The 267,632-nt window shown below is 45.6% G+C and overlaps 1 protein-coding gene and 1 long non-coding RNA gene across 2 annotated transcripts; one reads left to right on the top strand and one right to left on the bottom strand.

Moving 5' to 3' along the window:
* Window positions 1–27,573: 27,573 nt before the first annotated feature.
* EYA2 (EYA transcriptional coactivator and phosphatase 2) lies at window positions 27,574–223,662 on the bottom strand. Its single transcript, XM_075347860.1, has 16 exons — window positions 223,370–223,662; window positions 131,923–132,041; window positions 119,329–119,377; window positions 118,255–118,397; window positions 113,605–113,721; window positions 80,493–80,560; window positions 79,814–79,991; window positions 78,518–78,660; window positions 63,630–63,713; window positions 41,628–41,717; window positions 34,415–34,473; window positions 34,056–34,216; window positions 32,953–33,067; window positions 31,238–31,359; window positions 30,993–31,093; window positions 27,574–28,724 (listed from the first exon to the last, which is right to left on the bottom strand). The coding sequence occupies exons 2-16, from the start codon at window positions 132,029–132,031 to the stop codon at window positions 28,644–28,646; spliced, it is 1,620 nt and encodes a 539-aa protein (XP_075203975.1). The 5' UTR covers window positions 132,032–132,041; window positions 223,370–223,662; the 3' UTR covers window positions 27,574–28,643.
* On the top strand, window positions 175,507–184,998 carry LOC142310342 (uncharacterized). The gene is made up of 3 exons (XR_012754136.1): window positions 175,507–175,579; window positions 179,409–179,812; window positions 184,879–184,998. It is a non-coding gene; the product is annotated as an uncharacterized LOC142310342 (long non-coding RNA).
* Window positions 223,663–267,632: the final 43,970 nt, after the last annotated feature.

Genomic DNA, 267,632 nt, shown 5'->3' with positions numbered 1-267,632 from the left:
ACAGCACTCATACTTGGTCAACATGGGAAAGACAAAGGAGCATTCCAAGGCCATCAGAGACAAGATCGTGGAGGGTCACAAGGCTGGCAAGGGGTACAAAACCCTTTGCAAGGAGTTGGGCCTACCTGACTCCACTGTTGGGAGCATCATCCGGAAGTGGAAGGCTTATGGAACTACTGTTAGCCTTCCATGGCCTGGACAGCCTTTGAAAGTTTCCACCCGTGCCGAGGCCAGGCTTGTCCGAAGAGTCAAGGCTAACCCAAGGACAACAAGGAAGGAGCTCCGGGAAGATCTCATGGCAGTGGGGACATTGGTTTCAGTCAATACCATAAGTAACGTACTCCACCGCAATGGTCTCCGTTCCAGATGAGCCCGTAAGGTACCTTTACTTTCAAAGCGTCATGTCAAGGCTCATCTACAGTACAAGACAACGACCCAAAGCACACAGCCAAGAAAACCAAGGCCTGGTTCAAGAGGGAAAAAAATCAAGGTGTTGCAGTGGCCTAGTCAGTCTCCTGACCTTAACCCAATTGAAAACTTGTGGAAGGAGCTCAAGATTAAAGTCCACATGAGACAACCAAAGAACCTAGATAACTTGGAGAAGATCTGCATGGAGGAGTGGGCCAAGATAACTCCAGAGACCTGTGCCGGCCTGATCAGGTCTTATAAAAGACAATTATTAGCTGTAATTGCAAACAAGGGTTATTCCACAAAATATTAAACCTAGGGGTTGAATAATAATTGACCCACACTTTTATGTTGAAAATTTATTAAAATTTAACTGAGCAACATAACTTGTTGGTTTGGAAGATTTATGCATCTGTTAATAAATCCTGCTCTTGTTTGCAGGATTGCAGGCTCCAACTTATTTGCATCTTATCATACCTGCTAAATCTGCAGGGGGTTGAAGACTACTTGTAGGCACTGTGTATGTGTGTATATATATATATATATATATATATATATAATATGTATATATATAATGTATATATACTAGAAGGTGGCCCGATTCTACGCATCGGGTATTCTAGAATTTTGGCGGTTGGTGACTGTTCACATTAAGTCATCAGGCTTTGTCCACAGGCTATTTACTTCATGCAGAGAGATTTGCCGTGACGTGGCGAAGCAGCTCAAGAAATTGCAATTTTTTGCCAAAAATCTCAAAAATTTTTTTTTAAATAAGTACAGTTTGGAATGTTTAGTGCCGCAGTGCACATTTGGTGCTGGCTTTTTGTTTTTTCTTCATTGAATTGGTCGGTGGTTGACCTCCACCTTGCTATGCACCCCAATTTGGGATGTATTCCATCTGTCTGGATTTTGGCGGTTGGTGACTGTTCACATTAAGTCATCAGGCTTTGTCCACAGGCTATTTACTTCATGCAGCATTTGCTTGGACCTGTCCCGCCCACAGCCATGACTCAGTCATGGGTACGGGATTGAAATAGACCAGGTGAGTGCTGCTAAGAGCAGTTCTACTATTCATATGTGAGGCCGTATGGCACATTTTATAAAAATATTTTAGTGTAGGACTGCTTCAAATGAGATTTGCCGTGACGTGGCGAAGCAGCTCAAGAAATTGCAATTTTTTGCCAAAAATCTCAAAAAATTTTTTTTAAATAAGTACAGTTTGGAATGTTTAGTGCCGCAGTGCACATTTGGTGCTGGCTTTTTGTTTTTTCTTCATTGAATTGGTCGGTGGTTGACCTCCACCTTGCTATGCACCCCAATTTGGGATGTATTCCATCTGTCTGGATTTTGGCGGTTGGTGACTGTTCACATTAAGTCATCAGGCTTTGTCCACAGGCTATTTACTTCATGCAGCATTTGCTTGGACCTGTCCCGCCCACAGCCATGACTCAGTCATGGGTACGGGATTGAAATAGACCAGGTGAGTGCTGCTAAGAGCAGTTCTACTATTCATATGTGAGGCCGTATGGCACATTTTATAAAAATATTTTAGTGTAGGACTGCTTCAAATGAGATTTGCCGTGACGTGGCGAAGCAGCTCAAGAAATTGCAATTTTTTGCCAAAAATCTCAAAATTTTTTTTTTAAATAAGTACAGTTTGGAATGTTTAGTGCCGCAGTGCACATTTGGTGCTGGCTTTTTGTTTTTTCTTTTTTTTTTTATTTTTTTTTTATTCTAGAATTTACGTATTATGTAGTTAATGTATGATTTTTGTTTTATATATATATATATATATATATATATATATATATATATATATATATATATATATATATATATATATATATGTTGTTGTGTTTAGTTACCAAGTGTTTGTGTAGGGCGCTGTACATGTTCTGGGTGTTGTCTGGGTGTGACGGGGGGTGAGAGCGGTGTTGTATGTGTGTTGCGTTGTTTGTGGAGCGCTGTGTGTCTGTAGCGTTGTGTGTGTGTGTTGCGCGGTTTGTGTGGGTGTGGTGTGTTTTGGGGGGAGGTATGTTTTGTGCAATGTGTGTGTTGTGCGGTATGTGTGTATATTTATGTATGCCACGGTGTTTGTGTGTTGGGTGTTGTGTGTGCGCAGCGTTGTCTGTGTGTGTGGGTGTCTGTGTAGGGCGGTGTTTGTGGTTCCCAGTGTGTGTGTGTGTTGGGGGGAGGTGTGCACCCCCCATCGTGCTCCATCCGCCATGCTGCGCACCCCCCATCGTGCTCCATCCGCCATGCTGCGCACTCCCAAACGTGTTCCATCCGCCATGCTGCGCACTCCCAAACGTGCTCCATCCGCCATGCTGCGCAGTCACAAACGTGCTCCATCCGCCATGCTGCGCACTCCCAAACGTGCTCCATCCCCCATGCTGCGCACCCCCCATCGTGCTCCATCCCCCATGCTGCACCAGCATCAGCCTCTCTACCCGCAGCATCAGCCTCTCTCCTCCCAGCATCAGCCTCTCTCCTCCCAGTATCAGCCTCTCTCCTCCCAGTATCAGCCTCTCTCCTCCCAGTATCAGCCTCTCTCCTCCCAGCATCAGCCTCTCTGTCCCCAGCATCAGCCTCTCTCCTCCCAGCCTCAGCCTCCCCCAGCATCAGCCTCTCTTCTCTCAGCCTCCCCCCTCCCAGCCTCCGTCCTCCCAGCCTCCCCCAGCATCAGCCTCTCTCCTCCCCCAGCATCAGCCTCCCCTAGCATCAGCCTCTCTCCTTCCAGCCTCTCCCAGCATCAGCCTCCCCCAGCATCAGCCTCTCTCCTCCCAGCCTCCCTCCTCCCAGCCTTCCCCAGGATCAGCCTCTCTCCTCCCAGCCTCCCTCTTCCCAGCCTTCCCCGCCATCAGCCTCCACCTCCCAGCCTCCCTCAGCATCAGCCTCCCCCAGCATCAGCCTCTCTCCTTCCAGCCTCCCCCAGCATCAGCCTCCCCCAGCATCAGCCTCTCTCCTTCCAGCATCAGCCTCTCTCCTCCCAGCCTTCCTCCTCCCAGCCTCCCCCAGCATCAGCCTCCCCCAGCATCAGCCTCCCCCAGCATCAGCCTCTCTCCTTCCAGCCTCCCCCAGCATCAGCCTCCCCCAGCATCAGCCTCCGCCTCCCAGCCCCCCCCAGCATCAGCCTCCGCCTCCCAGCCTCCCCAAGCATCGGCCTCTCTCCTCCCAGCCTCCCCCAGCATCAGCCTCTCTCCTCCCAGCCTCCTCCAGCATCAGCCTCTCTCCTCCCAGCCTTCCCTAGCATCAGCCTCCCCCTCCCAGCCTCCCCCAGCATCAGCCTCCCTGAGCATCAGCCTCTCTCCTCCCAGCCTCCCCCAGCATCAGCCTCCCCCAGCATCAGCCTCTCTCCTTCCAGCCTCCCCCAGCATCAGCCTCCCCCAGCATCAGCCTCTCTCATCCCAGCCACCCCCAGCATCAGCCTCCCCCAGCATCAGCCTCTCTCCTCCCAGCCTCCCCCAGCATCAGCCTACACCCTCCCAGCCTCCCCCAACATCAGCCTCCCCCAGCATCAGCCTCTCTCCTTCCAGCCTCCACCAGCATCAGCCTCCCCCAGCATCAGCCTCCCCCAGCATCAGCCTCTCTCATCCCAGCCACCCCCAGCATCAGCCTCCCCCAGCATCAGCCTCTCTCCTCCCAGCCTCCCCCAGCATCAGCCTACACCCTCCCAGCCTCCCCCAACATCAGCCTCTCTCCTTCCAGCCTCCCCCAGCATCAGCCTCCCCCAGCATCAGCCTCTCTCATCCCAGCCACCCCCAGCATCAGCCTTCCCCAGCATCAGCCTCTCTCCTCCCAGCCTCCCCCAGCATCAGCCTCCCCCAGCATCAGCCTACACCCTCCCAGCCTCCCCCAACATCAGCCTCCCCCAGCATCAGCCTCCCCCTCCCAGCCTTCCCCAGGATCAGCCTCTCTCCTCCCAGCCTCCTCCAGCACGCCGTGCTCCTCTGCCGACACTCACAGATTGGATCGCATACACTCACACACACCCGATCGCATACACTCACACACACACCCGATCGCATACACTCACACACATCCGATCGCATACACTCACACACATCCGATCGCATACACTCACACACACACACACACACACACACACACTGACGATATTGCACATACGCGCTCACACTCACAACATCCGGAGATACCACATGCTTCTGGCCATGTGATCCTCCGGCAGGTCCTGGAAGCTCACAGCACAGTATCGCCGCCGAGAAGCAAGCGATATCTCCGGATGCTGTGAGTGTGTGGATGCGATCTGATGTGTGTGTGTGTGTGTCTGTTGTTATGTGTGTGCGTGTGGATTTTCCACCGCTGCAGGACCTTGATGCGCTGGTAACTATGCTACCATGGTTACCAGCGCATCCCGTCCCCCACTTGCACGGGAGCCCACACCAGCATACGGCGGCAAACCCCAGCAATGCGAGGGTTTGTGTCGGCTGGGTTGGCAGCGTATGCTGGTGTGGGCTCCCGGGGGTACAGTACTCACCTGGGAGTCGTGTCTCCGTGTCAGTTCGGGGGATGCGTGCGGGGGGCGGGGCCAGAGCAAGCGTGCATTGCGTGAGGGGGGCGGGGCGTGGCCGAGTTGCCAATACGTGCAGGGTGCCGGGGCGAGAGGCCAATCCGTGTGGGAGGCGGAGCCTGTGCGAGCGGCCGGCCAATCCGTGTGGGGGGGGAGCCAGGGCGAGCGACCAATCCGTGCGGGGGGGCGGGGCCATGGCGAGGCCAGCGGCCAATCCGCTTTGTGTCACCGTAAGGACACAATTTTGGAGCAAGACAGACAGACAGAATAAGGCAATTATATATATAGATAGATATGCAAAAAGGAAGGGAGCCAGCACTGCCTATGACTGGCATGCAACAATGAGAAAGTAAAAAGTGTAAAATTCACAAATTCAATCCTACTGTGACAGTTCAATGAGATATTTGGCAAATAATTGATCAATGATTTGAGCCCCCCTGCCCCGTCACGGCAAATCTTTATAAGGGGGGTCCCTACACTATATTTATAATTTATATACGTACCCTAAGGTCTTGTGTAATGCACAGGACCGTGTATGAACATCACCTACCTGAGAAGTGTCAGAACAGCTCCCATGCTGCAAGGGCTGACAACTGAGAGTAAAAGGGCAGTCCAGGTGCCAGTGTGAAATCATGCGTTACAAAATGTAAGGACATATAGATAGTAATAACAAGGTTAAGAAAATTCACATATTTTGACCCCCCAGTTTTCCAGCTATTTCCAGGTCACGCATTCACTTCTGGAGTTGACAATTAACCCTCATTGAATATTCACTGCTTTCCCAGCTCACTGGCTTGTGTAATTGGTTGCAGTTAAACGCACCCCCTCCCTGAGTGGCAGTGTGTTAGTTGACTGCCACCAATCACAGGCGGCAGGATGGCCGGTGTGCGGAGAAAGCAGTGCAAATGTCTGTGGGTCAGTATCGTGGTATAAAAATATCAACACTAACAAACTGGGGGGTCAAAATATGTGAATTTTCTTAACCTTGTTATTACTATCTATATGTCCTTACATTTTGTAACGCATGATTTCAAGATTTGTTAACTACAAAACCTTATAAAAATCATTTGAACAATAAAAATACATGAATAAATAAAACAATCGGCACAGGGTCCCCGTATTCTGATACCAACACAGATGAAGCCCACGGCTGCAGCCCCCAGCTGTTAGGCTTTATTATGGCTGTGTATCAAAATAAGGCCGGAGTCACACTCTTGCACGAGTCTCGCATCGCATCACCTGTCAGCTGCACACTCTCCTGACATGAGCGTGCATCTGCATGTATTTCTATGCAGCTGTACGCTCGTGTTGGGAGAGTGTGTGGCCATGCCGGGTGATGCGAACCGTTACTCGTGCGAGTCATATGGCTCCTGTGAGCGAACTGTAAGGCCAGAGTCACACTTGCACGAGTTTCGTATTGCATCACCCGGCAGCCGCATACTCTCCTGACAGGAGTGTCAGGGACAAAAAGAAAGATTGGTATCCGCTCACCTGTAGCCAAAGGAGGGGTCACCGTATCCAGGACTCGTGCAAGGGAAAGGGTATACTGGCAATCCAGATTGTAGACAGAGGGTAATCCAGCAACAAAGTCCGAGGGATATTAAAATCCAAAAATCTATTAAATAAAATTCAAATTCATATAAAAAAGGTCCAAACAGGGTATAAACAACTGTCAGAGAGGATGCATTTCGAACCCAATGGCTCTTAGTCAGTCTCCTGACAGGAGTGGTCTGGTGCATGTACGGTATTTCTATGCAGCTACACGCTCATGTCCAGAAAGTGTGCGGCTGCCAGGTGATGCGATGCGAGACTTGTGTGAGTCATACGGTTCTTGTGAATGCACCGTAGGTCCGGAGTCACACTTGCACGAGTCTTGCATCGCATCACCCGGCAGTCGCACATTCTCTGGACACGAGTGTGCAGCTGCATAGAACTACATGCAACCGACCTGCTCCTGTCAGGAGAGTGTGTGCGGCCGTGCTGGGTGATGCGACGCGAGACTCGTGCAAGTGTGGCTCTGGTCTAAGAGTTTCTGCATGCAGGTTTTTTTTTTCTCCATTATTATTTAAATAAAGAATTGGAATAAAACGACATCCCGTCCCCCCAATACCGAGCCAAGATAAACAACTTAATTTCCATAAGGATGATACACAAAATAGACTGGGATGGGATGAGCCCACCCAGTCAACGGCAGCTCATGATACAGTTTGAATGCAAAAGAGGACAATGAGCAATTGTCATTGTCCTCTTTTGCATTCTAGCCAAGATAAAGCCCAACAGCTGGGGCTGTATTCTCAAGCTCGGGAGGTCCAGCCTAAAAATATAAGCCTCCAGCTGGCCAGAATTGTCGCATCCATTAGATGTGACAATCCTGGAACTTTACCTCGCTCCTCCCAATTGCCCTGGTGCGGTGGCATTTGGGGTAATAAGGAGTTAATGGGAGCCCACAGCAGCCACTAAGCCCTAGATTAGTGATGGCAGGTGTCTATGACACCCCATCACTAATCTGTAAGTGACAGTAAATAAACACAGACACCGAAAAAAATCCCTTGTTTGGCAAAAATACAAAAACCACCCTCTTTCACCCCTTTATTAACCCCAACACACACCTGCAGGTCTGACATCCACACAAGGTACCACGATGACTCCAGCTCTGCTTTATCTCTGTCACAGCGAGTGGCCATAGAGCATGACCGTTGGCTGTGAGCTTCAGAGAATGAATGGGCTGTGATGACTGATTACAGTCAGACGCTCACACAGGCAGGGGGTACGTCTGACTGCATCCAATCACAGAGGCCACGCTGGCTGGTTGGCGGGGAAAGCAGTGCTGAGTGCATATGAACGAGCAATGATAAGCAGAGGCCGCAGGAGAAGTACGACAGCCGCATGAGAGCAGTTTTGAGCTGCAACGGAGTAAATATGAAGCGCTCACTTCATTCTTATTTTCTTTATTTTATTTTTTTAACTTCTCGAGTGCCAAATCCGGATCAAACAGCCGGAATCCCGGGCCCGGCACCCGGGAAACTTTGAAACTTCACGGATCCGGACTTTTACAGTCTGTGTCCGCCCAGCTCTACGCAGGACACGTCATCCAAATCTATTACAGTGAGAGGACGGCAATTAGCAGTGGAAAGAAGGGACAGGAGCCGCTGAATGACACCCATCTGACTGAACCATCTGGATTTGCATACAGTGCAAGAGCAATTCAAAAGGTTTTTGGGAATATCCAGGGGGGACAGGACATAAGACACAACTTTTAGAATGAGCGCCGCTGTGGAGTAAGGTGGTGGTATTAGTGACCGGTTCCCTTTAATGCATGACATACCAAGAGGGAAAAAAAACACATAAAAATGTAATAATAATGCATGTAGAAAACTATATTTAAAAATGCAATAAACAAAACTGCAAGTTGCCTAATTTACATAATAGGTGCAGAAAATCTGTAACCTCAAAAACTCACCAAGTACTGATGGTGGGGAATATAGGCTAAGGCCCTGTGCGCACTTACCGGATTTTGCCGCAGATTTTTTGCGGTTTTGCTGCATGTTTCGCTACAGAAAATGTTCATAACATCTCTGCAGTGAATCACCAGCAAAACCTATGGGAAAAAAAAATCCTGTGCGCACTAGGCGGAATTTGACAGCTGCATGTTTTGCTGCGGGATTCCCGCAGCAAAAACAATTGCATGTCAATTCTTTTCCGCACGTCGCTGCGGGATTTCATTCCATTGACTCCAATGTAATCGTGAAATCCCACAGGGAATAACGCAGGCAGCAAATTCTGTGCGGTTCACTGAGTTTTCCTGCGTTATTCCCTGCTGTATTTCGCGGTTTACCTCCGGTAATGTACATCGCTTGCCTGCAGTTTTTCAGGGAAGTGATGTCATTACAGGAAGAGGAAGCCGTGCAGAGAGTAAACACACACAGATCACACTCACACAGACATCACAGACATAGAACACAGACACAGACACATAGAACACACATAGAAATCAAACGGAAATATAGAAAAAAAAACACGTGGGCTCCGCTGTATTTTTACCTTCCAGCCGAGGTAAGCACACAGCGGCGGCCCGGTATTCTCAGGCTGGGGAGGGAGAGGGGCAGGGTTAATGTCCCCCGCCTCACTCCCACCTCCCGTAGCCGAGAATATCAGCCGCAGCTGCCCCGGCACTCTCGCATGCCTTATGCGGCAGTACCGGCGTGTCCCCGGCTCTTCCTGCCGCCGTGTAGCAGTGGCAGTCAGGGTAATGACTCGCCCACCCCAGGGCTATGGGACACCCGGTGCCGGGCCGGACTAGTCCGGGGGACGTCAGTGGTGGCGGGGCCCGACTCCGTGGCCCTGGTGGGTATCAGTTTAATATGGCTGGTGACTTGGGAGCAATTAAAGTATTTGTTTCGTGACGCCACCTGTGGTCTGCGGCTATTAAGCCGCCGCTGCTGTGTGAGGCCTCCGGGGTGATGATACGGCAGCAATGGTGGTACTGCTCCCCACAGGTGGAGCGGAGTCCCGGGGACACTGTTGGTGCTCGTGAAAGTCTATGGTGTTGTGTGGCTAACACGGTGCAGGGCCGACAGGCAATGAAAGAACCAGGCACAAACAACAGTCTCTTTACCTTCTCCTCTTTTACTTTAGGAACAGTCCAATCCTGGGAGACCGTCACAGGTGGTGAAGGGGATCCGGTCGGCCTGGAAGTACTTGGGGTGATCTTTCTGGCCAGCTGAGTATGAGGCCTACTCCTGTTCCTTTCTTTACTACGATAGGACCCTGCTTCTCTGGATCCAGCAATGGCCCTCTTTGCTGCTGGGACCGGTGATACGTCCCTTTCCCTCTGTGGTAGGCTGCGCAGGCCCTCTCTGGTGCTTCTCTGCTGGAGTCCACACCGGGCCCTGATGCTGCAGCTGTACCTTCGGGCTGTTTATGGGCCAGGTGCTTGCAGCTCTCCTGCCCTTCGGATTCGGCTACCAGGGAGTATTTTAAGCCCTGGTGGCCACAGACTCCGATGTCCGAGTCTCTTCTCTGCCTCTCTGCTACTCCTGCTTCCCTGGGCCAAGCTGTTCCAGCTCCAGGCCCCAGATCCACTGGACAGCACACTCTGCGTCTGCTTCCTTTCACTTTTCTCTACAGACTGAACACTACTTCCTCCCTCAGGTCAGACTTAAGGAATGCTCCCTGGAATTCCAGGTTCAGAGCTCCCCCTGCTGGCCGGAGGGAGAACTGCGTTGGATGTTAAACTTGCTGGCCAATGGACCTCCCAATTACCTCCAGGCTCAGCATTAACCCTTTGGGAGGGCAATGCTGTTGTGGCGACCAGGTCCTGGGGCGCGACACTCCCCCTTAGTTAAATTCAGTACTCCCGGACTGTAGAAAACAAAACAAGACATACATGTTACAACCTTAAACAACTATAAGAGTCCAGTGTGGCTCCCTGCCGGGTGTCCATTACACTGCTCCATGGGGGACAAGCCGCGATAAAACCCCCAACGTAGGCTCTGGGCGTGCGTCAGAGCATTGATGACCCCACTCTATGCACGCCGGACGAGTTTTTCTTCAGGGGTTGCTGAGCACACTGGTGCTAACTATGTACAGCTAGGTGTTGGCCACCCATAGTCCAGTGGCCCAATTGTCCATTTTCTCAACCAAAAAAAAAAAACATTTTATACACAACATTGCAGATATTTCACATAACTATTTACATTCTAATAAGTACTCTTTCTTTTTACTCTCTATACCTTGGAGGGGGCTGTCCCCGAGTGCTGCGTTGGGACCTGCGTAGCTCTGGTGTCTGCCCCTGACTACTTGGTGTGTCTTCTACCTCAGCACTACAGGTAGGCCTAACCCTGATAGGTATGCGTGATGATTGCCTACGTGGTCTGAGAGTCGCCAAGGGTATGACAGGTTCACCACTGACAGGGGGTTTATTCTCCTGTTCCACTGCTGGCGTGTCATCTCGTGTTGGAGCGGACGGTTCTTTAGGTGGATCTGGAACCTCTTCTGTTTCTGGCTCGACCAACTGCGGGAACGTCAATACTGGTACCACTATGGCATTGTTTATTCGGGTCCAAGTTTTGGGGAATTTTCCAAGGATTGTTTGGATCATCTCTTCCTCTTTTTCTGGACTTTGGGGACTTTCTTGTACTTCTACTTCTTTTTGAGTTCTGCACCGTTCGGGGCACGCTTTCATGCGGTCTCGAGAAACTGCTTGATAGGTCTTGCCTTCATCTTTGCTTATGAGGCATACCTTACTATTGTCAAAGTTGGAGGGGATAAATGGTGTAGGGTTCATTCTCCCACTGATCATCTAATTTATGCGCCCTCCGCTTTTTCTTGAGGACCTGTTCTCCAGGTGCTAAGGGAGTTGCTGGAGCTGTTTGATTGTAATGCTGCTCTTGTCTCGTTCTTGCTTGGGACAGGCTCCTTTCTACGCATTCCTGGACCTTGCGGTACTGCTGTTGTCGCTCTGTATCCCAATCTTCTATCTCCTGAACCGCTTCAGGTGACACAGTCCCCATCTCAAAGTCTACAGGTAACTTGCCAGGTCTGGTAACTTCTCTGGCCATTGGTTTCTTTCTTCCAGAGGTAGAGTCTTGAGCATATCAATAACCACATGGTTCATCTTCTCGCACAATCCATTGGTTTGGGGGTGGTACGGTGTGGTTCTGATTTTCTTACAACCGTACATGTTACAGAACTCTTGGAACACTTCTGCCTCGAATGCAGGACCTTGATCAGTCAGTACCCTTTCTGGGTAACCGTGAGGTCGACAAAAGTATGCCTGAAATGCTCTAGCTGCTGCTCTGGCTGTCTGGTCCTTCACGGGCACTACTACCAGGAAACGAGAGTAATGGTCCACAATGGTGAGGGCGTACACATAGCCTGACCGGCTTGGTGTTAACTTCACGTGGTCCAGGGCCACCAACTCCAGGGGCTGCTTCGTGACAATTGGCTGTAGGGGAGACCTCTGGCTGGCATCATCTTTCCGCCTCAGGTTACACGGACCACAGTCTCGGCACCACTTCTCGACTGTCTTTCTCATGTGCACCCAGTAGAACCGATCACGGAGTAGGGTCTCCAACTTCTTCCACCCGAAGTGTCCTGCGTTATCATGATAAGCTGCTAGGACCATTGGAGCATCCCTGTGGGACCACTATCTGCCAGACGAGTTAATTCGTTCGCCAGTTGACATATCTCTTGCAGAGCTTGCCTTGGTATGTGAACAGTCGTCCCCTCTCCTTCCACAGCTGCTGGGCTTCTTCTGGAGCATCTGGGCCAACATGGGTCTCAGCTTGTGCTAGCTTTTCTTTGACCAATCGCACGGCCGGGTAACCGTTCTGTGTCTCTTCCCAATTATGGTGGAGTAATGGGTTGACCGAGACCTCGTGCTGGCTCAAGCGCTTCACTCCTACAGCATGCTCACACTGGGAAACACCTTGGTGATGGAAAGCCGGTAACTCTATCTCTTAGAGTTCATCCATGTCTTCTCCAGACTCGGGTAAGTGAGGCATTCTGGACAGCGCATCAGCATTGTTATCCTTCTTGCCAGCTCGGTACTTGATGGTAAAGTCAAAGTTAGACAGCCGGGCCATCCATCGCTGTTCCAACGCACCTAACTTGGCTGTTGCCAGATGTGTCAACGGATTGTTGTCCGTGAAGATGGTGAACTTGGCCGATGCCAGATAGTGCTTGAAGCGTTCTGTCACGGCCCAAACAATAGCGAGGAACTCTAGCTTGAAGGAACTGTAGTTTTCTGGGTTCCTTTCTGTGGGCCGAAGCTTCCTACTGGCGTAAGCTATCACCTTCTCTCTGCCTCCCTGCACCTGGGACAGAACTGCTCCCAGGCCCACGTTGCTGGCGTCTGTGTACAGTACAAACGGCTGGCTGTAGTCAGGGTAGGCCAGAATTTCTTCTCCCGTGAGAGCCCCTTTCAGCCGGACAAAGGATGTTTCTATTTGGCTGCTCCATTCAAATGGAGGGCTCTGCTTCTTAGCCTGCTTTGGCTGGCCCACCAGGAGATCTTGAAGGGGCGCTGCTATCTTTGTGAAACCATCAATGAACCTTCGGTAGTAGCCCACCAGCCCAAGGAACTGCCGCACCTCCTTTACCGTGGTGGGTCTTGGCCAGTCCTTGATTACGGTGACTTTCTCCGGATCAGGTGCCACACCTTCTGCGCTGACCACATGACCCAGGTACTGTACCTTTGGCTTCAAGAGGTGACATTTGGACGGCTTTATCTTCAGGCCATACTCCGACAAGGACTCAAACACTTCTGCTAAGTGCCTCAGGTGGTCTTCATAAGTCTTGGAGTAGACTATGACGTCATCCAGGTACAACAGCACGGTTTCAAAGTTGTGATGGCCCAAGCAGCACTCCATCAACCTTTGGAATGTCCCTGGGGCGCTGCAGAGCCCGAATGGCATACAGTTGAACTCGCAGAGGCCCATTGGCGTCGTGAATGCAGTCTTCTCCTTGTCCGCCTCTGCCACGGGAACCTGCCAATACCCACTGGTGAGATCCAAGGTGGAGAAATAGTTAGCTGACTTTAAGGCTGTTAGTGACTCCTCTATTCTGGGTAGTGGATAAGCATCTTTATGTGTAATGCGGTTAATTTGTCTGTAATCTACGCACATTCTCATTGTACCATCTTTTTTCTTTACGGGCACTAGTGGAGCTGCCCAAGGGCTACAGCTATCTCTAATAACCCCAGCCTCCTTCATTTCCCGTAACATTTCTTTGGCACGCTGATACTGTGCTGGGGGTACAGGGCGGTATCTCTCTTTAATGGGATGATGATCACCCGTGGGGATTTGATGTTTAACCCCTTTTACCTGCCCAAAATCTAGGGGGTGTTTGCTGAAGACCCGCTCGTACTCCTGTACCACCCGGTAAACCCCATGCTTTTGGTGTGAGGGGGTGGAGTCGGTGCCCACATATAATTTTTGGCACCAGTCTTCCAGCTGCCCCTTGGAGCCATTGTCTTCCGCCTGGTCGGACGGGATCAAGGGTTCCACTGCTTTGATGGTATTGTTGCTGACAGTGTACAGTTTTGCTACAGTAGCGTACCGGGGCAGTTTGGCCTCCTCCTCCCCACAATTCAGGACACGGACGGGCACTCTCCTCTTGCGGACGTCTGCTACCCCTCTGGCTACCAGGACTCCAGGCCTACTGTCTGAATACACCGGTTCTACCAAGGCCTGGTAATCCTGACCCTTGAGGCCTATTGCTGCCCGACACCATATCAACATTTCACTTCTTGGGGGTATTGCAATGGGGAGGGGGTCACTTACCCTCACACTGTCAATTTCTCCTCCGGCCAGCTCTACCTGCTGCCTCCTCATCAGGGCTCTGCTCTCCCTCTGTAGGGCACGCTGCTGCCCGGAGCTGGCAGTTTCAGACGCCTGTTGCAACAAAATTATCACTTCGGCAATACAATTTTCTATCACATTTGTACCAATGGTTAGCAGTGGGTCAGATTCTTTGCGATCAATATCTACAATTATCATCCCCTGACATGGCAATTCTACCCGCCCCACTTTAATGGTTACTTCTTTATACCCAATTTGAGGTAAGGGCTGACTATTACTGGCCACAATTGTTAAATCATCATCTGGGCCATGGTCAATGTCTGAATCAGCCCAATATCTTTTGTACAGTTTATAAGGGATGGTTGTTACCTGGGACCCCGTATCCAGGAGGGCATTCAAAGGGATCCCATCCAGCACAATAGGAAGGACCGGGCGTCCTCCCACATACTTGCTGCGACTGGGGGTTGAGCCGGGCTTCCTTACACCTGGGGGTTTGCTCCTGGCCCCAGGCTCGGCCCATTTAAAGGACAGTGTCTTGCAATATGGCCCGCCTGACTGCAGCGGCGTCAGATCGGTTGTCCCGTTGAATCATACCGGTCTGTATCTTTTCCTCGGATCGGCGGAATCCTCCTCTGTCGCATCCATGGGACGTTATCTGGGCTGGAGGCCAACTCGATTCTTGCAGGCGATGGGGTCACTTGTAGAGACTGCACGGTCTTGGCAAGGGCAGCTACAGTCTTGGTCAGCTCCTGGACCTGCTGTCTGAGCTCTGCAGTGGGATCCTTATCCAGGGACTGCGCCTCAGCCCCTGCAGCGGCTCGTGTTGCAGGCACCACCCCGGGGTACGTGATAGCAAGAGGCCGGAGGGGTACTGGGTCATTCGGTGTAGATTCTCTCAGTACCCGGATGGCCTGGTCCTTAAACTTTGCAAAGTCCAGAGCAGGGTTCTGCAGGACCATGATATGCAGCTGGGTCCTGTGGGCATCTGACAGGAGCCCCTCTATGAACTGCTCAGTTAGGAGTTTGTCTTCTTCACGTACACTCTCTGGGTCCACCTGTTTAACTGCTTTCAGGGCCTCCTGCAAGTTTAAGGCATAGTCCCTTATGCTGTCTGTGGCCCGTTGTTTGCACCCAAAGAATCTCATCTTTATTTTTGCTGCGGTGCGGGTGTCAAAAGTACTCTTTAGCTTGGCCAGTATCTGGGTTGCTGTCCCTTTATCTGTATCAGGCTAGGACTTCACTTCACGCTGGGCCGCGCCGGCTAGCTGCCCCGTTAATATGCCCACCTTCTGCTCGTGAAAGTCTATGGTGTTGTGTGGCTAACACGGTGCAGGGCCGACAGGCAATGAAAGAACCAGGCACAAACAACAGTCTCTTTACCTTCTCCTCTTTTTTACTTTAGGAACAGTCCAATCCTGGGAGACCGTCACAGGTGATGAAGGGGATCCGGTCGGCCTGGAAGTACTTGGGGTGATCTTTCTGGCCAGCTGAGTATGAGGCCTACTCCTGTTCCTTTCTTTGCTACGATAGGACCCTGCTTCTCTGGATCCAGCAATGGCCCTCTTTGCTGCTGGGACCGGTGATACGTCCCTTTCCCTCTGTGGTAGGCTGCGCAGGCCCTCTCTGGTGCTTCTCTGCTGGAGTCCACACCGGGCCCTGATGCTGCAGCTGTACCTTCGGGCTGTTTATGGGCCAGGTGCTTGCAGCTCTCCTGCCCTTCGGATTCGGCTAACAGGGAGTATTTTAAGCCCTGGTGGCCACAGACTCCGATGTCCGAGTCTCTTCTCTGCCTCTCTGCTACTCCTGCTTCCCTGGGCCAAGCTGTTCCAGCTCCAGGCCCCAGATCCACAGGTCAGCACACTCTGCGTCTGCTTCCTTTCACTTTTCTCTACAGACTGAACACTACTTCCTCCCTCAGGTCAGACTTAAGGAATGCTCCCTGGAATTCCAGGTTCAGAGCTCCCCCTGCTGGCCGGAGGGAGAACTGCGTTGGATGTTAAACTTGCTGGCCAATGGACCTCCCAATTACCTCCAGGCTCAGCATTAACCCTTTGGGAAGGCAATGCTGTTGTGGCGACCAGGTCCTGGGGCGCCACAGTAATACAAGGGGTTATCCGACATCTTTGACATTTTTTTTTTATTTACCTATTGGGCTACATTGGGGCAGGTAAGTAGATAGAGACCACTTACCTGCCCTGCTGTCAGCCCCTCTCCCCCGGCTCAGAGCGGTCATGTGACCGCTCCTGCCGCGATTTTGCTGCTTCCGGTCATTTCATGTCAACATGGGCAGGGCCATGTTGACATGCAAATGTGGAAACAGCATGTCGCCTCCCTGCTGGGTGTCTACAGTGTGATGAGCCCCGCCCCCTTCCCTGCACCCTCCCACACATTCCCCCGCACCTCTTTTACTCTCCAGTAACCTCCCCCTGCACTGCTGTGGGGTCCGTGACCTGTGGGCGGGGCCTGGCAGCAGCTGCCATGGTGTCAGCTCCAGCACCGGGCCCCCTGCTCAGGATCACACATTCAAATGTACCGGCATCACAGATCACCGATGCCGGTACATTTGAAAGTGCTGATGAGAAGCAGCGCAGCGCTGCTTCTCATCACTGTCCCTCCCTCTGTCTGTGCTCTCTTCAGCACAGCGGTGACTTCACTACTGTGCTGATATGTCCAGAGCACAGACAGCGCGCGAACGTGCAGGAGCAGCGGGGACCGAGGACGGGTGAATATGTATTCCACATGTGTTCCCGATGGGGATGGGGGGGTTGCAGAGCCATATGTGTGCGTGTGCAGAGCTATATGTGTGCGTGTGCGATGCAGAGCCATATGTGTGCGTGTGCAGAGCCATGTGTGTGCGTGTGTGGTGCAGAGCCATGTGTGTGCGTGTGTGGTGCAGAGCCATATGTGTGCGTGTGCAGAGACATGCGTGTGCGGTACAGAGCCATATGTGTGCGGTGCAGAGCCATATGTGTGCGTGTGCGGTGCAGAGCCATATGTGTGCGGTGCAGAGCCATATGTGTGCGTGTGCGGTATAGAGCCATATGTGTGCGTGTGCGGTGCAGAGCCATATGTGTGCGTGTGCGGTGCAGAGCCATATGTGTGCGTGTGCGGTGCAGAGCCATATGTGTGCGTGTGCAGAGCCATATGTGTGCGGTGCAGAGCCATATGTGTGCGTGTGCGGTGCAGAGCCCGATGTGGGGCTGTTATTTGCAATGCTGTAGTGATACCAGGTCAGGTGCTGGGGAAGAATACTGATAGGGAATGTGTGCAGGGGGCGGGCAGAGGGAGAGGCTGGACACTGGGGTGGGTGGTGACAGCTCTGACTGAGGTTCAGCACAGGGAAGTGGTCATGTTTGCTGGATCTGAATGTAAACAAGGTGCTGCAGAGAATATAGGGATAATTCAAGAGGAACAAAAGTTAGAAAACAAAAAATAACAATGTCGGTGTGATTTATATGACAATACAGCACAGATAAACTCAATAATTTTTGTTAAGCTAATGTCGGACAACTCCTTTAATGGTGGCGGATCACCGCCATTAACTCCAGGCTTGATCATGGCAGCGTCTATGTGACAGCTGACATGATCAACCCGTAAGTAAAGTGAATAAAACACACCGAAAAATCCTTTATTTTAAATAAAACACAAACAAGCCTCGTTCACCATTTTATTAACCCCTCCCGAAACAAAGATCCAGCGTAATCCACAGGTCCTGCGCTGCTTACATCCAGCCGCGACTGACAGACATTTCCCACGGCCGGTAACGTGAACTCACTACCGACCGTGGGAAATGCAGCGATCTGTCCTCTATCTATCTATCTATCTATCTATCTATCTATCTATCTATCCCTCTATCTATTCTTCTGTCTCTTTATCTATCTATAAGAAGGAAATGATTTTTTTTTTTCTTTTTTTTCTTTCAATGTGCTTTTATTGCATTCAATGCAATAAAGCACATACCAACCCGCACGCGACAAAACCGCGGCAATACCGCGGTAAAACTGCAGCAAACCGCATGCGGTTTTCGGGTGCGGTTTGCCACGTTTTTTTACCGCGGGTGCGGTAATCTTTGAATACCTGCGGAATTTTCTTGAGCGATGTGACACACCAAATCGTAGATACGATTTGTCGAGATCACACATAGGTCGTTTTTATAGCGCCGCTCACAAAACGAACTATGTGCGATCTCGGCAAAACGTATCTACGATCTGGCGTGTCACATCGCTAACGAGATCGCTAGCGATATCGTTGTGTGTAAAGCAGCCTTAAGGCTGCATTTAGACTGGTTACAACTAACAAGGCTGTTGGTTTTGGTCAGGAGACTCATGGTTGATCTGGGCATTGCGGTTCATTCCCAGACTGTCAAATATGGCCGTCAGAACCCAATCTTAGTGTGAAATTCTAACATGAAAGTGTGAGGATTATACAGATACTATTGACGGACCTGATATCGGGAAATATCTCTTTACTGTAATTATATCATTGTGTACAGATAGACACGACCATTAGCAGTAGTATGGCGGGTAGGAATCACTACATCACCTCTAATAAGCAGTACTTTCTTCTGACTGATGGTAACCCTTACTGACTGACCTGCTTGCTGCAGGGCCTTGCTGACCTTTTGCTGTGGTCATTCCGGTAAATCCTGCCCTGATGCTTGAGATACAGATCCTGTCAGCTGGTTGGGGTCATAATCCTGGAGGCAACTGCAAATTTTGCAGCTTCCCAGGCTGTCACTCACTACTTGACCTCAATGATGGACACATCTCCATAGCCTCTGACATTCGAGTCATTTGTGACCCTCAGGGTGAAGGCCCAGCCAAGAGTGATGGTGCAAGAGCGTCTCGCAGAAAGCAATGTGCATCTTCCCCCTTATACCCTGGTATTGACTGAAATCCTACACTCCACGAGATCCTCCCATCATAGAAAGCTTGGCACCAGTTCATTATTGCATGTGCACCGTTTTTTGGTCTAGTTATTGGTATTTTTCACCTTTTTTTAATTTGTGCCTTTTTAAGTCTCTACTATGTGTGCACCGGTTTTGTTTACCATTGTGGATGAGGTTTCCAAACATTTTTGGATGTCTTACTTTAAATGTCACGTTTTGTGCCAAAATACTTCAGTAACCCCCCCTCCTCCTGCGCCCCCCAAAATGATTTTTATGTATGTCTGGGATGTTTAGCCCAAAATTTGTGACATTTTAATGGACCATGCAATATTTTTTTTGCTTTAAAATGGAGCAAAATAGGAAAAGTCAAAAATGATCATGTTTTATTTTTCATTAATGTAATGACCAACGTGTGCCATTTTCAAACGTTTGGTGCAAAATACATTAGTGAATATAACACAAAAAAAAAGTGACCTAAAAACTGTAAGTGCTGAATGTGGTCCCTTCTGTTTGCATTAGTCTCCACCACTCAGTAGTGCGCTGTGTGTAGATCCTGGCACCATGTAAATAATAATAGTACCGCCACATTGACAGCCGCAAATAAGGAGATGGAGAAATTAAAATCTCATAAGATAAAAGACACTTTCCTGTTCTATAGTGAAAATCAAGCAGCTATAGGCATAGAAGTGGTGTCTAGGTATAGTAAAGTAGCCATGCGCTACACAATAAAAACACCTATAGCGCCACCTGGTGGAAAACAACGGAGTTAGCATTTTTATTTTGAAAATGGAACGAGATAAAGAAAAAAAAGTGAATTACAAAGTTGTAGGGCATCATCAATTCAATACGAATCGACACCTTGCATACAGAAATGCCATGATTAGAACATGTAAAACTCACAAGGCTGCGGACGTGAAGCGATACCTCATGGAGACCTTCCTACAAGTCATTGGGTATGGTGGCTGTGTGGAGTGGCCTCCACACTCACCTGACTTGATCGCATTGGACTTCTTTCTGTGAGGTCACATCAAACAGCAGGTGTATGCGACCCCTCCACCAACATTGCAGGACCTACGACGACGTATTACAGATGCTTGTGCAAACGTGTCACCACACACACACAACTAATATATTAAGCTGTGTGTGTGTGTGTGTGTGTGTGTGTGTGTGTGTGTGCGCGTGCGCGCGCGTGTGCGTGTGTATGTCCGGGATTGGCATCTGCACCGTCGCAGCTACAGCCACAAAATTTTGCACACTCACACGTCTGGACCCCGAGAGCGTCATAGGCTATGTTTTGAGGGGAAATTTTAACCCCGCGCTTTACAGTTATTCGCCAAAAAACCTGCCTCCATTAAAGCGAATGGAGCTGGGAGCCACAGTACAGCCAGAACTTCAGAAGAATGCGCAGCCACGCCCTTATATGGAATGTTGGCGTGTCACAATGCAGCCAGGGAAAGAGACAGACACAGACAAAGAGACAGACTGACAGGGGAAGAGAGAGACAGGTTAAGAGATAGACAAAGAGACAGACACAGGGAAACAGACAGGGAAAGAGAGGGAAAGAGACAGACAAAGACAGGTAAAGAGACAGACAAAGAGACAGAGGGAAAGAGACAGACAGGGAAAGAGAGGGAAAGAGACAGACAGGGAAAGTGACAGAGATAGATAGACAGACAGGGAAAGAGATAGATAGGCACACAGGGAAAGATATTGAGACAGACGGAGAAAGAGACAGACAGACGGAGACAGAGCGCTATACAGAGAGGGAGACAGACATTATAATTACATTTATATCTATTTTTGTGGTTTATGTGTGCAGAATACATTTTTGTTAATACATTCTATTTTGTTAACAGCAGTAATTAACCTGGGCGAAGCCGGGTAGTACAGCTAAATAAATATATATATATATATATAATATATATACACACATATACACACACACACACACACACTTTGTTTTAAGTTCCAAGAATGGTCCCTGGTTTTCACCTATTTTTAAAGGATGCCCATAGAGTTTAATGGCCAACTCTAATCTACTAAACGTATTTGAATAGCACTTGCTCGGAGTCTCATGGATCGGAGACAAGGACCAGTTTTTAAAATGGATGTGTTTCTGAAGGCATGAAAACCTATGGATCTAGGTGCTGTCCATTTAAAAAACTAACACAAACAAACTAGCATCCGGACATATACATTGGATGTGAGATGTAGACTCATCACAGGTGAGGGATTGTTACAATTATATATAGCAGTGATGGTGAACTTATGGCACACGTGCCATTGAGGGCATGCAAAGCCCTCTCTGTTGGCATGCACACGGTTGCCAGAGTTGTACTGCCGCTTCAAACTGCTGGCACAATCGCACTAGCAGTTCAAAGTTGTCAGAGCGGAGGAGACGTTACTTCTCACTCTGACACGCACTCTTCTAGGCTACAGGCACTTCTCTGTGCCCGCCGATTAAGGATATGAATATTCACTGCTCCACATGCCCATAATCCTGCGCACCTTTATGCACTGAAACCTGTACAGAGGTGGGTGGAATTATGGGCATGGTTAACAGTGAATATTCATGTTCTTTAAAGGGAACCTGTCAGGTGCAAAATGCACCCAAAACCACAAACAGTTCTGGGTGCATATTGCTAATCCCTGCCTAACCATCCCTGTATGCACTAGTATAGATAAAGAGATCTTTACAAAAAAATATATTTCTAAAAATCTTATCTTATGCTAATGAGCACAGAGGCTAGTCCCAAGGGCGTTATATCACTTGACTAGCTGCCCTCTTAGCATGTTAGTAGGCCCACAGATGCCATGCATCTGAATACTGGGCACTTTTGGTCATGCGCAGTATGAAGTCGGGTGTATTTGTCCCGGCTTCAGAGAGGTTACTGCATATGACTGGAAGGGCCGGGCATTCAGAAGTGCGAACACAGGTATGCACAGTGATGCTGCATTGAATAGGATGTTAGTAAGCCCCTGTGGGCGTGCTAACATAAGTGGGCGACTAGTTGGGGGATATAACGCCCTTGGACCTAGTCCCAGCGCTTATTAGCATAAGATCAAGTATCTTTAGAAATACTTTTTCTACATGTCTCTTTATGTATGCTAGTGTATACAGCGACATTTAGGCAGGGATTAGCAATATGCACCCAGAACTGCTCATGTTTCTGGGTACATATTGCACTTCACAGATTCCCTTTAAGAGCAGCACGTAACCACCCAGCAACCGGCTTCCTACAGCGTTTGGGCGTTCATGTGTGCCGCTATTAACCCTAGAACGCGCAACCATAGAAATCAACCATAGAAAACAGGTAACCTAGCAGGCCTGCGAGGGCCCAGGTATGCGTTTTAGGGTTAAAGAGAATGATTATTCATTGCTCCCCACGACCATAATCCCGGGAGTGTGGAGCAGTGAATATGCTGGTAGCTGATGGCGATGTAAGTGGGTGCATATGACAGTGATATCATGTGTTGTGCCGCTTACATGCTGAAGTCAGTTGCCAGCAATGGAGGAGGACACCGAGGGAGCGGAGGGAAAGCAAATATAATCATGGGGACATATTCTAGGATAAGGATATGATGGGGACATCTGTACTAGAATGGGGCTTTGATGGAGACATCTATACCAAGATGGGGTTGTTTTCAGCTTTGAATTATATAACATCTGACATCAGAAACAATGACCTGAGTGATGACTATGTTGCTTTCAAACTTACCAAGTATAAGCCCAGGTTAGACAAGTTATCAGCATCTATGCAAAAGCAAAAATCAAATTAATTGCCAAACGCTTTTAAAGTTCTTTTATTTAGGCTAAATTGCCTTGTTGGCATTGCGTGATAAATGATTGGGTTTCGAGTTGCAGTTCGGACACTCTGTCTCTGAAAGGTTCGTCACCACTCGTATACAGTGCTCACACTACAGTCCATTGTGTTTTCTAAGTAAGAATGTTTTTGCATGCAAAAGATAAATGTACATTGCTGTGAATAAAAAAAAAAAAAAAAAGACGTGGGCTCCTGTTTACCCCCAGCTGTCTGCTTTACTTTAGCTTGTTATCAAAAATAGAGGGGATCCCACACTTTTTTTAATCTATTTATTTAAATGATTAATAAAATTTGGCATGGGGTTCACCTATTTTTTGATAACCAGCGCAGGTAAAACAGACAGCTGGGGGCTGGAATCAGGGTGGGAAGGACCATGGTTTATTTGGCCCTTCCCAGCCTAGAAATAGAAGCAGACAGCCGTCCCAGAAGTGATGCATCCACTAGATTGTGGCACTTTACATAGGTCTGCCAAATTACCCTGGTGCGGTGACAATCAGGGTAGTACTTCTGGGGTTGATGTCAGCTGTGAATTTACAGCTGACATCAAGCCCCAGGGTTAGTAATGTAGAGGCGTCTATCAGACACCCCCATTACTAAATCGGTAAGTAAAGAGTAAAAAAAAAAAAAAAAAAAAAAAAAAAAAAAAAAAGACACGCATGCAGCATGCATGAAAAAAAAAGTATATTTCAATACAGACTCCCCCACATGCCCTCATTCACCAGTTTATTACTTCAAAATAAATCCTGGAGGTTCTGACATAATCCAAAGAGTAACGTCCCACGATGTCCATCGATTCCTATGGAACTTTGTTCTGATAACGCTCTCAGAACGATGCTCCGTAGGTCACTGTGGGTCAGCGGCAGCCTAGAATTTCTCATGCTTGTAATTAATTCAGTACCTACCACTGAGCAAGCGTGACCTCTGGAGACTCATTCTGAGAATGTTCTTGGAACAAATCTCCACAGGAATCGATGGACGTCAGGGGACATTACTCTTTGGATTATGTTGGAACTTCACGGATTTATTTTGAAGTAATATATTGGTGAGCGAGTTCATGTGGGGGAGTCTATATTCAAATATTTTGTTTTCCCTGTGTGTAGTTTTTAGCTCTACACTTGCCAGGTTAGTAATGGGGATGTCTGATAGACACCTCTACATTACTAACCTCTGGGCTTGATGCCAGCTGTCAAGTCACAGCTGACATTAACCCCACAAGTATTTCTCCAATTTCAACTCTAGCGTATTAATCAGACATTTGCAATCCAATAGAAAAAAGGATTGCACACGCACCAGTTATTATTCCATGAGGCAGAGCAGATCTGCAATTTTTTTTTCTCAGCAGTATTCGGCATGCTGCGATTTGACTCCAAAGTTGGTACAATACGAGAAAAAAAAATCGGATGCTGTATGGACAATCAGAGTGGCATCCGATTGTTACAGGTACATTACAATTCTGTAAGATGGAAACTGTATAAGACTTATAACTGCTGAGTAATAAAACAGACTACATACGGACAGCACCCCAAAACCTGCAAGGGAACATGCAGTGTCCTTGGAGCAGGAACTCCAAGTTTTTCAGGAGTTTTTATTTGAAGGACAATTTGGAGTTTCCTTCCACAAAGTCCAAAGTGTGAAACGAGGAGCAATTATGTGGAAAATCCACATCTAGGATATGCAGATTTTTGCATTACATTTGTCCTTTTCATCAAATTACCCCAGGTGTGAAACCACCTCTAAGATTTTATTACACTAGCACATCTAAAACATTAGTTATTTCATTGCCTTTTCACCTTTTGAATCTTTTTTTTTGTGGCATGATTATCCGTAAAAACTGAAACATCGCCTACTGCACCTTGTGTTGCGGATCAAACTCACCAATGAAAGTCAATGACCCTGTGGAAAAAACCATTAGTGCTCGGTCCCTATTTTACTGTTTAGTGGGTAAGAGAAGCTATGATTATCTTGTTTACTTTTGTTGCATACGAGCGGAGGGTACATAGAAATCATGGGGCGCCATAGCAAAAGTTTTGATTCCTCCCAGCCACAAAAAAGTAATATTCAACTGGATCACATAATAGCATATGTGACAACTCTTCAAAGTAATTTTCTTCCTATTGATTCCCCTAGAATCCCCTCCCATTGCACTCATGAAGTATCATGACAACAAACGTGCCCCACAAACACCACACAAAATCTCAACAATACATTCCTCCACAGTACCCTGCACACACACAGTATGATGACCCTACTGTACCTCCTCAACTACCCCGGCAAAATATGGTGATCTTAACTGTGACGCCCCCACGCAGCCCCATGCAGAATAATGAGCCTACATACGGTATAATGACCTCCACACTGTATAAAAGCTCTCACTAGCCCTCCAAACAGTGGAGCCCACAATCCTTCACACTGTATAATTGCTTGCATACAGTAAAAGGGCCCTCAAATAGCCCTCCATAAAGTCTTTAGTATAATGATCCCAACCTAGACTTCTATAAAGTATAATGGGCTCCACATTGCCTTCCACATGGTATAATGCACCCTCTATAGTCCTCCATATAATATAATGCAGATTCCATAGTCCTTCATATATAAAGCAACCCCCATAGTCCTCCATATAGTATAATGCACCTCTAAATATAATCCACAGCTCTCTATATAGTATAATGCACACCCCATAGTCATCCATGTAGTGTTATGGCCACAGTCTACTCACTGATTTAAAAAATAAATACTCACCTCTCCTCGGTCCCCCACAGCTCCAGTCTCGGCACGGAGCATTCTGAAGCGGTGTCTTCACTGCTCGGCACAGCGGGTGTGCAGTAGGGACGTCATCACACTTGCTGCACTGAGCTGTCGGATCTCAGAAACAGCGAGAAATTGCTGAAGGAGGGAGGGGACAGCAGACCGCTTGCTCTTTCATAATTGCTTTCAACTCTATCAGCATCAGGTGTCGACACTGGCAGTGGGCCTCCCAACTCATGGGCCTCATAGTGGCCACGTGGTCAGCTGCCAGTTGTGGTACGCTAGTTCATACGAGAAAGGCTAGTTTCACACTTGCGCTATTTTGACGCAAACGGAATCCGTCACTAATGTAGTAGAGTTCATTTATTTACAGTGGAAGTGCGTTACTATGGCGCGTGTGTGTGTCATGCAGTACCTGCTTGTGTCCACACGATGTCGCGCTTCCACTGTAAATAAATGGACTGTACTACATTAGTGACGGATTCCGTTTGCGTCAAAATAGCGCAAGTGTGAGTGAGCCCAAAGACTGTTGCAAGTAGAATTGTGAAAACTGACACACACAAGAAAAGTGGATCTAACAGAGGAAAAAAAACCCCAGACTTTTCAGGTATGAGAAAAAAAAACAAACAACTGATGTGAGGAATTAGCCTTAAGGGGGCTTTAGACACAACAACATCGCTAACGAGAGGTCGTTGGGGGTCACGGAATTCGTGACGCACATCCGGCCTCGTTAGCGACGTTGTTGCGTGTGACACGTACGAGCGACCGCTAACGATGCAAAATATTAAATCGTTGATTGTTGACACGACCATTTCCCAAATATTGTTGCTGATTTTGGACGCAGGTTGTTCGTCGTTCCTGAGGTAGCACACATTGCTAAGTGTGACACCCCGGGAATGATGAACAACACCGTACCTGCGTCCTCCGGCAACGAGGTGGGCGTGACTTTCTTGTGGCTGCTCTCCGCCTCTTCGCTTCTATTGGACGCCTGCCGTGTGACATCGCTGTGACACCGCACAAACCGCCCCCTTAGTAAAGAGGCTGTTTGCCGGCCACAGCGACGTCGCTAGGAAGGTAAATATGTGTGACGGGTACTAGCGATTTTGTACGCCACGGGCAGCGATTTGCCCGTGATGCACAAACGACGGGGGCGGGTACCTTCACGAGCGACATCGCTAGCGATGTCGCTGCATGTAAAGCAGCCTTTATGATGTGGTCAAACAGTTAGATTTTGGTCACTATAAATAAAGTGGTTATATGGAACTTTTCCTTTTTTTTCTATGGCGCCAAAAACTTAGTGGCAGGTAATTGCTAACTACCTGCCTGTTCTGTCCAGTAACTATCTCTACTGGCTCAGGCAGCAATTCTACTTTCTTCGCCCTCAATACAGAGCCTTTTCTTCCTGGCTGTTCTGTCGAAGTCGTGCTGATTGACAGCTGGGTTTCAGCAGGTAGGGAGCAGTGAACCAGCTGTCAACCGACATGACATCGGCAGAGCGAAAGAGAAGGATCTGCTCTGCTTGTGGCGTCACCGGAAGCATCGCCAGTAGGAGGGGCAAGTGACTGCTCGGAGCTGGAACAGATCGTCAACTGGCAGAACAGGAAGTCAGTTGTGAATTAGTTCTTAGTGCTATAGCAAGAAAAAGCTAAAGTCCCGGATAACACCTTTTAATCAGCATTTGGCAGATAAAGAAAAAATGCAATAATTCAGACTACAAAGGGCTTGTTTGTAGTCTGTTACCATGACAACAGTTCTATGGATAGGAGCTGCATGAACAAAGGAAAGGAAATTTATAATCAAACGTATTTACACACTTTTTGTTTTTTTTGTTTTAGTAATAAATTAGTTGCAACAATGAAAACATTTCTTGTTCTAGCTGTGGAAAATGTAAAATAATTCAAATAATATGCTTTTATTAAATACTTGAATACTCCTATTTCAGACTTCACCTCTGATCTCCCTGTCCCTTTTTCTACATTTGTTCCAAAACAGGAAAGTGGCTCCCTCCCTTTCGGCACCTGACTATTTTGAGGGGGGCTGTCTGACTGTTTCCATTCATTAGCAAAGCTAATGGAACAAACATTGAACTAAGAGGGGTGTCTAAAATGGGACAATCCACGTAGTTTATAACAATAAAGTATATTTGCAAGTTCAGTTACTTACCATTTCATCCACTATGCAGCATTTTTTTTTTTTTTTTTGCTGTTGGACAATACTTTTAGGTAAACTCTAGTAATTAATTTTTTTTTTTTTTTTTTTGCTACACTGTAGCTGCGTAGCTTTCTGCTAAAAGCAAAATAATTCATTGTGATTCCTACAGGGGAGATAACGCCGGATCCACAGGGCTGATTATACGTCACAGTAGATGTTACACCGATACACCAATGGTGGAAAATGAAAATAAGAACACTACCGGCGCAATTTCCCTCAAAATGTAAACATTTTTTCCTTTTTTTTCTTTTTATTGAACGCCTTTCATCCAGGACGACGTTCTGCCTTATATAGAAAAACCAGATCCGGCCGCAGGAGTGTTGCAGACACATGCAGAGTCCACGTCCCAGCGACAAGTGGAAAAACAGAATGTTATAGTCATCAACCAAAACTAATGTACAAGACGTACCGCTCCCCGGGAATTATTAAATAAGATCCATGTGACCCCCGCCTGTCGCTACTGACGAGTAACAGGAGCGCAAGTACAAGACAACGATATGAGACAAGTCTATAAATTAGACAAAAAAAAAAAATCAATCATCCTTTGTCCATCATGATCGGGTCACTGAGTAGTGGAGGGAGTCAGAGTGGCCTCATCCGTTCCTGGAGCAAGTCTCTTGTGCTTATAAATAGTCCGGGTTGGGTATAAGCCTCCAGGCAGCTCCAGCACTCGGCATTTATGGCCCTTGGCACCTGTGCTGGATGTCCACAGTCATCTGAGTGCCGATGTCGTGCTACAAATATTCCAGCTCTAGCGCATGTCGTAAGGCCTCCAGGTCAGCGTGGCAGGAGATCCGCCAGAACGGCATGTTGTGCTGCAAAAGAAAATAGCAAAAGTAAGAAAAATACTACAAGATGAAGGAAAAGCAGCTAAGCATGCAAGGCCTCGGATATCAGCTGTCACACGTTGTTTTTGTTTCTCTGGGGTACCAACAGTGACAGACCACTGTCTCTTTAAAGGGGTAGTCCGAAAGCAAAACATTTTTTGCCTAACTTTCTATCTATTCAGTCCAACAATCTGAGCTATTTTCTAATATACTTGCTGTAAAAATTCTCTTCCATTCCCTAATTATACTATCTAACAGCTGATGTGTTTTTTTAATCTTATTTCCTGTCTGATGACGATTCATTTGAGTACCCAAGTGCATGCTGGGATATTCAAAGAGTCATTAGGAAGCAGATGCGATTACTTCACAGCCTCTGCCCCCTCTATGAAACAAAGAGTCATTAGGGGCAGAGGCGGCAGTCACTTCCACAGCCTCTACCCCTCCCTTAAACAAAGCGTCATCAGAGAAGAGACTGCTGTCACTGACACAGCCTCTGCCCCTCCTTGAAACAAAGCGTCATCAATGATTAGTGTTGAGTGAGTAGTTAAATATTCGTACTCGCTATGCTGTTACCGAGTACTGTCTGCTATTCGCATATTCGTTATGAGTAGTATGTAAGTCAATGGGAAATACTCGCTAAGTAGCGAGTAACCTGAAAGCCGTACTATTAGCTACTTGCATGAAAAGTACAGCTTTTGGGTTATTCGCTACTTATTTCCCATTGAATTACATTGTGCCCGCTACTCTTAACGAATATGCGAGTAGTTGACTGTACTTGCTAACAGCATAGCTAGTATGAATAGTTAACTACTCGCTCAACACTATCAATGACACGTGTTTCAGGGGAGGTGCTGTCATTGCTGTGTAACTGAGTGTCCTAGTGTAGTATCTCAATCGCTGCCTCCCACCGTGCACTGTTTCCCCCAGTGCATTAAATTCCTTGTGCAGTATCTCCTTCTGTGCCCTGCATGAGTGAAGCTTCCGGACTGTTGTTGGCTTATGAATAATAATAAGCCAGCAGCAGTGTCATGCCTAGAGACCAGTGACGTCACCTGCATGTTGGCTCTGATCTCCTGCACCAGCTAGCATAGGGACACTGCCCAGCTGCTGGCTTATTACTATTCATAAGCTGACAACAGTCTTGACTCTGCGCTTTGCACGGAGGAAGGTACTGTACAAGGAAGACAACGCTTGGGGGAGAGGGGAGGGGATACTGTCCTAGGAAGATACTGAGAGACACAGCAGTGACAGCGCCGCCCCTGAAGCGAGTGTCACAATCCCTTTTTGTTTTTACTGCTGTAAAAACAAAAAGGGATTGCACATGGATGATAAGTGAGAAAAAGATCGTCCGAGTTTTTTGCATGATTTTTTTTATAAGCTTGTGTGAACTTGGCTTAAAAGATAGGACAAGCTTATAATTTATTTTTCCATTTATAAATCACTGATAAAACCTTGATGGTAAAAATGGAAACACTGAGCAAAAACTCATGAACATTGAAGAACACTGATGACTTTAGTACCTTTTTTTGTGTGTATGTGAAAAATTAGCGAAGTCTGAATGAGGCCTAATACTACGTCTACACTATGGGAATATGGACGCTTGTTCAAATGTTGTGTTTGTGCGTTTTTCATCCGTTTATATAAATGGAGAAAAGAACGAAAGTTAAAATGTATCGAAGACGCACGTTTTTTACGCAGCATTTTTCCTGCTAACGCTCGGGAATATGCAGCAAATATCTCTACTTCAAAAACCAAATGTGTGCACAAACCCTACAACAACATCCCATCAACAGTTAATTTACTTTATTTTTTTTTATTTGTTTACTGATGGATCTAAACGTGACACTGTTCAGACATCTGGTTTATGTTTTTATACGTTTGTGCTGCTGCGTTTATGTCTTCTAGGGGTCAGACTGTAGCCGCTTTTACACCATTCACCGCAGTAAACCTAATTTGCGTCCTGACATAAAGCCGTCAGTCTCCTGAACTGTAGGAAGTGATCAGCGTCCATGAACCGTTCACACTGGGGGTGACCGCAGTTCCAGTCTCCTTTGTGTCCAGCTCGGGAGCACTGAATACAGCGGCTGCTCCTGTCTGGAAATTACTTTGTAGGAAGCGGCCGTTATCAGGGGACACACGAGTAAAGCAGGGGATTTGCTGGAGGAAATTGCTCTGGAAACAACTATACAGACAGAACTAGATTATTAAGTTTCAGGCTGCGGTTCAATCTGGTGTTGGGGGTGGGGGGGGTCTTACCTTTTTCGCTGCTTGCTCCTCCTCCACTCCATCTCCGATTACGACATACACTGCTTTCCTCCCGAACCTCTGCATGATTCTCTCGAAGCAGCACTCTTTCCCTGCACAGACAGAGATCTCATCATATTACAGCGAGAGTGGTGCCCAAATAATGTGACCACTGGGCAACACCCCTGAGTAGCCTTTCCCTTGGCACTGTGCTCTAACGAGCCAGCACCGGACAGCTATGCTGAAACAAAATATACCTGTCTTTGTCGCACTGTAAATGTTTTCAATGGGGAAAACGGTGCCCAACCCATAGAGCAGGACTTTGGCGATGGCTGGGATGAGTTGGGTTGTGGTGACCAAGACATTCACACAGTTCGGCCTTAAGACGGAAAGAAATAGAACAATAAGAACGTGTGCGACTCAAGACATCCTCCTCTGTAAGGCGAAGTTCTAACGAGGATTGGAAAAATGGTCAGATCTTCATTAAGAGAAAGTGGGACAATTTTTCATTCGCGTAGACATCGAAAGCATCAATTTGTTTTCTAATAATAAGACTAGATAAAGTTTCCTATGTCAAAAGGGCTCTCTAGTCCTTTAATATTTATGATCTATCCTTAGAATCGGTCATTCGTGCAAGATCACTGAAGGAGCGGCACCTGGCACCTCCGCCGATCAGCTGCCCCCGATGGCGGCCGGATGTGATCTGTTGCGGAGCCGCACAGCCCCATAAAACGCGTAGCGGCTGGGTACTGCACATCCACTGTGGCCACTATGCAGTTTACGGAGCTGCGCTGTTTCACTCTGCAAGTAAAGCACATTGGAAAGAGCTGATACTTAGAGGTGCAGGGTGACTAACCCCAACCAACATAGTATTGATGACCCATCCTAAGGGTCGACCGTCAAGAAAAACGTACCAGACAACCTCTCTAAGGCTGCTTTCACACTGCTTTGTGATATCCGTTCAGTGGTCCCGTTGGGGCTTCCATCCGAACCCCATGCAAAATGGGTTTTGGACGCATGCACAGACAGGGCCATTGACTATAATGGCGCAGTCACCATGTGCGCTGTCGTGCACAATTTTCAGGCATATATATGCTTTCTGGAGGTGGACACCCAGACATAGTAGTCTGTGTTTGAGTGTCCACCTCCAGTAAGCATATATGCCCAAACAAAAATTTTGCACGACAGAGCACACGGTTGCTCTGTCTGCACCATTATAGTCAATAGCCTCATCAGCGCATACATCCGAAACCTGTTTTGCGGGGGGTTTGGATGGAAGCCCCGACGATACCAATGAACCGAGGTCAGAACGCAATGTGAAAGGGGCCTAAGGAATTGCAGTGAATCCATAAAAAAACCAGATACTATAAGGCCCTGTGCGCACTAGAAAAAGGATTTTTCTCAAGAAATTTCTTGAGTGAAAGATTAGTGCACCTGCGTTCAAAAAACGCACCAATAAAGCATGCGTTTTTTATGCGTTTTTTCCGCAGGTTGGTTATTTTACCATTATCTATGGCAAAAAACGCAGGTACCTGCAGAAAAGAAGTGACATGCTCATTCTTTTTCTCAAGAAATTCTGCAAAAAGAATTTTGAGAAAAAAAATGCAGTGTGCGCACAGCTATTTTTTTTCCATAGGTTTTGCTGGGGAATGTCTGCAGAAAGGTTACAACCATTTTCTCAAGACATTTCTGCAGCAAAAACGCGTGTAAAAACACAGTGTGCGCACAGGGCCTAAGGTCGATCCAAAAGGGATCCAATTATTCTTCTGGCACACCCAAAGACAAATTGGCGAGTCTCATCCAAAATATCTATAGAATGATCATCTGAACACTTCTATAGAATAACATTGGTCTGAGTGGTCAGGTTTTTTTTTTGTCACGTATGGTACTCAAGCTCCATCTTTTTATAACATGGAGGGAGGTGATCATGTGCAGTTTATGGTCATTTGATTAATTTTTTTCACCCTCTCACCTTGAATGTATAAGGTTCAGGGCCTTGAGCGCATGTGTTAGCCACAAATCAGTGAGTGCTTCCATCTCTGCCCGTAACTGTAGCCACGTCTCTCTTTTGGGGGCTCCGATGAGACCTGAAATGAGAGAAGTCCCCAATAATCAAAGTGCTCTGTAGCAAATTTTGGAGCAGGTGTCCTGCACCCTAAGAGTCAGCTCGTCATTTCTCTGCCCTCCCAAGTTTGACTGTGTCATTATCTTGTAGCCCTTTAAAAAAAAAAAAAAAAAAAGGGATTCATCTAAAATGCTTTTTATTTGAAGTGAGGGGTTGTTGCTAGTTATATGGCGGTTGACAAGCTCATATTCAGGGCACACAGTGGTGCCCTATGAAAGCCACTTCATGGAGGGAATTCATGCCAGTTAACCCCTTCTTGCCTCTCCTCAGACTGATGTCAGCTCCCGAACTTTATAGGGGGGAGGGGGGGGGGTGATGTTAGAATTGAGTTGCTAAATTGAGTTTTTGGCCCAAAGTTTAATGTGAACCCGAGAGAAATTAAAGGACTGATGCGTTTCAGTCATGAGGCAGAGCATTAAACAAGTTTCTGAAGATTTTTAGAATTTGGCAAAAACAATTAAATGTGATAAACGACCGCTCACTGCGGCAACAAATAACATCCATCTGTGAAGACGCTCATAATCGTATTACTGCCAGGCACACAATGAGATCAGAGCTGAAGATAAATACCCACAAGCCGCGCAGGGACGGGGCAGACGCGCCACCGTTAACCCCTCATTACATAAAGCTGAGAGACATTAATATTATAAAAATGCAATATTGTGAAAGCAGGAAATGCAACAGAAAAGAAAAGACGGAAACAGAGAATTCTGTCTCTTTTCGAGATCCCGGACCCCCATGTACAATTTGTACCAGAACCATCCAGCTTCTATGTTCCAATTCTGGCTCCTCAATTTAGGGACCAAGTGCCACCACCTCTGTTCTCCTCTATTGCTCTCTAACCTCTGCTGAGGTTTACGGGGTTACAGTCATCACACATGTAAGTTATTGGAGGGGCTATGGGGTCAACGATGCAATGACTCCAGCCCGGTTCTCTTCGTGACACCCACCTCCCACATTGTTCTTATAGGTGCTGTACATCTCCTTCACTCTTCTGTAACGAAATGCCAATTTTCTCATCCAGTCGACTCCCCCATGGACCCCAGATCCCAGACAGAGATTTGCTCCTGCGGCCGAGCTGTGAAAACCATCTGCTGCAAAGTTGTAAGTGCTGTGAGTGGGCGAGACAAGAGAAGGGTGGGGGTCAGCACTGTGAGAAGACTACTACTACAATCATATTATACTAGGAGAGCAGCGATATATAAACTATGGGATTACCACTTATTTATAGACATACTGACGCTGAACTCATCCCCATGCTGTGAACACCAGGCGTTCACAACACCTGTAACTGGAACCAGTTCATTACCTCAGGTCCTGACCATTGTCATCCGAGGATACGTCGTCTATGTGAATCTGGTCACATTCCTAAAAGCAGGGAAAGAAAACTGAGTGTAAAGCACAAAAGACACAAAAAAGCATAAATAACAAGTTACATAAAAGAAGAAATATAGGGAATCTACAGCGGGAAGTGATGTGTGCTGAGTATATGGGGGATCCAGGATCCTCAGGTTGCGGTGGGGAGATGTGATGGCCCCTGTGTTTATCACACTGCATTATACACAGACATTGGTTCCACGCACTCGGCCTCCGCTCCGTCCTGCCGGCTGCATTATGTAAGCGGAAAGGTATTTGTGTGGACTGGAATCTGCTTTTCTCATTTTTGATGGAATCGTAACATGGATGTGTGACACCAGCAGCAATCACATATCCATGAAACTTGGGGAGACGCTACCTCATAACCCACCGCCTGGCACGATCATATTACCAAGCTAAATATGGCTGCGGTCATAGTCATCCGTCATCAGGTTATTGTAGTGAGAACTGAAAGCGGTTATCAATAAAACCTAAGGAGACTGCAAGAATAGCGCCCCCCATGAGGGAAGACCACGGAAATATTCTACAATTATCCAGCACTCACGGAAGTCTGTGGTTATGTGCATACGGAGTCTTTGGAGCGGTAAAACTGGCTATGTGCGCATGGAGGGTTTTTTGCTGATTTTTTTTTTTTTTTTTTATTAGAAACTGAACAGAACCTTCAAGTTTCTGAGGAGTTTTACATTTTTCAAGAGGATGTGGGACGTTTATGCTTAGTTTTTGCTCCAAATCCTCCGTGAGGTACTCCTTGTGTAAGTATAGCTACTGAGTGGAAATGGTCAAGATTTTGAAGAGCTTTAACTTTTTGAGGAGAATTTGATTTCCGCTGCTCAGCTTTTGTGTCACGGGCGGAGGAGGGGACGCTGCGCTCTCCCTCTGCTAGGGTCCGGCTGCCGCGGCTGCTGCGGCCTGCTGCTGCTCGGTGGCTCGAGCGATGGGCCGGATCCCGGGGACTCGAGCGACGCTCCTCGCCCGTGAGTGAAAGGGGATTGGGTTTTGGGATAGTTTATTGTCCGTGACGCCACCCACGGCTGTGGTGATTGAGTGGACACCACCGCTGCTCTGTTTGGGGAGCCCGGGAGTGCTGGTACGGAGCAGCCAGTTGTTGATTTGCCCCTCCGTGGGTAGGGGTCTTGGTGCTCCCGGGGCCCAGTGATGGGGTTGGTATGGTGGACAGGCGGGTATGGGGCCTGTGGAGGTGCAGGGGCAGCGCTGTGCCGCACGGCACGGAGGTACTCACTCAGCCAGTAAACACGACACAGTTCTCGGTAAACAAACGGCTGGTTGGACGGGTCCCTCGGACGGTTACGGTGCTGCGGTTCCCTGCAGTTAGCGGTGACGGTCTCTTCCCTGCACCTATGTAAAGTCTCTTGGTAGCGATGGGTCCCCACCGGTTACCCACTCCTTGGCTTCAATCTGGGCCGAAGGAGCCCTATTTTGCCCGCAGGCGCTGGCCCTGGGAAACTGGTGCCCTGGCAGTGTCTCCCCTTCACGGTCGGGCTGTTGCCTTCAATCGGGACTTGGTTGTTAGGAGACAGAGGTCCCCTTCACTGACGGATTTGGCAAATTATGGCGACTCCTAGCCTTGCCGGGATCCGAAAGGCCCCTGCCCTGGTGCTGACTGTTCTTCGTATACTGCTCCGGTACCGCCGGGTCACCACCCGTCCGCGGTCCTTCCAGCAACCTCCAAGCAGTCCCCCTGCAGACTATCACCGCCGTCTGCTGACCTTGCTGTCACAGTCCGGGGCACACACCCGGACCAACTTCAGGCTTTCTTAACTGTTTCTTTGCTGTCGCCACTCTTACTGTCCTGCTTTACCACTTCACTGTTTACTCCTCACACTTCAAACTCTCTCTCTGATCTGCCTGGTTTTCCCGCCTCCAGGGCTGTGAACTCCTCGGTGGGCGGAGCCCACCGCCTGGCCCACCCCCTGGTGTGGACATCAGCCCCTAAAGGAAGGCAACAAGGATTTTGGGTTAGCTTGGTGTACCTGCAGGGAATGTGGGGTGCTTGTGATGTTGTGACCTGTGACCCCTGGCTTGCCCAGGGCGTCACATTTGCACACGCTATAAGGGTATGTTCACACATGGCAATTTTGCAGTGTTTTTTATCCGCGCCAAATACTAGAGTGTTCGCAGGATACGCACAGTATTTTCATTTTTGAGGCATGTGCGTGACATTTCATAAATCTGGCGCTATAAAAAACTGCATATTTTACACACCAAACATGATCAGGGCCTGTGCACATGTTTTTTATTGCATTTTTTTCTTACTCAGTTTTGTCACAAAAACTAGGATTTCCTATTACTAGCAAAGTGAATAAGATTCCTGAAGTCTCTGCTTATTTTTTTTCTTGCGATAAATCTGCAGTATGTCCATTCTTGTTGCAGATTTGATCCATATTAATGGATGTGGAAAAATGTGCAACAAAAACACATGTAAGAAATGTCAGAAAAAGTGCGTATTTTATGCAGTGTTTTTCCTGCCATCACATCAAGATTTGCAGCAGAATTTTCTGCTGCAAATTCTGATCATGTGCACAGAGTCTTAAAGATGCCCCTTAGGGCTATGTGCACACAGTATTTCGAGGAGTTTTTGAAACAAAAACACAGGGAATGCTCTAAATCATCCTTAAAAATGCTCAGAAACTTCAAGGATCTGCTTTGTTTCCTTTAATAAAAAAAATCCAGTAAAAATACGCTGAGCAGAAACTCTCAAAATCTCAAAACTCTTCAGAAAACACAGCATCTGTGTGCACAAAGTCTAAAGCAGTAGCTAGAGATTTTTTTTTGTAGCTTTCAATGTCAACCATGTATGATCCCTGTCAATGTCAATATGAAGCCGCCACATTTCCTCATCAATGAGGTGGCACGGTGGCTCAGTAGTTAGCACTGCAGCCTTGCAACGCAGGCATCCTGGGTTCAAGTCCCACTAAGGAAAACAGCTGCAAAGAGTTTGTATGTTCTCCCCGTGTTTAAGTGGGTTTCCTCCCACACGCCAAAGTCATACTGATAGGGAATTTAGATTGTGAGCCCCATTGGGGACAGTGTTGCCAATGTATGTAAAGAACTGCGGAATGAATGGTGCTATATAAATATTATTAATGCACAAAAGGCATGAAAGTAGCCATTCTTGCGGTGTCTATAAATGTGCCCATGGGATGGCGCTGCTCTACTGGTGGGGAATGTGAAGTTTGGAAGATATTTCTACAAGGTTGTGCAGGATAATGTGTAAACCTTGCCCCCCCTCCCCATAATTGAATAAAGGGAGCGCACTGGTCGTTATTGAGTTTCGCCGCTCACAGCTGTTTGTTTGAGGAATCTTAACTCCCTGCTGATCAGATCTTCACTGCAATCACATTAGATGTGAAAACAGCGTTAACTCCTTCCGTGCCGTAAATACTTGACGTGACATGCATAGTTTGAAAAGATAGCCGCACTGGGGAGGGACACATCCAGAAAAATCTCACTCACTCCGGAAAGAGGTCAATGTTTCGCCAGTGATTCTGAGAACAACTTGTTTCTGAACTGGAATAAGAAAAACCTCTGAATTTCTCCAGATAAGATTCTTCTTCAAATCACCGGCCGACCTCGCGCGCAATTAATTTGCCTCACACTTGCTGTTAATTGGCACGATCCCTCAATCCGCTGGAAATCCTATTTCCACAAGTTGTTACAGCTTCAGCCCACACATCTGTGGATCCGCTCTTGTGTGATGCAGGTACTTGGCAGTGGGATATGTCTGCGGGGCAGATGTCTGGAGAATGTCTTATAAAAACTTGTCTCCCCACGTCTTACCACGCGGTGGCGCTCCCTCCTTGCTCAGATGTCTCCGACTGTGACATCGGGTCTGACCAGAATGATTCTGGATTACACGCTAGCACCAAGTAATGAAAGCCACAGGTCTAAACCAGGCAAAAAATCCAAAATGATGTAAAGTTTAATTGCTACAAGTACCAGGACTTAAAGGTCGAAAGATTGTGGATGAGAAAAGTTATGCTCCTTACTACAAAGTTTTGAAAAATGGATAAAAAAAAGTCTCCAAATTGCACCAAACATATGTGCACAATGTGGCAAACCGAAGAGAAACATATCTATATTGTCTGGCAGGATGCAGCAAATTAATCGCACTGATAAGATTTGGTGCATTTTCTATCTGCTTTGGTTTTTATCTCTGGTAGTTGTCCCTCTTTTGTTTTTTCAGCAGTCGCCATATTGCAATACGTGAATCATATATTAACAAGAATTTGCGCCAAACACACCGACATTTTTCCAGTCCTGAATACAAATAGGTGCGTATACAGGACGCCGGAGCGCGCAGTCACAATGTACAATTAAAAATGAAGGAAGAAAAAGTTTGGGTGGGGGGAGGGGGTGAAAAGATTTATTTCCTAAAATTAACAATCCAATCCCAGAGCGTTTTACTTGGTTCCACTCCCAGTGAGCGCAGCTCAGCTCCTGTGTCGGGAATATGGGGTAAATACATAAACAGACGACACGCCGGACAACAAGGCTGAAGGATCTGCGCGGAGGGGACATTGCCAGCTGCTGGATGGGGATCTGGTATTTGTGGTCAGATGGCCGAAGAATTGCGATAGACATTTCCGAATATTTTTTTTTTTTAATTTGGAATTATCGACTTAACAACAAGTTATGGTGAAGGTTTTGGGAAATTTTCTGCAAGTTGTCAGTGCGTTTATTTAAACAATTGAAAGATTTGGGGATAAGATGATCAGAAACACTGTCCAAGGAGACCTAGTCTAAGCACATAGAGGGGAATCACTGCCTTTCAATGGATCTTAGAAAGGTTTTCTGCTTTGGACTAAAAATAATGCATAAAAGAGAAGGACTTTAATGACGCCCTCATCACGGATCGGACCCTTCCATCATTTCACCGGTGCCATAGAGGAATCAATGATCCCACAATGAACTATGACCCCGACAGGAAGTTGCAGTATGATTACCAAGAAGAAGGAAAATTAGGAAATGATTTGGTGGAAATGAACGCTGCAGGAAGGGCAGGATTGCGACCGTGTTGTTTCAGCGCTGGGTAAACATCGGGTTAATTGGCGGGTGAATCCCTGTGTCTGTGCAGATGGAGCAGACTAAGACTTTTCACCTGTACAAGTCATTAACCTTCATTTCCCACAATTATATGAGCAGACGTCCTTTCCACCCTCGTGTTAGCGAGGTGTGTAATCAAATGTATATGATGAGCAGATGCCTTGAGGAGCACAGATCCCCTCCTCCCCAGTCCGACAAGCCCGCTAAGGCCAAGTTCACATGTCCAGTAATCATCCGTTAGAACGGATCCAGCAGCAATCTGTTAGCAAAAAAGTTCTGCAAACACAAATTTTGTGTTCGTTTTTAAATAATTGATTTTTGCAGGATCAGTTTTTTAACATTGTAGTCTATGGAAAACTGATCCATTAACTGATTGCTATTTATTCATCCGCTTTTCTTTAAAGTGAACCTGTCAAGTGCAATATGTACCCAGAACCACGAGCAGTTCTGGGTGTATATTGCTAATCCCTGCCTAACAGTCTCTGTATTCACTAGCATAGATAAAGAGATCTTTAGAAAAAGTACTTCTAAAGATCTTTTATGTTATGCTAATGAGCAGGGGGACTAGTCCCAAGGGCCTTATATCCCCGACTAGTCCGCCCTCTTAGCATGTTAGTGCATCCACAGGGGTGTGCTAACATGCTATTCAATGCAGGGAGGTTTCAGTAGCAAAATGTATATAAATGAAAGAAAGCATTATACTACACATATACTGAGAATTACAGATATATCCATGAAATAACGTGTCCTGCAGAAAAAAAGAATGGAGGTAGTAAGAAAACTATTTTAATAGAACAAAATGTAAAAAATAAAAAAGGGACTGAATTTTAAATCACCACTAAATACATTAATAGTGATGATAGTGTGGTGCCCCTGAAGCTCCAGTCGCCACAGAGATACTACACCTCAGCCAGAGGTGTGATAACCCATTCCCAGGTAAGGAGGAGGCCACAGGTCGTTGCACACAGACACACACTCTTAATTTAGCGACATTCCATTAGGCCGTTGGTTAGGGCTAGTTTCACCTTAGGGAAAGCACAGTCCCAAAGCCACTCTGGAGGGGAAGTTTAGTTAAAGGGAGCAGACTGTAGAATATTAGTCTGTCAGGAAGTGGATACGGAGGAGAGAGGTCATGGCGTCTGGAGCTTGAGCAGCTCGTCCCAGGATCAGGAGAGGAGTCTTAATGCCGCGTGTTGTGCGCCATAAACCCGTGGACTCACATCCACAGCCGGTATACCAGTGTAGAGGGACTTGGCCACAACGGGGAGCCGGTCCCTAGACTAGTGGAGAACAACCAGGCTCAGCTAGTAAACCGGAGGCTGAGGTTACTTCAAGTACCGAAGCCACCACCGAACATAACCTGCTGAAAAGGTGACCACATAGGACCAAGGGAAAAGGCAGGAAAGCCATCCATCAAAAGAATCCACGGACACCGACTCAGGACACTGTGTGTGAGGCATGAGGCAGGCGGGAGAGGCCAACGCAGGAAGACAACTAGGGAAGGAACACAGAAGGGTGCACCGGGTTGTGTCTCCAAACTATCCGGGGATCAGCTGGGGCCCATCACAGGAGGACCCAGCATTCCGAGGGCAGCCTCTGACTAGTCGATGTAACCTGGAACTATTAACTGTGAGTAAAGAACTTGTGACTGCATTCCTGTGTTGCGCAGTTACTGTCTGCGTCTCCAGCCCTGCACCCCGCCATTACTCCACACCATCATCAACCCTGGAGCTCAGCTCTACCTGTGGAGAGCTATACCAACTCAGCTGCATCACCATCGACCCCAGGGGAAACTGAATAGCAGCGGCAGCACATATCTTGCTGCATACCATGGGTGACGTCGTGAACTATCATCTCATGTAAATATCCCCCTACTCATGATTTAAACGACACTGGTAGGGTCACGGAGTCGGGCCCTGCCACCGTGATCATCTCCATAAGAACAGAACCGACCCGATAACGAATGTCCCACGGCCCCAGTGGGCGTGTCAATAGCTCTCTCTAGCCTCTGCACCAAAGTCCCCAGGGAATGTTCCTAGCAACTAGCACTTTGTCGTAAGGTCGATACTGGAGACACTCACCTCCAGGTCATTGAAGAAGAGATGAGTGTCTGCGAGGTTGAAGATCATCTCCTCCATCATAAGACCTATCCGCACCGATGTGGTTGTGTCCTAGGAGGAGAAAGAGACATGGGTGAGGCTAGTCATCAGCACATAAGACATAGGTGAGGATAGTCATCAGCACACAAGACAAAGGTGAGGATAGTCAACAGCACATAAAACAAAAGGTAAGGATAGTCAACAGCACATAAGATATAGGTGAGGAAAATCAACAATACATAAGACACAGGTGAGGATAGTCATCAGCACATAAGACATAGTGGAGATAGTTATCAGCACACAAGACATAGGTGAGGATAGTCATCAGCACATAAAATATACTGTTCTTGAGGATAGTGACCCGCATATAAAAGTAACAAGACATGGGTGAGGGTAGTCAACAGCACATACAGTGGGGAAAATAAGTATTTGATACACTGCCGATTTTGCAAATTTTACCACCTACAAGGAATGGAGAGGTCTGTAATTTGGTCAGGTAATGAGTGCAGAGTATAAGGGTTTCTTAAAGAAAAAACAACAGGTCTGTGAGAGCCAGAATTCTTGCTTGTTGGTAGGTGATCAAATCGTTAATCAATTTGCATTTTATTGCATGAAATATCTAAAAATCATACAATGTGATTTTCTGGATTGATTTTTTATATTCTGTCAGTTGAAGTGTACCTACGATAAAAGTTACAGACCTCTCCATTCTTTGCATATTGAAAACTTGCAAAATTGGCAGTGTATCAAATACTTATTTTCCTCACTGTAACAAGACACACACTACAGTTCAAAAGTTTAGGGTCACTTAGATATTTCCTTATTTTTGAAAGAAAAGCACATTTTTTTTTCAATGAAGCTAACATTAAATTAAACAGAAATACACTCTATACATTGTTAATGTGGTAAATTACTATTCTAGCTGCAATAGTCTGATTTTGAATACAATATCTACATTGGTGTATAGAGACCCATTTCCAACAACCACCACTCCAGTGTTCTAATGCTACATTGTGTTTGCTACCTGTGTTAGAAGGCTAATGGATGTTTAGAAATCCCTTGAAATCCCTTGTTCAAGTATGTTAGCACAGCTGAAAACAGTTTTGCTGATTAGAAAAGCTATAAACTGACCTTCCTTTGAGCTAGTTGTGAATCTGGAGCATTACATTTGTTGGTTCCATTAAACTCTTAAATTGGCTAGAAAAAGAGAACTTTCATGTGAAACTCGACAGTCTATTCTTCTTCTTAGAAATGAAGGATATTCCATTCGAGAAATTGCCAAGAAACTGAAGATTTCCTACAACGGTGTGTACTACTCCCTTCAGATGAGAGCACAAACAGGCTCTAACCAGAGTAGAAAGAAAAGTGGGAGGCCACGCTGCACAAACTGAGCAACAAAACAAGTACATTAAAGTCTCTAGTTTGAGAAATCGACGCCTCACAGGTCCTCAACTGGCAGCTTCATTAAATAGTAAGCGCAAAATGCCAGTGTCAACGTCTACAGTGAAGAGGTGACTCCGGGATGCTGGCCTTCAGGGCTGAGTGGCAAAGAAAAAGCCATATCTGAGACTGGCTAATGAAAGGAAAATATTAATATGGGCAAAAGAACACAGACATTGGACAGAGGAAGATTGGAAAAAAGTGTTATGGACAGACGAATCGAAGTTTGAGATGTTTGGATCACACAGAAGACCATTTGTGAGAGTCAGAACGACTGAAAAATGCTGGAAAAGTGCCTGACGCCATCTGTCAAGCATGGTGGAGGTAATGTGATGGTCTGGGGTTGCTTTGGTTCTGGTAAAGTGGGAGATTTGTACAAGGTAAAAGGGATTTTAAATAGGGAAGGCTATCACTCCATTTTGCAATGCCATGCCATAGCCTGTGGACAGCGCTTGATTGGAGCCAATTTCATCCTACAACAGGACAATGACCCAAAGCACACCTCCAAATTACGCATGAACTATTTAGGGAAGAAGCAGGCAGCTGGTATTCTATCTGTAATGGAGTGGCCAGCCCAGTTACCAGATCTCAACCCTATAGAGCTGTTGTGGGAGCAGCTTGACCGTATGGTACGCAAAAAGTGCCCATCAAGCCAATCCAACTTGTGAGAGGGGCTTCTGGAAGCATGGGGTGAAATATCTCCAGATTACCTCAGCAAATTAACTGCTAGAATGCCAAAGGTCTGCAAAGCTGGAAATTCTGTAAAGGAGCATTCTTTCACGAAAGCAAAGTTTAAAGAAGAAAATTATTATTTCAAGTAAAAATCATTATTTCTAACCTAGTCAATGTCTGGACTATATTTTCTATTCATTATGTAACTCATTTGATAAATAAAAATATGATTGTTCATGGAAAAGACAAAATTGTCTGGGTGATCCCAAACTTTTGAACTGTAGTGTAGTCATTAGTACATAAGACATACATTATATCCCAAAAATGAATATACCCTTCACATTTTTGTAAATATTTTCTTATATATTTTCATGGGACATCATAGAAGACGTGACACTTTGATGCAATGTACAGCAGTCAGTGTAAACTTGGTGTGCCCGCTAACTAACACACAGATACTATTGTCTCAACCACTTGCAACAAAAATGAGTACACCCCTCAGTGAAAATGGCCAAATTGTGCCCAAAGTGTCAGTATTTTGAGTGGGCACCAGTATTTTCAAGCACTGCCTTAATTCTCTTGGGCATGGAAGTCACAAGAGCTTTACATTGGATGCTGGAATCCTCTTCCACCCTCCATAACGATATCACGGAGCTGGTGGATGTTAGAGACCTTGCGTTCCTCCACCTTCCATTTAAGGATGTCCCACAGATGCTCAATAGGTTTATATCTAGCTTCTTTACCTTCAGTTTCTTTAGCAAGGCAGTGGTCGTCTTGGAGGTGTGTTTGGGATTGTTAACATTTTGGAATACTGCCCTGTGGCCCAGTTTATGAATGGAAGGGATCATGCTCTGCTTCAGTATGTCAAATCACATGTTGGTATTCATGTTTCCCTCACTGAACCGTAGCTCCCCACAGCCGGCAGCACTCATCCATGACACTCCCACCACCATGCTTGACTGTAGGCAAAATACACTTTTCTTTGTACTCCTCACCTGGTTGGCGCCACACACGCTGACACCATCTGAACCAAATAAGTTTATCTTGGTCTCATCAAACCAGAAGACATGGCTCCAGTGATCCATCTCCTCAGTCTGGTTGTTTTCAGTAAAGTGTTTGCGGGCTTTCTTGTGCATCCTCATTAGAAGAGGCTTCCTTCTGGGATGAAAGCCATGCAGACCAATTTAATGCAGTGTGCAGTCTGTCTGAGCACTGACAGACTGACCCCCCCCCCCCAACAACTGTAACCTCTGCAGCAATGCTGGCAGCAGTCATATGTCTATTTTGAAAAGACAACCTCTGTATAGAATGCGGAGCACATGCACTCACTTTCTTTGGTCAACCATGGCGAGGCCTGTTCTGAGTGGAACTTGTCTGGTTAAGCCGCTGTATGGTCTTGGCCACTGCGCTGCAGCATAGTGTCAGGGTATTGGCAATCTTCTTATAGCCTAGGACATGGGTCCCCAATTCCAGTCCTCAAGGGCCGCCAACAGTGCATGTTTTCAGGATTTCCTTAGTATTGCACATGTGATAATTTAATCACCTGCACAGTTGATGATTCCAACACCCATGCAATGCTAAGGAAATCCTGAAAACCTGCACTGTTGGCGGCCCTCGAGGACTGGAGTTGGGGAAACCTGGCCTAGGACAACTTTATGTAGAGCCACAATTCTTTATTTCAGATTCTCAGAGAATTCTTTGCCATGAGGTGCCATGTTGAAGTTCCAGTGACCAGTATGAGAGAGTGTGTGAGTGATAACACCAAATATAAACACACCTGCTTCTCATTCACACCTGAGACCTTGTAACACTAGTGAGCCACATGACACTGGGGAGGGAAAATAGCAAATTGGGCACAATTTGGCCATATTCACTTACGGGTGTACTCACTTTTGTTGCCAGCAGTTTACACATTAATGGCTGTGTGTTGAGTTATTTAGAGGCAACCAAATTTACATTGTTACACAAGCTGTACACTGACTACTTTAAATTGTATCAAAGTGTAAGATTTTCAGTGTTGTCCCAGGAAAAGATATAAAATATTTTCAAAAATGTGAGGGGTGTACTCACTTTCGTCATGTACTCTAGGTAAGGATAGTCATCACTACATAAGACATGACAAAATGCATTACACAATACTCCACTCAAAAAAAAAAAAAAAAGAAGGAGACAAGAAAAATAAAAACAAAACATCTTGTTCCCAACCAGGATATTTCTCCACTTTTCTGGAGTAATTTACTCTTTATTAGAGGCTTTTGAATTCGCAACTTATTCTCTGAGTTTTGCTGCATTTTTTAAGTTGTCTTTCTCTTTTAAAGAGGTTGTCCGGTCTAAAATGACAAGTCTGCTGTCCCTTTGTGTCACCCTTTGTGACTGCAGACTTGTGAATCTTCACATCGGGTGCACGGTGAGGATCCTTCGGTGTCAGTTCCGGGAATGGCGACTAGACTGTAGTATCCGGCACGCTGAGTGCAAGTGTATTGTGCTAGGCCGCATACTTGTGATCACGACAGCACCGACAATGAAGAATCCTTATAGAGCACATAGAATAACCCCTTTATGTCCTTTTTTTATTTTTCCTTGAGCACTTTGTTTATCCAGATTTGTGATATGCAACTTTTTTTACATTACAATTTTTTTTTTAAGTGCATCTCACTTCTGTCCCTTGCTGGAGTAAAGTTCTGAGTACTTTATTTTGTGCAATGTTTCACTAATATACAACATTTTAAAGGGTTATTTCACGATTTTTAGTAAAAAGTTGCACAAATGGTAAAACACGAGAATAAAGAACATTTTTGTTTTTTTGCTAAATTTCTCAACCATGTGCGCTACTTTAAAGAATTTGGACAAAAAAACAGGGACCCAGGGCAAATCTCATGACATAGAATTTCAACAACTTCAGAGAATATGAAGGCACAGAAAAGTCTTTAATTTTTGCAATTTTGTGAACAAACCATCCCATGAAGCCAAAATCATGCTATATAAATATTTATTGAAATTATACTTCAAGACAGTAAATTTTAAACAACAAATCAAACAGATGGGTAAAGTGCAAAACGGGAATAGAAAAGACCCCACATGCCCCTGGATAGATGTTCAAAATATATAAAATAGGGTGAATCTATTCATAAAAGAGGTAGAAAGACAGGTGCAAAGTTACCCTAGTAAAATAGTCCAGTCGTAGTAATCAGACCTCAAAATGAACACTCACCCATATTAATAGACAATATGAAAAACTTTCAGCTCACCCATTCCATGTGCTCAGAATTCCCTCTGCTGCTCGGGCTTGACAAAGGCTACACTCCAGTAGCCGAAACGCAACGCTGTTGTGTCAACATCCACGGAGGACTATGTCTTAACTGTTCATATGTTTATATGATCGTTTTATTGGAAACCAAGTAAAATAAAGCACCTGGAAATTTACTGACGTATCTCTCCTCCTTGCGCTGGGCAGAACTCTTTCTTCTTCACCCATATTAATGTAATGACAGACCAGGGTTGCACGTGGGTCAGCGCCCCGACACGTGTTTCATGTCTCCTACGCTTCTTCGGGGGACAGAATTTCGAGGTCTGATTACTACGACTGGAGTATTTTACTAGGGCAACTTTGCACCTGTCTTTCTATCTCTTTTATGAATAGATTCACCCTATTTTATATATTTTGAACATCTACGGTATCCAGGGGCATGTGGGGTCTTTTCTATTCCCCCTTTGCACTTTACCCATCTGTTTGATTTGTTGTTTAAAATTTACTGTCTTGAAGCATCATTTCAATAAATATTTATATAGCATGATTTTGGCTTCATGGGATGGTTTGTTCACAAAATTGCAAAAATTAAAGACTTTTCTTTTCTGTGCCTTTAAAGAATTTGGCTCAGAAAATGTCAACGAATCCCACAAAACAAATGAAAAAATGAAAAGTGCTTTAAAAAAATCCGGTAAGTGATGAATAGGGGAGACTGTTACTGCAGCACCAGTTCCCCATTATCTGCAGAATATGGAACAGCTGCTGTAAGGAAATCATATTCCCCAGTCCTGATAAATCCAGGTAGCGGTAACGCTCCTTGTAAATGCGGCTGACCTATGAGGGGCTCTGAAGCTTCTATTAGTTTTTGTGGTCTAGTCTCCATGTGTGGCCGCAGTATATAAACTCCTCAGCGTGAATCCCCCCACAGACTGCGCCCCACGGCTGGGGGGGTTAACAGAGGAGGATCTCAGTGCGTTTCAATCAACTCTGCGGCGGTGGCGTCTCTACTGCTCGGTAACCTAATTATTACGCATTCTTGGCGCAGTGAATGTTAATTAGAGAAGGATGCTTGTGGTTTCAGCATATGGATGAGTCACAGAGGCTGCAGGTTCTAGGATGAAGGGTCCTGTGGGGGTCTCATCATTATGACCCCTCAGATCTACAGGTTATTATAAGATTACTTCAGTCATTTGGACGATTCATTGAATTCTAAACAAACATTTTCCCACCAGAATTTACTTTTCCAGATTTTATTTTCCCTCCATAGATGTATATATTTTACAATATGTCTCCAACATTAGCACCGTAAAGCAGTGTTTCTTTGCTAATAACGACAAATGTATATAAAATAGGGGAGACGTGTCTTCATTTACACGTCCCTAGGGGCCCCACTACTTCTGACGCATGCCCGCCTCTCCCCCAATGTTCAGACTTGATGTCTGTGAGCGGCTTCCAGTAAACCTGCGTCTCGTTGTCTGGATTCTCTCCTGTTTACTTATGTTCCAATTACTCTGACATTCAAGAGGCGAGGACAATGTGGATACGAGTCCACACGTTAGAGGCTTTTGTAAGCATTTCATGCGAGCCGCCCCCCCGACTATTCTGCTGCCAACTACCTGTTGAGAATGTGCGCAAATAATGACACTGCCACAAGGATGAAGGTATTAATTATGTGTATTTATTAAATCAGACCGCTATTCTGTGGAGCTTATCTCCCGGAGATGTCAGCCAAGGGTTAGAGACGGATTAGAAGACAATCAGCAGCTTTCTCTGCGCTGCACCCCCTCCTCCGCCTTGTGGTTTTACCTGTACAAATGGAAAATGCTGCAAATATCAGACAACGACGTCTCTTTAATTGCACTTAATTACTTAGGAACTCGCGGGCCTCAGACTTGTTCTGCTGGTTGTGAAACACATCCAGATCTATAGTCACCAACCTGAGGCTCTGTGCCCGATTGTACATTCAACTTCCAGCCAACCCTGTATGTATGGAACAGTCATGCTTGGAGTCGTAGCATCACAACAGGCAGTAAGCCACAGGTCGGAGACCACTGATCTAAAGCATATATTATCCCACAGATGAGCCATCGTCGTGTCATTCATTGTGGTCTCACTATCTCTTGTATTATTGCAATGAAGAATCCCCTATAAATCAAGGACCTGAAATAGTCTACAGTTGTCTGGAGTAACAGAATGACAACCAACAGGGCTGACAACACAGCTCAAAAAGTGGTTTTTTTTCTGTCCAATATTTCAAAGCTCCTCAATTATTTATCTGCCAAATACACAACAACTCGGTTCAGACAGGTCCGTCTCTGACTTTCTTTGAATTACTAGTTATAGCATTACTAATTACATCCCTTATGGCATCCCTCAGACATCTCCCCAACATCTACGCTCTCCACCAAAGTCTGCTTTCATCATTTCCTTGTAAGTTACTCATGCAGCAAAAGACTTTATTTCAGATAAGCTGCAAATTTTTTACAATATCCCTGACTAATATAATCAGTCTATACTGAGTGTTGTGTTCAGATTTTCCATTTTCCAGTGTATTGTCCAATGTGTTCTTTCTTGCCTCTAGAGTGTAATAGCTGACTGGGAGAAGTCTATCACAAGCAGGAGGCAGAAGAAACGTGCAGAAACTGCATTATTTAGGATACTCCATGAATCTGTAGTGTGAGGATACATTATGTAGACTCCACAATGTGAGTTAGGAGGATAGGCAGCAGAACTGTGTCACAGATATACTACTGCTGCCATAAAGTATTGCTCAAATCAAGTGCTCTATAATGAGACTTAACCACCCTTCCGGCAATGCGAGAGTTATTATGAGATATTTAGGTTATACTGGGGGAACCATATCAGCGGAGGAAGAAGAGATCGATATGACAGACAACCCAGACAAGACACCGGCTAAAACAGGTACACACAAGGCATACACAAATTCCTCTACATGATTCTTTAATTACACTTTTGCTCCCCTATAAAATGTGAAAAAATGCTAAAGTACCTCTTTAAACATCACTTGCTCAAAAAAAAAAAAAAAAAAAATGAGTCAATTACATCACTGAAATCCTTGAACTCCCATAATTCTGCTGCACTGTCTAGCTCCATTGCAGAGAGATTTATATTTGTTGCTTTGAGGGTGCCATATGTGAAATCTCTACAACTAAGAGTTTCTTTAGAGTCTTCCCTGGGGGCATGTGGCAAATGACAACGCATCAGCTGATCAAGCATTCAAGCAGTCTCAGACGCTACTGAGCTGTGATTGGCAGTGTCTGGGAGGGAGGAGTAAAAAAAAAGGGAGGAGCACACCCCCAGAGAGGACTCTGAACAAATGCCCAGTTGTACTACAAGCAGAGATTTCACATACTGCACTGCAAAAGGAACAATTGTGAATATGTCTCCAATGGGATGAGGCAGCACAAAAACAGAAAGGAGCAACAGAATCTGGATGGGGCATATCATTTGCTCAAAGTTTTTGCTCAAGTCACAGATCCTCCTTAAGGCCTCTGCCACACTCACGTGAAAATCACGCACGTGCCGCGAGACACGTATTTTCCTTGCATGTTGCGTTAGGTAAGTACGTGTCTTCTGTACGTGCGGGCCACATGTGTTCTCCGTGTGCAATCCGCGATAACACATGGAGAACTGGTAATTTACATACTCACATGGTCCTTGCTGCTGTCCAGGGTACTGATCTTTGGCTCCAGCCCCGCCCACTCCCCGCTGATGCTGCTTCCGGCCAAGCGGAGATCAGCGCCCGTGACATCACACCCACTTCCTTAACACGCTCACAATGTGCGGCGGTCGACAGCAACTGTTTACAGCGGAAGATTCTGCAGGGCTGGTGGAGGTGAGTATGGTTTTTTTTTATTTTAAAATAATGACATGTGTTTCTCTGGCGCGTGTCACACGGGACCGCTTCCACACTACATCCGTGTGGTATGGGTGCGGGCTGTGTGACACCCGTGATACCGGAGAAAAACAGATATGTCGGCGTTTTTTAAACACGTACAAACGTACAATCCACACGGACACATGTTCCGTGTAGATTTACGTTAATGTGCCTGTTACCATAGGGTAACATTGGTGTACGTGTGTACGTGTCTCCGGTATGTGAAAAAACTGCAAAACACGTACTGGAGGCACGAACGTGTGACAGAGGCCTAACAGATTTCAGTGACATGAATGATGCCATGTTTCACAGGTACTATTTAGCCTAACTCTAGGTATATGAGGACTGGGTTCATACATTGGGTATGGAAAGGCTTCAGACCCCTTTCCATTTTTCACTCTTTGTTTCATTGCAGCCATTTGGTAAATTAAAAAAAAGTTAATTTTTTTCTCATTAATGTACACTCTGCACCCCATCTTGTCAGAAAAAAAACAGAAATTAATAAACTGGTAAAAATTTCTACAACAAGAAAAACTGAAATATCACATGGTCATAAGTATTCAGACCCTTTGTTCAGTATTGAGTAGAAGCACCCTTTTGAGCTAGTACAGCCATGAGTCTCCTTGGGAATGATGCAACAAGTTTTTCACAACTGGATTTGGGGATCCTCTGCTATTCTTCCTTGCAGATCCTCTCCAGTTCCGTCAGGTTGGATGGTGAACGTTGGTAGACAGCCATTTTCAGGTTTCTCCAGAGATGCTCAATTGGGTTTAGATTAGGGCTCTGGTTGGGCCAGTCAAGAATGGTCACAGAGTTGTTCTGAAACCACTCCTTTGTTAATTTAGCTGTGTGCTTGGGGTCATTGTCTTGTTGGAAGGTGAAGCTTGAGCCAAGTCTGAGGTCCAGAGCACTCTGGAAGAGGTTTTCTTCCAGGATATCTCTGTACTTGGCCGCATTAATCTTTTCTTCAATTGCAACCAGTCGTCCTGTCCTGCTGCTGGAAAACACCCCCATAGCATGATGCTGCCACCACCATGTTTCACTGTTGGGATTGTATTGGGATGGTGATGAGCATTGCCTGGTTTCCTCCACACATACTGCTTAGAATTATCACCAAAAAGGTCTATTTTTGTCTCATCAGACCAGAAAATCTTATTTCACATAGTCTGGGAGTCCTTCATGTGTTTTTTTGGAAACTCTATGTGGGCTTTAATATGTCTTGCACTGAGGAGAGGCTTCCGTTGGACCACTCTGCCAAAAAGGCCCGACTGGTGGAGGGCTGCAGTGATAGTGGACTTTGTGGAACTTTCTCCCATCTCCCTACTACATCTCTGGAGCTCAGCCTCAGTGATCTTGGGGTTCTTATTTACTTTTCTCACTAAGGCTCTTCTTCCACGATTGATCAGTTTGGCTGGACGGCCAGGTCTAGGAAGAGTTCTGGTGGTGCCAAACGTCTTCCATTTAAGGATTATTGAGGCCACTGTGCTCTTAGGGGTGCTTCACAAACAGCGAGCTCGCTGCCGAGATCGCTGCTGAGTCACGCTTTTTGTGACGCAGCAGTGACCTCATTAGCGATCTCGCTGTGTGTGACACTGAGCAGCGATCTGGCCCCTGCTGCGAGATCGCTGCTCGTTACACACAGCCCTGGTTCGTTTTCTTCAAAGGCGCTCTCCCACTGTGACACACAGATCGCTGTGTGTGACAGCGAGAGAGAGACAAATGAAGCGAGCATGGAGCAGGAGCCGGCGTCTGGCAGCTGCGGTAAGCTGTAACCAAGATAAATATCGGGTAACCAAGGTGGTTACCCGATATTTACCTTAGTTACCAGCCTCCGCCGCTCTCACGCTGCCTGTGCTGCCGGCTCCGGCTCTCTGCACATGTAGCTGCTGTACACATCGGGTTAATTAACCCGATGTGTACTGTAGCTAGGAGAGCAAGGAGCCAGCGCTCAGTGTGCGCGGCTCCCTGCTCCCTGCACACACAGCTAAGCGGTGCGCGCTGGTAACTAATGTAAACATTGGGTAACCATACCCGATGTTTACCTTAGTTACCAGTGTCCGCAGCTTCCAGACGCCGGCTCCGTGCAAGCGCAGCGTCGCTTGCACGTCGCTGCTGGCTGGGGGCTGGTCACTGGTCGCTGGTGAGATCTGCCTGTTTGACGGCTCACCAGCGACCATATAGCGATGCAGCAGCGATCCTGACCAGGTCAGATCACTGGTCGGATCGCTGCTGCATCGCTAAAGTGTGAAGGTACCCTTAGGAACCTTGAGTACTGCAGATATTCTTTTGTAACCTTGTTCACATCTGTGCCTTGCCACAATTCTGTCTCTAATCTCCTTGGGCAGATCCTTTGACCTCATGATCCTCATTTGGTCTGACATGCATTGTGGGCTGTGAGGTCTTATATAGACAGGTGTGTGCCTTTCCAAATCAAGTCCTATCAGTTTAATTAAACACAGCTGGACTCCAATGAAGGAGTAGAACCATCTCAAAGAAAATCACAAGGAAATGGACAGCAAGTGACAAATATGAGTGTCTGAGCAAAGGGTCTGAATACTTCTGACCATGTGATATTTCAGTTTTTCTTGTTTAATACATTTGCAAAAAATGCTACATTTCTGGGGTTTTTTCTGTCAAGATGGGGTGCAGGGTATACATTAATGAGAAAAAAATGAACTTTTTTGAATTTACCAAATGGCTGCAATGAAACAAAGAGTGAAACATTTAAAAGGGGTCTGAATATTTTCCGTACCCACTATGTTGAGAACACACGACTATACAGCTACATGACCGCTTATTGCATGACCAGTATCAAGCTTTGAGATTTGGTCAATTAGAAAACGGTACTTCCATGCATTAAGCCTTCATGCTTTCAGCTGAAAAATGTGATTTGAATAACCCCACAGCACAAAGAAGCCTCAAATGTTACCATTATTTTTTATCAGTTACCCTCATAAAAGATCCTGTTTTACCAGCATGTTGAGGCCTTGTGAGGACGATGAGACGCCAGGGGTGGTCGGGATGCAGCAAGTAAATCTATGTAATATGTTCATAGTCTGCAAGGGTGGCTCCATCGCTGACCGGCTGTAAATTTCTTACCATTAATACAGCATGGACACTATAATTTATGACTACCCCAAGTCTTACAAAGAAGCCAGCGCAGGGAGGCCAAGGATAAGATTTCCCATGGATTTATACCGCGGCATGAACTCCAAATATTTCTTAAAAAGCATAATTAATAAAAAGGGAGAGAAGTTGTTGCCTTTTTGGAGCCGCGCTTGCAGTTTTTTGAGTTTGGTCCCAGTTTTGGAGAAGTGCTTTTTGATTGAGTTCAGAAGATTTTGCCTTTGCGCTGCCCATTAAAACACACGCACACATAAAGTTGAGTGACATCTGTGGAGTGTGGGGCCGCCAGCATCTTGCCAAGAGATAATTTCACTGGATGTTTATGGGACGGCGAGCCCTGGGACATCACTGACACCCGGCTAATGCACTCTGGCAGGTAATGTTTGACTTTTAAAGCTGGCGACCGGCCAGGAGAATACTTTAGTGCTGCGGCGGTGAGGGAGCATGTCGCAGCCCGTGGCATTCTCATAGTGTAAAGGACCACTTGTGGCTCCTCCAACGGCACTCTGGTACGATGAGGGCGATAAGCAGGGTAAGTAAATGGAAAGTATGGATCAGGATGACATCAGGCTCTCACGTGGACAACTATGTACGCAGAGCTCTATGTTCTACCAACTTGACTGCTGTGCGGATATCATGGACTGTACGGGGCTCGATATATGAAGAATTATATATGTATATATTATATATATGTGTGTATTATCTATACACACACACACACACACACGTTCTACCGACCTGGTGGCTGCTGCGCGGATATCATGGCATGTACAGAGCCCGATATGTGAATATATATATATAATATATATATACACACACACACACACATACACATTATATATATATATAAAATGTATAGTGTATGTTACACATACACACACATTTATATATCTATATGTATGAAAGTCATAAAAAATAAAAAAAGGAATAGTGAACCACAAATGTTTTTTTGTTTCCTCCTTATAAAAGCCATAATGTATTTTTCTTACTTTACATATTGTTTGTTTTTTTCTCTTTTTAGATAGATTAAATTGTAATTTTCTGCCACCATTTTTCAGTACGTATCTTAAATCATAATTTCTTTTATTAATTTGTCTTTTTTTTATTTAATTTTATGGCGTTCACTGTGCTGTAATATTATTTTAGCTTTATTCAGCAGATCCTTACGAATATCGCAACATCAACTTTATACATTTTTTTTTTTACATTTTATAAACATAACGGTTTTTATTTTTACATGGAAAGAGCTTTATGATGGCTTTTTTGGTGCAGTTTTTTTACCGTAATAACAAGGACTTTTTTTTTTTTTTACTTAATTTTACTTTTTTTTTCTAGTCCCAAAAATAGACAAACATGCAATCCACTAACTGACTTATGCACCAGGAGGCTCAGGATGATCTGGTCTCCTTTAAATTCTGAAGTTATGCAAAGCAAGGAATCGTGGGAAGGTAATGATGCTGCATCAATGGTTGGGATCTACTTAATTCTGCAGCTACTCATCTTAAACATGGAAAAGCACTGAGCAGGTTGATGGTAGGTGTCACTTCCATTGTTCTCCTGTGCTCAGGTAACCAGCTCATGATGAGAGGATTAACTGCAATGTTTTCCATCCTCTCCAGAGATAAGAAGTGAGCACACAAAGAATGGCCGCAGAGACAGGCGTGGGAACATGATCACGGGGTTATTCATTCGCATCCTAGAAGAGACAAAAATCTGCAAATTCCAATACAAGTGTCAACAGATTGTAAAACTAGATTGTGAGCTCCTGGGGACAGAGGACCATGTGAATGGTGACAATTTCTATACAGCGCTCTGGAATATGTTGCCGCTACATAAGCAACACAAAAAAAATAAATAAATGTGATTCCTGTCTCCTAGATTAGTGGTCTCCAACTGTTGTGAAACTACAACTTCCAGCATGACTCAACAGCTGAGAGCCTCAAGAGATTACTGTGCTAGGTTGCCAACTGTATAGAAATTCCAGAAAAATATTGTGCTTTTTTTCTCCTGGCTGTAAAAAAATGTAAAGCGTCCGTGATTTTTTTCTTCAAGCTGAAGAAACTTGTACAAATTATTCTGACTAATTATCATAATTTTACAGTGAATTACACTTTCGTAAATATTTCATTATATCTTTTCATGTGATAACACTGGCGATATGATACCTTGATACAATGTAAAACAGAAGGTGGAAGAGTGCAAGGTCTCTAACATCCATCATCAGCTCCATGATGTTGTCATGGAGGGTGGAAAGGGATCCAGCGGCTCCTGTAAAGCTCTAGTGAACTCCTTGACCAAGAGAGTTAAGGCAGTGCTAGAAAATAATGGTGGCCACTAGAGATGGGTGAACCTGCAGATGTTCGGTTTCGGCGGGTCTGGCCGGACTTTAAAAAAGAAAAATTGGGCTCGGGACCGGACTTGAACCTGAACATTTGCCCAGACGCCGAACCCCATATAAGTCTATGGGGACCTGGACATTGTACTGCAAAATGGTGGTAGAAAGGGCTAGGGGGATTAGAGCATGACGGTTATACTTACTGAGTCTCCCGTGCGGTTGTTATGCTGCTTCCTCCGCTTCTTAACCCTCATACATATTCACTGCTTCCCCCACCCACTGTCTCGGTGTCTGTGATTGGTTGCAGTCAGACTGCAACCCCACCCTGTGTGACAGAATCTGTGACTCGTTGGAATCACACACGCTGTCTGTGTTCCTTTAATGGTGTAAAAATAAATAAATTGGGGTAGGGTTGCCTATATTGTGATACCCAGCGCAGATAAAGCATACGGCTACAGGCTGCAGTTCCCAGCCATGTGCTTATCTTGGCAGGTGTATTCAAATGAGAGGGACCTTATGCAGCTTTTTAAAAAAAATGATTTAAATAAATAATTTAAAAAATGGTGTGCGGTCCACCCAAAATTTTGATACCCAGCCATGATAAGGTCAACAGCTGGGGGCTGGTATTCCCAGGCTGGAGATGTTCATAGTTATTGGGCCCTCCCAGCCTAAAATTAGCAGCCTGCAGCAGTCCAGAATTATCGCATCCATTAGATGTGATAATTCTGGCACTTTATTTGGCTCATCCAGATTGGTCTGGTGTGGCGGCAATCGGGGTAATATAAGGTGTTAATGACAGATCACAGCTTCCACTAAGCCCTAGATTAGTAATGGGGAGGATCTATGAGATCCCCTCCATTACTAATCTAAGTGAAAAGAAATAAATACAAAGATTGAACAAATCCTTTATTTGAAATAAAATACAAAAAAATTATTTTTTCCAATTTATTAGCCCCAAAAACACCCAGGTCATTTTCGCCATTTTCACGGTACACTAACTACTTTACATTGCATCAAAGTGTTATATCTTCAGTATTTTCCCATGAAAATAATAAAATATTTACAAAAATGTGAGGGGCATATTCACTTTTGTGACATACTGTACATCATAACGATTTGCTTATGGGTTTAAAAATGTGTTTGTCAAAAATATTTTTGGTCTGTGATTTTCTGATAAGCTGTCCAGCAAATAGAAAGTAAAGTTAACAACCCTGCTATTGTCCTCGATTCAAGCATCATGAAAAATTTAGGAGCGGGGTGATCAGAGGATCATTATTTTTCTGTTATCATTGCTCTAAAACGTATCATAGACCCAAGGCAAAAAGAGCTTGATTTATTATTTGTTGAATTTTTGGTGTTTTACACTTTTTTTTGTTTTTATTTGCACCAAAATCATCTTTCCATTTGTGCCTTTAAGTCTATTTTATGTGTGGTTTTATTTTTAATTTTATTTTTAGTTCACCACTGTGGGCGTGGTTTGTATTTTCTAGATGTTTTCACCCGCAAAAGTCTGACGTCCAGTCATGCTCGGTGTGTCTCTTTAGCTGGGTATTCCTCCCTGGCTTTAGGGGCGCACTGCGCATGTTCGGAAGTGCAGAAAACTTTTGATTGTGTGCAGTGCGTCTTCAAAAGCCGGAAAAAGTACACCCAGCTTCTGAGTCACACTGATGCGGCCGGGACGAGTCGCGCACATGCGTAATATTTCCAGGAGCTGGCGATGACGCTAGCAACCTGGAAATCATGTTATCATGCCCACAGGGGCGTGATCACATGGAAAAAGAGCTGACTAGTCTGGGGTACTAACGCCCCTGCAACTAGTCACAGGCCGAATTTGTATAAAAAAATGGAGGAAATAAATCCTTTTTTTAAAGTTTTATTTTAGAGAATGATGTTATACACTGATGGCTAGGAAGGGAATTTGGACATTCAAATGAAAATGCTGCTGGCTTGGAGGGCATAAGGGACATGACAGGTTCCCTTTAAGAGAAAATAAACATTTTCAAATTTGGGCAAAATTCATGATGACCTGTGTGCGCAAATTTGATGAATTTGGCAGAAAACAAGTCAGTGAATATAGAAAAAAAATAAAATAAAAATAATTATTATTCAAACCTCCCCAAGTAATGAATCGGGCACTAACTTTGTGCACTTGGTTATAAGATGCCATTCACTGCAACTTTACTCTACAGAGATCTGTAAGTTTCAAGGCTTCGCTTCCTACAGCTACACATGATGGGAAAGGGATGGGCACTCGCTGGGTGGCTAAGGAAGGTGGCACTGGGTGAATACTAGAGAAAAACGCTAAATGATGCAGTGGTAACACTACATTTAACTGTATTCTATATGAAGGAGGTAAATTGTTGTTTAGTGATTTTGACCTTCGCTGTCCTTTTGCCCCTGGGTGGGGATAACGGCCTCTTACATCCCCTGAGAATGTGAAAGCAGAACTTGCCAAACCAAGTGCCTATTATTCCCTCTCCAAAGCTCATAAAATAATGGAGAGGTTCATGATGTGTAACCTGCTATTTAATGCCTGGAGGAATGATCCAGGTATGTCGGGAGGGAGCGGGGGCCGCACTCTTATCCGTGACCAACACTCTATTTATAAAGCACAAAAGCTGCCCGGTTCTCCAAATCAGCAATTTGCCGTGCGCTCTCAGCCGACATTTAAATCACACTTATTAATCTTAAGAGCCCCGTGGAATATAATTGAAAGGTACCGAGAGTAAGTGGGGAGGACCGGTCGGCCAAAAGACTGGCTGAGTGCTTCTCTTGGCATCGAGTGATTAAAGGGTTTGTCCCATTAATCATTTTCATACCAAACGTCCAACAATGGCGGTAAGAGCTGTTGGAAAGTAAATTGTTGTGACTCGCATAAAAAAGAACTTTATCATCACATGTACAATTACAATTATGTTCTGCAAGAAAAGGTTACAAATCTCTGGATCAGCATGAAAATAGTAAACACCGTTCTTATGTCCTATACAATGAATACGACACTTAATGGCGAGACATTGTCTTTAAGGCTTCAATAATGGTATAACTGGAGGAGTCTCATTTAGAAGTCAGTTATTTTATCGCACAAGAAAAATGGTCCGGTTTTATCAGGGTTTTTAATAAGTGTCATTAGAGTTTGGTCCGAGTTTTTCACAAATGGAAATAATAATAAAAGGTTTCTCCAGCTCTTCCTATCAAAATAGTCCGTGAAAAAAATGCAATACGATTGTTTACACTGGCAGATGGATCAAAATTGGTAATCGCCAAAGTCTGAGACTCTAATCGATATCTGACAAGTCTCTGTGCTTTTGGGTGGACCACTCGCTCCAAGTGAAAATAACAGACGTGTGAACGACCCCATAGACTATGTCATCGCCGGCTTCACTGTCACCGCAATGAAAGGGAGCAGCCGTAGCTCTGACTTCCCCTTGTTGTTCGATTCATCTGAAGGCCGTGACAGGGAAGTCGGTGGTGATTGGGTTCAGGACTCGCAGGGCATGACAACCTCACATGAACCCCAGAAGAGAGAGTGCCGACACTACTGGAACAGCGCCAGCAGCCGAGGTGAGTATAGGCTTTTTATTTGAACGGGGCAAATATGGGGAATAGGAAGGGGTTATCCAAATAGTGGCTTTAAGAGACTGGGAAGAGAGAAAGTGAGGAATAAAAAGAGAATGAGAAAGGAATAAAGAGCTGGAAGAAAACCAAAAGTGAGGGAAAGAAAGATGAAGATAAAGGTGTAAGAATGAAAGAGAGCGAAATAAAGGAATGAAAGAAAAAGACTAATGGAAGAAGTGAAGGAAGAAAGAGCAACAAGACAAAGAAAGAAAAAAATAAAGACAGAAAAAAGGGGGTAAGTGATAACAAGATAAAGAGAAAGAGAAGTCCGGGTTCATATCACGTCTATTGGGGCTTTGTCTGAAGAGCTAAAAAAGCAGGATTTAGACGGAACCATGAAGGGCCGAGTCACTATAAGGGAGCAGACTGTGTCACTTTAGTACTTCATTTATCCCCTATAACAGCAGTGTTCATCTTTTAGGCCCAAAAACGTCATTTACGAAAAACGTCATCCACAAACGTGTGGCCAAAATGTAATGTGCACAAAAACTAAGAGAAAGAAAAGAAAAAGACAGAGAAAGACAGAGAAAGACAGAGAAGATAAAAGTAAACGTTAGGGCAGGTTCACATCACCGTGTAAGTCAGACAAGTGCTATCCCGTGTTTTATCAGATAATCAGATCAATGTTATCCAATGGGGCAGTGTTGACCAATGTGTTTTTCCTTCATACCGATTTGGCATGATAAAAAAAATTGCAGCTAGCCACTATTCAAGTCTAAAGCCTGGTTTATACGAGTCGACCGATCGTGCGATTTCACGATCGATCGTACCTGCCCCCGTCGTTTGTGCGTCACGGGCAAATCGCTGCCCGTGTCGCACAAAGTCGTGAAACCCCCGTCACACGTACTTACCTGCTGAGCGATGTCGCTGTGGGCGGCGAACATCCTATCCCTGAAGGGGGAGGGACGTTTGGCGTCACAGCGACGTACCACAGCGGCCTGCCAATAGAAGCGGATGGGTGGAGATGAGCGGGATGTAAACATCCCCCCCACCTCCTTCCTTCCGCATAGCCGGCGGGTGCCGCGGGACGCAGGTAAGCTGAGTTCATTGTTCCCGGGGTGTCACACGGAGCGATGTGTGCTGCCCCGGGTACGATGAACAACCGGCGCCATTTTAAATAAACAATATTTTGAAATTGAGCGACGAGTACACGACTCACGATTTGTGAGCGATACTGCGTCGCTCAGAGGTGTTACACGAGACGATGTCGTGAACGATGCCGGATGTGCGTCACGAAAACCGTGACCCCGACGATGCATCGCACGATAGATCGTCTTGCGTAAAGCACCCTTAAGGGTGAGTGAAAATGATCAAACTGCCCTCGAATGACATCTGAGTGCCCTTCAATTCTTGCGGACTCAAGGAATGGAGAACATGGAGAAATTTTGTTCTCCATCTTCTCCTCACAGTGTGTTCCAAATCTCTCATCCGAATGACTCTGCCCTTAGTGAGAAAAAAAAACAAAACAGAGGGAGCCTGAAAGAAAGCAAAAAAAAAGGGATGCAGAGGGAGACAGAGATAGAGGGAAATGAAAAATAAAAAGAGAAGAGAAGAATGAGAATAAAAGAGGCAAAAGAAAAGAAAGAAAAAAAAAAAAGTAGACCGGGAGATGGTGAGAGAAGGGTGGTGGCAAGAAGAAGAGAAAGAAAGATCAGCAATTAGAGAAAAAAAAAAAAAAGAGAAAAATCAAGGTCATTTACCGAAAGTCAGTCAGTGTAAACATGCAGAAGATCACCGCTCATTCGTCATTTGGAATGATTTGTAAGCTTGTTCAAAATAGTCATTTCTCGGCAGCACTTCGCTGAAGAGAACAATAACAGTCTGTGAGGTAATACAGTTATTTTAGAAATTTGGTTGACCTGTCTAAAGAGGCTGCTACCCGATTGCCATGGATCGATGTAGATTTACCTTTAGCATTTTAGTCTGCATTGGTTAAAGCGATGGAGGTGACAATATGAACCAGTGACACAGGTAAGTGAACCAACCCCCCATAATTCCCATATATAGATCCCCAATAATGTGCAGTGACGGTGATATGTCTATCCTAACCACACGCTACTACAAGGATCCTTAGCTGAGAGGGTGTAGAGACATGAACAAGCAAAGCAATAAGGATCAGTGAAAGAAAAGGAAATCCTGAGACGGGCTTCTATTCATTCCTTACATATAATTCTCGCCAAGAATCAGAACATGGTGATCCAGAGGCTGAGGTGCGGAGCAATCTTCCTCGGGCCCTGGGCAGGTTTTATTTGCGTTGCCGGCACCTTGCGCACATTTAATGAAGTGTTAGTACATTGTGACTTCTCCCCAGTCTATAAATAGTCGGCGCGGCACTTACGAGCAGTGAAACGCCTCCATTAGGGTTTTAATTGATGGCTTGTGATGATGAGAGCAGACGTGCTCCCCCATCCTACTGAGCTGCTTAGCGGGATTAATTGGAAGCTGTTAAAATAGGAAGTCGTCAGATTTTATGCACTCGACTTAAATGCGGCTGGCACAAAACGGCCAAACCTGCATATGGGTGTGATATGTGTACGGATCCACGTTTGCGCTCAGAGCAAAATGTATGTTCCCCTTTCTCGATGAAGGACTTGAGGAGGCCAAATGAAAAACTTCAGAGACCACTCACTGCCTGGAACATTTTGAGTTTCTACTGGAAGCATTTAAATTGTTACTTAGGTTGAAAAAAAGGACTTGCGTCCATCAAGTTCAACCTTTCTTCACCATTATACATTCTTTGTCACTAACCCACAATGTTGTGTGTACTGAGGAAATCATGCAGTTCTTTTATAAAACCTGTTATAGTATCTGCCATTACTATCTCTTGCGGTAGGGTATTCCACAATCTGACTGCTCTAACTGTAAATAACTCTTTCCTATTCAGCTGCCGGAATCGCCTTTCTTCCACTTGCAGTGAGAGTGCCTCCTGGTCCTTGGCATTGTCTTTGGAAGGAATAAGTCATGTGCCAGTCCTTTATATTAACCACACATGTATTTATACATATGAGATCTCCTTTGAGACGTCTTTTTTTCTATGCAAAACCAGCCCAACTTTTCAAACCTCTCATCATAAGGGAGATCTTCCATTCCTTGTAATAATCTAGTTGCCCGCCTTTGAACTGACTCGCTTCTTAATATCCTTTTTAAAACGTTGAGCCCAAAACTAGATCTCTTACTCCAGATGTGGCCTTACAAGTGACTTATAGAGGGATAAAAATACGTTAGGATCACGGGATCTAATCTCTGTTTTATACACCCTAAAATCTTATTTGCTTTTGCAGCTGCTGTTTGACATTGAGTGCTGCTGCTCAGCTTATTTGTAATGAGAATACCCAAGTCCTTCTCCTGTTCTGTAGTCCCAAGTTTACTTGCATTTAATATATACGCAGTTATAGGATTACTCCATCCTAGGTGCATTACTTTACATTTATCAACATTAAATCTCATCTGCCAAGTGTCTGCCCATTCTGACATCTTATCCAGATCATTTTGTAATATTGTAGTATCATGGTCCGTTTTTAATATCCTACATAGTTTTGTGTCGCCAGCAAAGACTGATACTTTACTCTCAATCCTATCTACAAGGTCATTATTAAAGAGATTAACAAGAATTGGTCCTAGAATGTATCCCATTCGCAAGGACCATCTTACCTTGCCGTATCTGGAGGCAAAAGTTCCGGTGAGTAATGAGTGGAAGATAATAATCGTCTCATCCAAATCCCACACGAAGACGCGCTGTGATAGGAGAGAAGAGAACATTTTAGAACGGGGCATAACATTTTTATCATATAAAACCAATAATCCAGCAGATGACTAGAGACTCCACTGATTCTGTATGTCCTATGAATTTCCTATATCAGCGTCACCAGACCAGCAGTGTCCAGGGATTCACCAGTGTGCATGTAAAAGACCAGGCAGGTCCATTACTGACCGCATCTCTCTGGTACTGCACTAGTGCTGGTGTCTCACCAGTGTGTATAGTAAAGAAGAGGCAGGTACATTACTAACCGGTGACTCATTAGTGTGCATGGTGAAGAAGAGAGAGAGGGGAGCCAGCACGATCTGAAAATGGCATGCGTCATATAAAAAGTGCAAATTCACAGATTTATTCCAACTGTACTATAATATTATTGAGATTTTTAGCAAATAATTGAACAATTCTTTGAGCCACCCCCACGGCAAATCTCAATAGGGGGGTCCTACACTATATTATGTATTTCATGTGCCATGCGGCCTCCTAGATAAAGTTAAAAGCAGAACCATAATGGAGCACACATACCTGTAACCTGTATATATAACCGCTTCTATGTTGCAAAAGAGGCAATTGTGGATAGAGGCCAGCCCAGGTCCCAGCATGTGGAGCAAGCTCTACACATACCAGGACAATATCAGAACTGACCCTCCCAGTGCCAGAGAGCAACCATTGATAAAGGTGGACCAGATCCAAGTATGGTGCTTAAAGGGAACCTGTCAGCAGAAATGTCCCCTAAAACCTAACAGATTCCCCCTCTGCAGCTCCTGGGCTGCATTCTATAAAGGTCCCTGTTATGATTGTGCCCACTTTCTGACCGAAAAAAAGTGTTTATAAAGTTGTACCTTTTTGGCTTCTGATTCTGTAAATCTGTCACGGGGGCGGGCTGCCTGATGGCCGTTATTCTGCCCCCTGGTCCTGTATGCCGCCCCCATCGCTGATTTCCATACTTCTGGACGCCGCCCACTGCTCCAGCCATCCCCGCGCATGCCCAGTGCCCATCTCTCGGGGATGAGCACTGTGCCCAGCGTCACCGCTGGTGACGTGCACGCAGGGTTAAGATTATGGGCGGTGCTGTGATGTTTATTCCTAAGCAACCGCCCATAATCGCGGGACCGCGCTTTCCCCCTCGGCCTGCTTCTTTCTGCGCAAGCGCGCTGCTGCTGACCTCACTTCGCCTCCGTGTCATCTTGCCCCGAGGCAGGAAGCAGAAGCAGGCCGAGGGGGAAAGCGCGGTCCCGCGATTATGGGCGGTTGCTTAGGAATAAACATCACAGCACCGCCCATAATCTTAACCCTGCGCGCACGTCACTAGCGGTGACGCTGGGCACAGTGCTCATCCCCGAGAGATGGGCACTGGGCATGCGCGGGGATGGCTGGAGCAGTGGGCGGCATCCAGAAGTATTGAAATCAGCGATGGGGGCGGCATACAGGAACAGGGGGCAGAATAACGGCCATCAGGCAGCCCGCCCCCGTGACAGATTTACAGAATCAGAAGCCAAAAAGGTACAACTTTATAAACACTTTTTTTCGGTCAGAAAGTGGGCACAATCATAACAGGGACCTTTATAGAATGCAGCCCAGGAGCTGCAGAGGGGGAATCTGTTAGGTTTTAGGGGACATTTCTGCTGACAGGTTCCCTTTAATTAGCAATGCCTGTGGAAAGGGTGAGGCAACTGAATGTGAACAGCTACCAACAGAAGGAATATATTGCAAACCAAGATCAGGCGTGCATATCATGGTGGTGACCAGCCACCAGACATTTGTAGCATAACTACAACCAAACAGAGAGAGAGGGGAGCCAGCACGATCTGAAAATGGCATGCGTCATATAAAAAGTGCAAATTCACAGATTTATTCCAACTGTACTATAATCTGGCCTCTATCCATAATTGCCTCTTTTGCAACATGGAAGCGGCTATATACAGGTTAGGGTACTTTCACACTTGCGTTTATTTCCTTCCGTTACAATCCGCCCTTTTGGAAAACAGCGGAATCCGTTAACGGATTCCGCTGTTTCCCATAGACTTGTATGGGTGACGGATTGTACCAAAAGGACCTGCGTTGCTTCCGCTGGGCGACGCTCCATTGCTTCCGCCCAGCGGGAGGAACGCAGCATGTAACGTTGTTTTGAGCAGCGGAATCCTCTGGATTCCACTGCGCATGCTCTCTTTTTTTTTTTTTCTTTTTTATAAATCAAACTTTATTTTGGCTCGCGGTGGCCGAATGTTCAGCTGAGCGCCCGGCCGTCGGCAAGCGACAGCGCTCAGCTGAACGACCGGCCGCCAGCATGCCTGGCCGCCGGCAAGTGACAGCGCTCAGCTGAGCGCACGCCCGCCGGCATGCCCGGGCGCCGGCAAGTGACAGCGCTCAGCTGAGCGCCCGCCCGCCGGCATGCCCGGGCGCCGGCAAGTGACAGCGCTCAGCTGATGACCCGGAGGTCGGCTGCAGGGAGCGATCGACTGATCACCCGGCGGCCGGCAAGTGACAGCGCTCAGCTGATCACCGGCGGTCGGCTGCAGGGAGCGATCAGCTGATCACCCGGCGGCCGGCTACTGGGAGCGATCAGCTGATCACCCGGTGGCCGGCTGCAGGGAGCGATCAGCTGATCACCCGGCGGCCGGCAAGTGACAGTGCTCAGCTGATCACCGGCGGTCGGCTGCAGGGAGCGATCAGCTGATCACCCGGCGGCCGGCTACTGGGAGCGATCAGCTGATCACCCGGTGGCCGGCTGCAGGGAGCGATCAGCTGATCACCCGGCGGCCGGCAAGTGACAGTGCTCAGCTGATCACCGGCGGTCGGCTGCAGGGAGCGATCAGCTGATCACCCGGCGGCCGGCTACTGGGAGCGATCAGCTGATCACCCGGTGGCCGGCTGCAGGGAGCGATCAGCTGATCGCCCGGCGGCCGGCAAGTGACAGCGCTCAGCTGATCACCGGCGGTCGGGTGCAGGGAGCGATCAGCTGATCACCCGGCGGCCGGCTACTGGGAGCGATCAGCTGATCACCCGGCGGCTGGCTGCAGGGAGCGATCAGCTGATCGTTCACAATAGTCTGCCGCTGGTAAAACTGTAAAAAAAAAAATCAAAACGAATTGCGTTGTTTTGCAGCATCCGTTGCATCCGTTGTGCCACTATATGCAACACATCCGTTGCATCCGTTACACAACGCAATGCAACGGATACCGTTCAACGCAAGTGTGAAACTAGCCTTATAGGTATGTGTGCTCCATTATGGTTCTGCTTTTAACTTTATCTAGGAGGCTGCATGGCACATGAAATACATAATATAGGTTAGGACCCCCTGTTGAGATTTGCCGTGACGTTGGCAGGGGTGGCTCAAAGAATTGATTAATTATTTGCTAAAAATCTCATTTTTTTTATTATAGTACAGTTGGAATAAATCTGTGAATTTGCACTTTTTATATGATGCATGCCAATTTCAGATCGTGCTGGCTCCTTTTTCATAGTGAAGAAGAGGTAGGTCCATTACTGACAGCTCCTCTCCGGTGCCTTACCAGTGTACATGGTAAAGAAGATGCAGGTCCATTACTGACTGATCCTCTCTGGTGCTTCACTAGTGCCCACTGTATAACCCATGTGCATGGTAAAGAAGAGGCAGGTCCATTACTGACTGCTCCGATGCCTCACTAGTGCCAATGCCTTCTGTGGTTATAGTAAAGAAGAGGCAGGACAATTACTAACCAGTGCCTCACCAGTGTGCATGGTATAGAAGAGACAGGTCCATTACTGACCACTCCTCTCCGGTGCCTTACTAATGCTGGTGCCATATCAGTGTGTATAGTAAAGAAGAGGCAGGTTCATTACTAACTGGTGTCTCACCAGTTTGCATAGTAAAGAAGAGGCAGGTCCATTACTGAACGCTATTCTCCGGTGCCTTCCTAGTGCCAATGTCTTCTGTGGTTATAGTAAAGAAGAGGCAGGTCCATTACTAACCAGTACCTCACTAGTGTGCATGGTATACAAGAGGCAGGTCCATCACTGACTGCTCCTCTGGAGTGCCTCACCAGTGTGCATGGTAAGACTGCTGAGACCCTGAACCCCAACCAACACGTCCCATGTCGCAGGTCCATCACTGACTGCTCCTCTGGAGTGCCTCACCAGTGTGCATGGTAAAGAAGAGGCAAGTCCATTACTGACTGCTCCCCTCCAGTGCCTCTCTAGTGCTGGTGCCTTCTGTGGGTATAGTAAAGAAGAAGCAGGTCTATTACTAACTGGTGCCTCACTATTGTGCATGGTATAGAAAAGGCAGGTCAATTACTGACTGCTCCTCTCCAGTGCCTCAACATTGTGCATGGCATAGAAGAGGCAAGTCCATCACTGACTGCTCCTCTCCGATGCTTCAACATTGTGCATGGCATAGAAGAGGCAGGTTCATCACTGACTGCTCCTCTCCGATGCCTCATCATTGTGCATGGTATAGAAGAGGCAAGTCCATTACTGAACACTCCTCTCTGGTGCCTCAACATTGTGCATGGTATAGAAGAGGCAGGTCCATTACTGACTGCTCCTTTCCAGTGCCTTACTAATGTCCGGTGTCTTATAAGTGTGCAACACTACGTATTGAAGCCTTGTAAACTCTGGATCATAAATAAGCATCTTTTGGTTTGGATTTCTCCTCACATTCTTCTATGTAGTGTCATGATGAAGAAATGAGCAGATGAGATTGATCCAGGGGAGTGGCGCACCACACAAGTTCCCACGATAAACGGAGATTAGATGAACGTGCAGCACTGTATCATCTGTTGGATTATCCTGAGAGACGACAATGTATCCCCCGATTCCTGACCCCCTCCTCTATCCGCAGTCTGGCAGAGGCTTCTGGTGTTGGCCGGCTGAGGAATCCACATTACTGTTATCTATAGGTCATATCAGGTACGTCCTTAAAGGACTATAAGCAAATTATAGAGAACCACAGTAATGTATTCTGGTTATCAGGCTATGTTCACACAAACTTATTTTTGGTCCGAGCGCTGTCCATGAATAAAAAAAATGACAGCACTGGGACCAATGTTATTCTAGTGAGAAAAAAAAATATCACCACAGCATATACTATTCTGTGCAGTATTTTGGATGAGACTTAACTATACTTTTACATCCTATGGGTGCACAAAAAAAAATTGGATTTCATACGGATCAATCATATAGCATTAGATACATTGCAATTATTAACTGAGGAAAATGTATCTGGTCTTGTAAATCTTATCAACTCCAGATATAAAAACAAATGTCATACAGATGTAAAAGACGGACATATGGATGATCATACAAATTTTTTCTGGGTAAAAATCGTCAATTTGCTAAATACACAGCATCAACATGCAACAATTACTGTCCATCCAGGGCATCAGGAAGGTTATAATCAGATCGGCCTGCAAGAGGCGCTGTGCTCTGATGCAGCAAACTCTGGCACGTATGGTTAAATTGTATATTGTCGTATTTTTTCTGTGCGCAGGTAAAAAAAAAAAAAATACATTTCTTTGCAATCTTCACATTTGCTGCCAAACTCACTACAGGACATTTATTCAAATGGATTCAGGGCTTTTCAAGACATAATGTATTTAGATATAAGAATCCTTTGTCAGGCAGCCAATTTTCGGTAAGCTAGTTTGCAAAGTCTTGTTCTACAGAAAAAAAAAAGCTAAATAACCATGTGGAAAAAGCATTAAAGGAAATGGGATTAGTCTGATGCAATGACAAACTACCTTGCTCCACTCACTATTGTCTCTGAAGCTGATAGATCGCGCCGCGTCTCGCAGATCTGGGGAAGAGCAAAGTCTTGTAACAGTGGAGGATTCACAGCTATGAAAAGCCAAGACAATGAAGGAGGTCTCCATGTTGGAGCCCAGAGTGAAGGATGCTTTCCTACTTGCCATGCTCATATTTGATCACTCATGTGAATGTGTTTAAGTAAAGGTACGAAGGGTGAACAAATGGTCTCTAATCCAGCGGACATTGCTCTCGTGTCTGTAGTAAAGGGCTTGTCCACTTTGTATGATCCATTTACATAGTTGACTACTACTAATAAAGGGAATGGACAACCAAAAACAATCTTCCCATGAATAAGCGGCTGTAACCCACACGAAACGTACGTCGGGTCCTTTATACGTAGACTGTCCTCCACCTTGCACCTTTTCCGGCACTGGCACTTTAGTAGGTATTAACCTTTTTCCTCTGAGTCCTAATCAATACAATAGTTAATTCAGCGTTTGAGCCATTGTTGCTCTTAGCTCTTTAATATATGTATACAATGGACACCTGATGTGAAGTACAGTGTATTTACAGAGCTGGCAAAGTGCAATACCTACTATGTTTTTTCTGCTTATGTCTTTTTTATTTCTTATGTACATGTTATGGTTTATATGAAGCGTGATTTGTTACATTTTGGACATCTCTACATAATATATTCATTGTAATAAGTCAGATTTATGTCTATTGTATGTACCACTTCATGTTGCAATTGTACTTTTTTCTTTTCCTTTTTCTTTTTTTAATAATAAAGAATTTGTCACATTTTGTACCCATTAAAACTCATTTTTCTCTTTTTTGTCAATAAAGGGAATGGCAGACTATCTTGAGTGTAATGCCATACACTTTAGATGGCTGTTGGCCAAATGATGGTTTGACCGGTCATTCGGCTAGCTGCCATCTTGCCTGACTCACAAAGAGGAGCGTATGATTTGTCAAGTGCTCCTGTGTTCTCTATGAGAGAGCCGCTGCCAGACATCTGTCGTGGCGGCTTAGTTCTTAGAGAACAAAAGATGAATCGGACACGTCAGATCCTTATCTCCTCTGACGACATCTGTTAGTGGAGAGTAAAGGTGGTTTCACACATAGCGACGCAGCAGCGATCACAACCAGCGATCTGACCTTATCAGGATCGCTGCTGCGTCGTTACATGGTCGCTGGTGAGCTGTCAAACAGGCAGATCTCACCAGTGACCAGCCCCCAGCTAGCAGTGATGTGTGGAAGATCGGGTAACCAAGGAAAGCACTTCTCTTGGTTACCCGATATTTACCTTAGTTACTAGCGTCCGCCGCTCTCACACTGCCAGTGCCGGATCCCTGTTCCCTGCACTCCTAGCCAGAGTACACATTGGGTTAATTACCCGATGTGTACTCCAGCTACGTGTGCAGGGAGCCGGCACTGGCAGCGTGAGAGCACACCGCTTAGCGCTGGCTCCCTGCACTCCTAGCCAGAGTACACATCAGGTTAATTACCCGATGTGTACTCCAGCTACGTATACAGGGAGCCGGCACTGGCAGTGTGAGAGCGGCAGACGCTAGTAACTAAGGTAAATATCAGGTAACCAAGGAAAGGACTTCGTGGTTACCCGATGTTTACCGTGGTTACAGCTTACCGCAGGCTGCCAGACGCCGGCTCCCTGCTCCTTGCTCGCTTCAGTTTGTCGCTCTCTCGCTGTCACACACAGCGATGTGTGCTTCACAGCGGGAGAGCGATGAGCAAAAAATGAAGCAGGACATTCAGGAACGACCGGCGACCTCACAGCAGGGGCCAGGTCGTTGCTGGATGTCACACACAGCGACAGCGACGGGACGGGTCGCTGCTACATCACAGAAAATGGTGACTTAGCAGTGACGTCGTTGTCGTCGTCGCTATGTGTGACACCACCTTAAGGGGCACCCTTTACACATGAGACTGTAAACCGAAACCGTCAATATTGGCTAAGTGTATGGGGGGGCTTTAGAGGGCCTTTCGACTTTTCTCAACAGTTGCATTTACACCAAAAGATAATTTCAGCAAAGTGAGAAGGACAGGGCACTACTCGGTACCTAAGAATACTTCTGGCTTCAGCCCTCATTCACATTCAGCGTTTTACCACTAACTGCAGCAGACGTATAGCAGCAGGAACACAGCCAGTGAAAAAGAATTACTCACAGCTATGGGGTGCTTATACAAAAAAGGAGCAACATAATCCAAGGTAAATAGCGATTGAGAAAAATGAAAAGCACTCACCGATAACTGCTGTGCAAGTAGGAAGTTTATTCACATGAGCAGGTTAACACATGCTGTGGCAAGCGGGAGGGGGTAGGACGGAGCACCACGTCAGATTAGTGCTGCTCTGTCCTACCCAATCCCCGCTTGCCACAGCATGTTAATCTGCACATGTGAATAAACTTCCACCTACTTAAACAGCAATTATCAGACGAAGCTCCGGCGAAACGCGTTGGGGTGCGGGGCGGTGTGACCGGAGACCGGGCATGGCAACATCAGGTGGTTATCTTGGGGGGTGAGATTCCCCATACTGGTCTGGAGGCAGATTATATGAATAGATTGCTGGGCTGATTGAGATTGCCCACATATGCTGCAACGTTTCCCATCTAATTTGCTACCATGAGCCACCTTTATGCTTAATAGTGGAAGTCTGAAACATGTATTCAGGGCTTGAGCACCAATTCTTGAAATCAGGCTATCTTATGTGCAATGTATATATATGGCTGTAATCGTGGATTTGAAGTGACCAGCCAGGGAGGCCTCTGGCTGTGTAGTCGTGGCAGCACTATATTCAAGGCACATCCCTGGCTTCATCACTTCTTTAATGTTAAGAGAGTGTATGTCGGTGTCTTCATCGGCCGATGCACAAAGAGGCTGCAGGCAACAGTCCAGATGCAATAAAAACGACATTTATTCACAAAGTTAAAGAGGAAAAACACTCCGGTCAGCGGATTCCGGCAATATTAGTGGAGCTGGGGACAACCTGCCCAAACGCACCCTCTGATGGGGATATGCCCAGAGTTCTTCTCCCACTCTTCAGCCAAGCATACACCGGACCCACACCGGCAGAATAGGCTTTGAGGTTGCGCCACTGGACTCCCACTCTTCAGCCAAGCATACACCGGACCCACACCGGCAGAATAGGCTTTGAGGTTGCGCCACTGGACTCCCACTCTTCAGCCAAGCATACACCGGACCCACACCGGCAGAATAGGCTTTGAGGTTGCGTCCACCTCCTTATCTCCGGTGTCCCCTGATGTTCCGCTCACACAATCGCACTTGCCGCTCCAGATGTTCACACTCCGCTGACCCGGATCTTTCTATCTCACACACATTCAGACCTTGCCTAGCAATCCGGCCGACTCCTCCTCCCCGGTGGCAACAGCCGTCCCACCCGGCCACTAGGGGGTGCCCTAACACATCATATACAATAATAAAACATTTTTAATAACAACAGTGCCGGGTTAATCTATGCTAGACTAGTAGGGGGTAGGCCCACCCACTACATGCCTCCCCTCTTAAAATCCGAGCCTCCCGGCAAGGCTCTTAAACACATAAAAACATTTCGGTTCAGTCCTCAACAGCGGCACCAGTTCAGCGGCGCTCCCGGTCTTGAGGGGGCGCTTGATGGCGCAACAGCGCTCCCGGTCTCTGGATAGCGCCCGGAGGCTCAACAGCGCTCCCGGTCTTAGATGGGTGCCCGGAGGCTTCAGTAGCGCTCCGGTCTTCGCTGGAGGTGCCCGGAGGCTTCAAGAGCGCTCCCGGTCTTTGCTGGGGGCAACAGGCCCGTAAAACTTTACAACAACAGAGGAACTTTCTGCCGGTCTGGAACAACACCGGTCTCGGCAAGTGCTGGAGGCAACAACTTACTCTGGGGCCAGGCTCTCTTCCATTCTTCCGCTTGAGCCTGGATGTAGGCCCCCAGAGTTTGTCCCGGCTGGCGGCGGATTCGCCTGAAAGACACCGGGGCGTAGGGCGGTTCCTCCGGCACAGCTGCTGCAGCTCCTCTTGGCGGTGATGGCGTTTCTGCCCGGGATGGTGGTGGCGCGGCGGGCGACGCGTCCAGCATGAAAACCGGTCTGTTGTTGACATTTTGCGTCACCGCTACCACGGCTGGAACCCTCTCCGGATCGGGGTCGGTTCAGCCACTGCCTCTGGGATGACAGCCTTGATGCGCCTGGGGTGAGAGGGCTCAGACAGACTCGGCCTAGCGTGACTCCGGCGCCGCTCTTGCTGCTCCTCCCACTCAATCTCCTCCTGCCACTGCTCCGCTTCCCGGGAGGTCGGCATGCGGGAGACACAGACAGCAAACAGGCCGCGGCTACCGGCGTCCGGCAGGAAGGTGACTTTCTCGCCCGGCCAAAGGGTGTGCAATCGCTTAGGGAGTCCTTCGACATCGAGATGAACCCGGTTATAAAAATAGTCATCCCCGGTCTCTACTTCTCGGATGAAGCCGTATCCCTCTTGCTGGTTAAACTTGACTACCACCCCCGGTCACAAACTGCTGGGCTAGCTTCTCGCCACCGGAACCGGACAGCATTTCCCAGACAATGGTCTCAGCCAGGAGCCGTTCCTGGACGGGGTCAGGCTTCGGGGGCGAAACACTGGGGCGCGCCTTCTCCGGCGGGGCGATGACTGGGTCCCAGAAGAAGCCCAGGTGGTCCTCCTCTAGACGCCCAGCTAACTCCTCAGCCGACTCTGGCGCCGGGACAAGTGGTGTGGCGACGGCGTTAAGCTGCGGGGTGTCCCATGGGAAAGCAGCAACCCCCGGACGGCTTGGCATGGGCGGGGTAGCATAGGTCGCCTTTACCTCTGTAATGGTGCTCCCGGTTTGAGCGTCCCATGAGGTCTTCCAAGAGACCTTGTCCGGTCTTGTAGAGCCTCCCGGCCCAATGGGAAGGTCCGCTATCGCGGCCTCGCTAGCAGGGGCGAACCGGGGTCGGCCTCGGCCAAGGCTGATGAGGGCCATAGTCGTCGCCAACTCCGCAGGTTGCCCAAAGTTCTCCATCTCGGTTCTCAACAGAATCGCTGATAATGGCGGTGGTGTCGACGCTGAGACTGGAGGAAGTGGAGGCGGGTCTTCATTTCCCGCTCTTAAACGAACTCCACCCCCAGCCTCACGCATCATTTCGACTCCTCCGCTGAGGTACTTCTTTTTCTTTTTCTTCTTCCATGCCCTGGAGCTGGCGCCTCCCCTCTTTGGGCGGAGTACTCCATGCTTTCTCTTCGGCACCGGCCAGCCCCAGGCTCTTCTTTCGGCGCCAATTTTCCGCGCCTTTTCTGTTTCTTCACAGACGTCGGCCATCTTGCCGCCATCTTGTGCCCGGTCCAACGCCTTGGGCACTTCTTCCTCCCACCATGGGACTGGGAATCTTCTTTCATCGTCCGAATTCCGTGCTTCAGGCACTACTTGGTCTTCAGACTCCTGGTTCTCCGGCAAGGGACTCGGATCCTGCCGACTACGCCAAATGAAGTGACCAGCCAGGGAGGCCTCTGGCTGTGTAGTCGTGGCAGCACTATATTCAAGGCACATCCCTGGCTTCATCACTTCTTTAATGTTAAGAGAGTGTATGTCGGTGTCTTCATCGGCCGATGCACAAAGAGGCTGCAGGCAACAGTCCAGATGCAATAAAAACGACATTTATTCACAAAGTTAAAGAGGAAAAACACTCCGGTCAGCGGATTCCGGCAATATTAGTGGAGCTGGGGACAACCTGCCCAAACGCACCCTCTGATGGGGATATGCCCAGAGTTCTTCTCCCACTCTTCAGCCAAGCATACACCGGACCCACACCGGCAGAATAGGCTTTGAGGTTGCGCCACTGGACTCCCACTCTTCAGCCAAGCATACACCGGACCCACACCGGCAGAATAGGCTTTGAGGTTGCGCCACCTCCTTATCTCCGGTGTCCCCTGATGTTCCGCTCACACAATCGCACTTGCCGCTCCAGATGTTCACACTCCGCTGACCCGGATCTTTCTATCTCACACACATTCAGACCTTGCCTAGCAATCCGGCCGACTCCTCCTCCCCGGTGGCAACAGCCGTCCCACCCGGCCACTAGGGGGTGCCCTAACACATCATATACAATAATAAAACATTTTTAATAACAACAGTGCCGGGTTATCTATGCTAGACTAGTAGGGGGTAGGCCCACCCACTACAGATTATCTATGATAATAACTTTTTATAATGTTTGGGATATGTGCAATATAACAAATGTGTAATATGATAGCACATGAGATTGGTAATTAAGCACTATAACCAAGCACTTTAACAAACTATATATTTTGGCTCAATATTACTGTGTACGTATACTATTAGGTTGCTCTCCTGATGCCGAATAATTTTTCGCTACGTGCAGGAATATAGTTGGTTTATCAAATTGCCGTGTATCGGTCTTAGGTCACACTGCCCTCTGTTTGTGTTCACCTAAACGTATTGTGTGTTTTTATATAGCACTATCTGCATTGTGTGTGTCCATAAAAATATATAATTTCTCTATTGATAAAATAAAGTGATATATTACATCAACTTGGAGACTATTTTATATCATTATGTGTAACTATGAGTCGATTGTAGGTTTATAGTGGTTTTTGGGGGACTATAGTAAAAAAAGTTAACGCAAGAAATATAATATGGATCTGATGATTCTAATCTTTAGGTTTTTTTTTTTTTAATTATTGGTGAGTGCTTTTCATTTTTCTCAATCGCTATACACCAAAAGATAATCGTGAGTGAGCGTTCTTAAAAACATCATTATCTTGCAGCTTAAACATGCTGCCAACTACCCGATGAACAAGCGTTTTGCTGAGAACAATGGCAACTTGTGTGTAATGAGCGATCTTTTACAGATCTCTCAATGAGCATTGCTTACTACGGTCTGTCTGTAAACAGGCACCAAAACGACTGCCGATCGGTAAAGGTTGTATTGTGCGGCCAGTTGACTGTATATACGGACCCTAACAGATCTCAGATGTAAGAAGATTGGGCATGATGACTGTCACCACCAGATCCCTTTCTTCTCAGGGGATATAAGCCGCCATCAAAAGGGTGTCTAGCAACTCTCTACTCCTTCCTCCAATAAATAATACATGTGAGCTCTGCCTAAGAGAACATGCATGTGTATGGAGCCATCGAAGGTGCCTTGCAGCTCAGTACTCCTCACTCCCCCAATAAATAACACATGGGAGCGCTGCCTAAAGTGAACATGCATGTGTATGGTATGGAGCCATGAAAGGTGTCTGGCAGCTCTATACTTCTCCCTCCCCAATAAATAACACATGTGACCTCTGCCTAAGAGAACATGCATGTGTATGGAGCCATGGAAGGTGCCTTGCAGCTCCATACTCCTCCCTCCCCAGTAAATAACACATGTGAGGTCTGGCTAAGTGAATGTGCATGTGTATGGAGCCATCGAAGGTGTCTAGCAGCTCCGTATTCCTCCCCCCAATGAATAACACATAGGAGCTCTGCCTAAGAGAACATGCATATGTATGGAGCCATGGAAGGTGTCTGGCAGCTCCGTACTTCTCCTTCCAATACATAACACATGGGAGCTCTGCCTAAGTGAAGGTGTATGTGTATGTGTATGGAGCCATCGAAGGTGTCTGGCAGCTCCATACTCCTCTCTCCCCAATAAATAACACCTAGGAGCTCTGCCTAAGTGAACATGCATGTGTATGGAGCCATCGAAGGTGTCTTGCATCTCAGTACTCCTCCCTGCCCAATAAATAACATATAGGAGCTCTATCTAAGTGAACGTGAGGTGTATGGAGAGGTTGGGAGAGAAAGCTTTTGGTCAAACAAGCTATTTAATAATAATATGAAAAGGAAATCAACGTAAAATCTAGCCACAGTCGTTCAGATCTAACAGTGGTCCAAGTCTATGGTGGATACGAGGGGGGTCTCACAGGAAATGCAGCCCCTATCTTCCTTTGCTGAACTTGCCAGACAAGGTCAGTAAATCACGGCTCATTAATTGGTATTGTACATTTCTGACATTGCTTTGCATCCCTTCTAATCCGGAACATCTGGCAGGCTTTGGCACAAGTGTCTATTACAGGCTTAGAATTGTTTTCGCTGGCAGAAAAATGCCCATTTAGAAGCTGCTCCTTGAAAGACCTGTATGTACAATCATCTGCTCTAGACCTGCAGCATTGGAGCCGATAGCTAACTAGGACCAGAGGAAGACCTGACACTGACACCATACAAGCCTGTGGGCCATAACGGGAACTCCGTATAAATCTCATTAATCTGAGCAAAATCTAGGATGATGCTTGGGGAGGAGAAAAACAAGGTTCCTGCAGCTGTTCTGGAAAATAAGTGCAAGTCATAGTCAGGGACTGTAAACTTCTGAAATATATATATTTGTGACTTCTTTAAGAATTTTCCTTTTTATTTTAAGCATTCACAACTTGTCTGGATGTCAGGAAAGTAATAAAAAAAATTTGGAGCTGTCTGACGTGCTTCACCGTATCACAATTTTCAAGACCTGCTCTTGTGGTCAACGATAAAAGTGTAAGGCTTCGTTCAGATAACGAGATAGTGCGCTGTCCCTGAAAAAAAACTGACTGCTCTTGGACAAATGCCAAAAGACAATAGGGCTTTTCAGAAGACTGTTTTTTTTATTTTCACAACCTGAATGTCCATGTGAAATTAATGGCAGCATGCCTTTTAGATGAGATTCCCCTATACGGGTGCACAAAAAAAATATATCCCATTCCATACGGATTGTCCTCATAGCATCTAATTTTTGCCAAATAGGACTATTTATCATATGCTCGTCTGATCCAGGTCTTAGATAGTGTCATCCAGAAATTGCATGCCAGTTTTAGTGTATTTTGACCCTAAGCAAAGCCCTAAAGTTGAATGTGATGCTAGTCAGCCACTTCATTGTTTAGCCTCTGAACCTTTCACTGAATAAAGAATCAGAAGGGTTAATATCCAACAAGTTAGAGCTGTATTTTGTCTTATGTTCGTGGGATTAGACTGATGGAATTTTCTGCTGGTGGACGATGCAGATTTACATACCTCAATTTCATTGTCCACGGTAGGGGAGGGGTCATTGTTTCGTTTAGACCTTCCTCGCAACTTCACGTCGGATCCTCTGTGTTGCCGGTCGGTTTCAGAATCTTTCACTGGCGTGGAGGGACCATTGTGAGTGTTATAATCTCCTGTGGAAAAGTAAAGAAAGTTGGGTAATGGGGTCTCTCCTATATAAATAAATTCAATAGGACAGTCAGGGCATACAACACGCACAGTTCGGCATTCCGTCAGGCTGGCTCTCGTAGAACGGTGGACAATCAGATCATACAACACACACAGTTCTACATTCGGCTGGGCTGGCTCTCATAGCACGGCGGACAATCAAGTCATACAACACGCACAGTTCTGCATTTGGTCAAGCAGGATATCGTAGAATGGCGAATAATCAGGTCATACAACACGCAAAGATTTGTATTCGGTGTGGCTGGCTCTCGTTAAGCGGCGGACTATCAGGTAATACAACACACACAGATCTGCTTACAGACTGGCTGGTTTTCGTAGAACAGCAGACAATCAGGTCATACAACACACACCGATCACCATTCGGTCCGGCTGGCTCTCGTAGGATAGCGGGCAATAAAGTTATACAACACACACGGATTTGCATACAGTTGGACTAGATCTCCTAGAATGGCAGACAATCAAATCATACAACAAGCACAGATCTGCATTCAGTCAGGCTGGCTCTTGTAGAACGGCGGACAATCAGGTCATATAACACACACAGATCTGTATATAGTCAGGTTGGCTTTCGTAGAACAGCGGACAATCAGGTCATACAACACGCACAGATCTACATTTAGTGAGGCTGGCCCTCGTAGGATGGTGGACAATCAGGTCATACAACAAGCACAGATCTGCATTCCTGTGGGCTGGCTCTTGTAGCACGGTGGACAATGAGGTCATACAACATGAACAGTTTTGCATACAGTCAGGCTGGATTTCGTAGAACAGCGGAAATCAGGTCATACAACACGCAAAGATCTGCATTCGGTGAGGCTGGCTTTCATAGGATGGCGGACAATCAGGTCATACAACACGCACAGATCTGCATACGGTCGAACTGGCTCTTGTAGAACGGCGGACAATTAAGTCATACAACATGCACAGATATGCATACGGTTGGGCTCAATCTTGTAGAAAGGTGGAAAATCAGGTCATACAATATGCACAGGTCAGCATACGGTTGAGCTGGCTCTTGTAGAACGGTGGACAATCAAGTCATACAATACACACAGTTATTCATTCAGTGAAGCTGGCTCTCTGCCATGAAGGACACACCTGACAGTGACTCTGAGCTCTGGTTGGAGATGTGGTGAGATGATTCTTGCAAGGAATAGGTGGTGGTGGGTATGGCGCTTGGACTGATGTTATTACTGGGGACATATGGGGAGTTGTACGATGTGCTGTAGTATTGTGCATATTGTCCTTGGCTGAAGCCGGGATACGATGAATATTCCTTAAATGACATTGAAGAAAACATGAGTCTTGCATGATAAAGCATGAGCACATATAGCAAAAATATAATTAAATGCAAAAAACAAAGCTATATATCATTACAGAATCACAGCTGATGGATTGTTTCACCTGGTCATCTTCTTGCCATTATCAGACCATTACCAAATTTTATATTTTTCTTTTGCAAAACTAAAATTAGTTTTCTAATCTCCATTAAATACTGTAGTTATGAAGGCTGGAAACAGATATATGTCCATCAACTTCAACCAGAAGAATGAAGCAAGTGTGACCTCGAATACCTTAACTGGTTATAAACATTAAAGTGACTATTGTGAGCACTGACATACTTGAAGAACGTGGGCCCCAGTGCAAAATCTCCAACAGGACCCACCAACTATCACAGGTCATTAATAGTATTGGTCTTCTTCTAGGCTCCAAGGCCCAGGTGCGAATTCAACCTCTGTACCCACTGTAGTTACACCCCTGATTATGAGGGTCTTACCTGATGTAGACCACTGAAAGTGCTGGCGTTAGTCAAACCATTGGTGCCCTGGTAGAGTCCTGAAGGACCTGGAGGAAAGCAAAACAATCCTATATGATTCACTGGAGATGAATAAGTTGCGGCCCATAGGCTATGTAAAACCATAAAGGATAAATAATAAATGTATGATCATTAGGGGTCTGACTACTGGACCCACACTGGTCATAAGAACAGAAGAAAGTTCTCATTGTGAATGTAGCCCATTTACTGTCTGTAGGCGTGGGGGTCGCAAATGCTCACTACTGCCCCATTCCCAGTTGACTTTCACCAAACTATTGATCGGTGAGGGGTCTCTGCTGCCGAACCCCCAGCAATCAGGCATTTATCTATCCTGAACTCTTAAAAAATTCTCATAATTCATATTATGAAATAAAATAACCATAGACCTTTATGTCTATTATGTCGTTCATATTCTGGCAGCTGATTTATCTTTACAAGATATTCCACTCCATTTGCATTATGCACCATTCCCCAGTCCGGAGTTCTCCAACTCTGCAGGGATTAGCCTGCTGCAACTTCAAAGCCTGATCAGCCTGGAGCTGGGGGTGAACACAACGTGACCTCACTTTTAAGATTCTTCAAGACAGAACCCCATAGAGCACAAGGAGGAGACAGGAGACTGTCTGAAGTGGAGATGACCTGCACATGGTACCGGCTGCGGAGCAGGGAGACACTATTCTTTAGCAATGCCAATCTACAGATACTTATACAACTGGGACATTTCAGATGTTGCATAGTTTAGGGTGCACTTACTTGCTATAATTAGATTTGATCCAGTAGATCAACTATAGCGATCAGGAGGTAAAAATTACCTCTTTTGGGGCAGACCGGATCATGCATTGTGGTTGTCCATGGACCCCTTCTTTTTGTCCTTTCCCTTCCCTTGATTGAACTTTATGGACATTTGTCTTTTTTCAACCGTATTAAATATCCAACTCTATACGGTAATTGAGAATATTATTTGGGGATTCTTTTCTCCTATAATTAATAGTAATTTCATATAATAGTTGAAACTGTTGGAAAAAGGCAGTTGTTCAACCAAGGGATGGGAAAGGATAAAGAGAAGGGTCACATGCACAACCACAAGGCATGATCCAATCCACCCCATTGTGGTTGAGCATGTGACCTTCTCTTTATCCTTTCTCATCCCTCGGGTGAACACTTGTCTTTTTTCAACCATTTTAACTATGTAACTGTTATATTGAATTATTATTACTTATTAGGAGAAAGGATTACAAAATAATACTTTCAATTGTATAATTAAGTAACTAATATGTTTGAAAAGGGGGAATTGCCCACAATGTTCATTTGAGGGATAGGAAAGGATAAAAAAAGGGTCACTGTCACGGGTGACAGACAGTCCTGTGGTATCTGGCTATAGAAGGTCTAGAAGGTCACAGCGTATGGCTGCGTAAACTGACCCCTGGTCTTCTGTCATTCCTGCTTGATGTATTTGCTATCCTATGTACTGTATCTCCTCTGCTTTATTTTCATCTTTTTCCATTTAGGACCCTGCGGAGTTCCTCACCCTCTCAGCTGCTTCTCATCAGCACTTTCTTAGTGTCTATGTACCCTCATTTTCCTTTCACTTTACCTTCTATCATTTCTGCTGTTTTTTATCCCTTTCCCTTTAGGACCCTGTGGCGTTGTTCAGCCTGTCTGCTGCTGTTCATCAGTACTTCCCTTGTCTTTCTATACTTTCACTTCCTATTACTCGGGGCTGGTGATATTTGATACATCTTTATCAAGTCTCCAGTGCAAGCTGGCGGCTTGCATACATCTGTAGAATTTTGCAGCTTTCCTCCTCGAGTCAACTAGAGATAACGTATTTGTTATTTTCCCATCCCCTCCCTACCCAGGGCCCAAATCAGAGTCAGCCTAAAGCCCGCTTTACACGCTACAATATATCTTACGATAAGTCGGCGGGGTCACGTCGTAAGTGACGCACATCCGGCATCGTAAGGTACATTGTATTGTGTGACAGGTACGTGCGATTGCGATTGAACATTAAAACGTTCATCGCATACACGTCGTTGAATCCTGATGAATTGCACGTCGGGTTGTTCAATGTTCCCAAGGTAGCACACATCGCAGTGTGTGCACACCCCGGGGACATTGAACAGATCTTACCTGCCTCCCGCGGTTCCAGCCGGCAATGCGGAAGGAAAGAGGTGGGCGAGATGTTTACGTCCCGCTCATCTCCGCCCCTCCGCTTCTATTGGCCGGCTGCCACGTGACGTCGATGTGACGCCGAACGTCCCTCCCACTCCAGGAAGTGGACGTTCGCCGCCCACATCGAGGTCGTATGGACGGGTAAGTACGTGTGACAGGGGTTAATCGTTTGTGTGGCACATTCAACAAATTGAACGTGCCACACATACGATGGGGGCGTTGCAAATCGCATACGATATCGTATGCGAAATTGCAACGTGTAAAGCAGGCTTAAGGTCAGGTATTCAGCTTGACAGTGAGGAAACCGGCTAGGGCGGTGAGCCCAAGGCCCACTGGTAGGCTTGATCAGAGGTCACCATCGCTCCCTTCCCTAGACACAGAATTTCCCTTCTCTTCCGTTTTGTCGTTCGCTTGGTACTTACCCGTACTTAGCGTGACAGGTATATGCACAACCACAATGGATAACCTAGTCTGCCCCAAAAGAGCTAATATTTCCCTCCTGATTAGTGATAGGCAAATAGTAACTATTCATGTTTCGATTATTCGTAAGAGCCCCAAAGTACTATTTCAGTATTCGTCACAAATAGCGAACCTAATGCAAGTCAATGGGGAACCCGAGTATTTCTCGTCATGACGAATACTGGAATAGTACTTGCTATTCGGTAAGCATTATCCGAACACGAATAGTTACTATTCACCCACCTTTACTCCTGATCCCAATTGTAGATTCATTCGGGTCAGATCCCAGCTCTAAGAGTTCATCCTCCCTGGATGACCTGTCCTTGAGCAATTCTAACTGGACTAAGTCTCAGAGTCTTCTCCTTAAGATCCTGTTTGTTTTCATTAGATGGAGAATGAAATTTTGGATTAGATGGGGAATGAACAGCTGAACAAACGCTGGCAGCCAGGGGCGATCACTCAGGGACAGATCTCACCCGCTGCCATGAGGTTCTGCTACCACTTGTAGCCTCAGCAAAGCGGAGAGAAATGCAGGAGAGGACGCTTGTTATGGGGGCATCTGTAACGCTTCACCCCAGGACAATAAGTCTTATAAAAGCCCCATTGTCCCGCGGGCTGGTGATAATGTGCTTCTCTATGGTTTTATGATGCTGGCAGGAACTGCACCGCTCTGGGCAATTAACAGTATTTGTGCTTGGCAGGAGAAATCAGCACCACATTCAGTTATAAATCCGTCATTCAACGCAGGCAGCACAGAGATTTATTTACTTTGCAGGGATAAGAAGTAAAAAGGGTTTATAGAAATAGAAGGGATTTACCCAGAATACCTGCACCCGACCAGGACAGGACTATAAGGGTATAAAGGTATATGTATATACACACTATACATCCAATCACAGCATCATTATAGCAATATATTCAGTGATGTAAGTAAAAAGGTGAGGGGCTGTGATAAATCACACAGTATTTATATTACTATTATATTAAATGTATATAGTCTCTTCAGAAAGGAAGAGACCGGAACTATAGAGTCACCTATAGGAAGTAGCAATCCCAAAAGTCAATATAGACATTTTAAAAGGCCTTGCCAAATGTCTTAGGATAAGAAGGAAAATAAGAAACTCAAATTTGCAGACATGTTTTGGGAAGTTTGCCCCTCATCAGTACAAAGCAGGAGAACTGAATTGGCTGGATGAGAGGCAATTAAGGGGCACTTTGCACACTACGACACCGCAGCTGCGATGTCGGTGGGGTCAAATCGAAAGTGACGCACATCCGGCGTCGCAGTCGATATCGTAGTGTGTAAATCCTTTTTGATACGATTAACGAGCGCAAAGGCAGGTAAGGAGAAGTTCCTCGCTCCTGCGGCTTCATACACAGCGATGTGTGCTGCCACAGGAACGAGGAACAACATCGTACCTGTCGCTGCAGCGAAATTATGAAAATGGCCGACACTACACAGATCACTGATTTACAATGCTTGTGCGATCGTTTATCGTTGCATCTAGGCTTTACACGTTGCGACGTCGTTACTGGCGCCGAATGTGCGTCACTTTCTATTTGACCCCGACGACATCGCAGTAGCGATGTCGCAATGTGCAAAGTACCCCTTAGACTCGCTGTCAGAGACCTCACACCCGGCCAAATCAGTTCTCCTGTTTTTCTCTGATGAGGGGCAAACATCCCTTAACACGTATCTGCAATAAGATAAACCACACGAAAAACTCCTAAGTAGAGATGACAGGAGGAAGTTCAGGTCCTGCGGGTCCAAACGGCCTTTAGATAAAGTTCTGCTCTGGACCCAGACTTGACCCAGACTTCGTTGGAAGTCACTTATTGGGCAGTTTGCCTTCCTGCCCACATGACATGCAGCCAGCCATAAACTGTACACTTTCCGGGGGAGGGTGGGCTGGGCACGATTTTTTTATTGCTTTATTCTTGTACACAGTGCATCCGATAACACTGATTTTACCCCCATTGCAAGCAGATGAAACACTGCAAGCGGTTCGCACTGGGCCAAGCACTGAGCGTATCTGAGCACAGCGATACTCGCTCATGTGGTTAGCATATGTAAAGCACCCGAACTCCAAACTCAAAGACTGATTCTTTTCTTTATAAAGTCTGTGGTCAGTATGAACACCGAATTTTAAAGTTTCAGTCTGCTCATCTCTAATCCTAAGTCATGTGGCAAGGCTGTTTAAAGGATTAATAATGATGTTTAGGATTACTACTTCCAATAGTTAGCACTAGATTCTCAAGTCTCATCCTCTCTGCAGAGGCTTTTTGCATCTTCTAGTTCCCAGGGGAGCATTGCATGGCCTATAAGTCTCCCTACACTGATTTGGTATTATATTATAGGCAGAGATGTCAGTAACATGGCGGGGCTGTAACAACCTCTCTGACCTGATATTAAGGCTGATTGTCAGCATTATTAAATGATATACCTGTATGGACTGGAGTAGGGCAGTATGATAACTGCTCATGAGCTTACATAAAGAGTGAATGATCCCACATTTATTATGACTGATGTTTTTGCTTTAACAGTTGCCAAATCAGCATGAAATATGTCAGAAACACAATGTGATTTGCAAAAAAAATTCAAGAAAAGAGCAAAGATTTTAGAGATTGCCCTTCGAAGATGAGAACAGACTCTGGAGACCAGACTCTGGAGACGAGTGCTGAGCGCAGAGAACATTCTGTGTGATTCGGGACGCTCTCCACCCTGGTAATGACAGATCGGAACAGGCTGCTTCTCCTCTACAAATTGTTCTGCCTGGGATACACCTCTGTATATAGAAATTAACAGAGCGAGTAACTTATCCCCCAGCCCAAGGCTGTATATACGTCTTTACTAATATTCAATTGCTGCATGCACTCACTGCTAATATACATGGCACCAGAGCTCCACAATCAGACTTGGTGCTCGGGCATCTCCGTCAGGGAGAGAAAAAACATCACTGTATTATTTCTGGAAAGGATAGAACGGAGGAAACCAAAAGCAGTGGCGTCCGTACAACAGAGCGGGATCTCGCGCACCATTATTTGTGAAGCATTAATTGTACTGTAGGACGTGTGATTTGACCCCTTACAAATGAGGCCTCCATATACCCGCAGGACTTTCTCTGGGGCTTAAGATTCAGCTATGCCGCCATAATCTTAGACTAAATCTAATGTAAACCATATGTGCTGTAAAAAGACGGAAAAAAAGAGACTTATTTTATGGAGAGTTTGGTTTTATGAAGCAAACCTGGAGAGTTTTTTTTTTCTTTACTAGTTGCTCAGTGAACGAATACTACCAATATATTATATATATTTATATATATATATATACACACACATTATATATATATATATATATATATATATAGATATATATATATATATATATAATTGCCTTATTCTGTCTGTCTGTCTGTCTGTCATGCTCCAAAATTGTGTCCTTACGGTGACACAAAGCTGATTGGCCGCTGGGCTCGCCATGGCCCCGCCCCCCCCACACAGATTGGCCGCTTGCCCAGGCTGCGCCCCCACACGGATTGGCCAGCCACTCGCCCAGGCTCCGCCCCCCCCCACAGATTGGCCTCTCGCCCCGGCACCCTGCAGGCATTGGCAATTCGGCCACGCCACACCCCGCCCCCCTCACGCAATGCACGCTAGCTCTGGCCCCGCCCCCCCCCGCGCATTCCCCGAACTGACACGGCTGTCACGGAGCCACGACTCCCAGGTGAGTACTGTACTCTCCCCCCGGGAGCCCACATCAGCGTACGCCGCCAACCCAGCCGACACTTACCCTCGCATTGCTGGCTTTGCCGCCGAATGCTGGTGTGGGCTCCCGTGCGAGCGGGGGACGGGATACGTTGGTAACCATTCTAGCATAGTTACCAGCTGGTAACCATGCTAGCATGGTTACAAGCGCATCAAGGTCCTGCAGCGGCGGAAGATCCACACGCACACACATAACAGCACACACATACACACACATCAGATCACACTCACTCTCACACACACACCTCACACACACATCACATCGCATCCACACACTCACAGCATCCGGCGATATCGCTTGCTTCTCGGCCTCGATACTGTGCTGTTGTGACCTTCCAGGACCTGACGGAGGATCACATGGCCAGAAGCATGTGGTATCTCCGGATGTTGTGAGTGTGAGCGCGTATGTGCGATTTCGTCAGTGTCTGTGTGTGTGAGTGTATGCGATCGGGTGTGTGTGAGTGTATGCGATCGGGTGTTTGAGTGTCGGCAGAGGAGCACGGCGTGCTGGAGGAGGCTGGGAGCAGAGAGGCTGATTTTGGGGAAGGCTGGGAGGGGGAGGCTGATGCTGGGGGAGACTGGGAGGGGAAGGCTGATGCTGAAGGAGGCTGGGAGGAGAAAGGCTGATCCTGGGGAAGGCTGGGAAGGGGAGGCTGATGCTGAGGGAGGCTGGAAGGAGAGAGGCTGATGGAGAGAGGCTGAGGCTGGGAGGAGAGAGGCTGATGCTGGGGAAGGCTGATGTTGAGGGAGGCTGGGAGGGGAAAGCTGATGCTGGGGAAGGCTGGGAGGACGGAAGCTGGGAGGAGAGAGGCTGATCCTGGGGAAGGCTGGGAGAGGGAGGCTGATGCTGGGGGAGGCTGGAAGGAGAGAGGCTGATGCTGGGGGAGGCTGGAAGGAGAGAGGCTGATGCTGAGGGAGGCTGATGCTGGGGGAGGCTAGGAAGAGAGAGAGGCTGGGAGGAGAGAGGCTGATGCTGGGGAAGGCTGGGAGGAGAGAGGCTGATGCTGGGGACAGAGAGGAGAGGCTGATGCTGGGAGGAGAGAGGCTGATGCTGGGAGGAGAGAGGCTGATGCTGTGTGCAGAGAGGCTGATGCTGCGGGCAGAGAGGCTGATGCTGCGGGCAGATAGGCTGATGCTGGTGCAGCATGGGGGATGGAGCACGATGGGGGGTGCGCAGCATGGGGGATGGAGCACGATGGGGAGTGCGCAGCATGGGGGATGGAGCACGTTTGGGAGTGCGCAGCATGGCGGATGGACCACGTTTGGGAGTGCGCAGCATGGAGGATGGAGCACGTTTGGGAGTGCGCAGCATGGCGGATGGACCACGTTTGGGAGTGCGCAGCATGGAGGATGGAGCACGTTTGGGAGTGCGCAGCATGGCGGATGGAGCACGTTTGGGAGTGAGCAGCATGGCGGATGGAGCACATTTGGGAGTGAGCAGCATGGCGGATGGAGCACGTTTGGGAGTGCGCAGCATGGCGGATGGAGCACGTTTGGGAGTGCGCAGCATGGCGGATGGACCACGTTTGGGAGTGCGCAGCATGGCGGATGGAGCACGTTTGGGAGTGCGCAGCATGGCGGATGGAGCACGTTTGGGAGTGCGCAGCATGGCGGATGGAGCACATTTGGGAGTGCGCAGCATGGCGGATGGAGCACGTTTGGGAGTGCGCAGCATGGCGGATGGAGCACGTTTGGGAGTGCGCAGCATGGCGGATGGAGCACGTTTGGGAGTGCGCAGCATGCCGGATGGTGCACGATGGGGAGTGCGCAGTATGGCGGATGGAGCACGTTTGGGAGTGCGCAGTATGCCGGATGGAGCACGTTTGGGAGTGCGCAGCATGGCGGATGGAGCACGTTTGGGAGTGCGCAGCATGGCGGATGGACCACGTTTGGGAGTGCGCAGCATGGCGGATGGAGCACGTTTGGGAGTGCGCAGCATGGCGGATGGAGCACGTTTGGGAGTGCGCAGTATGGCGGGTGGAGCACGTTTGGGAGTGCGCAGCATGGCGGATGGAGCACGTTTGGGAGTGTGCAGCATGGCGGATGGAGCATGATGGGGGGTGCGCAGCATGGCGGATGGAGCACGTTTGGGAGTGCGCAGCATGGCGGATGGAGCACGTTTGGGAGTGCGCAGCATGGCGGATAGAGCACGATGGGGAGTGCGCAGCATGGCGGATGGAGCACGTTTGGGAGTGCGCAGCATGGGGGATGCAGCACGATGGGGAGTGCGCAGTATGGCGGATGGAGCACGTTTGGGAGTGCGCAGCATGGTGGATGGACCACGTTTGGCAGTGCGCAGCATGGCGGATGGAGCACGTTTGGGAATGCGCAGCATGGGGGATGCAGCACGATGGGGAGTGCGCTGCATGGAGGATGGAGCACGATGGGGGGTGCGCAGGATGGGGGATGGAGCACGTTTGGGAATCTGGGGGAGGCTGGAAGGAGAGAGGCTGATGCTGGGGGAGGCTGGAAGGAGAGAGGCTGATGCTGAGGGAGGCTGATGCTGGGGGAGGCTGGGAAGAGAGAGAGGCTGGGAGGAGAGAGGCTGATGCTGGGGAAGGCTGGGAGGAGAGAGGCTGATGCTGGGGACAGAGAGGAGAGGCTGATGCTGGGAGGAGAGAGGCTGATGCTGGGATGAGAGAGGTTGACCCTGGGGAAGGCTGGGAGGGGGAGGCTGAGAGAAGAGAGGCTGATGCTGAGGGAGGCTGAGGCTGGGGTAGGCTGGGAGGAGAGAGGCTGATGCTAGGGACAGAAAAGGCTGATGCTGTGAGGAGAGAGGCTGATGCTGTGAGGAGAGAGGCTGATGCTGTGAGGAGAGAGGCTGATGCTGGGAGGAGAGAGGCTGATGCTGTGTGCAGAGAGGCTGATGCTGCGGGCAGAGAGGCTGATGCTGCGGGCAGAGAGGCTGATGCTGGTGCAGCATGGGGGATGGAGCACGATGGGGGGTGCGCAGCATGGGGGATGGAGCACGATGGGGAGTGCGCAGCATGGGGGATGGAGCACGTTTGGGAGTGCGCAGCATGGCGGATGGACCACGTTTGGGAGTGCGCAGCATGGCGGATGGAGCACGTTTGGGAGTGCGCAGCATGGCGGATGGAGCACGTTTGGGAGTGCGCAGCATGGCGGATGGACCACGTTTGGGAGTGCGCAGCATGGCGGATGGACCACGTTTGGGAGTGCGCAGCATGGCGGATGGAGCACGTTTGGGAGTGCGCAGCATGGCGGATGGAGCACGTTTGGGAGTGCGCAGCATGACGGATGGAGCACGTTTGGGAGTGCGCAGCATGGCGGATGGAGCACGTTTGGGAGTGCGCAGAATGCCGGATGGTGCACAATGGGGAGTGCGCAGTATGGCGGATGGAGCACGTTTGGGAGTGCGCAGTATGGCGGATGGAGCACGTTGGGGAGTGCGCAGCATGGCGGATGGAGCACGTTAGGAAGTGCGCAGCATGGCGGATGGACCACGTTTGGGAGTGCGCAGCATGGCGGATGGAGCACGTTTGGGAGTGCGCAGCATGGCGGATGGAGCACGTTTGGGAGTGCGCAGCATGGCGGGTGGAGCACGTTTGGGAGTGCGCAGCATAGCGGATGGAGCACGTTTGGGAGTGCGCAGCATGGCGGATGGAGCATGATGGGGGGTGCGCAGCATGGCGGATGGAGCACGTTTGGGAGTGCGCAGCATGGCGGATGGAGCACGTTTGGGAGTGCGCAGCATGGCGGATAGAGCACGATGGGGAGTGCGCAGCATGGCGGATGGAGCACGTTTGGGAGTGCGCAGCATGGGGGATGCAGCACGATGGGGAGTGCGCAGTATGGCGGATGGAGCACGTTTGGGAGTGCGCAGCATGGCGGATGGACCACGTTTGGCAGTGCGCAGCATGGCGGATGGAGCACGTTTGGGAATGCGCAGCATGGGGGATGCAGCACGATGGGGAGTGCGCTGCATGGAGGATGGAGCACGATGGGGGGTGCGCAGCATGGGGGATGGAGCACGTTTGGGAGTGCGCAGCATGGCGGATAGAGCACGATGGGGAGTGCGCAGCATGGCGGATAGAGCACATTTGGGAGTGCGCAGCATGGGGGATGCAGCGCGATGGGGAGTGCGCAGTATGGCGGATGGAGCACGTTTCGGAGTGCGCAGCATGGCGGATGGACCACGTTTGGGAGTGTGCAGCATGGCGGATGGAGCACGTTTGGGAGTGCGCAGCATGGGGGATGCAGCACGATGGGGAGTGCGCTGCATGGGGGATGGAGCACGATGGGGGGTGCGCAGCATGGGGGATGGAGCACGATGGGAGGTGCACACCTCCCCCCAACACACACACACACACACACACACACACACACACGCGCACTGCACAACACACACACACTGGGAACCACAAACAACGCCCTACACAGACACCCACACACACAGACAACGCTGCACACACACAACACCCAACACACAAACACCGCAGCACACACAAATATACGCACATACCGCACAACACACACATTGCTCAAAACATACCTCCCCCCAAAACACACCACACACACACAAACCGCACAACACACACACAACGCTACAGACACACAGCGCTCCACAAACAACGCAACACACATACAACACCGCTCTCACCCCCGCCACACCCAGAACATGTACAGCGCCCTACACAAACACTTGGTAACTACACACAACAACATCTATATATATATATATATATATATATATATATATATATATATATATAACAAAAATCATACATGAACTACACAATACGTAAATTCTAGAATACCCGATGCGTAGAATCGGGCCACCTTCTAGTATATATATATATATATATATATATATATATATATATATATATATATATATATATATATCACACACACACACACACACTGCTGGCCAAAAGTATTGGCACCCCTGCAATTCTGTCAGATAATACTCAGTTTCTTCTTGAAAATGATTGCAATCACAAATTCTTTGGTATTATCTTCATTTCATTTGTCTTCAATGACAAAAAAAAAAATTGTCAAAGCCAAATTGGATATAATTCCACAAACATAAAAAAGGGGGTGGACAAAGGTATTGGCACTGTTTGAAAAATCATGTGATGCTTCTCTAATTTGTGTAATTAACATCACCTGTAACATACCTGTGGCACCTAACAGGTGTTGGCAATAACTAAATCACACTTGCAGCCAGTTGACATGGATTAAAGTTGACTCAACCTCTATCCTGTGTCCTTGTGTGTACCACATTGAGCATGGAGAAAAGAAAGAAGACCATAGAACTGTCTGAGGAGTTGAGAATCCAAATTGTGAGGAAGCATGAGCAATCTCAAGGCTACAAGTCCATCTCCAAAGACCTGAAAGTTCCTGTGTCTACGGTGCGCAGTGTCATCAAGAAGTTTAAAGCCCATGGCACTGTGGCTAACCTCCCTAGATGTGGAAGGAAAAGAAAAAATGACGAGAGATTTCAACGCAAGATTGTGCGGATGGTGGATAAAGAACCTCGACTAACATCCAAACAAGTTCAAGCTGCCCTGCAGTCCGAGGGTACAACAGTGTCAACCTGTACTATCCGTCGGTGTCTGAATGAAAAGGGACTATATGGTAGGATACCCAGGAAGACCCCACTTCTTACCCCGAGACATAAAAAAGCCAGGCTGGAGTTTGCCAAAACTTTCCTGAGAAAGCCTAAAACGTTTTGGAAAAGTGTTCTCTGGTCAGATGAGACAAAAGTAGAGCTTTTTGGGAAAAGCCTTCAACATAGTGTTTACAGGAAAAAAAAAAGAGGCATTCAAAGAAAAGAACACGGTCCCTACAGTCAAACATGGCGGAGGTTCCCTGATGTTTTGGGGTTGCTTTGCTGCCTCTGGCACTGGACTGGCTTGACCGGGTGCATGGCATTATGAAGTCTGAAGACTACAAACAAATTTTGCAGCATAATGTAGGGCCCAGTGTGAGAAAGCTGGGTCTTCCTCAGAGGTCATGGGTCTTCCAGCAGGACAATGACCCAAAACACACTTCAAAAAGCACTAGAAAATGGTTTGAGAGAATACACAGGAGACTACTAAAGTGGCCAGCAATGAGTCCAGACCTGAATCCCATAGAACACCTGTGGAGAGATCTCAAAATGGCAGTTTGGAGAAGGCACCCTTCAAATCTCAGGGACCTGGAGCACTTTGCCAAAGAAGGATGGTTAAAATTACAGGAGAGCATTGTAAGAAACTCATTGATGGTTACCGGAAGTGGTTGTTCGCACTGATTTTGGCTAAAGGTTGTGCAACCAAGTATTAGGCTAAGGGTGCCAATACTTTTGTCTGGCCCACTTTTGGAGTTTTGTGTGAAATGATCAATGATTTGATTTTTGTTCCATTCTTTTTTGTGTTTTTTCATTGCAAGCAAAATAAATGAAGGTAATAATACCAAAGATTTTGTGATTGCAATCATTTTCAAGAATAAACTGAGTATTATCTGACAGACTTGCAGGGGTGCCAATACTTTTGGCCAGCACTGTATATATATATATATATATATATATATATGTATGTAAAGGATCTCTATCTATATGTATTTATATCTATATGTAAAGGATCTATATCTATATGTATCTATATCTATATGTAAAGGATCTATATCTATATGTATCTATATATGTAAAGGATCTCTATCTATATGTATCTATATCTATATGCAAAGGATCTATATCTATCTGTATCTATATATGTAAATGATCTCTATGTATCTATATCTACCGTATATGCCGGCGTATAAGACGACTGGGCGTATAAGACGACCCCCAACTTCTGCCCTAAAAATATAGAATTTGGGATATACTCACTGTATAAGACTACCCCCGTTCAGTATGCTTCAGTATGCTAAGAGCAGGGGGCCGCACTGTGTGAGGAGGTGTTTTTTTTACTGTCCAGTATAACCAATAGGATTAGTGCAGGGGCCAGCATGTAAGCTCTTCATTAATGTCCCTGCATGGATGCGAGGGGAATCTGGCGTTACTGCACTAATCCTATTGGTTATACTGGACAGTGAAAAAAAAAACACCTCCTCACACAGTGCGGCCCCCTGCTATATATACGCTATATATCCGCTGTATATATACCAGTATATATGCTGTATGATATACCAGTACGGGGCCGGGCTGTGTATCGCGTTTCCATAACGACGAGGCAGGAACTTCCCTGCTAGAGCGCTGACGTCAAGGCAGAGCTGCTTGCCTCTGATTGGCCAGCGCTCTGCCATTCAGCAGCGGTGACAGGAAGTTCCTCCCTCGTCGCTATGGAGGCAGAATCCAAGCGTGGAACGGAGTGGAGTGGCGCACTACAGCACCCAGGTATATATCCGGCGTATAAGACGACCCCCCACTGTAGCCATTATTTTAAGGGGGTAAAAAGTCGTCTTATACGCCAGTATATACGGTATATGTAAAGGATCTATATCTATATGTATCTATATATGTAAAGGATCTCTATCTATATGTATCTATATCTATATGTAAAGGATCTATATCTATATATATCTATATATATATAAAGGATCTCTATATGTATCTCTAGCTACAGTACAGACCAAAAGTTTGGACACACCTTCTTATTCAAAGAGTTTTCTTTATTTTCATGACTCTGAAAATTGTATATTCACATTGAAGGCATCAAAACTATGAATTAAAACATGCGGAATGAAATACTTAAAAAAGTAGTATGAAACCATATCCTCACTGAGGAAGTTCCTTATAATGGCTGCTAGGTCATGCATTCCTGAAAGATGGAAAAGTCAAGCGCCACCTACTGTCGAACAGTGGATTGCCAGATCCAATGAACTCATGCATATGGAGGACCTGACCTCTTCTGTGCATGACTCCTACAGAAAATTCTGGGCCACTTGGAGAGAGTGGATGGACTTCCAACAAACAGTGGAGTACTGAGACCTGGTGGGGGATTGCGCAGGGTCCAACGGTGGGGCGTCATTGTAGATCTGGAGTGGCGCTTGGCTTGGGTTCGGAGAGACGGTGTGTTGCCTTGCCTTGTTTACCCTACCTCCCCTCCCCCCTTTCTTCTATACCCCCTGTTCTGGTCTTTTCTTCTTACCTTTTCTTTTTTCTTTCTCTTCTGATCTGCTTTAGTTTATCACGTCTGATAGTCTGTTTAAATTCTAGTTGCCCTTGTATTAGGTCTATTGTTTACCTTGTTTTTATTTCAATATTTTCAATATTTGGAATCTTACACTCATCTTGATGTAGTTTAGCCCTTGGATTGTTTATTATGTTTATGTTGATTCCACCTTAAAAAAAAAAAGTGTGAAACAACTGAAAATATGTCTTGTATGCTAGGTTCTTCAAAGTAGCCACCTTTTGCTTTCATTACTGCTTTGCACACTCTTGGCATTCTCTTGGTGAGCTTCAAGAGGTAGTCACCGGAAATGGTTTTCCAACAGTCTTGAAGGAGTTTCCAGAGATGCTTAGCACTTGTTGGCCCTTTTGCCTTCACTCTGCGGTCCAGCTCACCCCAAACCATCTCGATTAGGTTCAGGTCTGGTGATTGTGGAGGCCAGGTCATCTGGTGTAGCCCCCCATCACTCTCCTTCTTAGTCAAATGGCCCTTACACAACCTGGAGGTGTGTTTGGGGTCATTGTCCTGTTGAAAAATAAATGATTGCCAACTAAACGCAAACCGGATGGAATAGCACGCCGCTGCAAGATGCTGTGGTAGCCATGCTGGTTCTGTATGCCTTCAATTTTTAATAAATCCCCAACAGTGTCACCAGCAAAGCAGCCCCATACTATCACACCTCCTCCTCCATGCTTCAGTGTGGGAACCAGCCTTGTAGAGTCCATCCGTTCACCTTTTCTATAAAGACACGGTGGTTGGATCCAAAGATCTCAAATTTGGACTCATCAGACCAAAGCACAGATTTCCACTGGTCTAATGTCCATTCATTGTGTTCTTTAGCCCAAACAAGTCTCTTCTGCTTGTTGCCTGTCTTTAGCAGTGGTTTCCTAGCAGCTATTTTACCATGAAGGCCTGCTGCACAAAGTCTCCTCTTAACAGTTGTTCTAGAGATGAGAAGGTGTGTCCAAACGTTTGGTCTGTACTGTATATGTAAAGGATCTATATCTATATGTAACAGTATCTATATGTAAAGGATCTATATCTATATGTAAATGTTTCTATATCTATATGTAAATCTATATGTAAAGGATTGACAGACGTGTGCCGATTTATTTTACTCGCATATATAGCGCTATTAATTCCACAGCACTTCATGGACATCATCATCACTGTCCCCATCGGGGCTCACAATCTCTATTCCCTATCAGTATGGTCTTTAGAGTATGAGAAACAACCGGAGAATCCGGAAGAAACCACACAAACACTGGGATATCATACAGACTTCTTGAAGATGTTGTCCTTGGTGGGATCTGAACCCAGGACCCCAGCGCTACAAGGAAACATGCTGCCGATTGTGCAGGCCTCCTCCAAAATGTCCTTGTAGCTATGCAATACCCATCACATGATAAGTACTAAGGGGTACTTTGCACACTACAACATTGCAAGCCGATGCTTGCGATGTCGAGTGCGATAGTCCCCGCCCCCGTCGCAGCGGCGATATCTTGTGATTGCTGCCGTAGTGAACATTATCGCTACGGCAGCTTCATATGCACTCACCTGCCCTGCGACGTCGCTCTGGCTGGCGAACCGCCTCCTTCCTAAGGGGCGGATTGTGCGGCGTCACAGCGACGTCACACGGCAGGCGGCCAATAGGAGAGGAGGGGCGGAGATGAGCAGGACGTAAACATCCCGCCCACCTCCTTCCTTACGCATTGCAGCCGGGACGCAGGTAGGAGATTTTCCTCGCTCCTGCAGCTTCTCACAGAGCGATGTGTGCTGCCGCAGGAACGAGGAACAACATCGTACCTGTCGCTGCTTATAAATTATTGAAATGTCAGACCCTACACCGATGATACGATAACGAAGCTTTTGCGCTCGTTAAACGCATGTAAAAGGATTTGCACACTACGATATCGACAGCGACGCCGGATGTGCGTCACTTTCGATTTGACCCCACCGACATCGCACCTGCGTTGTCGTAGTGTGCAAAGTACCCCCAATACTAAAGAGACAACCACTCTCATTCTCCTCTGAGTTGTAATATTAATTGTGACAGGTAATGGAATGGGACATCACCATTACAAGTTACTGTTGTATTATGGCGGTAAACAATATGTCATCATTATCCATTTATCATCTCCACAATACACTGCAGTCCCCAAAGCCAAAGCTTGAGCCCCACCAACCATGGATGACGGCATACAGCGGAGCATCGAGTTGTCCATGGATGGTAAAACGGGTCAGATGTCGGCTGGGTTGGCCGGGAGATGTTTTGGGGAGCCGGCTCGCTATCAATTTCCGCACATTGCATTTTTTTAAAAAACACAAGTGGGTTTCAGTAGATGGGATCTCCAGCCACTGTGGCTGTTTTGCATTAATGCGAGGTCACAGGTTAAATACAGCAGAAGCAGAGGAATTTTTCCTTCAGTTTCATTTATTCAATGTGCCTGACTGAGGGCTCTGCCACAACACGGGCGCTCACAGGAACTGCCGGGTTAAGTAACTTGCGGAGACCCGTAAAGTTAGTGTCAGGGGCTGATTTTAAAAGGAGACATCAATTCTCTGGCTGAGGAGACGCACCGCTGACAGCGCAGCCACAAGAGGATGCAGAGCGCTAAATCCAGGAAGCGTAAAGAGGGTGGGTACACTGGGAGGGAGGTAAGGAGATGAAGTCACCCATGGGCACCAAGGTCAGACCCCAAGTCAGCAGATAACTGCCTTAATTTTGAGAGTCTTCTAGGATTTAGATCAATTTCCTTTCTTTAGTCGTGCAAATATTATATTACAGCACATCTAATCTTACAGTTACTGCCAGAGCTGCATTCATAAATCGGCTGGGTTCCTTTAATTCAACTAGATTCTGTGCTGCTTTGTGAACAGGCAGATCAGGTCAAACTGTTTCATCACAAACTCCAAAAATGCGCTGCAAAAAAACAAAAAACAACAACCCCTGACTGCAGCCCTGGATATAGCTGAATGTCATGTCAAAGCATGAGACCACGGCTGAGTCTGAGTCCAAGATCCTATCCCGATATGTAGTACATATAATAATAAGAACATTAGTAAATACCTCCAATTAGAAATGTAATATAGTTTTCCTGATTAGCTATGCCACTTACCTTATGTGCAGGGCATTACAGTAGCTCAAGGTTATTGGGACAGTTAGTTGTTAGTGCTCATAACCATGGATACCTAAGCTAAGCTATTGGTGGAGGAAGGTTGAACTGGATGGACTTAGGTCTTTTTTCAACCTCTTTAACTATGTACTGCAATGCCCTGCACATGAGGTAAGTGACATAGCTTATCAGGAGAACTATACTACATTTATAATCGGATGTTTCTGCTAATATTATTATTAAACCTACTACACATTGAGATAGGATCTTGGAGATGGGAATAACCCTTTAATAATCGTCATCTATGCTCCCAGGCAGCACGGTGTTTTAGTAACAGGAGCAGAGCTAGGTATTTTCTGGGTGAAAAATCCATTGGGTATTACAGAAGCAAGAAGGTGCAGCTGAAGAATAATCAAAATTAATAAATAAAACAATTATTAAAATTTAATAAAAAAAAAAGAAAGCGGAGCAGTGAAAATTGACTTTGTGAGAATTTTTATGGTTGAGATTAGTTTTCGCAATGACAAGAATGTGAAATCCGCGGACGAAAATTCATAAAATGCGAGAATGAACCTGACTTGTCACTGAATAATGAAGATCAGAGCCAATCCGCCCATACGTTCCTTAGCGTTGTGGACAAAATAAAATTTTGGTAGTAAAATTTACAGCAAAATGAAATCAGATGCTGAAAATCAGACGATTATACGATACTGCTCCGGCCACAAATCCCACTGGTTAATGCAGTTATCAGACCAGTACCGGCTGTGATGTTCTGGACAGATCCAATCTATATGTATGATACTGATGTTACCAATTATGATCGATGTAGGTCTGGGACCCCCATCAGCCTGCTACTGGCAATAAGGCTGCTTTTATTTGCAAATTATAGACCTTTTCTATATGTCCCACATGTCCATACCCAGGATGATACGATTAAAGGGAATCACCCACCCCCCACCAGGCTCTGGGAGAACGTCGCATTCTCCATACGTGATCCCTGGGATTTTTCTATATGAAGTAGAATAGTTTACATATGTTTCAGACTTCTAAATATGCACAAGACCATCCCCACCCAAAACTTCCAGAGCAGAATTTTACCCTCATCCCCACCCACCCCCACCGAAACCGGAGGGAAAGTAAAATTACAATGTCTTGATTGAATTAAAGCTTCTGCGCTCCTCGCCCTGCATAGCGAAGGCAGGCAGTGACCCTGTCAGGATGGGCCCCCCTCTGCCATCAATGAGCTCCCACCCCAGAGACCATCACCAGCATCAGAGGGGAGCAATCAGAAAATGTACCAGTATGATTGTGGTGTACTGGATGAAAAGAACCAGTCACCCCCTGTAGGTCTAGGAGTTGTCCTGTTCACGTAAAGCCTCAGTCACACATCCGTTTTTGTGTGTATGAGAAAAAATGCTAGATCCGATATTCAGCCATTTTTGGTCCGTGTGGTATCCGTTATTATATGCAAAAATAAAAACAAAAATACATAAATATCTCCTACCCATTGGACAGCAAAAAAACTAAAAAAAACCCCCAAAAAACACAAAAACAAAACAGTACTCGGATACTGCATGGGTGGCATCGGAGTAGTACAGAAGTATTTGCTTGAATGGGCGAGTTAGATCTGCAAATCTGATAGGGACTTGTTTTTAATTTTTTTTTTCTTCAGATAATTGGTTTGCTAAAAAAACTTAACATGGGAACATGGTCATAAAATATAATAGCTACAGTACGTGTTATATCTGTTAAAAGAAGAAAACACAGAAGTCTTACTGAAGCCTAATATGTAGGAGAACGTTTGTATGAAAACACCTTGAAGGGATGATAGCCACCAAGAGGAATAGCAGAAACTTGAAGGTTATTGGTTCATGCGGTTTTCTTTTAATTTATTAAAAAATTAAAAAAGAGCAATTGGATGCTCGGATGGGCATGACTTGAGTACCCAAGTATAATGGAAGTCAATAGGGTCTTCAGCACTTTTCCTAGAAATTTTCTAGAAAAATGCTCAACTTATTATCGCACCATTTATTCCATGGCGCTTTACAAGTGAAAAGGGTATACATAAAAAACAAGTACAACAATAATTAACAGTACAAAACAGACTGGTATAGTAGGAGAGAGGACTCTGCCCGCGAGGGCTCACAGTCTACAGGGAATGGGTGAGGGTACAATAGGTGAGGACAGAGCTGGTTGCGCAGTGGTGTACTGTTATGAGGGTTTTTGTAGGTTGTAGGCTTGTCGGAAGAGATGGTTCTTCAGCTTCCTTTTGAAGTTTTCCACAGTAGGCAGAAGTCTGATATGCTGGGGTAGAGCATTCCAGAATATGAGGGAGGCGCCGGAGAAATGTTGTACGTGATTGTGGGAAGAGGAGATAAGAGAGGAGTAGAGAAGGAGATCTTGTGAGGATCTGAGGTTGCGTGCTGGTAGGTACCAGGAGACTAGCTCACATATGACAGGTTGTGGATGGCTTTGTATGTCACGGTTAGTGTTTTGAACGGGAGTCTTTGGGCAATGGGAAGCCAGTGAAGGGATTGGCAGAGTGGTGAGGCCAGGGAATAGCAAGGGGACAGGTCGATTAATCGGGTCACAGAGTTTAGGATAGATTGGACAAGAGTGCAAAAGTGCTGGAAGGGAGGCAACAGAGCAGGAGGTTGCAGTAGTCGAGGCGGGAGATGATGAGGGCATACGCCAATGTTTATGCTGATTCTTGGTTAAGGAAAGCATGAATCTGGGAGATATTTTTGAGTTGTAGTCAGCATGAGTTGAAAAGGGCTTGGATATGTAGCTTGAAGGATAGAGCAGAGTCAAGGATTACTCTGATGCAATGAGCTTGTGAGACTGGGGAGAGTGAGCAGCCATCAACTTTGATGGATAGGCTTATTGGATGGGTTGAGTGAGGAGAAGGAAAAATAATTAATTCTGATTTCCATTGATTTCCAGTATACTCGGTACATGAGTTGCGCACATCAGAGAATCCTATTGCTCGTTACGAATACCGAGCACCCGAGTATGTTGGCAATCAATCGGGAACTCGAGCATTTTTCCAGAAGATTTCCAGTAAAAGCGCTGAAGACCCCCATTGACTTCCATTATACTTGGGTACCCAGGTCGCTCCCATCCGAGCATCCAACTACTCGTTACGAGTACAGAACCCTCAAGCATGGTAGTGATCACTCATCACTAGTTACGAGTACCGAGAACCCAAGCATGGTAGTGCTCACTCATCACTACTTACGAGTACCGAGAACCCAAGCATGGTAATGCTCACTCATCACTAGTTACGAGTACCAAGAACCCGAGCATGGTAGTGCTCACTCATCACTAGTTACGAGTACCGAGCACCAGAGCATGGTAGTGCTCACTCATCACTACTGACTAATCGTTTTCATTTTTTGGATTAGACCTGCCTATTCAAGTTTATGGGTGCGTAAAAAACCCTAAAAATATACAGATTAATCGTCTAGCATCCGATATTTATGAATACTTTGCAATTCTTTATTTCTATAAGTGGTCTTGTAAAGTTTAATAACTGCTGATGTATAAACATGGATGACGACAATACAGATGAAAAATTATCCGCATTTTTCCGAATTAAAATTGTACATTTCTTTATATACCCGCGTGATCTAACCATTAAGGTGTTTGGTTTTTTTAGCAAATCCCTAGTTTTACTGGCAATTGATCCAAAGATCTATCGGAGCAGAACCCCAGCACTTAGCGGTTGATCGCATCCATTACCCTCTTGGTGGGTTATATGTGCTTTTAACCAAACGTAAAGGTAAGCCTCCGCTTGGCAGGACCCCACTCTCTCTATTATACACCGAATCATAGTTTAAAAGGTATTGCTTGAGGCGCCATCCTCTTGTTTTATTATTTCCACTGTTCCCATCTCTAATGTGTAGGAGGGCTCTGAATTATTTTTTTTCGTCTACTTTAACCCCTTAGTGACGGAGCTAATTTTCACTTTAATGACCAGACCAAATTTTGCAATTCTGACCAGTGTCACTTTATGAGGTTATAACTCTAGAACGCTTCAACGGAACCCGGTGATTCTGAGATTGTTTTTTCGTCACATATTGGACTTCGTGTTAGTACCAAATTTAGGACAATATTTTTTGCGTTTATTTATGAAAAAAATTGAATATTGACAAAAATTTTGAAAATTTTGCAATTTTCAACTTTTGAATTTTTATACCGTTAAACCAGAGATTTCTGTGACACAAAATAGTTAATAAATAACATTTCCCACTTATCTACTTTACATCAGACCAATTTTGGAAACAAAATTTTTTTTTGTTAGGAAGTTAGAGGGGTTCAAAGTTTATCAGCGATTTCTCATTTTTACATCAAAATTTACAAAACCATTTTTTTAGGGACCACATCACATTTGAAGTGACTTTGAGAGGCCTAGATGATAGAAAATACCCAAAAGTGACACCATTCTAAAAACTGCACCCCCCAAAGTACTCAAAACCACGTTCAAGAAGTTTATTAACCCTTCAGGTGCTTCACATGAACAAAAGCAATGTGGAATGAAAAAAAAGCAAAAATTAAATTTTACCTAAAAATGTTGCTCTAACCCAAATTTATTCACTTTTAGAAGAAATAACACAACAAAATGGACCCCAAAACTTGTTCCCCACTTTCTTATGAACGCGCCAATACCCCACATGTGATCAGAAACCTCTGTTTGGACAAATGGGAGGGCTCGGAACAGAAGGAGCAATATTTGAATTTTGGAAAGCAAATTTGGCTGAAATAGATTGCGGGCACCATGTTGCATTTACAGGTCCGCTAAGGTACCTAAACAGAAGAAATCCCTCACAAGTGACACCATTTTGGAAACTAGACCCCTCAAGGATTTTATCTAGGGGTATAGTGAGCATTTTAGATCCACAGGTACTTCACAGATTTTGTTAACGTTACGTTGTCATATTGAAAATTTTAATAATTTTCTCAAAAATGTTGCTTTAGCATCAATTTTCTCACTTTTTCAAGAGGTAATTCCAAAAATTTGACCTCAAGGTTTGTTAACCACTTTTTTATGAGCGCGGTGATACCTCACATGTGGTCTGAAACCTTTGTTTGGACAAATGGGAGGGCTTGGAACGAAAGGGGCAATATTTGAATTTTGGAAAGGAAATTTGGCTGAAAAAGATTGCGGGCACCATGTCACATTTGGAGGACCCCTAAGGTACCTAAACAGCAGAAACCCCGCACAAGTGACCCCATTTTGGAAACTAGGCCCCTCAAGGAATTTATCTAGATGTTTGGTGAGTACCCTGAACCCCCAGGTGCTTCACAGAATTTTATAACGTTGAGCCATGAAAAAAAAAAAATAAAATTTTACCACAAAATTGTTATTTCAACCAGGTAGCTTTTTTTTTTACAAGAGTAAAAGGAAAATATTCAGCATAACATTTATTGTGCAATTTCTCCTGAGTTTGGCGATACCTTATATGTGGTGGAAATCAACTGTTTGGGTGCACAGCAGGGCTCGGAAGGGAAGGAGTGCCATTTGACTGCAAAATTGGCTGGAATCAATAGCGGACGCCAGGTTGCATTTGGAGAGCCCCTGAGGTGCCTAAACAGTGGCTGTCCCCCACAAGTGACTCCATTCTGGAAACAAGACACCTCAAGGCTTTTATCTAGGTGTATAGTGAGCAGTTTGAATCCACGAATACTTCACAGATTTTGATAAGCTTAGGTTGCCATATTGAAAATTTTCATTTTTTTCACAAAAATGTTGCTTCAGCATCAAATTTCTCACTTTTTCAAGAGACAACAACAAACCGTGGACCCAACAGGTTGTTATCCAATGTCTTATGAGCACAGGGATACCCCACATGTGGCCAAAAACCTCTGTTTGGATAAATGGGAGGGCTTGGAATGGAAGGAGCACCATTTGAATTCTGGAAAAGTTGAGATAAATTGCGGGCACCATGTCACATTTGCAGGGCCCCTTGGGTACCTATACATTCGAAACCCCCCACAAGTGACTCCATTTTGGAAACTGGATTTTATTCAGGAGTATAGTAGCATTTTGAATCCACAGGTACTTCACAAAAATGTTGCTGTAGCAACAAATGTCTCACTTTTAGGCTATGTGGCCATGATCCAGCGACACGGCATCTAGTACACAGTGTCAGCCTCCTGCAGAGATGTGAGTGTTGTCCATGGGAGAACGCAGCTGCCCATGCCCACGATTTGGGTTCAGGCCGCTGTGGAGCTCTATGCTACCTGCAGAGAACACTCATCTCCGCAGCATAAATTGACATGCTGAGGCTCGGGAAGCTGCGCCACAGGTCGGTTTATGTGGCGGAGAAAAGAAGCACATTGGGCATGGGATTTCTAAAAATCCTTCCACTGTGCTTCTACTGCACAATGCAGCGTTATGGACGCAGGGAAAACACTCTGCGCCCAAAACGCTGCAAATCCCGATTGTGGGCGCACAGCCTAAAATGCTACAATGGATGAATGGATAGATGTCAAACAAATATAACGTCCCACCCCCTGCATATTCTAAGCTGGCGCCCTTTAGTGCCTTTCATGTGGCACTAAAGGGTGCCTAGCCTTGTATTTAGCCCCCCAAAAAATTAATTAAAATAAACGACGTGGGGTCCCCCCTATTTTTGATAGCCAGCTAGGGTAAAGCAGACAGCTGTAGCCTGCAAACCACAGCTGACAGCTTCACCTTGGCTGGTGATCAATTTGGAGGGCTCCCCAGGCGTTTTTTAAAAAAAAACAAAACGTGGGGTCCCCCCAAATTAGATCACCAGCCAAGGTGAAGCAGACAGCTGGGGTCTGGTATTCTCAGGGTGGGAAGAGCCATGGTTATTGGACTCTTCCCAGCCTAAAAATAGCAGGCCGCAGCCGCCCCAGAAGTGGCGCATCCATTAGATGCGCCAATCCTGGCGCTTCGCTCCAGCTCATCCCGCGCCCTGGTGCGGTGGCAGACGGGGTAATATATGGGGTTGATACCAGCTGTAATGTCACCTGGCATCAAGCCCTGGGGTTAGTGATGTCACGGCATCTGAACAGATACCCGACATCACTAACCCAGTCAAGAAATAGAAAAAAATAAAGACAAAAAAAAAATTTATTTGAAAAAAAACTCCCCGAAACATTCCTCTTTTACCAATTTATTGTAAATAAATAAATTTCGGTCGCTGTAATCCATTTTTGAGGTCCCACGCCGTCTCTGGATCTTCTAGAATATGGGGGGCACGTTCAGGGAACGTATCCCCCATTTTCTGGAAGAGCAAGCTCTCCATGAGCAGTGTGGGTGCAGTAATCTGAGAATACTGCACTCACACTGCCCCGGTCCAACCTAGGGCAGAGTGACCTGCAGTAACCTCATTCCAGAATATGAGGGGCACGCTCACAGAACGTACCCCCCATTTTCTGGAACAGCAGCCTCTCCATGTGAGGAGTGTGGCTGCAGATCACTGCACTCACCCTCCCCCGGTCCACAGTGGAGCCTGTGCATCAGCGACGTCAGCAGGATCCCTGCTTGCAGGGATCCAGCTGACAGCCGCTGTCTGCGCATGCGCCGCCAGCATTCAAGAGAAGGAGGCGGCGTGATCGCGGGGCCGGAGCACCAGCAGACAGGTAACGTATGACCGGGGGCTGGGGGGGGTGACGGAGGGTGACGGGGGGACCTGGGGACAACTTTCTGCTGCATGTGACGTGTCACATGCGGCAGAAAGAGTAGGATGAATGCGGCCGCCATTTTCCACGCTCCGGAGGGGGGAGGGGGGAGGCGGCTCTGGAGAACCGGAGGGGGCTCCGGGGACCAGAGATCTCCGGTGTACCGGAGGAGGGGTCAGGGGGAGGACATTTCCCTCCGATCTGAAATGTTTGATCATTTCAGATCGGAGGGAAATGAATACAGAGCCGGCGGCAGTTTTCAGCGCGCGTCGGCGCCATCTTGGATTTTCCGGAGGGGGGGTAGGGGTGGTGGGGGGACTCTCCGGTACCGGGGGCTTTGGGGGCAGTAGAGGATTATATTTATTTCTCATCTGACATGTTTGATCACGTCAGATGAGAAATAAATCAATTTTACCGGCCATTTTTTTTTTTTTAATGTTGTCGCCGGTATACGGTGTATACCGGCGATCGCATTAACGGGGTCCAAAAAAAACACCCCGATTCATAATCTTGGGGGTCTCAGCTACCTCAGGTAGCTGAAACCCCCGAGATTTTTCGTCACTGGGGGGCGCTACAAGCTTTTTCCGGCCTGACGTCTCAAGACGTCGGAACAGAATAAGTACCCTGTTTTTCCGACGTCTTGAGACGTTAGGCCGTCGCTATGGGGTTAAAAACAAATGATAAAAACAAAAACAGAAACCAACAATGGATGAAAATCGGATTTAGCAAAAGTACAAAAAGGTTACGTCTGAATGAGGGCTTAAGATTAATATCTCATTTTTAGTAATATAGGACAATAATAGAGGACAATTTCCAATATTACAGCTTCGGAGATGGTCATCCAGCTTTTCCAAATTACTGAATTTGTCATTCAGTTGTGCAAAGTAAGTCAGATTGGCAGCCCTGAATGTGAAAAAGAATATTTCTATTCACTGAGAGCAAACATCTTGAAAATGGTGAAAAACAGAAATACAAAACTTGTGAGAAAGCTGACGAATTTTCATTGCGCAGTATTTACATAGGACTGGATAAAGCGCAGTTATCCGGTCTCCAGATTACTCACTAATGTAAGCAAGACAAGCCTGAAATACTCTCCTGCTAAAGGGTTAACTTCAAAAAGAAAACTATTAGTGATCATTCAGGGTAAATGAACGTTCTCTAAGAGTCAGCGCAAAGTATCCGCAACAGAGCCCGAGGGGCACAGCTTTCCAAATGGCCCCAAATTACTCTGTCAACTGAAAGCCAGAGCCAAAGGCAGCGCACATTCCCGGCCTGATTACCATCTCACAAGGTAGAAATATTACAGGTCGCTGTCATCCTCGGTGCTGCTCCAAGTTTTCTAAAGCTGGAAACTTATGGACTTCCAGAAATCATTAGCAGTGCGGCGACACATTTTGGATTTATTGTGCTTTGGTCACTGGCCAGATGTTGCGCTGAAAAGGATTAATAAACCGACAGATTTTAAGTAAAAATGTTGTTTTTCCCCCTCAGGTCATTGCAGTTTTTACATACAGTTGAAACCAGAATTTCACATCCACTATCTATGAAGACACATCTGCAGGTTTTTCTCACTATCTGACATGAATTCAGAATAAACCTTTCCCGTTTTAGGTCAATTAAGAACCAAATAATTTATATTTGCCAAATGCCAGAATAACGAGAGAGAGAAAGTTTTAAGGTATTTTTATTACTTTCTGGAATGTCAAAAGTTTAAATACACTAAGAGTACTATGCCTTTAAACAATATGGGACAGCCCATATGATGATGTCATGTCTTTGGAAGCTTCTGATAGGTTTATTAGCAACATTTGAGTTAGAGACAAAACTGTGGATTTATTTTAATGCACACCTGAAACACACTGCTTCTTTGTGTAGCATCATGGGAATGTCAAAAGGAAATCAGCCAAGATCTCAGGAAGAGAATGGTGGACTTACACAAGTCTGCTTCATCCTTGGGTGCAACTGAAGGTGCCTCGTTCATCTGTACAAATAATTATATGCAAGTACAAACATGATGGGAATGTCCAGCCATCATACCGCTCAGGAAGGTGACAGATTCTGTGCACCAGGGATGAACATGCTTTGGTCAGACATGTACATATCGACCCAAGAACAAAAGCAAAAGACCTTGTGAAAATGCTGGCAGAATCTGGTAAGATTGTATCATTATCCAAAGGCACACAGGAACAAAGACTTCAATTTTTGGAGACATTTCCTGTGGTCTGATGAAACTAAAATTGAACTGTTTAGCCATAATGATCATCGTTACATTTGGAGGAAAAAAGGAGAAGCTTTGAAGCCTAAGAACACCATCCCAACTGTGAAACACGGGGTGGCAGCATCATATTGTGGGGCTGTTGTGCTGCAGGAGGGACTGGTGCACTTCACAAAATAGATGGCATCACGAGGAAAGAAGATTATGTGGCAATACTGAAGCAAGATCTCAAGACATCAGCCAGGAACTTAAAGCTTCAGCGGAAATGGGTCTTCCAAATGAACAATGACCTGAAGCATACTGGCAAAGTGGTTACAAAGTGGCTTAAGGATAACAAAGTCAGTGTTTTGGAGTGGCCATCACAAAACCCTAATATCAATCCTATTGAAAATTTATGGGCAAAGCTGAAAAGGCAGCTGCGAGCAAGGCGACCTACAAACATGGCTCAGTTACACCAGTTCTGTCAGGAGGAATGGGCCCAAATTCCTACCAACTATTGTGGAAGGATATCCAAAATGTTTCACCCAAGTCATACAGTTGAAGGGCAATGGTACCAAATACTACCATACTACTTTGATTTGCCTCTCTATCAATCCTATGAGCAGCTATCTCAAATATTTTGCTGGGTCTTCCAGTCCTTATTTTGACCTCCACTGTTCCTGGTAACTGCAATTTCTTAATTATATGGCAAACTGAGGAAATGGCAACTTGTAAACACTTTGCTATCTTCTTATAGTCTTTTCCTGCTTTGTAGGCCTCCACCATTTTCAGAGTGCTAGGCAGCTGCTTAGAAGAACCCATAGCTGCTATTTTTTGGCACAGGTTTGGAGGAGGCTGGGTTTTTATAAAGCTGTGAAATTTGCATTACCTGGCCTTTCCTAACTATGATGATGAACAAACCATAATCTTAACAGGCTAATTAAGGTCTGAAACCTCGGTCAAAGGTATCTGAGCACACAAATCTCCAAGGGTGTCCAATACTTTTACATTTTACTTTTTGTATTGTTTAAAATGTATAAGATGAAAATTTTTTTTTTTGCTTAAAATGCAAAGGAAATGTGTCATCTTTAACTATATGCCTTTTAGAAATCATGTAATCTTCAACCTGCTTAACTAATCACAATAATGGTAATTTTAGCCAGGGGTGCCCAAACTATTGCATGCCACTGTAATTGGTTACTCATACACTAAACTGGTGATAACGATCGTCATATTCAGATTTAAGTTGAAACACAATCATTAATAGAAATGGATGGGTAGGAGGATTAAAACTGGGTAAGGAACAGCCAAACTCTGCTACAAAGATGAGGTTGTGGAAGACAGTTTCATATTACAGGTCAAACCATGGAAAGCTTGAGCATAGTAACAAGACACAAGGTAGTTATACTGCATCAGCAAGGTCTCTATGAGGCAAAGATTTCAAAGCAGACTGCGGTTTCAAGATGTGCCGTTCAGGGAACACCAAGGAATTGGCAACATTGTGGACCACAGACACAGGGTTCATCCAAGGAATCTTAGTGCAGCAGATAAAACACATCATGCTTATTTTTCTTTGAAATTAGATGTCAAGCAGTGCCATCAACTCAGACCTTGCAGCAACCAGTTGATCTCTGCTTGGCCTTGTGACGCCCTGGCAAAGCCAGGTTGTCACAGAAAGAGTTAATCCTCCTTGGTAATCTGATCTCACACGGTGCAGCAGGACAAACCACATCCCCCAGTGTAAGAGAAAAGCAGAGCAGAGGGCAGGGGCTGGAGCAGAGTGTTTGGAGAAACAGACAGAAGAGGAGTCTGGAGTTGTAGCTCCCAGGCTGATAGTGAAGCGTGCTCCGAGAGGGCCGGGACAGGCTGTTAGTGAGGAAGGGGCCAGAGGTAGCCGGAGCAGGGTAGTGGCCCCCCGGTACCTGGGTGACCCGGATCAATACAGGGGAGTGTTTTCCCCGTTCCCGGCTGAGGAGAAGGAGGAAGAGAGTGGAGAGAAAGGCACCTGGCTGCAGGGAAAGAACAGGAGCTGCTGCACTGTGTGTGGGACACTAACACCCCCGTACCGAAGGCTGCGGACACCGTCAATTCCTAGTTTACCAGTGACTCCGTGTGAAATACTTGTGAGTACGCCCGTGCCCTCGGGCACCGCACCACAGCACTGCTCCCTGCTTACCCCATCACCGGGCCCCGGGACAACCAACCCCCCCTACCCACGGAGGGGAGAAATAACATCTAGCTGCTCCATATCATCACTCCCGGGATCCCCGTCCAGAGCAGCGGTGGTGTTCCACAATCACCACAACCGTGGGTGGCGTCACGGACAATCTCCCTTAACAAACCCCCTTTTAATGTGGAGCCTGGGATCAGAGACCGGGTCACGCCACCGTGATACCCACAGAAGTGACCCCGTGGCCCGGATCTGAGTACCCCCTGGTCCCCGGGCGACACAGCCTCTCTACTGTTTGGAAAGAAAGCCATGGACCCCATAGGGGGGAGGGGTGACATGACCAGAGGGAAGGGAGGGAGTGAGGGGTTAATAAAGTTATAATGAGGGGCATTATGGGAAGATATAGGGGATTGGTGGAAAAAGGGTCCCTGTAGGGGAGGAGGGGGGAGTATATAAGTGATTAGGGAGGGTCTTACCTCCCCTTTGGACTCTCGCCAGCGACAGATTCCCGCCCACCCCCCCTTTGTGTTTGTGAGTTGGTTTTAACTATGTTAAAAAAAAAAAAAGTAAAAAAAAAGAAATTATCGTGAAAAGGATGTATGTTTCATCGCAGCAGCGGGGGTAGGTCTGGTCCAGAAGCGGTTGTAAGGGATTGCTGGCTGGACCGAGAGGCACTGTCTTGGTATGGTGTCTCTGGGTTCCGGGAAATTGCAGGCACGGGGTTCTGCAAAGTTTGGGGGGTATTAATCCGTGGGGTGATTAATACCTCATCTCTGGGTCGGAGTGTTGCGGCCAGGGATATTGGTGTAGGAAAGGGTTTCTGGACCGGGCCTACATAGGGTTTCATGTACCGTTTATTATTATTATGTGTTACTTATTATTGTGTGTTTGGGGTCGCCCGTTGGACGGCGCCCCCTTGTGTTAGTATGTTAATAATAGGTAATAAAGGCTGCTGTGGCCAATTTGTTTAACCAAGTCGCATGCAGTCGGTGTGTTATTTTTAGGTTAAGTTTGGGGGGTATAGTAACCATCACGACCGGAGAATCCTTCCTCAGTGGTTAAGGATTGTCCAGAATGTTGCTTTATGGAAAACTTGTGACCAAAAAGCCATATATTCTACATGGAAACAAGGCCAAGAGACTCAGCTATGTACTAAAACACAGGAATTGGTGAGCAGAAAAAATGTCAGCTGGTGCTCTGGGCTGATGAGTCACAATGCGAAAGGAGGTACTATTAGATACTAACCATGCAGGGTGCCCAAACTTTTGCATTGACTCATTTTCCTTTTTTGTTAATTTAAAAATGTAAAAGATGAAAATAAAAAAAAAAATGGGGGCCATAAAATACAAAGGAATTGTGTCATCTTGAACTTTTTGCCTTTTAGAGATCAGTTTATCTTAAACTTGCTTAACTGTTCACAATAATAGTGATTTTGACCAGGGGTGCCCATACTTTTGCATGCCACTGTACATGTCTATGGTAATACTATAATCTGGCACCTGTTCTGATAATCCTCGATTGGCGGCACTGCGCTATATTGGTATGTGTTTATCCATGTATAGGATATATGAGATATTTCGCTATAAATGACCCATCACAGCGGCAGTGCTCACAGACGCTGCATGTATTTTACCCTGGCCTGTAAATGGATGGCATGTGAAACGTCCTGATGGGAGGCTGGTGAACTACGGGAGGGGGTGGGGAGTGTTTTCTTTCAAAATAGTTTTCCTCTCCTCTTAAAAACTTCAGTCTCCATCAGGGGTTAAGAGTCAAACAGCAGAGAACCCCGTGGGATTCGGGTAAATATATAAATATGTCAGGGACTTTCAGCTGTCGATGGCTGTCACTCCAAAAGGGGGCTCATCCCTGCGAGGCGGCGGAAAAGGAAAATGAGGCCAAATTTATTGTAAAACTTGATTTATGGGAAAAAGAAAGAAAATAATTATTTCTTTCCTGGTGGCCGGAGGGAACATGCTTCTCTTAGTAGCAAAGGGCAAAGCCTCGAAGTATTACAGCGTGGGAAACGCACAGCATTTTTTGTCTTTGCTGCATACCTTCAAGGTGTAACCTCACCTCCAACCTGCTTAAAGGGACACAGCACCTAAAAATAAACATGACCTGTACGCTCTTTAGGCCTCGAGCTACAAGGAAGGTCTCTGTGATGGACACAGGGCAGATGACATATACTAATATTATATTCATGTACGCAACATTCAAGGTGAAGCTGTTTATACTAAAAAAAAAGTTACAAGTTACATAGGTTTTGGAACTGGGGGAAAATACATTGCGCCCTATTTTTTCGGTATGATGCCTGCGCTGCTAATTGCCTATTTTTGCACATTGGACTTTTTCATATATTATCAATGAGGAGAAAAAAAATAAATATAAAAAATAAAAATACCGACATGTCAGTGCCATGGCCATCGCAGGATGAGCCCTATGTGCAGCCCTCGGCCCGGTCATCCATCGGATCACAAGCTCCTGTGTGTAGCCAGTGGCACTGATGTGTAATACTAAATAAATACCAAACATTTCTCAGCCAGAACAAAGTGTTTATTGGGAAGGATTGGCTGGCAGGGGCTGTGGGTCTCAGACAGGACAAGTCACAGATTTTAGACTTCACGTCATGTTGGAGGATTCTGCGCATTCCTATGAGACAGCTGAATGCTGAAAACAATAACTGAGCAATTAACCCTTCCTTCACCCTGCAGACTTTGGGCAAAATAATATCACTTCCAGCACGAGCCCTAAGGCCTCCATACACATTAGACTAACATTGGCCAAACCCCGATAACCAATAGTCTGTGTCTCAGACCTCCTGACTCTCCATGTCCAATTTCAGACTGCTGGACCTTTTGTTCTCGTTGAGATAAACCACTGCCTGAGGAGTTTGGCAGCGGCTCCTTCATAAAGAACACAAGAGAGCTCAGCAAAGTGAGCACTCCTGTGTATGGAGGAGTCAGGAGAGATAGCCAAACCATTGTTTGTCCGACATCTATCTACAGTGTATGGGTCTTCTCAACTCTCCATGTCTGATTTCAGACTGCTGATGTTTTTTTCCGTTAAAAGATAAGTTTCCCCTAGAGGAGTCTTTTATAGTCAAGACAGGAGCACTAGGCAGCATGAGCGCTTCTGTGTATGGGAAAATCAGGAGAGATCTGCCAAACTATTGTCAGTGAAATCACAGTCGGAAGTGTATGGGACCACTTAGAATTACAATCAGCAACACAAATGAACTAAAATAGGAAGCAATAGCCGATCACTTGTCTGTACACAGAGGTGTCAGACGCACAGAGAAGATTACACGTCACTTAATCCCACGTCATAGCCCAATGAAATAAAAAACAAACATATCTTTAAGAATTCAGGAAACCCACAGCTCTAATGTTCCTCAGATAACTCTATACCTCATGGCCGGCGGGGCACATACCGTGCATCTGATACGTGTACGGTGCCTGTCCTGGGGGTGGGGTGCTGAAACTGGAGCTATAACTCAGGAACCCGCTCTGTCCGGGAGAGTGGCTTAGACTGTCTTCGGTTTTGATATCTAAAAAAGAAAAAGGACAGAAATAAACATGATTGATGTATGCAGTATGGTGGGACACATGGAAGACCAACATAGTAACAGGAAAGTATAGAGCAAATAACACGACCCCATGTGACCGCTGCGTATTACTGGGAAATCTCCACAAATATTTCTATTCTAAGCCACGGACAAGGCTAACAGTACAACCTCCCACCAGTGACGAGCTGACAGCAAGTAAATATGGGGGGGAAAAAAAAAAAAAAGAGGCAAATTGTAAAGAGACCAAATACACAACCTGTCGTTACGATAGCCTTTAATAGTCTTGCTCTTATGGATGAACCATGCTGTTCTTTCTAAAAACTGTACGGAAACTCAAGGAAAAGCTAAATTCACACATCCTCGCAGTCCGAGAACAGAGTATGAGACATGGATCAGCCAATGATCTCCTGACCCAAACACGTCAGCCTCACACATGCCTGTATATAAGATGTTGAATTTGGATTAGGAGACCTGCGACTGGTCATGGTCCATACTTGGTAGTATGAATGTAGTTCAGCTGAATTCACAAGTTCATGTTTGTAAAGAACAGGCCATAAATGCAAGATGTATGGCATCTATTTGCCATCACAGGCTAGAACGTGCCGTGTGCTTTCCATTGAAGAAGCAAATGGCACATGTCCGCGGAACACTGATGTTTGAATGTACCCTTAATAATTAATAATAATAATCATACTAAGATTGGCCATTACTTTTTTATTGATGGCTATCCTTAGGCTAGTTGCTAGTCGAAAGTTCTCGATGTTGCAGTGTTCTGGCTGCCGCTGATTGGCGAGGGTCAGGGTGTCTCACCCCACCGCTCAGATATTGATGGCTCATCCTAACGGGGCTCACTATATATATATATATATATATAACAGATTTTATCATAGTGTGGGAGTAAATCTGCAACCCTGGAACACACAAAATGCAAAGGTTGCTCTTGGTCAGATCTGAGTCCTTGTTTCCAGAGCCGCAGGGCAACTGCAACCGTGCTAACCACTTGGTGTCGGTGATACTTTTGTATTTATTTTTTTGGGTAGGCTACTTAGCGTGAGCGTGAGTAAAGTCATCCATACACATTGGAATATAAAAAGTGGGGAAAATCCAGCTGCATAAAAATCCCAAAAACTTTATTAGAAGAAGCATTTAAAAATCCAATTCATGTTGCAATTAACCAAAACGTTTCGAACTTAAAAGATATTCTTTGTCATCTAGCTTTGACATAGGTTTTCCCCACTGTTTTCATTTCATTGATTGATCCACTTGTTGCCACATGGATTTATGTGCTACAACATACACCCTGAGTCTTGCATAGCAGGGGAGCTGGTTTACCCTCATTCTTGTTCATACACATCAGATGGCCACCAGCTGGTCGGTTGCCCAATATACAGGAGCTCTTGTGCGGCCGAGCTCTCGAGTTCTCTATGAAAAAGACATCTCTGCCAGCAACTTATGTCTAAAGCGAACGGCAGTCCAAAATCAAACATGCCTGATTGACATCTCCTCCGATCATCAGTTGTCCGGGGGGCTCACATTAGACGAACCCATCGATAATAGCTAACATGTGCATGTGCATGGGGGTCTTAACTACTACTGTATGTAGGAAGACAAACCCCAAGCGGTACACATCTCCCCCGGTCATCAATTGTCCAGGGGGCTCACATACACGTTAGACGAACCCGTCGATAGTGGTCAACATGTGCATTGGGGTCTTAACTACTATGTAGGAACACAAACCTCAAGTGGTACACATCTTTCCCCGATGATCAGTTGTCCAGGGGCTCACATACACAGTAGACGAACCCATCGATAATGACCAACATGTGAATGGAGGTCTTAACTACTATGTAGGAAGACAAACCTTGAACGGTACACATCTTCCCCCGATGATCAGTTGTCCGGGGGGCTCACATACACAGTAGACGAACCCGTCGATAAGCCCCCCATGCATATGTTGGCCATTAACTACCATGTAGGAAGACAACCTTAAGCGGTACACATCTCCCCCGGCCGTGCTGTATTGTGTCTGGGAAACGGAGCTGAATTTATGTTGTCCTGTATGAACAGAAACACCTCATTGTTGTGGATTAGCAGCCAGGTGGGAGACTTTCCCTCGCCCTGCATGAGCGGTGACCCTAATAGGTAATCTGCACGATTTATAAGCAACATATGGAGCCGGCATGTGTCCTACCCTGAAGACACAATCCAGTAGCAAATGGTTCCACTTTCACCTGCTCGATGAGAAACAACTGCTTGGTATTTTCCCTGGAAACTTTCCAGTTCTCAAAACAGCAGAACAACTCTGGAAAAAAAAAATCCCTCCACGTATCAGCAGAAATAAGGGACGGTCTGCAGCCTGACAGCACTGCGCTCCGCTTCATTAGGATTTATTATTTGCTGCAATAGACTCACAACCTTTACAGTCGCGGGTTCACCTCCGATGGGAGAGAGATAACACAGCCGATGGCTCCTCTTCTGTAATAACCAATATTATATATAGGCTCCACTCAGTTCTGTATTTCCACCCAATATTTCCTGCAGGACCCCCGTGTCCTCCGTTACACGTATTACCACCACATCTGCTAGTAATTCACGTCTCCACAACAAGCCACAAACAGGAAAAATGCACCAGGAATCGATTGACACCGGCGGACTTTGGTCGTAGCTTCACAATGAGGTGTCCGTTCCGTCATACCCGATGCTAGTAAGTATCTTAATACTGGCCCACTTTCACACACAGACCCACCTACCTCGGGGTATAAAGACTCTAGAAATTTCTGGATATTTAAGAACTTTCAGATTATTTATGGGAATTCAATACATTTTTCATAAAGTTGTTCAGTCGTGAACATGTTAATATTTTTACTCCAGACATTTAGGGTTTTTTTTAACTTTACTATGTTATTTTTCGCCTGTTTGAAAAAGCCGCACATTAAATATAAAAATTTGGCGCAAATAACAAAGTCCATTTCATGTGTCCGCCTGTGGTTTACGGCTGATTGGTCAATTGCGATTTAAAAAAAAGTGCCCACATTTTTGCGCATTTGTGCTCCAGTTCCTTTCCTTGACTGTTTTACCTACTCCTGAATTATTAGCAGAAATGTTGCAATATTTTAGTGGGTTTTTAAATAAAAAGATTTTCTATATTTACCTGTATCCAGCGATGCTGTCTCCGACTCTGCTGCCTCCCGCTCCTGACCCCCACTCATTATTTTCATTGATTATTCACTTCAGTGAGCAGCTAGGAGCAGGTGGATCGCGGTTACAGCGCTGGAGACAGCACCGCCGAGGACAGCACCGCCGAGGACAGTATCACTGGGGACATCGCTAGTGACAGGTGAGTATCCTGCCAGCAGTGTATGTACAGGGACGCTCAGGAGGTCATCGGATTTCCCAATGAACTCTGATGACCTCCCGATGACACCCCTGCGACAACTGCGCTACAGCGAGTGTCACGATGGTGACTTCCAGGGGTTCATGAGAGTTCATTGGGAACTCTGATGACCCCCTGGATGTCACTGCACAAACTGCTGTATACTCACATGTCACCGGCGGTGCTGTCCTCGGCGGTGCTGTCCGGCACTGTCCCCGCGATACTCCTGATTCCAAATCCTCTGGCAGTGAATAATCAATTAAACTAATGAGCGGGGGTTAGGAGAGGGAGGCAGCAGAGCAGAAGACAGCATCGCTGGATACAGGTGAATATAGAACATCTTTTCATTGCAGAGACAAGTGTTTTACCCAGTATGTGTCACACGTATGCAAACACGGATGTCACACGTGTAACACACGTATGACACATGTGTAACACATGTATGACACACGTGTGACCATAACTATGCGTGTGACTCGTACCTGATTAAATACGGACGTCTGAAACCGGCCTATGACTGCAGAGGGAGGACTTCTGTTTGGTGGTGATCTATATTCTGAAAATCAGCTTTTCATAGGATCAGACAGGCGGGATAATTTCTTCCAGTTTCATGGAATGTAACATTTCCGTTTCTGGCTGCTGATTGTGCCGTCTGACTGGGGCTTTCCCCCCCCCCCCATGTGTGCCTATTCCCCCATGTTCCTGCCCCTATAGGGCAGACTGACACTTTGTAGATGAGGGTGTGATTTAACGTCCTGCGATTTCTGCACTCTCAGGAATGAGGTCTTGTCAGTTCTGCCAGGAATTGAAGCAGCGTTCATCTTTGGCAGATGTCCCCAGTCGGATACCAAGCATTGTTGCTGGTCAGTAAAATGTTGGCCTCCATTCCCTGACCCTTTTTCTTTAACCGCATAGTTGCTCGAGGTTGAAGCCGGGCAGGAAGCCATTTGTGGTGTGTCAGAGGGATACAGTGAATGGCTTCACATTGATAGCAACCATTCCCCCATTACTAAACACCAAACCACAGGATCTGCTGATGAACCGGCTCCCCCCACAGTCAGCATTATAACGTGTGAGGGTTTCAGGATATCTTTATATTAGAGACACAAACCATGGCGGAGTTCACGTGGTGCGAGACTTACTGTAAGATGGGATGCCGTAAGCCTGTCCGGGGGGAGCGTACGTGGAGTATGCCGCTGCCTGCTGTATGCCTGCGCTGTACTGGGTCTGTCCATAGGCAGCCATCGCTGGGATGGATGGGGGGGAAACTATATGGGGGTAATGCCTGCAAAGCAACACAAAAATTAGGATTTTACACAGCATGCTAAACTTCATCCATTAAACAGTAACTACATAATTTTGTCCAGTATTGAGAATGAGATTTTTGCTGCTGAAGTTTTTTATTTTTTAGCTGTATACATAAAACACTAAGAGGCTTTCAAGCCGTACGAAGAATGGACCAGTCACGTTTTTAATTTAATCTGTCAGCAGGTTTTTACTATGTAATCTAAAAGCAGCATGATGTAGGGACAGAGACTCTGATTCGAGCGATGTGACACTTACTGGGCTGTGTTTTGCTATTTCAATAAAATCAGTGTTTTATCAGTAGGAGATTATCACTACAGGACTATGTGTCTTGTGCCTTAGTCCAACTCCACCCCCACCACTGATTGGCAATGTACAGTATACACAGAAATCTACCAATCAGTGGTGGGGGCAGGGTTATTCACAGCTCAACATACCAAGTGCTGCTAAATCTGCAACTGATTGTATCACAACTGCTTCAACCAGTAAACTAAGTGATACAGATATGGAATCAGGGTCTCTGCCCCTACATCATGCTGCTGTCAGACTACAAAACCTGAGGACAGGAGCCTGAACATATGAACAGCAAGTCGTTTTGACATTTTACGTCTATTATGTACTTTTTCAGGTGGGTGACGGGGTGTACACACTTTAAAAAGACATCATGTGCGCATATCATTACAAAACCACACATTTTTCCTGCCAGTACACGCAGATTTGGGTGTAGATTGTCTGCAACCAAATCTGCAACATGTGAACATAGCCTTAGACTAATAACTTGTACAAAAGTTACCACCGCCATATTGATGTTTAGCCTGCTACCCTGCAGACATCTCCGCTCCAGTCACTACACAATCAGAAAAGTCTGACACCTTCGCCGAGCTCCACATAACTTGCAGCACTCCGCTTACCTTGGGTAATTCAGTTCAGGTGCAAATTGCTGGGATTCTTTGCTGTTGCCTTAAAGAAAGAAATAAGAAAATGTTTATCACCTCGGCCTGAACCCAGCGCTGGATTCTGTGCCGACACCGGAGGGACAATATACAAGATGTGCAGTCTACATGCTGAATATAGAACAAAATGTACATGTACACCCCCCGTGTCATTACTCATTCTAGTACTGTGGATACTCCCAGTCATCAGAAACACACCGCTTACTGGAGAGGAGGTAAAGATAGATCAGTATGTCACCCGCTGCCCAATAAGTAGTCAGAAGAAGCCTTTTTATTTTAAAGGACTGTTCTCAATAATACAACTGCAGTGTATAATCTCTGGGGGTCCTAGCGCTGGGACCCCTATGAGAATAAGATACTCGTGTCCTCCTTTGGAATAAAGTATCATCAGGATTGCAGGGTTTTTTTCGGTTTTTTTTTTAATGATATATGGGACTGTAGGACATAGTGGAGCGCTGCACGTGGCCATCTCTGTTAGTCCAATAGACTTTGAATGGAGCGGCACTACACGTGTGTGAAACGTTACTCCTGTTCTCCAGATCGGTGGGACCTCTAGTGATCAAACTGTCCTATCTGGAGTCCCATATTTAAACTGACAACCACCGTGTGAGCTGTGATAGCTGTCATATAGGTTGTCATCCTGCTTTCCATAAAAGATTTAATGAAGAAATGGCTGGCCATACCATTGACAGAAGAGGTGGTCCCCAGGGGCAGAATGGAGGATGTAACATTGTGAATGATTCTAAAGGTCTTTTTCATGGGTCAATATGATGCACTAATCGACTGCCGATCAGTTGCTTGTTTGTTGAGCAGACGTTCGGGTTTAATAACCCGTATCCACCGGCCAACCAGATACTGATCTGTGGATCCTCCAGTGCGCCTAGGCTGCCATTGCTCTCTGCAGCACTAGTCCTGTTTACACAGCACAATGTGCTGCCGAGAACAATGATATTTTGTGCAGCACAAAAGATTATTTCATCTAATGAACAAACATTTTGCTCAAACACTGAGTGATTGGCAGGACTATCAGCATGATCGTGCAGTGTAAATGGACGTTAAAGGGGTATTCCCATCTCAAAGATCCTATTTTAATGTGTAGTTTGAGTAATAATATCACCAAATACTTCCAGTTAGAAATGTAGTATAGTTCTCCTGATTAGCTATGTGGCTTACCTCATGTGCAGGGCATTAACGTTGCGTAGGTATCCATGGTTACAACCTCAAGCAACTCCCTAACTGTCACTATATGAGTGGTCGAAACCATAGATAATGCACTGCCCTGCACATGAGGTAAGCAACATAGCTAATCAGGAAAAATGTACTACATTTCTAATGAAAGGTATTTGATAATATTATTTTGTTACCTACTATATACTGAGGTAGGTTTTTGCTGATGGGAATATGTCTTTAAGGCTGTGTATGCATGGCGTCTTTTGGCATCATTTTTGCTACAAGATGACGCTTCAAAAATAACACTCTTCTGTGACATCTTTTCTTCGGGGTTTTTGCACAACATTACCAATAGTTTTTCATATAACATAGTGGCAGCTTCAGAGTAGAAGCCACCAGAAGACTGGACGGGTCACTACTTTTAACTGATTTCTGGCTTTCAAACCCTGAAAAGGGTAAAAGAAGTGACAAAAGGTGTAACGTGCACAGCAATGTCGTTTTTACATTGCAGTGCATATGTTCATCACTTTTGGCTTTTCTTTAGTGGTTTTGCAGGGGGAATCCACCAGGCAAAGAGGTTGCGTGTACAAACCCTAAAGGGTGCTTTATACGAGACGAGCTTTCGTGCGATAGATCGTCGGGGTCACGGTTTTTGTGACGCACATCCGGCATCGCTTACGACGTCGGGCTGTGTGACACCTCCGAGCGACGCAGTATCGCTCACAAATCGTGAGTCGTGTACTCGTCGCTTGGTTTCATAATCTCGTTAAATTAAAATGGCGCCGGTTGCTCATCGTTCCCGGGGTAGCACACGCTGCTCAGTGTGACACCACGGGAACGATGAACAGCAGCTTACCTCTGCCCCGCGGCACCCGCCGGCTATGTGGAAGGAAGGAGGTGGGCGGGATGTTTACGTCCTGCTCATCTCCGCCCCTCCGCTTCTATTGGCCGGCGGCTGTGTTACGTCGCTGTGACGCCGAACGTCCCTCCCACTTCAGGAAGTGGACGTTCGTCGCCCACAGCGAGGTCGTATGGAAGGTAAGTACGTGTGACGGGGGTTAAACGAGTTTGTGCGCCACGGGCAGCGATTTGCCCGTGACGCAAAAACGACGGGGGCGGGTACGATCGATTGTGAAATCGCACAATCGGTCGTCCCGTGTAAAGCAGGCTTAAGGCCACATGCATGCGTTGAGTATTTGGTGAGTTTTTTTACCTCATTATTTGTAAGACAAAACCAGGAGTGGAACAAATCAGAGGAAAAGTATAATAGAAACATGGGCACCACTTCGGGATTTATCACCCATTCCTGGTTTTGGCAACAAACACCGAGGTGAAAAACTTACCAAATACTCAACATGTGAATGTGGCCTTAGGGTAAGGATTCACTTGTGCTTTTATAAGGTCACATTTACATGTTGAGTTTTTTACCTCAGTATTTGTAAGGCTATGTCGCACGTTGCGTTTTTTTCCGCGTTTCTGCAGCGTTTTTAGCAGCAGCGTTTTTGCGCTAAAACGCATGCGTTTTTGATTGCCAGCAAAGTCTATGGGAAAAGCAGAAATCCTGTCTGCACTTTGCTTTTTTTTCTGCAGCGTTTAATTTGCATATTTGTGGTCAAAAACCATGCTGAAAAAGAAGCAGCATGTCAGTTGTTTTTGTCATTTCTGCAGCGTTTCCTTAACATTGGAGTCAATGAGAAACGGCAAAATGCAACCAAAAGCACAATTCCTGCGTTTTTCATGCTTTTTACCTGCTTTTCCACTGCGTTTTTGGATCCAAAAACGCATGCTTTTCTGGTCAAAAATTAATGGGTTCTAATGTTCCTTTACACACACACAATAACCGAAAATTTAAATGTTAATAAATTAGAAACTTCACCTATTTTTCTTATAAAATGTGCATAACCACTATTTTTCCATTAAAATTGATAATTTCCCATATAGTTTTATTAAAAGTTAATTTTATACTTTTTTTCTCTTTTTTCATTCTTTTTGACTAATTCAACTTTATTTCTCAGTGTCTTGATCTAAAAAACGCATCTGCAGAAACGCAGGTGAAAACGCAGGTAAAAAGCGCTAAAAACGCACTAAAAATGCGGTAAAAACGCATGCGTTTTTAGCACTAAAAAATGGTCAAAAGCCATTTGGTCAAAAACCAAGGGAAGGAAAACGTGCAGAATAAACTGCAGGTACTCCGACGCAACGTGCGCACATAGCCTAAGACAAAACCAGGAGTGGGTGATAAATCCAGAAGTGGTGCCCGTGTTTCTATTATACTTTTCCTCTGATTGTTCTGCTCCAGGTTTTGGGCAAAAATACTGAGGTAAAAAACTCATCAAATACTCAATGTCTGCATGTGGCCTAAAACCTCAATCACGTGGCAGTATTTGGTCATCCATATGTGTGAATTACTAAATACTCACTAGTGTAAAATAAAGAGGATTTGATAATCTGAATATGTAAAACTATCTTTGGAAGAGGATTTCTTTTCTTTATCTAGGAAAAAATAATAATTAAACTTTCCCTCAACACGAGGGAGAGAAAAATCTGTTTAATTGCCGCTTGCATTTACAGAGGACGTCTGCCAAGAAAAGTGCAGAATTCCAACTAATTGAGGCTGAGGGGGTTGGAGAAGAATCACATGTAACCTCTGCTGATGGGTCATCAGAGAACTACTAGAAAACTACTAGAAAAGTGTCTGACGGCCAGCGTGTACTTAACAATCACCATTACTACCGTATCATCTAGAGTCATCCTCATATCAAGCTGTACAGTTAGCTGCTAATTCAGGGTGAATATCAACAAAGTTGTAAATGGAGTATGCTGGGGTTTTATCAGGAGTTAAAAAAAACATGCGTTTTCAAGCAGAAATGGCTTTAGAAACTCATTTTTTGGGAGGTTTTGTAGGATTTTTTTCTTTTCCTGAAGCAGTTTTGGGGCATGCGCACACAACATCTTTTTCAGGTGGATTCCTGAAACTGCTGCTAAAGATGAACCTGGTGCACAGCAATGTAAAAATGACATTGCTGTGCGCATCTTCAGTCTTTTCTTACTTCCTTTAACAGCATCAATATTTGAAAACCATATAGTGGTGTAAACAATCAGCACGCTCATTTTCTCAGGTGGAAGGAAGTTGTTCACTAGTCATAATTTAAATATCAGAAAAAAGCCTGCTGCAAAAATTATGGGAAAACTACAAAACTTTGCCTCAGGCCTCTTTCATGCGTCCGTGCAAAACACATTTTTTGCACAGCCGTGGTGTAGGTGCGTATGTGTGTGCGTGTGTCCGTGTGTGTGTTCAGTGTGTGCTATATGTGTGACATCCGCATAGCACACGGACAGCATGAGTTGGTATACTTACCTGTCCATGGTGCTGCTGTCTCCAGCACTGCTGCTGCTTCAGGTCCAAGGTGCAGTGAATATGTGAAGAGCAAAATGAGCGGGCGTCGGAAGCAAGTGACAACAGTGCTAGAGACAGCAGTACTGGAGACAGACAAGTATAGAAAAGCATTTTATTTCACAGACGTGTTTTCTCCAGTACGTGTCAAACTGATGCTACAGTGCGACACCCATGCTGCAGGAGAAAAATGGGACATGTCGTGTAGAACACACGTATACTCCAGATGGACACACGGTCCACGTGAAAACACGCACGTGTGCGCAAATCCATTGATTTTAATGGGTCTACGTGTGCCCGGGTCTCCGGTACATGTGAAAATGGACATCACACATACCACAGACACGGATGTGTGAAGGAGGCCTAGGAAAACTTTATCAGGTCCATTGGGAGAATAAAGACGTCGTATGTACATACGCATGAAGAGATTTTCCCTAAGTGTTCTTTGCAGCCTTTTAATTTGACAGTACCTATTTTGGAGAGGTTTCCTTGAGGATCCCCCCAGAAGTTTTCCAAAACCTCTTTAGAAAAAAAATTAAAATAAATAATATCTAAAAAAAGTATCATATAAACAATTGGATTTTCCATATGTGGGCTTATGTGCACACGACGTCTTAAATACAAAGGCGGAAGTGCCAGAGTTTTCTTCACAGAGCCGCTTTGCTTGTTTCTTGAAGTGGCTCCACCAGCATCTTTGCACTCGCTCCTGTCTTTTGCCTAAATTTTCTATTATAAAACGTGGACTGCTTCGTTTGTAAAAATGAACATGTTGCTTCTTTTAACTGCTCCAAGATTTCCGAATCCTGAAGCTGTTAAAAGAAGTAACCAAATAGTGAGCGTGTTGTTTTGACATTGCTGTTGAGTTTCTGCGGAGTTTTTCAGGCGGTTTGCGAGCGAAATACTCCTGAAAAAGACAATGTGCAGACATGAGTTTGAAAAGTTTTCTAAGAGTTTTTAAAGCAGTTTTTGAGGTGGAATCTGAAGAGCTTTTCGGCTTAAGATCTGGGGAAAAATAAAGTCCTTCAAAATAGTCCTGACATAATTTTACATAGGTTTTCTGTCCAGTGTTTCCAAGTGTAAAGTGACAGGCGCTCCCATGAGTACTTGCCCTGTTAGACAGATCTGCCATTTAGGACTCTGGTAAAGCTGGAATGGCGACCCATTGTAATTTCCCATGGAATTATTCCCTAAAACAATGGGTTATGTCTGGAGACATTTCATAGCGGCCCAAATCAGGAATGCGGCATTCGAAGAAGAAGGAACCAGCGACTCCAGAGCGGGCAGAACAAGAAGCGTGTCCACCAGTTAGAAGACCAATAACAGCTGAATGTTCCAGCCCGTGACCTCGGGTGACCCAGCCTCCCTGCAGACTCTGGATGCATCTCACTAAGCTTTTATGTGCCAGTATCTGCAGCTAATAATCTGATTACTGTTCCATAACGGAGTCATGGCTTCCCCAAACCTTCCAGCATAATGTCAGCGAACACAACGCCTGAGCGGCTGCGATGCTGGCTGTACATAGATAACAAATCTGGGGGTGTTTATTGGGCCACAAAGTGCAAGCAAACTGAATGCACCCCTTACACAAGGGATGAGCCAAATTCCCACATCATAAGGTCTTTCCATCCTGCTCAAACGGAGGGTTTGCTAAAATGTATCAGTAAGGCTAAGTTCACACATCCTGTGTTTTCAATCCGTCAGGTCCGTCAGCAACGGATCAGTCATTTTCAAGATGTCAACTGATGCAACTGATGTGTTTTTCACAGGATTCCTTTCACAGGAATCCTGTGAAAAAACTGATCAGTTGCGTCCGTTACATCCGCTGTGCGTCCGTTTTTTGACGGATCAGTCATGATCCGTCTGTGTTTGGGACAGCCCAGTGGGCGTGCCAAACATGCTGGGCATGCTCAGTAGAGCATGACGGAATCCTGCGCAGGATTCCGTTGTAAGACGGATTACAACGGAATCCTGCACCATAGACATGCATTACAAGCTTGGCGGATCGCGACGGATTCCTGCGCGGTGCGTTGTTTTCAACGGCCCGAAAAACGTTACATTCTGCGTTGCTACCCGCTCGGCGGTCAGTCAAAAACGACGGACCGCGACGCAGCGGATGCAACGCAGGGTCATCAGTCGCAATCCGTCACTAATAGAAGTCTATGGGGAAATACAGGATTCCTGCAAAATATTTTGCAGGTTACCGTAATTCCCCAAGGCGACGGATTGTGACTGATGCAAAACACAGGATGTGTGAACTTAGCCTAAAGAGAAACTATATCAGCTAAGAATCGAGACTATATTTACAGAGCTGCTTGAACTGGAAAGAATTGTAACAAACACACAGCAGTGTTTTCAACTAAGGCTAAGTTCACACATCCTGTGTTTTGCATCAGTCACAATCCGTCGCCTTGGGGAATTACGGTACCCTGCAAAATTTTTTGCAGGAATCCTGTATTTCCCCATAGACTTATATTAGCGACGGATTGCGACTGATGACCCTGCGTTGCATCCGCTGCGTCGCGGTCCGTCGTTTTTGACTGACCGCTGAACGGGGAGCAACGCAGAATGTAACGTTTTTCGGGCCGTCAAAATTAACGCGCCGCGCAGGAATCCGTCGCCATCCGCCACACTTGCAATGTATGTCTATGGTGCAGGATTCCGTTGTAATCCGTCTTACAACGGAATCCTGCGCAGGATTCCGTCATGCTCTACTGAGCATGCCCAGCATGCTTGGCACGCCCACTGGGCTGTCCCAAACACAGACGGATCATGACTGATCCGTCAAAAAACGGACGCACAGCGGATGTAACGGACGCAACTGATCGGTTTTTTCACAGGATTCCTGTGAAAGGAATCCTGTGAAAAACACATCAGTTGCATCAGTTGACATCTTGAAAATGACTGATCCGTTGCTGACGGACCTGACGGATTGAAAACACAGGATGTGTGAACTTAGCCTAAATGATACAAAGTTTCCATACACTGACAGCAAGGGAAGATGTTGAAAATGGTTTGAGACTGAAAAACAAAGGCGGAGGGGGGAATTTACTGACGCTTTATGGTTTAATAATTTATGAAACTTAGGGTCACACGACTTGTAAATTTAATCATCCGAGAGAATCGGGCTGAATGCAAATGACACTGATCAAACTCTGGTCAGAGTGTCAGCTTAGTGCGGTCAGAGTCTGTTAGATGTGAGAAACAGAGAAAACACTGAGGAGAAGAGGAGAAGATGGAGAACAAAATTTCTCCATCTTCTCCAGTGTGCGGAAACTGGACTGCATTTAGATAGCATCTGAGTGCAATCCGATGATAATCGGATCAAACTTGGAGTATGCAGCGATTGTTTTCCTTGGATCGGCTCTGACGTGAGCGGCCCCATAGAATAACATTAGACTGAGTGTGATCCAATGTTTTGTCGGATCACACACTCCAATATACTCCAACTTGTGGTGTAAGGTATAGTTAAAATGTGTGGGGGATTCAATTGGTCCTTCCCAAGCTGACTAAGGCCGCATTCACACATCAGTTTTTCATGCACGAGTGCTATCTGTTTTTTTTTACAGATCGCATTTGTACCTGGTAGTCTTTGGGGCTGTTCACATGTCTAATGCCTTCCTCAGACCAGGTGGTCCATGCAAAATCATGGAGACCTGTTCAATATTGATTGGATCAAAATCGGCAATGCAAGTCTAGGAGTCTGTTTAAAGAAAAAAATCATGAAGCACTCTGAAGGCATCTGAATATGGTTCAGTTTTCATGGACTTCTAGATAGGAAAATAATAGAGAATCTTTTTTTTCCCAAGTACAAGAAAACTGATGGCATTCGCACCAAACTCTTATCAAACTGTCATTGGAAAAAATTGGTCTGTTTTTCTTGTACATAAAGAAAACAGACATCTGAATGAAGTCAACGCCATATTCACTTTTGGAAATGTGCCAAGAGCAGCACAAGATTGACGAAAGTCACTCAATTTTTGTGCAAAACTGATGTGCTAAAATCTGCAACTATGAGAAATACAAAAAACCCCCAAAATAATCCGTAAAGTCTAACATGCACATTGCGGCACACTATTTTCTTCGGTTATTCGCATTCTTTCATTTTTTAACCTATACGATCACGCATCTAATTTTTCAGTGAGTATACATATAAACCCAATTTTTAGTTACAAGTGAAAAGGTTTTGGTACCGTGTTAACCAGTTGAAAAATTATTGAACGTTCTCAGTGAGAGGAACAAAATTATAATCTTGTGAAGAGGTATCACAAGATTATAATTTTGTTCCTCTCACTGAGAACATTCAATAGGTTTACGTATAATCCCAAAAACACTTTAAACTGCTTGTTCAACTGTTTTTCTTGTTTTTTTTTTTAAATAACATTGAATGTATTTTTGGAACTATTTTTGCAAATAGGTTTTGTTAAAAGTTTTGTACCGTTTGCCTTTTGTAGCTTCTTTGTTGAATTGTTTATTGTTGGCTGCAGAATGAGTTAACCGGCTAGGATGGTCCGACAGGGAGTTTGTAACTCTTATCTATGCTCTTCTGAGCTCACCTTACTGTACAGATCACATAAAAGGGGTTGTCCACTACTTTTTTAATTAATTTATTTATTTTTTTTAATGGCCTATCCTTAGCATCCAAGAACTTACGGATTTCGCCAGTAACAGTCGCACCCCCACCAGACATTTCCGAGGCACCCCCACAATCAGATATTGATTTGTGTGCCAAAGTATAGTCCATCTATAAGAAAAAGTTGTGTACAACCCCTTTAAATGTGCTGTAGCAGCTTAGACACATTCTCCTTTTCCAATTCTAAAATATTTGTCATGGCAGAGATGAAGACACAGAATGTTTGATTCGAGCTAATAAAGACCCAGAACAAAATAAGAATTAGGGTTCCCCTCCTCAGTGCATAAAAATGTTCATGGACGTAGAAGGAAAATGGATATATGATGTAAAATAAATCTGGGAATTATCAGTGCAGCACCTGTGGATGCGATCGATGGGTTCAACATCTCCATCTAGTCCCCAACATCTGCCACTGACACCAAATCCTAAAATTCCATTTCTTATGGGATAATAAGGTGTGGAACAGCAAGAAGATCTAAAGTGAATTAGTGGGGGTCCGGGATCAGGGGAGCGCTGCAGAGAATAGTGTCAACCGCGTCCAGTCTGATCGGTTAAACAGATCTGGAGCCTCTTAATGGTTTTACAGGCCGCTATCCGACTATCAAACAACGTGTCCTACGTTTCTCCTGCCAGATAAAACCTTCTTGGGCATCAGTAACATTCCTGAGCACGAGTCAGGAAATAATTCTGTGAAATCATGTGCAAAGTCGACCGAGGAACGTTTCCCGATGGAATCGATTCAAGATAAATTATTTATAGAAGGACGTTTGGAGGTCAAATGTTTAAAGGAGAAAAAAAAACGAGAGTAACTCAAAAAAGGAAGATCAGAAAGTGCCAAAATTTTATATACTGCTGTCGACGTAAAGGTCTTATTGTTTTAGATTTTAAGAAGTCTTTTTGCATTTCTGGAGGATTTAGGATAGAAGCAAAAGAAAAGAAAAATCAACGATTTTTCAGGTGTGAAGAAAACTCAGGAATATCAGATAAAAGCCATAGAACACTATATGTGCAGACAATGTCTTTTTCAGGCGGGTATGCGCCGTATCGCTGGTCATATGTTCAGTCTTTTGAGCATCTTTTAACTGCTATAAAAAGTCACCTAAGCATTCTTCAGGCATTTTCCGCTTGGAAGCTACTCACTAGTTTATACAAAAATGGTACTAAAAACAAACAGGAGGCAAAAAGATGTGGCAAAGAAACAACTGAAAGGGTGGAAAAAAAGAAGCTGAGTTCATATGTCCTGTAATCATCCATTAGAACGGATCATGCATAGATCTGTTGGCAAAAGGATTTCTGCTGGATGTTTCTTTTTAAACATTGGAGTCTATGGATCCGTTAATGGATTGCTATTTATCTTCCATTTGTAACGGATCCTGTAAGAAAAAAAATGTCCAATGTTAAAAAACGGATCCAGCAGACATCGGTTATTTAAAAACGGACAAAAAGTTGTGTTTGGAGAACTTTTTTCCCAACGAACCTCTGCAGGATAAGTTCTGACGGATGGTTACATGACATGTGAACTGAGCCTAAAAGACGCCAACTCACTCCTGAAAAACTCGGCGAGTTAGGGTTTGTCTAAAAGACTTTGTGTGCACATACACACGGGACTATGTACCCACGGATATATCCGCATGTACGTCCGCAGGTTTCCGGCAGCTGATCCCTGGAATCAGCAGCTATACATAGCTGCAGGATTCCAGCGAAATACGGAAGCTGCGGTAAACCTGCGGACATTCGTGCGACTTACCTGCGGAAGTCCCGGCCTCTTTCTCCATAGTGGAGGGCCGGGAATTTCGCAGGTATTTCCGCAGAAATAATTGACATGCAGTTATGTGCAGCTGCGGGACATCTGCAACATGTTCCGCAGCCGTACATACCGCAGCATGGACACAGACACTCCCCATGTCCCATAGGATAACATGGGGAGTGTCTGTACTTGCTAAAACCTTTGGATTTATCTAGAAAATCCAGATAAATCCGCAAGTTTTCCGCGGCAAAATCCATAGTACATAGTCCTGTGAGCACATAGCCTTAGGGTGTGCTCCTAGGTGTCATATCTGCGGCATAAAAACCTTGAGAAAATCTGCAGCGGGTTTGTGGAGAATGTACATATTCTCAGTCACATTTCAACTTTTGAAATCGATGGTAGAAGAAACAGTCATGTGTCGAATCTGCAATGTGTGAATGAGCTTTCTAGAAAGCTCGTCCGCAGCGACAGCACTATAAAACAATGCGAATATGTAAAAAATCAGCTGTATATTTGCACCTTGAGATCTTACAAACTCTTTAGCCAGTTTCACACATTTGACTTTCATGGTTCGAGATGGACTATGATTTCCGCAAGTCTCCTAACCCGAAATCAACAACTTCACTAGAATATATGACTCTGAAAGTCAGATGTGAGAAACAGGCCTTACAGGGGCTATGTCACATAAATGTGATGCTAATCAAGGTGCTGCAATGAATTGGGCACTATATACCAATCTACAGCCTCTGTTGCAACCAAAATAAAGTTCTAGGGTGGTTACCCAGGAGGCATGTCACAAATGCTTCTGATACGTGAGGATGGGCTAATAATAAAGAAGTTGTAAATGCTAATAGAACAAAGGGATTCCCACCAGATCAGTATAATCAGCCCATAAAATATTCTGTACTGCTGTGAGCATTTATATAATACATAGTGAAGAGCGAGCACTACCATGCTCTGTACCTGAAAACAAGCAGATCGGATACTGACGGGCTCGACTTGAATACTGAGCATAATGGAAGTCATCGGGAAACTTGAGCATTTTCAAGAAGAGCCCATCCGAGAGTCCAACCTGCTTATTTCGAGTACCGAGCATAGTAGTGCACTCACTCATCACTGATAATAAACTCTGGGGCGAGCCCAAGAGGTAAGAGGGCCTACTTCTATCTCCAACGCAGCAAGCAACATCTATCACAAACACATAAAGGGGTGCATTATCATGAGCTACTGAACTGCATAGGGACCATATACTGTTCTCACCCAGGGTGTATCCACCCCTGAATAAACTAGTAACATTGAAAAAGTATTTTTGCTGACTAGTTTAACCAAACCAATAGCCAAAAACACAGCACCATTCACAATATGTAACATCCAGCTACTAAAATACAGAAAACGTACACCATCGGAACAGTTCTGCTCTAGATACTGTTCTAAGCTTCCATATTGCACAGCTGACTATCCTGCTAGAAATGTGGCTACCTTCCCGGAAATGAAGACCTCAATTGCAACACATATGATCACACTTCGAAGCCCAACATCCCCCAGACCGATTGTGCCCACAATCGCCCACTTTGCCCCAGTCCGAAGACTGATGCCAGTGCACACACTTACCCGTTATGTCATCAGGAGACGTGGAGTGACCGTGAGAAGGGTTGAATTTCAGGTTGTCAGAGCAGCCACTGGTCACAGACAGGCTCTGTGATATCACTAGATCTAGCATTTCCTTGTACCTGCAAGAGACGGAGCACGGGATAATTTATTCCACTCTGCATGACTAATGATCGTTCCCGCTGCCATATAAATATTAAAAACACAAACACCTAAATCTCATTTTCTATTTAAATTTCATAAAATAACATTTGCTGGATATATTCCACCTAAGAGAATGCGGCATGTAAATGAGGGAAGAAGCGGCTCCTCCGAGACCGCACATGTTTGATTGCCGTTTGTCTCATTTATGTCGTTTATCATCAGAAAATGACTTTTTGGTCTCCTGTTAATAAAACGCCGCCACATGCAAAATCCGGGAGGTAAATGTGACAAGCCCCACTCCTCTCAGTTACTTCATCCAGGGCCCCAGACGGCTTTAATGCAACATTAATGAGAGAGCAGAATACATGGTATTAGGGGCTTCTTATCTCAAGAGCTCTGACAGGAACTACAAACCCTAGCGGTCCCGCTATTTATGAGCTTCATTCTGCTTTTGCACATATTTTTTTGGGATCTAACTTTCATTCAGTCTTGGTCTGTGTGACTATTTTTATCATCAATGTGGCCTTCCTTCTTTTTCTATGCAAAAAAACCCAAAAAAACACAAGCTTCTTCTCCCCATTAAACATATAAAATTAAGTTCCCAAAATGAATTTCTGGTGAGTTTTTGACACTGCGTATTTTGGGTGCACAAAGAACACAATATATTAGGCCACATGAACACATTGAGTATTTGAGGAGTCTTTTACCTCAGTATTTGAAAGCCAAAACCAAGAGTGGGTAAAAAAATACAGAAGTGGTGCCCGTGTTTCTATTATACTTTTCGTCTGATTGTCCCATTCCTGGTTTTGGCTACAAAATACTAAGGTAATTAGTGTTATTAGTTAGTGGCCTTCAGCTTAGTCTCAAGCCTTGGTGACTTGATGGATGAACTCTCTGTAGGAAGATCGATCTTGTTCTCGCCTAGATAGGTCCACCAGGGTCTTCCCCGCATTTATCTTGAATGTATAAAGCCATGGGGTTGCTGCTCTCTCTCTATTTTCCTTCATCATTCTATTCTTCCGACCATGATGTCCTTCTGCAGTTATTGCTCTCTTCGTATGATGCGTCCAAAGTAGGCAAATCGTAGCCTGGTGATCCCTGCTTTGAGTTGCATGTCTGGCTTGATTTATTACAAAAATGATTTGTTTGTTCTTCTTGCCACTCATGGTATTGATAACATCCTTCTCCAGCACCACATTTCAAAGGTGTTGATTCTTCTGTTTTGTGTCTTTATCGTCCAGGTTTCACATTGGTATTTCACACAGAAAAGACCAAACTATGTAGGAGTCATGCCTTAGTCACCATTGAAATGTTCCTTGATTTGAGGAACTTGTCCAGTGACTTCATTGTTGATTTGTCCATAGCTATTCTCCTATTGACTTCCGGTCTTGTCGCTGCATCTTGAGTGATCATTTATCCGAGAAGGTTTAAGTCTTATATAATTTCCAGTTCGTCACCGTCCATCTCAATTAAGTCCCCGTCGTACCTATACCATTGCCTTCAAAGTTCACCAAATACTCATGGTGTGCAAGTGGCCTTACAGTTCCAGCAAAGAGGATGGGATTTACAGAAATCTCCGGCCCACTGTGCTTCTCTTCTTCTCAGTGTAAATTGACCTGAGTTGTGTGTTTCAAATCCGCAACACGTCAATTTCTCTTGTGGTTACGCAGAGTTTTGTGTGTGGATTTTCCAAAAGGAATCGTATTAGAAAAATGGAAAATCCAGTGGTAAAAAGCGCACATGCTGCTGAAATGAATTAAAAAGACATGTAATTTATACACAAGTATACATCAGTGAAAAACATGAATCGAACATCTACACAAAAAAGGACGTCTGAATGATACCAGTGAAGATTTGGTTGGTATTTTGCATCCAGTTGGCCGGCACCCACTGCGTAAAAGCGATACCAGTAGTAATCATGTCACTGATTCTCCAGGGATGAAGAGTTTGGGGTGATAAACACGTAAACCGTCTAATATGTGTAATTATGATCTAACATAAGACAAATGATGGACACAATGCCACATTCTCCTCACAGGCCAGACACGTTAATAGATAACATGAGAAATCTGCAGCTAATTACCAGAACGGGGGACAAACACACAGGATCCGGGCTGCAGACAGGGCTGAGCTGGCACACGGAGCGCAGATCCTCCACCATTTGCTAGGCCTGTCGTCACTCACATACCCCTGAGGCATGGACGTTTAGGGAAAGCATGACCACTCTTAAAAGCCCCGTTTCAGAACAATGTCAGGGAGCGGAACCCAAGAGATGACAGCTGGAGGTGGAGGGAGGGCTACTGGGCACACATCAAAGCTCTGCTCTACTGCGAAAAATGCATCAAAAGCATATGGATTCCCCAAGTCAGCAGCTCCAGAGAATACTCCCGAATTGTGGCCTACTGACTCCACCCAGGGCATGGTACCCCCCAGGCCGACAGAAGCCGGAGACCCCCCATCAGCTACTCACAGGATTATTATTAAAAACTTCTACGAGGAGAGAAGCCGTACCACATCATAAACACGGTATGCTAACAGGTGGCAGCTCGTCATGTATCCTGGGTTATAAACGACATAAAAAATAGTGAAAATCTATGAGGCTGTAATACAACCATACAGTAACTGGATTCTGCGAATATTTTGTTACATCCTGATCCGATCCACAAAGAGCAGCTAAAGCCACGTCCATTTCAGAGCCGCCCTAATGTCTCAAAGAAAGGGTTAACAAGGTTCTCCGCTTGCCTCACATACGGAACATATTCCAATATGTTTTTGGAATAATTCTAGAAACAAGCAATTTGGGCTCGCTCCAGACAATGTATAGACAGGGCTGCAGTCAGGAAATGGTGGGAGACGCTGCCTTCCTGGATTACTTCAATGACTTCTGAGCCTTTCCTTGGCTGACGGAGGACGGACGTCTGAGACGGTCAGAGGGGACAGTGGCTGCAGAGTAGGTTTTTGTTTTTTACCATTGGGGGCAATGAAAGTATCCTTGCGAGATCTGATCAGACATTTTCTAGTTTGTTGGGTGAAAAAAAAATAAAAGTTTGATTGACGGGAAAATGGTTCAAGTTCAAAACAAACAAAGATGTATAAAGTGGTAAAACAAATGAAGCTGTTTCTAATAGACAGATCCGTCTGGCAAGAGAAAGAAATCCAGAAAGTGTTTACTTTAGATCAATGCAGCAGCAAGGTGGTCAGGATCAGCAGATGCATTACCCCTAGCACTAAAGCAAGGGAGCGGCCCCATACCGCTAGACCAGACGTACTGTCCCATACCGCTAGAGAAGGCGTGCTGCCCCATACCAACTGACCACGCGTGTGGCCCCATACCACTAAAGAAGAAAGCTAGAGCAGACGTATTACACCAGACTGTAGTAGCACTGGAGCAGGCACGGCGCAGCACTCCGCCAGAGCAGGCACGGCACAAAACTCCGCCAGAGCAGGCACGGCGCTGCACTCCGCCAGAGCAGGCACGGCGCTGCACTCCGCCAGAGCAGGCTCGTCGCTGCACTCCGCCAGAGCAGGCACGGCGCTGCACTCCGCCAGAGCAGGCACGGCGCTGCACTCCGCCAGAGCAGGCACGGCGCTGCACTCCGCCAGAGCAGGCACGGCGCTGCACTCCGCCAGAGCAGACACAGCAGTGCTAGAGCAGAAGCGCAGCATTGTACTGTCAGAGCAAACGTAGGATTGTTCCACCAGAGCAGATGTACAGCATCGCACCGCCAAAGCAGGCACACAGGAGAGCAGTCTAAAAGCAGAAGCTCAGCATGGCAACATGAGAGCAGGTGCACCACACACAACTATCACATTAATACTAATAGGGTGGTAAATACTACAGCCGGCGTCTATGATACGCAGGCCTCAGAAAGCTTTTATATGAAACAACTATTATGTTCATGTACCGATATCAGGAAGTCACTGCGGCCTCAGGCTACAAACTCCCCCAATCCGCTGGGAGTCCCGGTCCGCACACATTGTTTTGTTTACGCTACATCTTCGCTCTGCTAACTTAATTTGTCGGCCCCCACAGCCGAGAGACTCAGTAAGAGCTCCAAATTCTGCTGAACTTAGAAGCATTCAGTAAAAAGCCTCTCATTCAACATCCACCCCCAGCAACCAGAAAACGTGGAAAACCAGGTGGAAAGGGAACAGATGCTCGAAAAATATTTACTTCCTTTAATTGCATTATTGTTCTGGGATTTCATTAGTCGCCGGGTGATTGATCATTTTCCTTTTACTGCTGATTCTGTTTAGTTTTGTGATTCAGAAAACACCATCAGGGGCCGACCAAACTCCCTCTCTGCCTCCTGTTAGGTTATAAAAAGTAGAAAAAAGCACCTTGACGGTAGGCATTAGTAAAAGGAATGGGCGAGGATGCACTCCATCAAACGAACAGAGGATTTCAGGAGTCCACAACCAATGAAGCCTTGATTGTCAGCCACTTATATTAGCATGCGGTCCCTGGGAACCGACACACGGGAATAATTTGTTTATACCTATGTTGTGGCACTAACCCTCATTCTGTAAAAAACTGTGATACAAGCATGTCTGATGCCTCAGCAGATAAAGGACGGTGAGGGCGCAGGGGGGAAGGGAGAAACTAAGACGGAAGCCATTAAGGTGAGGATGAATGGATGAGATATTATGTTTTACAGATCCTGAAGTTATCATCTGTTATTGCTTAGTCTGCAAATATGAGAAGCCGGTAATTCGAAGATAAAAATAGAAAGTAATATTACAGGTATCAGCGGATATCAAACATCATAACCGCCAATGGCAGCTGCCCAGACGGAGGAGTCACAATCAAAGTGGCTGCCAGTACTACGTCCCTTACATAATTCTTCAGTTTTGCATGCAAAATGTGATAACACATTCAGGTAAGCTTCTGTAGTTTAAAGAAAAGCTTTTCTGGGTACAAATTGGTCTGGGAACATTTGCCATAGTGGAGCGGGTGTCACCTATATTCTATATTTGCCAGAAATAGAAAAACCGCATACACAAAACATTACTAAAGGCTACTTTACACGCTGCGATATCGGTCCCGATATCGCTAGCGTGGGTACCCGCCCCCATCTGTTGTGCGACACGGGCAAATCACTGCCCGTGCCGCACAACATCGCGCAGACCCGTCACACATACTTACCTGCCCCGGCGACGTCGCTGTAACCGGCGAACCGCCTCCTTTCTAAGGGGGCGGTCCGTGCGGCGTCACAGCGACGTCACTGAGCGGCCGCCCAATAGAAGCGGAGGGGCGGAGATGAGTGGCCGGAACATCCCGCCCACCTCCTTCCTTCCTCATAGCGGCCGGGACGCAGGTAAGGAGAGGTTCCTCGTTCCTGCGGCGTCACACATAGCGATGTGTGCTGCTGCAGGAGCGACGAACTACATAGTTACTGCTGCAGTAACGATAATCGAGAATGGACCCCCATGTCACCGATGAGCGATTTTGCACGTTTTTGCAACGATGCAAAATCGCTCATCGGTGTCACACGCAGCAACATCGCTAATGCGGCCGGATGTGCGTCACAAATTCCGTGACCCCAACGACTCCACATTAGCGATGTCGCAGTGTGTAAAGCCCCCTTAAGAGTAAGAGGTTGACTGATGATCTCGTATTTTACAATGCAGATAGAAGATGCAGTATACAAAAGCAGGATAAAACCTTTTTCCAATAAATTTCAATTAAATTTGTAGTAACTCCTGAAGAAGCATTAGCGAAACGCTTGATGGATGACGAGGTGGGGGATGCACAGAATCTGTCAGCACATGGAGACTCCGAGTCTGCATTGATTTGTTACTATTGCTGAGCACATAGTTTGATTTCAGCTTGTTCTCCATACAGTACCGACCAAAAGTTTGGACACATCTTCTCATCTCTAGAACAACTGTTAAGAGGAGACTTTGTGCAGCAGGCCTTCATGGTAAATAGCTGCTAGTAAACCACTGCTAAGGACAGGCAACAAGCAGAAGAGACTTGTTTGGGCTAAAGAACACAAGGAATGGGCATTAGACCAGTGGAAATCTGTGCTTTGGTCTGATGAGTCCAAATTTGAGATCTTTGGATCTAACCACCGTGTCTTTGTAGAAAAAGTGAACGGATGGACTCTACATGGCTGGTTCCCACCGTGAAGCATGGAGGAGGAGGTGTGATGGTGTGGGGGTGCTTTGCTGGTGACACTGTTGGGGATTTATTCAAAACTGAAGGCATACAGAACCAGCATGGCTACCACAGCATCTTGCTATTCCATCCGGTTTGCATTTAGTTGGACCATCATTTATTTTTCAACAGGAGAATGACCCCAAACACACCTCCAGGCTGTGTAAGGGCTATTTGACTAAGAAGGAGAGTGATGGGGTGCTACGCCAGATGACCTGGTCTCCACAGTCACCAGACCTGAACCCAATCGGGATGTTTTGGGGTAAGCTGGACCGCAGAGTGAAGGCAAAAGGGCCAACAAGTGCTAAGCATCTCTGGGAACTCCTTCAAGACTGTTGGAAAACCATTTTCGGTGACTACCTCTTGAAGCTCATCAGAAAATGCCAAGAGTGTGTAAAGTAGTAATGAAAGCAAAAGGTGGCTATTTTGAAGAACCTAGAATATAAGACATATTTTCAGTTGTTTCACACTTTAAGTATTTAATTCCACATGTGTTAATTCATAGTTTTGATGCCTTCAATGTGAATCTACAATTATCGGAGTCCTGAAAATAAAAAAAACTCTTTGAATGAGGTGTGTCCAAACGTTTGATCTGTACTGTATATGTTGCTGTGCTGACAAGTACTCCTGTGCACGTCACTATTTCTTATGTGATATTATGCACATTATTGAGGTCTACACTATTTATTAATTGACATGGTTCTAGAGATCATCTCTTCGAGCTGTTCTCCTCCACCCGTCTGTGTTCAGTCATTCCTTATTCAATAAAGAGTAAATATTCTATTAATCCTATAGAGATTTGTTTCCTATAGATTATTATAGGCAATTTAATTCCTATAGGTGCTTTAAATTTGTAGTTTTGTGACTATTTCTCCAATGTTTTCTGACACAATATATATCTATATGATGACACTATATCAGTGCACATACTAACACTGTAAGACCATTGGCGAACACTGACAGAAGAGGGCCCCTATGCTTCTCAATGTCCCACAAACCGGCCCCATGTCTTAATTCCCCTCTATATACTTCTTCCAACACGTTGCTTTCTTTTGTTTTCTATTACCATAAAATAGTTTACTTAATTTGGCTAGGTAAGCAAATCAGTGGGCGATTAGTCAAGGGGACGTTTTCGTTCCACGGAATAATTGTCCATTATGAGTACAGAGTACAGAGCCCTCGAGCATGGTAGTGCTCGCTCATCACTAGTTACGGTTACAGAGCACCCATGCATGGTAGTGCCCCTCATTACTAGTTATGAGTACTGAGCACCCGAGCATAGTAGTGCTCGCTCATCACTAGTTACGAGTACAAAGCACCTGAGCATGGTAGTGGTCACTCATTACTAGTTACGAGTACAGGGCACCCGAGCATGGTAGTGCCCACTCAATGCTAGTTACGAGTACAGGGCACCTGAGCATAGTAGTACTCACTTGTCACTCGTTACAATTACAGTGCACCCAAGCATAGTAGTGCTCACTCATTACTAGTTACGAGTACAGGGCACCCGAGCATGGTAGTGCCCACTCAATACTAGTTACGAGTACAGGGAACCTGAGCATGGTAGTGCTCACTTGTCACTAGTTACAATTACAGTGCACCCAAGCTTAGTAGTGCTCGCTCATCACTAGTTACGATTACAGAGCATCCATGCATGGTAGTGCCCACTTATTACTAGTTACGAGTACCAACCACCTGAGCATGGTAGTGCTCATGTGACGCCATGGACAAGTCAGGGGTCACAGGTAATTACACCACCACACCCTACACCCCGGTTAGGTACATCGGAGCCAGACACAAAACCCTTGTTGCCTTCCTCCAGGGGCTGATGTCCACACCAGGGGGTGGGCCAGGCGGTTGGCCCCACCCACCGAGAAGTTCACAGTCCTGGAGGCGGGAAAAGCAGGCAGTTAAGCTAGGGAAGTGAAGGAGTGAAGAGATTAGTTTGAGAAGTGAGAGTGAGAGGAAGGAAAAGTGTGGTACAGGAGCAACAATCTGACTGCGTCTGGGTGTGTGCCCCGGGCGAGACAGCAAGATTGGCAGACGGCGGTGACCGTCTGCAGGAGTGGCCTATCGGAGTTGCCGTAAGGACTGTTGACGGGCGGTGGCCCGGCGGTACCGGACCGGTACACAAGGAGAATCCAGCACCATTGGCAGGGGCTTTTCGGACCCCGGCAAGGCTTGGAGTCGCCGTGAATTTGCCGAATCCGTCAGTGAAGGGGACCTCCTGGGTTTCCAAACAACTAAGTCCTGATTGAAGGCAACAGTCCAACTGAGTGACAGAGACACCGCCACCGCCAAGGCATCAGTTTCTCAGGGTCAGCGCCTGCGGGCAAAAAGGGGCTCCTCCGGCCCATATCCAAGCCGGGGAGCGGGTTACCGGTGGGAACCCATTGGAACCAACAGCAGGACTAGGTGCAGGGAAAGGACAGTCACCGTTAACCTGCCGGGGAAAAGCAACAGCAGCCATCCGTGGGACCCGTCTTTCCAGCCGTGTGTTTTACCGTGAACTGTGTCATCGTCTCAGGCTGAGTGAGTACCACCGTGCCGTGCGGCACAGCGCTGCCCCCGCGACCCTGCACCTCACCAGGCCCCGCAACCCGCCTGCCATCACCCATCCTTACCCCATCACCGGGCCCCGGGACAACCAACCCCCTACCCACGGAGGGGAGAACTAACAACTCAGCTGCTCCCTGTCACCGCTCCCGGGATCCCCGTCCAGAGCAGCGGTGGTGTCCACCATATCACCACAACCGTGGGTGGCGTCACGGACAATCAATCCCCAAAACCAAAACCCCCTTTCACTCACGGGTGAGGAGCGCTGCTCGAGTCCCCGGGATCCGGCACACTGCTCGAGCCACCACCGAGCAGCAGCAGCAGCCGGACCCGAGCAGTGGGAGAGCGCGGCGTCCCCTCCTCCGCCCGCGACAACTTGGCGTCACAAACAGGATCCTACCGCTCTGCCGTTTGGTAGAGGTGCGCCTTGTTACCGCCGGAGGTGTCCGGCCGAAAAATTTCTGAAGCCGCCATCTTTGGCACGGAAAGTTCCCGCTCGAGCGTGTCCTCGAGTAGTGGAGGCGTGAAGGCCAAAACCCCGCCCCGATAGAGGAGGAGCCAGAAAGAGGCTAAGGGGGACGGAAACAAGATGTCTGCGCCCGACGAAGCCGCTGGAGGAGCGGCGGACGCAGCCGCTGGAGCACCCGTAAATGGGAATGGGCCTGCCCAGGTCCCGGCCGCGTTGGCGGGGGGCACCGCGGCCTCAGCTCTCGCTCAGGTGATGCCGTTCTCTTTGCCCTATGTACCCGGAGCTGCCTGGCTACTGCAGTACGATAGGAAACCGGATGCCTTGCAGGTTTTCCGGAAGAAGCCTAGTCCGCTGCTGGAATTGTACCCCCTGACTGATAAGCAACGTGCAGCGCTAGTGCTGGGGCAGCTAACCGGCGCGGCTGAGCAAGAGGCGGAGACCTGGCCCGAGGGGGACCGGTCCTCTGTAGCCACCATCTTTGAGAAGCTGCAGACCGTGTTTGAGCCCCGTACCGGGGCGGAGTTGCGGATGCAGTTCTATCAATGCCGGCAACGGCCCGCAGACAGCATTCGAGACTATGCCCTGCGCCTGCAAACCGCACTCCGCACACTGAAGCGGGTGGACACCATCAACAGTGTGGACAGTAACAAAATGTTAAGTGAGCAGTTTGTGCAGGGGATGAGGTCCTCCGAGGACCGCAAACAGCTTCGGCTGTGGGCCCTGGAACACCCTGATGTGGACTTTGCCGTATTGATGGAACGGGCCATCAAAGCTTTACAACCCCCCGCACTCGAAGCTCCTGAGCCCGTCCCGTGGCCGGTGGAGACTGCTCCCGTTGTGGTGGCCCCTACCCCCTCAGCACCTCCAGTGCCTGCCACCCCAAGCGGAATGATGGAAGAGCTTGCTGCTCAAGTTCGCCGCATGGATGGGGACCTCGCTAAGATTCTTGCCGCACTCCAGCCTCCCACCAGATCCCAGGCCCCGGTGAAGATGCAGCTCGCCGACAGCCCTGAGGATGTTCCCTGGATGCAGCGGAGAAGGGCTAATGATTCGCGGAACAGACCCCCGATCTGTTACAAGTGCAGCAAACCCGGCCATTACTTCCGACAGTGCCCGTTAAACGAGCAACCCCTGGGGCCACGGGCCAATCCTCAGGAGTAGAACCCCATGGCCCTCCAGACTGGCGGGACCGGTATATCTGGGCCCGGCCCATCATCCCTGTGGTTGTGGACGGCATACCGGTTATGGCTCTCTTGGACACTGGATCACAGGTAACCACCATACCATACACATTGTATCAACGGTATTGGGGGACAGACGAGCTGGCTCCCCCAGATACTAGTATAACACTGATTGCTGCTGATGGACTCCCATTGACCCAGGTGGGATACAAACAGGTGGCCATGACCGTGGGGTGAGCTGAACTGCAACACCAGGGTATGATTGTGATAATGAATGAACCCAGCGATCATAACCCGAAGATAGTGCTAGGAACCAATGTGATGGAGCACTGTATGAGTGATGTGTTGACCCTACTGCAGCAGCTGGCCGCCACGGCGGCGGGGAGCCGACAGAGAGCTGTGCAGCGTGAGATCCGAGCCTTGATGTACCGCCAACATGTGAACTCGACAGGAGGAGAGATTGGTGGGGTGAGAGTAATGGATGTTGCCCCGTTGATTGTGCCTCCCAGGAGCGAGATGATGATTTGGTGTAGGGCAGCAGTAGGGCCCCAGAGGCGTGACTACCCCGCCATGATGGAGCCCATGCCCTCCGAGCACTGGCCCACAGTAATGGCCGCCCAAGGGGTGGTAGATCTAAAGAAGGGGAGAGTGCCTGTGAGGGTGCTGAACTGTGGGGAGGAAGAAGTCAGGCTTCCCTGGTATGCTACACTTGCCAAGTTGCTCACTCTGGATCCCCACGCCATCCGCGAGACAGTTCCCCCAACCTCACCACCAACTGCCAGCACTCACCCGCCCCAAGGGGAGTTAGATGAGCGGCACCGACAGTTACATGTAGGCACTGACAATACCCCTACACATCCCAAAGTAGGGGTATACCGGGTGGTACGGGAGTATGAGCAAGTTTTTAGCAAACATCCCCTAGACTTTGGGCAGATTAGAGGGGTCCAACACCATATCCCCACCGGTGAACACCCCCCTATCAAAGAGAGGTACAGGCCTATTCCCCCTGCACACTACCAATGTGCCAAGGACATGTTGAGGAACATGAAAGAGGCAGGGGTTATCAGGGACAGCTGTAGTCCCTGGGCCGCCCCGTTGGTACTGGTTAAGAAGAAGGACGGCACCATGCGGATGTGTGTGGATTACCGGAAGATTAACCAGATAACGCATAAAGATGCTTACCCACTGCCCCGTATTGAAGAGTCCTTGGCCGCACTGAGAACCGTGAACTACTTCTCTACCCTCGACCTCACCAGCGGGTACTGGCAAGTGGCCGTGGCACCCGAGGACCGGGAGAAAACTGCCTTCACCACCCCAATGGGGCTCTGTGAATTCAATAGTATGCCGTTTGGGCTGTGCAACGCCCCTGGAACCTTCCAACGGCTGATGGAATGCTGTCTAGGGCATCTGAATTTCGAGACCGTCCTGTTATACCTGGATGATGTGATTGTGTACTCCCAGATGTATAAAGCCCACCTGGAGCACCTGGCCGAGGTGTTCGCGTCCCTTGCCAAATACGGGATGAAGTTGAAGCCCTCCAAGTGTCATCTGCTGAAACCCAGAGTGCAGTACCTGGGGCATGTGTTTGCTGCAGAAGGTGTCCCCCCGACCCCGAGAAGATCACTGCCATCCAAGACTGGCCGAGACCAACCACAGTGAGGGAAGTAAGGCAGTTTCTGGGTCTGGTGGGGTACTACCGTCGCTTCATCAAAGGGTACACGAAGATGCCTGCCCCCATGCAAGACCTCCTCGTGGGACAGACCAAAGGTGGTAGACCCCTCGGAGCCCCGCTGGTGTGGAAAGAGAGGCATGAGGAATCCTTCCGCCAGCTGAAAGCGGCCTTGACCGGGGAGGAGATCCTAGCGTATCCTGATTACAGCCACCCGTTCATCCTCTACACCGATGCCAGCAATGTGGGCTTGGGGGCAGTCTTATCCCAGGTCCAAGACGGGAAGGAAAAAGTGATTGCTTACGCTAGCCGAAAGCTCCGACCGACTGAAAGGAATCCTGAGAATTACAGCTCTTTCAAGCTTGAGCTCCTGGCGCTGGTGTGGGCTATCACCGAGCGGTTCCGCCATTACCTGGCCGCAGCAAAATTCACCGCTTTCACGGATAACAATCCGCTGACCCACCTGGACACGGCCAAGTTGGGCGCGTTAGAACAGCGGTGGGTGGCCAGGCTAGCCAACTACAACTTCACCATCAAATACAGGGCCGGTCGTGCCAACGTTAATGCTGATGCACTCTCTCGGATGCCCCACTTGTCGGAAGAAGGGTGCGAGGAGGATGACCTCGAAGAGATCGAGTTGCCTGCATTTCACCAGCCACCAACTGAGAAGGTGCATGTCCACCAGCAAAGGGCGAACCTGGACCCGCTGCCCAGTCAGGAGTGGCAGGAAGCTCAAAACCAGCGCCCACTGTCCGCCTAGTCAAGATCCTAGTGGAGCAAGGCGCTGCTGGAATAGACCCTGCCGCCCCAGCTGAAGCCCAACGCCTGTGGAAAGAACGGACCCAGCTATATCTACATCAAGGGAAGTTGTACCGTGAGCTGATTAACCCAAAGACTCATGAGAAAATCCGCCAGTTGGTGATTCCCCAAGCTAATGTGCCCACCGTTCTACAGGCATACCATGATGGTGCCGGACACTTCGGATGGAAGAAACTTGAAATGCTGTTGAGAGAGCGGTTCTATTGGAGCGGGATGCGGGAGTCTGTAGAGGCCTGGTGCCGAGAGTGCGGCCCGTGCACAGTGAGAAGGAAGGACGAGGCCAGCCAGAAGGCGCCCCTGCACCCGATCGTTACACATCAACCGCTGGAGCTGGTCGCCCTGGACCATGTAAAGCTCACCCCCAGTCGAAGTGGGTACACCTACGCTCTCACCATAGTAGACCACTATTCAAGGTTCATGGTGGTTGTTCCAGTAAAAGACCTAACTGGCCGTACCGCCGCTAGAGCGTTACAGGCTTATTTCTGTCGACCACATGGATACCCTGAGAAGGTGCTTACTGATCAGTCGTTGGCCACGGTTTCCCGGGACCATCTGAAGAGGTGCCCACCAGCATTGAGGGCAGCGGCTGAAGTTCCGGTTCCTAAACCGGCAGAGAGGGCAAAAGAGGTAATCCACACTGTGATGGGTGACTTCTCAGCGGACTGGCCTACACAGAATGGCGCGGTGATTCTTCCAGTGATACTGTTCCCACAACCCGTGGATGAAGAAGTGATGGAGGCGGTCAACCGTGAGCCAGTGCCAGTGCCCAGGGATGAACCTGTGCCCAGCTCCCCTATGCCTCAGCCTGCCCCATACGATGACAGGGAAGAGGAACTGATTGTTTCCTCTCCCCCGCTGCCCGTCACCACTGACACCAGACCCCGGAGGTCCACTCGTCCCAACCTAGGTAGACCCCCACTTAGGTACAGGGAAACTGTTCATTAAAAGGGGGGGAAGAGTGTGTCTGTGTTGTTAAGTTGAAAAGTTTGAAAGTTTTGCTAAAGATGATAAAAGAATGATAAGTAATGAAACCGAAGAAAGTTACCTGATTGACAGCTGATTGAAACCGGTCGTTGCCGGCACCGTTGTCCCTGTGGGGACCGTTTGAAAAGTTTTTACATAGAAACTACTATGAACAAGCCCGAGAACTTGCAGGGCAACCACAAACTGGTGAAATGTAAATAATGTTGTTGTTGCAGCTTCCACCGTTGCCGCCTCCGGAGAGGCAGATTGGAGGAAGGGCCCGCAGTGGAGCAGGCTGGGGCCCAGCCACCACCGGAACCGGTGGTAATCCTCTGGGGGTTTCAGGGGTTCCCCATGGACGTGGGTCCCCTGAAAAGGACAGAACCCACTCGGGCAACTTGTGCAGGACTGGGGTCAAGGGGTGCTGCCCATTTGTTTAGGGGCAGCATCAGGGCCAGGTTGCTTGGGTGGGAGAGAGCGGAAGCCGTAACCGTTTTGAAACCGTTGAAACCGTTTAAGTAAGAGTACCTCCCGATGTGGGAAGAAGTTATTATAAATGTATTGTGTGTTACCGTTATCTTTTTATATCTTTACAGTTAAAGAAAAATAAAACCGGTGTTGGACGGGCAGCCCGCGGACGGTCTGCATTTTGCTAAGGGGGAATGTGACGCCCTGGACAAGTCAGGGGTCACAGGTAATTACACCACCACACCCTACACCCCGGTTAGGTACATTGGAGCCAGACACAAAACCCTTGTTGCCTTCCTCCAGGGGCTGATGTCCACACCAGGGGGGTGGGCCAGGCGGTTGGCCCCGCCCACCGAGGAGTTCACAGTCCTGGAGGCGGGAAAAGCAGGCAGTTAAGCTAGGGAAGTGAAGGAGTGAAGAGATTAGTTTGAGAAGTGAGAGTGAGAGGAAGGAAAAGTGTGGTACAGGAGCAACAATCTGACTGCGTCCGGGTGTGTGCCCCGGGCGAGACAGCAAGATTGGCAGACGGAGGTGACCGTCTGCAGGAGTGGCCTATCGGAGTTGCCGTAAGGACCGTGGACGGGCGGTGGCCCGGCGGTACCGGACCGGTACACAAGGAGAAGCCAGCACCATTGGCAGGGGCTTTTCTGACCCCGGCAAGGCTTGGAGTCACCGTGAATTTGACGAATCCGTCAGTGAAGGGGACCTCCTGGGTTTCCAAACAACTAAGTCCCGATTGAAGGCAACAGTCCAACCGAGTGAGAGAGACACCGCCACCGCCAAGGCATCAGTTTCTCAGGGCCAGCGCCTGCGGGCAAAAAGGGGCTCCTCTGGCCCATATCCAAGCCGGGGAGCGGGTTACCGGTGGGAACCCATTGGAACCAACAGCAGGACTAGGTGCAGGGAAAGGACAGTCACCGTTAACCTGCCGGGGAAAAGCAACAGCAGCCGTCCGTGGGACCCGTCTTTCCAGCCGTGTGTTTTAACGTGAACTGTGTCATCATCTCAGGCTGAGTGAGTACCACCGTGCCGTGCGGCACAGCGCCGCCCCCGCGACCCTGCACCTCACCAGGCCCCGCAACCCGCCTGCCATCACCCATCCTTACACCATCACCGGGACAACCAACCCCCTACCCACGGAGGGGAGAACTAACAACTCAGCTGCTCCCTGTCACAGCTCCCGGGATCCCCGTCCAGAGCAGCGGTGGTGTCAACCATATCACCACAACCGTGGGTGGCGTCACGGACAATCAATCCCCAAAACCAAAACCCCCTTTCACTCACGGGCGAGGAGCGCCACTCGAGTCCCCGGGATCCGGCACACCGCTCGAGCCACCACCGAGCAGCAGCAGCAGCCGGACCCGAGCAGTGGGAGAGCATGGCGTCCCCTCCTCCGCCCGCGACACTCACTCATTACTAGTTACAAGTACCGAGTGTCCAAGGATAGTAGTGGTCGCTCTACTGAGCACCTGAGCATGGTAGTGGTCGCTCATCACTAGTTACGAGTACCGAACACCCGAGCATGGTAGTGCTAGTGTGGGGGGCCTGCTCATCACTGGTTATGATTATCGAGCACTTGAGCATGATAGTGCTCGCTCATTACTAGTTACAAGTACTGAGCACCCGAGCATGTAGTGCTCGCTCATCACTAGTTACCAGTACACTAGTTACCAGTACCGAGAACCCAAGCATGGTAGTGGTCGCTCATCGCTAGTTACAAATATTGATCACCCGAGCATGTTAGTGCCCGCTCATCACTAGTTACGAGTACAGAGCACCCGAGCATGGTAGTGCTCACTCATCACTAATAATAACCTCACTAATAGCAGCCAAGGCTGTAAGTGTGTGGATTTCTGCACATGACACTCATACTCTATACTGAATAAACCCAGATGTTTGGAATATTTTGTTTCCATTTTTCATCATTTGCATATCAGTAATCTGTCTCTATCCTGTGATTTCCATAATTCAATGACTTTTCCTTTTTGGTGCTGCAAATTCAATGTTGAGAAATGTATATAAATATTATTGATACTTTATTCTCCTCCTCAAATTAACATGCATTATAACTGTGCGGATAATGAAGGTGAAGCAGATCCAAGAAATCGGATGTTAGAGAGTAGACACTGATCAGATATCCATCTTGGCCTGCTGCTTTTCTGTATATACGTTGCCTATCATCTCCCAGACATAGCACACAGCCTGCCGTCCATCTTCTTACCCAGTGTTTCTCAACTCCAGTTCTCAAGACCCACCAACAGATCATGTTTTCAGGTTTTCCTCAATCAGGTGTTCAGGATTTCCTTAATGTTGCACAGGTGATGGAATTATTCCCTGTCTAATATTGAGGAAAACCTGAAAGCATGATCTGTTGGTGGGTCTTGAGGACTGGAGTTGAGAAACATTGCTACAGCTTGCACCAGGCAGCTCAGTCATAGAACTATGGGTCCAGCCTCCCATCCATTGCTCCTTGCTTATTAAACTTGCCTTCCCCTCCGAAAAGTCTAAGCAGCCGGTCATGGTGCACAGAACTAGAGGTCATTCATTATGGGAGGCAACAGCTGGGATATGGACCTCACAAAACTTCCTGCAATTAACAAGTGAAAGAGATGAGAGGAAGATATGGGGGAGGCGCGGGGCCATCCCTGCTGAAGGTGGCATTGTGGCTACTCGGGTTTCTGGTTGATCAGTTCAAGGTAAGAAGATGGATGAAATGGCCCTTTCTTTAGCTCTTACCTGCAGGAGAACAAGGGGCTCTTATTTCCCCACTGCTGAATGGGATGATTTGAAAGGAATTAGCAGAAGGAAGACTGCACTTAATTAAAAAAAAAAAAATTATAAAGTTTTAAGTGTCCTGGGAAAAAGCTCCAGAGACAAACGCACGTATTGTTCCCTGCAGGGCTTGTGTGACTTATAAAGGATGATGGGACAGGTTGGATCTGGGGGTGACGGCCGCCATTCTTAAAAATACTTTTCCACAATATGTCTACATTTCCAGGCAAGTATTTTTCTATAAGTAGAAGGATGGGTACGTGTACGTAGGAACTTTCATTTCCTTTTATTATTGGCTTCAATTTTATTCTACAGCAGGACAACAACCCCAAACATACAGCATTGGCCGGGAATATACACCCCTCGGGGTTCAAGGGAGGACCTCATGACTGCGGATGACTGCTAGGGTCGAATTTTGGGAAGGTTCATTATTAACCTCTGGTCAGAGGAAGAGCGTTATGGGAACAAACAGGTTTATGGGGCTTATAAGTTTGGTGGAGAGGAGGGTCCTCTGTGGGGGGTATAAAAGGAGGAGTCATCAGGTGGACTTTCATTCTCTGGTGGTGATTTGGCACTGGACATCCCACCTTATTGCTTGGTTTTATTTTAGGTATAAAGCGTTTAATTAGCCAATTTTGTCACGGCAATTAGCGGAAAGGTAGGGGGTTTTGAAGGAAGTTGTTTGCACTGAAGGATGGTGGAAGCGCAGTACAGGAATGGGAAAAACCCATTGGAGACAAGGTTCTGGCAGAATGGTAAATATGTCCCTACTGGGCTACATCTCAGCGGGAGATTAGGGTTTGGACAACATTCAGCTGGTGCCTCCGAGCTGGTGCAGTGCAGCTGGGGGAAGAGTGGAGGAGCTGTTTGGTTGCAGTTAAGTAACTGGTTGGAACCTTCAAACCCCTCTTCCTTTCTGTTTTTTTAGATAATTAAGAATGTTAATTTATTTTGTTAATGTTATATGATGTTTTTTGGTCAATAAATGGGGCTGCTGTGGTCATTAGAACATCACGCAGTGTGGAGCCTGTTAGATAAAGGGTGGCTATTAGTCAGGTTGTTCTGTCATGAGTGTGTCCTGCTCTGGGGAGACGTCTGGAGAGTCTGGGATCAGAAGGTCACTTTGCCTTATTCTTCACAGATCCACTACTTGGATGAGTGAAATTTACTTGCTTTTAGTGCTGTAGGGGTTAAGAACTCTTTCCCATCTGGCTCTCCTTTGTAGCCCTAATCCCAGGTGCATCTCTTTTGTGACCACTGTCCTTCGCTATAAAAAGTCACTTGTCTTACCATTTGACACCGATGATAGAATCTTCATTCTTATGCTGACCACCTTGGAAGGAGCTAGTCTCTGGAAGAAGATGAGGAGTCGTGACAGTTGCAGCTGTGGTTGGTGATTATTAGCTGCATTGGAGTGTTATCTTTTTGTGTTTATTTTCCCCCTTGTCTGTCTTTCTCCCCTTGTGTTGTATTATTGCAGTGGTGAGACTAGTGCTCTTGCTGGCCTTCTCATTAGCCAGGGTGAGTTCAGAGCATGTGTAGGCACGTGATCGGCAACAGGGGGAAGGAGGAAGGATCTGTATAGTAACGTTAGGGAGAGGAAGGATCAGCCTCAGGTGAGTGGCAGGAGGTGACCCCCGCTCCCCTCTCATTAGCATCAGAGCTCACCTTTGTATCTTGTTTCCATTGTAACCTGTGTGTTGTGGCGCTTGCCGGGAGTTCCCTTATACATGGCGGAACCCCAGTAGTCACTATGTAACATGTTCATGGTTTAATGGGCCGTTTAGTCAAAACATTCCTGAAGTCAAGTATAGCAAATGTCAAATGCCACCTAATCTGAAAGCAGCATAATATAGGGGCAGAGTTCCTGATTTCAGTGGTGTTTCACTTACTGGGCTGCTTAGTATAGTTTTGATAAAATCACTGATTAATCAGCAGTAGATTATCATTAGAGGATATGCTAGGTAGTCCAGCATATTCATAAGCTCTGTATAACTGCTAGATCTGCAGCAGAGAAAACATTGATTTTATCATAATGACAGCAAACAGCTCAGTAAGTGACATCACTGGAATCAGTGTCTGTATCTCTACATTATGCTGCTTTCAGATGGGGGAGCAAAAACCTCGGCCCAATCTCAGACCGCAGTGGTCGCGGGTGTCCCAATTCGAAAATGACAGCCTCTGTTTATTTGTGTTGTTCCAATACACACAAAGGACATAAACATGCGTAGAACAATACGTGTAATTGCAATCATTTTCTGGGAGAAATACTTTATTTTCTGCACCAATTTCAAGGGTGCCAACACTTTCGGCCATGACTGTATTTACGCACACACAGCTATTTCTATCTGCAGCCAGACACACAGTCTCAGCATCTAGCGATATTACTCAGCAATGTGAAACACTCAGGGAGGTGCAGTATAAATATAGTTATAGCTGTGAATGTGACACCAGCAATGGACGGGAGACATTCCACATAGCAATTGGTAATGCCCAGCATACCAGCTGGAGACACCAGGGTGGAGAAGCTCCAGCCTTCATTTCATCATCATCAGAATACCATTCAATATCAGCAATATGAACACTGCAGGAGTTTTATCAGTCTTCAAACATACAGAATCCAGCAGGTGCAAATCCCGAAGGAAAGGAGAGAACCCAAATCCAACACAACGTTAAGCAGCACTTGTCTATAGTGTGGTTTCCCTACATACATCACTGCTTTCTATTTTTTAGCATACATACTAAAACGTGTCTAAAGGGCTCCATTAGTCAGGCAAATGCTGAAAGGGTGTCCTTTTGACTTTCAATTTACCAGTATGTACCAGAGTACTGCAAAACACATGAAAATTATAAAACTGCATCATAGACTCTCAGGACATATGCCGGCAATGTCTACTGCGTAAAAATCTGTCACTAGGTCAAAAGTGGCCAGTTTTTGTTCTTATTTTATTTCCGTTGCACCCCTGGGTATTCATTTTTTATTTTTTTTCCCAAGTCCATCACACGGTTTCAGAAACACGCGCCTTTTTATTTTGTGCTACTTTTTAAAGATATTGATGACTTTGAGATAGAGGGGAACCCCTTATACTGTCCCTCCAGCTAGGGGACCCTATGCTATCCCTATTCTCAGAGATACCCCTAATAGTTGGGATGTCTGAGTCTCCGTCCTGGCCCTGCTCCTGACTAGTCCTCATCTGATTCCCACTTCACCCCCCCAGGGTGGGAGAGGAGTGTAATGAGTTCACAGATAGACATACAAGGGAAACCAATACTCTATCACATGGCACGCACACACAAAGGTAAAGACAATAATAGATTCAAAAGAAACACAAGAGTTGGAAGGAAGCTACAAAACAGCAGGGGTAAACGTTCACAACCGCAACAAGCAAATTGCACAATTTTCACCAGAAAATCTGGGACACCACACTTCACAGACCAACATAAACTTACTTCACACCAGACCTCACAGACCAATAGAAACTATAGCTGACATGGGTAGAAGATTTCATCCAGCTTAAATAGAAGGGGAGCAGATGTGATTGGCTTTCCCACCACATGTGATCAAAGGAACCTAATAAGCAGACTGGCAGAGATTAACACCTGCTAGCCTGCCTATGACACAGCAGGTCGACACCCAAGTCTGCTTGTTGATCCCAAACACCAGACAAACCATCGGGTGGAGTATAAGGGGGGCTTTGCACACTACGACATCGCAGGTGCGATATCGGTGGGGTCAAATCGAAAGTGACGCACATCCGGCTTCGCAGTCGATATCGTAGTGTGCAAATCCTTTTTGATACGATTAACGAGCGCAAAAGCGTCGTTATCGTATCATCGGTGTAGGGTGCGACATTTCCATAATGCCGGTGCAGCGACAGGTACGATGTAGTTCCTCGTTCCTGCGGCAGCACACATCGCAGTGTGTGAAGCCGTAGGAGCAAGGAACATCTACCTGCGTCCCGGCTGCAATGCGGAAGGATGGAGGTGGGCAGGATGTTTACATCCTGCTCATCTCCGCCCCTCCGCTGCTATTGGCCACCTGCCGTGTGATGTCGCTGTGAAGCCGCATGGCCCGCCCCCTTAGGAAGGAGGCGGATCGCCGGCCAGAGCGACGTCGCAGGGCAGATGAGTGCATGTGAAGCTGGCGTAGCGATAATGTTCGCTACGGCAGCAATCACAAGATATCACTGCTGCGACGGGGGCGGGGACTATCGCGCTCGACATCGCAGCATCGGCTTGCGATGTCGCAGCGTGCAAAGTACCCCTAAGCATCTAAAATGAGAACAGAACCCAACGCCGACATGACAGTTGGTAAAGTTTGTGCAAATCTGTGTGACAGGTATTTCCAAGATGGCGTGGCTCACAGGATTCTCTGGGGAATGTCTTTAGGCTGCGTTGTATAATTATATGAACCACGCGCCCTTTGTAAAGAGAATAAAACATTAACACTGTATAAAAAAGCCTATATCTCTGAAACCATAAAAGAGAATTTGAAAAAAAAACAAACAAAAAAACCCCCCATAATACTCAGTGGAGCAGCGGAAATAAAATAGGAGCCAATTTTGATCTGGAGAGGGGTGGTTTTGTAATGCATATGTCAGAAGCATTTTCTGGCATTTAGGTTAGCTGGGGTCAAAAATGCAAAGAATCACTCAATCTTGTACTAACCCTGAATTACATCATGTGCTATACTCCAGTCACATCCAGTTATAATCCTTCCCTCTCAGATCAGCTGGATTCTACAATGTATTGTAGCTGTTCTTCCTACAGATACAGTACAGAACCAAATGTGCACTACATCTCCCACAATGCACAGTGATGTTTCCCTGTAATACATCATTAATGCCATGTAAGAGTGGCGGACTATTGCTGTCGCATTCCTGCTCCTGAAGACATCAATAGCATCATTGTATTGTTGTGTAGTGTAATGTGAATGTTCTGCATCTTTTGTGAATATTGTGTCATGTGACTTGTAATGTATTGTAATGTGTAACCTGTTATGTGTAGTGTTGATATTGTGATGTATAATGTATTGTATGTTGTAATGTGTTGCATAGCACTTGTTTAGGAAGTTGCCGGATTGTAGGGTCAGTAACAGTAAAGTGTTGTAACTATCCCTAATTGCGAGGGGTCAAATGAAAGGAAAGTGATGGTTTATTCTAGAAGAGTCAGTGAAGACCTAGTGATAGACAGTGACAGATGTATAGTCGGTCGTATAGGTCGCATACAGTGGGTGGTTTGTGGCAACAAAAGTAGAAGGAGAGGAGACAGAAGACGAGATAGCGTGAACCTCGAGTTATGACACAGAGAGTGAACAGGGTTTAAACAAAAGACTGGTCCTGGTTCAAAAGACTTGAACAGAGTAGCCCCAGACAATAGGAGTAGAGTACAGGACTCTAGTGGCCAGACCCCTTAACTGTTAAGGTACCAGGTAATAGTAACTGGTGTGTAATTGTAGATGACTACCGGAGAGGTAGCAAAGCTTTGCTCCGGTCATGATGGGACCCTTAAGGAGACTGAACGTGGGACTGCAGAATGGGAAGATGACCATCACAAACTGTATTGTAAAGCTGGGCTGGGTTGCGCTGGAACTCACAGGATCAGTAAGATCTTAAGCAACCCAGTGGGATCTTAGACTGTGTCTTAACATTAGAGATGGGTAAGCACTAAAATGCTTGGGTGCTTGGTCATCAAGTAAAGCAGGTCAGACTCTCTGAAACTGCTTAACTCGAGTAATGAGTATAACAGAAGTCAATGATTGGGCAGGAGAGCATTTCCGGAGAGGGCAAGGTTTTTTTTTCGGACACACTACATCCAAAAATGTTCCTTTAGAGAGACTTCGAATGGCTCTCCGTTGGGTGCCTGTTCACATCTAGAGATGAGCATACCCGTGGAGGTTCAGTTCACTGGCGGCAGTCAAACCGAACCTTCACTGGTTCGAACTTAGCACAAGCCCTTTTCGAAGTCAATAATTGGAAGTTCAAGTTTCCACCCACATACAGCCAGTTATAAGCAGATCAATTCCAGGGAAGGGTGGGCAGGCTTTTTCAATTTATTTTTTTTGGTGCACAGTACAGCCGATCACGCTGTTGTTACACCTAGGCCAAGCCGTTCAAACACTGCAAGAGGCTTACACAGGCCTGAGCACTAAGTGTACCCAAGCATAGCGATGCTCATGTGAGTGAAGTTCACACATAACTCCAACTCTGTTTTTTTAAAGTAATGTTCAGTTTGAAAACCGAACATTGGGTTTGCTCATCTCTACTCATATCATGCAGTGAAGCAAGGCTGTGCATTGTGGTAGTTGTTTTATGTACCAAAACATCCGAGCACCTGCCATACTTGGCCGAGCTTCGTGAGTACCCGGATGCTTGATCGAGTAAACAGCAGTGCCGAGTGCGCTTGCTTATCAGTAATGAACATTCCTTGCAAAACTGTAATGTGCTGGGAGATATCTGCCTACTATCTGGAGAGGGGAGTTGTGACATAGAATGAACCATACAGTAAAGAGTTGTTGTTTAAAATGAAGAGTTGGTCTTCTTGTAAGTCGTCATCTGGTCGTCGCCAGTTGACGTCAGCGACAGTATGCGGCCAACATGGGTTCTCAGCCTGCACAGCACAAGTCAACACACCCAGCAAGATCCAATCACTCTTTGTAGTGTGCAGAGGCATCCGGAGTCAATCCCTCGTTTACGACTACCGGCTCGTGGCACTCTACACTAGGATTTACCAGGAAGGATTATACAATGTAACAAAAATGCCTCTAGATAAGAATATATGTGTATATCATGTACTTGCTGCAATAAACCCTTTTTTCCTTTCTCAATGCAAATAATAATATATTCTAAAAGACGTCTCCCAGGAGGCCCGAACACGGCAGCCACAGACGCAGCATTGTAATTTCAGATTACGCATTCATTTTCTGTTTTTGCTTTTTTTTACTATTAGGAAATGCATTGGAAAAATCCCTTTGTAGTCTCATACGGCCGTGTCCGGAGCAGAAGTGGTTACAGCAGGATGGTGGCGCACTGCACGGGTTTATGGGGGTTGAAGCCCCCCTTCTCAGAGATGAAGAGTTTAATATTTGCTTAGTTCTATGCAAGCTATTCAGAGGGGAGGCCAGGGAGGAACACAGAGCCAAGGCCCAATCATTCAGGAAGTACTATGCAGGAAGTATGGTGTCAGAATATGTTACCGCTGGGAGGTGAGCAGAAGCCCCCGCTGGATCGTAGGGGGGGAAGGAAGGTGGGAACTGGAGCCTCGCTGTGCACGGACTGCATTAGATATTCCACCAGATACATTTGTTTCCTGCCCATAATAAGTTCTTTGCCTGCAGAACGCATGAAAACCGCCACAGATGACAGAGAAAAATACTGACATTCTGGACATGTATTGTTCCTCAGCGCGTTGCATGTAATGTTTTTACCAATGCTCATCCTACAGCGGTTCTCACCATTAACTTTTTTTAAGGTTGTTGCTACTTTAAGAGATTTCCAGCTGATGATGCTTATCTGTATCCCTCACCACGGAAGCTTAGAGGATAAAGGACACTTCCGCCATCCCTGAGATAAGAATTCTCCTTCTGATAAGACCCAGTGAAATGTGCTAGAGAGGAAGCCAGAGGTGAGAAGGAAATTCTGCGACAGAAACACCAAAAGGCTAATAATCTTGTTCTCATTTATTGGCCTTTCTAAACAGCAAACAAATGCTGATATGCAAAAACGATTGTTCGTTGGGTGAGATGATTATTATGCAGGTTTAAAATTCATCGTTCTCGGCAGCACATCATCTTGTAATGACATAAATGTTCGATATTAAACGACGGCTTATTGATTTGTATGTTGCTAATCGTTGGTCGTAAAACAGCTGCAGTCGGCACATCTAATACAATACCCACAGCAAAGACTACAATCAGCAGATTGTAATAGTATAAGAGATATATACGGAGTCAGTAAGGCCAAGTTCACACCAGCCAAATAGGATCATTAAAACAACTCTGGATTAGGCAAATTGTTTGCCAAATCAGCAGTCCTTTAATAGCCAGTGGCTAAAACAGGCTGAGTGCGCTTCATACTAGTTCATTTTATGATTATAGACTGCTCTGAGCAGCGTAGGTCCTATTTACAGAGGACAATGTGTTGCCAAAAACGTTGCTCTTTTAAGACAGAAAAAAAAGATTGGTTCCTCCAAAGAACGAGTACATTGCTCCTTCGTTGGGTGATCGGCATTGTGTTTACACTGAATGATGGTGGGGTAATGTGCGGTCCTAGGATAACTCGTTCACAGTAGTTGGATGGTGTAAAATTCAGCATTACCATACAGTCCACAGTATATAACAGGTTACAAGATATAAGAGGAGGCACAATCCCATAAATCCATAGCTTCTAGTAATGCGAGAGATAGAAGATAAATCGCTTAGATTACAGTCCACAGATATACATTATATTATTCTGCTTTTAGATCTGGTTGAGTGGTGCACAGTGTCAATGCCAAGTGGCAGCTCAGCAGCCAAGGACATATGAGGCAGATTTTGCTTCTAGTGGCCATATCTCAGCCTGGATCACAGCTACAGGAGCGATTCAGGGCTAATTTTAAAAGCTTAGATTCTTGGTGTAGTCGTGACTCTTCCTGAGATATCAGGGGTTAAATTGAGCTCGCACTGCAGACTCTCACTTTGAGGACTTGTGCGCAAAACTGTAGTTTCGGTCCGAGTGCTGTCCGTAAAAAAATGGACCAATGTTATTACTATGAGCAATTTTATTTCAGTTACTGAATCTGGATATGAAAACAAATCCCAGTATACACTAGTTTCTCATGTAATTCGGATGAGGTTCGCCCATTCAAGTCTGGGTTCTCTTCCCTCTGTACTTGTCTGTCTATTGTAACTTGTATATGTATTCTGTATGTAACCCCCTTCTCATGTACAGCACTATGGAATCAATGGTGCTCTATAAATAAATAATAATAATAATAATGCCTTTGCAAAAAAAAAGAGGCAGATGCCATCCTTATAGTATTCAGATACATTGTAATTCTACACTACAGTTCCAAAGTTTAGGGTCACTTAGATATTTCCTTATTTTTGAAAGAAAAGCACATTTTTTTAATGAAGCTAACATTAAATTAAACAGAAATACACTCTATACATTGTTGATATGGTAAATGACTATTCTAGCTGCAAATGTCTGATTTTGAATGCAATATCTACATAGGTGTGTAGAGGCCCATTTCCAACAACAAACACTCCAGTGTTCTAATGGTACATTGTATTTGCTAACTGTGTTAGAAGGCTAATGGATGTTTAGAAATCCCTTGAAAACCCTTGTGCAAGTATGTTAGAACAGCTGAAAACAGTTTTGCTGATTAGAGAAGCTATAAAACTGACCTTCCTTTGAGCTAGTTGAGAATCTGGAGCATTACATTTGTTGCTTCCATTAAACTCTCAAAATGGCCAGAAAAAGAGAACTTTCATGTGAAACTCGACAGTCTGTTCTTGTTCTTAGAAATGAAGGATATTCCATGCGAGCAAATGCCAAGAAACTGAAGATTTCCTATAACGGTGCGTACTACTCCCTTCAGAGGGGAGCACAAGCAGACTCTAACCGGAGTAGAAAGAAGTGGGAGTCCACGCTGCACAACTGAGCAACAAGACAAGTACATTAGAGTCTCTAGTTTGAGAAATCGACGCCTCACAGGTCCTCAACTGGCAGCTTCATTAAATAGTACCCGCAAAATGACAGTGAAGAGGTGACTCCGGGATGCTGGCCTTCAGGGCTGAGTGGCAAAGTAAAAGCCATATCTGAGACTGGCTAATGAAAGGAAAATATTAATATGGGCAAAAGAACACAGACATTGGACAGAGGAAGATTGGAAAAAAGTGTTATGGACAGACAAATCGAAGTTTCAGGTGTTTGGATCACACACAAGACATTTGTGAGACACAGAACAACTGAAAAGATGCTGGAAGAGAGCCTCACGCCATCTGTCAAGCATGGTGGAGGTAATGTGATGGTCTGGGGTTGCTTTGGTGGTGGTAAAGTGGGAGATTTGTACAAGGTAAAAGGAATTTTGAATAAGGAAGATTATCACGCCATTTTGCAACGCCATTCCATACCCTGTGGACAGCGCTTGATTGGAGCCAATTTCATCCTACAACAAGACAATGACCCGAAGCACACCTCCAAATTATGCATGAACTATTCAGGGAGGAAGCCGGCAGCTGGTATTCGATCTGTAATGGAGTGGCCAGCCCAGTGACCAGATCTCAGCCCTATTGAGCTGTTCTGGGAGCAGCTTGATCATATGGTACGCAAAAAGTGCCCATCAAGCCAATCCAACTTGTGGGAGAGGCTTCTGGAAGCATGGTGTGAAATATCTCTAGATTACCTCCGCAAATTAACAGCTAGATTGCCAAAGGTCTGCAAAGCTGGAATTTCTGTAAAAGAAGCATTCTTTGACGAAAGCAAAGTTTGAAGGAGAAAATTATTATTTCAAGTAAAAATCATTATTTCTAACCTAGTCAATGTCTGGACTATATTTTCTATTCATTATGCAACTCATTTGATAAATAAAAGTATGATTTTTCAAGAAAATACTAAATTCTCTGGGTGACCCCGAACTTTTGAACTGTAGTGTATAACATAGGACACTTTAAATTGTTTTGTAAATTATGCTGCTGTAAAAAAAAAAAAAAAAAATGTGGCACATGGATGACAACTGAGAAGAAAATTATCCAAGTTTTCTGGATGAGACTGGCAATTTTTTTTATACGGTTGTATGAATCCGACCTTATATTAAGGGCTGGATCAACACGAAAAAGGCTAAGAATCTCAGCTTTAGGGTATACACAGACATTAGCGTGTAGCATCCGATGATGCTCTCATGCTAGAGAAACGTGAGGATTATGTAAAGGACACTGCTCAAACTCTGCTGTGAGAGTGATCTGTCATTTACTGAGAGCCGATTCTCTCACATGCAAAAATCGGATCACAGATGAGTAGAAGATGTAAAATGTAATTTCTCCTTTTTCTGTGTCGGAATATATCAGACTGCACTCAGATGACATCCCTGTGCAGTCGATGATTTCCATGCATCCATAGACTTGTATGGGTGCGCGCCGTCCGATATATGCTGCCAGCATGCAGAAATTTTTTTTCTCATGACGAACCAGCACTGCCCAGTAGTATAACATTGGCTGAGTACTCTCCGATAAAAAATAACAAACAAACAGCTGATGTATACGCCAGTGAGAATGCAGCCTTTAAAATGAGCCCTGAATTGCTGTTGTAGCTGTGATCTAGGCTGAGCTGTAGGCTATTAAAATGCTGCCTGACTTTATTTTATGTCCTTTATTACTGAACCCCTCAACCCATTGTGGCACCCTGAGGCTTCAGGCACCACAGGGTACTGCACCTCCATTTAGGGTGTAGTACTTGTCCTGGGTCCAAGGAAGGTCGATACCAGTTCCACCAACATACACACATAGTTACAGTGGGTTGCCCTCCCCAATAGGGTCTGGGCCAGGGTCAGATCACAGTAGGGGGTCACTACAGCGGTTGGGTTTACTGGACGCAATGGCACCAGAGGCTCCCTGATCCACTGGAATCGGGGACTCAGGGTCAGGGAGAAGCAACCACCAGGGGGAGTGAGGAGCACACAGTGGGAAAGGCAGGTTGACCTAGTGAGAGTAATGAACCGGCCGGTGACAGCGGCTGGGGACAACAGCTTGGAACACACAACACAACTACAACAACGGGAGAACAGTTACAGACTCAGAGCAGAGCGGACGTGCCGCGAGCAGCTCTGTGGGCCAAGGCGTTCCACACGTTCGCTGGGGAGAAGCAGGCGGCTGCTTCCACAGGACCGGCACTGTCGGGGTACAGAACCCTAGGGCAGATATACTTTACGTTGTCTACCAACTCTGCAAGGGTTGTGGGAACGGCTAGAAAAAGTCACCGGACCTGTCCCACCAAGTCTCCAGCCAAATAGCATATAGGATTCGGGGCTGAGGTCCTCGACCGGCCACACATCGGAACTGCGCTATCAGCATACAGAACGGGACACTTTACTGACACTGGGATCCCCGAGTGCTTCACGCCACAGGGGTCTGATACTTAGTGCATAAAAGGAGGAAGTGCCCATAGGCTGACACACACCGGACTTGACCTTCCACAGATCCGGGATCGACTGGAGCCCATCGTGGCAGAGGTTAGTAGTCAGGGGGAGCGCCTGAACTACCTGAGAGTAAAAGACCTGGAACCGCAGCCCCTGTCTCTGCCTCTCCTTTGCCAACACCGACGCCCAGCGCTGCGGCGCCAACGGGACTACCACCACTCCATCCGTCCTCCATCATCCTCCCCGGGGTAACCCCGCTCCACCTGTGGGGAGTGACACCATCCCGGCTGCGACCATTACCATCAGCCCCGGAGAGCAGCACCCGCAGCGGCGGCCCATCTCTGGTGGTGTCACGATCTTAAAAAAAAAAAAAAAAATCAAAACTTTCCTCACCATCACTACCACCCCCATCCTCCGTCCTTCCTCCTGTACACCTCCATTCATCCCCTCCTGTATGTCTCGGGGTGACGGAGCCGGGACAGGCCAGCCCATGACGACGCAGAGGATCTGCACCCCCGACCCGTTAACGTGTAGGGTGAAAACACCTCGACCCCGGGGTGTTACACCATCACAAAACATTTCTGGTATCACAGCATCCGTAACGACCAAAACTATACACCTGTCCCTTAGATTTCCCGGGAAAACACTTGTGGTGTCTGTTTAAAAAAATCGGAAATGCTCACTGACCAATGTGATTCAATAGGACTGCTCAGATCACTAGATCATGGAGTCAGGAAGGCAGTGGGTATGGTGACGGCTGCCCATCAAATTCATCAAACATGCCAGACTGGAGAGCCATTTCTGACGCACACCACCTAGAAGAGGTGTCGAATTCATTAAGTGGCGTATGCTTCTAAATTAATTTGGTGCCTTCTACTTCAGCAAAACTGGCGTAACTCAATTGTGCGCCAGACTTCATGAATCAGCCCCTTTGGCTTTACAAAACGTAATACAAAGCAATAAATAAAAAGTCAAGAGCCCAAAAATTACAACAAACATAATAACAGTTGATTTAGGGGCGGCACGGTGGCTCAGTGGTTAGCACTGCAGCCTTGCAGCACTGGGGTCCTGGGTTCTAGTCCCAAGACAACATCTGCAAGGAGTTTGTATGTTCTCCCTGTGTTTGCGTGGGTTTCCTCCAGGTACTCCGGTTTCCTCCCACACTCCAAAAACATACTGATAGGGAATTTAGATTGTGAGCCCCAATGGGGACAGTGTTGCCAATGTATGTAAAGCGCTATGGAATTAATAGCGCTATATAAATGAATAAATATTATTATTATTATATTTAGCAAAACACAAGCCGTCACATATCCCCATCGCTGAAAAAGATATAGAAAAGGTATGGCTCTTAGGTTATTTTATGGCCACCTTGTATACTTTTTTGTTATCAGGATATTCTAAGGTGTTTGGAGCCGTGTGCATACTGACCCAGTGGACAGAATGGGCTGAAAATTGGTATGTATGCTATTCAAGGCATGGGGAAATTGAAGTTATCTTAATACATTTTTTATACCAAATCTCCCCACCAGGTGAAAAAGTGACACTGTACAGTGAGCGCACCTTGCAACTCAGTCTGCAAGATACCCGTCTCTGCCGGATTGTGCTGTTAGTGCGGTTGTTTTAGGAGAATGCCAGGAATGATACAGCTGCACTGAGAGCGTTTCGTTGTTTGAAAGACCTTCACACATGTAGCAGTCCAATGGCTGTAAATTCGCTGAGACAGATGATGACACGTCTTGAGGCAACAGGGTTACTGAGTGTTTAGCCAGGCGTGGGCGATGACCAGTAAGCAGAGAGGTTGTGGAGGACATTGCCACTGCCGTCGTGAAACAAGGCAAGAAGAACCCTGCCGGGAACATCAGTGCACGCAGTGTTTCCAGACAATTGGGGCTCCTGTACAGCACAGTGTGGAAAGTTGTCCGAAAGGTCTTGCGGGCATACCCGTACAAAATTAGCTATCATCAACAACTTCACCGTGACAATGATACCCGCATGACATTTGCATTCATGTTTCTGGCGAGAGTAGAAGTGGATGGTAATTGGCCATGGAATGTTCTGTGGTGCGACAAAGCACATTTTTACCTGAATGGAACAGTGAACACACAAAACTGTCGCATAAGGGTTACCGAAAATCTGCATGCGGTCGAGGGGGTTCCACTGCATTCGCCAAAGGTAACCGTTTGATGTGGCTTCACCTCTTCATCCTCGGACCGTTCTTTTACCAAAAAATGAGGCCAACTGGGGTTGCTACCTGTTCCGTGACAGCAGAGAGATACCAGACAATGTTGGAAACAGTGGTTGTTCTGCAACTCCAACAGCAGCAGTGTCTTCAGATGACCATCTTCATGCTTGATTGAGCACCTCCTCACATCGTAAATCATGTGAAGAACGTTCTGCGTGCACATTTTCCCGATGGCAGGATTTTGAGCTGCTCCTTCCCTAATGCATGGCCACCGCATCTGCCCGATCTCAATCCTTGTGATTTCTGGTTGTGGGGACACTTGAATGAGCGTGTTTATCACGGAAGTATCGTCACCCTGGCTGACCTAAAAGACCGCATCATTTTGGAAGTGCGCAGTGTACCACTCCAGCGTCAGCAGCCGAGACTGCTCGGATCCGGGTCCGCGGTGGCTCGAGGGGTCTCCGGACCCAGGAGGGGTCGCGCGGTCACTCGAAATAAAAGGGGGGTATTTACAGGGGATTTTGTGTTTAGAGTTCGTGATGCCACCCACGGTGTATGGTAAGGTGGAGTACCACCGCTGCTGTTGGGAGCGCCCGGTGGCGATGGAATGGCAGCTAGGTGTTTAACCCCTCTGTGGGTAGGGGGATAATGCCCCGGGGCTTTGTGATGGAGAGAGGGGAATGCCGTGGGGAGGAAAGGGTCACTGCGTACTCAGTCCAATAACGCTGACACCGACAACTTGTGAACCGAAATTCTGAGCACCACTGTAGCAGGGAGGGAGCACGCTTGGATCCCGTGCCCGATGGTGTTGCTGGTTAGCCTGTGACCTTTCCCTTGGCACCTTCTTTACTGGTTTGCCCCTGTAGCATAGAACTTGTCGGGTCCCGCTCACCAGTATGGCTAACGGAGTGAGCTTGCTCTCAGGGTTCACGCTTGGGATTTTCTGGACTGTGTATTGGGAAAGTCCTATCCCCCTCGTTGCGCTAGTACCCCGATTTTAGAGCGGGTGGAGAACGAATCTTGAAGTCTTCGCCGTTGTCGGGTAAATTACCAGGACGCTTGAAGCTACTTCCCGGCCTAGGGTCAATGTACCCCGCCGTGCCTTGGCCCCTGCTCGGAGATGGCTCAAGGCTGCCGGCTGCCCTCCTTGGCAGTTCCGTGCCCCTTGACACGATCCCCTGTGACCGGGGTTCCAGCTCCTACCAGGCCCAGACCAACGTCTGCCACCTAGTATTAACAGGGAGCCCAGCTCCTGACCTCCTCCAACTGACTTGTGACCTCTCCTCACAAGAGTCACCACTCAACTGACTTGCTCCTGTCACTCCTGACCCTCCCTAACCAACCCCCCAAGTGGGTGGCCCTATTCCCTTCAGGCTACCCATTGGTGTGTCTGGTGGGTGTGGTGCAGAGTGTTTCTAGGATTTTTGATTGGCTTGTTCTTAGCAACACCAAAAGTCAGGGACCAGTAACCAAGGAGGATGTGGATACCATACAGAAGGGCAGATTGCACAATACCCTGTGACAACCTGATCGGCCAGGGCGTCACACGCAGCATCCCACCAGACATGGTACAACCAAGCATCGAGCATGTTCTGCATAGGATTAACATGATCACCATGCATGATGGCAGCCATATAGAAACAGTTATGCTAGTTTATGGAACAATTCTGACATCTCCAATTATCGGCACATGGTTTTTGGGCCATTGTACAGCGCCACTTTTTCACCTAGTGGGGAGTTTTGATATAAAAAAATGTAAGATGCCTTCCGTTTCTCTATGCCTTGAATAGCATTCATACCAATTTTCAGCCAATTCTGTTCACATGGTCAGTCTGCACATGGCTCCATACCCCTTAGGTTATTTTATGGCCACCTTGTATAACACCATAAAAAAATGTAAAGTTGCTATACCAATTATGGCACACAGTTATTGTAAAAAACAAACCCCTAATTAGAAAAAAATATATTTTCACTTTTTGCCATTTTCTGCACACTCATTTTTTTTTAAAACACTTTTAGGGTTAAAAAAAAAAAAAAAAATAATAATAATAATAATAATAATAATAATAATAATAATAATAAAAAGTCCGTATACTCCTTAATAAATATATTGAGGGTTGGGGTTTCCAAAATAGGTAATCTCTGTGGGTTTCCTCTGCACTAACACCTCAGAAACTCTGCAATCCAATATGACAAAAGGAAAACATTACAGCAAAAATTGCATTCTAAACAGCGATCCTTCCTTTCTGAGCCTCAACATGTGCCCAAACAATTGTATAGATTCCCATGTAGGGTATTTATATACTCGGGAAATATTGAGTAATACAGTATGGGATATTATTCTTCTTAGAACCTCTAGTAGCAATGAAAAATGTTAAGCTAAACCTACATAACTTAGTAACAAATATAACTTTTTCTTTACACAGGTCTATTTTAAAGAAATATACTTTGAGGTGCACCCCTGGATACATTTTAAGGGTGTAGTTTCCATTATCAGGTGATTCATGTGGGGTTTCCTCTGTACTAACACCTCAGGGGCTCTACAAGTGCTATATGGTAATTGACACCCAATCCTACAAAATTTGGCCTCCAAAAGCCAAATGGCACTTCTCCCCATGCTGTGTGCCAAACAGAAGAGTTCGACCACATATAGGGTGTTGCTATACTAAGCAATATTTGGGTAACAAATTATAGGGTGTTTTTCTTCTGTTACTCACTGTGAAAAATGAAAGGTTTGGGGCTAAAACTACATTTTAATGAAAAACATGCAATTTTTATTTTTTTTTTCCGCTTTTCATACTACATTAGTTTAGGTGAAGTATCTAAAGGGATAATCTTCCTGAAAATGATTTTAAAATACTATCAGGGAGTGCACTTTTAAAATGGAGTATTTTGTCTAGGACTTCTAATATATGTCCCTATATATTGGCTCTGCACTCGACAACATGTCTTTTGTCCCCACAAAAAATACATGGAACTATAAAAAAACAACAACAAACCACTGTCAATGTAAAGTAGAAATATGGAAAATGTTAATGATTTACTAGTTTGTGTGGTATGATTACTGAGTGTGCTCTTAACATAATCAGTCAAAGATCAAAAAATCAAAAAGTGCAAATTTTTTTGTAACTTTTAGAGAATTTAATAAATTGAAAACATACAGATCTAAATTTACTAATAACATAAAGTACAATGTGCCACAAATGTAATGAAATCCTACACAGGACAGCTGCGGGTAAAACTGAAAGAAGTCACTGGTATCCTAATGTCAGGGTTCTGTCACAAGAATACTTTGATATCGATATAATTCTGCAACTTTGTAGCAGGCATAAGCCCCAATGCATTACTGTAAATGGGTTGTCTAGGACTATTTTTTTTTTTTTTACTTTGAGCTTAAAGGCTCCGTTACACGCAAAGACATCGCTAACGAGATGTCGCTGGGGTCACGGAATTTGTGATGCACATCCGGCCTCGTTAGCGACATTGTTGCGTGTGAGACGTACGAGCGACCGCTAATGATCTTAAATACTCACCACATCGTTGATTGTTGACACGTCTTTCATTTTAAAATATCGTTGCTCGTTCTGGACACAGGTTGTTCATCGTTCCTGAGGCAGCACACATCGCTACGTGTGACACTCCGGGAACGACAAACAACAGCGTTCCTGCGTCCTTCGGCAATGAGGTGGGAGTGACGTTCATGCAGCTGCTCTCCGCCCCTCCGCTTCAATTGGTTGCCTGCTGTGTGACGTCGCTGTGACACCGGACAAACTGCCCCCTTAGAAAAGAGGTTGATCGCCGGCCACAGCGACGTTGTTAGGCAGGTAAGTACGTGTGATGCATACCTCCGATATTGTTCGTCACGGGCAGCGTTTTGCCCGTCTCGCACAAACTACAGGGGCGGATGTGATCGCTAGCGACATTGCTAGCGATGTCGCAGCGTGTAATGCGCCCTTAAGAATGAACAGGTGGGCAGTTTGTAACTGCCAGTCTGCTCTGCCTGATGCAGATCTCTGCCGGCACAAAACAGTCAGACTGCTCCTTCTGGCGATTCTGCGGCTTCTGCTTCACGTCGACAGAGCAGCAACTTCTTTTTGATTCTGCTCTGCTGACAGGGCTTTACTGCCAACGTCACAGACTGACAGCCAGCTCCCCGCTGCCTAGCTGCGGGAAGCTGGATGTCAGTCAGCACGATGTCGGCAGTCACTCCACATCGACAGAGCAGCCCTGTTGATGTGAAGCAGCAGAATTGCTGGCAGAAGTGGTCCATGACCTGCCTGTTAGTTCTTAAAGAGGACCTGACAGGCGATATATGCTCCATGTCTCAGCCACTGACATTATGGAATCAGCCGGGCATTTTTCGCTCTGAAACGCTGAAGCGTTTCAGAGAAGAAGAAACTTTAAAATCTCCCTGGAACAGATTTGTGCTGAAGACTAGTTGGAAAGGTCACTCAGAAACACTGTAAAAGTGGAACCGTTACTGCGCTGCTGGAGATACGACACAAATTCAGGATTAGTAAAATACGAGGTGGTTTAATTCAACGCCTTTCCCACTTCTTCATGAGGAAATCCACTAGTATTACACTTCGAAACGCATTGCATTAAACCACCTCGTATTTTACGTCTCCTGGATGTGTGTCGTATCTCCAGCAGCGCAGTAACGGTTCCACATTTAGAGTGTTCCCAAGTGATTTTTGGCTTCTTCAGCATGCAGACTCTGCAGCAGCTGGTTACAGGCTTTACTTCTGGTTGTGTGATACACAACCCAATAAAGGTGAGCATATTCTCGTATTATTTTTATTCCTTGTAACTGGGTAAGACCCTATTGCGCTCTTTTCCCTCCAGCTTTTTACACTAGTTGGAAAGGTAGGTCCCCGGAGGCCTCTTTCCACCCGTGGCCCTGGATTGACATGTCTCTGCCTACATGTGTGCATGGTCAATCCAGGGCAGTGGGCATGGAGAAGCCAGAGAGGCAGCCAATGGCTGATAAATGCTGCCCACGGATTGGGCAGAATGTGTAGGGTGTCGCAGGGCGGTAGTTGTGGGAAAGGAGTAGACTCTGGCTGCCCCAACATGCTAGATAGAAGGACTGGTCCTGGCTGGATGTGTGGACTTGTGCCCTGTTGGCTGTGAACCCCTGCAGGCCGCATACTGCCACTGACGTCGGCTGATGACTCATACTCACAAGGAGACCAACAGATCCTTTTAAACAACTCTTTACTGAACGGTTCATTCTCTGTTACAGCTTCATGCTCCAGATAGTGGGAACATATCTTCCAGCATGTTACAGTTTTGCAAGGCATGTGCACACACAGTCTAAATTCACACTGGGTTACTTAAGATCTTATAAGTCCTGCAAGTTCCAGCACAACCCAACTCAATGATACATGACAGTTTGTGATAGTCACCTTCCCTTCCAGCAATCCAAAGTCCAGTGTCCTTAAGGGTCCCATCATAATTGGAGTAAAGCTTTGCACTCCTGGATGCCTAGAGAGAAACCTCTGGGGTAGTCGACTACGTTCACATGCCAATTAAGATTAAACCGTGACCTTGACAGTTAAGGGGCTTGGCCACTAGAGTCCTGTCGTCCAGCTCCTATTGTCTGGAACCACTCCGTTTGAGGATCAGCTTCTTATTTCAATGTTGATCACAATCCATGTCTCTGTCAACACTCTAGGTTCACTATATCTCATCTTCTATCACCTCTCCTCCTTTTTGTTGCAACAAACCACCCACTGCATGCGACCTTCACGACCAACCAACTGTACCGACTGACTATACGTCTGTCACTCTCGTTCACTAGGTCTTCACTGGCTCCTCCATAAGGAACCATCACTCTCCATTTAATTTGACCCCTCCAAAAGGTAGGCTAGTCCCAACGCTTAATTGGTACTGATCCTACAGTCTGGTGACTTCCTAAACAAGTGCTATGCAATGCATTACAACATAGAATACTATAACGTATCACCCCTGGAAGAATCCATGGCGAAACGTGAGTTGGGTGCAGTAAGGTATATATGATGGTCCACATCATTTGATGATATGGCATGTTAGTATTGTAATGACTCAGAAGGAGCCATATAAGTTTCTGCATCCATAGGGGCCTGTAGAGTAATTTATGGTTTAATGTATTGCCTGGTGTCAATCTAACAAATGTACTGTAAGTTGTTGCTCTGTAATACCACTGGAGACCAGCAGGTGGTGCTATGTGTTGGCAATGGACTGAATTGGAGGATATCTGATCAATATCATCTATCGCCTAGTCACTATAGTAACCAGGAAGAGTTGACAGTTGGCAGTTGAGACAAGCTGAGCTGGAGGTGATGAGCAGGTTACAAGGGCGGCTAATGTCCTGTACCTGCCAGATAGTCTTTTCAGAGCCCATCGCAGTAAGGCCAAACTGCAGTTATATATTTCCCATAGCAGAGCACCAGTCCAGTTGCCAACTAACCAAAGCCTGTATGGAAATCCAATGTTGCAGGTAAATGCTCCAGAAGATGTAAACCATCATAGTGTTATCCAGTAAAGTGTTTGAACTGTTCATACCAAGGTCCAGTCTGCCTTTTTGCTACCTACCTACCTTCCTCCTACAGATGTATCCTGGGAACGAGTTTGGAACACCAAGAACCAGGTAAGAGCACCGTGACATCCTAAACTGCACAACCCCGCAGAAAAGCCACACCACCGTTCAACACATACATCTGGGCCTAATAGTGCCCCTTGCACCTACAACCCAGTTATGGCATATGTTACATCTAAATTTTTGGCGTCACAAACAGAATATTTACTTTTCTGTCTTATGTTCATCTTGGGCTGAAAATAGAGAGCTGCAAATGCTTGACGGAGTATGACTGAGGATACCAAGGGGGAAGAGATTTTCTGAATCTTTATCTGCCCTGTGGTATATAGTTAGGTCCAGAAATATTTGGACAGTGACACAATTTTCGCGAGTTGGGCTCTGCATGCCACCACATTGGATTTGAAATGAAACCTCTACAACAGAATTCAAGTGCAGATTGTAACGTTTAATTTGAAGGTTTGAACAAAAATATCTGATAGAAATTGTAGGAATTGTACACATTTCTTTACAAACACTCCACATTTTAGGAGGTCAAAAGTAATTGGACAAATAAACCAAACCCAAACAAAATATTTTTATTTTCAATATTTTGTTGCGAATCCTTTGGAGGCAATCACTGCCTTAAGTCTGGAACCCATGGACATCACCAAACGCTGGGTTTCCTCCTTCTTAATGCTTTGCCAGGCCTTTACAGCCGCAGCCTTCAGGTCTTGCTTGTTTGTGGGTCTTTCCGTCTTAAGTCTGGATTTGAGCAAGTGAAATGCATGCTCAATTGGGTTAAGATCTGGTGATTGACTTGGCCATTGCAGAATGTTCCACTTTTTTGCACTCATGAACTCCTGGGTAGCTTTGGCTGTATGCTTGGGGTCATTGTCCATCTGTACTATGAAGCGCCGTCCGATCAACTTTGCGGCATTTGGCTGAATCTGGGCTGAAAGTATATCCCGGTACACTTCAGAATTCATCCGGCTACTCTTGTCTGCTGTTATGTCATCAATAAACACAAGTGACCCAGTGCCATTGAAAGCCATGCATGCCCATGCCATCACGTTGCCTCCACCATGTTTTACAGAGGATGTGGTGTGCCTTGGATCATGTGCCGTTCCCTTTCTTCTCCAAACTTTTTTCTTCCCATCATTCTGGTACAGGTTGATCTTTGTCTCATCAGGCCATAGAATACTTTTCCAGAACGGAGCTGGCTTCATGAGGTGTTTTTCAGCAAATTTAACTCTGGCCTGTCTATTTTTGGAATTGATGAATGGTTTGCATCTAGATGTGAACCCTTTGTATTTACTTTCATGGAGTCTTCTCTTTACTGTTGACTTAGAGACAGATACACCTACTTCACTGAGAGTGTTCTGGACTTCAGTTGATGTTGTGAATGGGTTCTTCTTCACCAAAGAAAGTATGCGGCGATCATCCACCACTGTTGTCATCCGTGGACGCCCAGGCCTTTTTGAGTTCCCAAGCTCACCAGTCAATTCCTTTTTTCTCAGAATGTACCCGACTGTTGATTTTACTACTCCAAGCATGTCTGCTATCTCTCTGATGGATTTTTTCTTTTTTTTCAGCCTCAGGATGTTCTGCTTCACCTCAATTGAGAGTTCCTTAGACCGCATGTTGTCTGGTCACAGCAACAGCTTCCAAATGCAAAACCACACACCTGTAATCAACCCCAGACCTTTTAACTACTTCATTGATTACAGGTTAACGAGGGAGACGCCTTCAGAGTTAATTGCAGCCCTTAGAGTCCCTTGTCCAATTACTTTTGGTCCCTTTAAAAAGAGGAGGCTATGCATTACAGAGCTATGATTCCTAAACCCTTTCTCCGATTTGGATGTGAAAACTCTCATATTGCAACTGGGAGTGTGCACTTTCAGCCCATATTATATATATAATTGTATTTCTGAACATGTTTTTGTAAACAGCTAAAATAACAAAACTTGTGTCACTGTCCAAATATTTCTGGACCTAACTGTAGCTCACTTTGACAAAGCAAGTTGCCGCAGCAACTCTTAAAGGGGCCATGCTTCCATATCTCTGCGGTTGCCCATAGCAATGCCTCCCAAAATTTCTAGTAAACTCAAATTGACCCATCTAGTCTGGTACAGGATATTGAGACTAGTGTCTTGCAGTGAAGATAGCTACACCATGGAGCGAGAAGACTCATCAGCGACCCAAGTGCCACAGCCACAGCCTTGGTTTCCCTGCTATGAGTGAGCGCCTCACACATACAGGGAATTCAGAGAGGAAATGAAGGCTACCTTCAAACTGTATCCTGTCACTGAGGAGCAGAAAGTGGAGATCTTAGTTGGCCAGATACAGGGAGCAGCACTCCGTGAGGTCAGGTCCTGCCTGAACGCCAAACCATAGATCAGCTCTTGGAGAGACTAAAGGTCCCTTTTGAATCAAGGACCGCTTAAGAGTTGAAAAAAAACAGTTTTTTGGTAAGAGGAAAATGCCCCAAGAGTCCCTCAGAGACTTTGCCCTGTCACTCAGGAAGGCTTGAGTGCCATCATCCATGTGGACCCTCCAAAAGCTGAGGGTAAAGATCAGACTCTTTGAAAACAATTCATAGAAGGTGTGTTGGACAAGACTTTCAAGTGTCAACCAAAGATGTTGTCCAACCAGCATCCGAGTACCTCTTTCCTGGAATTCAAAGAATTGGCTATAGTGGTTCTGGAGGAGAAACCTCAGTCTGAAACCCTGGAAGATGGAGAGGTTACACCTGCAGCAAAGTTTCCCCTTTCAAGTCATATTGCTGAGCAAGGAACAGGAGCCCAAGCCTCACCTTCAGAATATGAAGCTACCCTGACTTTTCAAGTCTCTTGTCTTGCTGAAAACCTGGAAAAGGTGATGAGGCAATTGGAACAACTGGATATACCCCTTACTATTTGATGTTCGGAAGGCATGGACACTTGCCTGCTGACACAGCTCTGGATATCTCTGCACCAGACTCAGAGCCTCTCCTTTTTCAATCTGATTGGGTCAAAGAGCACCAGAGACTCTTGGAAAATGCCTGAGAAGTTGTGGATTTTAGACTTGAAAAGGCTCAACAAAGACACAAGCAAAACGTTGACTTCCAAGCCAGTGCCATGCTTTTACAGTCAGGGGATCAAGTGTGGCAAAATAACAATCACCCTACCAGTAAGCTAGACAGCAGATGTGAGCATGAGTTATATGTAGTTAGGGACAGTTTCTCTCATTAAATCTACCTGATTTATCAAGAGGACAGAGTTATCCAAAAAGTCCACCATAACCGTCGACTGTCGTTTTCACGGGCGGCCTAGCCCAGCTCCGTTGCCCCGAGGAGTACAGTGAATGGCTGAGGAAGGATGATGGGGACAGTGGTGAGGTATTTGTCGTGACGCCACCTGTGGTATGTGGCCAGGGAATGGGCCGCCACTGCTGTCGCTGTCCTCCAGGGCAGATGGTAGTAGCAGCCAAGGGTTTTATCTCTCTCCACAGGTAGAGCGGGCCCCGGGGATGATGATGAGGTGGCGGGGAGCGGCAGTATGGGTAATAAAGAGTCAGAGTCTATGGTTGTGGTTCTAGGTTGTTTACTCACTTTTGTACGAGATGCCACTCACCCAGGTAATACCGGTCATTTGCTATGATGGGCTCTTTCGAACCCGAATCCTTTTTGAGATCAGTCCGGTTTGGTGTTCGGTGGGTTTCTCCTTGTAACGCCTGTCTGTGGATCCCCTGGCTTGAAGCTACGAGGGGACCCTGGGTTTCAGGAAATGTACTCTTGTCCCTATCTGCAGGTGACCCGGTTCCGATGTGGGGCCCAGCTTGAAGCGAGACCCCAGATCCTATATGGCACTGTGCTGTTGGACGCTGTGTGGTCAGGAAAGCTTGAAACGTTCCCCGTCCAGATTCTGGAAAACCAACGTGAAGTATGATCTTCCCTAGAGTCCTGCCTCCCTGCGTTGAGTCGGTTCCCTGGGGAGCAGAGATCACTCTCCCCGCGGCAACTGATGTGAACTTCTCCTCCTTCCCACCGGAGCACCTGTAAGGCATGTCTGCTCCGCTCCTCTCCTGGTGGAGAACTCTTCTCGACTGCCTGCCTGAATGTGGCTGGCTCACTAGTTTTGTTAACTGTTGTGTGACTCCAAACTCCCCCTGCTGGCTGCACCTCCCCTTCCCAGGTCTTAAGCTAGTGGGACTGGGGCCCCTGTTGAGGACATCCTGTAAATGCCGCTCTGTCGGCGACCCCTTTATTACTCGACCCTAGCCCCCAGTGGGAACAGGGCAACTTGGTGTGTATTTGAGTGTGTAATGTGGTGAAACTGAGACTGACCTCTTCAGGATCTGGGTTTAGCATTACACCAAATTTGGGCGCAATACTCTGTGAAGACTGAAGCCTCAGGGGCGCCACACATGCAAGAGCCCATACCTCAGAAACTATCAAGAGAAAGAGAGCCAACTGGGCCATCATTTTCTTCAAGAGGGTCTCCCTTCGAGATGTCTTCTCTACCTGACCCGCTTCAATTGTCATCTTGGTGAAGATACCTATACCAACAAGCATTGTTCCGGCAGAGTCTCAGCAGCAACCTCTGGTCCCTTTGCCACCTTCCATTGAGGAAATTGTCTCTCCTGAGGACAGGGTTGCTTTGCTTAGAGACACAACCTGTAAGAAGTCTAGTTCGGGTGGAGGATTCTCAGGACACACTGCAAAGGTCTCAAAGGGAGAATAAGGGACGACTTCCATCTTATCTGCACTGTTATGAGATGTTCCAAGAGCAGAAGGGAGTTCCTCCTCCTCCAAAGTGTAGAACCAAAGTATAGAGCCACCTCTTTAACAATAAGTTCTGCAACCTGCAGTTATGTGACGTTTGAAGCCTGTGCTTGGGGAAAGGACTCTGACTGATACCTGAGCTCCCTGTGATCCTGTTTTTCACTGGAAAGCACCCTGTTGGGGTCTTTCTGGTTTTACACTTTAACCACAGTTATCCAATTCAAGTTCTTGTGCCCATTGTGTGGACTCCTTCTGCCATTTAAGAGCCACAATGTGACTGTCCAAAATCTATTGCATTTTACTTAAAGACTCATTGCTCTTACATTATGGACTCTCAGCTAACTATGAGTTTTGTAGAGTAGGTTGGCTTTGCAGGTTCTAAAGAAGAAGAGACCATGGTTCCAGTGTTGGATATCCCAAGGTTTAAGGGGGTTTGTAATGAGCCAGACAGAGCCATTACAAATGTTTCTGCATCCATAGGGGCCTGTAGAGTAATTTATGGTTTAATGTATTGCCTGGTGTCAATATAACAAATGTACTGTAAGTCGTTGCTCTGTAATACCACTGAAGACCAGCAGGTGGTGGTATAAGTGTTGGCAAGGGACTGTATTGGACAATGTCTGATCAATATCCTCTATCCTTGGTCACTATAGTAACCAGGGAGAGTTGACAGTTGGCAGTTGAGACAAGCCGAGCTGGAGGTGATGAGCAGGTTACAAGGGCGGCTAATGTCCTGTACCTGCCAGACAATCTTTTCAGAGCCCATCGCAGCAAAGCCAAACCGCAGTATAGAGTTCCCATAGCAGAGCACCAGTCCAGTTACCAACTAACTAAACCCGGTATGGAAATCTAGTGTCGCAACTAAATGCTTCAGAATGTAAACCATCATAGTGTTATCCAGTAAAGCATTTGAACTATTCATACCAAGGTGCAGTCTACCTTATTGCTATCTACCTACCTACAAATGTACCCTGGGAACGGGTTTGGAACACCAGGAACCAGGTAGGAGCACCGTAACACCCCAAACTGCACAACCCCGTAGAAAAGCCACACCACCACTCGGCACACATGTCTGGGCCTAATATTGCCTCCTGCACCTACTACCTGGGTGTGACGTATGTTACAGTATAATTTATCGCCATACCCTATTGCATATCTAATTTTTATATTTATAGTGTCCAATTTTTTTTCATTTATTTATATAAACATTCTTTTGGACACCCAATTATTCATTTATTTATATATTCATTGAGCTTGTGCAATACCCTATTTCCCTGAAAATAAGACCTAAGATTTTTGGAGAATGCTTGAAATATAAACCCTATTCAAAAAATAAGCCCTAGCTAAAGTCAGGGCTGGTGTTAGGGGGAGTCAGGGATCCCACTCTCTTAGGAACCCCAACAGTTGTTTTCCGAGGTTAAGATTGCTTAAGGACCTTTGATGACTTCACAGTTATGTGACATGATGTAATCAAACGTCTCTTAATTGCAGGAGCCTAAAGGAACTGAACAGGAAACAGGCTGGTATTCAGGACTGGTACTAGGGAGAATGGAGAGCAAAGTGGGCATTTTTTCATGTCCCCCATTCTCCTAGGTGCCCCAGCGTTTATATGCTAATAAGACTGCTCAATGGACTTTTGTGACATCACGTCATGTGACCAAAAGGTCTCTTTATTGCAGCATTCTATAGCTGAAAAGGAGACATGCTGGTGTGCGTGTGTTTGTGTATATAGATAGATAAACACACGTGTTGCACACAGGGTTTGGAGAGTTATGTTGATGTCCCAGAATTCAATATAACTATACTTGAATAAATGTTGATATTTTTGTTCAAGAATAAATGTGGATTGTTGTTCATGGCAAAAAAATAAGACATCCCCTGAAAATAAGCCCAAGTCCATCTTTCAGATCAAAAAAATAATATAAAACTCTGTCTTAATTTTGGAGAATCACGGTAGTATATACCACTAACTTTATACGTCATGTTTAGTACATCTCCATTTTCAGTTTGTGCCTATACAGTATATCCTGTACTAGGGACACTATACTTGATATGTTGCTACCTCACTGCTGGAATTTTTCAACCTTTTCCACATTGCAGGCTTCAAGCATAAAGATAAAAATTGTAGTGTTATGGTGAAGAATCAATAACAAGTGAGACACAATTGTGAAGAGTGGCAAGAAGAAAGCCATTTCTCAAAGATATCCATAAAAAGAGTCATTTAAAGTTTGCCACAAGCCACCTGGGAGACGCACCAAACATGTAGAAGAAGGTGCTCTGGTCAGGTGAAACCAAAATCGAACGTTTTGGGCACAATGTCAAACGATATGTTTGGCGTAAAAGCAACCCAGCTCATCACCCTGAACACACCATCCCTACTGTAAAACATGGTGGTGGCAGCATCATGGTTTGGGCCTGCTTTTCTTTAGCAGGGACAGGGAAGATGGTTAAATTGATGGTAAGATGGATGGAGCTAAATACAGGACCATTCTTGAAGAAAACCTGTTGGAGTCTGCAAAAGACCTGAGACTGGAACGGAGATTTGTCTTCCAACAAGACAATGATCCAAAACATAGAGCAAAATCTACAATGGAATGGTTCCCAAATAAACGTATCCAGGTGTTAGAATGGCCAAGTCAAAAGTCCAGACCTGAATCCAATCGAGAATCTGTGGAAAGAGTTGAAAACTGCTGTTCACAAACGCTCTCCATCCAGTCTCACTCAGCTCGAGCTGTTTGCAGAGGAAGAATGGGCAAGAATTTCAGTCTCTCGATGTGCAAAACTGATAGACACATACCCCAAATGACTTGTGCTGTAATCGCAGCAAAAGGTGGCGCTACAAAGTACTAACTTAAAGGGGATGAATAATATTGCGCGCCCCAATTTATTATTTTTTAGAAAAGTGTAAAATAAGCAATACATTTCGTTCAACTTCACAATTGTGTCCCACTTGTTGTTGATTCTTCACCATTAATTTAAAATTTTTACATTTTATGTTTAAAGCCTGAAATGTGGGAAAAGGTTAAAATTCAAAGGGGACCTGAAGTGTGTAATCAAAGGATTTATTATGAAAGTAGAAAAGTGTTGTATTACTTATTACCTCCAAGATTTGAGTTATTCTATTCTATATCATATGCTGCATATCCTATAACTTGTAAACATGTTCTTTATTCGAATAAAATCTGATTTACACAAAAAAAATTCAAAGGGGCCGAATACTTTCCCAAGGCACTGTATATATAATGTGTGTGTGTGTGTGTGTGTGTGTGTGTATTTGATTGCTTAACTTATAAACAGTTGTTTTTGGGGTAGCATCTCATCAATATCCCTGCATTATTATCCCTCCCTTTTTTGTATAATTCACTATGTTTTTATAAATATTCAATCATTATTTTTGTATTTTCATATGTGTAGTCATCTTCTAGGTAAGATTCCCTTACCATGCTCAAAACCTTCTACATCACATTATCAACACTGAGTAGCACAGGTTACATATTACAATTCAATGATGCGATTGGTGTCTTTAGGGTCAAGAATGAGGCAACCTTATAAATGTATCAGCTATCAAGTTCACTTTAAGCCTATAGTTAAAAAAAAAAAAAATTGTCCTGGACCACCCTTTTAAGAATGGCATTTTGTATACCAGTCTTAATGAAGGGTTTGCAGGCATAAGATGCGCTAAATTCAATAAAGAGGTGCATCTTGTCAGTGGCATGCGAAAATATTACTCTAGTCCTGGAATAACGTTTCTTGATGAAACTGCCGTCAAAATGGCAAGAGTCGCAAATTATTTCCATTGCGTAAAAATTTACGACTTTTCAAATTATTATTTTTTTTCTTTTTTAGGATCTCTACCTATAGTCAGTGACTGACAACATTCGTGCTTAATAGAAAGGCTAAAAAAAAGCTATTCTATTATACAATGGCCAGTCTATGGGATCCTGTCCTTGTCTCTAGGCTGACCGCTCCTACCCATACTGATGCATTGTAACAAAAGATCAGCTGTGTGAGCAGGTCTAGGCAAGGATGCCTATTTAGCCTCTGGATGTAAAAAAGAATAACATCATTAGCTGACAGCACGCGGAGATCTTGCAAGTGATAAGGGATTAATAATGAGAGTGTGTGACAGAGTCGTAGAGCTTTCGATGATACAGTGATTGGACTTTAGTGACATAAAACGGTAAATCCCTTTAAGGCTTGAGATAAACTTGCTGAAAATCTCTGAACTCAGGCATTTTGTTAGCAGTTTTTATTTATTAGCATTACTTGGAAATCATTAGCAAAACACTACAAAAAGTCCAAACTTCTCAAAATCTCCTGACACCCCCAGAATACGTTGTCCGAGCAGGAGCTCGGTGGAGGCCGGAGGCTCCACACATGGGATGCTAAGTATACATGTGTGCGTTCAGTGGTCGCCTTCCTTGTTTCGCTTGGCAGCGCTGTGCAGTGTCAGCCTAGATTTGTTTTGCTGACATTATCCAGAGTGTAAGTAGCCGGGAATCCTTAGGAAAGTTCACATTTACCGGACTGAGGTCTTAACCGAGCTCCGCACACAGTCAGATCAAGAAATTTTAATTTCCTCTAACCGGAAAACTGTTGTTAATGTTAAAGTGAAAATTGGCAAAATGGATCTTGCTGAAATGTGGATTTCTTCTCTGTATCTTTTAGGAGCTTTACAGCGTGTGGTTCAAAAATACATTGACGGCCAAGGACACGGAGGAATCTTGGAGAGACCATTAACCATTTCTGCTGTTGCACAAACACAAAACCAGCAAAACAAACAGTATACCACAACCAAAGGCACCGATGATATCAAGATAAAGGGAAGAACAGAGTGTGGACTGCAGCCTCCTGTACATAGATATAAAAGGGAGAACAGGTCTGAGTGTGGACTGCAGCCTCCTGTACATAGATATAAAAGGGAGAACAGGTCTGAGTGTGGACTGCAGCCCCCTGTACATACTGTAGATATCAGAGAAGAGAACAGGTCTGAGTGTGGACTCCAGCCACCTGTACATAGATATCAGAGAAGAGAACAGATCTGAGTGTGGACTGCAGACACCTGTACACAGGTATCAGAGGGAGAACAGGTTTGAGTGTGGACTGCAGCCTCCTGTACTTAGATATAAAAGGGAGAACAGGTCTGAGTGTGGACTGCAGCCTCCTGTACATAGATATAAAAGGGAGAACAGGTCTGAGTGTGGACTGCAGCCTCCTGTACTTAGATATAAAAGGGAGAACAGGTCTGAGTGTGGACTGCAGCCTCCTGTACTTAGATATAAAAGGGAGAACAGGTCTGAGTGTGGACTGCAGCCTCCTGTACATAGATATAAAAGGGAGAACAGGTCTGAGTGTGGACTGCAGCCTCCTGTATTGCATTAACTATTTGGGAAATACAGTGATTGGTTTCATAGTCCAACCATTTAACAAAATCAGTCAGGGGCAGACATATCACTGGTGCAACCTGTGCAGTCGCACAGGGGCCCAAGAGATAACGGGGCTCATTTCTACCTGCAAAGCTGGTGGAACTGTGCATTATGATGAGATATTGAACTGCAAAGGGTCCATGTACAGTATAGCACAAAAGTGAGTACAGCCCTCACATTTTTGGCAATATTTTATCAGATATTTTCATGGGACAACACTAAAGATATGACACTTTGATACAATGTAAAGTAGTCAGCGTACGGCTTGTGTAAATTTTGTGCCCTCTAAATAACAACACAGCCATTACTGTCTACGATGCTGGCAACAAAAGTGAGTATGTGGCGCCTCTGAGGGTCTGCACCTCAGCCATAGGTGTGATACTCCATTCCTTGGTAAGGAGGGGGCACAGGCCGTTGTCCGTACACCACTTCAGGCCAGGGTTAGCGCAAGATTGCTCCTAAGGGAGAGCACAGCCCCTGAGCCTGTCTAAAGGTGGAGCTTAAGTAGAGGGTGGAACAAGGTATATCAAGGAAGGACACAGACTGGAGGAGAAAGAACGATAGAAGGGAGAGGGAGGTCCTGAGGACTGGAGCCGGTGGAGCTCGACCCAGGACAAGACGGAAGCAGGAGAGGAAGAAGGGGTCCCAGAGCCACGGGCAGTGAGAGATCCACCCGTGGGGCTCGCATGTACATATGACGCGCCGGTGTGGAGGGACTAGGCCACAAGGAGGAACTGGCCCCTAGACTAGTGGAGAACAACCAGGCTCAGCTAGTAAACTGGAGACTGAGGAATCTTTATGTACAGAAGCCACAGCTTCTTCTGAAAAGGTGACCACAGAGGGCTAGGGGATAGGGCAGAGGAGCCTCCCAAACAAGGCCCGTGGACACCGGCTCAGGGCACTGTGTGTGAGGAGGAGGAGAAAGCCAGCGCAGGAAGGCGACCAAGAAAAGCACACCGGTCTTGTGCCTTCAAATTACCTGGGGATCGGCTGGATCCCATTGCCACAGGACTCAGCGCTCCAAGGGCAGTATTTGACCGGCCGTGATAACCTGGAACTGCCAACTGTGAGTAAACAGCTAATGACTGCCTCCAGCCGTGTCCTGGATTCATTGTCTGCGCTGCCAGCCCCGCGCTATTCAAACACTTCATCTGCTAAAGCCTACGTATGGCTGCCCTGGGGTCCTACTCCACCTGTGGGGAGCTGTACCACTATTGCTGCGTTGGCCATACATCGCCAAATACCACAAGCGGCATCACGACTTATCCCCTGTAAATATCCCTCCCTCACTCAAAACGACACCGCTAGGGGCACGGAGTCAGGCCCTGCCACCATAACCTCCCAAACAGAACTGGCCCGATTCAGTGTGCCCCACAGACCTGGTGGGCGTGTCAAGTACACCTCTAAGTGAAAATGGCCACATTGTGCTTAATTAGCCATTTTCCCTTCCCAATGTCTTGTGACTCATTAATGTTACAAGTTATCATGTTTGATTAGGGAACAAGTGTGTTACCTTTGGGGTTATCACTCACTCTCTCTCATAGTGGTCACTGGAAACTTAACACGGCTCTTCATGGCAAATAATTTTCTTAGGATCTGAACAAAATAATTGTTGCTCTACATAAAGATGGCCCAGGCTATAAGAAGATTGCTAGCTCTCTGAAACTGAGCTGCAGCAAAGTGGCAAAGAACATACAGCGGTTTAACAAGATAGGTTCCAATCAGAACAGACCTCGCAAAGGTCAACCAAAGAAATTGGGAGCACGTGCTCAGTGTCATATCCAGAGGTTGTCTTTTCAAATTAAACGTATGAGTGCTGGCGGCTGTGGGGAACTACAGTTCATTGAGGGAACCTGAATGTCAACATGTATTGTGACATAATGAAGCAGAGCATTATCCCCTCCCTTCATATTTCATGACAACGACTCCAAACACACCCCCAGACGACCGCTGTATTGCCATAGAGACTGAGGATAAAGGAGCTGGACTGGCCAAGCAAGATTCCAGACCTAAACCCTATTGAGTATCTGTGGAGCCTCCTCAAACGAAAGGTGGAGGAGCGCAATGTCTCTAACATCAACCAGTTCCATGATGGCTATAAGAAACTATACCGACACTCCAATTTCTTCAGAGGTTCTGAAGATTTATTTCTTCAATCCATTCAGGCAATTAATTCTTCAGCTCCATGATGTCATCATGGAGGATGGAAGAGGATCCAGCGGTTCCTGTGAAGCTCTAGTGAACTTCATGCCCATAGAGTTAAGGCAGTGTTTGAAAATAATGGTGGCCACACAAAATATTGACACTTTGGGCACAATTTGGCTATTTTCACTTAGGGGTGTACTCACTTTTGTTACTAGTGGTGTGGACATTAATAGCTGTGTGAGTTATTTAGAGGGCACCACATTTGCACTGTTAAGCCTGTTTGACATGTCAGTGAAAAACACATGCGTTTTTAACACATCAGTGAAAAACGTCTATGTCCCTCCGTGTGCCGTGATTCACAGCACACGTGGGTTGTCCATGTGTAATCCGTGATACGTACTCCGAATCCGTGATACGTACTCCGGGATTGCATATGGACGTATTCTCATCTGTCTAGCTCCTGCTATCCATGGTGTTGAAGTCCCTGGCTCTGCTGCATCCGCCCCCCGCTGTCTCTCATTTCTGCAGCTACTTCCGGGTCGGCTGTGGATGCATACATGAATATGCATGCAATAATGAGCCGGCCAGGAAGCTGCAGAGAGCAGAGGCAGAACAGAGCGTCGCTGGAGACGGGTGAGTTGAAAATGTTTTTTATTTTCAATATACGTTTTTTTCTGGTACGTGTTTCACGGATCACACCATAGTGTGGTCCGTGGGACATCAGTGATGCCAGAAAAAAACGGACATGTCTTCGTGCGGCAATCACAGACATGCGTGTATATATGTGTATATATATATATATATATATATATATATATATATATATAAATATATATTATATATAAAAAAGCACATACGTACCAGAAACACTGACGTCTGAAAGAAGCCCTGTACAGGCTGTACACTGACTATTTTGTATCAAAATCTCATATTTTCAGTGTCATCTCATTGGTTAAATAGCTGTTAATTGGGGGCCCTGTTACATGATGAAAACCTCATAGAATAATGCTTCACTATATAGATCCATAATCTAGACAAAAAGACTGACGGCACTCCCAAAATCCAGTCTGAACAAGTGCAAAACTGAACATGACATATAATAACAAAAAAGGGATGGTTGTACTCTGAAATGCTAAAGCATGCAAACAATGAAATGCAAGAATATAGATATGCATTGCTGCTTAAAGAAGTCTAGGAAAAACAATTATATAGCATACAAAAATATATAGATGTATAATGAAAAAAAACATGGAGCCAAAGCAACCCAATAGCTTCTTAAAGGGAATCTGTCACCAGGTTTTTGCTCCCCCATCTGAGAGCAGCATAATGTAGAAATAGAGATCCTGATTTCAGCAATGTGTCACTTACTTGGCTGCTTAGTGTGCCTTTTATAAAATAACTTTTATCAGTAAATTATCACTAGAAGACAAGTAAATCTAGAGCCAGCTAGTCCAACACCAAGCACGCCACTGTTTTGCCGCTTTCTGCCTATGCACAGTATAGACAGAAAGCTGCCAATCAGTGGTGTGGGTGCATTCAGAAAACTGCTAGATCTACATCAGGAAACAAAAATTATTTTAATCAAAATTGTAGTATCCAGTAAAGTGATTGATACCTCACCAGAATCAGGGTCTCTGCCCTTATACCATGGTGCTACTAAATGGAGAAGCAAAAATCTAGTGGCAGTTTTGAAAATTATTTTTTAGGTGACGTCCAGGACTTAAGTACTCAAAGTATTTACGGTACATCTAAGTATCACAAATAATTCTTATTTTTATAATATTTTAAAGTTTATATAACTATTTTTGAGCTTGAAGGGACTGTTAGATAAATCTTATATTAACTGTTAGGGGTACTTTGCACGCTGCGACATCACTAGCCAATGATAGCGATGCCGAGCGCGATAGTACCCGCCCCCGTCGCACATGCGATATCTTGTGATAGCTGCCGTAGCGAACATTATCGCTACGGCAGCTTCACACGCACTTACCTGCCCTGCGACGTCGCTCTGGCCGGCAACCCGCCTCCTTCCTAAGGGGGCAGGTCGTGCAGCATCACAGCGACATCACACGGCAGGCGGCCAATAGAAGCGGAGGGGCGGAGATGAGTGGGAAAAAAACATCCCGCCCACCTCCTTCCTTCTGCATTGCCGGTGGAGGCAGGTAAGGAGAAGTTCCTCGCTCCTGTGGCTTCATACACAGCGATGTGTGCTGCCGCAGAAACGAGGAACAACATCGTACCTGTCGCTGCAGCGAAATTATGAAAATGACCGACACTACACAGATCACCAATTTACGACGCTTTTGCGATCGTTTTAATCGGTGCATCTAGGCTTTACACGTTGCGCCGTCATTACCGGCGCCAGATGTGCGTCAATTTCTATTTGACCTCGACTACATCGCAGTAGCGATGTCGCAACGTGCAAAGTACCCCTTAGGCAGTACACCTTATATTAACTGTTAGGCAGTACACCTTATATTAACTGTTGGGCAGTACACCTGTTTTTTATAAACCTCTAGAATTAAAGTTGAAAGTCGACACATATATGTTTGTGTATTTTTTTCCAGACTTTTGCTTCAATCCATCGTACTGCCAGTGTAGAAAATTCTGAGACTTCAGAACTTAACTATATGAAGAAGAAAAATATGATGATTTTATGTGGTAATCTAAGAAACAATGTAAGAAGAAGGAAGACGCTGATCTTTATAAATACCTTTTTAATTCTGATCAGACATAGCCGAATAAAATCCATCTTAGTGTATACACAAGGCGAATATTCTAGAAAGTAAGCCCAATAATATACTGGCTATGTCCAGCCCATACCAGGATAAAAAAAAAAGACATCTCCGAGCTTCGTACAAATTCCTTGCTGACATTTATATTTTATCAGACAGCGCGGCGGTTTCCCAGGGAAACCCGGTTTCAGCTTTCATTGAAGCTCTGCACTCAGAGGCCCATTGTGATACTTGTCAGCGCAGCTACAATTCACCTGGAAACACATCATATAGTGTGCAACGTATGGAGCCCAACACAATACACCTCCTGTCGTCTCTCCTGTAATGTGATTTAAAAAAAAAACAAAAAAAACCATTTTGCCTAATAATGATCTCTGAAAAATTTTTAAAATAAATTTTAGGGTACATTTTGTTACACTGCTTTTACATTGATGACCTATCCTAAGGATACGCCATCAATGTCTGATTGGTCAGGATCCGAGACCCCTCACCTCCGCCAATCAGCTGTTCTTGCCGCCACTGGCAGCTGGAAATGCTCAGTTCCGGAGCTGCACCATAAACTGATAGCGGCTGCCGCCGGCTACTGCACGTCCGCCTCCCCTTCAAATCAATAGGAGACGGATGTGCAGTACGCAGCTGCTATCAGAGGATCCTATCCTATCATATGTAGACCACAACTATGAGAGACAAATTGAGAAAACAAATCCAAAAAAATCATCTTGTCTGATTTGGCAAGATTTTGTTTTGCAAATTATGGTGGAAAATAAGTATTTGGTCAATAACAAAAGTTAATCAATATTTTTTCATATATCCTTTGTTAGCAATGACAGAGGTCAAATGTTTTCTGTAAGTCTTCATAAGGTTGGGACACACTGTTGGTGGTATGTTGGCCCATTCTTCCATGCAGATCTCCTCTAGAGCAGTGATGTATTTGGGCCTGTCACTGGGCAACACGGACTTTTAACTCCCTCCCAAGGTTTCCAATGCGATTGAGATCTGGAGACTGGCTAAGTCACTCCAGGACCTTCATATGCTTCTTACAAAGCCACTTCTTCGTTGCCCTGGTGGTGCGCTTGGTATCATTATCATGCTGAAAGACCCAGCCACGTTTCATCTTCAATGCCCTTGCTGATGGAAGGAGGTTTGCACTCAAAATCTCACGATTCATGGCCCCATTCATTCTTTCATGTACACGCATCAGTCGTCCTGGTCCCTTTACAGAGAAACAGCCCCAAAGCATGATGTCGCCAACCCCATGCTTCACGGGGGTATGGTGTTCTTTGGATGTAACTAAGTAGTCTGTCTCTTTCAAACACGACAAGTTATGTTTCTACCAAACAGTTCTCCTTTGGTTTCATCAGACCATATAACATTCTCTTAATACTCTTCTAGATAATCCAAATGCTCTCTAGCAAACTTCAGAATTACCTGCACATGTACTGGCTTAAGCAGGGGAACACGTCTGGCACTGCAGGATCTGAGTCCCTGGTGGTGTGGTGTGTTACTGATGGCAGCCTTTGTTACGGTGGTCCCAGCTCTATGCAGGTCATTCACTAGGTCCGCTCGTGTGGTTCTGGGATTTTTGCTCACCATTCTTATGATCATTTTGATCCCATGGGGTGAAATCCTGCGTGGAGCCCCAGATCGAGGGAGATTATCAGTGGTCTTGTATGTTTTCCATTTTCTTATTATTGCTCTCACAGTTGATTTAATCACACCAAGCTGCTTGCCTATTGCAGATTCAGTCTTCCCAGCCTGGTGCAGGGCTACAAGTTTGTTTCTGGTGTCCTTCAACAGCTCTTTGGTCTTCACCATAGTGGAGTTTGGAGTGTGACTGTTTGAGGTTGTGGACAGGTGTGTTTTATACTGATAACAAGTTCAAACAGGTGCCATTACTACAGGTAATGAGTAGAGGACCGAGGAGCCTCTTAAAGAAGAAGTTACAGGTCTGTGAGAGTCAGAAATCTTGCATGTTTTTAGATGACTAAATACTTATTTTCCATCATAAATTTGCAAAAAAAAAATCTTGCCAAATCAGTCAAGGTGATTTTCTGGATTTGTTTTCTCAATTTGTCTCTCATAGTTGTGGTCTACCTATGATGTAAATTACAGGCCTCTCTTATCTTTTTAAGTGTGAGAACTTACACAATTGGTGGCTGACTAAATACTTTTTTTCCCAACTGTACCTTATTTTAACGGTAATTGCCCAATGATGCTAAAGTTAAAGGGTTAGTAAAAAGAATATAAAAGTTATTCCCTATCCACTGAATAGGGGATAACCTGATGATCTCTGGAGGGTCCAGCAGTTGCAACCCCCAGAAGTCTCCAAGGTAAAGCTTTAGAACCCTGAGAATTGGGTTGCACTGTGCTAGTACCATAGATAATGAAAGGAGTAAAGAATACGCAACCCCATTCAGGACTGGGCTGGAAAGTCATCTCATAGATAGGGGATCAAGGATTATTAAAAAAAAAATAAAACAAGTTAAACACTTAAAAGGGTTTTCCCATAAACAAAGTTAATTTTATTCAATAGCTCTTGGAATATTAAAACGTTCCACAATTGGATGCGTTTAATAAAATGTCCCTGTGGTGAAATATATTCAATAAATTAGGATATCCTCAAAAAGTTAATTTCAGTAATTCAATGCAAGAATGGAAACGCATATATTATATGGAGTCATTACAGAGTGATCTATATCAAGTGTTTATTTCTGTTAATGATGATTATGGCTTACAGCCAATGAAAATCCAAAAGCCATTATCTCAGAAAACTAGAATAATTACCATAGAACACCAGCAAAGGCTTCCTAAGCGTTTAAAATGGTCCCTTAAGGGCACTTTACACGCAGCGATATCTGTATAGATATCGCTAGCGAGCGTACCCGCCCCTGTCGGTTGTGCATCACGGGCAAATCGCTGCCCGTGGCGTACAACATCGCTTACACCCATCACAGTACTTACCTGCCTAGCGACGTCGCTGTGGCCGGCAAACCGCCTCCTTTCTAAGGGGGCGGTTCGTGCGGCGTCACAGCGGCGTCACTAAGCGGCCGCCTAATAGAAGCAGAGGGGCGGAGATGAGCGGGACGAACATCCCGCCCACCTTCTTTCTTCCTCATTACGGGTGGCCGCAGGTACGGTGATGTTCCTCCTTTCTGCGGTGTCACACATAGCGATGTGTGCTGCCTCGGGAACGATGAACAACCAGCGTCCTTCAACAGCAATGATAATTGGGAAAGATACAACGCGTCAACGATCAACAATTAGGTAAGTAATTTTGATCGTTAACGGTCGTTCGTACGTTTCACACGCAACGACGTCGCTAACGAGGCCGGATGTGCGTCACGAATTCTGTGACCGCCAACGACATCTCGTTAGTGATGTCATTGCGTGTAAAGCGGCCTTTAAGTCTGCTTTACATGTGTCGATTTCTCGTGCGATCGCATTTGCAATCGCACCCGTCCCCATCGTTTGTGCGGCATGGGCAATTTCTTGCTCGTGTCGCACAATGTTGTAACCCCCCATCACACGTACTTACCTTCCAGACGACCTCGCTGTGGGCGGCGAACATCCTCTTCCTGAAGGGGGAGGGACGTTCGGCGTCACAGCGACGTCACACAGCGGCCGGCCAATAGAAGCGGAGGGGCAGAGATGAGCGGGATGTAAACATCCCGCCCAACTCCTTCCTTCAGCATTGCCGGCGGGACGCAAGTAAGCTGCAGTTCATCGTTCCCGGGGTGTCACACGGAGCGATGTGTGCTGCCTCGGGAACAACAGGACGTTCGATTTTTAGAAAATGAGCAACGTGTCAACGATGAACGATAAGGTGAGCATTATTGCTCGTTCACAGTCGCACGTACCGGTCACACGCTACGATATCACTAATGATGCCGGATGCGCGTCACTTACGACGTGACCCCATCGACATCTTGTTAGATATATCGTAGCGTGTAAAGCTCACTTTAGTCTGGTTCATTAAGCTACACAATAATAATAATAAATAATAATCTTTATTTCTATAGCGCCAACATATTCCGCAGCGCTTTACAATTCAGGAGGATCATATACAAACATGTAACAGTTATAGAAGATACAATATTTAAAGGGAAAAAAGGCAACCCTGCGCGTGAGAGCTTACAATCTACAATGAGATGGGGGGAGGGGCAAGGTACAAGTGCTTATTTACAATGACAATCCAGCCATCTCAAGGAAATCATGGGGAAAACTGCTGACTTGACTGATGTCCAGAAGGCAGTCATTGACACACTCCACAAGGAGGGTAAGCCTCAAAAGGTCATTGCTAAAGAAGCTGGCTGTTTACAGAGTGCTGTATCCAAGCATATGAATGGAAAGTTGAGTGGAAGGAAAAAGTGTGGTAGAAAAAGGACAAGCAACAAGCACAAGCAACGTGGATAACCGCAGCCTTGATAGGATTGTTAAGAAAAGGCCATTTAAAAATTTGGTGGAGATTCACAAGGAGTGGACTGCTGCTGGAGTCAGTGCTTAAAGAGCCACAATACACAAACGTATCCAGGACATGGGCTACAGCTGTCGCATTCCTTGTGTCAAGCCACTCATGACCAATAGACAACGTCAGAAGCGTCTTACCTGGGCCAAGGAGAAAAAGAACTGGACTGTTGCTCAGTGGTCCAAGGTGATGTTTTCAGATGAAAGTAAATTTTGCATTTCATTTGGAAATCACAGTCCCAGAGTCTGGAGGAAGAGTGGAGAGACCACAATCCAAGCTGCTTGAGGTCTAGTGTGAAGTTTCCACAATCATTGATGGTTTGAGGAGCCATGTCATCTGCTGGTGGTGCACTGTGTTTTATCAAGACCAAAGTCAGCACAGCCGTCTACCAGGAAATTCTAGAGCACTTCACTTTTTGGAGATGGAAATTTCGTTTTCCAGCAGGACTTGACACCTATCCACACTGCCAAACGTGCCAATACCTGGTTTTATAACCATAGGATCACTGTGCTTGATTGGACCACAAACTTGCCTGACCTAAATCCCATAGAGAATCTATAGGGTATTGTCAAGAGGAAGATGAGAGACACCAGGCCCAACAATGCAGACGAGCTGAAGGCTACTATCAAAGCAACCTGGGCTTCCATAACACCTGAGCAGTGCCACAGGCTGATCGCCTCCATGTCACGCCGCATTGATGCAGTAATTTATGCAAAAGCTGCCCCAACGAAGTATTGAGTGCATTTACTGTACATACTTTTCAGTAGGCGCCAACATTTCTGAGTTTAAAATCGTTTTTTCAGTTGGTCTTATATCATATTCTAATTTTCTGAGATAATGACTTTTGGTTTTTCATTGGCTGTAAGCCATAATCATCAACATTAACAGTAATAAACACTTGAAATAGATTACTCTCTCTGTAGTGACTATATACTGTACTACGGGTTTCCCTTTTTATACTTTATTGATTGTTCTCAGTGAGAGAAACAAAAATATAATCTTGTTGTGATACCTTTTAATGGCTAACCAAAACCTTTTCTCTTGTAACTTTTTTATACTGAATTACTGAAATAAATTAACTTTCTGATGATATTCTAATTTATTGAGATGCACTTGTATATATTGTAAGATTATCTCAGCACAGGGACATTTTTTTTAAAATACATCCAATTGTGGAACTTATTATTCCAGAATCTATTGATTAAAATTAACTTTAAAATGAACCTTGTTCATGGGAAATAGGCTATATGCACACGTGGAGTATTTAGTTGCAAAAATTTGCAGGGAAAAAAAACGCAGCTCAAAAGGCGCATTTTTGATTACTTTTTTTGCATTTTTTTTATTGCTTTCAATGGTGAAAAACACTGAAAGAATTGAAATGCTATTGATTATTTTTTGCACCAAATCTGCAAGAAAAAAATAAATCAACATGTGCGCTACACTTCAGGTTTCTCATTTACTTTGGTGGCATAAGGATTTGCTTGCACTAAAAACAGCATCAAAAAACGCAATAAAAGCGCACTGTGTGCACACAGCCTTAACGGGTCCTTGGCATCCTTCACCATATAGTTATAAGTTTATTCTCAACAAGTCCCAGCGCTGCTCCTGCCTGCACAGATATGATAACTATTGTCAGACAAGTGCACTTTAACCATAGCTAACTGACTGAACGTGATAGTATCTTTTATAAAGTTTGCGATCTTACTTATATAACAGATGCTTCCTTAGTCGACGATGTTAGTAATCATCAGTAGAATCTAGGATGTGGTTAATACATGAAATGCTGGGGTGATCCATATTTATGCAGCACCACTCCTTGAATAATTTCATGCAGGTGACGTTTGCGTTAAGGGCTCAGACAGATGTCAGTGATTTATCTCATATGCAAAAAAAAACAAAACCTGAACGAGTATTTTGGATCAGATTGTTATCAATTCGGATAGTTTTTACCATCCATTTTCTTGTATGTAGTAAACTGATGGAGGTTTCTTAAGCTGCTCCTATTAGACAGTCAATGAAAAAGGGACAGAACGTAGAAAATATCTCTAATTTTTTCACGCACCCACAGACTTGCATTGACAAGTTTGATCCATGACTTGGATCAAAATTGGACATGTCTCCGTGTTTTGGTGGGATCGCTTATGTGAACATACAGTAGACTATAACAGGAATGATTTTTATCCATGAAAAATGTGAACAGAACTCTTATACGAAAAACTGACATCTGAATGAGTCTTTAGGCAGAGGATGGGTGATGGACAGTCATATGTCCGAACAGCTGTGGATCCAGTTACCTGTGCACAGGTGGGGTGGTCAACAGATCCATTCCGGGATCACATCCCTATAAAGCAGAGGGGGTTCTGGTTACTCACCCATAACCTCTTGTCCAACAAATGTTTGGGTCTTACGATGCGTCTATATCTTCCCGATTACAATGGATCATCTATGATTGGTTTATGCAGCTCTGTGGAATCCTATACGATGTCAAATCTGAATCCTAAATTGTCACCCAGGTCACTACGGAATTAGAGATTCTTATGGCTCTCACTTACAGGCCTCGGGAACAATAGGCTGTGTGTATGGTAAAACAGAATGGAGTTCCGTATGAGCGGGTACAGACTCCTTCACCCCACCCCGCTCCTAAACACAGCTGTCACCCTATACAACAATATGTTCCATGCATATAGCCTTCTAAAAACAGGGACAAACACAAAGGAGGTTATTTAAAACCTCGTAAATGGGAAATCAATGTAGAGCGTTTATTAGGAAAACTTGTGGAGGCATTAACTTTTACAGTATTTCATGGTTTTTAAGAAAGTAGACATAAGTCCATTGAGTTCAAACTGTACACTAATATATTGATCCAGAGGAATGCAAAAGCCCCCAATTTTTTGCAATATTTAGTAATAGTGCTGATTTGACCTAAACTTGGAATGCAAAATATTTTATACTGTTGAAAATCTGCTAGTTCAGCATTAAAGGGAACCTGTCACTAGATTTGGCAACTATAAGCTGCGGCCACCACCACTGAGCTCTTATTGAAGCAAAGAGGAGGTGCCGGACTATAGAAAGGAGGCACCGGACTAGAAAGCAGCGTCACCCATCGGACTGGTATGCTCCTTAGGTGAGTATTATAAAACTGTTTTTTTTACGTTATACAGAGCGACCTGAGCTCTTATATACAGTATTCTGGAATGCTGTATATAAAGGCTCAGTGGTGGTGGCCGCAGCTTATTGTCACCATATCTGGTGACATGTTCCCTTTAAGATGGCTCCAATGATAACTTAAAGGGCTCGTGCTGACGATCATAGATTCTCTCATAAAATTGGGTTGATTATGCAAATGACACAGTCATCAAACTCTGATCCGAGTTTGATCAGAGTATGAGCATAGTGTGATCTGATTCTCTTGGATGCTAATGCATGAAAAGAGTACTGCACTCAGATGTCATTCGAGTACAGTCATTCATTGACTTGCATGGCTGAATGTGATTGGAGCAAACTCTTGGAACGCTCTGGGTTTTTCTCAAACAGAATCTGTCCAAAGAAAAATTCGGCCATGTGCTTGGCACAACAGACTAACCTTGGTCCGAGTGAGATTCAATGTTTTGTTGGCTCGCACTCGAACCGAAAATATGGTTGTATGAACCTGGCCTTAATATCTTTAACCCAGTATCAGAGTGCAGCTTTGTCATCTATCGAGCGCCTGACCAGGAATCTATTAACTCATTTCTAAAACACAGGTTCACTGTTTGCCATTAAATAATACGCAAATAAGAAGTGACAATCTCTTCTGAACGCTGATTGTTAATTAGTAACAGGAGCGTATGTCCCACAGTTTGCCTCCCAACTGCGGGCACCCACCATGGATGAATGTTGCATATTCAGAGGGGGGAAATGAGGGGGACGACTGCTGCTCTGTCTTAATGAAAGTCAGACACTTAAGTGAATTAATTAGATTGTAGACATTGTAAATCGGAAGCAGAGGAGCTGTCAACTTCTTGACGTGCAGTGGCTGCCAGGTTCACAAAGTCATGCGGATAGTCTGGCTTCTCAACAGAAGTTAAGGCAGTGCTCCACTCCAGTCTTTTTGTGAAAACGTGTAGACTTGGATGCGGAGGAAAAGTTAAGAAAATGCCCAGATCAACAATTCAGATTGCTGCTTTAACCCTCAACTGGTGAGATGGGGTTTGCAACACCCCAGGGAAATTTTGTTCAGCTGGCATTCTTTGGAAAATGCTGATATGAATCATCAATGTATTACATTTTCCGATACTTGTGGGTGTCAAAAATTTGGTATACTCATGTGTAATCAATCGCCAATAAGAAAACGATTAAAACAAACGTAATCTTTGCATTTTCTGTAAAAATTAGAGATTTCTAAACACTGGGGTATAGCAAGCCCCACATCACCAGTTACGTGACAAAAATCCCACCTCACCAGTTGAGGGTTAATTGTCCAAAGGGCCTCCAAAAGTCAAAAGCTCTAATATGCCCCCCTTCCAAAGTTTAAATTTATAGGTCTATACACGAGAACCCTACATTTCAGAACAGGTTTTCATCTTTTACAAAGATTCTGGAACAGTTTCTCTTTTTTTTTTGTGCCTCTCCATTCCAAAGTTATTCCCTCGGAAATAAAGATAGAAATTTTCCCTTCCAGCAATTGGGCGAAAAGCATAGAGCTACTCTGTAGGCGTTAACTTTTTGCTGGCCAATCAAAACACAGCCGCACCCACAGACAAGTTTTGTAGTATATGCCCAATTGGTTTAAAGGAATATTTTCACCTTTATTATGAGGGGCATAACTTTGGAACGGAGGTGAGCAGAAGAAAAAAAAACTGTTCCAGAATAAATGGAGCAGAACCTATTGGAGGAGGTACTTTAAATAAAAAATTCCAGTGAAATATGCACGTTAAGGCTTTTTTTGAGCAGCACATACTGTAACTTGTTCATAGGGCAACTAATGATATTTTTTTATTGCGACAAATACCGTAATTATTAGTTGAGAAAGTTTTGCTGAAAGTTGAATCCCTAACTGTTTACGTGACCTAATGATTGGGAACAATCAGTTGGGCGATCACTCATTCAGGGGATCATCATCTTGGGTAAAAGGACCTTAAAATAGTTGTTCCTATCTCAATCAATCATGGCTGACATTTGAATATCAATCTCTTTTTGGTGACTTCAAGGAGCTTGGCCTATTGAAACGGTGTAGAGAATCCCATGGTTTAGGTAGTCTCGACTGCTTGTACCCACCATGAATGGCTGAGTTGAGAACAGGGGTGGACATATCAAATTGAAATTGAAAAGCAGAAGTATATTAGGAAGTTGCTGAACTTTTTCCTTCTACAAGAATTAACATTTATTTACATAAAAACTTTTTTTTTTTCTGAATTACCGAGCCAAAAAAACCTAAGAAGCAGCAGCAAGCACAGAAAGAAGAACAACACTGTAGACATGTCCACCGTAAGCAGATCTGGTCAGTAGGGGTAATGACTGCTACTTTGCACTAGTATAAATTAACATTTGGCTGGAATAAGTGGTGGCACCGATATTTCAGAAGTCAAATGATTCCAGTCTTAGCTCACTTCTGTGCATACTCCCCCATTAAAGATGGTGAGGAGTTGTCTGAAAGTGTAATTTATGTTCAGTGACATTGACATCACTTCTGTCTCCTGATAAGAAGTGAACATCAATCACTTTCCTGACATGGCCAGATATCATCCTGCAAAACTGAGCGTATCCACCAGACGGGAGCTGTTTTCTCCATTAGCTCTGAGCTGTGAGACACAACACTTAGAACTGGAGGGGACTTTGATCTTGTGTGACCTCTTCACCTCTACTCCCCATTATTGTTTCCTGGGTTGGAGCGGGCACTTGACGAGTTGAAAAAAAAATCCTTTTTTATACATTGTGATGATGACATAATCACCCCACCATGAAGCAGACAGTCAATAATGAAAATGTATCTGGTCCACAAATATGTCTTGCGATCAATATATCAGGTCTGAGTATGAGACAATCCCCTGCTTGGCTTAAGAGATTTGTGAAAAACTTGCATTATTTTTTTTAAAGGGAACCTGTTACCACTTTTTTGGCCTATAAGCTGCAGCCACTACCACCGGGCTCTTATATACAGCATTCTAACATGCTGTATATAAGAGCCCAGGCCGTTGGTATAACATAAAAAACACTTTATAATACTTACCTAATGGTCGCGCGGTGGGCCTTATGGGCATCTCCGTTGTCCGGTGCCGGCGCCGCCTCTTTCGGCCATCTTCGTCCTCTTTCTGAAGCCTAGGTGCATGACATGGCTGCGTCATACACAGTCGCTGGTCTTGCGCAGGCGCACTACAATACTTTGATCTGCCCTGCTCTGGGCAGATCAAAGTGCACCTGCTCAGGACCTGAATGCCGGGGAGTGTGTTTGACATCGGACCCGTCATGCACCGCGGCTAGAGAAGAAGGAGCACAAAGATTGAACAAAAGAGGCGGCGCCGGCACCGGACAATGGAGACGCCCATAAGGCCTACTGCGCGACCGTTAGGTAAGTATTATAAAGTGTTTTTTTATGTTATACCCCAGGCCTGGGCTCTTATATACAGCATGTTAGAATTCTGTATATAAGAGCCTGGTGGTGGTGGTGGCCGCAGCTTATAGGCCAAAAAAGTGGTGACCGGTTCCCTTTAAGGTTCAAATCACACTCTGATGATACATGCATTCCCCCTGTGCTACCTACAGTGTGCCTTGGTGAATCATTTTTATGGCTTCTTTAGAAGTGTCAATACAGGCTGTTAAATGACCACCGATTGGCTATATGCTGATCGTTTATGGACCTATTTACCCAAGCCAATGTATAATCTATGCACAGAGTGATTGATAATACAATTCTTCTGTGCCTATATAATATCATAACGACAAGTTTTAAGCCAGCTTAAAAATCATCGCACACCACAAACAAGTATTTTGCTTCTGAGTTGGCTAATTGCCGGCCAGTTAGTCTTTCCCAAATTAGCATTCCTACAAATGTTTGTGTCCTGATTATGGGCTTGCCAAATGGGCGGTTAGACATTAAACAAAATTAAAGGGTTATACTACTTTATTTCAGTCTACGAGAAAGCCAATTTGCTGGGTTATTGCCAAGGCTAAAAGTTATCACCTATCTAATAAATAGCTGAAAACGTATGGATCAGTGATGGTCCGGCCTCTGGTAACTCACTTATCCCAAGAACAGGGCTCTGAATTTACCTGTCGAAAAAGAGCGGTGGCCATGCATGTGCTCCACCACAAAATTCATTCTTTATGAGACTGTGTCCAGTGCTGCTTTTCCTGGGGGTCCTATAGACAATCAGTGGAGGTTTGGCATGCCATTGTCCAATACGACAAAGCATTTTAAAGGCTTGTTCTCGGGATTGTTGTGTCAGATAATTTGGATATGTGATAACTTTTAATGTTGGGAAGAACCCTTTAATTTTACAGGCTGCAATATTTAGAGGAATTTGCTCAAGGATATAAAATACATAGTGCTTCAGTTTCCCATAAGACAAACCTGGCACTATCAAGCAGTGGTTTTGTCTATCAGGTCACAGAAGGAATAAAAGGCTCCTGTAAAGCCCGCTTTACACGCTACAATATATCTTACGATGTGTCGGCGGGGTCACGTCGTAAGTGACGCACATCCGGCATCTTGAGGTCCATTGTAGTGTGTGACAGGTATGCGCGATTGCGATTGAACGTTAAAACGTTCATCGCATGCACGTCGTTCAAGTCCTAAAAATTGAACGTCAGATTGTTCACCGTACCCGGGGTAGCACACATCGCTGTGTGTGACACCCCGGGAACGATGAACAGATCTTACCTGCGTCCTGCGGCTCCCGGCCAGCTATGCAGAAGGAAGGAGGTGGGCGGGATGTTTACGTCCCGCTCATCTCCGCCCCTCCGCTTCTATTGGCTGGCTGCCGCGTGACGTCGATGTGACGCCGAACGTCCCTCCCACTCCAGGAAGTGGATGTTCGCCGCCCACATCGAGGTCGTATGGACGGGTAAGTATGTGTGACGGGGGTTAATTGTTTGTGTGGCACATTCAACAAATTGAACGTGCCGCACATACGATGGGGGCGATTACGATCGTATGCGAAATCATAACATGTAAAGCAGGCTTAAGGCTTTCACATCTGCGTTACAAGCTCCAGTCTGTCCTGTAAAATGACAGCAAGCCGACTGAATGTCCTCATACTTAGTAGGTTCTGCAGGGTGCCATTTGAGTCCCCACCCCTGAATAAAATTCAATTTTTCTCTTCCTACAAAATAACATAAAAATGGAATCCCTAACACAGATGTGAATAGAGCACATGCAAATCGCATGTAACTTCTGCTCTATATATTTGCAGATTTGGTAAATACAAGTAGAACAGCACAGCAGGCTCCAGCAAATTGACAGATGGTAGGCCACATTAAGCCGATCTTGCCATACACTTGAAATTTCAGCCTACAGCAGTAGAAAAAAAATACAATCATCACATTTTTGGTAGCCAGTAGACTACTGCCGGCCAATGTGAATGACTGATTGCACTGACTCTCTAAACAACTGGAGACTAGTATGATAAAAAATGGCCTAGTTCCCACTTTTATGATTGGGAATTGTCCTCTACTCGGACAGGCCCATCTCAACCTGTTTGTCCCTGTTAAATTGAAATCACTTAAACTCAATTCCAGTGCTCGTGCCATTTCAACAGTGTTGGTACACGCTCTCTCTTGAGGCTCACGTGAAGTTGTTACGTCACGCGAGCCCCATGCCTAATCAGCACTGGCTTCTCTCTCCAGCCTCTGGAAGTATAAAACATCAGTATGAATTGAGCGGCCAGCCATGGTTCTGATTTTCTTTTGCTGTTTTATTCTTCCAAGGGTGGGAAGGGTGGTGCCAGTGTCAACTGGGTGCAAGGCTAGCATGACATAAGTTCACATGACCACCGGGAGAGCGAGTTCCGACACCGCTGGAGTGGTGAAGACACCGGAGGTAAGTATAGGTGTTATTATTTTAATGGGATCAAACACTCAAACTGAGAGGGTGTTGTACGAGTAGTGGTGTTATGGATGAGAAGATGTGAAGATACCCAAAATAACAGTATTCAAAATGGTGCTTGCACTGTGTATCACACCCATATCTGCACTCAGACATCATAAGACATTCTGTGACTTTCCTGTGATTTAAAGATGATTCAGCTTATTAGAAAATTATGAAATATATCTATCTGCAGTTTGACCAATAGTAAAGAATATGCACCCTTGGAAAGAATCCATGAGATTTTGCTTAACCCCTTTAAAGTCACATGGCTGCTGCTGCTGTATTTATCAGACCAGACATGTTTGCAAAATGATAGACGGGACTGGTTGTCTGCATAGTGGACAGGTACAGGAGCTGCCTGCTATTTACAAGCACTAGTCTGGCCCGTAAATCGGATCAGATTAGTGCATGCTGAATTTTTTTTCACATGGACCTGAGGTTTGTGTGAAAAGTGGCAAGTGTGCAATAGCACATAGGTCAACATTGGGTCTGCGTGGCGTCCATCCTCACGGACTTAAAATAAGATTGCACCCTTTACATGACAGCTTTACAGGTAATCAATAGAGAAGTAAAAGAAAACATACAAACTGCCTACAGAACCCTAACCAATGCAGCACGAATACAGTGGTCATCCTTTCCCACTAAGAACTACATATATGACGAGAACTCTGATTTTCCCAACTAGTACTGGAAGGGTTAAAGGTGATTAATCACCGCGTTACAATAGCCTCAGCCGTCAGGCGCCAGACAGACACTCAGCCACACATGGGTTAAACCATTTATTTCTATGCATCCAAAAAAAAAAAAAAAGCTGAAGAAAGTTCATGTTTTCGCTATGTGGTCCTCATTCTTTCATCTTCCAGCAATCAAGAAACTTTAAAGGGGGAACTGCTGTTGACATGACCTCTTAAAATTGTGCTGGAGCATTCAGGCCACACCGAGAGAAAATGGTTAACACAACAACCATACATCAAAGTGCTCTGGTAATTACAGGGTCAATTTCCATCAGAACCCACAGCAAGCGGATCACTACCAGCAAACGGCCGCTCCTGGATGTCCCATCATAGTGTTCATCAATCTGGGCAGAAGAAAGGCAAATATGGCAGAAAATCTGCAGTTTGGAATGAATTATCAATAACTAACACACAAAAACTGGCAAGTCAAAACTACTGCAACATCTAAAAATTCATCAATGATGGGTTACCCGGGCTCATGTCAGTCACTTTCAAAACCAATGCTATGCTGCCCCAAGAGAAACAGCGTCCCATGGATAAAAGGAAACCATATATTGTATTCGTTGGTCCTCCGGGCACCTTCTTCGTTGCCTTGAATGGTGGAAACCATAAAGCAATATTCCTTATTTACCTACTTAGAGGGGGTTGTGAGATTATTTTATGGGTTTAGGAACTAACAGGCAGGTAGTTACTAACTACCTGCCAGTTCTGCCTGGCGATGACCTCTGCTAGCTCAGATCAGTCACCGATCACTTCAGCTAACAATTCTGTGGCTTCCAATGATTCCACGTCAACAGAGCAGCTCTAGCTCTTCTACTCTGCTCTTCTGACGTGGTGTGATTGCTGATGTCATGCCGATTGACAGCCAACTCCCGGCAAACCAAACTGGCTGTCAATCAGCATGACGTCAGCAGTCACACCCCATCAACAGAGCAGAGCGGAAGAGAAAGAGCTGTTCTGTTGATGTGACGCAGAAGAATTGCCAGTGGGTGAGGCCAGTGGACGCTCTGAACTGGCGCTGGATAGAACAGACAGGTAGTTTGTAACTACCTGTTTGTTAGTGCTTATGCCCATAAGAAACAAAATAAAATAGTCCTGGATAACCCCTTTAAAAGAAAGTAAAAGCCATCCCTAAGTTCGTTTGTCCGGTGATCACAATTCGCTGGGATTACTGAAAGTAAAAAAAAAAAAATAATGTCTACTTGAAGAACCCACCGCAGTTGAGATTTGTTCGACAATGAGAAGATCACAGGAGCCAAACGCTGTAAGACCTGATTATAGAAAAAATATGTCAACATGTTTTCCAGTAAGAAAGAAATCGTAGTAGCTATTGCTACACACAACATGTGCACAGTATGCAGCCAGGAGGATTATAGGCTCCATGTGTCAGAAATCTACAGGAATTCCACTGCAGATGGGCTCCGATGGCGGCAGCGGCGGGCAATCCCTTGTGGGAGCCAGACATGGGCACCCGCTACACACACACTATCCAACAGTTTCCTACGATTAGACGAGTGTCGATCAACGTCCACCATGTTGTCACCAGCTTTCTAAATATCATTGGGCACCTCTGCCCTTCCTGCAGTTTTTTCCTCTGGACATTCGGCCTATTTGAAAAAACTCATCTGAACAGCCCTATTCAAAAACACTTGTCCGAGGAAGTACGTTTAATACGCTAGTCTGAATGAGCCCTTACATGGCTACATGCCGTCCTGATGAGCAGGATCAGGTCATATTCCCACTGGGATACCAGCAAAAAGTCTCTAAAAGGAGGCCAAGTTCAAAACAGCGTTTGTAAAATTATCATCCAGAAAGGATCTCGTGTGTCCATTTATTCTTCCATATAACAACTGTATGGCATCTGTTCTATGCATCAACAATTTAAAAAATAAAAAAAGAAGTTTGCTATGTGTTTCTATATGCAATGAATCTTTAAAATCAAATGGGATACAGATGGTCCCTGAATAAAAAACAGTTTCTTTAAAAGGAAATCTGTCAGCAGATTTTTACTATTTAATCTGCGTAATCAGAGAGCCCAATTACAGGGATGTGTCACTTATTAGGCTGTGAGCTATAGTTTTAATATAATCAGTGTTTTATTAACAGGAAATCATCATCTGGCTAATCTGTATAATCACGCCCCCACCACTGTTTGGAAGCATCTTGTATAGTGTCAGCAAACTGCCTATTAGGGGTGTGGGAGGGGTTATACACTGCACAGAAGTCTTAGCTCTGCAAAATTTACAGCAGAAAACAGGCATTCTATCAAAATTGTGCTAAGCAGCCCAGTAAGAGACACATCGCTGCAATCAGGGTCTCTGTCTCTACATTATGCTGCTCTCAGATTCCATAGCAAAAACTGGTGACAGATTGCCTTTAAGTGTATGTGGACACCTAACCATTTTTTGTGGCATCAAAAACACTGTGTTTCTAGCCACTAAAAACACACAAAAACGCATCCGCGACAAAAACGCATAAAAAAGCATGCGTTTTTACCACGTTTTGGTGTGTTGTTGGCTGCGTTATTTTTTATCAGTGAACAATGCCATTAAAGATTGGCGAAGAAAAAAAAAAAGAAAAAAAAAAAGATTTGATGTCATTTCCTTCTTCAATCTGTTCTCCTTCATTCTCCACTAGTGTATGCAGGAGAGCAGACAGCTACGAACTACAATGCTCAGCAAGCTCCATCCAGCTGGGGATTGGAATCCGCAGCGCAGTGTGCCCAAGCTTTCTGGGCACCCTGCTGTGAATTGCAGTCTGCAGCCACCCCAGAAAATGGCGCTTTCATAGAAGCGTCATCTTCTGGCGCTGTATTCAACTCTTCCAGTGGCCCTGGTGCTGGGTGGCTCGCTGGTTAATAAGGGGTTAGGGCTAGCTGTATATTATCAGCTGGCCCTAAGCCCGAAATTCATGGTGCCACGCCAATATTAGACATGGCCACCATGAATTTCTAGTAAAAATAATAATAAAAAACACAACACACAGAAAAATATTTTTATTAGAAATAAAACACAACACAATTAGTGACTCCATCTTTATTGAACTAAAGAACCCCCCTCCGCCGTAGTCCTGGGTCGAGGGTCCCGCGATATCCAATCCAGATCCAATATCATGTGATCGGTTTGCTGGAAGGCAAAGCGATCAGATGACGTGTCAGGTTCAAGGACCTGAATCACATGACACATCAGCTGATTGTTTAAAAGCCGTTTATAGAATCAGCTGATGCATCAGTAGAAAAAAAACCTACACACTACAAACTACAGACTGTGGACCTGTGGAAGCACCCCGAGAGGGCGTGAAACAGCCGTTGTCCGACATGTTTGTGTGTTTTTCCCTCCCCTGATGCCCTGATCCGTAACCCGTTTTCCAATAAAGGATTTTTGTACAGTTTCCCCGGTGAGTGCCTTTTAATCTCTTTTCATTGCAACACACTTCTGTGCAGACTCTTGTCCGATCACTCCAGGACCTGCCGGTAATCAGCTGATGTGGTCACCTGACAGCATCAGCTGATCATTTAAACCGGCTGGGCGGTAAAAAGCCGGCCTCACCGCTGAACTTAAACTGTCACCTGATGCTGTCAGGTGACCGCATCAGCTGATCACCGGCAGGTCCTGGAGTGATCGGACGTGTCCCGGGAGTCTGCAGGCAGCCGGAGCAGGGGTTGCGGTACCGAGAAAGGAGCTGGGAGCAGACATGGCGCAGGACGAGAGGTGGAACCAGGGGTGGCGGTAGCGGGAGGATTCACTCTTCTGTGTTTCCCAGCACAAGGAATGCTGGGCGAGTACAATCTTCTTCCTGTACACATGACTGTACTACCCACCCCTTGCGTTTATAGCTGCGTTTTTAGTCATAAAAACACAGATATATTTGCCATTTGCGGTTTATCATTGCGTTTTTGAACATCTCATTGAACTCAATGGGTGAAAAACGCAGTGAAAAATGCAGGATAAATTGACATACTGCGTTTTTGTGGGCACCACAAAAATGCAGCTAAAAAAAACGCTGTGTGCAGACAGCAAAAATTAAAACTCAGACTTTGCTGGTGAAGCAAAGTCATGCAGTTTTCTGAACAAAAACGCACTTGAAAAATGCGGTAAATAAGAAAAAAGAAGAAGAGGAGGTCACGATAGTACATATTGTGATTATTTTTACTCCTCAGTTTCTGTCGAATGAGCTGGGACAGCAATATACAGCTCTGGCAAAAATTAAGAGACCACTGCGAAATTTTCAGTTTTTCTAATTTTTCTCTTTATAGGTATATTTTTGAGTAAAATGTAAATTGTTCTTTTATTCTATAAACTACTGACAACGTCTCTGAATTTCCAAGCAAAAAATGTTGTATTTATTTTCTGAACATGAGAAATGGTCAAAAAAATGCATTGCTTTCAGACCTCAAATAATGCAAAGAAAACAAGTTCATAATAATTTAGAAACAACAATACTGTTTTAACTCAAGAAGAGTTCAGAAATCAATATTTTGTGGAATAACCATGATTTTTAATCACAGCTTTCATGCATCTTGGCATGCTTTCCACCAGTCTTTCACCCTGCTTTTGTTTGATGGCTTGTGACTATCCATCTTCCTCTTGATTACATTCCAGAGGTTTTCAATGGGGTTCCGATCTGGAGATTGGGCTGGCCATGACAGGCAATTGATGTGGTGATCCTTCATCCACACATTGATTGACCTAGCTGTGTGGCATGCCACATTGTCTTTTTTTAGCTTTGCTCAACACCTGGTCGTCTAATGGTTAGACGGAAACCTGGAGAGGTGTATAAGCCACAGTGTCTTGCACCCACTGTGAAATTTGGTAGAGGATCGGTGATGATCTGGGGATGCTTCAGCAAGGCTGGAATTGAGCGGATTAAACTTTGTGAAGGACGTATGAATCAAACTGCATACAAGGTTATCCAGGAAAAACAGTTGCTTCCTTCTGCTCAGGCAATGTTCCCAAACTCTGAGGACTGGTTTTTCCAGCAGGCCAATGTGCCATGCCACACAACTAGGTCAATCAATGTTGTCAGTAGTTTATTGGATAAAAGAACAATTTAAATTTTACTCAAAAATATATCTATAAAGAAAAAAAATCAGAAAAACTGAAAATTTTGCAGCGGTCCCTTACTTTTTGCCACAGCTGTATATAATATTATTATTATTATTATTATTACTGCACACACACACACTAATATATATATATATATATATATATATATATATATATATATATATATATATACACACACACACACACACACACACATACACACTACTATATAGAAATAAGATGTATAGACACTATATGTGTGTGTGTGTGTATGTGTGTATATATATATCTATATATATAATTGCCTTATTCTGTCTGTCTGTCTGTCTGTCTGTCATGCTCCGAAATTGTGTCCTTACGGTGACACAAAGCTGATTGGCCGCTGGGCTCGCCATGGCCCCGCCCCCCCACACGGATTGGCCTCTTGCCCCGGCTCTCTGCAGGCCCCGCCCCCCTCACGCAATCCACGCTCGCTCTGGCCCAACTGACACGGAGCCCCGATTCCCAGGTGAGTACACACACACATCACATCACACTCACACTCACTCTCACACACACCTCACACATCACAACATGCTGGGATATCTCTTGCTTCTACACCGGCTCCGTCAGGATCCCGGCAGCGCCACACATAACCTTGCGATGCTGGGATCTTCACGGAGGCCGTGAAAGCTGGTAACCATTATACACATCGGGTAACTAAGGTCCCTTAGTTACCCGATGTGTATCATAGTTACCAGTGTACACCGGCTCACACTCACTCTCATACACACCTCACACACACATCACATCGCATCCACACATCAAGGTCCTGCAGCTGCGGAAAATACAGACACATAACAGCACACACACATACACACACACACACATACACACACAAATCAGATCACACTCACACACACCTCACACATCACATCGCATCCAAATACTCACAACATCCTGGGATATCGCTTGCTTCTCGGCCTCGATACTGTGCTGTTGTGATCTTCCAGGACCTGCCGGAGGATCACATGGCCAGAAGCATGTGATATCCCCGGATGTTGTGAGTATAAGCGCGTATGTGCGATATCGTCAGTGTCTGTGTGTGTGAGTGTATGCGATCGGGTGTGTGTGAGTGGATGCGATCGGGTGTGTGTGAGTGGATGCGATCGGGTGTGTGTGAGTGGATGCGATCGGGTGTGTGTGAGTGGATGCGATCGGGTGTGTGTGAGTGGATGCGATCGGGTGTGTGAGTGTCGGCAGAGGAGCACGGCGTGCTGGAGGAGGCTGGGAGCAGAGAGGCTGATCATGGGGAAGGCTGGGAGGAGAGAGGCTGATGCTGGGGGCGGCTGGGAGGGGGAGGCTGGGACGAGGGAGGCTGATGCTGGTGGAGGCTGATGCTTGGGGAGGCTGATGCTGGGGGAGGCTGGAAGGAGAGAGGCTAATGCTGGTGGAGGCTGATGCTTGGGGAGGCTGATGCTGGGGGAGACTGGGAAGGGAAGGCTGATGCTGAGGGAGGCTGGGAGGAAGGAGGCTGGGAGGAGAGAGGCTGATCCTGGGGAAGGCTGGGAACGGGAGGCTGATGCTGAGGGAGGCTGATGCTGAGGGAGGCTGGGAGGGGAAAGCTGATGCTGGGGAAGGCTGGGAGGACGGAGGCTGGGAGGAGAGAGGCTGATCCTGGGGAAGGCTGGGAACGGGAGGCTGATGCTGGGGAAGGCTGATGCTGAGGGAGGCTGGGAGGGGAAAGCTGATGCTGGGGAAGGCTGGGAGGACGGAGGCTGGGAGGAGAGAGGCTGATCCTGGGGAAGGCTGGGAGAGGGAGGCTGATGCTGGAGGAGGCTGGAAGGAGAGAGGCTAATGCTGGTGGAGGCTGATGCTTGGGGAGGCTGATGCTGGGGGAGACTGGGAGGGGAAGGCTGATGCTGAGGGAGGCTGGGAGGAAGGAGGCTGGGAGGAGAGAGGCTGATCCTGGGGAAGGCTGGGAACGGGAGGCTGATGCTGAGGGAGGCTGATGCTGAGGGAGGCTGGGAGGGGAAAGCTGATGCTGGGGAAGGCTGGGATGAAGGAGGCTGGGAGGAGAGAGGCTGATCCTGGGGAAGGCTGGGAACGGGAGGCTGATGCTGGGGAAGGCTGATGCTGAGGGAGGCTGGGAGGGGAAAGCTGATGCTGGGGAAGGCTGGGAGGACGGAGGCTGGGAGGAGAGAGGCTGATCCTGGGGAAGGCTGGGAGAGGGAGGCTGATGCTGGAGGAGGCTGGAAGGAGAGAGGCTGATGCTGGCGGAGGCTGATGCTGGGGAGGCTGGGAGAGGGAGGCTGATGCTGAGGGAGGCTGGGAGAGGTAGGCTGAGAGAAGAGAGGCTGATGCACACACACACACACACACACACACACACACACACACGCGCGCGCGCGCGCACTGCACAACACACCACACACACACACACACACTGGGAACCACAAACAACTGCCCTACACAGACACCCACACACACAGACAACGCTGCACACACACAACACCCAACACACAAACACCGCGGCACACACAAATTTACGCACATACCGCACAACACACACATTGCACAAAACATACCTCCCCCCAAAACACACCACACACACACAAACCGCGCAACACACACACAACGCTACAGACACACAGCGCTCCACAAACAACGCAACACACGCAACACACATACAACACCGCTCTCACCCCCCGTCACACCCAGACAACACCCAGAACATGTACAGCGCCCTACACAAACACTTGGTAACTACAGACAACAACATCTCTCTCTATATATATATATATATATAACAAAAATCATACATGAACTACACAATACGTAAATTCTAGAATACCCGATGCGTAGAATCGGGCCACCTTCTAGTATATATATATATACACACACACACACACACACACACACACACACACTGTATAAATGTGTGTTTGAATTCAGCTGACACTAGTTTTCTTCTACGCCTGTTAGCCATATTATTTCTTCTTTTAAAACTAATAAATATTCACTTAGTGACACTTTAGTTGTACATTTATTTTAATAGTGAGCGCTACCGATTAATCTGGATATAAAAGCCATGTTACCGTACCCTAAAGAATTAAGGCTTTAATTTTGGTTGCTTATATCTACATATCAGGCCGCGTATAAATCTAATTTCCATTTTTTGTTCTTTTTTAGGAAATCTGGGCTGCCTTTTCAAAGCCCCACATGAAATAAGGCATACGTATGTATGGCTATTGGGGTAAAGATCGGAATATACAACTATAGATGACATCGCCATGCTTTATACTGCAGGCTGCATCCAGAGAAACGTTAATTGAGCTAAACAGAAATAAGATGTATAGACACTATAGAGGGAATTTATCTATAAACAGATGATATATGAGTGGAGTAGGAGGACTATTTCCCAATCATCCTGCTGCTTATCTAACTATTAATGGTAATTCCCTGCACCGAGCAGCTGTTCTGTCCCCAGAAGAGCAATTACCGGTTATTATTATTACATCACGGCCGCGGAGGTTCTCTTGCACGGTTCTTGGACATACTTTCACATCCAGCGTCAGGGCCGTATCTGTCATTACATGGAGGCTTCAGCTTGTATTTTACAGGTCTCTGATTCTAAGGCTAAAAGACCGTTCAGTTTTGTAAAATTGTCGATTTCACGTTTCGGCGCCAGTAGCGCTTGGGCCGCCATGATAGATGTCTCTGATAAATCCCCATCACAGAATATTTCAGCTGCTACTGAAGAAAGACTTAATGAGCTTTAACCCTTTGGCTGCCGCCTACGTAACACAACACAGCCCAACGCAAGGTCACACAAAGCCCCAGCGCCGAGGATGCAGTTAAACTTCCACACACACAGGAACAATTGGGGGAGTCTGTCTGCGATATCGCATTTCATTTTCTAGCAAATGATGTGAAACCCACTGGGGACGGGACGGCTGTTGCTGGTTCTACTCATTAACTATTTACTGGGTCCCAACGATTTAGAGTATGGTCAACTCCACAGAGGATGGAGGCTTTGTAAAAGTAGAATGGAAACTGAGCAAAAAACGTCAATATATAAAATTTGCATATTCATACAGTTAATATATACAGCTGCATGAAATTTTATATATATATATATATATATATATATATATATATATATATACACACACGCACATATATATCCATATAGACACGTATATGCACTGCATATAAATAGTAAATTTGTAGGTGTGTGAAGATATATATATCTATATCCCACCCACTGTCTCCTCCCCAAAATCCTATAGAATGTAAGCCCGCAAGGGCAGGGTCCTCATCCCTCTGTACTAGTCTGTCTACTGTAAGTTGTATATGTATTCTGTGTGTAACCCCCTTCTCATGTACAGCACCATGGATCCAATGGTGCTCTATAAATAAATAATAATATATATATATATTATATTATATATATATATATATATATATATATACATACACACACACACGCATTATATACATATATATTAGTGTAGTGGGCATGTACTGTATATTAATATACATACTATATATAATTATATATACTATGTATATACATACATACACACGCACTATTTATATATATATATATATATATATATATATATATATATATACACATATATACACACACACACACACACACACTTATTACATGTCCACTTACTATGCATACTCACTACCATATGTATTTATTACATACACCCACATGCTTATTGTGTATTTAGCTACTATACATAACTCACACACACATTTACTATATTATTATTATTTATTATTATAGCGCCATTTATTCCATGGCGCTTTACAAGTGAAAGAGGGTATACGTACAACAATCATTAACAGTACAAAACAGACTGGTATAGGAGGAGAGAGGACCCTGCCCGCGAGGGCTCACAGTCTACATACTGTATATATATTTATTAGGAGAATGAAAAAAAAAGTACAGATGAAAGAAAAAAATAAAGCAAACTCCAGAATCCTGTTTGTAAAGTAGGTGGTTTGTACAATTTAAGAGGAGTTTACAGCGACACCCGCCCTCAGCGCCCACAATCAACATACAAGGTAATCTTGATCCAGAGCTTCTTCTCTTACCTAACCCCGGAAATGTGCACGAGATGATTTCTGACCCCTGAACACTAAATGCAGAAGAGGTGGACACAGATGTAAAGATCCCCCAGATGATGAATATTATTCACAATTTTTTTTGCACTGAGGAAAGCTGGGCTGAACAAGATAGGCCGTTACCTATTATACTAGCATTACTATATTGTGGGATATATCTGCAGAGCTCTGCAGATGGGGAGGTAAAAGCTACAATCGTACAATGGACACTTAAAGGACGAGAGAAATGATAAAGAGTAAAGGTGGTGGATGAACCGGATTCTGTGAATCGATTCGCACAAACTTGCTCTTGATTATGTTCAGAGCATTGGATCAACACATGGGGGAGTGGAAGCATCAACAATGAGTAGTGAGAGGTGTAGACATTCAGGTTTGCCTGTAGAATATAGGATTGTACTTATTCTGCGCACGCCTGAAAATGAAGCAATGGTTCAGCCGGTCAATGACTCGAGACATGAACACAAAGTTCATACAAATATAAATAAGGGGCTGGGGACCCAGAAAAGAAGCACTCAGCTCAATGGGCACATGCACCTAAAGAGCGGGTATGTGAGGATTGCACACATTTCTATAGAGACAATACCACACTCTTCCTCATTCCTAATTTTGCGCTCGGAAAACGATGAAACGAGATATTGGGTCATGTGTTCTCCGAAACCTGAAACACACAACAAACCGTCTAACATACCACAGAGGATTAGGGTGTTTGTGAGTCTACAAATTTTTTGTGTTATGGTTGTTAAAGGAGACACGGATGGTCAGGAGATATTGTTGTTATGCGATTATAATCCCCTCTCAGCAATGACAGGTGTGACTGGGATAAGAGAAGAGCGGGGCCTTGTGCAAGGAGCGGCGCCATGCCCAACTAAAATATAGGGGGGCTGCCGGAGAACGGCCGAATCACTGCTGGCCATTCAGCTGTTCTATCCAAAGACATAAAAAACAAATAGAACGGCAACAAGAAAAAAAAGAAATTGGGGTCACTCACAATTACTGTTAGGGTGAATATAACAACAGCACGGGCCTGATATAGGTCATCAGTCCATAGGTAAAACCCAAAAAGAAATTCGGCACTTCATATCTTCAAGGATGAAATTCTGGCTTTATGAAAACCACAATACAGTTTATTATGACGTTTCAGTCTAATATAAGACCTTCATCAGACCAAGGAATACATGAAAAAAATGAAAAAAACACGAGAAAACAAAAAGTTGGAACAATATAATATACAGTGTACATTGTATTGTTCCAAATTTTTGCTTCCTCCTATTTTTTTTTCGTGTGTTCTTTAGTCTAATGAAGGACTTATTGTTAGGCCAAACCGTCAAGTAATCCGGATTGTGGTTCTAATGAAGCCATAATTTCTTCACTGAACATTTGGTGCTCCATGTAGTGGTTTTTTGTGCGACATGCTCCCACAATCTAAGGAGTCCCGATACTAAAGATTTCTAGGGTTTATGCTTTACCTGTTAAGTGTCTTTCTGGTAAAATCAACTAACAGAACATAAAAAGCAGGAAGCATCATGAGTAGGGATGATCGAATACCTCAAATATTCGTCTTCACGAATATTTTCTGAATAGGTCGCCGCTATGCGAATATTCGATGCGAAATGTAAGTCTATGGGAAGCCCGAATAGTTCCGAATAGTTGTTATTTGGGTTTCTCATAGACTTACATTGCACATCGAATATTCGCGAATAGTCGAATAGTGGCAACTTATTCGGAAAATATTCGCAAAGCCAAATATTTGAGGTATTCGATCATCCCTAATCATGAGAAAACCGGCTGCTGACCATCAGGAACCAGATTTCTCCACAGTCAATATGCAGTTTCATTACCAGAAGCCTACTTGTAGGGGTTGTTCGCCTTTGGGGACATTTTCCTTGTTACATATATGTATTCAGGGCTAAAAATAAGTTTTGTAATTAGGTTTCATTAAAATGTTGCACCATTTGGCTTTTACAGGCTCTTTGCTTTTCTGTTCATTCAACTTTGATGTGGTCTGTGGTCATAAATCAGCTAAGAGCTCAGAAACAGACAGAAAACAGAGTTGTGGACTCTCCCGCTAGGCCTCCTTTATACGTCAGTTTATGTCGCATGAGCGCTGACTTTTTTAAGAATAGCACGTTCACATGCAAGGGGGGTTTATTTTTGTTTTGTTTTTTTACATAACAATCACAGAGATGTGTCAGATATTGATTTGAAAGTTGGATCAAAATTAGCAATGCAAGTCTATGGGATTATGAAAAAAAAAAAATTAAAACAGTTGTGCACTCGGATACCATCTGCACCATCCGAGTGCAGACAGATTATCACAAATTGTTAAAATAGGAGAAGGTGGAGAAACTTTCACATTTGAGAAAAACTGATAAAAAAAACTGGACCAAATTCAAATGAAAAATTGATGTAAGATTTTCAAATATCAGAAAAAAAACCAAAACAAAACGTAAGTGTGAATGGCCCTAGACTGTCAATATGAGCTCACTGATAGATTCTCAGTTAACTCAATCTACAGCCAACAATAGACTATGCAATCCGGAGTCTGTAGAAGGCAAACAGTGCAAAACTTAAAACCAAATTGCACAAATTATGTTTATGCCAGAATACTCAAGTAAAATAATCATATGATCTTGGTGAAAGCTAAGATGCTGTGAAATTTCTAAAAATACTGCAATACAAAATGTTGGGCGCCTGTACCTGCCATCTGTGCCCCCATATCTGCAATAGGTGACCAGAAGCTGTAAATATACATCTAGATTTTATGACCTTACATATGGATTTCTCTCCGCCAGCTGTGGTCATTCCGTAATTGTGGACTCCAACTACAATATGTGATGTACTAACAATTCTAAATCAAGAATATTATCTACATAGAATTGTAAATGGATCACAGTGAGAGCACCGATGACATAACATTAGGGGGAAACTCAAGATTACGGACCAAAGAGCGAGTAATAAGAGTTGACTTCTTCCTTTAATTAAAAACGTATTTACCAGTAAGGTGTTAAATATGTACTTTTTCTTAACGGGGAAGAAATAAACTGAAAAGTCCCCAATACACAAAATAAGCACACATACATACATACATATATATACACATACATACACACACAAACATATTATATATACAGTATATCCAGTACAATATGTATCTAATAACTTTTAGAAAATCGTAAATTTTACATTTTACGGAGCCTTAGCACTGTTAACACCCCCTGATAAAAACTATTTATATATCTAACAGAGGCTTTTGAGATATATATATATATATATATATATATATATATATATATATATATATATATATAATATATTTCTGTACTCCTGATACTAGTTGCTGCACTACTCATATTACTATTATAGACATTGAGGGTATACGGACCATGGTCCCCCTCCCTTTTGTTCTCGCTCTCTTTTTTATTTGATCCTTTGTATGTTATACCTTTACGTTCCCACATAAATGCACTACTCTATCACTCTACTCTATGGACTTTCAGGCCCAACATTTAAACTGTGCACACGGTCCATATTTATTGCGTTTTTTTAAATGCGGTTTTATCATAAAACTGCAAGCAAATCCTTGTGCCAGCAAAGTCAATGAGAAACATGAAATGTAGAGCCTTCAGATTTGGTGCAGAAAATAATCTGCAGCATGTCAATTCTTTCTGCGTTTTTCAACATTGAAAACAATGATATATGCATGTAAAAAAAGCATAAAAAAAAAACAACACATGAAAAAAACAAAACATGTTTTTTTTGGGCTGCGTTTTTCCTTCCAAGAGATGTAGAAATGGTACAGAAATTTCTCCAACCAAAAATTCCACGTGTGCACATAGCCTTGTGCTCAGAGTTCTATTTATTACACATTTTCTTCCCTTGAAAATGTAGGAGAATATTATATACAGCATATATACTATACATACATATACCGTATATACGATTATCTACGGTATATAAACACACACTCAATACACAAAAAAAATTCCTTAGGAAAAAAAAGAAGAAAATTTGGATGTAGTGAGACATTAGGCCAAAGCAAAGTATTGATTCATGTGTCCTAATTAGGTCTAAAGAGAGGGACCCCAATCTCGATTATGAGGAATGATAGTAGTTTTTATGGATTGTAATCTAAATGTAAAAGAGGTCTATAGTCCAAAAACGGACACCCCCCCCCCCCCACATAATTCTTATTCTTGCTCACTCTTCACTTTCTCATATATATGTATATAGGCCTCAACATAGGCAAAGTGTTTCTTTGCCCTAAATCCATACATATACCTAATAAATTTCCCATGTATGAAAGGAAAAATGTGAGATGTGAACCCAATACATTTATCACTAAGAGGAACTTAAAAAATAAAAATACTAAATGTTTTAAAAGCTTTAAAAAAACCATCATCGATTCTTCAAGAGCGATATCCATTTCATTCTGTAGTGTACGAACCTTATGGAAAGTATAAAAAACAATCTCCAAAAAGAACAGGTTTCTATTCTTAATACATGACACTCTGGGAATGATTTCCAGATTATGTTTCACCAATCCCTTTTTATTCATTTTTTTTACTCCTTTAGTTAAAAACATTTTCGTTCTAACTCATTTTATCACAGCATCAGATTTCATTACTTTTTTAATCAGAAAAAAAAAATAAAAATGATAAATGTACCCAGTTTATAGACTCACTCACGGAGACCTACCACTTGAAATCTGACTAGAGAGACTTATGTGGAACCTCCTGAGGAAGCACATAACGGAGGTGAAACAGCAAGGATTTCAGATGACTTATTTATCATTAGGATTGCTTGCTTTATTTCACACATGCCTTTATCCTTACTATATTAGAGTATGAGTGGAGTGGTCTTTACTAATGATTTAGTTTAGATCGGCATCTAGGTTAACTTACCTTCACATTTATCTCCGAAAACGTTTTTTCTAATCTATGCCTTGCATCTATTTTTGGCATATATTAATTTTTTCCCTATTCATATTATATTGATTACCCTTTACTGAGTCACATCAATTCTACATCAAAGTCAGCCATCACCACTGGGGGCGCCACTACGCCATTCTTAGGATGCCAACCTCCACCGAGAGGTAAGACCAATACAGACAGGGCTGAATAGGAATACTTTCAGAGATTTTTTAGGGAGATTATTTTCTATAAACCCTGTCAATATCTATTTCATATCTATTTTTTTTATATGTGTAGCAGCAATCTCTATTTATTCATTTTAACTGGGCATAATAAAAGTTAAATTTGAAATTTAAGGGTATTTTTAACACATTACGTCCTATAGCACTGTATATAAAATCTTTTTTTTATGTTTCACCAATTCCTTTTTTAACATCTTTTGTTCCAAATCATTTACGGTATTTATCAGGGTTTTTCTTTTAATCAGAAACATTTTTTTTAGAATAAGAATAATAAATTTACCCTATTTATTTACTCACTTTAGAGAATGATAAATTGTAAAAATTAAAAAATAATTTGTTTTTTTAATATGTAAGAAAAAACAACAACAACAACAACAACAACAACACAAAAGCTAATTAAAAAGGTAATATAAATGTTATAAAATGTTATATAAAAAAAATAGTAGAAGTGTTGCTGCCGGGGTGGGGGAGGGTGCGGGATTGGGAGTTAAAGGGGTAATAGATGTGATAAACTTAATTTGGTTGCCGATTTGTTATTCTGTTATATATATTCTGTTTTAATAAAAAAGTATCTGATTTAAAAAAATAAATAAAAAAAATAGTATTTATCACTCTTTTTTGTTACAGACCTAAGCTCCTGGTAAGAAATATCCTATGTGAGATGCTGATGTACAATGTATAACCTTGATGAAGGTCATTGGAAGCAGACACTAGTCCCGGGGCGTTGAGGGGCACAGAACGGCCTCCCGAAATGTTTTATATGGGAGTTAAAATCTCTGCTGGAATGGACCCAAATGAATACAGTGGTCCATTAAGAAGGTAACGTTATAACGCGACTACAAGTCCACGCAGGACTGAGAACCCCCAGCTCCGGACAGCAATGGAAGAAGTGCACATTACTCGCCGCAGTGCCGCTTTGTTAACCCTGTAATCCCCACATCCTAATGTCATGCCGGAGAGAAATGTGCCGGCCAGCTGTTCTAACAGCGAGAAAACACTTCACATGATGAGAGAATGAACGCTGTATAAACTCCTCACTGGTTGCTATATAAACAGCAGGTGGGATTATTGCAGTAAATGGGCTCCTTCTAATGAAGTCCAGGATTTCTCCGTCTCCTCTAGAGTTGTCTTACAGATTTATACAAGGAGGAAGGTTTCGCCTTAATGACAATTATGATAAACTGCTCCAATTACCCCTTATTTTTTTTTTAATTTTGCATTTAAAAAAAAGACTTGGAAACAGAAAAGATTCCACTAGAATCTTAAGAGTAAAGTCATCAGCTCTTAAGGGACATTGCAAAGCGTCCGACTTGTGTTCTTCGAAGATCAAATCACTACAATATGTCCAAAATAGGGGAAAAATCCAGCACCTGCCGATAAAATTTAATTCTTTATTTTGAAGATTAAAATCAAAATCCATACAAACTTATTTGTGAAAAATATTAAATGAAGTCCATGATGATGAAAAACGCAGATGACCATAGGGGGCAACAAGATATGCGTTTCAGACGCTCCTGTGTCCTTTTGTAGCAGCATCTGAAACGCGTATCCTCTTGCCCCTATGGTCATAGGCGTTTTTCATCATCATCATGGACTTCATTTAATATTTTTCACAAATAAGTTTGTGTGGATTTTTATTTTAATCTTCAAAATAAAGAATTAAATTTTTTTGGTGGGAGCTGGATTTTTCTGGTATTTTGGATATTTCCCACTGTGCTTCACATATAACAGACAACTATAGGTGAGCTGTCTTTTTTCATGTTTTTTGGTATATTTTACTACTATACATCACCCATCTCCAGCAGGCAGAACACACTTATGTCGGCCTAGTATCCATAACACATATTATAGCAAATCCTGGTTATGGACGGCAGGTCACAAGTCCTTTAAGATTCTGTTTGCATTGGATGTAGACACCCTTAATTGCTAAAAAATGTATTTGACGACGTATCTATAGACTAAAATGGCCAAGATATACTATAAAAAAAAATGTTCTTTTGAGTAGGATTTGCCAAGTTTGTCTTTTTCATTTATGGACGGACAAGCAGGTCCCAAAAATAAGTATGATATATTACTTTTTCCCCCATTATTCTTAACTGCATATTTTAATGTATAGCGAGACGTCCATTAAGTCTACCCTGATTGTACCATTACAAGCCAATTAAGAAGAGAATAAAAAAATATGCCATACGTCAAAGCATGTCTATGGAAGTTTTTTTTAATGTATGCAGATGTAGCTGATGTGTATGTCGATATCCAATTAGTCATAGTTTGATGCATGGCACAAATCTGTACATGGTTTTGATCACTATGTCCCACTTATATGTCCTGGCTTTAGAGGACTCTCCGGCCATTGCACAAAGCTATGTGCAATGGCCGGAGAGTCATTGCCATTGCACATGGCATTTTGGCATGGCAGAAGAAGCTGCATTTAAAGCTACATTCACACTGAGTAATTGAGGAGTTTTTACCTCAGTATTTGTTAGTCAAAACCAGGAGTGGAACAATCAGAGGAAAAGTATAATAGAAACACGGGCACCACATCTGTATTTATTACCCATTCCTGGTTTTGGCTACAAATACTGAGGTAAAAAACTTACCAAATACTCACCATGGCCTTATAAAAAACACAAGTGAATCCTTACACTCAGGCCACCTGCACACACTGAGTATTTGGTGAGTTTTTTACCTCATTATTTGTCAGTTAAAACCAGGAGTGGAACAATTGGAAGAAAAGTATAATAGAAACATGGGCACCACTTCTGGATTTTTCAACCTCAACCACTCCTGGTTTTGTCTTACAAATACTGATGTGAAAAACTCACCAAATACTCAACATGGCCTTATAAAAACACAAGTGGATCCTTACACTTAGGCCACATGCACACGTTGAGTATTTGGTGAGGGTTTTTTTTACCTCAGTAATTGTAAGACAAAACCATGAGTGGAACAATCAGAGGAAAAGTATAATAGAGACACGGGCACCACTTCTGTATTCATTACCCACTCCTGGTTTTGTCTTACAAATACTGAGGTAAAAACTCTCCAAATACTCAACATGTGCACATGGCCTTTATGTTTTTCAGAAATCTCATGCACACATTTGTTTTTTTCCTGACGGAAGTTGAGAACTGCAGCATTTTTTAATCTGCAGCAGGTCAATTTTTTCAGTTTTTGGTAGAATTTTTGACCCATTGAAAGTAATGAGAAAGTGCATAAATAGATCAAGCTGCGTTTTTAGTGAATAAAACTAAACTTTATCAAACATACTGTATACGGTAGACAAGTCTCACCAAGTAAGTAAAGTAATTCACCAGAATAAAACATAGCAAAAATAAACCAAAAAAGTCAGCAAAATCAAAGTTTTGAAAATAGCATTTTAACAGCTAAGAGAGCAGGATTTGGCTGAAAAAAAAAAATTGCAAAAAAAAGCTGCATGTGAACATAGCCTGACATCTATTTCTTTCAGTCCTGACTATATTTGATTCTGATAATGTATTCTGCAGGAAAATGCCTTCAATATACACATATAGGCTCTAATTGAAGCGATTCCATTGAGACCAGCTAACAAATGAAAGTCTATGCTGTTGCCTGTATAGGGTCTTGAAATATGTGCACACATTGATCGGGCGAATTGGATCCTTCCTATTCTTTCAACTGGAGATATGAGGTGTCGATATACCATACCAGGAGCCCACTTACCTGATCTAGAGATATAGCATGTTTGCCGCGTACTGCTGTGTTTTTAGGTCATCTTATCTATATTTCTGACAATTATTACACCTATATCTTGCTCATATACAGGTGATCTCAGTTTTGGAGGATCTGTAGGTTCTTCTTCGTCGATTCTTCGAGATGAGAATCGTATGTACTATCTAGTCCTGTACAAGCACAAGAGTGCAAAACAACCCAACGTCACATGTATTAACAGGAGAGGGGTCCTCCTGCCCAGAATAATGACATAAATACCATCCACCGCACACGCCACGCTGCCCATAAGAAGGAACCTCACTTATCCACTGCGGCTTGTGAGCTCTGGAATTTTCTAACCAAGATAATATAAGTTTATTAGGATATCCATTCTCCTGAAATGTCCCAGCTGTGTTTTATGTGTTCCTCTATGGAAGACGACATTGAGTCGTCCATTGGCAGCTTTGGCGGTTGAATTAGTGGGAAAGATCATTGTAAAAATAATAGAATCTAGGGAACTGGTACACGATGCCGGCACCACAAAATATGAGGTTTCTCGGTCACAAAACATTATTTATAGATTGATATAAACAGATATGTCGTCCAACATTCTTAAATGACTGGGTTGGGAGTTCACTGTCATGTTGTCAGACAGAGATTGTTTTTTTTTGTTGTCGGTGAACAGGCACTATTTTTGCCCGTGCATTAAAAATCCTTCCACCCCATCCCCCTCATATGCAACTTTCGTGACCGGGGACGGCTTGGATGCCTGGTGTTCGGCAGCCTTACACATGAAATTCAAGAATTGCTGCAAAATAAGCAGAGATGTCAATCAGCCACCTTTACCCATAACGCTCTGCTCCTTCATGAGAACCAGGACATGACTGACAGCCTTCTTCTAAGAACCTTAGGTTAACTGATTGTGTGTCCATCCGAGTATACTGAATATATTTTCTATATTATGTATACAGAAGTGGGTGCAACTGAAAAAAACAGCCCTGCACCACTTCACACTCACTGATCATACAAACATTACCTAAGGGGGCAATTTTGCACCGATATGTCTTACTTATGCCAAGCAATGACCGATTTATGACAGTGTCCCATTAATTTAGCAAAAAGAAGAGCAGAATCTTTTACATTGTCAACTCGATCATGACCGGCCTTACAAAACAAAAAATGCTAAATCTTAATTGAGATGTGAGATTTTTAGCTGGTGTACAGGATACAACCTTAGACAGCTCTACGCTTCCAACATCAGCGTCGCAGTCTGCATCTCTCCAAGGCGTTGTTAGTACACACAATTAAATGCCTTGACTAGAACGTTACATAGCTGCAAGCTAAAAAAAAACAAAAAAAAAAAAAAACCTCAGCAAACAACTGCCTGAATAAGAAAAACACAGCAGCTCTTAGGTTAAATCCCCCAAGAACTTCCAAAAATTCCTAATTAATTACACTCACGCACTCAAAAAGTGTCACTGGACAAACCACAATGATAGGGCCCCCGCAAGGAGGACGGAGCAGAGAAAATAAAGTCTTCTAAAGAATATATATCGATCAGATTTCAGAAAAAGCAAAATCATTATATATAATATATATATATATATATATATATATATATATATATATATATATATATATATATCCTCCATTATAGTTTTCTGCTTCCATTCTTTTGGGAAGACACAACAGAGGAAACCAAGCAACAAACTAATTTTATTTTTGCTTCTTTCTGAAGATCACCTGTCTAAAAAGTAATTTTTCATACTTTTTTACTATCTTAAAATCCAGAATATTTAAGAATTTGCCATTTGAACATTAGATAACATGAATTTTACTAAATAGGGGAACTTATACCAACAGGACTAAATGTATAAAATGCAAATATATCAAAATCTAACAACCACCAGTCTCCATCATCATCGCTTCCAACAGAAGAAAAAGACTGAATATGTTGTTTTTTTAAAAATGTTTTCCCTCCTCTCGTTTTAATGTCGCCACTTTTTGGACACGATGTCAAGACGTTGTCACCGCGGTTATTTGTCACCAATATCTGATGAATAAGGAGTGTTATCTAAGCAGTATTAGAAGAGTTAAGATCTTCAAGATGGAGCGGAGGACGTATTGTTCCTGTGGATTTCACCACTACTGCAGCCTCCAGCTCCAGCGGATAAACCCTGGGACAAAAGTGTTTGTGATAAGGATTCTTTTCTGTCAACAGCGCACTATTTGCTAAATCCACAGGACGCTCCTGCGTTGGTTCAGCCATCGAGGCGTTTGTTTTACTAAATCCAACGTTTTCCTCTTCTAACAAAGAAGTCATTCTGGCCGCATCCAGAGGTTCAATATTATGATAACACAAGTGTTTCTCCTTCTCATCACCGCTCATTACCTGCGCCAAGAGCCGCCGTATAAACAAGGTGAACGCTTTTTTTTTTTGTTCTGCGTAATAAAAAAAAAAATATTCCCTGGAGGAACGATTTCCAGAAGGGGGCACGTTTAAAGAAACGCCATCAAATTGTCAAGCTTCGAATAGAATTATCGCTTCGACTATAATAAAGTATTCTGCGCCTGAGAATAGAGAAATCCCCCACGATTAACAAGAGCATCATTAGATTATACTTAACAATCTCTAGGGTAAAGTAATTAGGATAGATTGTGCTGTGCGGAATACTGAATTCATTAATATGCATCTGCCACATCAGACCGTCCCAAAAAACGGAATTCGCTGGCAAGGGCATTATTGGAAAAATATCAAACACTTTAAATAACAAAATTTTTTTTATAATAGTAGTAATAATAATAATAATAATAATAATAATAATAATAATAAAAAAACAATTTTGTATTTTCTATATAATTAACTCATTAGTAAACCACTATATTTTAATTACATAATGTAACATTAGAACATAGTATTTAAATAAAGGCTTTAATATTTAATTGCAAAATCAATTCCCAGCCTAAACAATTTCTGCGTAAATCTAATATAGTTAACCGAATCAAACGTAATTGCGGAGTAGAAATTTATATTACAAAATTAGTCTATACAGTTTATAAAAAAAATGTTTCCATATAAATTTTTAAAGGAATAATTAAGTTACATTTTTTAGGGGGAAATTGTTTCTTTGTTGCCGATCCGATGCTCCGGATTCTAAACACAATTCTTTTTCTTTTTGTGTGTGTGCACTAAATGAGTTTTAACAGCTGAATTTAGTGCGAGGGGATATTGTAAAGTGAATGGATTTAGTATGAAATAAAGCAGTTCTGAAGGTGAAAGTCTAATAACTTCCTTATAAGACTTAAAACCTCCTGTACATTTCTGCCGCTGCCTATTGAACGCCAGTAAATCACTTGGAGGAAAAGTCCTCGTGAACAGCTGGCAACCCATTCCTCATTTATTGCCTTTATGGACTTAAAACTTAACTTAAAAATGATTAAAAAGCTCTGTTCAAGATTAAAATGTAACCGGCGGCTTTCGCCCTACGCGGCCTGACGAGCGTAAACCATTATTGAATTGTAAGGATTAATTGGCCTTTAATGGAAATGATTAGTGCTCTCTCTGTGAATTAGTCCGCTCTGGGTTATTTTATTAGGAGACTCTCTCTCTATAGATATAGTTATTAAATCCGTGACAGTCCTGCACACTGATCAAGGTTACTTTTGACTATTTTATTTTTATTATTTTTTTGCTTTTGTTCATTTTGGTCTTTTTTTTTCTCAGTGGTAAAACTTTTTTTATGGTCTGTTAGAATATGAAAACTGTAGCTTTCGTTTCCAGTGTGTAGATTTAAAAGTCCGGTAAGGATATATAATATAACACCACTGAGCCACCAGACAGAATGGTGGCTCAGTGGTTAGCACTGTAGCCTGGCAACATCGGGGTCCCAGGGAGGACAAAATCTGCAAGGAATTTATAGGTTGTTTAAGTGGGTTTCCTCCATTCCAAAAAACATACTGATATGGAATTTAGGTTGTCAGCCTCAATGGGGAAAGTGATGACAATGTGTGTAAAGTGCTGCGGAATATGATGGCGCTTTATAAGGAATTTAGATCTCAGCCCCAATAGGGACAATTATGATAATGTCTGTAAAGTGCTGCGGAATACGATGGCGCTATATAGAGAATATATTGTGAGCCCCAATGGGGACAGTGATGATGATGATGATGATGATAATGTCTATAAAAAGTGATGTGGAATATGATGGTGCTATATAGAGAATATATTGTGAACCCCAATGGGGACAGTTATGATAATGTCTGTAAAGTTATTCGGAATATGATGGCGTTATATAGAGAATATATTGTGAGCCCCAATGGGGACAGCGATGACTATGTCTGTAAAGTGCTGTGGAATATGATGGCGATATATAGAGAATATATTGTGAACTCCGATGGGGATATTGATGATGATGCCTGTAAAGTGCTCCGGAATATGATGGCGATATATAGAGAATATATTGTGAGCCCCAATGGGGACAGTGATGATAATAATGTCTATAAAAAGTGATGTGGAATATGATAGCGCTATAATATGAGAATATATTGTGAACCCCAATGGGGACAGTTATGATAATGTCTGTAAAATTCTTCGGAATATAATGGCGTTATATAAACAATATATTGTGAACCCCAATGGGGACACTTATAATGTCTGTAAAGTTCTTCGGAATATGATGGCGTTATATAGAGAATATATTGTGAGCCCCAATGGGGACAGCGATGACTATGTCTGTAAAGTGCTGTGGAATATGATGGCGATATATAGAGAATATATTGTGAACTCCGATGGGGATATTGATGATGATGCCTGTAAAGTGCTCCGGAATATGATGGCGTTATAAATATATATTGATATAAAATTGGGATTAAATGATAACCTATAGGTCTATTACCAATCATTATACTAAACACTTCCGAGCTCATCTGGGGAATACGGACACTTATATTTTTTACCATCAGCACAATTTACTTATCCTAAAAGAAAAACACATTTGCAAACTTTACATATACCTAGCAAAAGGGGGAAAAGCAGATGGCAACACTTACCACTGTCCAGAAGAAGATGACCCTCGGTTTCTCCAGCCAAAATAGTAGTGTCTGCTCACAGCGGAGGGATGAAGAAGAAGAAGTCAGTGAGGAAGTAAATGGCTCAAAATTCAGGCTGAGACTGTGCAGACTCCTCCAAAAGAGCAGGGAAGGAGGGAGCCCTGGGCTCTTGGATTCGTGAAGCGGCTTCCACTTTAGTGGGGAAGTTTCTTGAAGCCCATCAGCTGTACATGGAAAACACAAGTGATCAGTGAGGCTGATCCGGCTGTCCAGGTGCGGTGCTGGTGACTGCCCTCTACATCTATACAGGAGAGGGAGTCGTATGGAGAGGCTGAGAGGAGAGGAGAGGGGAGGGTGTGTGGGAGAGACAAGGAAGGGGTGGGTGGCTTCTATCCCAAAACACACAGGAGGACACTACGCTGGGGCAGAACCTCAACACACATACCCTAAGTCCCTTCTTATCAATCCTTGTTTAACTATTTCTTTACCAAAACTACGCCAGATACTGTTATCCTTGGGAGAAAAAAAGAAAAACACACGTAAAGCGAAATCGTAAAATCCTTGCAAAACTCCACAACACCAAACGTTAGGAATTTACAAGCTACACCCTGGCGCCTTTACTTTATTCCTCTACGTTTCATTTTTAGGACCATGCAAACGTTACCGGCAGTAAACAAGTTAAACATGAATCACCGGCGTATGAATAAAAAAAAAAGGGGAAGGGGGGGACGAAAGTCAGTAAATGGGGTCGGAGTTTGGGTTACGCTGAGGATTCTTTTTGTGCTTTTGTTAAATTTAACCCCAGTTTTTCTTTTCTTTTTCAGTGAGTAAACATATGGTACTGTAAAAATACAAGGGTGTAAGATGCATGTTCCCTACGCCTGCTCCAGTACTAGGTAGATCCGGGACGCAGTCATGTGAAATCAGATCCCAGCCAGATTCCACATCGTTCCATAACTCCGGAGCTGATGGTAAATAGATTGATATGGAATTCTGACTGAGGGGGTCACATACATATATTGCTGCGCTTCTTCTTCTTGTGGTTGATGAATTTTTTGCAAAGTCGAAAATGGTCTATGTTTTGACCTTTACTGCAGAATGTATATTTCATAAAATGACGCAATCATTTGGTGAACATAAAATGACCACAGATAGCGACTTCTCCAGTATTTGCGACACATTTTTATTTTTTAAAAAGTTGATAAAGAAGCTCAAAACAACTAGAAATCCTAAAAGCTGCCTCCAATGTTGAAGTTAAGAAAAAAACAGGGGGAAACTAATAGAATAGATTTTAAAAATGCACAAATTAAAAGAAGAAATAGAAATTAATGAAAAAAACAAAAACAAATTGGCGCCTATTTTTTGTTGAGTTTTTGATTGTTTTGTGCCATTTTTGTGTTGACGCCAAATTCACCTTTCCATTAGCGCCTTTTTTACCTCTATTTTATAGCTGTTTACCTGATTTTTCTGTTTTTAGTTCGCACCTGTGGGCGTAGTTAGGATTTCCAGATGTTTTTGCCTGATTTATCATTTTCAACTTTTCAAAAACACGTCGCTCCCCTTTACATACAGTATATCAAAGGGCCTAATAAAAATGGCAGCTAAACACTGCTATTTTATTTTTCCCAAGGAAATGCTCACAAGGAGCCAGTCATGGGGCTGGTGCTATATTATATAACAGCCGATCACTTCACATTAACCATAAAAAAAAAATAAACACTTAAAAGCTATTCCGCAGCCTTTTATGTTAGAATTTGGGTGCTCCCCCCTCTGCATCTGGACAAGAATTAACCTATCCAGTTGTGTATCTAGGTTTTCCAGCACCCGGCGCAAAAATTAAGTTTGGCACCACCACCTCCAAGCAGTTTGAGTATATATAGTGATATCATTCATATGCATAGTAACATGCTAATAAATGCGCAGTAACGTCACACATACCTCAATGTTCATGGCAGCCGGCGGAGAATGGATGCGCACTGGACATGATCCGGAGTCCTCAGCACTTCCGGTCATGCGCACACTACCTCACTGAAGCCGAAACGCATACACACGACATCAGTTTAGTGCGCATGATCGGAAGACCCGGGGACTCTGGATCATGCACACTGTACATCCATTCTCCGCCAGCCGCCATGAACAGTGAGGTAGGTGCGGCGTTGCTGTGCATTAATTAGCACGTTAGTACGCTCACAGGGGCGTGCTAACATGCTATGTGGGTTGACTAGGCAAGGGAAGAAACGCCCTTGCAAATAGTCACTGGCCTCATTAGCATGTAATAAACAATCTTTAGAAATACTTTTTCTAAAGATCTCTTTATCTATGCTAGTGTATGCAGGGACAGTTAGGCAGGGATTAGCAATATGCACCTAAAACTGCTCGTGGCTCTGGGTGCATATTGGACTTGACAGGTTCTCTTTAAATTTGCAATTAAAAAACTTTTCCAGGTTTGAGATAAAAGTCTGCATTCATTCTAGGTGACTGCAGGTGTCTGAGTTCTCACAGCACACGCCCTGCACACTTTTAGGTTCCTTCCTTGCCAGTGGCGACAGTGGACAGTCATGTGAGTACAAGTATGAGATTTGTATACTTCTGGACACAATCTGACTAGATGTGTCTGTCCTCATTAAATTAATTTTCATTGAATGAGGCCACGTATGTCTAGTTGGCACATGACCACATGTAAGTAAATAATATAATGGTGTTTTTGTGACCTCCTACTTTCACCGCCAGCACCAGAGAATCCTGACAGTGTGCAGTGCGTGCACTGTGAGTATTCAGAAGTCTGCAGTCACATAAAGTGCCACCAGCAGCACAGAAATACATCCATATTACCCCATCAATACAGAAACCCTCATCAGTACAGGAATGCATCAACAGAACCACCATCAATACATGGAACATCAATTGTAATGTTAGGTCAGCCCCATATACAATTATATCACATATACCTACAACTCCCTGTATGCCTTTAACAATGGTAAGGAGGTACTGGGAGTTGTTACCAATCATGTCAGACTGCTGACCATGTAGGAACCACAGTACTGATGAAAATTACTCAGTATCACAAATAAATCTGTGCACATTCAGGTACCTTATAGATGACGTTGTCTCTGATCGGAGTCCTTCTTTTTTTCTTAATCTTAGCCCAACTCTATGATGAATTTTCTGTCATGCATTTGGATTCGAACCCTTGATTCTATGCTCTGGGGTTGGCTTCTTTGTCCACCGAACCATAGTAGATTCACCATATCTTTGCATGTTATTGTTATCTGTGCTTTGGTTCTAAAAGGGTAAAAGGTTTATTCCTTTGTGTACAAATGTTTCCCCCTTCACCTAATAGCAATAACTCTACAGTGTCTTAAGCTGCACTGGGTCACTTCCCACACCAAAGTTCTGACACCTATGCTGCACCATTAGCAGCGTGATCAGCTGACCTGATCACGCAACTAACGTCACCCTTACCCAGAAGTGCCAGCGGTCAGAGCTTCAATTGTACTTGCTCCTGAAAGACGCAAGCACAATTAATCACAAATGACATCTGGCTCAAAGAATGGCGGACTCCCACAATGGGGGACAGCAAAATGCAGCTGCCAGGGAGACAGCTCTTGCGGCTGTCCCCGGGGAAAATGTCTGCCAGCCTCCCCTAGACATGACACTGAACCTGTCCAATAGTCATAATTTAGAGTTATCCAACTCACAAATAAATCTTTAGAATGCACATAATCAAACTGCTGGAGTGTAAGCCGAGTGTCATGCCACTGTGATGTGATCCTGCGATCATAGCATAGCTGCGGAGGAGAGGGAGGGATTAATCTCCCGATCTCCATTGTCAGCTGATGCGTATATTGCACTGCACTCCGATGTAATGCAAGTGCAGTGCGATGTTTCTCTCACACCCATAGACTTGTATGGGTGCGAGAGAAAACTAATCGGATTCCACCCGCAGCATGCTGAAATTGTTTTCTTGGTCCGATTAGAGCTGAGAAAAAAAAAATGCTCATACCCCATAGAGTAACATTGGTACGAGTGGAATGCGATATTTACTGCATTCCACTTGCTCTATTTTACTTGCCGTGTGTCCGTATCCTGAGGCCTACGCCACACGGCATGAAAATCGGACCGAGTGGAATGTGATAAAACATCGCATTCTACTCGGACCAATATAAACCTATGTCCTTGCACCCATGAGCGATAATTTTCTCCGCCCTAATCGGAACAAGAAAACAATCGCAGCATTCTGCGATTGTAATGCGAGACTCTTTCTCTCGCACCCATTCAAGTCTATGGGGCGAGGGAAAGATCGCACTGCACTCGCGGTACACCGCTCTACCGCGAGTGCAGTGCGAGAATGGCAATAGCCGGCTAAGCAGGAGAGAGGGAGATGAATCCCTCCCTTCTGCAGCGCAGGCCTGCCCCTCCTCAGCACTGGCCCACCCATTCTCAGTGTCGGACTGTCCCCCGCAGCTGAGGTTCGATCGCATGATCAGACCTCAGTCGCAGTGACACTCGCATGACACTTGGCTCCTGCTGTGCTGCTAGCGTGAGTCGAGTGTCATGCGAGGATCGCAGCAGTCCCCGTGTGGCCCCGGCCTAACTGAAATAGTAGCTATAGGTAGAAAATGAACTTATTTCCTCCCTGTAGCCACTCACATCTAGTCATCTGGGTGATGTACAGAGCAGTAATGGTTGCAATTCACTAAACAGTGAGGATGGCTGTGATCGCTTCCTGACACAATGACTTAGAGCCTCTTCTGCAGAGTGTATGTGCAGAGAAGGCTGTCAATCAATGTGCTGGGGAGTGATTATTGCCATTCTCACTGTTTAGTGTGTGGTAAGGTGACTATTACCGATTCCTATATCACCTCAATGACTGGAAGCGTGCGGCTACAGGGAGAATAAAACGTTATTTTCTCCCTGTAATGGCTGTTTCAGTTACACTTCCAAACTGGTTACTATTATCTTTGAAAGCAAATAGCTGAGAAAATTTGCAAAACAATCCTCATGTGTTTCATTGCATTGGATGAAATTCTGCATTAGAATATACTGTACATTTGAAAATCAATGATAAGCCAAAAACTAAATTTAAAGGGAGTCTGCCACCTTATCCCATCTGACAGCAACATGAAGTAGGAGTAGAGGCCCTGATTCCAGTGATGTGTCACTTACTGGGCTGCTTGCTACAGTTTTGATAAATCAGTGTTACCTGCTGCAGATCTAGCAGTTCATTGAATGGTGAGCTGTGAGTATAAGAGATGGTAAAATCCCTGCTGTACAGAATGTTGATACAATGTGTAATGTGATTTAGTGTACAATGTAATATGTTTCTGCATAGTAATGTATAGTAATATGGTATAATGCATAAGATAATACATGTGTATTAGGGTATGGTATAAGACAGGTTGCCCGGCAACCGACTTCAGGACATGTGACAGTTGGCAGTTAGGATTAGACCATGGGGGAGGAGCTAGTGCTGAGACAAAGGACAGACTCCATCTTGTAATTCAGATAGGGTTTCTGATTGAGAAGAGAGTGGCGTGCTGGCTTAGGTGTGAGGCGCTACCAGATATCTATTTGTTAACTCCTGAACGCCTGGATCGACAGCTTGTATTTGGTGCCACGGTGAGCATGCATTTTTCCTCCAATGAGGGATACAGACGTGTAGTTCGACTGTGGGATGAAGTAGCGAGTCTGTTAAAAAACACAGACCTAACCTAGGAGGGTCGGAGTATAACAGGACAGACTTACATGGAGATAGATCAGCTGGGAATCAAAAGAAAGTCCTGAAGTTGTCACGCTAGGTATGGGAAAGTACCAAGCGAGCAGCCAAAGGGAAGTGAAATCCTGTGTCTAGGGAAAGGGTAGATGGTGTCTCCTGACCAAACCTACTGTCGGTCCCTGGGGTCCCTCACCAGCCTGGATAGGTTCCGCACCTCTGTACCGAGCTGGATACCTGACCCTAGGTATCCCTAGTGCTGGGCCCTAAATACGGAATGCATGGGATGGGCTCTTCGTCATCCCCACTAAACAACTATAGACAACTCAAGGAGGATACACGAGGAAAAGCATGAACTACTTATTCTTAGATGACTCAGGTAGAAATTCAGCAGAGTTTTCAGCAACGATATCAGAGAGGAGTACAAGCTACCTGCTTGCAACCAACGTTTGAAGGAACTGAAAAATATCACCAGCACCAGTCCCAGGAAGGAAGAGGCATATAGGCACCAGGAGAATACTGATGACCAGGAGCTAGGTTGGAAGCAAGCTCCTGCAGGGTCCTAAACGAGAGAGATGAATCCAGCAGGAAAAATACCTATACCAATGAATACTTACAGGAGGAACAATGGAAAGTCAGGGAGCATTTCGTGCAGCCACATGCTGTGACCTTCTATGGCCAGAAACCATATGACTGTGTCACCTGTGACACACCCATGATACTACCCCTCCTTCTACGAGTGGTCTCCGGACACTCAGAACCAGGCTTATCTGGATAGGCAGTATGAAATAAATGAATATTGTGGCATTCACATCCAATGCTGGGACCCACATTCTTTCCTCTAGTCCGTAACCACTCCAGTGCACCAACTATTGAAGGTAACCACGTAGAAAACGAGAGTCAAACATTTTAGCAAATTTGAAACTCAAAATTACCATCAACTATGGTTGGAGCCGTTAGCAAGGGGGATGGCTTCAAAGGTTCAACATACTTTTTGAACAATGCCCTTTGGAACACATTGTGGATCCTAAGATCCTGAGGTAACTCTAGACAAAATGCTACTGAGTTAATGACGGCGATTATTTTATAGGGACCAATAAGCCTATGCCCAAGATTCCAGGAGGGAGCTTTCAACTTGGTAGAAAACCACACATAGGTCTGGACCAGGTGACCATTTTGTGTCAGCCATACGTTTGCATCTGTCTCCCATGAACTTCAAAGTAGTCTGAACCACTTGCCATACTAAAGAGAACTATGAGGCAAAACGCTCCTCCTCTGGAACTCCCGAAGCACCCCTACCATGAAAGGTACCAAACTGCGGATGAAAACCATATGCACCAAAGAATGGTGACTTGCCAGTAGACTCCTGGTGATGATAATTTAAAGCAATTTCAGCCAGTGGTAAATAAGATGCCCAATACTCCTGGTTCTCGGAGACAAAGGACCTTAGGTAAGTTTCCAAATTTTGATTTATGCACTCTGCCTTTTCGACTGAGCATGGAAGGCAGAAGAGAAAGACAACTGCACCCCCAGTCGAGCACAAAATGCATTCCAAAATCTGGAACCCAGTGAAGCTTCACGATCTCATCGATAAATACCTGAGCCAGAGTCTTGGAATTCGGAAGTGTCGGCAATGCGATGAAATGCATTATCTTACTGGACCTTCCCAAAGACTAAGGTAGGTCAGTAATGAAATCCATGGATAAATGCGACCATGGTCTATTCGGGATAGCCAATGGCAGGAGGGAACCCGATGGAGTGGTATGCGTTACCTTGGAACGTGTGCAAATACTGCAAGCAGACACATAATTAACCACATCTTGATGTAATCTCGGCCACCAAAAACGACGAGGCAGGAGGTCACAGGTTGCTTTACTACCTGGATGTACAGAATTGTAATATTCCCCAATTAGCGTGCGGCGCAAATTGGGTGGCACAAACAACCTTCCTGAACGCCAAGAGGCCGGAGAATCACCCTGAGACACCAACACCTCCGTCTCCAGGTCTGGGCACACGGCTGAGACGACCACCCCCTTCTGAAAAATGGGTATCGTGTTCACCTGATCACTCCGACCAGGGAAGCTCCGGGATAATGCATCTGCTTTGATGTTTTGAATTCCATGACGGTAAGTGACAGTAAAATTAAATCTGGTATATAACAAAGACCATTTAGCCTGCCTGGAATTGAGCCGTTTGGCAGACTCAAGATATGACAGATTTTTATGGTCTGCCAGACAAAACAATCACTGATCCCAGGGAGACCAGCCTGAGAGAGCACTGCCGGCAGCCAGCAAAGGCGCTCAACACAGTGAAATCCTAGGTGCATTGCCCCCTGGGAAGTATGCAAATCAAAAAAGGTCCATGGAGCCTCTGTTAGGAGTCTCGACATGGAAAATAGCCAGATATCCCTCCGGGAAGGACCTAGCCAAGGGAGTGGCTCTTTTTAGGAGACCACCATAACCACCATATTAAGTGGTCCTTTTAGTCAATATCAAAAAAAGTCCGTTCAGCCTCTGTTAGGAGGGATAGCCTAAAGGCTGCTTTACATGTGTCGATTTCTCGTGCGATCGCATTTGCGTTCGTACCCGCCCCCATTGTTTGTGCGGCACGGGCAATTTCTTGCCCGTGTCGCACAATGTTGTAACCCCCCGTCACACGTACTTACCTTCCAAACGACCTCGCTGTGGGCGGTGAACATCCACTTACTGAAGGGGGAGGGACGTTCGGCGTCACAGCGTTGTCACACAGCGCCGGCCAATAGAAGCGTAGGGGCGGAGATGAGCGGGACGTAAACATCCCGCCTAGCTCCTTCCTTCAGCATTGCCGGCGGGACGCAGGTAAGCTGCAGTTCATCGTTCCCGGGGTGTCACACGGAGCGATGTGTGCTGCCTCGGGAACAATGAACAACAGGACGTTCAATTTTTAGAAAATGAGCGACGTGTCAACGATGAACGAGAAGGTGAGTATTTCTGCTCGTTCATAGCTGTCACACGCTACGATATCACTAACGATGCTGGTTGTGTGTCACTTATGACGTGACCCCGCCGACATCTCGTTAGATATATTGTAGTGTGTAAAGCCCGCTTAACAGAGGGATATCTGGCTATTTTCCATGTCGAGACTCCTAACAGAGGCTGGTCTCCCCGAGATCAGTGATGTCTACAAGGCATTTCTCCCACCTGGCCAGAATCCTACTCCACACTGATGAGGGGCAATACCTCAAAACAGCTGTCTGTGGATGGCTACATGGCCTTGGTTTTTCCGTGGTCATATCTTTAAACTCGTCAAGAGCTGGATATTTACTAAAAGGGCCACTTAATATGGTGGTTATGGTGGTCTCCTAAAAAGAGCCACTCCTAGGCTAGGTCCTTCCCGGAGAGACATCTGACTATTTTCCGTGTCGAGACTCCTAACAGAGGCTCCACGGACCTTTTTAGTTTTTTATGGTCTGTAATAACCGTAATAGGATGAACTGCCCCATCCAGCCAATGGCGCCATTCCTTGAAAGCTAATTTAATTGCCAAGAGCTCTTTCTTACCAACATCATAGTTTTTTTCGGCGGAGGACAATTTCTTGGAAAAGAAATCACAAGGACGCCATTTACCAGGTGACGGACTGTTATGATTGCCGGGCGAGCAGAGATGTTTAGCCAACCCACTGGGCCACAGCACATAGAAAACCCAAGGAGGCTTGACTATGGACCTGCACCTGGTCTTCTCCAGAGCCCCTAATGGTGAGGGTGTTACACTGCAGGTATAAGTCCGGGTGCTACTCGAGAAGATTGGTGCTGTATTGGCTGGCCCAAGGGGTACGGGAGCGACAGTCTCTGGCAGTAGGTTACAGCAGCTGCACGTTTTGTGATTCCATCCAGGATAGATGGATGGATGGACTGATGGATGGTACAGCAGCTGCCACCACTGTGGATACTGGCAGAGGCGGATATCGTGTAAGCCGGTCGGCGTGGATGGTAGCGGCAGCAGTGGAACAGCAAGGTAGCCCAGCACTGAAATATAAAGAAGTGTGAGCAGCAGCAGACAGCACAATATCAGCAGCAGCGCTAAGGGAACTGACAACTAACAATGACTCCAACTTATTGCCTAGGCACCTTTCATAGTATTTGCAGCCTCCCAACTGACCTTGGAGATACTTCCGGGTTAAGAGGACGCTGGCCCTTTAATAAAGAGGGCGTGGTCATGGGCGCACCCTATGGACGGCCAGAGGACTACAAGGTGTACAGACACTCCAGGAGGCAGCAGCATGGGATGGGGACAGGACTGCCGCTGGGGGGATGCCTGGACAGGTGAGAAAACCGACATTCTCGCCAAGGGAGGAAGGCAGGAGAGTGGATGCCGGTATGGGCGTTACACAGACCTTGTGACAACACAGCTCCAACCCCCACCTCAGATGCATCGACCTCCACGATAAAAGGAAGCAAAACATTAGGCTGACTGAGTGTAGGTGCTGAGGAAAAACACCTTTTTAAAGAGGAAAAAGTCTGCTGGGCAGAATTTGATCATTTAGAGAAACCTGTCATGTCAGTGAGAGGCATTACAATTACTGAATAGTGCTGAATACATTTCCAATAAAAATAGGCAAATCCTAGAAAACGTTGTAACGCTTTCAGGTTTTCCAGATGGTCCCAGTCAAGTACAGCACGTACCTTCAAAAACCTGAAGACGACAATAGGTACCCCAGAAATTGTACCTCTTGGACAGCAAAAACACACATTTCCAGTTTTTCATACAGTCTGTTACAGTTAGGTCCAGAAATATTTGGACAGTAACACAATTTTCGCGAGTTGGGCTCTGCATGCCACCACATTGGATTTGAAATGAAACCTCTACAACAGAATTCAAGTGCAGATTGTAACGTTTAATTTGAAGGTTTGAACAAAAATATCTGATAGAAATTGTAGGAATTGTACACATTTCTTTACAAACACTCCACATTTTAGGAGGTCAAAAGTAATTGGACAAATAAACCAAACCCAAACAAAATATTTTTATTTTCAATATTTTGTTGCGAATCCTTTGGAGGCAATCACTGCCTTAAGTCTGGAACCCATGGACATCACCAAACGCTGGGTTTCCTCCTTCTTAATGCTTTGCCAGGCCTTTACAGCCGCAGCCTTCAGGTCTTGCTTGTTTGTGGGTCTTTCCGTCTTAAGTCTGGATTTGAGCAAGTGAAATGCATGCTCAATTGGGTTAAGATCTGGTGATTGACTTAGCCATTGCAGAATGTTCCACTTTTTTGCACTCATGAACTCCTGGGTAGCTTTGGCTGTATGCTTGGGGTCATTGTCCATCTGTACTATGAAGCGCCGTCCGATCAACTTTGCGGCATTCGGCTGAATCTGGGCTGAAAGTATATCCCGGTACACTTCAGAATTCATCCGGCTACTCTTGTCTGCTGTTATGTCATCAGTAAACACAAGTGACCCAGTGCCATTGAAAGCCATGCATGCCCATGCCATCACGTTGCCTCCACCATGTTTTACAGAGGATGTGGTGTGCCTTGGATCATGTGCCGTTCCCTTTCTTCTCCAAACTTTTTTCTTCCCATCATTCTGGTACAGGTTGATCTTTGTCTCATCTGTCCATAGAATACTTTTCCAGAACTGAGCTGGCTTCATGAAGTGTTTTTCAGCAAATTTAACTCTGGCCTGTCTATTTTTGGAATTGATGAATGGTTTGCATCTAGATATGAACCCTTTGTATTTACTTTCATGGAGTCTTCTCTTTACAGTTGACTTAGAGACAGATACACCTACTTCACTGAGAGTGTTCTGGACTTCAGTTGATGTTGTGAACGGGTTCTTCTTCACCAAAGAAAGTATGCGGCGATCATCCACCACTGTTGTCATCTGTGGACGCCCAGGCCTTTTTGAGTTCCCAAGCTCACCAGTCAATTCCTTTTTTCTCAGAATGTACCCGACTGTTGATTTTGCTACTCCAAGCATGTCTGCTATCTCTCTGATGGATTTTTTTCAGCCTCAGGATGTTCTGCTTCACCTCAATTGAGAGTTCCTTAGACCGCATGTTGTCTGGTCACAGCAACAGCTTCCAAATGCAAAACCACACACCTGTAATCAACCCCAGACCTTTTAACTACTTCATTGATTACAGGTTAACGAGGGAGACGCCTTCAGAGTTAATTGCAGCCCTTAGAGTCCCTTGTCCAATTACTTTTGGTCCCTTGAAAAAGAGGAGACTATGCATTACAGAGCTATGATTCCTAAACCCTTTCTCCGATTTGGATGTGAAAACTCTCATATTGCAGCTGGGAGTGTGCACTTTCAGCCCATATTATATATATAATTGTATTTCTGAACATGTTTTTGTAAACAGCTAAAATAACAAAACTTGTGTCACTGTCCAAATATTTCTGGACCTAACTGTATATCTTAAAATCTGTAATACCTGTTTTACATGTATCAGATATGTCTCCATATCGGATGAGTAGATTAAGATATCATTCAAATAAACCACCACAAACCTGCCCACCAAATGGTGAAAAATATAATTCACAAAATGTTGGAAAATGGCAGGGGCATTAGTGAGACCAAACAGCATGTCCAGACTTTCAAAATGTCCCTCAGGAGTATTGAAATCTGTTTTCCATTCATCCCCTTCTCTGAATCTAACCAGATTGTAGGCCCCCTTAAGTCCAACTTGGAGAACAACTTTACTCCCACAATCTGGTTGAATAAATCTGGAATCAGAGGGATAGGATGAGGGTCTTGGACAATAAATCTGATTCAATTCCCGAAAATCCAAACAAGGACAGTGACCCCCGAAGACCCTGATGCCATGGGCAACGAAGAGGGTCTAATATGTCCCTTCTCCAGACTCTCAGCAAAGTAATCTTTCATGGCCTGTCTCTCTGGGCCAGAAAGATTATACAGAGACTTCTGGACTTGGGAAGTTTTGCTTCAGGAAGCAGATTAATGGGACAGTCATATACACAATGGAGAGACAAATCCTGACACCCCTTCTCTAAAAATACAGCCTCAAATCCAGACAAAAATGCAGGTAAGGACTCCGTAAAGACCGTAAAGAGAGAAGTGTTCAAACAATTATCAATACAGTAGTTTTCCCACTCCACAATTTCCCTGGATTGTCAATCCACTACCGGATTAGGTTTCACCAACCAGGATAGACCCAGTACAATGGGACTGGGAAAGCCTTTCAGGACATAGCAAGAAATTACTTCATAATAGTCAGGCATCCCTGAGCAAGTAGTGCTGAGTCAATGGCATAGATGGAGATGGGGTTAGTTAACATATTGCAGGTAAGCCCATGAGTTGTACAAATAGAGCATCCACCATGCTGACTAATGCTTCACTGTCCACAAACACAGAAGTTTTCTCAGTCCTGCTCTCTAGCACTACCTCTGCTGTCAGGACAAAGCAAGAATTACACGTGGAAGACAAATATGATTGTCCATCCCCACACCACCAAGGGTAATCCGAGTACCAGATGTTCCTCTCTGCTTAGAAATTGAAGGACAGACTCCAATAAAATGACTCTTTAAAACAAAACAAAAACAACTCCTCTTTGGACTTTAGAGGGAACATGCAAAGTACTGACTCTGCCTAGCTGCATGGGCTCCTCCAAACCCAGAAGTGATAGTTCCTCCCCAGATCGCTCTTCCCCCCCACGACAATGGGGTACCGCCCCGAGAGAGCGTCTCCAGGGAAAATTGTCTAACCAGTCTATCTTGGAGGCGTCTGTCCAGACGTATAGTCAAGGACTCAGGAGTTTCGTAAATCATTAAGGCATCTTTCAATTTCTCTGAAAGGCCTTGACAGAACTGGCTTCTGAGAACCGGTCATTGCATTTAATTTCGGTTGCCCATCTACGAAATGCTGAATAGTAAAGGGGGCTTTACACGCTACGATATCGTTAATGTTTATCATCGGGGTCACGTCATTAGTGACGCACATCCGGCGTCATTAACGGTATCGCAGCGTGTAACACTTACCAGCTGTCAGAGTTCCGGGATTTCCAGTTTTCTTTTGAAGGATCTTGCCCTTTGTTAACATGGAGTTTTCTGTTCTGTTGCCCTACTTCCTGTTCATCTGTTTAAAAGCCCGCCCCTAAGCTTAGTCTAGTTCCCTGAGTATACTGCTTCCTGTGTACTCCTGCCCTGTTGCTCTCATCTCCTGATTGCTGTTTGGATCCGGTTGAAACACCTGACACCAGCTCTGGACTTCACCTCTCATCCAACTGTGCTCGGACTCTGTCTGCCGTCTCTGGTCGGCACTTCTGCCCGGTCCCTTCCGTTCATATCCACCCTAGGACTCACATCACGTACGGACATTTTTTGGACTATATCTGTTGCCCTTTTGTGTTCCGGCTGCTGTACATTTGGGCCTTCTGGGGTGATTGCCGGACAGCCCCTGTATAGGGGTTCGCTCCTGGTGGTCTCCCTGGGGGAGTCCAGTGCGCGGCCCCGGGAATTCCCCTTTGCTCTGAACCCGGCAGGTATTTACTGTGTTTATGTTCCACTGTGTATATTCTGTTCTGTGTACGTATTGCGGTTACATATTACTGTGTATATTTTGTTCTGCTTACATATTGCGGTTACATATTATTGTGTATATTCTGTTCTGTGCACATATTGCGGTTACATATTATAAAACGTTTTTTGCACCAAGAACTCGTCTCTGGTTGTCATTGCCCTAACGCAATCGAAATCCTCAGTACATACAATAGTATTACACCAGCGACCTTAAACGTCCTCCAAAGTGGTCAAAATCATTCACCATGGAGAGGTCGTCTTAAAAGCAAAAATTGTTAATGGTTGTTTATAGATGTTGTTCCTCGTTCCTTCGGCAGCACACATCGCTGTGTGTGACACCGCAGGAGCGAGGAACCTCACCTTACCTGCGTCCCGCCCGCAATGAGGAAGTAAGGAGGTGGGCAAGATGTTCGTCCCGCTCATCTCCGCCCCTCCGCTTTGATTCGCCGGCTGCTTAGTGACGTCGCGGTGACGCCAAACGCACCTCCCCCTTGAGGGAGGGATTGTTTGGCAGTCACAGCGCCGCCGCCGACCAGGTAAGTGCGTGTGATGCTGCCGTAGCGATAATGTTCGCTGCGGCAGCGATCACACGATATCGCATGCACGACGGGGGCGGGTGCTTTTGCGTACGATATCGCTAGCAATTGTTATAAATATCGTAGCGTGTAAAGCGCGCTTAAGTCTCCACTGACTGATTTCCCTGCTGGAGGTGACAGCCTAGACTCTGCCAAGGAGACTCTGCCCGGATCATCATAAATGACACCCAAGGCCACAAAAAATTTATCCGACCGGAGACAATCGGAGCCATGTGGCAAAGAGAAAGCCCAGGATTGTGGATCCCCTTGCAACAGTGAGATCACAATTCCCACCCACTGTTTCTCATCTCCAGAGCAGTAAGGCCAAAGCCTGAAGCACAGTTTAAATGTTTCCTTAAAGACACAAAATTTGTCTCTACCTCATGCAAACCTGTCTGGGAGAGCAGTTCTGGCCTCCAGCTAAACCTGCCTACCCGCAGAATCCCGAATATCATGACTCTGCAACTGCTGCTGGTGCTGCACAGATAACTTGAGGTCTGCAACCTCCAGGGACAGACCCTGCAGTCGCTGAGCCAAGCAAGCAACAGGATCCATGAGGAAAAAAAAAATCCCTTTTTCTGGGCAGCTGGTGATAATGTCTCGCTAGGTACAGGGAAGTACCAAGCGCACAACGAAAGGGAAGGGAAACCCTCTGTATAGGGAAAGGGAAGATGGTGACCCCTAACCGAACCTACTGCTGATCTCTGGGGTCCCTTAGCACCTAAGATTGGCTCATCGCATAAGTGCGGAACCTGAGACCTGACCCTAGGTATCCCTAGTGCTGGGCCTTAAATAGGGAATGGATGAGATGAACTTTGTCAACCACACTAAATAACTATAGAAGACACAAGAAGGACACACAAGGGGAAGGGGCAAGCACCCCGAAACACCGTGTCTGCAAATTGGGATTCTGATCTGGCTTATATATCCTGAGTCATATTGCAAAGGATTGTTAAAAATCCACTTGTGACTTTTAGGATCGCTACTTCCAATAGGTGGCGCTGTGCTAGAGTTTGTCTCCTTTACTGGAGAGACAATTTGAATATTTCTTAGAGGGGCGTGGCAGCTATAAGTCCCCTTACTTGGCAGCCAGACTGGCTTGCAAAGTCTCCTTAAGGAGAATAGTGTTCCCCCGTGGTCCCCACATAGCTTTCTCGTGAGCCAGATCAGACACCCCCATACTTTGCACTGACGAGGGGCAAGCACCCCGAAACACCGTGTCTGCAAATTGGGATTCTGATCTGGCTTATATATCCTGAGTCATATTGCAAAGGATTGTTAAAAATCCACTTGTGACTTTTAGGATCGCTACTTCCAATAGGTGGCGCTGTGCTAGAGTTTGTCTCCTTTACTGGAGAGACAATTTGGACACAAGGGGAAAGCATGAACTACTTATCCACAGATGACTCAGGTAGAAGTTCAGCAGAGTTTTCAGCAAATATACCACATGGAGTACAAGCCAGCTGATTACAACCAAGACTTAAAGGAACTGAAAAATATCACCAGCACCAGGCCCAGGAAAGAAGGGGCAAATAAGCACCAAAGAATGCTGATGACCAGCAACTGGGTGGAAGGCGATCTCCTGCTCCATCCAAAAGTGAGAGATATGAATCCAGCAGGAAAGCTTCCTATACCAATGAATACTAACAGCATGAACAATGGAAAGTCAGAGAGCATTTTGCACAGCCAAACAATGTGACCTTGTATGGCCAGAAACCACATGACTGTCTGTCACCTGTGACACACCTGTGACAGAAGTGAGTTGTAACCTAGAAAGGAAGGCAAGAAAGTGTCTTAGCGCATGTGTTGTACCACCATTTTTTTTTTAAAAAAAGACTTCAGCAAAGTAAGTTTGGAAGAAGAACTTTGGGTGTCCTGTGATTAATGTGTGATCGACCCCCGAGTGCCAAAACTTGGAAGATGGCAGCAAAATGCAAATACCTGTGAGTGTAGTGCACCACACTCACATCAACACACACAACCAACTAGCTGTTTTCAATGTGAGGTGCCAGGGTGCAACAATATAGCCTCACCGATGACTACTGCCCTCTGGCACCTTACAAAAAGTGGTGTAGTCGGCAGGATCGGGTCTTACTTCAGGAAAAAAAGCATGAAGCAGGGAAGGCTCCATCTTCAGTGAAAACTACCACTGTTCCACAGTCGAAGATGGCGCTGGGTATAAGCACTAAAATGGTGGACAATGGTGCAGGTCTAAAAGATACCCCGCCTATTGTAGGCAGAACGAAAGAGCGAAAAGGTCTGTGCAACTCTCCAAAGGCTATACCTGCACTAGGAGAAACCGTGCCTGTAGAGGCCGATCCATGTTGAACAGTGCGCGTTGAAAGGAGAGACCCTGCCCGTTGCAGCAAGCCGGAGGAGAACGGGCGGTAGCTCTGAAGAAATGGGCAGTTGAGCCGGCAGAGGCACCGCTCTGGCAGAGGTGGAGCAAAGTGAGAAAACTCCTGCACATGTGATGTAACAACCTTACGTAAGGGGACTGTCCAACACCGCTGGAACTGCGCCGCCTCTGGAGGGGAGTAGAATATTTTTTTATTTTAACAGGGGCAAACATGGGGAATGAGAAGGGGGTCGAGCGAGTAATGGACAACCCCTTTAAGCATTTATGGAAAAAACAGTAATTAAGTTACAGTAGTGGACATCCTCTTTAAACCTGCTATTGTCTGAAAACGTACACTGTATACTGCAACAGCATAGTACTGAAGTATATAGCAAAAGTCAAGGTCTTTAATGAATGACAGCCACAGGCTTGGCTTCACAGGATCACCTTTATGGAAAACATGAGTTTTCAGCAGACATCTTTAATCTCTCATCAATACCTAGTGATTATGTGTAGGGGAGGCTAGGGGGGTTGATAAGAAAAGATGCAATGTCATCTGGCCCTGGGGCAGATTCCTGGTAGGCTGCAGTGCTCTGTCTGCTGGCCCAATAATTTTTCTATAGAGTCTGTGCATAGTCCTACAGTCAGTAATGAATGCTAAAGGGGCATGAAATGCCGGATTATGTCCTGTCACTGGCCAATGCATGCATCAGGATGTTCTTTGTGGGTGGAGTTAACATGTTCTGTACTATGACCTATGGGATGCATGCAGCAGTCTCAGAGTCCCCTATGTAAACTGTATATTTATATTCAGCAGCCTAAGTTTTTCCATTGTGCTGTATACAGCAGTCTCAGTTTCTCCTATGTGGTATATATACACCAGTCTCAGTGTATCCTATGTGGTATATACAGCAGTCATGGTGTCTCCTACCTAGATGATGCATACAGCAGTCTTGCTGTCTCCTATGTGCTGCATACAGCAATCTCAGTGTATTCTATGTGATGTATACAGCAGTCCCAGTGGATCTTATGTGATATATATACAGTGGAACCTCTCTTAACAAGTAACCCAGTTAGCGAGTATTTCGCCTAACAAGCAAAGCTTGCTGTAAATTTGTAACTCTGTTTACGAGCAAGCTTTGCTGAACGAGCAAAATACTCACCGCACACACTTCCGGTTCCGTACATCCACCGCACTCTAACCTGCGCTTGCAGTCCACACAAACACACAAGCACGCACAAACACACACATATTATGCTCACCTTACCTTCCGTTCCATCGCCGGCCTCATGGTTCTTGTAGTTTGCCGCTACAGGATGTGTATCGGTCCCCATCGCGAAGAGGGAGGAACTTGCTCTGGCAGCGGAAGTTACTCCCTTGTCGCGATGGTTATCCGATACACATCCTATACCGGCGAGCTATAAGAACCATGAGGCCGGCAATGGAATGGAAGGTAAGGTGAGCATAATATGTGTACCTTCCGTTCCATCACCGGCCTCATGGTACTTGTAGTTCACCGCTATAGAATGTGTATCGAGTTACCATCACGACGATGGTTCCTCCGCTGTCAGCCGCTACTCAAAGGCAGCGCGCTGGCCAATCAGAGGCAAGCGGCTCCTGCCTTTGACGTCAGCACTCTGGCAGCGGAAGTTCCTCCCTCATCGCGATGGTTACCCGATACACATCCTGTACCGGCAAACTGAACTATGTGTGTGTGTGTGTGTGTGTGCGCGTTTGTGTGTGTTTGTGTCTGTGTGTCTGTGTGTGTGTGTGTGTGTGGCACAATAGGGGACCAGGATGGGACATTTAATAAGTTGTGGAGCGGATTGTTCTCGTTAACCAAGGTTCCACTGTGTGTGTCTGGTCTGAATATGTATATATGTGTGTATATATATAATATATATATATATATATATATATATATATATATATATATATATATATATAAAATCTATATCAGTCTCAGTTTATCTTGGGATTTTGAGGTGTTTTTTTTCTGAAATATATTTTGAAGCGTTTATTTTCTAAAGAATGACTTGACAAATTTGGAGCAGATTTGAGGAGAAATCCATCTGAAAGAATTGACATACACTTTCTTGAGAGAAAAAAAAAATAACCCCCTTCCCCATAACATATCGAGAGCAAACTGAACTAACATTGAAATGAATGGGATCAAAGCTTCTTTGAAGCAATTTTGCTTAACCATGCCAAGAAACCTCCATTAAAAAGTCTGTGTGAGCAAAGCTGTAAGGCAACTATACATATTAAACTAACACCAGCCGAACCTGCTGATAGAGATGGGTTTGACTGACAGTCTAATGTGTACGGAGACCCATGACAGTTGATTGTCGAGGGACAGAAGCAACTTTTGACTGCCAGTCCTATTGTTCTCTAGAGAGAAGATGTATGGCTGCGGCTCTCTCAGAGATCACAGGAGTGCTTGGCAGAGTTGGCTCTTTGATAAATGGGGAAATCGGGGAGAAATAACTGATGGTCAAACTAATAGCCAAACCATTCTTTGGCCAACAGTTATCTATGGGGAGCTGTAAACTATTGTATCGTCGGCATTCCTGCAGGGACGCCGACATACTCCCCTCCACAGCCGGACTGCGACCTTCCTCACCTCTCCACGGCCCCGTTTCTGCCTCCTGCTCCCGGGGCCTACACATGCCACTCAGGTCCCCATGCAGTGCACTTAGAAAGTGCGCTCCTTCCCTCTTAAAGAGCCAGTGCTCCATTTCCCATAGGTGCCTCTCAGCCTGTGGCATCCTTCCTTCAGGGGAGGTGCCTGAACACTGTGTTTACATTACGGTCCTTCTTAATAGTTGTATCCTGTGCTTGCCACCTGTACCTGTCAATATCTGCTGTACCCTCCGTACCTGCCTGCACCAGTCTTCCAGTCTCCATCAGCCATCACGCCTGCACCTGTCTGCATTAGTGACTGTACCTGCCTGCACCTGAGCCTGTGCGTCTGCAACCTAAGGGGTCAGCTGCCACAGTTCTGGACACTGCCTACGGAGTTGCAACTCACACTCACGGCAGCCATGCCCATCCTCGCCATCAGAGGCTCTGGCAAATACCCTGGAGGCGCTTACAAAAGCCCCTCTCACATAAGGGTATGCCCAGGTCCCCCCTCTGGTCCAGTGGGTCCACTTCTGCACACCTCCCTGGCTAACATGACAACTATGGCCACATGGCAAAAGCAATTCTCAGACAAGGGACACAATTAAAATATTTGTGCAATTTGTTTGTGACTTGCCACTGCACAGTTTTTTAGAGTTACAATTCCGGTAATAAATATAGCCAATCTGTATGTAGCTCGCATGTGAAGTGTATTGAAGTCTACAGGTGCAAATTCTCATGCAATTTGCAGCCTCCATCTCAAAATCCAATGCTTACGGTGGGATGCAATGTGACCTCTTTGACTATGGTCAGATGCGATGTTATGCGCCATATGATGTCATGCAGCCCCAGCTTTATTAGAGGTAAAGTCACAATGCAACACTGTTTTTACCATGAGTGTGATATCAGTTTTTCTCCTATACAAATAAACAAATTTTGAGGTTTTTGGCACAAAATCCAGCAGCGCAGGAAAAAAAGACAAGACATAAATGACCTAAAACAAAGAGCAAAATGATGAAACAGAGCCAATGCGCTCTGTAAAGTTGCAAAGCCTTAAATAAATAGTTGTCCTTGTCTATAGTGTTTATCATGAAAAAGAAAAATAGACATTCAGAACCGTTCTGGGTAGTACTTTGGGATCTTATCCGCACGTGTGACAGTAAACACTGCGCTGGGCTCTGACATCAAAGCCTGAGATGGGCGAGCTCCTTATTGTGTTTACTTATAGGATAGTCACTGGCGCTGAAAAGGGCAATTATTCTCTGCAGATGAGTGCGATAACATTTAGCATGGTAAACAGTGCAGGAACACTCGCTTCATCTACAATCATCTCCTTTTATCTCTGCTCTTTGTTTTTCGGTACTTTAGCGTTAGTTTCCCGTGGATGCCTTAAGGGCAGCTTAAGAGATGGAACCTGCATCAGCCACATACACTTCTCCTTAACCCCTGGAACACTAACATGATAAAGTCCCATAAATAGAAGCTTACCCTAAAGGGGGCGTTACACGCAGCGACATCGCTAGTGATGTCACTGGTGAAAGCACCAGCCCCCGTCAGTTGTGCGTCACGGGCAAATCGCTGCTCGTGGTGCACAACATCGTTAGGACCCGTCACTCGGACTTACCTGCCTAGCGTCGTCGCTGTGGCCGGCGACCGCCTCCTTTCTAAGGGGGCGGTTTGTGCGGCATCACAGCGGCGTCACTAAGTGACCGCCTAATAGAAGCGGAGGGGCGGAGATGAGCGGGCGTAACATCCCACCCACCTCCTTCCTTCCTCATTGTGGGCGGCCACAAGTTCGGTAATGTTCCTCGTTCCTGCGGTGTCACACGTAGCGATGTGTGCTGCCGCAGGAACGACGAACAACCTGCGTCCTGCAACAGCAACGATTTTATGAAAATGAACGACGTGTCAACCATCAATGATAAGGTAAGTATTTTTGATCGCTAAGGCCCTGTGCGCACTGGAAAACGGAATTTTCTTAAGAAAATTCCGCAGGGTCTGAAAGATTACCGCACCCGTGGTAAAAAAACACGGCAAACCGCACCCGAAAACCGCATGCGGTTTGCCGTGGTTTTACCATGGTATTGTTGGCGGTTTTGCGCAGGTTGGTACATGTGTTTTAATGCATTCAATGCAATAAAGCACATTAAAAAAAAAGAAAAAAAGTCATTTCCTTCTGAGATAGATAGTAGATAGATAAATAGACAGAAGAATAGATAGAGGGATAGATAGATAGAGTCCCTGCGAGCACACGCTGCATTTCTCCCGAGCTGTAGTGTGTTCACATTACCGGCCGTGGGAAATGACCTGTGGTTACCTCTGCTGTCTCGCTGCGAGGCTGCATTCAGTGTTGTGTGTCAGTCGTGGCTGGATGCAAACATCGCAGACGTGGATTACGTTGGAGCTGTGTGATTGGGAGGGGTTAATAAAGGGGTGAAACAGGGGCTTTTTTGTGTTTTATTTAAAATAAAGGATTTTTCGGTGTGTGTGTTTTTTTCACTTTACTTACGGGTTGATCATGTCAGCTGTCACATAGACGCTGCCATGATCAAGCCTGGACTTAGTGGCGGCGATCCGCCGCCATTAACTCCTTTATATTACCCTGATTGCCACCACATCACGGCAACAGGAAGAGCTGGGGACACTCCGGTACTGCCGCATAATGGAGGCGACAGTCCCGGGGCAGCTGCGGCTGATATTCTCGGCTGCGGGAGGGGGGGGGGGGCATTAACCCTGTCCTCGCCCTCCCCAGCCTGAGAATACCGGGCCGCCGCTGTGTGTTTACCTCGGCTGGACGGTAAAAATATGGCGGAGCCCACGTGTTTTTTTTTTCTTTATGTCCGTTTTATTTGTGTGTGTATTCTATATGTCTGTATGTGTGTGATCTGTGTGTGTTTACTCTCTGCACGGCTTCCTCTTCCTGTCATAATGACATCACTTCCCTGCAAACCGCAGGCAGCGATGAACATTATGTCCCGAAACCGCAAAATACCACAGGGAATAACGTAGGAAAATGCAATGAACCGCACAGAATTTGCTGCCTGCGTTATTCCCTGCAGGATTTCACGATTACATTGGAGTCAATGGAGTGAAATCCCGCAGTGACGTGCGGAAAAGAAGTGACATGCAATTGTTTTTGCTGCGGGAATCCTGCAGCAAAACATGCAGCTGTCAAAATCCGCCTAGTGCGCACAGGATTTTTTTTTTTCCCATAGGTTTTGCTGGTGAATCACTGCAGAGATGTTATGAACATAACATGCAGCAAAACCCCAGGAAATCCGCGGCAAAAACCGGCAAGTGCGCACAGGACCACTCGCTCGGAGCTGTTACACATGACGTTGCTAACGACGCCGGAAGGGCGTCACGGAATCCGTGACCCCGGCGATATATCGTCGTTGTGTGTAACGGGGCCTTAAGGCCCTGTGCCCACGAGAGACACTACCTGCGGAATGTTCTGCAGGTATTTCTGCAGGTTCACGCAGCAGCTCCCCGGAATCCGCAGCTATCCATTTATGAGGATTTCATGTGGAATTGTTGCGGAAACCATGCGGAAATTGTGCGGAATTTGAGCGTTATTCATGCGGATTTGCCCTACTGTATCTCCATAGTAAAAAGGTAGGAAATCCGCAGGAAAATCCGCATAAATAATTGACATGCAGTTCTTTGCAGCTGCGGGAAATCCGAAGCATTTTCCGCAGCAGCAAAATTCGCAGCAATCAAACAGTACTCCCAAAATTCCATAGAATAACATGGGGAGTGTCTGTACTTGCGCAAACCTGCAGATTTATCTGGAAAATCTAGAAAATATGAAGATTTTCCGCTGCTAAATCCGCAGGTATTTTCTCCCGTGGGCACAGGACCTTAGCCAGATGACCGTGAAAAACCTGGGCCAGTGATGTCCACAAATTACGGATGTGACTGGCTCTGAATCTTTTTCCGTATACTTGCGGGAAATTCGGAAGAGGACTAGAACTGCCCGCTATTGAAATGCAGTAGCTTGGTCCTTAAATCGGATCCAAGTAGTGAATTCTGTTATTTTTTTTATCATACGGACACTAGGGCCAAATTGGGAGGATCTGCCATATAGCGCATGCCATTACTGCTGAATGTAAAGAATAGGGACCCTGTGGTGCCTGCGCACGTGCGGCTCTCTGCATTCATTTCTAGAGGAACTCTGAAGATTTCTGAATGAACCTGGTGGGACCTGTATGTGTTGGACATAGAGGATCGATCCGATCAATGTGCCATAAATGTTGCAGATGTGATAAACTCTTTAATCACACGGTAAAGGACTGATATACACTTGTACGTTTAGTCAGGGATAATTATACACCAATACAACCTATATACCACCATATGGTGGCTATACAGTGCTCAGCAGGACGGTGTAGGCAGGCAGCAGGATTACGCTGCAATCTACAGAGGAGATTACAGCACTGATCAGAGCTACCTGAAGAAGTATCAAGAACCTTTCTGCTCTCCTCTCATGTCTTTGTTAGTGAATACTTTTATTCCCAATAAAACAATTATGGAGCATTTTTTTTCTTGCACTGCAGCATCCTTCTGTTATTTCTCCTGGAAATATATGAATTAACTGAGAAGTGGCTGTTACCCTTTAACTGTGTGTCCCTACCCAGTCTAACCTTACCTAATCATTGCCGACAGTATCAGACTGTGTAGGGACACATCTTATTTAGAAGGGCAATGGTGACCCTTGGTTGCAAGTTCGGTCTGGGATACACATTTTGCAGCACTGATTGATTTTAACCATCAATGAACTCTAAGAATTGAATGCCACGCAGTAACTGCCTTTGTAAAGCAGCTGTAGTGCTATAGGTAGGATGAGTTAGTTGTGTCTCTACATAAGGTCTGCTCTCACAGCACCGTATAACTCGGACGAAGGGCTAGCCGATGTTTCATCAGATAGCACTCGGTCCAATGTTATACTGTGGGGCAGAACAGATCTGCATTTTTTTCCCCATCCTGGTATACATGTCCTTATCCTATGCCCCTTCCTGGTATATACGTCCCCGTCCTAGTATATATGCCCTATATATGCCCCTGTGACGCCCTGGGCAAGCCAGGGATCACAGGTCATTACACCACCACACCCTACACACCAGTTAGGAACACCAAAGCTAACCCAAAATCCTTGTTGCCTTCCTCCAGGAACTGGTGTCCACACCAGGGGGTGGGCCAGGCGGTTGGCTCCGCCCACCGAGGAGTTCACAGCCCTGGAGGCGGGAGGAACCAGGCAGTTTAGCCCAGGCAGGGCTCGAGTGCAGATTAGCTCAGGGGGAGCTTGAGTGAGGAGCTAAGTGGAGGAGTAAACAAGTAGTGAAGTGAAGTAAGTAAAGTGGTAAAGGAGGACAGTAAGAGTGGTGACAGAGAGGAAAGAGTGTAAAAAGCCTGAAGTTGGTCCAGCTGTGTGCAGGACAGAGTCAGCAAGGTCAGCAACGGCGGTGATTGTCCGGAGGGGTGACCGTTTGGAAGTTCCTGGAAGGACCGCGGACGGGTGGTGGCCCGGCGGTCTGGAGCAGCGTACAAAGGACAGTCAGCACCAGGGCAGGGGCCTCTCTGACCCCGGCAAGGCTAGGAGTCACCATAATTTGCCAAATCCGTCAGTGAAGGAGACGTCGATCCCCCAACAACCAAGTCCCGATTGAAGGCAACAGCCCAACCATTACAGTAGAGACACCGCCACCGCCAGGGCACCAGTTTCTAAGGGCCAGCGCCTGCGGGCAAAGAGTAGAGCTCCTCCGGTCCAGCTTGAAGCCGGGGAGCGGGTTACCGGTGGGAACCCATCGAGACCATCAACAATATCAGGTGCAGGAAAAGGGACATCACCGTCACCTACTGGGGAAAGCAAGTGCAGCCGTCCGTGGGAACCGTCTTTCCAGCCGTGTGTTTTACCGAGAACTGTGTCAACGTCTCAGGCTGAGTGAGTACCACAGTGCCGCAAGGCACAGCGCTGCCCCCGCGTCCCTGCGCCCACCAAGCCCTGCATCTCCCACCTCACCACTGGGCCCCGGGATCACAAACCCCTACCCACGGAGGGGCAACACAACAACTTGCTGCTTCACACCATCACTCCCAGGATCCCCACACTGAGCAGCGGTGGTGCTAACAAATCACCACAACCGTGGGTGGCGTCACGGACAATAGACTTTATCCCAACACCCAATCCCCTTTAACTCACGGGCGAGGAGTGCCGCTCGAGAACCCCCGGGATCCGGCCCACCGCTCGAGCCACCACTGAGCAGCAGCAGCCGGACCCGAGCAGAAGGGTGAGCGCGGTGCTGACACCCTCCTCCCCGCCCGCGACAACTTGGCGTCACGAACAGGATCTTACCGCTCTGCCGTCTGGTAGAGGTGCGCCTTGTTACCGCCGGAGGTGTCCGGCAGAAAAATTTCAGAAGCCGCCATCTTTGGCGCGAAAAGTTCCCGCTCGAGCGTCTTCTCGAGTAGCAGAGGCGCGAAGGCCAAAACCCCGCCCCGAGAGAGGAGGGGCCGGAAAGAGCTAAGGGGGACGGAAACAAGATGTCTGCGCCCGACGGAGCCGCTGGAGGAGCGGCGGTTGCAGCCACAGTGGCACCCGCGGATGGGAATGGGCCTGCCCAGGCCCCGGTTGCGCTCGCGGGAGGTGCCGCGGCCCCCGCGCTCGCTCAGGTGATGCCGTTCTCCTTGCCCTATGCGCCCGGAGCTACCTGGCTACCACAGTATGATGGGAAACCTGACGCTTTGCAGGTCTTCCGGAAAAAGCTTAACCCGTTGCTAGAACTGTACCCCCTGACCGATAAGCAACGTGCGGCGGTAGTGCTGGGCCAGTTAACCGGCGCGGCTGAGCAGGAGGCGGAGACCTGGGCCGCGGGGGACCGGCTCTCTGTAGCCACCATCTTTGAGAAGCTACAGACTGCCTTTGAGACCCGGACTGAAGCTGAGTTGAGTGCCGGCAACGGGCTGTGGATAGCATTCGGGACTATGCTTTACGTCTGCAGACCGCCCTCCGCACGCTAAAGCGGGTGAATCCTATCAATGAGGCGGATAGCAACAAGATGTGAGTAGAGCAATTTGTGCATGGGATGAGATCCCCTGAGGATCACAAGCAACTCCGGCTGTGGGCCCTGGAACACCCTGATGTGGACTTTGCTGTGTTAAAGGAACAGGCCATTAAAGCACTACAGCCCCCAGCTGCAGAAGTCCTGGAACCCACCCCGTGGCCCGTCGAGACGGCCCCCGTTGTGGCGGCCCCTGCCCTACCAACCTCTCCAATACCTGCAGCCCCAAGCAGCACAGTGGAAGAACTGGCAGCCCAGGTCCGTCGCATGGACGGAGACCTCGCCAAGATCCTTGCTGCACTACAACCTCTGACCAGATCTCAGCCTCCAGCACAGATACAGCTTGCTGACAGCCCCGAGGATGTTCCCTGGATGCAGCGGAGAAGTGCTAATAACCCGCGGAGCAGACCTCCAATCTGCTATAAGTGCCGTAAGTCTGGTCATTACTTCCGACAGTGCCCGTTAAACGAGCAACCCCTGGGGCCCCGGGCCAATCCTCAGGAGTAGAACATCGTGGCCCCCCGGACTGGCGGGACCGAAATATCGGGGCCCGCCCCATTATCCCCGTGGCTGTGGACGGCATACCAGTGATGGCTCTCTTGGACACTGGATCACAGGTAACCACCATACCATACACGTTGTACCAGCGGTATTGGGGAATAGACGAGCTGGCACCCCCAGATAATAGTATAACGCTAATTGCTGCTAATGGACTCCCATTGACCCAGGTGGGGTATAAACAAGTGGCTATGACAGTGGGGCAAGCTGAACTGCAACACCAGGGTATGATTGTGATCATGAATGAACCCAGTGATCATAACTCGAAGATAGTGCTGGGAACCAATGTGATGGAGCACTGCATGGCTGATGTGTTGACCCTATTGCAACAGCTAGCCGCCACAGCGGCAGGGAGCCGGCAGAGAGCTGTGCAGCGTGAGATCCGAGCTCTGATGTACCGCCAGCATGTAAGCTCAACAGGAGGGGATATTGGTGGAGTGAGAGTGATGGATGTTGCTCCATTGACTGTGCCCCCTAGGAGTGAGATGATGATTTGGTGTAGGGCAGCAGTAGGGCCTCAGGGGCGTGACTACCCTGCTATGATGGAGCCCATGCCCTCCGAACACTGGCCCACTGTAATGGCCGCCCGAGGGGTGGTGGATGTAAAGAAGGGGAGAGTGCCTGTGAGGGTGTTGAACTGTGGGGAGGAAGAAGTCAGGCTTCCCCGGTATGCCACCATTGCCAAGCTGCTCACCCTGGATCCCCACACCATCCACGAAGCCAGTCCCTCAGTCTCCCCACCTAACACCAGCACTTCCCCGCCTCAAGGGGTGGTAAAGGAGTGGCACCAACAGCTACACGTGGGCACTGACGATACTCCTACACATCACAAAGCAGGGGTGTACAGGGTGGTGCAGGAGTACGAACAGGTTTTCAGTAAACATCCACTAGACTTTGGGCAGATCAAAGGGGTCCAACACCACATCCCCACCGGTGAACACCCCCCTATCAAAGAGAGGTACAGGCCTATTCCCCCTGCACATTACTAGTGTGCCAAAGACATGTTGAGGAATATGAAGGAGGCAGGGGTTATTCGGGACAGCTGTAGTCCCTGGGCCGCTCCGTTGGTACTGGTCAGGAAGAAGGATGGTACCATGCGGATGTGTGTGGACTACCGGAAGATTAATCAGATAACCCATAAAGATGCCTACCCACTGCCTCGTATTGAAGAGTCTTTGGTCGCACTGAGAACTGCAAATTACTTCTCTACCCTTGACCTCACCAGCGGGTACTGGCAGGTGGCCGTGGCCCCGGAAGACCGGGAGAAAACCGCCTTCACCACTCCGATGGGGCTCTGTGAATTCAATAGTATGCCGTTCGGGCTGTGCAACGCCCCAGGAACCTTCCAACGGCTGATGGAGTGCTGTCTGGGACACCTAAACTTCGAGACCGTCCTATTGTACTTGGATGACGTGATTGTTTACTCCCAGACGTATGAAACCCATCTGGAGCACCTGGCCGAGGTGTTCGCGTCCCTTGCCAAATACAAGATGAAATTGAAGCCTTCTAAGTGTCACCTGCTGAAACCCAGAGTGCAATACCTGGGGCACGTGGTAAGTGCAGAAGGTGTCGCCCCCGACCCTGAGAAGATCACTGCCATCCAGGGCTGGCCGAGACCAACCACAGTGAGGGAAGTAAGGCAGTTTCTGGGTCTGGTGGGGTACTACCGGCGCTTTATCAAAGGGTACACGAAGATGGCTGCTCCCATGCAAGATCTCCTCGTGGGACAGACCAAAGGTGGTAGACCCCTAGGGGCCCCACTGGTGTGGGAAGAAAAGCATGAAGAATCCTTCTGCCAGCTGAAAGCGGCCTTGACTGGGGAAGAGGTCTTAGCGTATCCTGACTATGGCTGCCCATTCATCCTCTATACTGACGCCAGCAATGTGGGACTGGGAGCAGTCCTGTCCCAGGTCCAGGATGGGAAGGAGAAAGTGATAGCTTATGCTAGCCGGAAGCTTAGGCCAACCGAAAGGAACCCCGAGAACTACAGCTCCTTCAAGCTCGAGCTCCTGGCATTGGTATGGGCTATCACCGAGCGGTTCCGCCACTACTTGGCTGCAGCAAAATTCACAGCTTTCACGGACAACAATCCGTTGACCCACCTGGACACAGCCAAGCTGGGCGCATTGGAGCAGCGGTGGGTGGCCCGGCTAGCCAACTACGACTTCACCATCAAGTACCGAGCTGGTCGTGTCAACATTAATGCTGATACACTCTCCCGAATGCCCCATTTGTCAGAAGAAGGGGGTGAGGATGATGACCTCGAAGAGATTGAGCTGCCTGCATTTCACCAGCCACCAACTGAGAAGGTACAAATACACCAACAACGGGTGGATCTGGACCCACGGCCCAGTCAGGAGTGGCAGGAAGCTCAAGACCAGGCGCCGGCTGTCCGCCTCGTCAAGACTGTGGTGGAACAAGGTGCTGTTGGAATGGACTCTGCCGCTCCAGCTGAAGCCCAGCGCTTGTGGAAGGAACGGAAACGGCTTTATCTACATCAAGGGAAGCTGTACCGTGAGCTGATCAACCCGAAGACCCACGAGAAAATCTGCCAGTTGGTTATTCCCCAAGCTGATGTGGCTACTGTTTTGTGGGCATACCATGATGGTGCCGGACACTTCGGGTGGAAGAAGCTGGAGATGCTGTTGAGAGAGCGGTTCTACTGGAGTGGGATGCGGGAGTCGGTAGAGGCCTGGTGCCGAGAGTGTGGTCCTTGCACGCTGAGAAGGAAGGACGAGACCAGCCAGAGGGCGCCCCTACACCCAATCATCACACATCAACCGCTGGAGTTGGTCGCCCTAGACCATGTCAAGCTCACCCCCAGCAGAAGTGGGTACGCCTAGGCGTTGACCATCGTAGACCACTATTCAAGATTCATGGTGGTTGTCCCCGTCAAGGACCTAACTGGTCGAACTGCTGCTCGAGCGTTCCAGGCTTATTTCTGCCGCCCACATGGATATCCAGAAAAAGTGCTTACTGACCAAGGCCCGGCTTTTGAGGCGGAGGTGTTCCACGAGTTTTGCCAGTTGTACGGCTGTAAGAAGATCCGGACCACCCCTTACCATGCCCAGACCAACGGCATGTGCGAGAAGATGAACCACTTGGTCCTGGGACTCCTCAAGACGTTACCGCTGGAAGAGCGGAACCTGTGGCCGGAGAAGCTACCCGACTTGGTCGATATGTACAACAATATCCCGTCCAGCTCGACAAAGTGCACCCCAGCATACCTAATGAGGGCTCGTCCCGGCCGCCTGCCGGTGGACCTGGAAATAGGGTTGGAGTCCCCAGAAGCACTCCCTTCGACAGCTGAATGGGAAACTCGGCGGAGAGCACAATACCGGCAGATTCAGGAGTATGTGGAGAAGAACCTAAGTCGAAGTCGAGAACAGCAGGAGCAGCGATTCAACCAGAAAGCGTCTGCGGGCCCTTTCCAAACAGGAGATGTGGTGTTAAAGCGGAAGAGGAAGACCCACAAGCTGGATGATCAATGGGAACCAATCCCATACGTCATACAACCCACAGGGTGGGAAGATGGGAAGGCCTACCAGATCAGTCGTGACCAAGGGGGCACTTTGGCCACGGTTTCCCGGGACCATCTGAAAAGGTGCCCACCAGCATTGAGGGCAACGGCTGACGTACCAGTTCCTACACCAGCAGAGAAGGCAAAAGAGGTGATCCACACTGTGATGGGTGATTTCCCAGCAGACTGGCCTACACAGAACGGCGCGGTGATTCTTCCAGTGATACTGTTCCCACAACCTGTGGATGAAGAAGTGGTGGAAGCGGTCGACCGTGAGCCAGAACCAGTGCCAGTGCCCAGGGATGAACCTGTACCCAGCTCCCCTATGCCTCCGCCTGCCCCACACGATAGAAGGGAGGAGGAACCGGTTGTTCCCTCTGCCCCACTGCATAGCCCCACTGACACCGGACCCCGAAGGTCCACCCGTCCCAACCTAGGTAGACCCCCACTTAGGTACAGGGAGACTGTCCTTTAAAGAGGGGGGGTCAGGAAGTCTGTGTAAGTTGATGTTTAAAAGTGTTTGAAAGTTTGAAAAGTTTTGAAAACGATGAAAAATGATGATTACCGAACAGTCACCTGATTGTCCTACAGTGATTGAACCGGCCGGAGCCGGCACCGTTGTCCCCATGGGGACCGTTTGAAAGTTGTTTTGCATGAGGAACTGCTCATGGACAAGCCCGTGAACTTGCAGGGCACCCACAAACGTTAAGTGGCTTGTAAATAAGTTGTTTGCCGTTACCGTTTCCGCAATGCCGCCTCCGGAGAGGCAGGTTGGAGGGAGGGCCCGCAGTAGAGCCGGCTGGGGCCCAGCCACCAAAGGGACCGGTGGCTACCCTCTGGAGGGGAAGGACAGATCCCGCTCGGGTAACTTGTGCTGGACTGTGGGTCAAGGGGTGCTGCCTGGGTTTTAGGGGCAGCATCAGGGCCAGGTTGCTTGGGTGGGAGAGAGCGGAAACCGTAACCGTGAACCGTTATGCAACGTTTAAGAAATGTGCCTCCCGTTGTGGGAAGAATTATTAAAAATGTAAATATGTTACCGTTTAACTTTTATGCATTTTCAGAAAAATAAAACCGGTGTTGGACGGGCAGCCCGCGGACGGTCTGCATTTTGCTAAGGGGGAATGTGACGCCCTGGGCAAGCCAGGGGTCACAGGTCATTACACCACCACACCCTACACACCAGTTAGGAACACCAAAGCTAACCCAAAATCCTTGTTGCCTTCCTCCAGGAGCTGGTGTCCACACCAGGGGGTCGGCCAGGCGGTTGGCTCCGCCCACCGAGGAGTTCACAGCCCTGGAGGCGGGAGGAACCAGGCAGTTTAGCCCAGGCAGGGCTCGAGTGCAGATTAGCTCAGGGGGAGCTTGAGTGAGGAGCTAAGTGGAGGAGTAAACAAGTAGTGAAGTGAAGGAAGTAAAGTGGTAAAGGAGGACAGTAAGAGTGGTGACAGAGAGGAAAGAGTGTAAAAAGCCTGAAGTTGGTCCAGCTGTGTGCAGGACAGAGTCAGCAAGGTCAGCAACGGCGGTGATTGTCCGGAGGGGTGACCGTTTGGAAGTTCCTGGAAGGACCGCGGACGGGTGGTGGCCCGGCGGTCTGGAGCAGCGTCCAAAGGACAGTCAGCACCAGGGCAGGGGCCTCTCGGACCCCGGCAAGGCTAGGAGTCGCCATAATTTGCCAAATCCGTCAGTGAAGGGGACGTCGATCCCCCAACAACCAAGTCCCGATTGAAGGCAACAGCCCAACCATTACAGTAGAGACACCGCCACCGCCAGGGCACCAGTTTCTAAGGGCCAGCGCCTGCGGGCAAAGAGTAGAGCTCCTCCGGTCCAGCTTGAAGCCGGGGAGCGGGTTACCGGTGGGAACCCATCGAGACCATCAACAATATCAGGTGCAGGAAAAGGGACATCACCGTCACCTACTGGGGAAAGCAAGTGCAGCCGTCCGTGGGAACCGTCTTTCCAGCCGTGTTTTATCGAGAACTGTGTCAACGTCTCAGGCTGAGTGAGTACCACAGTGCCGCAAGGCACAGCACTGCCCCCGCGTCCCTGCGCCCACCAAGCCCTGCATCTCCCACCTCACCACTGGGCCCCGGGATCACCAACCCCTACCCACGGAGGGGCAACACAACAACTTGCTGCTTCACACCATCACTCCCGGGATCCCCACACCGAGCAGCGGTGGTGCTAACAAATCACCACAACCGTGGGTGGCGTCACGGACAATAGACTTTATCCCAACACCCAATCCCCTTTCACTCACGGGCGAGGAGTGCCACTCGAGAACCCCCGGGATCCGGCCCACCGCTCGAGCCACCATTGAGCAGCAGCAGCCGGACCCGAGCAGAGGGGTGAGCGCGGTGCTGACACCCTCCTCCCCGCCCGCGACACCCCCATTCCTGGTATATATGTCCCCTACCAGGGCCCCTCCTGGTATATATGTCACCATCCTGATAGGTCTCCCTCCTGGTATATATGTCCCCATGCTGGGTTATATGTACCCCTCCTGGTATATATGTCCCTATCCTGGGTCCCTCCTGTTATATATGTCCCCATCTTGGTTTATATATCCCTTTCCTGGTATGTATGCCCCCAAGCTAGTTAATATGTGTCCCTCCTGCTATATATGTCCCCTTCCTGGGCCCCCTTGGTATTTATGTCCCCATGCCGGTTTATATGTCCCCTTCCTTGTGTATACAGTGCCTTGCGAAAGTATTCGGCCCCTTTGAATTTTTCAAACTTTTCCCACATTTCAGGCTTCAAACATAAAGATAAAAAGATATATATTTTATGATGAAGAATCAACAACAAGTGGGACACAATTGTGAAGTTGAACAAAATGTATTGCTTATTTTAAACTTTTATAAAAAATAAACTGAAAATTGGGGCGTGCAATATTATTCAGCCCCTTTTAAGTTAATACTTTGTAGCGCCACCTTTTGCTGCAATTACAGCTGCAAGTCGTTTGGGTTATGTCTCTATCAATTTTGCACATCAAGAAACTGAAGTTCTTGCCCATTCTTCCTTTGCAAACAGCTCGAGCTGAGTGAGGTTGGATGGAGAGCATTTGTGAACAGCAGTTTTCAGTTCTTTCGACAGATTCTCAATTGGATTCAGGTCTGGACTTTGACTTGGCCATTCTAACACCTCGTTACGTTTATTTGTGAAACATTCCATTGTAGATTTTGCTTTATATTTTGGATCATTGTCTTGTTGAAAGACAAATCTCCATCCCAGTCTCAGGTCTTTTGCAGACTCCAACAGGTTTTCTTCAAGAATGGTCCTGTATTTGGCTCCATCCATTTTCCCATCAATTTTAACTATCTTCTCTGTCCCTGCTGAAGAAAAACAGGCCCAAACCATGATGCTGCAACCGCCATGTTTGACAGTGGGAGGTGTGTTCAGGGTGATGAGCTGTGTTCCTTTTACACCAAACATATCATTTGGCATTGTGCCCATAAAGTTTCATTTTGGTTTCATCTGACCAGAACACCTTCTTCCACATGTTTGTTGTGTCTCCTAGGTGGCTTGTGGCAAACTTTAAATGACACTTTTTATGGATATCTTTGAGAAATGGCTTTCTTCTTGCCACTCTTCCATAAAAGGCCAGATTTGTGCAGCGTACGACTGATTGCTGTCCTATGGACAGACTCTCCCACCTCAGCTGTAGATCTCTGCAGTTCATACCGAGTGATCATGGGCCTCTTGGCTGCATCTCTGATCAGTCTTCTCCTTGTTTGAGATGAAATTTTTGAGGGACGGCCAGGTCTTGGTAGATTTGCAGTGGTATGATACTTCTTCCATTTCAATATGATCGCTTGCACAGTGCTCCTTGGGATGTTTAAAGTTGTGGAAAATCTTTTTGTAACCAAATCCTGTCGCGGGCGGCGGGGCGCTGCGCTCACCACGCTCGGGTCCGGCGCTGCTGTTGCTTGGTGGCTCGAGCGGTGGGCCCGTGAGTGAAAGGGGGGTAGTTCGGTTTGGGGATTTGGTCCGTGACGCCACACGGGTTGTGGTGAGGTTGGGCACCACCGCTGCTATTGACGGGGATCCCGGGAGCGATGGTAGGGAGCAGCTGGGATATTTCTCTCCCCTCCGTGGGTAGGGGGTTGGTGGTCCCGGGGCCCGGTGAGGTGTCGGGGAGGCAGCGTTGGCAAGGTGCAGGGTCGCTTGGACTGCGCAGCGCGGTGCCAGATGGCACGGTAGTACTAACTCAGCCACAAATGGATGCAAAGTCTCTGGTAAACCAAACGGCTGGATGGACGGGTCCAGCAGCCGGCTGCTGTGGTTTCTCCCGGACGGTTGGTTCCGCGTCGATCTGCCTCTCCTGCAGATGGCCACCACCGTCTGCCAACCTTGCTCTCGGTGCCCGGGCCACGTACCCAGACACAGTCAGTTTCCTTCTCTCTTACCACTTTACTCCTCCCTCTTCCACTTCCCTAACTGATCTACTTTCCTTTTCCCGCCTCCAGGACTGTGAACTCCTCAGTGGGTGGGGCCAACCGCCTGGCTCCACCCCACCTGGTGTGGACATCATCCCCTGGAGGGAGGCAACAAGGATTTTGTGTCTGACTGATGTGCCTATCTCGGGGTGGGGGTGTGTGTTGTAGTACCTGTGACGACCTGGCTAGTCCAGGGCGCCACAATCCATCTTTAAATTCTCCACAAAAGTATCACAGACCTGCCTGTTGTGTTCCTTGGTCTTCATGATGCTCTATGTGCTTTAAACAGAATACGGAGACTATCACAGAGCAGGTGCATATATACAGAGACTAGATTACACACAGGTGGATTATATTTATCATCATCAGTCATTTAGGACAACATTGGATAATTCAGAGATCCTCAATGAACTTCTGGAGTGAGTTTGCTGCACTGAAAGTAAAGGGCACGAATAATATTGCACGCCCCACTTTCCAGTTTATTCTTTTTTACAAAAGTTTAAAATAAACAATACATTTTTTTCAACTTCACAATTGTGCCCCACTTGTTGTTGATTCTTCACCATAACATTAAAATTTTTAAATTTATGTTTGAAGCCTGAAATGTGGGAAAAGGTTGAAAAATTCAAGGGGGCCGAATACTTTTGCAAGGCACTGTATGTACCCATCCTGGTATAATATGTCTCTGTTCGGTCTCAAACGCAAGAAAAAAAACAAACATTGTACTCACCCTCCCCAGCTCCCACGTGGTGCGGCGTCCTCCTCTGTAACCAGGGCACAGTGGCTGGCAGCTGATATTGACGTTCGTGTTATAGCAACGCATGACGTTACTGTCATGCGCCGTTCTCCATCATGGAGACGTCAATGTCAGCTGTTTGGCTGGCAGCTTATGTCACTATGCAGGGACCTGACGGGTTTCTGTGCCACAATGCTTTTCAGCTGGAAGTGTCCGAGGACACACATCCAGCTGGAGCAGGATCTGGGGTCGACAGTCCCCCAGCACCCCAGGGCCCAGGGTGCTGCCTGTTTCTTAGGGGCAGCACCAAGGTTTAGGTTATTTGGGTGGGAGAGCGGATGACCACGAACCCGTCTGTTTTAATAAAAATGTTTACCGTTTGAAACATTAAAGTACCGTGCCTCCCGTAAGGGAAGATTTCTAAAAATGCTTATGTTGAATGTTTAAATGTTATTTATCTTTTGCAGAAACAAAAATAAAACCGGTGATGGACGGGCAGCCCACGGACGGTCTGCATTTTACCATCCAGCTGGAGCAGGATCTGGGGTCGACAGTCCCCCAGCACCCCAGGGCCCAGGGACGTTCAATCCACTCCTGCTTGGATACCTATGCTACTGTAATGCCCTGCACATACCGGTAAGTTAACTGACATAGCTTTTCAGGAGAATTATACTACATTTCTAATTGGAGGTATTATTATTATTATTATTATTACTACATCTACTACATATTGGGACAGGATCTTGGAGATGGGTATACCCCTTTTAAGTTATCAGTCTGCTCCGTAACTGTGATACGATTCTCGCATGTGTGACGCCCTGGACTAGCCAGGTAGTCACATACATAACAACATACACACCCCCCACCCTAGACAGTTACAACAGTCAGACAGAAACCCTTGTTGCCTCCCTCCAGGGTCTGATGTCCACACCTGGTAGGGCGGAGCCATGCAGTTGGCCCCACCCACCAAGGAGTTCACAGGCCTGGAGGTGGGAAAAACAGTCAGATTAGTTTAGGAGGTGAAAGTGAGAGGAGTAAAACGTCTGCATGTGCCTGGGTAGGAGCCCAGGCACTGACAGCAAGGTTGTCAGACGGTGGTGGCCATCTGCAGGAGTTAGTGGAACTCTGCAGAGCCGTAGGACCGGGGTTGGGCGGTGGCCCACCGGTACCGAACCGGGGAGCGGAGTGAAGCTAAGCACACAGGAGGGCCATGGGACCCCGACCAGGCTTGGAGCCGCCGACAATAGTCAAATCCGAGTGTGACAGGAACCCCAGGGGTTTCCCAACAACCAAGACCCGACAGAAGGCAACAGTCCACACCGTGAGGATATACAGCCACCGCCACAGGCTAGAGATCCAAGGGCCAGCGCCTGCGGGCAAAACGGGCTCCTACGGCACCTATACGCCAGGGAGCAGACTACCGGTGGGCAACCACAGGAGTCAGAACATTCTAACAGGTGCAGGGAAAGACAGCCACCATCAGCCGTCCGGGGAGAGCACAACAACACTGCAGCCGGCTGCGGGACCCGTCCATCCAGCCGTTTTGGTTTACCAGAGACTCTGTCATTGATTGTCTGAGTGAGTACATCACTGCCGTCCGGCACCGCGCAGCGCTGTCCCTGCAACCCTGCACCCCAGCCATCCAGCCTCCCCGTTACACCACCGGGCCCCGGGATCACCAACCCCCTACCCACGGAGGGGACAACATCCTAGCTGCTCCCTACCATCTCTCCCGGGATCCCCGTCACCAGCAGCGGTGGTGCCCTCATCACCACGTCCCGTGGGTGGCGTCACGAACTCTCTCCCCAAACCAACCATCCCCTTTCACTCAAGGGTGAGGAGCGCTGCTCGAGTCCCCGGGTCCGGCCCACCGCTCGAGCCACCGAGCAGCAACAGCAGAAGCCCCGGACCCGAGCGTGGCAAGCGCGTCCCCTCCGCCCGCGACACATGGATCACAGTAAACGAAACTCTGGCGCTGGACACTCACAGAAGAGTTTGACTCTAAGGTGGGCTTTGCACACTACGACATCGCAGGTGTGATGTTGGTGGGGTCAAATCGAAAGTGACGCACATCCGGCGTCGCAGTCGATATCGTAGTGTGCAAATCCTTTTTGATATGATTAACGAGCGCAAAAGCGTCGTTATCGTATCATCGGTGTAGGGTCCGACATTTCCATAATGCCGGTGCAGCGACAGGTACGATGTTGTTCCTCGTTCCTGCGGCAGCACACATCGCTGTGTGTGAAGCCGCAGGAGCGAGGAACATCTCCTTACCTGCGTCCCGGCTGCAATGCGGAAGGACGGAGGTGGGCGGGATGTTTACATCCTGCTCATCTCCGCCCCTCTGCTGCTATTGGCCGCCTGCCGTGTGACGTCGCTGTGACGCCGAACGACCTGCCCCTTTAGGAAGGAGGCGGGTGGCTGGCCAGAGCGACGTCGCAGGACAGGTGAGTGCATGTGAAGCTGGCGTAGCGATAATTTTCGCTACGCCAGCAATCACAAGATATCGCTGCTGCGACGGGGGCGGGGACTATCGCGCTCGACATCGCAGCATCGGCTTACGAAGTCGCAGCGTGCAAAGTGCCCCTAAGTGTTATTACCACAATCGATCATTTCTTTCGGAAGAATTATCGCTCGTGTGACCTAGGCTTAAGGCAGGCGCTATACATACAATTCCTGGAGTAACAATAGAGGAGCTGCACAACATAGAATCTACACTCAGTATATGTTAGCTATCAGCACTTCATAATTCTGTGCATAATATATTCTGTATACATGAAAAACAATCAAAGAAGGAATACTTAAAACTGTTAGCAATAAATATCGTTCTCAATGCAAAAAAATTAAAATATCGACCTGCATGTCATAGCTGTTGAAGTTTACTAAAATAAAAGAAGAGACAATACCCGTCCGTACAGAAACAGCATGACTCTCTATCAACATTAACCCTAAACACACACTCATCACTAAACCTCTATATAGTGAAATACCAGCGATCACAAATGCATGGTCCATAAAGTCTATTGTATAATGACCACGATAAGAAACGTGATAATGCAGAGCTCCTGAATCATGCAGTGCCTTTAGAGGTGTTCACAGTGCTTTTTTTTTTTTAAAAAAAAAAATCCTTTTCTTTCTGCCCCAAAAATGCAGTTTTGGAAGGAAAAATGCTGAGTACATTATGTGCTTTTTTGATGCATTTATTTTAATGGGTAAAAAAATGCATCAAAAAGAATTGACATTATGAGGTTGTAAAAACGCCTCATAGCTCAAAAAACATAAGGAAACAACCCGCACCGTGTGAATGAGATTTAAGAATTATTGTTTATTTTTCTGCTACTGAAAAATGCTGCATTTTTTTCAAACAAAAAAAAAATATACGAAAAAATGAAGCATAAATGCAAAGTGTTAAAGGGAACCTGTCAGGTGCAATATGCACCCAGAGTCACGAGCAGTTCTGGGTGCATATTACTAATTCCTGCCTAACCGTCCCTGGATACACTAGCATAGATAAAGAGATCTTTAGAAAAAGTACTATTATTGAATTTGTAATTTTATAAACAAAATCATCCATAGACTGCATAAACTGACCTGAGGTATATATTTAGTGATGGTGTGAACTCGCAGATATTCAGGATCGGCAGGACTAACTGGATTTAAAGAAAAAATAACACGTTTCCGAGCCGGAATTGATACTGGATATTTCGTCGGACAACGGTCCCCATATAAGTCTATGGGGACCAGAATCCGACACTTTAAAAATGTTGGTAGAAGGGAGAGGGGGGTTAAAGCAAGCACGCTGTACTTACCAAGGCCGCTCATTAGTGCTCATGCATATTCCCTGCTTCCCCCGCCCACCAGCAGTTCTGCGTCTGTGATTTGTTGCAGTCAGACAGCGCTCCCAGCCTGTGTGACAACTTTTCTGACTGCTTGCAGTCACAGACCCTGTCTGTGGGTCACTGTAGATTAGAGTAAAAATAAATATGTAATAATAAAAAAAAATTGTTTTAGGGCCCCCCATATATGATACGTAGTGCAGATAAAGCATATGGCTATAGGCTGCAGCCCACAGTCGTGCGCTTATCTTGGCTGTGTATCAACATACAGTGCCTTGCAAATGTATTCGGCCCCGGTTGAGTTTCTTATTCCTGCACCCAATCTATACCTCCTGGCAAAAAAAACAATGCATCACTACTACTACTACTTATCTATTTAAATAGTAAAAAAAAAAATGCCGCATGCGGTTCCTCTTACAGTGCCTTGCAAAAGTATTCAGCCCCCTTGATTTTTTATACATTTTCCCACATTTCAGGCTTCAAACATAAAGATAAAAATGTAAATTTTATGGTGAAGAATCAACAAGTGGGACACAATTGTGAAGTTGAACGAAATGTATTGCTTATTTTAAACGTTTGTAAAAAATAAAAAACTGAAAAGTGGGGCGTGCAATATTATTTGTCCCCTTTAAGTTAATACTTTGTAGCACCACCTTTTGATGCGATTACAGCTGCAAGTCGCTTGGGGTTTGTGTCTATCAGTTTTGCACAAGAGACTGAAATTCTTGCCCATTCTTCCTTTGCAAACAGCTGGAGCTGAGTGAGGTTGGATGGAGAGCGTTTGTGAACAGCAGTTTTCAGCTCTTTCCACAGATTCTCGATTGGATTCAGGTCTGGACTGTGACTTGGCCATTCTAACACCTGGATACGTTTATTTGTGAACCATTCCATTGTAGATTTTGCTTTATGTTTTGGATCATTGTCTTGTTGGAAGACAAATCTCCGTCCCAGTCTCAGGTCTTTTGCAGACTCCAACAGGTTTTCTTCAAGAATGGTCTTGTATTTGGCTCCATCTATCTTCCCATCAATTTTAACCATCTTCCCTGTCCCTGCTGAAGAAAAGCAGGCCCAAACCATGATGCTACCACCACGTTTGACAGTGGGGATGGTGTGTTCAGGGTGATGAGCTGTGTTGCTTTTACGCCAAACATATCGTTTGACATTCTGCCCAAATAGTTCGATTTTGGTTTCATCTGACCAGAGCACCTTCTTCCACATGCTTGGTGTGTCTCCCAGGTGGCTTGTGGCAAACTTTAAACAACCCTTTTTATGGATATCTTTGAGAAATGGCTTTTTTCTTCCATAAAAGCCAGATTTGTGCAGTGTACGACTGATTGTTGTCCTATGGACAGACTCTTCCACCTCAGCTGTAGACCTCTGCAGTTCATCCAGAGTGATCATGGGCCTCTTGGCTGCATCTCTGATCAGTCTTCTCCTTGTCTGAGATGAAGGTTTTGAGGGGCAGCCAGGTCTTGGTAGATTTGCAGTGGTATGATACTCCTTCCATTTCAATATGATTGCTTGCACAGTGCTCCTTGGGATGTTTAAAATTTTGGAAATCTTTTTGTAACCAAATCCGGCTTTAAACATCTCCACAACGGTATCACTGACCTGCCTGTTGTGTTCCTTGGTCTTCATGATGCTCTCTGTGCTTTAAACAGAACACTGAGACTATCACAGAGCAATGTGCATTTATACGGAGACTTGATTACACACAGGTGGCTTTTATTTATCATCATCAGTCATTTAGGACAACATTGGATCATTCAGAGATCCGCAATGAACTTCTGGAGTGAGTTTGCTGCACTGAAAGTAAAGGCGACAAATAATATTGCACGCAGTTTTTTATTTTTTAAAAAAGTTTAAAATAAGCAATAAATTTCATTCAACTTCACAATTGTGTCCCACTTGTTGTTGATTCTTCACCATAACATTTAAATTTTTATCTTTATGTTTGAAGACTGAAATGTGGGAAAAGGTTGAAAAAATCAAGGGGGCCGAATACTTTTGCAAGGCACTGTAAGAGGAACCGCATGCGGCATTTTTTTTTTTAACTATTTAAATAAATAAGTAGTAGTAGTAGTGATGCATTGTTTTTTTGCCAGGAGGTATAGATTGGGTGCAGGAATATGATGTTGAAATTTCAGCACCAAATCTGCATCTCTTGGCAAAAAATACGGTGTTCTGCCAACAGATGCAGGTCTTTTAACTCTGACCTCATCTGAGGGGAGGTCACTGAGTTTAATGAAGTCACCTGAGGTCAGATTACTTACGACTATGGGTGGAGTACTGTGGGAACCTCCAGCTGTAATCGCAAAAAAATGAGTGATGTCACCGCTCATTGCGCAGCTCATTCTCTGCCTGAAGCTAACAGGTCATGTTCTATGGTCGTCCCCTGTCACTTTAGATGTAGCAGAACTGGAATCGTCAAGGCATGTCATGTGGATTACTTCGGACTTGGATGTTTTGGTGGTTAATAAAGGTTGTCAATGAGGGTGGGTTTTTTTGTATTTTATTTAAAATAAAGAATTTTTGGGGGGTTTGTGTTTTATTTCTTTTCCCTTACAGAATAGTAATGGGGGAGGACTCATAGACGCCTCACATTATCAATCTAGGGCTTAGTGGCAGCTGTGAGCTGCTATTAATCCCTTATTACCCTGATTGCCACTACACCGGAGAGCCGGGTAAAGTTCAGGGACTGTTGCCTCCTGGGAGGCTGCAGGCTGCTATTTTTAGGCTGGGGGGACCCAATAAGCAGGAGTCTCTCCAGTCTCAGAATACCAGCTCCCAGCTTTATCATGGCTGGGTATCAAAATTGGGGGGAACGTATGTCGTTTTTTTTAACTTATTTATTTAAATGATTAAAAGAAAAAAAAGCAGTATGCGGTTCCTCTTATTTTGATACACCCAAAATAAGTGCATGGCTGTGGGCTGCAGCCCGTAGCCGTATGCTTTATCTGTGCTGGGTATCATAATATGGGGGGAACCTACGACAATTTTTTTTTCTGTATTTATTTATTTTACTCTTAATCTACAGTCATCCGCAGACACGGCCTGTGATTGCAAGCAGTCAGACACGCTGTCACACAGGCTGGGGGCGCATCTGACTGTAATCAATCACATACATGGGGACTGCCAGTGGGTGGGTGAAGCAGTGACTATGTTTGAGGCAAATAAGCGGTCCCGGAAGAAGTTATAGCCGCGCCGGAAACTCGGAAAGTATAGCACGCTTGCTTTATTTTTGCTTCATTTTTTTTTAATTTCCTAGTTGCCAAATCCGGATCATTATCCGGAGATTCCTGTGAAGTCCGGGCCCGGGCCCGCCACCCGGATACTTTTGAAACCAAGCGGTCGGGTCTTTTACAGTCCGGGTCTGCCCATCACTAGGTATATTGTGTTTTTGTTGCATTTTTTCTGCACAGATTTGGTGCGGAAATACGTACTGTTTTACAATACCAGCAAAATGATTGAGATTTCTGAAATCTCCTGCACACGCTGCTTATTTTGTTCGTTGCAAATCCGCAGTGTGTAAAATCCTGCAGCGTTTTTCACCCATTCGAAAGTGTGAGGAAAATACGCGCTTTTCCTGCCAACACATCAAGATTTGCAGAGGAGTTTTCTGCTGCAAATCGTTGAACGTGTGCACATAGCCATAGTTTTTGATCCGCAGCACGTACGATGTGGTGACTGGAAACATCTTTCATTAGTGGTTTTTGAAATTAAAAGAAAAAAACAAACTCTGTAAATCTCCGGTGAGGGGTGGTTCTAATATGTTTGGAAAACTAACGGTTTTTCAGTGTTCTGGCACAATTACATACTCTATATGTTACATACTGTACACTACATACACTATATATTATACATTGTACACTACATAGCCTATATATTACATACTGTACACTACATATTATACATTGTACACTACATACTCCATATAAAGCATTCTGTACATTACATACCCCGTATATTATACAATGTGCACTACATACTCTATATATTACATACTGTATACTACTACGTACCCTATATATTATACACTTTATACTACACACTCTGTAACATACTGTACACTGCATACCCTATATATTATACATTGCACACTACATGCCTTTATATTACATACTGTTTATGACATACCCTATATATTATACACTGTACGCTGCATACGCTATATGTTACATAAACTATATATTATGCACCATACACTACATACTCTAAATATTACATACTGTACATGACACACTATATTTTATACACTGTATACTACATACTCTATATATTACATACTGTACACTACATACCCTATATATTATACACTGTATACTACACACTGTTACATAATGTACA

The sequence above is a fragment of the Anomaloglossus baeobatrachus genome, chromosome 5, assembly GCF_048569485.1.
Source record: "Anomaloglossus baeobatrachus isolate aAnoBae1 chromosome 5, aAnoBae1.hap1, whole genome shotgun sequence".
NCBI classification, from domain to species: Eukaryota; Metazoa; Chordata; class Amphibia; order Anura; family Aromobatidae; genus Anomaloglossus; species Anomaloglossus baeobatrachus.
This window is presented reverse-complemented; position numbering and strand designations above follow the sequence as displayed.

Excerpts from the sequence above, each read along its gene's own strand:
- EYA2 (XM_075347860.1), bottom strand. The coding sequence starts at position 132,031 with ATGCTAGATCTAGTGATATCACAGAGCCTGTCTGTGACCAGTGGCTGC. Across the intron at positions 63,714-78,517 it reads CCGTGGACAATGAAATTGAG|CGCGTCTTCGTGTGGGATTT; the intron begins GTATGTAAATCT and ends CTCCTATCACAG. Across the intron at positions 34,217-34,414 it reads GACAATGGTCAGGACCTGAG|CACTTACAACTTTGCAGCAG; the intron begins GTAATGAACTGG and ends GCCCACTCACAG.